The sequence below is a fragment of the Prionailurus bengalensis genome, chromosome A1 (assembly GCF_016509475.1).
Source record: "Prionailurus bengalensis isolate Pbe53 chromosome A1, Fcat_Pben_1.1_paternal_pri, whole genome shotgun sequence".
NCBI classification, from domain to species: domain Eukaryota; kingdom Metazoa; phylum Chordata; class Mammalia; order Carnivora; family Felidae; genus Prionailurus; species Prionailurus bengalensis.
The window spans coordinates 200,934,116-201,177,908 of NC_057343.1; the positions used below are offsets into that span (position 1 = coordinate 200,934,116).

General features: G+C 38.9%; 2 protein-coding genes across 3 annotated transcripts; one reads left to right on the forward strand and one right to left on the reverse strand.

Moving 5' to 3' along the window:
* The first annotated feature begins 89,693 nt into the window (after positions 1-89,693).
* MOCS2 (molybdenum cofactor synthesis 2) lies at positions 89,694-110,215 on the forward strand. Of its 2 annotated transcripts, none has more exons than XM_043598720.1 (6): positions 89,694-89,791; positions 92,098-92,251; positions 105,871-105,998; positions 106,524-106,674; positions 107,422-107,545; positions 110,100-110,215. In XM_043598720.1, exons 2-6 carry the CDS (start codon positions 92,145-92,147, stop codon positions 110,166-110,168), a joined length of 579 nt encoding a protein of 192 aa, XP_043454655.1. In that variant the 5' UTR covers positions 89,694-89,791; positions 92,098-92,144; the 3' UTR covers positions 110,169-110,215. The 2 variants fall into 2 exon arrangements, with proteins under 2 accessions (XP_043454655.1, XP_043454665.1); XM_043598730.1 differs by lacking the exon at positions 89,694-89,791 and adding an exon at positions 90,804-90,917.
* A 2,438-nt stretch (positions 110,216-112,653) lies between these two features.
* ITGA2 (integrin subunit alpha 2) lies at positions 112,654-226,924 on the reverse strand. Its single transcript, XM_043598708.1, has 30 exons — positions 226,324-226,924; positions 193,760-193,877; positions 179,464-179,573; positions 174,284-174,375; positions 170,881-170,995; positions 170,579-170,706; positions 167,839-167,987; positions 162,680-162,830; positions 162,228-162,393; positions 159,712-159,788; positions 157,815-157,953; positions 155,923-156,068; positions 154,173-154,316; positions 145,313-145,516; positions 144,517-144,653; positions 141,710-141,849; positions 137,780-137,931; positions 135,149-135,259; positions 134,524-134,606; positions 133,960-134,101; positions 132,741-132,833; positions 131,986-132,062; positions 131,816-131,899; positions 128,224-128,326; positions 126,498-126,608; positions 125,432-125,536; positions 123,392-123,505; positions 119,954-120,043; positions 117,058-117,174; positions 112,654-116,557 (listed from the first exon to the last, which is right to left on the reverse strand). Exons 1-30 carry the CDS (start codon positions 226,376-226,378, stop codon positions 116,477-116,479), a joined length of 3,534 nt encoding a protein of 1,177 aa, XP_043454643.1. The 5' UTR covers positions 226,379-226,924; the 3' UTR covers positions 112,654-116,476.
* Positions 226,925-243,793: the final 16,869 nt, after the last annotated feature.

The window sequence follows — 243,793 nt, forward strand, 5'->3', positions numbered from 1 at the left end:
AGAAAAGATCCTCAAGCGCTATATTTTTATATATTCGTATCCCTACAGTGCCAATCATGGTGCTCCATGTGTAGAAAACACTCAATAAATGTTTGTCATATTGACTTTGTTGAGTGGTTTGACTTGACCCATTTTGCTTTCCTTGTGTATATTGTTTGCCCACTTTAAGAGGAAACCTGATTTTTGAAAGGTTTATGTCTGGAAAACTTACCTCTATATATCAGAAACAAATGTTTTAAAAATAAAACTGAAAAATAAAAAAGATAAGGAAGGGTGGGAAGTGGTTCTCACCATGAGATACTGCCAGTCATAAACATATGGAGGCTCTTCTCTTTGCCAAAACATCTGTTTGCTGTTGTGTAGACATGGCCTCTTTGATGTGATCTACATTTAAAAAGTATGTTATTACATATTGATCTATGACTAAAGGTCACACGTGGAATCTTGTGAAATTTACTGATGGCTTTATCACTGGGAGGTCGAGAGTAAAATTCATTCAAGTAACTCTCAAGCTGAATTTTTTGAGATTGTGCATAGAGCTGGGGATAGAAACATATATTTGTTCTGTACACATAAGCAGAGGTATTTCATGTGTGGTGCAAGACTTTTGGAGCATCTAACTGTGAGCAGACTTCATCTATGTCCACTCTGTATGAGAAGTAGGGAAGAAACTATCTTTGATATTGTTGACAGCTTTTAACTCTTTGGTCTTTGAATTTTTTCCTTTTTTCTTCTATGACTTTCTCCTTTCTACTTCTCCTCTTACCTCTGTAATTACTTTCTTTCTCTTTCTTTCCCTAGCTCCTCTTCCTCCAACTTCCAATTTAATATAGTCCTCAAGAGAAGTTTATCAACTTGCATGGTTTTATATGTCATCTTTCTGCAACACATCCAATCTCTATTTACAAACAATAAGTGAAGAATTCCAGTTTCCCAGTGCTCAGTGTCTAGGAGATATCAGTATAAATTTAATAAGGCCTAAGTCTGGTTCTGGCCTTGGCATTATCTCCCAGCATGGACTTGGGGCAGATTAGTTACTGTCTTCAAGTTGTTGCCTTTTGTGTAAAATGGAAATTTACTGTGCTTGTTTTTACAGAACTATAGTGCAGGTAAAATGTGAAAATGGTGAGAAAATACTTTGTTTAATGTATAGAGCTATTGAAAACATCACTGTAAATATTACCAAGGAAAACAAATCTAAAACTGTAGGCCTGACCACTCTCCATAGCACCAATTCTGAATTTGCATCTATTTGCTGGACATTGATCTCCACATGGTTGTCTTCCAGGCACCTCAAATTCAACATTTTCAGAAGCAAATTTTCTGTCTTCTTCCCATGTTATTTCTCTTCCTCTTGTCCTCTGTCTCCTGAATTTCCACTATTAATTCAGGCATTACCATCCACCCATTTTTCTCAATTGGGAGCCTCAAGGCCATCTCTAACTCATCTCTCTACTGAACATACTTGCTTCTCCAATCAATTTGTACATCTTGTGGATTCTTCCTCTAAAATGCCTGCCACAATTTCCTTCAGACTGCTGCCATTCTTCTGCCCTGTTCAGATTCTGATCATTTTTCTTTCTCCTTTCAATCTGTCAGCAGTGTATTACCTCTAGACCAATTATAGCTTGTTATTGGAGAGGATCAGTGGATGTTTCTGGGTGCATACTTTTGCCAGTGCCTGTAGACACAACCTATGGGATATAAGATTGATCTGGTATTTCAGTTCATTCTGATGTCACTATGGGCCTCAGAGTCTGTAGTTGTGGTATATTTCAGCCAACTGAAATGTATTCCCTTAAACAATATACTAGAGGCATTCTTGAGGCCCTGGTCCAGGGGATTTGGTGCATAGTGAATCTTCTGCAGGAAGAAGTGGGCTGGTACCTTCCCTTAGTGCAACCAAAAGTTTACCTGCAAACAAGGACAATAATTATGGGATAGCAGCAATGCTACAAATCCCTACTGGTGTCACTTGTTTCCAAATTACTAATGTCCATGAATTACAATGGGATTTTTTGGTTGCTTAAGTTCAGGCAATGGTCTCTACATCCCATGTCTCAAGCTGTACATCTTTGTACCCTGAAATATATGTTTCATGTCAGAAAAATCTTGTGTTTACTTTGTGAGACAAGAAACAAATGAAGATAAAACAAAAACCAGCCTCAGAATGTTTTATTGTGTTTATTCTTCATCTGTATGTCTCCTAAAAACCCTTGTTTTTCTTATATAAAAATTTGTGAATCAATTAAAAACAACATCAAGTCTCACATACAAACAATAGAGTTGCTCTTTCTTCTCCACGTGTTTCAAATTAGTTCACTTGTTCATCAGTGAGAAATAAAGCAGTAGACTGAGATCCTGGCAGAGGCTAATCTAGAAATATCAACATATTGAAAGATTAACACAACATTAAAACTCACAGTCAATAAATTTCTTTTCCTGGGAATTCATTTGAGATCTTCCACAATGGTGTATCTTAGTATTTCTGTAATGCTGTTTCTTTTACTTTCTGTTTGAGTGAAAGACTATAAAGACACTAACATTTCCAGTTTTATATTATTGAGTATATCAAGTTAAGAATTCATTTCCAAGTTAAATTTATAATCTTGGGATTAGTTTTGTTTTCTACCAAATCACAAAATTATAAAAATCAGTTATCACTTTAAAACTTCTTAGACCATTTATTCATTTACTTTCAAAAAGGCTTCTCCTCTTTACTAACAAAAAAGAGGTGATAAAGTTTTAAAATAAAGAATACTTACATAGCTCTGTGTAGTCTTTGTTCTAAGCCCTTTACATATGTTAACTCATTTAATAGTCATACTAACTGTATGAAGTAGACACCATTATTTTTCACAATTACTTATGAGGAAACTGAGGCAGCATAAAGAAATGGAAAAATGATGACTCCTGATCTTCTATCCTGTCTTGTTCCAACATGAAACTCCAAAGACCCTCCGACTTACTCACTACATTTATTTATTCCTGTGTTTATTTAGAGTTACTGAGACATCATTCATTCATTCTACAAATATTTTTAAGCACAGGCTGTGAGCCAGGTCCTAGGTAAAACTGGAGAACAAAGATAATGGCACAGACCCTGCCATAGAAGAGCTCATAGTCCAGTGAGAAGAAAGACAAGCTAAAGGACAACTGCATGAATGAGATAAGAGTAAAAAGAGCATGTAACTGGGACCCTCATGCCAGGGGTAGGAGTCAGGAAAGAAGATGAAGTGACCTATAACTTTGAGGTCAAGGGTGGGAGGACAGCTGGTACAGGAAGCAGACCACAGACAGCATGGAAATGGGAAAAGGCATTTGAGTAGATCTGTGTGGCTGGAGTATAGGGGCATGAGAAAAGAGCTTGAGCTTTGGAATCCAACTGAACTTAAGTCTTCTACTACTTATTTGACAAGTAACTTAGGACACTTATTCTCACCCTCAGTTTCCCTATCTATAAAATAAGGGTAATAGCTACCTCAAAATGTCATGAGGATTAAATAAGATAACACATGTATATTTGTTTCTTATGGCTGTTGTAAATACTTACCACAAATTCGATGGCTTAGAACAACAGAAATTTATTCTTTCTTGGATCTGGAGGCCAGTAGTTTGAAATCAGTATCACTGGACTGAAATCCAGGTATCAGTATGGCTGCACTCCTTCCAGAGGCTCTGGAGGAGAATCCATTCCTTGTCTCTTCCAGCTCTTGGGGCTGCTGGCATTCTCTCGCTTTTGGCCACATCCCTTCAATCTCTACTTTTATGGCCACGTTTGTTCTCATCTTCTGTATCATTTCCTTCTGCCTCTTTCTTATGAAGACACTTATGATTGCATTTAGGACTCATCAGGATAATCTTCCTATCACAAGACCATTAATTTAATTTCATCTGCAAAGAACCCTCTTCCACATAAGGTAACATTTACAGGTTTCAGGTTTTGGGATCTGATATCTTTAAGGAGTCATTATTCAACCTACTATAATATGTAAAAGATATATTGACACATTAGAGCCCCTCAATGTATGCTAATTCCAACCGTCCCTATGTTATGCTTTAGCTGGGCCATTAATGGGTCCTAGTCTCTATGATAAGACTTTGTACCTGCTGGCCTTTCTATTTCTAAGCAAAGGTTAGACAACTTTGGTCTCCCAGACAAGCCTGTCACTATAAAAATAAAAGGAACCCAAAGATTAATAGCTTTGTGTTAATGCAGGAAATAATTCTTGTTTATTTTGCTAATGTAGTCCAAACCATTAAGATTATTGTGTTGAGGACCCAGTGGTACATTTCAGAGAGGGCTTTTCTTCCACGTTTCATTTTATCAGGCATGGAAATGGGCTTTGTACATGATTAGAGTAGATATATATTGATCTTTTTTTCTCCAAGCATTACTCATTCTTCTTTTTCCATCAGTGTATAGAGAGAATAATCACTGCAAAGGTCAAGTAGCACTTAGGAACAATTTAAGAGTCAAAGCACTAGGCCATGAGCTTTGGGATAATGCTCAAGTTTACACAGACTCATCAACTCTTACATTTATTTTGACAAAGAGACAAATATTTTCATAACTCACCAACCCTAAGTCAAGAGTGCAGACCACAAGGATTTAATAAAAAAAATATTTATTGCCCTGAAAAAAGTAAAAATTTGAATTCACTTACAAAATTACTATTAATGGAATAATGGAACAATTGGGTATCTAAAACAAATAATGACTAAAAGGATATATAATGTCAAGGATGTGACTTACTCCAGGTTCCAATAGTTGGCTTACTTGAAATTCTTTTACTTTGGCCACTGGGCCTAATTTTCCACATTAACAGTTTAAAAGTCATCTGTTTACTCAAAACTGTGTCCCCCAGTACATTTATTGCCAGTATATTTATGCCATATTGGTAGTCATCTTTATCACTCCCTTTTTTTCTTTTACTCAGATTATATCAATAAATATGTCTTAGGTATCTTCATGTGCTAGAGACATTAAGCTTGCCTCCAAGGAACTTTTAGTCTTAGCGTGAGTTTCCCCCCAAAAATCTGCGATAAGGGCTAGAGGACAAGTAGTTTATGTGAGCAGTTGATCCCAAGGAACAGGAGTGTTGTATTACGAAGTTAAGATAGGAACTAAGGGAATACAAGTCTAAGAGTTTTGATCAAGCTGGTTACTGCTCTGGGCAATTGAGACTCGATCTTTGTTGGGACTCCCTAGGAGTTCATGAAGAATGTGCCTTGGAATTTTTGGCTTGGGAGACAAGAAAAGGGAATATTTGTTCATTGGTTCCTGTCCCCCACTGGTCAAGGGTTCCTTGTGCTTCCAGGTTTGTTCATGCTTCAGAATGTCTGACTGGCTTCCTACAGCAGGGATCCCAAGTGATGGTGGCAGAAAGGCACTGGGGAAGAAAATGAGAGAGTTAGTGTGCTTAGCTGAGATGAATGAGGTGCTTCCACGTTACGCTGGCAATAGATGATGGCTGCACCAGTGTCTGGACTGAAAAGAAAGGCCATGAAATGTGAGGCTAGGCACTATGCCCAATATCCACATAGCTGAGAATGCAAAAGCATGTGACAGCTAGGAACCCAATATTACAGCTGATGCAGAAATTATTGTCAAAGGAGTAATAGAGATAGAAAGTATATTTAGGAGTTTATTGTACAGTTTTTTCAGGACTGCATATTCACAAAACTTTAAAAAAGGGTAGGTTTCAATCTAGGTCTTGAAGGAGGAGTAACATAGTGGACATCAGTTGTGTTTGCCGCTCAGCATCCACTTGCCCTTCCTCTGGTAATCAAATAAAGTTCCTTCTAAACAATGATTCCTGGGGTGCCTGGGTAGTTCAGTCAGTTAGGCATTGGACATTGGCTCAGGTCATGATCTTGTGGTTTGTGAGTTCAAGCCCTGCATCAAGGCTCTGTGCTGACAGCTCAGAGCCTGAAGCCTGCTTCAGATTCTGTCTCCTCCTCTCTCTCTGTTCTCCCCACTCTGTCTCTCTCTAAAATATAATAAACATTAAAAAATTTAAAAAAAATAACTCCTCCTTTACCCTTAGCCCATGTGCTTTGGCTTCCTCTAGCCCAGGGGTGGAGCATATGACAGGAGCCCATGTAAATCAGAGCATCGTGCTCCCTGGCCATTGGGACTGAATATGAGAGCAGTTACAATGAAGTGAGACTTGTCCTGAAATTTCTGGGGGAAAAAAAAGAGTTGTTCTTATTTGCTGGATTTAAAGTTAAAATGATGCAAGGTATAGACTTTTGATATCTTGTAGTTCTATCATGTGGAAGAAAAGTACAGTAAAACTACAGTATTTTTCTTTATATGCCTACACTGACCTTATAAATTTGTTGTTGGCTATTTATGAAAACTGTGAAGGTTGCAATGTCAACAAAGAGTCTAAACCAGACTATCTCTGAAGGACCTACAGTTCCAAGCAAGACAAAAAAAGTAAAGATGAATTTGCAGAAAGAAAAACAAATTAACCTGGATGCCAGGAAAATCTCTAGACAATGAGATGGTTACTTATTTATTTATTATATTTACTGGATTTGCCCATACTTATTAGCTTATGTCTAGCACAGTTGTGCATCAAACATCTAAAAGGTTGAATGAATGGCCATGTCTCACATTATAGCTCACAGTCTATGGTAAACATAAAAAGTGAGCTCAAGATGCAAATACAATTTCAAATAAAGCCAAACCAAAGCCCTAGGAAGGAAATTGGCTGTGGCTGTGCTGATTAAGATGCTGAGTGAAAGGCAGCCCCATCAAGCTCACTGTAATTTCAGATTCTGAATATGAACTGGAAATGCAGCTACTTTTGTATTCAGACATTATGTTTTCATCCGAGTTACCTAAACAGTTAGTAAGCCATGACCACATGTCTACACAATCCTGGCCCATGTCCTCTATAATAGACTTTACTCTTAATATGCTAGGAATTATTGAAATCACATGAGCAGCCATTTGTGCTGATCACATTTATAGTCTGTATCTTATGGGAAACCCATATGGGATGGTCATTATCCTTGCTGGAAGTCATATTAGAAGTAGGACTATTACATTTATATATCTACAGAGTAGAAGTTAAATTAGAAGATTGAAGCTATTACCTTGGATCCACAACCTTGGGACAATATGGTTTGAAGGTCTAAACTGTCCAAATCAATCCCTATCCATCTTTTCTTTACCCATGTTAGGTCTTTGTGCATACTTAGAGTGCAATATGTATATCTGAAATAAATTAATGATGTAAAATGTAAATCTTCTTTCAGTAGCAGAAATTGACATTGTGTCCAAAGACTGAGTAACACATTTAACATTTAATTTCTGTTATGTTTTATAATTAGATGATAAAGAAGCTATTTTAGAGATAATATCTTTGATCCCCAAACCTGATGTACAATCATCTAATGTATCTCCAGTTACACCAGTATGAACAAGAAATGATTTCTGCAACAGAGTAAAATTTTATTTTATTTCATTTTTTAAATTTTATTTTTTAAAAAGGAATGCCATGCCGGGTGCCTGGGTGGCTCAGTCGGTTTAGCGTCCGACTTCGGCTCAGGTCATGATCTCACAGTTCATGAGTTCGAGCCCCACATCGGGCTCTGTGCTGACAGCTCAGAGCCTGGAGCCTGCTTCAAATTCTATGTCTCCCTCCCTCTCTGCTCCACCCCTGCTCATGCTCTGTCTCTCTCTCCTTCAAAAATAAATAAAAACATTAAAAATTTTTTTTAAAAAAGGAACACCATGCAATATTTGGCATAAAAATTGTAGGCGGTCACAAGATCAAATAACATGCCTCCCTCTAACAGAACAAAGAATCATGCCCTGAACTAATGAGGAGGTGGCTTGATTAAACAAAAATATTTGGGTTTATTTTGGATTGGTTTAGGTTCTCAGGAATACCATGTTAACATAGGGAGTCATTTTGAAGATGATTTGGGTATGTGAAATTGCTCACTGAATACCTTAAACCTCTTCTGATGGGACATTTCACTACATCTGAGACAAGTTTGATTTTTTTTTTTAATTTTTTTTTTTTTAAGTTTGATTTTATTAAACTCCCGAGTCCTGTGTTTGGCCACATTGACCTGAGAGCATGATTAGAGTTAGAAAAGCAACTCTGTAAAAGCTGTCACCTTTCTACTGAACCATATCTGCGGCTCCCCATGTGTCTCTGGATCACATCTGCTTACTGAGAGGTCCAATCAATGTCCTCATCACTCACATGCAACATCAGTGAGGGTTGCGTGTGTGTTCTGCCAGTATATGTTGGCCCCAAACACAAGTTGTACTACTGTTAGCCTTGAAGTCAATACAAAAGTGACCTGGATTCTATCTACTCAACTCTGTACATCAAAATAACTCCTATCCAAGTTCCTATCCCTGCAGCTTTACCTTCATGTTGGTGGAAAAAACAAATACTGCATTAGAATTTTATTTTCAGATCTCAGGGCTATTTTAAGCTCGCTGAAATAATAAAGTTAGTATTTCTAGCAAAGTAAGCTCTTTTGGCAGAGAAGTTAAAATTTACTAGGTAAAATTAAAAGTCTTTCTTTCTCCAGAAGTGTATAAAGGTACATTTCTTCATAATTTATTTTCCCCACCAGCCCTTGAAACCCACAAATAGAGTTAATTATTTTTATTTTTATTTTATTTTATTATTTTTTTAAATATATGAAATTTATTGTCAAATTAGTTTCCATACAACACCCAGTGCTCATCCCAAAAGGTGCCCTCCTCAATACCCATCACCCACCCTCCCCTCCCTCCCACCCCCATCAACACTCAGTTTGTTCTCAGTTTTTAACAGTCTCTTATGCTTTGGCTCTCTCCCACTCTAACCTCTTTTTTTTTTCCTTCCCCTCCCCCATGGGTTTCTGTTAAGTTTCTCAGGATCCACATAAGAGTGAAACCATATGGTATCTGTCTTTCTCTGTATGGCTTATTTCACTTAGCATCACACTCTCCAGTTCCATCCACGTTGCTACAAAAGGCCATATTTCATTTTTTCTCATTGCCACGTAGTATTCCATTGTGTATATAAACCACAATTTCTTTATCCATTCATCAGTTGATGGGCATTTAGGCTCTTTCCACAATTTGGCTATTGTTGAGAGTGCTGCTATAAACATTGGGGCACAAGTGCCCCTATGCATCAGTACTCCTGTATCCCTTGGATAAATTCCTAGCAGTCCTATTGCTGGGTCATAGGGTAGGTCTATTTTTAATTTTCTGAGGAACCTGCACACTGCTTTCCAGAGCGGCTGCACCAATTTGCATTCCCACCAACAGTGCAAGAGGGTTCCCGTTTCTCCACATCCTCTCCAGCATCTATAGTCTCCTGATTTGTTCATTTTGGCCACTCTGACTGGCGTGAGGTGATACCTGAGTGTGGTTTTGATTTGTATTTCCCTGGTAAGGAGCGACGTTGAACATCTTTTCATGTGCCTGTTGGCCATCCGGATGTCTTCTTTAGAGAAGTGTCTATTCATGTTTTCTGCCCATTTCTTCACTGGGTTATTTGTTTTATGGGTGTGGAGTTTGGTGAGCTCTTTATAGATTTTGGATACTAGCCCTTTGTCCGATACGTCATTTGCAAATATCTTTTCCCATTCCGTTGGTTGCCTTTTAGTTTTGTTGATTGTTTCCTTTGCTGTGCAGAAGCTTTTTATCTTCATAAGGTCCCAGTAATTCACTTTTGCTTTTAATTCCCTTGCCTTTGGGGATGTGTCGAGTAAGAGATTGCTCCGGCTGAGGTCAGAGAGGTCTTTTCCTGCTTTCTCCTCTAAGGTTTTGATGGTTTCCTGTCTCACATTCAGGTCCTTTATCCATCTTGAGTTTATTTTTGTGAATGGTGTGAGAAAGTGGTCTAGTTTCAACCTTCTGCATGTTGCTGTCCAGTTCTCCCAGCACTATTTGTTAAAGAGACTGTCTTTTTTCCATTGGATGTTCTTTCCTGCTTTGTCAAAGATGAGTTGGCCATACGTTTGTGGGTCTAGTTCTGGGGTTTCTATTCTATTCCATTGGTCTATGTGTCTGTTTTTGTGCCAATACCATGCTGTCTTGATGATGACAGCTTTGTAGTAGAGGCTAAAGTCTGGGATTGTGATGCCTCCTGCTTTGGTCTTCTTCTTCAAAATTCCTTTGGCTATTCGGGGCCTTTTGTGGTTCCATATGAATTTTAGGATTGCTTGTTCTAGTTTTGAGAAGAATGCTGGTGCAATTTTGATTGGGATTGCATTGAATGTGTAGATAGCTTTGGGTAGTATTGACATTTTGACAATATTTATTCTTCCAATCCATGAGCAGGGAATGTCTTTCCATTTCTTTAAATCTTCTTCAATTTCCTTCATAAGCTTTCTATAGTTTTCAGCATACAGATCCTTTACATCTTTGGTTAGATTTATTCCTAGGTATTTTATGCTTCTTGGTGCAATTGTGAATGGGATCAGTTTCTTTATTTGTCTTTCTGTTGCTTCATTGTTAGTGTATAAGAATGCAACTGATTTCTGTACATTGATTTTGTATCATGCAACTTTGCTGAATTCCTGTATCAGTTCTAGCAGACTTTTGGTGGAGTCTATCGGATTTTCCATGTATAATATCATGTCATCTGCAAAAAGCGAAAGCTTGACTTCATCTTTGCCAATTTTGATGCCTTTGATTTCCTTTTGTTGTCTGATTGCTGATGCTAGAACTTCCAGCACTATGTTAAACAACAGCGGTGAGAGTGGGCATCCCTGTCGTGTTCCTGATCTTAGGGAAAAAGCTCCCAGTTTTTCCCCGTTGAGGATGATGTTAGCTGTGGGCTTTTCATAAATGGCTTTTATGATCTTTAAGTATGTTCCTTCTATCCCGACTTTCTCAAGGGTTTTTATTAAGAAAGGGTGCTGGATTTTGTCAAAGGCCTTTTCTGCATCGATTGACAGGATCATATGGTTCTTCTCTTTTTTTTTGTTAATGTGATGTATCACGTTGATTGATTTGCGAATGTTGAAATAGCCCTGCAGCCCAGGAATGAATCCCACTTGGTCATGGTGAATAATTCTTTTTATATGCCATTGAATTCGATTTGCTAGTATCTTATTGAGAATTTTTGCATCCATATTCATCAGGGATATTGGCCTGTAGTTCTCTTTTTTTACTGGGTCTCTGTCTGGTTTAGGAATCAAAGTGATACTGGCTTCATAGAATGAGTCTGGAAGTTTTCCTTCCCCTTCTATTTCTTGGAATAGCTTGAGAAGGATAGGTATTATCTCTGCTTTAAACGTCTGGTAGAACTCCCCTGGGAAGCCATCTGGTCCTGGACTCTTATTTGTTGCGAGATTTTGATAACTGATTCAGTTTCTTCACTGGTTATGGGTCTGTTCAAGCATTCTATTTCCTCCTGTTTGAGTTTTGGAAGGGTGTGGGTGTTTAGGAATTTGTCCATTTCTTCCAGGTTGTCCAGTTTGTTGGCATATCATTTTTCATAGTATCCCCTGATAATTGCTTGTATCTCTGAGGGATTGGTTGTAATAATTCCATTTTCATTCATGATTTTATCTATTTGGGTCATCTCCCTTTTCTGTTTGAGAAGCCTGGAGAGAGGTTTATCAATTTTGTTTGATTTTTCAAAAAACCAACTCTTGGTTTCATTGATCTGCTCTACAGTTTTTTTAGATTCTATATTGTTTATTTCTGCTCTGATCTTTATTATTTCTCTTCTTCTTCTGGGTTTCGGGTGTCTTTGCTGCTCTGCTTCTATTTCCTTTAGGTGTCCTGTTAGATTTTCTATTTGGGAGTTTTCTTGTTTCTGGATAGGCCTGGATTGCAATATATTTTCCTCTCAGGACTGCCTTTGCTGCATCCCAAAGTGTTTGGATTGTTGTATTTTCATTTTCGTTTGTTTCCATATATTTTTAAATTTCTTCTCAAATTACCTGGTTGACCCATTCATTCTTTAGTAGGGTGTTCTCTAACCTCCATGCTTTTGGAGGTTTTCCAGACTTTTTCCTGTGGTTGATTTCAAGCTTCTTAGCATTGTGGTCTGAAAGTACGCATGGTATGATCTCAATTCTTGTATACTTATGAAGGGCTGTTTTGTGACCCAGTATATGATCTATCTTGGAGAATGTTCCATATGCACTTGAGAAGAAAGTATATTCTGTTGCTTTGGGATGCAGAGTTCTAAATATATCTGTCAAGTCCATCTGATCCAATGTCTCATTCAGGGCCCTTGTTTCTTTATTGACCGTGTGTCTAGATGATCTATCCATTGCTGTGAGTGGGGTGTTAAAGTCCCCTGCAATTACCACATTTTTATAAATAAGTTTGCTTATGTTTATGAGTAATTGTTTTATATATTTGGGGGCTCCCATATTCAGCGCATAGACATTTATAATTGTTAGTTCTTCTTGATGGATAGACCCTGTAATTATCATATAATGCCCTTCTTCATCTCTTGTTACAGCCTTTCATTTAAAGGCTAATTTGTCTGATATAAGTGTGGCTACTCCAGCTTTCTTTTGACTTCCAGTAGCATGATGAATAGTTCTCCATTCCCTCACTTTCAATCTGAAGTGTCCTCAGGTCTAAAATGAGTCTCTTGTAGACAGCAAATAGGTGGGTCTTGTTTTTTTATCCATTCTGATACCCTATGTCTTTTGGTTGGCGCATTTAGTCCATTTACGTTCAGTGTTATTATAGAAAGATATGGGTTTAGAGTCATTGTGATGTCCGTAGGTTTCATGCTTGTAGCAATGTCTCTGGTACTTTGTCTCACAGGATCCCCTTTAGGATCTCTTGTAGGGCTGGTTTAGTGGTGATGAATTCCTTCAGTTTTTGTTTGTTTGGGAAGACCTTTAGCTCTCCTTCTATTCTAAATGACAGACTTGCTGGATAAAGGATTCTGGGCTGCATATTTTTTCTGTTCATCACATTGAAGATTTCCTGCCATTCTTTTCTGGCCTGCCAAGTTTCAGTAGAGAGATCGGTCACGAGTCTTATAGGTCTCCCTTTATATGTTAGAGCATGTTTATCCCTAGCTGCTTTCAGAAGTTTCTCTTTATCCTTGTATTTTGCCAGTTTCACTATGATATGTCGTGCAGAAGGTCCATCCAAGTTACGTCTGAAGGGAGTTCTCTGTGCCACTTGGATTTCCCTGCCTTTTTCCTTCCCCAGATCAGGGAAGTTCTCAGCTATGATTTCTTCAATTACACCTTCAGCACCTTTCCCTGTCTCTTCCTCCTCTGGAATACCAATTATGCGTAGATTATTTCTCTTTAGTGCATCACTTAGTTCTCAAATTTTCCCCTCATACTCCTGGATTTTTTAATCTCTCTTTTTCTCAGCTTCTTCTTTTTCCATAACTTTATCTTCTAGTTCACCTATTCTCTCCTCTGCGTCTTCAATCCGAGCTGTGGTCGTCTCCATTTTATTTTGCAGCTTGTTAATAGCATTTTTTAGCTCCTCCTGGCTGTTCCTTAGTCCCTTGAACTCTGTAGCAATAGATTCTTTGCTGTTCTTTATACTGTTTTCTAGCCCAGCGATTAATTTTATGACTATTATTCTAAATTCACTTTCTGTTATATTGTTTAAATCGGTTTTGATCAGTTCATTAGCTGTTGTTATTTCCTAGAGGTTTTTTTGAGGGGAATTCTTCCGTTTCGTCATTTTGGATAGTCCCTGGAGTGGTGCGGAACTGCAGGGCACTTCCCCTGTGCTGTCTTGAATAACTTGCGTTGGTGGGCAGGGCCACAGTCAGACCTGATATCTGCCCCCAGCCAATGCTGGGGCCACATTCAGACTGGTGTGTACTTTTTCTTCCCCTTCTCCTAGGGGCGGAATTCACTGTGGGGTGGCGTGGCTGTCTGGGCTACTTGCACATTGCCAAGTTTGTGGTGCTGGGGATGTGGCATATTAGCTGGGGTGGATCAGCAAGGTGTAGGGGGGCAGGAAGGGCAGGCTCAGCTCGCTTATCCTTCAGTGATCCGCTTCGGGAGGGGCCCTGTGGCACTGGGAGGGAGTCAGACCCGCCAGAGTGATGGATCCGCAGAAGCACAGCATTTGGTGTTTGCGGGGTGCAAGCCAGTTCCCTGGCAGGAACAGGTTCCTTTTGGGATTTTGGCTGGAGGATGGGCAAGGGAGATGGCGCTGGCGAGTGCCTTTGTTTCCCACCAAGCTGTGCTCTGTCGTCAGGGCTCAACAACTCTCCCTCCTGTTTTCCTCCAGCCCTCCCGCTCTCCAAGGAGAGCTGTTAACTTTTCAGATGTTAAGTCCCACTCGCTGTCCAAACGCACTCTGTCCGGCCCCTCCGCTTTTGCAAGCCAGACTTGTGGGCTCTGCTTGGCCGGCAGGCCACCCCTCCACCCTGGCTCCCTCCCACCAGTCCGTGTAGCACACACCACATCTCTGCCCTTCCTACCCTGTTCCGTGGACCTCTCATCTATGCTTGGCTCTGGAGAATCCGTTCTGCTAGTCTTCTGGCAATTTTCTGGGTTATTTAGGCAGGTGTGGGAGGAAGCTAAGTGATCCGCAGGACGCGGTGAACTCAGTGTCCTCCTATGCCACCATCTTCCCAGAAGCCTCCTGAGGTGGTATTTTTTGGTGGTTTTAATTGTATTTGGTTTTGATTTGTATTTCCCTGATGACGAATGATGTTGAGCAATTTTCATGTGTCTGTTAGCCATTTGGATGTCTTTAGAAAAGTGTCTATTCATGTCTTTTGCCCATTTCTTCACTGGATTATTTGTTTTTTGGGTGTTGAGTTTGATAAGTTCTGTATAGATTTTAGATACTAGCCTTTTATATGATATGTCATTTGCAAATATCTTCTCCCGTTCTGTCAGTTGCCTTTTAGTTTTGCTGATTCTTTTCTTCTCAGTGCAGAAGCTTTTTATCTTGATGAAGTCCCAATAACTCATTTTTGCTTTTGTTTCCCTGGCCTCTGGAGATGTGTCAAGTAAGATGTGCTGAGGACAAACAGGCTGTTATCTATTTTCTCCTCTAGGATTTTGATGGCTTCCTGTCTTACGTTTAGGTCTTTCATCCATTTTGAGTTTATTTTTGTGTATGGTGTTAGAAAGTGGTCCAGGTTCACTTCTGGTCCAGGTTTTCTTCTGCATGTTGCTGTCCAGTTTTCTGAGCACCATTTGTGGAAACTGTTTTTATTCCATTGGATATTCTTTCCATTTGTCAGGGGTTAGTTGGCCATATGTTTGTGGGTCCATTTCTGGGTTCTCTATTCTGCCCCATTGATCGAAGTGTCTGTTTTTGTGCCAGTACCATACTGTCTTCATGATTACAGCTTTGTAATACATCTTGAAGTCTGGGATTGTGATGCCTCCAGCTTTGGTTTTCTTTTTCGGGATTGGTTTGGCTATTCGGGGTCTTCTCTGGTTCCATAGAAATTTTAGGATTGTTTGTTCTAGCTCTGTGAAGAATGCTGGTGTTATTTTGATAGGGATTGCATTGAATATGTAAATTACTTTGTGTATTATCGACCTTTTTAACAGTATTTGTTCTTCCAATCCAGGAGCATGGAATCTTTTTCTGTTTTTTGGTGTCTTCTTCACTATCTTTCATAAGCTTTCTATAGTTCTCATGTATAGATTTTTCACCTCTTTGGTTAGATTTAGTCCTAGGTATTTTACGGGTTTTGGTGCAATTATAAATGGGATTGACTCCTTGATTTCTCTTTCTGTTGCTTTATTATTGGTGTATAGAAATGCAACTGATTTCTGTCCATTGATTTTATATCCTGAGACTTTGCTGAATTCATGGATCAGGTCTAGCAGTTTTTTGGTGGAATCTTTTGGGTTTTCCATACAGAGTACCATGTCATCTGCGAAGAGTGAAAGTTTGACTTCCTCCTTGCTGATTTGGATGCCTTTTATTCCTTTGTGTTGTCTGATTACTGAAGCTAGGACTTCAATACTATGTTGAATAACAGTGGTGAGAGTGGATATCCCTGTCGTTTTCCTGACCTGAGGGGGAAACTCTCAGTTTTTTCCCATTGAGGATGATATTAGCAGTGGGTCTTCCATATATGGCTTTTATGATCTTGAGGTATGATCCTTCTATCTCTACTTTCTTGAAGGTTTTTTTCAAGAAACGATGCTGTACTTTGTCAAATGCTTTCTCTGCATCTATTGAGAGGATTTTGTGGTTCTTGTCCTTTCTTTTATCGTTGTGATGTATCACATTGATTGTTTTGAGGATATTGAATCAGCCCTGCATCCCAAGTATAAATCCCACTTGGTCATGGTGAATAATTATTCTAATGTATTGTTGGTTCCGGTTAGCTAGTATCTTGTTGAGGATTTTTGCATCCAGGATCATCAGGGAAATTGGTCTGTCGTTCTCTTTTTTAGTGGGGTCTTTGCCTGGTTTTGGAATCAAGGTAATGCTGGCTTCATAGAATGATTTTGGAAGTTTTCCTTCCATTTCTATATTTTGGAGAAGCTTCAAAAGAATAGGTGTTAAATATTTGGTAAACTCCCCTGGAAAGCCATCCGGCCCTGAACTCTTGTTTTTTGGAGAATTTTTATTACTAATTTGATGTCTTTATCTTTATGGGTCTGTTAAAATTTTCTATTTCTTTTTCTTTTTTAATGTTTATTTATTTTTGAGAGAGAGAGCATGGGCAGGGGAGGAGCAGAGAGAGAGGAAGACACAGAATCCGAAGTAGGATCCAGGCTCCAAGCTGTTCAGCATGGAGCCTCATGCGAGGCTCGAACTCACAAACCATGAGATCATGACCTGAGCCAAAGTCAGAGACTTAACTGACTGAGACACCCAGGTGCCCCTTCTATTTCTTCTTCTTTCAGTTTTGGTAGTTTATATGTTTCTAGGAATTTATCCATTTCTTCCAGATTGCCCAATTTATTTATTTATTTATTTATTTATTTATTTATTTATTTATTTTAAATATATTTGATATCAAATTGGCTTCCATACAACAACCAGTGCTCATCCCAACAAGTGTCCTTCTCGATGCCCATTACCCACTTTCCTCTCTACTCCCCCCATCAACCCTCAGTTTATTCTCTGTATTTAAGAGTCTCTTATGGTTTGCCTCCCTCCCTCTCTGTTTGTAACTTTTTTTTCCCCTTCCCTTCCCCCATGGTCTTCTGTTAAGTTTCTCAAGATCCACCTATCAGCGGAAACATATGGTACCAGGTTGGCCAATTTGTTGGCATACATTTGCTCATAATACTCTTGTTATTGTTTGTATTTCTGCAGTTTTGGTTGTGATCTCTCCTCTTTCATTCTTGATCTTATTTATTTGGGTCCTTTCCTTTTTCTTTTTGGTCAAACTGGCTAAGGGTTTATCAATTTTGTTAATTCTTTCAAAGAACCACCTCCTGGTTTCATTGATTTGTTCTAGTGGTTTTTTGGTTTTGATAGCATTGATTTCTGCTCTAATCTTTATTATTTTCCATCTTCTGCTGATTTGGGTTTGGTTTTGTTTTCTGTTCTTTTTCCAGCTCTTTAAGGTATAAGGTTAGGTTGTGTATCTGAGACCTTTCTTCCTTCTTTAGGAAGGCCTGGATTGCTATATACTTCCCTCTTATGACCGCCTTTGCTGCATCCCAGAGGTTTTGGCCTGGGGCATTATCATTTCCATTGGCTTCTGTCATAGACTCTGAGTCTAAAGTTCTCTTTTGTCTAGCAAAAGGGCGGACGCAGGATTAAAAAGAGAGATGGCTAATGTCTGGGAAAAAGACAAGAGCCCCAAATAAGGGTCCTTGCCCCATAATTATTCAGATTTATTCAGTTTGTAAGAAGGCTTGCAAACATGTAGACATATACAAAGAGACAAACTAGGAGCATTGACTTGTGGATGTGTGGGGGGGAAAGGGGATTTTGAAGATATATAGTGTTTGGGGTTTGGGTCAATATAAAACAAAATCCAGGCTCCAGGCATATGAGTTGATGGTTGTTAACAGCAGACAGGAGGCGCCATGCTTGTTTATCTTTGCCAGCCTAGAGGATGAGACAGACAGGGTGAATAACATCAGGGTTAACAAGACACCTTTTCTTTGTTACTTATCTCTGCTCCAGGCTGCTTTGCTTGCAGTGCAGTGGTCCAAAGTTCAATTCACCAATTTACCTAACCTGGCCCTATTCTCCTATGAAAGCAGATTTCTGCTATAGTATTAAACTTGGGGTGCTTTCACCCTGAATATCTAATATTATGATTCCTATGTATTGGGCACCTTTGCACTGATTCTATTTCAGGCCTTTGCCTCTATCTCTCTATTTTGGGTGTTCATCACCCCTCACCCTAACCCTCCCTATTTAGGGGTGCCTTTGCACCTCCCTATTCTTGGCACCTTTGTGCCTCCCTATTCTTGGAGTGCCAATCTGGTTACCCAAACTTGGGTGTGAGCATTTTATGACTTTGTGTTTCTTTATGCCTTGTTAACCCATTGGTGTAGGCCCAGGGGATTCCTAAGCTTATCCCCCACAGGATTCCATGTACTTTTTAATTTCCTCTTTAACTCCTTGGTTAGACCATTCATTCTTTAGTAGGGTGCTCTTTCGTCCCCAAGTATTTGTTGTCTTTCCAAATTTTTTCTTGTGGTTGATTTTGAGTTTCATAGTTTTGTGGTCTGAAAATATGCATGGTATGATCTCAATCTTTTTGTACTTGTTGAGGGCTGATTAGTGTCCCAGTATGTGATCTATTCTGGAGAATGTTCCATGTGTACTCAAGAAAAATGTGTATTCTGCTGCTTTAGGATGAAATGTTCTGAATATATCTGTTAAATCCATCTGGTCCAGTGTGTCATTCAAAGCCATTGTTTCCTTGTTGATTTTCTGTTTAGATGATCTGTCCATTGTTGTAAGTGGGGTGTTGAAGTCCCCGACTATTATAGTATTATTGTCAATGGGTTTCTTTATGTTTGTGAGTAACTGATTTATATATTTAGGTGGTTCATGTTTGGGGCATTAATGTTTACAATTGTTAGATCTTCTTGGTGGATAGACCCATTAATTATGATATAATGCCCTTCATCTCTTGTTACAGTCTTTATTTTAAAATATAGATTATCTGATATAAGTATGACTACTCCAGCTTTCTTTTGGTGACCATTAGCATGATAGATGGTTCTCCATCCCCTTACTGTCAATCTGAAGGTGATTTTAGGTCTAAAATGAGTCTCTTGTAAACAGCATATAGATGGATCTTATTTACTTACCATTCTGTTAACCTATGTCTTTTGATCTGAGCATGTAGTCCATTGACATTTAGAGTGAGTACTGAAAGGTATGTATTTATTGCCATTATGTTGCCTGCAGAGTTGAAATTTCTGGTGGTGTTCTCTGGTCCTTTCTAGGTTTTGTTGCTTTTGGTGTTTTTTGTTTTGTTTCATCTTTTCATCCCTCAGAGAGTCTCCCTTAAAATTTCTTGCAGGGCTGGTTTAGTGGTCATGAACTCCTGTAGTTTTTCTTTGTCTGGGAAACTTTTCATTTCTCCTTCTAATTTGAATGACAGCCTTGCTGGATAAAGAATTCTTGGCTGCATATTTTTTGGATTCAGCACATTGAATATATCCTGTCAGTCCTTTCTGACCTGAAAGTTTCTGTGGATAGGTCTGCTGTGAACCTGATCTGTCTTCCCTTGTAGGTTAAGGACTTTTTTCCCTTGCTGCTTTCATGATTCTTCCCTTGTCTGTGTATTCTGTAAATTTGACTAGGATATTCCTTGTTGAAGGTCGGTTTTTGCTGAATCTAATAGGAGTTCTCTGTGCTTCCTGGATTTTGATGACTGTGTCTTTCCCCAGATTTGGAAAGTTTTCCACTATTATTTGCTCAGATAAACCTTTTACCCCTTTTTTTTCTCTCTTCACCTTCTGGGACCCCTATGAGTCTGATGTTATTCCTTTTTAATGAGTGACTGAGTTCTTTCATTTTTATATCGTGCTCTTTTGCCTTAGTTTCCCTCTTTTTTTTTCTACTTCATTATTCTCCTTAAGTTTGTCCTCTATATTGCTGATTTGTCACTTTGCTCCCTCCATCCTTGCCACTATGGCATCCATTTTAGATTGCATCTCAGTTATAGCATTTTTAATTTCATCCTGACCAGATTTTACTTCTTTTAGTTCTGCAGAAAGAGATTCTATGCTTTTTTCAACCCCAGCCAGTATTCTTATTATTATGATTCTAAATTCTGGTTCAGACATCTTGCTTATATCTGTGTTAATCCCTGGCTGTCATTTCTTCCTGTTCTTTCTTTTGGGGTTAATTCCTTCATTTCATCATTTTGAAGGGAGAAAAAGAATCAATAAAAATTTAAAAAATAAATAAAAATTTAAAAATTAAAGCAACACACAAAAAATAAAATAAAGGATGCTAGATCCTAGGTGTGTTGTGGTCTGGTTGTTGAAAGCAGCTTTATAGAATAGAGAAAAAAGGGGATTGAAAAGAAAAGAAAAAAAGGAAAACGTTTGAAAATTTAAAAAATAAATAAATACAAGAAAATAGAATAAAATGAAATGATAAAAGTAAAATTGAATTTAAAAAATTTACAAAAAATTTAAAAATAACAGAAAAAAATTAAAGAAAATATTTTTTTATAAAAACAGTAAATAAAAATAATTTTTTCTCTTTCTGTTTTCTCTTTCAAGAATAAGAAAAGAAAAAGAAAAAATTGAATGATGGACCAGTGAACATTATGAAATACAATTGAAATTACATCCATTTTCCCCTGAAAGTTAAACTATGAAGCACTTCATAGTCCATAAGCTAAGCAGGCGGAGAGACTTGTGGTGTTCCTTTAGCATGCATTTGGTGCAGTTGGATGGGGCTTGGTGTAACGGTTCTGTTCTCCAGTTGATGGCACTGGTTAGCTTACTGGGGTGGATTGTTGTGCACATGTACTGAATGTACATGCATGTGTTGGAGGGGTGAAAATGGAGTCATCCAGTCACCCGGTCTCTAGTATCAGAACTCTGCTCTCACTAACTGGCAGTGAAGCATCCCTCCTTTGTTTCTGGCTTCTGTCCAATCCCCACTTCCACTGTCTGTAACCAAGCCATCAGCCTTCCAGGTGGCACCTCCCTCACGAGTTTTATCTTAGATGGGTCTGTTTCTAAACCCCTCATTTCAGAGGGCCCTGTGGCTTTGACCTGCTCCAACCCTCTGGGGGAGGGTCTCCCCAAACAATGGTCAGGTGCTGGTCTGCCCCCAGGAACATTCACATGACTGGGCTGCTACAGATTCCCAGAGACCACAACTGGGTGCCAACCCGCCCCAGAAAAAGTTTGCATGATCATGTAGCAGCAGCGTTTCGGGGATTATGGTAATTCACAATACATATCTGTTTCCAGGCTTCACCGTTAAAGTCCTTGTTCCAACACCAGCAAACGTGGTTGTTTTCTGGGGCCCAAGGGACCTTTGCCTGTGGGGAGGCCACACAGCCTCTATCAAATGTCGTCTCAGCAGTGAAACCGCCTCTCCCTGTGTGGCCTGAGGACCCCTCAGACCTTGCTGTCTACTCCTGGGGATTTGCCCTTCCCACCAGAGCTCTGCCAGGTGTCGAGCTGTGGAGTTTCAGACTGTGTGCTCCCCTGTTTATAGTCTTAATGGTATTTAAGCCCTCTCCTTTCTCCTTTCTCCTTTCTCCTTTCTCCTTTCTCCTTTCTCCTTTCTCCTTTCTCCTTTCTTCCTTTCTTGTTAAATTCCTTATGGGTGTTTCCACTCTTTCTTTTTCTCTCCAGCTGCTTTCAGGGAGAGTGCTTTTCCTGTACTCTCCCCCCTGTCTCCATCCTTTGTAAGCAAAAACAGTTCCCTACCCTCTTCAGTTTCTTTCTCCACCATTTCACCTCCCTGTGCCACATATCTGCTGAGTTCTGTGGTTCAAGTTGTGCAGATTGTTTGTATTAATCCTCAGATCAATTTTCTAGGTGTGCAATGTGGTTTGGTGTTGACATAATTGAATTTCAGGTAGGAGAGAGGCAAAAAAACTTCCATGCTGCTCCACGACCTTGGCCCCTCGTCCTCTATTATTTTTTTAAAGTTTATTTTGAGAGAGAGAGAGAGAGAGAGAGAGAAAGTGCCTGAGTGGGGAGGAGGCAGAGAGAGAGGGAGAGAGAGAATCTCAAGCAGGCTCTGTACTGTCAGCACAAAGCCTGACACTCAAACCCAGAGACTGTGAGATCATGATCTGAGCCAAAATCAAGAGTCAGACACTTAACCGAACGAGCCGCCCAGGCACCCCTCTATTTTTTAGTATATTCCTAAAGAAAAGAACCTCCCCTTTAATAAAGGATTGATAAGAAACAAATCTTTTTACAAGTTACATGTCCGATGATTAGAAATATTTTCCACAAGCTAGCTTCTTGGTCCTCCTCCATTGTCCACATACTACCAACTGCCATTGGAAATGTGTGAAATTGACCTTCTTGTGAATAGAAGAGGATAAATATGTAAGATGAGAGGCTTAAATTTATTAGTTCAAAATAATAACTTTACTCTAAAAGGATACTTACATGACAAAGCCATATTATGATACTCTTTGGCCTGGACCTTTCTACTATAACGTCAGGTGGTAAGAATATTCCTGGAAGCCATTCCTGTACTAACATATGTAGGAATAATTTAACTACACACAAAATAATTATTAAATATATCAATATATACCTCTAAACTCAAACTAAGTATATCTTCAAGTTGGGTTCCCCTTAGCTAGATCTCAAGTATGCCCAGGACCACTCCAGTGCCATGCAACACAAGGATAAATATGAAAGATGGTGTTATGGACTCAATTGTATCTCTTAAAAAATCATATATTGAAGTCCTAACCCCCCAATATGACTATTCTTGAAGATAAGGTTTATGAAGAGATAACTAAGATTAAATAAGACCATAAGGGTAGGCCAATAGGGTAATCTAGTAGGACTGATGTCCTTATAAGAACAGGAAGAGACACTAGGGATACTTATGTATGTATAGAAGATATGCCATGTGAAGTCATAATGAGAAAGTGGCCATCAGCAAGCCAGGGAAAGAGGACTCAGGAGAAACCAAACCTGCCAACACCTTCATATTGGATTTCCGACTTCCAGAATTGCGAGAAAATAAATTACTGTTGTTTAAGCCACCCAGTCAGTGATATTTTGTTATAGCAGCCCTAGCAGACTAAGACAGGGGGGAAAGCTAAGTGGAAAGAGTCCATGATCTTAATTGATTTTAATTAAAATATCTTAATTCTAAGTTTTGCACAAATATATGACTGAAGTTCTGCTTCCACTCAAAATCTAGCAAGACACAAGAAAACATTGACCCCACCCAAACAATGAGAGAAATATGTACAACCTACAAACTCACAACTTTTCTTGAGCCTATCAGAGAGTGAGATTGCAAGGCAACTAGGTGGATTGAATTCCAAAGGTTGGTAAGCCCCTCCTGTGAAACATGGATATAGGAAGTATTTCACCTTTGACAAAGCATTGGAGGAAGAGACAGCCACCATAAAAAAAAGGGTAAGAAGAGGGGAGCCTGAGTGGCTCAGTCGGTTCAGCATCCAACTCTTGGTTTCAGCTAAGGTTAAGATATCCATGCTGAACATGGAGGCTGTTTGAGATTCTCTCTCTCTCTGTCTCTGTCTCTCTCTCTGCTCCTCCCCCACCCTCTCTCTCTTTCTCTCTCTCTCTCTCAAATAAAGAAATAATTTGTTTTAAAAAAGAGGGTAAGAAGAAAACAGCTGAAAACTCAACAAATTCTCAATAGCAAAGTCCAGGTTAACTTGATGGTTTAGAGAAGGGGTCAACAAACCCCAACCCATATGCCAAATCCATCTTTCTGCTTATTTTTTATACTTTTAAATCACTGGGAAAAACTCAGAACAATAATATTTTGTGATATATGAAAATTACATGAAATTTAAATTTGTGTTTATAAATAGCTTTTTGGAACACAGCCACCTCATTGTTTACTTATTGTCTATGTCTGTTCTTGTACTACAACAGGAGAGTTCGTTAGTTGCAATAGACTGTATATTTTGCAAAGCCTAAAATATTTACTATCTGGATTTCTATAGAAAATGTTTTTTGACCCCTGATTTAGAGACCTATGAGCCCAGGACAAAGAAAAGTTGCACTTACTTGCAGGCTCTTTTCCATGCCAGGTCTTTACCATGTTCATATGAGAAAGATTGGGGCAGGGCAGGAGAATAGAAAAGTCCCTTGGCGAAACACAGATATAAAACTTCTTCCTCTTCCCCAGAACTTTCTCTCATATGAGACAAAAGTGCAAGTGCCAGGGGAGTGCCAGGAAATCCTTCCTCCTTCCAGGTCAGGAAAAGATTCAGTACCTCTGAGGGAAGGGTAGAAGTAAAACTCACCCAACACTACAGGAGATATGGGACACTTTTCTACTACCTCAGTCTCTGATCTTTACTGAGGAAGAGGCAGAAGCAAAAGGCATCTATTGCTTTTGGAGAGTAAGGAAATACTTTCATGCCCTGGATTCTATACTTAAACAAAATAGAGATCTGCTCCCACTGGGTGAGGACTAATAAATTCCTCTTGCATAATAACTCTGAGCTATACATGAAGTGTTAGGCTGCAATAGGGGAAGAGATAGAAATGCCAGGTAAGTCTGTCTTCTGTGATACAGATGCACAGAGCCTACCCAGACTGAGGCAGAACTGGAACAATAGAAAATTATGCCTACCCACCATGAGCCTCATACTAATGATTAGCAGTAGCAATCTACTACTTGGGGAGAGACAAGAACATACAAAGAGGCACTCTATATGGTGTAGGTGTATAAGACTTGCTGTAAAACATTGGTTGATCAGGTACACTGGAAAAGAAAAACCCTCCAGCTCTACAGGTCATGCATTAGGTACAAAATAGCAGCTGACCACCCCTGGAGGAATTTGAAATTTGTGGTGCTTTGAAAGTAACCCAATTAACAGCAAACCCAAACTCAGTTCAAGTATCAAGTAAATTGACTTAACTCACTACATTAACAGTGTTTCAGAAGAGGTATGTTCTCTTCCAACCATAAGTGCTGTTTACCTCAGTCTCTACTGGTTTTTGTTGAAAGTACTACAGAAGGTACTTCAGAAAAATATTGAAAGTACTACAGAAAAATTCGAGACATATTTAAAAAGCAAGGGAAAAAAACTTGACCTATTGTCAAGAGAAAAAGTAGTCAACAGAAGCAGATGGAGAGATAACTCACATGTTAGAACTATCAAAAACTTTAAATAATTATAATCAACATGTTGAAGGCCTTATAGAGTAGATGAATAAAATGAATAAACACCTAAGAAATTGCAGCAAAGAGCTGGAAACTTAAAAGAAAAATAAATGGAAATCCTATGAATAATTCAAATAATAGAATTGAGTAAGTCCTTTGACAGGTTAATTAGCAGACTAGACACAGCAGGAAAAAAAATCAGGGTTGGTCAATAAAAATTATCTCAATTGAAACACAAAGAGAAAAAAAAAACAGTAAAAAAAGTAGAAAAGTGCATCAAAGAGATCTTGCCCACCATCAAATTGGCTAACTTGTGTAAATGGAGTTTCAAAAGGAGAAAAGAGAGAAAGAGTGAGGTGGAAGAAATATTAGAACAGTTAATGGCAAGAATTTTCCCAGATTAATGAAGACAACAAACCACAGATCCATGAAACAGAAAAACCCACAGGGGATACATGTAAAGAAAAACACAACTGGGCATATCTTAGTCATACTGCTGTAAACCAAAAATAAAGAGAATATCTTAAATGTAGCCAGAATGAAAGAATTCACTGCATACAGACAAACAAGATAAGAACAATAGTAAACGTCTTGTCAGTAACTATGCATATCAGAAGACAATGGAGCACAATCTTTTATGTATTGAAAGGTGGTGATGGGAGAACCTCTCATGGCAGAGAAGACACAAATTACAAATTATGAATGTGAAGCATGAAAGAGAAGTCATTGGTTTAGATAGTACAGACATGAAGAGGATAATAAGAGACTATTTTCTGTCTTCTCCATTACTACTTCATGTACATAGATTTGACACCTTAGATGAAAAGGACAAATTCACTAAAGGCATGAATTCCCAAGCCCTTTCAAGAAAAAAAAATAGATAATTTGAATAGCCCCATAACTATTAAATAAATTGAATTCATATTTAAAAAAAATTATTGTTGTATTTTGGTAAACATTTAAGGAAGAAATAATACCAACTTTATATAAAATCTTTTAGAACATAGAAGAGGGAACCCTTCCCATCACATTTTATGAGGTCAGCATTCCTCTGACATCAAAGCCACAGGTCAATATTCCCCATGCACAAATAAACAAAAATCTTCAAAATATTAGTAAACCAAATCCTACTATATATATTAGATGTGGTGAGGTTTATCCCAGGTATGCAAAGTTAGTTTTAATTAAATAATAAATCAATCGGGGCGCCTGGGTGGCGCAGTCGGTTGAGCCTCCGACTTCAGCCAGGTCACGATCTGGCGGTCCGTGAGTTCGAGCCCCGCGTCGGGCTCTGGGCTGATGGCTCAGAGCCTGGAGCCTGTTTCCGATTCTGTGTCTCCCTCTCTCTCTGCCCCTCCCCCATTCATGCTCTGTCTCTCTCTGTCCCAAAAATAAATAAACGTTAAAAAAAAATAAATAAATAAATAAATAATAAATCAATATAATTTACCATCTCCATATACTGATAAGAAAAAAACATATGTTAATCTCCATAGATACAGGAAAACATTCAACTAAGTTGAACAACCATCAGTAGTAGAGGCTGCAAACTAGAATGCAAGAAAACTTCCACAGCCTGATGAATGGCATCTACAAAACACCTGGAGATAACATCACATTAAATCATGAAAGAATGAATACTTTCTCTCCAAGATAGGAAACAAGGCAAGGATGTCCACAAAGGCATACAGGTAGGAAAGAAAGAGAAAAAAAGTCTTTATATAAAAATGACCTCATTATCTGTGTGGAAAAATCTGACGAATTTATGAAAAAATTAAAACTAATAAGTGACATTAGCATGGTCAGGACACAGTTTTGCAAAAGAGCAAAGTCAAAGTCACTATACTGCCTGATTTTAAGATTTAATGTAAAGCTACAGTAATAAAAACCAGTGTAATATTAGAGAAAGAATAGACATATAGGTCAATTGAACTTAATAGAGAATCCAGATGTACCAAGTCAGAATCTGCATTTTAATAAGATTCACAGGTAATTCACATGTACACTCAATTTTCCCCTTTTCCTTACTCCCTCCTCCAAGATCATATCAAGTTCTGGCAGTTCGTACCTCTGAAGCAAGTCTCAATCCATCCATGTCTCTATTCCATGGCCACCTTATTCCAAGACACCACTTTCTCTCCTATACTACTGTGGCCTCCTGATTTTTTTGATTCTTCTTTTTTCCCCTATAGGCAATTTATAAAACAGCCAGAGTGATCTTCATGGAGTTTGTGTTCTAGTGGAGAAGAGAAAATAAACATGTAAGTAAATAAATGAAAATAATCATTATTAACTGTAATAAATGCAAAGAAGGATATCAATATATGTGATAAACAGAGAGGAGGCTACTTGCCTCCTGTAGATGGAAACTATTTAAATAAGCTTGGGTTGTCATAACAAAATATCACAGACTGTGTGGCTTGAACAACAAAACTTTATTTTCTCCCAGTTCTGGAGGCTGGAAGTTCAAGATCAAAGTTACCTCAGGATTGGTTTCTGGTGAAACCTCTCTTCCTGCCTTCTGGAGAGTTATTTTTTTGCTGTGTTCTCATCTGGTTCCTCTGTGCCCATGCAGGGTGGGGTCAGGGAGCATACTCTTGTATCTCTTCTTCTTCTTATAAAGATACCAATTCAATCAGATTAGGGCCCTTATGACTACTTAACATTAATTACCTCTTTATAGGCCCTATAACCAACAGTAATATTGAGGTTAAGGCTTCCCTACATGAAATTGGGTAGGTGGAGATACAATTCAATCCATTACAGGGAGATTGGGAAGGCTGGTCTGTAGAGGTGGCATCTGAAGATCTGAGATTTGAGGTGGAACCAACCATGTAAATAATGAGGACAAGACCATCATGGGTAGAGGGAACCCATGGACATAGGACACCTTTACGTATTGGAGTTTTGGATTATCAGGAGGAAAAGTAAATCCAGCTGTTTCCATTCTGGTCAGAGAGAAGAGGTTACAATCAGACCTGTAATCTTCATATTTCTATTCAAAAGTCACTCTACCAGCATTTGAAATTGGCATTTGGACAAGGACAGAAAGAAAACAAAAAGAAGAAACCAATTACAGGCAGGTAGGAATTATACCTTTATTTGCAGTCCAGAGCTAACACCTCTCCCTGAGACTGGTTCCCTTAAAAGCCGTCTCAATGAAGGATGACTTCTTGGGACATTTCATTAAATATTTGATGGCTATATGCCACTGGTGGTGATTTAGAAGCATTACCAGTGGTGCCTGGGTGGTTCAGTACGTCAAGCTTGATTTTGGCTCAGGGCATGATCCCAGGGTTGTGGGATGGAGTTCTGCATCAGGCTTCTGGCTGAGCATGGAGCCTGCTTAAAATATTCTTTCTCTCTCTCTCTCTCTCTCTCTCTCTCTCTCTCCCTCTGCCTCGCTCCCCCACTTGCATTCTCTCTCTCTTTCTAAAATAAAATAAAATAAAATAAAATAAATAAAATAAAATAGAAAATAAATAAAAGCATTACCATGAAGGAAAATGCCTTAGACAATTCTAAAATTCTCATTGGCTGATGTACACGGAAATTCTTAATCTTAGATTAAGTCAACTGAAAAGTATTTGACATCACGTGTCAGCAAAAACTTCTTATTGGCGCCGCTTGCAGCTTTCCACTGTTTACCTAAGCAGCACCCAGCAGACTATGCTTGAGACGTGCTCCAAGGCAGGAATAGGGAATGTGAAACACTGAAATTTTTCAACATTTATTCAACCACACCCCATTTTCATTATCTCCATGCAGGGAGGTGAACAGAGAGAACTACCAAATACCACAATAAGCGTGATTTGTGCCTGATTCACTCTTTCCCCACTCAGTGTAACTGTCAACAGCATCACAGTGATATAAATAAACATTTTGCTGAATTCAGACCCAAGGGAGGGTTTCTTTCATGGCAGGTCTTTAAGGGATTGAAGTCTTAATTCACTCAGACACTCCATAGACTATCCTAGTATTACTTTTTAGCAACCATCTGACCAAAAATCACATTTGAAAAAATTATCTTAAATATTACCATAGTGCATAGATTCTGTAGTTTGTTAAAAAGAAATACACAAAAATAATACACACTATATGTTCTATTGCCAATGGATCAGTTGTATTCTTTCATAGATTCTATCTTGTATTCCTTTGCTATACAGTGTCATTGGTTGGTTTCTTAAAGGAACAGCCAAAGAAAATTAAAATTTAACTTTTTTTACATTGCACTCTGTGCTTACTCTACTTATATAAATGATAAGTAGAATAGAACTATGTTGCTTATGTAGTTTTCTGTGGCTTTATTTGTACTTGTGGTTTAATTTGTACTTAATTGGACAAAACTGAAAGAGGCCTAAAAAAAAAACCTCTGAAAATCATTTGATTATAACTATTACAATCAAACAGAATCTTACACTTAAGATCCTGTGATATGTAAAAATACCGTTACACATGAACCTGAACTTTTTATTTTTTTTTTTAAAAATTTTTTAACGTTTATTTACTTTTGAGACAGAGACAGAGCATGAACAGGGCAGGGGCAGAGAGAGAGGGAGACACAGAATCTGAAACAGGCTCCAGGCTCTGAGCTGTCAGCACAGAGCTGGACGTGGGGCTTGAACTCACAGACTGTGAGATCATGACCTGAACTGAAGTCGGACGCTTAACCGACCGAGCCACCCAGGCGCCCCTGAACCTGAACTTTTTAAAGTCTGTTTATGTATGTTAAAATGCATGTTTACTTCAACTCAGCTTCTTTTTAGTGAATATCATTTTTCTATTTCTGTTAAAATCACTAACAATCATTTAACTATTTAGTGAAGCAGATTATCTTAAAACTAATGCCGTGGATTGATCAGTTTTAGGTGACACTTATTTAGTTGAAAAATCCACTTGCTGTAAATGTTTTCAGCAAAACCTGTATATTCTTCTTGGTTTTCTCCAAAGACCAGTTTTGGGATCTTTTTCTGTTTTGGGTTTGTCCTAATAATTTTTTTCTTACAAATAATTCCAAGTTTACTTTATTACAGATGGTATTTGTCCATAGCCAAAAATACTTTCCAAAATGCACCCTAGCTCAATAAACTAGTTTAAAAAGCATCTTTAATGAAAACAAACAGTCAAAACAGATTAACAATAATCAAAACCCCTAAGAGCATTGTAACTGGCTATTTGCACCTCACTAGTCCTAGGTTTTTTTTTTAAATTAATCTAGGATACAAATGTGTAGGAAATAGAAAATCGATTGTGTGACTATATACGCAATTTAATGGGACATGGTGAGTTGAATGGCTGCCACCTGTATTGTGTTAAAAACAGGATTTTGCACATCTCTCTAAACTGCACCAGATAAAACTGACCATTGAGTTTACTACAGTTTAGATCACCAAATATGAAATAGTTTTGGCTAAAACCCTGGACAGTTGGTTGAATAAGCAGAAAAATTAATTTTTCTACACTCAGAATTTATCTTTAGATTTTTATATCACCATAAAGCTATGTTTTTAAAAAGATATCTTGAGTGTCTACTACTTATGAGTCACTGATGTAGATATCAGGGAACAAAATACATATGATATATTATATATTATATTAATGCACGTTACATATATCATATGATATGTATTTTACATGTAATGAACAAAATATTATATGGTTTCTCCAATCATTAATTAAAATATATAAACATCTGAAAGATAGTTTCATTCCTAATCTTCTTTTGTCAATTTTATGAGCAATGAATTGGCTTTGTGGAAAGATTGTTATCAGAATTTAAGAAAATGAAATAAAAATTCCATTTAAAAAATAACGTGTTAAACCAGCAGTGTTAAGTTGTTCTGAACATGTACTGCCACCCAATGGACATGTGCTCCAATGGCACTAGTATGTAGGTTTGGAGACCATATATCCTTTTGTGAAAGTAATATCATGTGCAAATCATTCATTGTGGTAGGTTTTTTTAGTTTAGAATGAACTAGATTGCCCTTGGGGAGGGAGGGATGGAGAACTTTAGCTAAAAATGTTTTCTTCTCTAAACCCAGAAAAAAAAAACCTATTCAAAATCTGATCTGAGGTGACTAGTGAAATAGTGAAATTGCCTATAAATATCTTCAATGATATCAAGTACCAGTGACTATCTCATAGAAACATTACCAACATGCGAATAGTAACCTTTTCGTGTTACGTAGAAGTTGTATCATGAATTGAGGCTGGGAAAAAAACAATGGAATAGACCATAGGTCTTCTGCTGTAGGTCTCTAAATTTTCAGCCTGATCCTTTTATTTTGTATTTTGTATTTTGTTTTTGTTTTTGTTTTGTGGAATCAGCCTGGTTTTATGTGCCAAAGATAGTTTGTAAAGAGTTCTGACTGCTCAAGAGAATGAATGGAATAGAATGTCCCTCAGGGTCCCTTCCACCTTCATGATTACATTTTCAATGTCATTGTTCAAGCCTTTGACAAAAAGTATTTAAAGAGGGAAAAATATAATTCACCTCAAAGGTTTTTAAAATGACTTGCATTAGATGCCTTTTAAAAGTTTTGTATAGGCATTTTCACATTTTTATTGACCCAGAACTTGAGATAACCAGCATATCGTCCCTTGGCAAATTTTTAAATAAAAAAGTGTGCTGATGCAGAGGCTTGCTTTGTTTAGGAAATCCATCATTCAGTAATTTCAAGTTCAATGATAATGTTGCTCTGAAGGCTCTTTATGTTCAAAATGCCACTTCCATTTTTCACGTAGGCCAAAGTAACAGAGAGGTTGGGATATTGGATGGGACCTTGGCACGTAGGAACCAGAACTTCTTTTTTTAACTTTAGCTATTAAAAAGATCTTAGCTTAATAGTATCATTTTGGGCTTGCTGCAACATTCTCCAAAGCAGCAATTGCATTACTGAATTTATTGTTTGATTACTTTAGCACCCTAGCATAAAGGGAGTAATTATATAATAATGCATATTATGTGACTATTTAAGTTATAATATGCAATGTGACAATAGAGATTACATTATTTTAATGAAAAATGTTATGTTAAATTTCTTGTATAGATTTCCTGAACAAGTGATTGAACCTGGGCTTTGTGTAGGCTTTATAGAATTTTTCTGTTTATTGAAGTGTCAGAAATGACAAACAGCACTGAGTCATTCAGTAAACATCTGTTGCATACTTATTATGTTCTCTGTGTAGATATCTTGTGGATATCTGTACATATGTATATAAAAATAAGTAACAAGACAGAACCTCTGCCCTGATAGGGAGGAACACTATTATGGTTTGGTAAGCAAGCGTTGATTTATAGCCTAAGACAGAAGTTAGTCCAAAATATTAATCCCATGTACTGGATGCAGAAGTGATGAGACATTACACTAATTGATCATCAAGTGAATTGTTACATTGTTGCTATAATTGAAAATGTCTCTGTTCCATTAAAAAATAACTATTACATTTTTACAAAAGTTATTCCAAGGATAACATCTTTTAGCCAGAACAAAGTTTCTGTGACCAAATCAGATGACTTTAAGAATGATAAGGTACTCTACTCAAAAAGTTATAAATGTTGTAAGTATGTACGATACATAGTAACACTCTAATGACAAATTAAACACATGGGAATACAATTACTTTGCTGGATCCTCATTAATAAATTTGTCTCAAAGGAAGTTGCTAAACCCTACAGGGGAATCTAGATACCTACTCAAGATAAAGGGCCACAGGGAAATCTAGATGCCTACTCAAGATAAAGGGCCACAGGGAAATCTAGATGCCTACTCAAGATACCCTTCTGTCTCACTTGCAATTCACTGGGATTGAGAATCACTGGAGAAGTACATGTAAATCTTGACTCTGCTTTTGAGTTGCTCAAGTCACAAAAGGATCTGTCCTACCCCCCTATTTATCTTAGTCAAATTCTCCCAAGTGCAGAAATCACTTCCATTTTAATTCTTACAAGCTCCTCAGAGTACTAGTTAAAAAATTCCCTTTTACATTAATAGCTCTCAAATGACCTTGGAGTTGAAAACTTTCTGAAATTGCCCAACTGACTCCCAGAGAGTAATTTATGAAAAGGAAGTTACTGGTTTTGATCTGTGTGGGGCCCACTGTGTAGGTCAGAAAGTGAGTGGACTAATAAATATCTTTAGACTGTTCATGTTTTGGATCTTTGTGGACTATTCATATTTACAGGATTAGAGTTAATTCAATTTGCCTAATTTTTTTCTATATCTCTAACTTTGACTCCATAATTAATAACATCAAGTACACATCCACTGTTTGTAGAACCCTCTGTCTTCCTTCTAGTTTTCTATTCCCTTTTAAGGGAGATATTTTTTTTTTGTTTTTTTGGGTTTTTTTTTGACAAAATTTGTGTCTGTTCTTCTCCCTTCAAATGGACTGAGAAAATGAAGTGTTTTATGGGGGAGAAATATTTAATGTGAAAAGATATCTGTTCTGTGACCTCATCTGGATTTTCTAATTTGGACAGTATATAATAAAATTGATTATTTTGGAGGATAAAAAAGACTGTTTGGATTCTATTAATAAATCAGTCCTTTATAAATGGGCAAAAGAACACAACTAGTTAATGAAGGAGTAGCGGTGTTTCAAAAACATGTCATATTTCATGTTTATTCTTAGTAACAAAAATGAAAACATTTTGAGTATCTTTCTCCAGAGCCACACTTATCTTCCACTCCCCACAGATGCACTCATAGAAATCACTTTTTCCTTTCTTTTGATTCTGGGACTTTATCTGTATCTTTAAGACCATGTAATGTTTCTTGTTTGTCTGTTCCTTCCCATGGTCATTACCCAATGACACCAGGTCCAGCCAACTTCCATCCACAAGGATCTGAGTTTGCCCATAGCTTATGTCTTCCAACTGTCCCTGATTTCTGTTCTCAGTTCTGTTCTCTGTGTCCTCAGCTGCAGCTTGTCCCTGGAACTTTTCCCAGTTTTAGGAAATAGCCAAGAGAAGCTGACCTACAAGATGAGAGGAATAGAAAAGAGATTTCCTCAGCTGTCTCCAATTCCCTGGACCTGTGGGGCTGTTGTGGTAGGCAATAGGTAGGCAATAGGAGTCAACTTCTAGCAATGTCCTTCCACTCTCATTATGGGCATTAGTCCCTTGAATCTTCACAACAACTCCATAAAATAGATAATTCTTTTATAGATAAGGAACATGAAATTTCAGGAGGTTAAACCTCATACTCACAGTGGTGCAGCTAGTAAGAGAGCCAGGATTTGAGCCCAGTTGCACCTGACTCCAGGAATCATGCTCTTAATAATCACTATAGGTCACTGCATTCTAGATGCTCAAATGTATAATCAGCACCTATAACATTCAGCTTTACCAAGTGAAATACAATACAAATGACCTAATCAATTATATTTTATTTAATATATTTGGAGTTTAGAGCCTCTTAAATTTAACATATGAATATATAGTAGCTCATATTTTTGTATAGTTTTTGTGTGCCAAGCAAGGTACTTTACATATAGTTTATCATTTAAGTCTCATAACCACCATGTAGAAAAGCAGGTACTATTATTCTTCCCACTGAAAAAAGTTGAAAACAGAGGCACAGTATACTTAAATAATTTTCCCCCTATCAGAGAGCTGGGAAGAACTGAGAGTTGAACTAGGTATTTCTTTTCCACTGTACATTACCACTTCTGATAGAATTTTATGACTTTTATTATAAATGCTTCCTATGAGTAGATATTGTACAAAATGTTGTTTATGTATTATGCATTGAGTTTTCACAGAAACCTGGAGAGGTGGTACTATTATCTACGTATTACAGCTGAACAAAACAAGGATAAGAGACTTTTGGTTATGTAATGGTAACTGGTAGAACTAGGATTTGAACCTAAATCTGATTGATTCAGAATTGATGCATATGAGAAATAATCTGAAAAATAAGAGGGCAGTCTAAAATGGTGGCATAGGCAGACCCTGAACTCACCTCACATGGACACACCAAATCTATACCTATATATAAAGCAATTCCTCCTAAAGAAGACCTGAGGGTTGATTAAACAGCTTTTGCACAATAAACAATAGAAAGACCATGTAGAGAAGGGTAGAAGAGATGGAGACGTGGTAACAATGGGAACCCCACCCTTGACATGGCACTTTGCAGTAGGGAGGGATATCACAGAGGGGCTCATGAAAATAATTACTCACCTTGTAGCACAATGGAAAAACAGTAGTTTGAAAAACAACTATAAGTGAAGGAAATCCATTTGCTAAACCTAGTGCATTAGCCAAATGGGTGGGGAAGTTCTAGAACTCTCTCTGTAGTCAAAGGTGCTGGTGAAGGCCACTTTTTATGTCTGCCTTCCAGACATAGTGCCAGCAGGAACAGCATCCATATGCTCTAAGTGGCCTGGTAGGCCACCCCAGCATGCGTTGTCCATTGACCCACACCAGTTCCATCCATTTTGCCAAGGTGGCCCCAGCACAGTGCACCCTCGGAACCACCGGCCCATGCCCACTCTAACTTCAGCCATCCTGCCAGGGTGGCCCCTGTGTGGAATGCCCATAGGTCTCCTGAGCTATACTTGCTTCAGCTCCTGCTATCCTGTCAAGGAAGCCTTGGCATGGCATGCTGCAGGAATCCCTGGCCTACACCATCTCCAGACAGCCTGCCAAAGCTACCACACACACACAGTCTACACAGGTGACACCCTACACAAGGCCACTCCTTTAAGATAGGAGAAGTAGCTGTTTCACCTAATTCGTGGAAACAAACATAGAAAGTCCATTAAAATGAGGAAACAGGGAAATGTTTTAGATGAAAGAACAAGATAAAAACCCCAGAAACCCCAGAAAAATACCCTGATGAAATGGAGATAAGTAATTTACTTGATAAAAAATTCAAAGTACTGGTCATAAAGATGATCACTGATCTCAGGAGAAGAGTGGAGGGACATAGTGAGAACTTCAATAAAAAGTCAGAAAATATAACAAAGAACCAATCAGAGCCAAAGAATATAATAACAGAAATGAAAAATATACTAAAGGGAGTCAATAGCAGATTAGATCATACAGAAGAATGGATCATACTGGAAGATAGAATATGGAAATTACCCAAACAGAATAACAAAAAGAAAAAAGAATTTTAAAAAAAAGATAGTTTAGGGGACCTCAAGGAAAACATCAAACATACTAATATTCACATAATAGAGGTCCCAAAAGGAGAAATCAGAGAGAAAGGAGCAGGAAACTTATTTGAAGAAAGGTGCCTGGGTGGCTCAGTTGATTAGGTATCTGGCTTTGCCTCACATCATAATCTCACAGTCTGAGTTGACCCCCACACCAGGCTCTCTGCTGTCAGCACAAAGCCCACTTTGGATCCTCTGTTCCCCTCTCTCTCTATGCCCTTATCCACCTTGCTCTCTCTCTCTCTCTCTCTCTCTCTCTCTCAAAAATAAACATTAAAAAAAACTTATTTGAAGAAATAAGTGCTGAAAGCTTTTCTAGTCTGGAGGGGAAACAGCTTCCAGGTCCAGGAATCACAGAGTCCCAAAGAAGATGAACCCAAGAGATCCATACCAAAATCTGTAATAATTAACATAGCAAAAGTTAAAGACAAGAAGAGAATCTTAAAATTAGCAAGACAAAAACAAATAGTCACATGCAAGGGAAACACATAAAATTATCACTGATTTTTCAACAGAAACTTTGCAAGTCAGAAGGGAGTGGCAAGGTATAAAATGCTGAAAAGGAAAAACTTACAACCAAAAATACTCTACCTGGCAAGATTATCATTCAGAATTGAAGGAGAGATAAAGAATTTCCCAGACAAGCATAAACTAAGCAAAAATTCCAAAGGAGTTCATCACCATCATAGCAGTCTTACAGGAAATGTTCAAGGGTCTTCTTTAAGCACAAAAGAAAAGGCCATAACTGGAAATAAGAAAATATATGAAAAAAAAACTTACTGGTAAAGGCAACTATATAGTAAAGGCAGTGGATTGACCATTTAAAAAGCTAGTATGAAGGTTAAAAATAGTAAAATCAACTATAACTACAATAAGTAGTTAAGGGATACACAAACAAAAAGATGTAAAATATGACATCAAAAACATAAAATGTGGAGTAGTAGAGTGAAAATGTCATACTTTTGTCAAACTTAAGTGGCTATCAGCTTAAAATAGATTGATCTAGACAGATGGATAGATAGATAGATGATAGATAGATAGATAGATAGATAGATACCTCATGGTAACCACAAACCAAAAACCTACAATAAATACACACACACAAAAATAAGGAGAATGGAACTCAAATGTAAAACTAAAGAAAACCATCAAATCACAAGGGAAGAGAGGAAGAGAAGAAGAAAAGAACGAAGAACTACAAAACTGCCAAAAAACAATTAACAAAATGACAATGTGTACATACCTATCAATAATTACTTTTAATGTAAATGGACTAAATGCTCCAATGAAAAGACAAAGGGTGGCTGAATGGGTTAAAAAAAATAAGACCCATCTACATGCTGCCTACAGGAGACTCACTTCAGATCTAAAGACATACAGACTGAGAGTGAAGGAACAGAAAATCCATGCAAATGGAAATAAAACAGAAGCTGGAGTGGCAATACTCCTATCAAACAAAATAGACTTTAAAACAAATACTATAACCAAAGACAATAAAGGGTATTACATAATGATGAAGGGGTCAATCCAAGAAAAGTATATAGCATTCATATATATTTATGCACCCAATATGAGCACCTAAATGTATAAAGCAAATATTAACAAACATAAAGGGAAAAATTGCCAGTAATTAAAAAATTTATTAAGTTTTTATTTTATTTTTGAGAGAGAGAGACAGAGTGCAAGCAGGGGAGGGGCAGAGAGAGAGGGAGACACAGAATCTGAAGCAGGCTCCAGGCTCTGAGCTGTCAGCATAGAGCCTGACGTGGGGCTCGAACTCACTGACTGTGAGATCATGACCTGAGCCAAAGTCAGATGCTCAACCAACTGAGCCACCCAGGTGCCCCTACCAGTAATTAAATAATAGGAGGGGACTTTAATACATCACTTACATCAGTAGATAGATCATCCAGTCAGAAGAATCAATAAGGAAGCATTCTCAAATGACTCATTAGGCCATATGGACTTAATAGGTACATACAGAACATTTTATCCAAAAATTGCAGAATACACATTCTTTTGAAGTGCACATGGAGCATTCTTCAGGATAGGTTATGTGTTATGCCATGAAACCAACCTCAAATTCAAGAAGTTTGAAAACATATTAAGCATCTTTTTGACTACAGCAGTATGAAAGTAGAAATCAATTACTAGAAGAAAACTAAAAAAAACAAAGAACACATGGAGACTAAACAACATGCTTACTGAACAACCAATGATTCAGGGATGAAATTGAAGATGAAATAAAAAAAATAACTTTGGACAAGTAAAAATGAAAACACAACAGTCCCAAATCTTTGGGACCCAGCAAAAGCAATTCTAAGGGGAAAGTTCATAGCAATACAAACATACCTCAAGAAGAAAAAACTCCAAGTGATTTAAACACAATCTAACTTTACATCTAAAAGAATTAGAGAAAGAAGAATAAACAAAGCCAAAGGTGAGTAGAAGGAAGACATTAGTAAAGACCAGAGTGGAAATACAGGGGGAAAAACAATAGAAATGATTAATGAAACTAAAAACTAGTTCTTTGAGAAGATAAACAAAATCAATAAATCTTTAGCCAGACTCATGGAGAAAAAAGAGAAAGCCCCCAAAATAAAATCAGAAATGAGAGAAGTTACAACTAACACCACAGAAATATAGAGGATCAGAAGAAACTACTAATAACAATTATGTGCCAACAAATTGGAAAACCTAGAAGAAATGGATAAATTCCTAGAAACATACAACCCGCCAAGACTGAATCATGAAGAAATAGAAAATCTGATAGACCAATTACAAGAATGAAATTGAATCAGTAATTTAAAAACTCCTCAAAATAAAAGTGTGAGACCAGACAGCTTCACAGGTGACTTCTACCCAAATTCAAAGAATTAATACCTATACTTCTCAGATATTCCAAAAATTGAAGAGGAAGGAATGCTTCCACACTCATTTTATGAGATCAGCATTACCCTGATACCAAAACCAGATAGGCACCGCAAAAAAGAAAAGTATAGGCCAATAGCCCTGATGAACATAGATGAAAAAATCCTTAACAAAATATCAGCAAACTAAATTCAACAATATGTTAAAAAGATCGTACACCATAATCAAGTGGGATTTATTCTAGGGATCAATTATGGTTCAATATCTGCCAATCAATCAATGTGATATATCACATAACAAAATGAAAGATAAAAGTTGTATGATAATCTCAATAGATACAGAGAGAGCATTTGAGAAAATTCAACATCTATTTATGATAAAAACTCTCAACAAAGTGCATATAGAAGGAACATACCTCAACATAATAAAGGCCATATGTGACAAACCTATAGGTAACATCATACTCAATGGTGGAAAGCTAAAAGCTTTTCCTCTAAGATCAGGAACAACACAAGGTTGCCCACTCTCTCCACTTTTATTCAACATAATTTTGGAAGTCCTTGCCATAGCAATTAGGCAAGAAAAAGAAATAAAAGGGATCTAAATGGGAAAGGAAGAAGTAAAATTGTCACTATTTGAAGACGACATGATACAGAAAACCCTGAAGACTCTACTAAAAAAACTGTTAAAACTAATACATGAATTCAGTACAGTCTCAGGATACAAAGTTAACACGCATAAATTAGTTGCATTTTACATAATAATAGCAAGCTATTAGAAAAAGAAATTAATAAATCAATCCCATTTATAATTGTTTCAAAAAGAGTAAAACATCTAAGAATAAATTTAACCAAGAAGGTGAAATACCTGTATTCTGAAAACTACTAAGATACTGATGAAAGAAATTGAAGACAACATAAATAAATGGAAACATATTTGCACTCATGGATTGGAATAATTAATACTGTCACAATGTCCATGCTCCCTAATGTAATCTCCATTAAAATACTAAAACCATTTTTCACAGAGGTAAAACAAAGAATCCTAAAATTTGTATGGAATTACAAAGACCCTGAATTGCCAAAGGAATTTTTTTAAGTTTATTTATTTATTTTGAGAGAGAAGAGTATTTATTTTGAGAGTGTGTGTAAGCAGGGGAAGCGGGGAGAAAGAGGGGGAGACAGAGAGAATCCCAAGCAGGCTCCACACTGTCAGTGCACAGCCCGATGCAGGGCTTGAACCCATGAACTGTGAGATTCTGCCCTGCGCCAAAACCAAGAGTCAGATAGTTAATTGACTGAGCCCCACAGGTTCCCCATCAAAGGAATCTTGGTAAAAAACAAAGCTGGAGTTATCACTCTCCCTGATTTCAAACTATACTACAAAGATGTAGTAATCAGAAAACAGTATAGTACTGGCATGAAAACAAACATGTACATCAATGAAATAGAATATAGCCCAGAAATAAACCCACACATATATGGTCAATTAGTCTATGACAAAGGAGGCAAGAATATATAATGGGGAAGAATTTTCTTCTATAAATGGTGATGGGAAAACTGGATGACTACATGCAAAAGAATTAAACTGGACTACTGTTTTACACCATATACAAAAATGAATTCAAAATGGATTAAAGACTTGAATGTAATACCTAAAACCATAAAACTTCCAGAAGAAAACATAGGCTGTAAACTCTTTAACATCAGTCTTAGCAATGTGTGCATATTTTGGTCCAATTTCCTCAGGCAAGGGCAACAAAAGCTAAAATAAACAAATGGAATTATATCAGACTAAAAAGTTTTTGCACAGCAAAGGAAACTATCAAGAAAATGAAAGGCAACTTAACGAATGGGAGAAGATATTTGCAAATCATACATCCAATAAGGGATTAATATCCAAAATATAAAAGGGACTTATACAACTTGACATAAAACCCTCAACAACTCAATTTGAAAAGATGGGCAGAGGTCTTGAATAGAAATTTTTCCAAAGAAGACATACGGACGCCTAACAGATGCATGAAAAGATGCTCAACTTCACTAATCATCACAGAAATGCAAATCAAAACCACAAAGAGATGTTACTTCACTCCTGTCAGATTGGCTTGAAAAGCCTTGAAAAGATGGTGCCTCCTTTGCAAAACATGAAGAAACATTAGAGACACATAGATAATTGTCTCCCAACACATATAACCAGTCTTGTAACAAACTAAATTTGTTGTTTACAAGGGGAAAAGAAAGACAAAAAAGAAGTATTGGTAAGGATGTGGAGAAAAGAGAATCCTTGTACTCTGTTGGTGCAATGTAAATTGGTGTAGCTGGTATGGAAAACAGTATGGAGGTTCCTCAAAAAAATAAAAATAAAACTACCATATGATCCAGCAATCCCACTTATGAGTATGTATCTGGAGAAAATAACACCAATTTGAGGAGATACTTGTACTCCTCTCTCTATTCATTATAGCATTATTTACAATAGCCAAGATATGGAAGCTGAGTGTGCACCAATACATGAATGAATAACAAATATATGGTATATAACACGATGGAATATTTCTCAGCCATAAAACAGCATGAAATATTGCCATTTGCAACAACATGGATAGAACTAGAGGGTTTTATACTAAGTGAAACAAGTCAGACAAAGACAAATACCTCATGATTTTATTTGTATGTAGAACCTAACAAACAAAATGAACAAACAACTAAGCAGAAAGAGCCTCATAGATAGAAAAACAAACAGAGAGGGGAGAGGTTGGGGGTGGGTGAATCAGGTGAAGGGGATTAAGAGGAACAAACTTCCAATTTTAAAATAAATAAGTTATGAGGATATAATGTACAGCACAGGGAAAATAGTTAATAGTATTGTGATAAATTTGTATGGTGACAGATAGTAGACTTATTGTGGAGATCATTTTATAATGTGTAAAAATATTGAATCACTGTGATACACACCTGAAATTAATAGATATTGCATGCCAATTATACTTCAATAAAACATAGTAATCAATCAATTCCCCCAAATAACTTTAAAAATTGCTGAAGAGGAGATTTCAGAAAAACCTCCTTCATTCCTCTGGCAAGTCCATTCATCTTGAGTTTCACTTGAGGTCTTGCTTTTGCTCATGAGAAGTACTATTTGGAAGATGTAGTGTTTGAATCATAAAAAAATATTTATTGGACTGATTTCTGCCTATTGGTCATAGTTATACAGTCATGACATTAGCATTTTATTTTTACCTTACATTTGAGGGATTATATTATTCATTTTAATGCTTTGAGTCTTAATTGCTCACAGGTTGACTGTCACAGGCAAACCATTAAAATGCATGTCACCTTCCACCCACTTTATCTTCCTGGAGTCCAAAAACCTTTCTAGTGTGAGTGGTGTCTAGTCACCTGAGGCTATTTAATAGACCTGTTAATGCAATTCTCCTGGCTTTTCTGGAAGTGCTACCAGCTCATTCCATGGTGCTATTAAAGTGGCCTTACATGGTTATTGACCTGATGTGCCCCTCTGTGGTCTTGTTACAACCCTCTCCACTACACACTCTGGCTTTATAATATTTGCAAATATGTAAAGTTTCAATCTCCACTCTTGGAAGTGGCAGATCGTATTTGGGAATGAAAAGTACTATGATTTTTTGTTACTTGCTCTTTTTTTTTTTCTCCCTTCAGGCCAAATTTTGGACACTTTTCCTGTTTTATATTATAACTCCCAATTGTATCTACATTCTTATTTCCAAGTTGAGTTTCATTTCACAATTTTTTTTGCCATATTTCTAGCTCCTCTTTTTCATGGTGCATGATATCGTCTATCGTTACAATTTTAAACAGCTGCCAACTTAACACATTTATCAAACTAGCAGGGGATAGGGTTTACACCCCGCCCTTTACCAGACCATGAATAAAGATATTAAAATAACCTGGTTCCACTCCAATACCATAGAGACCTTACTGGACACCTTCCCCTGTCCAGGGATGGCTATTTATCACTGCTTTTGGATGTGGTACTCTGGCTTATTTTCAGCTCATCTGACAGGGCTTCCATACGAATAAATCTACTTCAAGAGAGATTTTTGTGTTGCAGTATATTAGCTATGATATTAAAGATCAGTTCTATTAGGTTTACTGCATTCTTTCCTTCATAATGATCTTGGTAGTTCATTCAAGGGGGATTAAGTGTGCCTGGCATTATGCACACTGCATTTTGTTTAGAGTTCCATTACTCCAGATGTTCAGAATAAGGAGCTATGGGTAGTTCTGAGCAGAAAAGTAAAATATTCCCAGGCACCCCGTGATGTGTACATAAATGCCAGAAGTGGTTGGTAACTATAACTCTATACGTATATATTCATACATATGAATTTATATATGTATATTCATATATGTCCTCTGAGAGAGCATATGGTAGTGTGTGAAGCAGAACTATGAAAGAGGCAAAGCACTAAACAGGTTGTCAAGAAATGTCTCTTCTACTTTAGGCTCTGATGCTGTATAGCTATTTGACCCAATTTAAGACAATGATCTTGTAAAGTCTCAGTTTCTACATATGTGAAATGTCTAGGTGGGTCAAAATTATTTCTTTTTGTTTTTAATTTTTTTTAATGTTTATTTACTTTTGAGAGAGAGAGAGAGAGAGACAGAGTGTTAGCAGAGGAGGGGCAGAGAGAGAGGAAAACACAGAATCCGAAATCCGAAACAGGCTCCAGCTCTGAGCTGTCAGCACAGAGCCTGATATGGGGCTCCAACCCACAAGCGGTGAGATCATGACCTGAGCTGAAGTCGGACGCTTAACCGACTGAGCCACCCAGACGCCCCAGGTCAAAATTATTTCTAATTCACAATGTGGCATCTAAATATAGCATTACATACTCTTTTTATCTTCAATTTTAATATCAGGGCAAACAACATCCTTTGAGATAGCCTGAGCAAACTCATGTTTGCCCATTTGACTCTTGCCCATTTTACATTTGACTTTTTTTTTTAACTCTAGCACAAGATTAGGGGATTCAGGTTTTCTTGGCCCATAAGCAGAAAATAATTTGATTCTGGAACTAAACTATAGACTGGGAAGAAATGAGGGAAGTTGCCAATACCATTACTGGCAGAAAAGATGAGCTGTATTACATACCCTGGGATGGAAGATTCACTTTTAAGTTTGCTCCTAACGGTTCCTGAGAGTAAAATGGAAACTTCCTTGCCTTTGAAGAGCTTCTGATTTAGAGACTCACAGAATTTTACATCTGGGAACATATTTGAAGGTCAGCTATCTAGGCCTTCATTTTAGGAAACCTAACTTCTTATAACTCCCAGTGTAGGGCTGTTTCCTTACAATACAAGGGAGGAAAAATTAAAAGTTTATAGTAGAGGGGTAGCCCTACCTTCAAGTTTCACTTGGAGCAGTACTGGGGACCTCCCACCTGCAGCTGGGTAAGCAAAAGGTACAAGGAGGTGCCTCAGGCACCCTCTGAGAGGGAGTAGAGAAGAACGACAGGGCCAACCAACCCATCCCCACCCTAAAACCAGAGCAGAGGGCTTTGTCCTTGGATTTTCATGAAGTCTTAATTCACAATTTTAAGACAAATGGTCATGACTGCTCAACTTGGTGTTTCTCTGAGAGTTTATATGTAGTTCAGTGAAAACAAAGGTGAAGCAAACACTAAGGGGACATGCCTACCCTCCACCCCTAACCAAAACACAAGAGTTGCAAGGTTATTTATTCACAAAAGTACTAAGACCAAAGGAGAGTCTGTACTTTATTTAATCAAATGCATGTTATTTGCAAGCCAAGTTTCCCAGAGTAAATTATGTCCATTTCTATTACCAGTGAAATTTCTCTATTCTTTAATTAAATCATCTGTAACACATGAAGTTATGAGATGCTGAATGTTTCAAAAATTATACAAATACTTTGCCATTACTGGATCTTAAAAACAGTTTCATAAACTATTGAACATACTAAGAAAAAAGAAATAATCACCCATTTTTATAATAAATGTGTAACTGCATACAGAGGTTACTGGGAGAATGCTTACCAAAGTATGAAGTGTTTATCTCAGGGTTTGAAAATTTTGGGTAGTTTTTACTTTCCCTTTAAACTTTTCATGTATGGTTTAAACAGAGTAAGTAAAAATTATTTTTTACTCTAAAAACACAAATCTTGGGGCTCCTGGGTGGCTCAGTCGGTTGAGCGTCCAACTTCGGCTCAGGGCATGATCTCACGGTTTGTGAGTTCGAGCCCCGCATCGGGGGCTCTGCGCTGACAGCTTGGAGCCTGGAGCCTGCTTTGGATTCTGTCTCCCTCTCGCTCTCTGCCCCTCCCCCACTCACGCTCTGTCTCTCTCTGTCTCAAAAATAAATAAACATTAAAAAATTTTAAAAACACAAATCTTACCTCTTTGAAAAATATTAATATAGGGCTAGCTTCAGGTGTCTACAGAATTTTGAGCTTCTGGTTCATGATAGGTACTTACATTTCCCATACATTCAATCTCTTATTAAACCTTCTTTATCTGTTCCTCTTACAAATGAAACTCTTTTTTTAGTGTTACTAATGATTTTCCCTTTTTAAAGACCTGATGTGTTGGGGTGCCTGGGTGGCTCAGTTGGTTAAAAGCGTCAGAGTTCAGCTCAGGTCATGATCTCGAGGTTTGAGCCCCCTGCATCGGGTTCTGTGCTGGCAGCTCAGAGTCTGGAACCTGCTTTGGATTCTGTGTCTCCTTGTCTCTCTCTCTCTACCCCTCCCCCACTCACGCTCTGTCTCTGTCTCTCAAAAATGAAAAAAACATTAAAAAAATTTTTTAAAGACCTGATTTTTTGTGTGTATCTTAATTCCCTGAATTTTCTATAATCTAGGAACCAGCTGGCTACATATTCATTGAATATCTCTTCCCATAATTTTTAATGATACTGAAATTTTCTCTTCCTCTTTCTTCATCCTATGTGAACATTCCTCTATACTATCACTGAACTGTAGCTATATTTTTTCCCTCACTTCTTTGGTGAGCCCATCACCTTCCATGATTCTAACTATTTAGGATTCTACCAGATGGAAATTGATAGCCACTAGATGCCAGACATGGTGCTAGATGATGAAGATTCCATCACATATAAGACACAGTATCTTCAAGGAACTCACAAAAAGGGGAGAATATTAGATTATCCAGCTTGTTAATTTTAAAGATAGAGTCAGACAGGGAAATGCAAGGAAAGAGTACTTAACCCAGCCTAGAAAGTGAGGAAAGTCTTCCTTAAAGAAGTGGTTAGTCATTTTAGAAATAGAACACAGCTCAAGCAAAGGCACAAAAACATGAGACAGCACAATGTACATGTGGAGCTATAAGCCGCCTGGTATTGATGAGCCTGCAAGGCAGGGATGCCCACAGAGAGCAGACCGTGGAGGGCCTTGTGTGATGTGCTATGGACTGACTGGGTTTTCGTAAAATCCATATGTTAAAGCCCTAACTCCCAATGTGACTGTATTTGAAAATAAGGTCTTTATGGAAGTAATAATGGTTAGACAAAGTTGTAAGGGTAGGGCCCTAATACCATAGGATTTGTGCCCTTATAAGAAGAGATACCAGAGAGTTTGCTCTCTCTTTTTCTGCACCATGTGAGGACACAGTGAGAAGGCAGCCATTTGCAAGCCAGGAAGAATATACTCACTAGAAATAATTATGCAGGCACCTGATCTCGACTTCCACCTTCCAGAACTGTGAGAAATTAAATTCTTATTGCTTAAGTCCCCCACTGTCTGGTATTTTGTTATGGCAGCCTGAGATAAGACAACTAGGGACTTTGGACTTCATCCTGCAGACCAGGGATTCTTCACAGAGAAGTACGGCTGCCAGGGGCATTTTGGAAATTTGAGAGAGGGTGTTATTTTTGGTTGTCACAATGATTGCCAGGTGCTATTGGCATTTACTGGGTAGGAGACAGTTGTGGTAGATGTTTTATACTTCATGGAGCATTTTCATGCAATTAAGAAATGTCCCATGTACAAGAAACATTTATGTAGGTGAAAAACCTATTTATCATTATCTGGGTCCAAACCAATCTCCATTTTACATGAAATTACCGTGTTTTTATATAATGTAGTATGCACTGAACTTTTCAGGAAGGTCACTGACCTATAAATTGAGAAAAAATGTATTTTAAAAATGTCCAGGTGTGTCTGGGTGACTCAGTCAGTTAAGTGTCTGACTTGTGTTCAGGTTACAATCTCATGGTTCATGAGTTCAAGCCTCACGTCCGGCTCTGTGCTGACAGCTCAGAGCCTGAAGCCTGCTTTGGATTTTGTGTGTGAGTGTCTCTCTGCCCCTCCCCTGCTTGTGCTCTGTCTCTCTCTATCTCTCAAAAAATAAGTAATAAAAAAATAAATAAAATGTCTAAACATGATGCATGATTTCAGAAAACCATGTTGCCACAATAGAACCATTCTTGGTATTTGTCTTTCCGGTTTGTATACCTATAGCAGCCAGCATATGTAATTGCCACATATATGGTATCTCAACATATAGGTGTAAGCCTAAGTACTTTATTAGGTCTTTTAGTGGTTTTGTGCCTAGGCATTTACTATTGAAAGATATTTTATTATGTTACTTTTTAAAAATTCTCCTTCATAATACAGCTAGAAACAATTCTAGTTTTTTACTTAGTTTTGTTTTAAATGTGTATAAAAAGTATACATTTATGTAACTGTATTTGAGGATAATGAAAAGAACATGGAAACATATTTGTCATAAAAATGGGAGGATTAAGATCTACTGCTCTAGAAGATGGGATCCTTGTGAAGAATGTTAAGACAGATTTATATAAATCTATTCAGAGCCTTTACTTTTTTTCCTCTATCCCCAAGGGTTCAGAGGTGGAACAGACACAGAAGTCCCCTTTATTACCTCCCTCTCACTCCTGGTACTGTTCCCATAAGAAATTTTTTCAAGCTCAAACTTTGAAAGTTACTGGATTGAGCCTTGGACTTAACTATTAGTGACATAGACCAAACTTAAGTGGAAGCCACCACTTATTTTAAAATTACTTTAGCCAACCTCACCAAAACCCTGCTCCCTACTACTGCCAATTTCAGAGGGATCATGGTAACCCAGAGAACCTTCTGTCCCTTCTCTTGAGGATGCACTACTTCAGGGTGAACCAAATTCTGGAATCATAGTAGCCATCTTGGTTTTGTGCTCAGTGAGGGTAACAAAATGATCAATGTGTCTTTCAGTCACACTCTGTCACATACCAACAGCTCTGTGAGTTGATTATCAATTCCTCTGAAGGTCTTGTGGAGATCAACTCCCAGTTACACTATATAATTCAGCTTCTTTGCCCAAGGTCTGTGAAAGCTGCTCTGGGAAAGTCTTAGGGCTGTTGCATGCAATGAATGCATAATAAAAACTGAAAACATCACTTCTGCAGGCTGGTGGACTTTGCCTTGATGTCAGATATGAGACTGGCAGAAGTATTACATTTTATTCACCATCTCTCTCATCCCTACAAAGAAGAATATGTCTGATGCTGGTGGTTCTGGCCCACCATCCTCTCATTGCTCCCTAAATCCTATAGCTGGAACCAATTCTGCTGCATGTTATGCTTCAGATCACTGATGGGGGAGTTACAATTTAGTGGATTTACTGAAGGTGGGGGTTTGCTCCAGTTTGTGACAGTAATGGGTTCATTGGTTGGACTGAACCTTGATTAGTATGCCAGTCACTACATTGCTTGAGTAAGTGGTATATCCTCCAGACTACCTCAAGAGTCACTACCTCAAGGCTCTACCATTTGAGATGTGCAAGAATGTCTTCACTGCTTGGTGGATTAGTGACCTAGGAGACCACATTCATTGAGAAAGATGTAGGGAAAATTCTGAGATGCTAAGACCATTGATCATGAGCTCCCCACATTAAACTTCAGTCTTTACCTTCTGGCTACAAGTTCCTAACTTGCTCTTCTTGTAAATGAGCTATACCTTCTGCTTTTATTCAGAATGCTTCTGCTAGTGTTGTCTATGTTCTCCTACAAAGCCCCATGTAATCCCTTTGCCATAGGATGTGAGTAAACATGCCACTTATAAGGAAGCATATTCCCCAGTTCTGGTGTCTTTGCCCCTATTTTCATCATGAGTAAAATTTTATGATAGACCTAGGGTCCATCTTCAAGCAAAAAGGTAGATACCACATCATCTTTTAACTGACCTCTTTTAAGCTTTTGCAATTTCATTGACACAGATTTAAGACAGAGTTTCATGGGGCTCCCAACTACAATTGTAAGAGACATAGTATTTTGTGTGAAGAAAATGTTTGAGATGCTCTTTTCTGGAAATAGACTATGGCTTAAACGTGGTCATACTCTTTTAACTGGTATCAATTTCCCTGATTCCTAAGCCCTTGGATCAGATTGTCAGATGTCCTCCAGAGATTTTTCAACCTCATCTAATTTTGGAAAGGTGATAAATGGAAGGTCTTGCAGACATGCCTTGTCTAGTATGAGTATACTCTAACACTATGTGTAGTGGAGGCTGCAATGCCCCACCCAGATTCCCCTTCAGGAATGAAGGATTTATTACCCTAGCTGCTGGATGTGCTATCAAAAATAGTTTTGGCTGTCCGCCTTCTTCAGGATTTGCCTCAGCCGAAGAGAACAGACTTACTCAGTGCCATAACCCCTTCCTGGGGTGGACAATATTCAGTGTGAGGTCCCCAACTTGGGACCTCTAAGGGATGATCCCATCTTCAGAGTAATCCAGAGGATAAGCTGAGGCTTCTATTGAGGCTGTATCCCAGATTGGCTTTTCCATTTGACTGGTTTTGCTTCCTCCCTTCCTTTTTACAGGTCTTGATCCCAAGAGCACTACCCACTAACATCCTATATGCCAATCTTTGTCTCAGAGTCTGCTTCCCAGGGAGAACAAACTTCAGTAGTTGATGCCAGGAGAGAAAGCAGATGCTGAGATGTGATTTTGGGGCTGGGTCACCCACCATTGTCCTGAACTGGGAGAGTATGCATTAGACTTGATTCTGAGAGTACAGATCAAGAGAGAAGGAGCATAGGTTGAAAAATGGAGAGATTATTAATTTGGGACTACATTCCTAGGATACAGCATTTAATACTCGAGAGGTGGCGCACACTAGGGAGGTGCACACTAAGATGAACCATAAGTGAGTGGGTTGCTATGGCTGATAGGAAAGAAGAGATTGAAAGGCACAGAGAAATGGGCATTCCATATGGCAGAAAACCCACTAAGACTGGGTTGTACAGGAAGGCTTGGAGGATATACCACTTACTCAAGCAATAAAACATGTGCTGGTGAGCAGGGCATTAACATCACTCAGAAGCTTCACTGGTGGCAAGATGATGGTAAGATATGCTGTCACAGAACTAATCTCAAAACAGTAATGTGGATGACAATACTGAAATAATATAGACCAGGTGTCACCACTTTACCAACAGACTCCAAGTGCATGCAATGACTATAATGAGTGGAAAGGAAGGATAGGGTGGCTAAACCAGACAGAGTTTTGAATATGGTTAAAAGAACATGTGCCCCTAATTGCAAAAGAAATCAAGGATAGGTAATCAAGAAATTTGGCAATTTACCAGTTTTCAGATGTGAGGCAATTCTTAGAATCAGAATCCTCTGACAAAAATTTTGGTACCCAGGAGGAAGGATTTGCAATGGTGTAACAAACATACATAATCATAATTCCCTAGTCCTTCCTAAAGGGACCTGCAGCCATATAATCAGGTAAATGTACTCTGGGATAAGGGGAAAACACATACATTTTGAGGACTTTTGGATATAGGGTCCAACTTGACAATGATATATAGTAACCTGAAGAGTCTTCACAGGCCCTGGTTAGAGTGGGAGAATGTTAGGTGTAGGTAATAGAGACCTGGTCCTCATTTGGCTCCCGGCTGGGTCTCCTGGATCCATAGATTTTCCTGTGGCCATTGCCCCAGTCTCAAATGCATTACTGAAATAAACAAATTGGTACTTGTGACAACCCATATTGGTTCCTGGGCCTCTGAAGTAAAAGTGGTCATAGCAGGAAAGGTCAAGTCAACCTCTGAAACTATCTTACTTACACCAAGAGAGCAAATAAATAACAATATCATATCCTGGGGTTAAACCAAAACTATCTTTAAAGATCTAAAAGGTGCAGGGGTAGTGGTACCCATCATGTTTCTGATTAATTCAGGAATTTTCTTCCTACAAAAATCAGATAGAACAAGAGGATAACAGTAGAGTACTGTGAAATATAGGAGACAGTAGACCCTATCAGAGCTACTGTGTCAGATGTAATATCTTTTGCTGGATCATATTAACAGAAATCCAAGAATGTGGTAATTTGCCATTCATTTGCTGAACGAATCCTTTTTCATCCTTATCAGAAAAGAGGTTCAGAATTGGTTTGCCTTATTTGGAACAAGCCACATATACATCTTCAGTCTTGGCTCAGGGCTAATATACATCTTCAGTCTTGGCTCAGGGATATATCAACTCTCTGGGCCTTTGCCATAATATAGTCTAAAAAGACCCAGGTTTAGTAGACCTCGTGCAGAACATCACATCGATGACATCATATTAATCAGACCATATGAATACAAAATGGAAATACATTTGAAGGCCTTGGTAAGTTACATGTACTTCAGAGGGTGGGAGATAAAACTTACAGAAATTCAGGGTCCCACCATCATTTTAGGTATCTGGTTATCTAGGGCATGCTGGAATATCCCCTTCAAACTTGAAGCCACATATATTGCTTATTGTACCTCTCACACCAGTAACAATTCTACTCCTATTAACATTGCTCCAATGAATATATGTTGGTGACACAAATACTGTCAGATTTGAAAGGGGTCCAGCACAGGAAAAAACTTAGTCTCAGTTCCAAGTTGCAGTGCAAACAGATCTACTACACTAACCATTGATCTGTAAGACACTGTGTTATTAGAAGAAGAGCTGGTGGGGGAAAGACACAATATGGACTTTATGGCAAGCTTCAGTGGGGAAATCATAGTGTAGACCTCTTCAGTTCAGCCATGCCATCTGTAGTATAAAATTATATATTTTTCAAAAAATAGCTTCAGGTCTGCCATTGAGCCCTGGTCGAGACAGAGCACCTAACCACAGGATATCAGATGACCATGTTGCCAGAACTACTCTGAGTATTGTTAACCCTCCTAAACCCAAAAGTCAAGTGGGCCCAATATCAATAAAACTTTTTTCTTCTTTTAAAATTTTTTATTTAAATTCAAGTTAGTTAACATTACAGTACAATATTGGTTTCAGGAGTAGAATTCAGTGGTTCATCATTTACATCCAACACCTGGGCTCATCATAACACGTGCCCTCTTTAATACCCTTCACCCATCTAGCCTCCCTCCCCCCTCCATCAACCTTCAGTTTGTTCTCTATATTTAAGAGTCTCTTATGGTTTGTTTCCCTCCCTCTCTTCCCCACCCACCATATGTTCATCTGTTTTTGTTTCTTAAACTCCACATATGAGTGAAATCATATGGTATTTATCTTTCTCTAAGTGACTTATTTCACTTAGCATAATACAGTATAGCTCCACCAACATTGTTGTAAATGGCAAGATTTCATTCTTTTTGATTGCTGAGTAATATTCCATATTATATATATAAAATCACATCTTTATACATTCATCAGTCAATGGATATTTGGACTTTATAGTTTGGCTATTATTCAAAAGGTTTCTATAAACATCAGGGAGAATATACCCTTTCAAATATGTAATTTTGTATCCTTTGTACTAAATACCTAGTAGTGCAATTGCTGGACCACAGGGTAGTTCTATTTTTAACTTTTTGAGGAACCTTCATACTGTTCTCCAGAGTGGCTGCACAAGTTTTCATTCCCACAAACAGCACAAGAGGGTTCCCCTTTTTATGTTGTTTCTTGTAGTGTTAATTTTAGCCATTCTGATAGGTGTGAGGTGGTATCTTGTAGTTTTGATTTGCATTTCCCTGATGATGAATAATGTTGAGCATCTTTTCGTGTGTCTGTTATCCATCTTGATGTCTTTTTTGGAAAAGTATTTACTCATGTTTTCTGCTTATTTCTTAACTGGATTATTTGTTTTTTGGGTGTTGAGTTCGATAAGTTCTTTACAGATTTTGGATACTAACCATTTATCAGATATGCCAATTGCAAATATCTTCTCTCATTCCATAGGCTGCCTCTTAGTTTGGTGATTGTTTCCTTCACTGTGCAGAAGCTTTCAATCTTGATATCAATAAATCTTAGTTGGAGGTGGTACCTCCAAGAAAAAATGCAAGTAGGACCAGTAGAGGAAATGCAAGTGCTGTGAGCTGGTAGCCCAGACCTCCATGTCATCTACCACTGTTGCTCCTGTGCCTTTCTCAGTTTACATCTATGGGGGAAATCATTTATTACCATGGAATGAAGGAGGAAAAAAAGGTCTGAACTTGGTTTGCAGATACATCAGGTTAGGAATGTGAATGCAAGCCAAAAATGGATGGTAGCTGTGCTACATCCTCACTCAAGTGTGGCTTTGAATGTCAATGGTAAAGGAAAGTCTTCATAGTGAACAGAAATTCAGGCAGAAGAAATGGTTATTTACCTTATGTAGACAGAGAAGTAGCCTGAGGTTAGAAATTACATAGTATACAGACTTAACTGGCAGTGCCAAATGGTTTGGCTCCATCTTCAAGAACGTGGAAATGAGAAAGTTTCAAGCTATAGTAGACAAGTGAACTTATGCAAGTGGACATAAAGTGTGAATATCTTTGTATCTTAAGCCACCAGCCAAAGAAAACAGAAGAGGAACATAAATATCTGTTAATCAAAATGACTTAACAGTAGATATCAGCCAGACTGTGCCATTGGCTTTCCAATGCTGTCATAACGGACACATGAATGGAGCACATGAATGGACATGTGAATGTTGGCAAGAATGAAGGGTATGTCTGGGCCCAATAGCATGATCTTTTGAGGCTGAACTATTACAAAGACAAGTGGTGAATCCCTGATAGGTTGTTAGATATGTGTACCTGGAACCTAGGAAAGGAGGGTAGGATGATGGTATACATTTGGTATTTTATTAAGTATAGGGTTAGTATGTTATGGGCTATGATCAAGGAGAGACAATAAGGTAAAACTTAGGAAATAAGAATAGTTAAAGGTCAGACAAAGGAAGAAAAGTGTAAAGGGAGGCTGAAAGGGAAAAGAAATAAGTCAAAAGCCAAGGGAGGAGAGCTTCATATAGAAAAAATATGAACAGATCACTTAAGAAGTGGATTAGAAAATATACTTTGGTTTTTTAGCAACAAGGAGGACATTAAAATTTTTGGTTGAGCAATTCAAAGGAAAGTAGAGAACAAGGGACTTGAAATATAATTGGGAATTGAAGAAAGGAATACACTGAGTGTTAGTTGAGTTTTTAAAGCAATGTACTACTGTGGGAAAAGAACAGATAGGTGGTTCATAAAGAGGAAAGTATTAAAGCTTCAAAATAGCCATGACAGAAAAATAAGTCAGCCAACCAGTACACAAATATAGTCATGTGGTGTTAAAGCGAAGCTAAAGTTGAAGTCCACAAATCTGCATCAGCACCAAGCAATTTGATTTATGTGCTTTTTCACTGGTGCTTGGCTTATAAAGGTGGGGGTCCACAAAGCACATGTTTGGCTTATCTAGGAATTGCTATAATGGTAAAAGTTTTTACAGTGCATGTAGTGGGATAAGAAAAATGGGTCAGAATGTTCAGGGTGCTGGCAAGTGAGATAATAGTATGATGGTAAAACAAAAAAAGAAGGGAAACCGTGAGGAGGTAATGGAGGTGATGGTCTAGGAAGAAGAGGGAGGGTCCAGATGTCTAAGACCAAGAATTCTGGAAGCCAGGGAGTGGAAGAGATAGAGGGATGAGAGGTTATGGGCAGATGTGGTTGATACACTGGAGTTTATGCTTTCATAGGTCATTCAGTTGAAGCTGATGGTAATGTCTACCTTGATATAACAGTACACCATGAAGTAGAGCGTTTGAAAGATCACCAGCCTGGGTAGCCAATGGCTAAAGTGCAATGAATCTAAAAACTATTAGAAGTTAGGAAGTCAACACAAGTTGAATATGTCTTCAACATAGATGCTAATGACACCCAGAATAATGATATTAGTTAGCTTTGAACATCCCAGCAGCTAAGGCACACGGAAGATCCATTATGTTCTTATCTTTTTTTTTTAATTTTATTTTTTAAAATTTACATCCAAATTTGTTACCATATAGTGAAACAATTATTTCAGGAGTAGATTCCTTAATGCTCCTCACCCATTTATCCCATCCCCCCTCCCACAACCCCTCCAGTAACCATCTGTTTGTTCCCCATATTTATGAGTCTCTTCTATTTTGTCCCCCTCCCTGTTTTATATTATTTTTGTTTCCCTTCCCTTATGTTCATCTGTTTTATCTCCTAAAGTCCTCATATGAGTGAAGTCGTATGAAATTTTGTCTTTCTCTGACTGACTAATTTCACTTAGCATAATACCCTCCAGTTCCATCCACATAGTTGCAAATGGCAAGATTTCATTCTTTTTGATTGCGGAGTAATACTCCATTGTATATATATACCATATCTTCTTTATCCATTCATCCACTGATGGACATTTGGGCTCTTTCCATACTTTGGATATTGTTGATAGTGCTGCTATAAACATGAGGGTGTCCCTTCAAAACAGCACACCTGTATCCCATGGATAAATGCCTAGTAGTACAATTGCTGGGTGGTAGGGTAGTTCTATTTTTAGTTTTTGAGGAACCTCCATACTGTTTTCCAGAGTGGCTGCACCCGCTTGTATTCCCACCAACAGTGCAAAAGAGATCCTCTTTCTCCGCATCCTTGCCAACATCTGTTGTTGCCTGAGTTGTTAATGTTAGCCATTCTGACAGGTGTAAGGTGGTATCTCATTGTGGTTTTGATTTGTATTTCCCTGATGATGAGTGATGTTGAGCATTTTTTCATGTGTTGGTTGGCCATCTGGATGTCTTCCTTGGAGAACTGTCTATTCATGTTTTTTGCCCATTTCTTCACTGGATTAGTTGTGTTTTGGGTGTTGAGTTTCATAAGTTCTTTATAGATTTTGGATACTAACCCTTTATCTGATATGTCATTTGCAAATATCTTCTCCCATTCTGACGGTTGCCTTTTAGTTTTGCTGAGTGTTTCCTTCGCTGTGCAGAAGCTTTTATTTTGATGAGGTCCCAGTAGTTCATTTTTGCTTTTGTTTCCCTTGCCTCCGGAGACATGTTGAGTAAGAAGTTGCTGCAGGCAAGATCAAAGAGGTTTTTGCCTGCTTTCTCCTTGAGGATTTTGATGGCTTCCTGTCTTACATTGAGGTCTTTCATCCATTGTGAGTTTATTTTTGTGTATGATGTAAGAAAGTGGTCCAGGTTCATTCTTCTGCATGTCACTGTCCAGTTTTCCCAGCACCACTTGCTGAAGAGACTCTTTATTCCTTCGATATTCTTTCCTGCTTTGTCAAAGATTAGTTGGCCATACGTTTGCGGGTCCATTTCTGGGTTCTCTATTCTGTTCATTGATCTGAGTGTCTGTTCTTGTGCCAGTACCATACTGTCTTGATGATTACATTAAAAAAAATTACTCACCATGACCAAGCGGGATTTATACCTGGGATGCGGGGCTGGTTCAATATCCACAAAACAATGTGATTCATCACACCAATAAAAGAAAGAACAAGAACCATATGATCCTCTCAATAGATGCAGAGAGAGCATTTGACAAAATACAGCATCCTTTTTTGATAAAAACCCTCAAGAAAGTAGGGATAGAAGGAGCACACCTCAAGATGATAAAAGCTATCTATGAACGAGCCAACACTAATATCAACCTCAATGGGGAAAAACTGAGAGCTTTCCCCCTAAGGTCAGGAACAAGACAGGGATGTACACTCTCACTACTGTTATTCAACATAGTATTGGAAGTCTTAGCCTCCACAGTCAGACAACACAAAGAAATAAAAGGCATCCAAATCAGCCAGGAGGAGGTCAAACTTTCACTCTTTGCAGATGACATGATACTCCATGGAAAACCCAGAAGATTCCACCAAAAAACTGCTAGAATTGATACATGAATTCAGCAGAGTTGCAGGATATAAAATCAATGCACAGAAATCGGTTGCATTCCTATACACCAACAATGAAGTGACGGAAAGAGAAATCATGGAATCGATCCCATTTATAGTTGCACAAAAAACCATAAAATACCTAGGAATAAATCTAACCAAAGAAGTGAAAAATCTATACACTGAAAACTATAGAAAGCTTATGAAAGAAATTGAAGAAGACACAAAAAAATGGAAAAAGATTCCATGCTTCTGGATAGGAAGAACAAATATTGTTAAAATGTCTACCCAAAGCAATCTACATATTCAATGCAATCCCTATCAAAGTAACACCAGCATTCTTCACAGAGCTAGAACAAGTAATTCTAAAATTTGTATGGAACCGGAAAAGACCCCAAATAGCCAAAGCAATATTGAAAAGGAAAACCAAAGCAGGAGGAGTGACAATCCCAGACTTCAAGCTATACTACAAAGCTGTAATCATCAAGACAGTATGTTCTTATCTTTTTTAAATGTTTATTTGTTTATTTTTGAGAGAGAGAGGGAGAGATGTGAAAGGGAGAGAGAGAGAGAGAGAGAGAGAGAGAGAGAGAGAGAGAGAACAAGCAGGGGAGGAGCAGAGAGAGAGAGAGAGAGAGAGAGAGAGAGAGAGAGAGAGAAGGAGACACAGAATCCAAAGCAGGCTCCATGCTCTGACCTGTCAGCACAGAGCCCGACACAGGGCTCGAACTCACAAGCTGGAGACAAAGTCAGATGCTTAACCAATGGAGCCACACAGATACCCTGGTTTTTATCTTTTTAAAGAAAGTATCATATTGGTCTGACAAGATGCTAAGTTCTAGAAAGAATGCATTTGGTGAATAATTTTAAGTATGACTAAATGAAGCTGATAACACTGCTTTAGGAGTGGCACCTGAGTTCTATAACAGACCAGGAAAATACTACTACTATTCCTACCATGCCCAGCAACTAAGAATGCTCTTATCTTCTTTTCAAGTCAAAGTGTTAAATTGCTGCTCTCTTAAAGTCCCCAAAAGACAATAGTAGGGATGTGCATAGGGGTTGTCAATCATGTGGCTAAGATGTCATCATAAGCCTCTCTGCTGCTTGAACCAAATTCCACGGTCAGTGGGAATTCAAAACCTTCCCAAGAGTTTTTCTGATTCCACAGGTTTTTTGTTTCTCTAGCCTCCCCTAACTCTTAGATTTCTCATTCACCCATACGTTTTGACTCCAAAGTGTAATTCGGTCCTTTCTGTAGTTTTTGTTATTAAGGCAACCACAAGGAGATTTCTCAAATTAACTATTATTTTTTTAGTCAAAACTTATAATTTACAGCATGTAATGGGTGGCAAACCAAGAAATAGCACATAGAATTCCATCTCAAGAGAGCCAAGCCATAGCCTGAATAAAGTTTTGCTTTGTCAATTCTGATTACATGTTTCTAAACTCTAAGACTTCATCATGACCATGATGATATCCAACTTTGTCAATTTTTTTTATCACTTGGTAATGCAAACAGGAACTTCTTTGCCTGTGAGTAGGAATTTTGTACCTACTGGTTGAAGGCATAAATATATATTATTTTGTTACTAAAAGGGGAATTTATAGGCCAGACTATTTATAGGCCAGACTATTTTTCTATCTAGCCTGAATAAACAGGAGAGGGCACACTGAAGATGCTGTGTATTGGTATAATAAAAATTTGCTATAGGGGCAAGAGAACTTCACTACATAAAGTAATTATAGCTACTATCTTTAAAGGAATTGGCAGGGGGCGAATAGATGTCACAACTTGATTCTTCCAGTTTTATAACAGAAATGATCTTCTTAGGGACTACCCATCGCAGCAATACTTGATATTGTTTGCAGAGTGCACATGTGCTTAGAGAGTGGTGGTGTTCCCTCCTATGTATCAGGATAGATAAGCAACTAAAGTATGCTACAATGAAGAGAAAATCTACCTATTTGCCAAGTGCATATTGCTTTCAACTCTTGTCCTGATCAGATCCCCCCCCTCAACTAATCAGTAGTACTTTTATTAGCTTACGTAGGTGGATGCCATTTGGCAAATTATGAAACAGTTTGTTATGCTTTTTAAAAAGTCAATAATACAACATCTGATTCTTGTTAACAAAAAGTTTCTTCCCTTGAATACTTTCATTACTTTTGACCGTGGATTTATAACCAGTTGTTATTTCCATTGACTAACCCAACTTTTCTAGTCTCTGGTTCTGTGTAACTGGAGCCCAGTAGACTTAATCACATTTAAAGATGACTTAAGTAGCTGAACTTTGCCTTAGCTTGAAACTGTGAGTTTAACTGTGCCTTGATATGCATTAGCTGCCTAATCAATCACTCAGCTGGCTACACATTGTACTGTAGGAGAATTTGTCTGTATGTTCATGTGAAAAATAATGGAAATCGGTTTAGAAGAATACCCAATGGACTCTCAAATCATTAATTTTTGGATTAGGCCTTTACTTTGGCAACATGTGTACAAATAAACAAGCATGACTGAAATTAATTTATTGCATTCAAGAGACATCTGTAATTCGGCAGTTACTCGGCGAGAAAGAATTAAACAATTTCAGCTTTGACCATATCCCTTTTTATTCCAGCTAAACAAACCTCGCCTTCCTAAATTACTCAGATCCTCTCTTCCAGCTGATAGGAAAACAAAGGGCCTCATAAATGAGCCTTTCTTTGTATTTGTAAATTTTAATACAAATAAAAACACAAGGATGGCATTAAAGTGTCATGAAAGACCAGTTTAGAGATAAATTAAAGACTAATACTAATTGCCTCAAGTAGATCTTGGGCAGCTGTGCCAAAGTATTGCAGCACATGCTAAGTGAGAGAACAGGAACTGAGCTCATCCCCTTTCAGTTCTGAAATGTGAAGGCTGGTGTACAAATCACCTCTGAATATCTCGTGGATCCTGGAGAGGCATATTCAACAGGATCTTATTTCAGATTTTTTCCACTATTTTAATTTAGTTCCCTTAAAAAGGGGGGGGGGAGCTATTACCAAAGAAAAGTGAAAATGCAATATGTAAGATTATCATAGCGCCATCTTATCTCATTCAGGAACACTCTCACCAAAGCTGTCAGCTGGCTAAGGGGTGAGTTGGCCTCTTCTGATCCAGGATAAGTAACCAAAAGCTAAAGGGCAATCAGAAATATGTCAGGATAAATGACAATCCTACTCCAATGATTGACAACTTAATGTTCCAGTGTATTTGAGAGTTCTTCCAGATTAGCAAACTTTTTTTTTTTTAGTTTATTTATTTTTGAGAGAGAGAGAGAGTGCACACGAGTGGGAAAGGGGCAGAGAGAGGGAGGGAAAGAGAGAATCCCAAGCAGGCTTTGCCAGCACAGAGCCCAACACAGGACTCAAACTTATGAACTGTGAGATCATGACCTGAGCCAAAAACCAAGAGTTGGGCGTTTAACCAACTGAGCCACCCAGGTGCCCCAAGATTAGCAGACTTTAATCCCAGATGACTGACTGGGGAGATGTGTTACTGGAAGGCTTGCAGGAAGAAGGGAGAGGGAGAGAGAGAGAGACAAAGATAAATCCAGGTGGTAGGATAATGGAAGAGGAGGAGGAGGGAGACATTTAGTGATGATGGAAAGAAGCCATCAACCTGTGAAAAATCAACCTATAGAATGGGAGAAAATATTTACAAACCATGTATCTGATAAAGGATTAATATCCAAAATGTATAAGGAACTCATACAACTCAGTAGCAAACAAATACATAATCTGACTTTAAAATGAGCAAAATACCTGAATAGATACTTGTCCAAGGAAGACATACAAATAGCCAACAGATGTATGAAAATGTGCTTAACATCACTAAGCATCAGGGAAACGCAAATAAAAACCACAATGAGATTAGCATTTAACACCTTTTAGGATGACTTTTATCACTTATGTACTCTGGCTGGGGTGGACAAGAAGATGAAAAGATATTAAAAATGCATTTTTTCTTTGTACATAAGAATCCTTCTGTCACTTGGTATTGTTTTGAGAATTTTGTGGAAGTAAATTGAATGGAATAAGTTCTAGTTATTGAATACCCACTATGTATTTGCTCTTACAACAACATCATAAGGACACTTATCTGGATTTATCAGGAAACTAAACCTCCAAGAAGTTAATATGATAAGAGATTTGCTCAAGTTGTACATATAACAGAAGTAGAATTGGGGTTGACTGAACCTGGATCTGGCTTCAAAATCTCAAGACGTTATACTGCCCTCTCCAAAGTGCCAAACTTCCCTGACTGCAGATTAAAATCTCTGCATTAAGTATTTAATCATTCAAGGAGATTATGTTTCTTTAAGAATGAATATTTCATTATATGAAAATGTCATCTTCTTGATATGGGTTCTATTCCACAGAAAATTATTTTCTAGATTCAGTTAGGACTTGGATTATAACAAAGCAATGCAGAAGGCAGACGTAAGGTCAGAAAATCCATTTAGCATTGTTTGGACAATTTCATGGCACATAATTTGTGCTTTTATTTTAACTTAAAATGTTAAAAATATGAAATGATTATTGACCTATGAAGTTCAAACTAATTTGTAATCCATTTTGTCTAGAAAGGATTTCAGTTCACTTGAATAGTTAGCTAAGTATTTTTTACTTCTTCATCTCTCCTAACTAGATTGTTCTAATCTTTGGGGCCAGAGAATATCCTAGCCATCTTTATTTCTCCAGCAGTACCTATAGTTCCTGATACGGTTAAGTGACCAACATTTGTTGAATTATTCCTGCTGAGATGACTTAACAATGGAGTATACAAAGAAGGGCTTCTAAGAAAAGAACTGTGCTGATTGTCTCTCAAAAGAAATAGAATATTTTAGAATCAAGGCTAGGTGGAATGATTCAAGATGGACACTCTTTACAGATTAGTAGATGACCCTTTCGAGTCTTCAAATATCAGTAACTCCCATTGAATGAAAACATTTTTATATTTTAAATTTATCACTTTATGAATATGTTTCCAGGTCAGCAACAATTATTGTACACTTATATTATAATAGGTATTATTATTTCTGCTCTTTTATAAGGGAACAAAAGAGACAGGTGCACTGAGGAGTAGGCACACAGGCTGTATTTATTCCTGTATCCTGTATTTACATACATGATATATGTAAATGATATACAAAGACCATTGAAATGTTACCGTCCTATGAATGACTGCACAGTCTAGATTAGTTCATTACCTCTGTTTTTCCACTAGGAGAGTCAAGTTACTTGTATCACGGGGTAGATGAGTTTAGAATATAGCTTTTGCATTTCTGTTTTTCTTAACCAGAGGCCAACTTCAGGGTAAATTATATTAAGGTATTTTTGTAGTAGTATAAATACTCTTCCTTCAACCATTTAGGATAGGCCTAGAAAGATATTGTTTTTGCCACGTCATTTCCCTAATGGGGCAAAAGCTTTCAGGAGTATTACTGCTCTCACTGATATTCAAGCTATTCTGACTATTACAAGAATTTTTTAGCTTCCTAAAACTGCCCAGTAGGGTGAAGAAATAGTCAGAATCAATCTAACTTTAGATGAAATCATATACTAATCCAAACACAAGTTAACTTGGAAGAGATTAGTCTTCACAGTGAACTTCTAGACAGTCTGTGAAAGTAGTTGCTATTTTTCCTAAGGGTATTGGGTGGGGAGGCTACCTAGCTACAAATTATACGATGAGAGCTTGTGAGTCTGTAAATTATATCTAAAAGATTATTGGTGATATTCTTTTGTTACACAGAACAAATTTCCAGCAAGAAAATTACCAGGGTTGATATCTGATACCCAAGCAAGTTAAATGACAAAAAAAAGAGAGAGAGAGAGAGAGAGAGAGAGAGAGAGAGAGAATAGGAAACCTTTTATAAGTGCCAATAAAATACTCACTGTTTCCCCTACTTTAAATGTAATTTCTTTTACTTTTTTTCTTTTATGGGCTTCAATTTTCTGACTCTGGTGATATGTAATCAAAAATGTAATATGCTCCAAAGATGGAGATGGATTGCAAAAGCCAGCCAGGGAATTTATGTTAATATTTTAGGCTACCCAGAGGATTAGAAGATATGTCTTAGGTGTCTAGGGTTTATGAAATAAATTTGGATTATGTTGCTAGCAATGGGTAACTAACACTTTGCATATACTACTAATATACACTGATATTTTATTGAGATATAGAAAAATCTCTAAATATCCCCTCAGGTATCTGCTTGCTCCAGAACACTCACTATTGCTTCCTTCAATTAGCAATGAAATAGTTGATAATCACTGGCAGATGACACTAATCAACTCTGTAAATATGTTTTAAATTCATTTGAGTTTTAAATGGAAATCAGTATGTCCTGAGTTGTTACCTTCCATCCAAAGTGTAAGTACCCAACTTTGAAATTAATGTTTAAGCATATGCTTATGTATTAATATTTAGATTTTTAAAGAAAATTTACATATAGTTTAAATTACAAATGTCTCATGAATGAATGAATGATTTACTGTTTATATCTTATTTTAAGAAGTTTTGCTGTAGTCTTATAATCTGTTCCAATATTGTGTGCTACTGTTGAAAGAGAACAATGAATATTCAGAAATGTCATTGCCTTCCCCAGACAGCCTGACTTTTAGAGATTTTTGTTCTTGAAGGTTATACACAATTCTGGCAGTTTATCCCATGAGGAGGTTATGGCCTTTGCAGCCTCTCAAATACAAATAAAGACCACTTTCTAAACTGTGGTCACAGAGATTTGCAACCACTCAAGTCTGAAGGGCAGGTTGAATTGATGTGCCATTAATTAGCCGACTCTCCATACTCTGCATTTATCAGACAGCCCATACTGACCTTGACTCAAAGAGCAGAAGGGTGACTGGCATTTACAGTGTGATTTGGATGCCAATGGATCATTTTAGTGTGCAAAACATTGGAACTTGGTAAATAGAGAAAGATTAGTAGATAGGTAAAGAGATGTATAGATAGATGGACAGAGATCACCAGAGATGGTTTTTATGATATTGATTTAATAAACCACAATGAGAATTATTTTTTAAAATACCTCCTCCAGCCAATCTGTAGTTTCTGGGTTTTGGTAGAAATAATAGGTGCCTGGGACTTTTCTATGCCCTAATGAGTGTCAGATGTTAGGAAAATCACCTGAGTGAAGTTGACAGGTCTGCACCAGGAATTCTGCTTGTCTCTACAGAAACTTCCCAGGTTGTTTGATACCTGCAATACTGTTATCAAATTGTACTTGACTTCTAAGTGCTAGTTTGATCTGAGGCATAGCTTCTTCTGTTTGTAGTGATTTTATTGTGACTACAGGAAAATCACGATTGAAGATTATGTTGCATGCATCTGCTTTGTATAATGCTTTATTTCACTTGGAAAAAGTTCAAATGTTTGAGTGACCATAATTTTTGACTGTTATAGACAGACAAATGAGGCTCTGGAACTTCAAGAGATAATAAGGAAGTGTTTCATGTTTTAGGGATAACTGAAAAACATCCCTCTATTTACATAAGATGTGGTTATCTTAGAGGGCACACTTTGTTTGCTTTCTCCCTACTTTGAGCCAACATACACATCACTCTGATTTCCTGGAGTTTCTTCACTCCTCTTCCTGCCAAATTATATCCCAGTCTCCTTTCAAAACTATTTGTAAAACACACATCCTTCAGGGAGCTTTCTGGTCTAACCCCACCGAGTTCCAGTCACTCATAATATTCCTGTTGAGTTTTACTTTTATTTTTAAAGATTCGTCATTCATTTATTGATTCATTTACTGATTCATTATATGCACTATGCTAGGCATAGTTCTAGGCACTTGAGATATATTAGTGGACAAAAAAGATTTTGTTCTTCAAGAAACTTGTATTTCAGTTAAAGAGAATATGGTGGTTAATTTCATCTGTTACTTTGGCTACGCCATGGTACCCAGATATTTGGTCAAACCAAATGTTGCTGTGAAGGTATTTTTATAATGAGATTACTCAGACTTTGAGTAAAGCAAATTACCCTCCATAATTTGGGTGGGATCCATCCAGTATTTGTAGGCCTTAAGAGAAAATGAGTAAGGTCTCCTGAAGGATGAAGTATATTTCCAGACTGCCTTTGGATATCAGCTGCAACATCAAACTTCCCTGGGTCACTAGCCTGTTCACCTGACTTGCGGAATTCAAACTTGCCAGCCCCCACAATCAGGTGAGCCAATTCTTTATAAAATTAGTCTCTCTCTCTCTCTCTCTCTCTCTCTCTCTCTCTACACACACACACACACACACACACACACACACACACACACTATTGGTTTTGCTTCTCTGGAGAGCCTTGAATAATAAAGAGATACATACAACAAATAATAAACATAATAATTAACTTATATAGTATATTAGAAGATAACAAATGAGAGAAAAACATGAAAAAAGTATATCAGGGTAAGGAGGGCTGGGAATGTTGAGAATGAGAATCAGGCTGTTTTATTAATTATAGGAGTCCTCATTGTGCATATGAGATTTGAGAAAATATCTGGGATATTTAAGAATATACTGGGAGAGTTAGCCAAGGGTGTCTCTAGGGAAAGAGCATTTCAGGCAGAGCAACTAACTGGAGCAAATTCTTAAAGCAGGAGTGTGTCCGGTGTACTCAAGAAATAGCAGGGACGTCAATATGGCTAGAATGGAAAGCACAAAGGCTGAGTAGTAGGAGATGTAGGCAGGGTGGTAACAGAAAGCCAGATGAGTTAGAGCCTCACAGCCTGCTGTAAGTGAGCCATTGTAGAGTGTTGAGCAGAAAAACGTGGTATGATTCCGATTTATGTTTTTAACCAAGTTATTCTTGCCTTCCGTCCTAAGAATAGGCTTTAGAGACCAAGGGTAGCAGCAGGGGCATGGGTTAAGTAGCTATATCTGTCAGCTATTGCTCAGTAACAAACCACCCCATACTTTAGTGGGTGAAAACAAGAACCATTATTTAGCTTACAATTATGTGGGTTGGCAAATTAGGCTGGGCTGAAGTCAACTACAGGTCAGCTGGGTGGCTCTGCCTCAGGGAGCTGCCTAGCTATTGGCTTGGACAATAGGGATGACTGGGCCATGTGCTTATTCACATGATGGCAGCAAGGTTTCAAGGGAACAAGCAGAAGTGTGCAAGATCTCTTGAAGCCTAGGCTCAGAACTGACACGCTATCACTTGAGGGTATATTATATTAGTTGAAGCAAATCAGGAGGTTTACACAAATTGAAGAATTGGAGGAACAAATTCTGTATCTTTCTAGGAGAAGCTACAAAGCCACATTACAAAGGGGCATGCTATAGAAAGGGGAAAAATTGCTGCCATTTTTGCAAACAATCTACCTGGAGGTTATTTTGGATATCCAGGTGAAAGATGATGCTTGCTTAGGCTAGGGTGGTAGCAGTGGAAGTGGTGTGATGTGGCCACAGCCCATCTGTGTTTTCAATACTGAGGCAACAGGATTTCTTGATGGATGGTAGAGAGGAGGAAAAGAGAAGAGTCAAGGGTGAGTCAGAGATTTTCAGCCTAAATTACTGGAATGATGGAGTTGCCATAACAGAAACAGAGGAGATTGTATCTGGGACAGAGTTCTGAGAGAAGATCAGGGCTTTCATTCTGCCATGTTATTTAAAGTGTCTGTTAGACATCTAAGTAGAAATGTGAAACAGTTTGATCCTAAGACTAACACTTGAGAGAAAGGTTTAAGCTGGAGTTCTCAGCAAGTAGCTAATATTTAAAACCGTGGGACTGAACAATATCACTTCAGGAATGACTAAAGATAAAAGGAAAGGACCACGTATGGAGCCCCAGAACTAATACACTAATAAAAATACAGTACTTATACTAATACTGTAGTATGTTAGGAGTTCAAGAAGAAGAGGAAGAACTGATAATGGAGGCTGAGAAAGAGCAGACATTGACATGGGGAAAAACATCCCCAAAGAGTCCAGTGTCCTAGGAATCAGGAGAAGACAATGAATTGGAGAGTTGAAAATGATTGTGCCAGTTGCTCCAGACAGATCACCTGAGATTATTGCCAGACAGATCATTTGAGGACTGTTGCAAGAACAAGCTTTGGGACCTTTTCTGCTATATTTTCTATCAAGAAAATATTTCCATCTGGACTATCACAGGAGTGGCGGTGGTAGTAGTAATAGTAGTACTAGGAATGTCATGGTGGTGGTAGTAGTCATAGTGGTAGCAATGGGAGCAGTAGTGTAGTAGCAGCAGCAGCAGCAACAGCAGCATGCTCCGGGTATGTGGGGAAATAGGTTCTACTTTACATAAATGGGTTGGGGAAAAGCTTAGGGTGGAAAGCTGCCACCCTGGGGCAAAAGTTCACGAGGTTAGCTAGCAAGATATCGTAATGGGATCATGAGTAACTTTCTATGTCACCTGTGGGAAATTACTTTCTCTCTGATGCCATGATACGATTGTGCTTTGATCACAAACTCCACTCACTGCCCAGACCCTTTGCTTATTACACATACAAGTTAATGACTACTGTCTGATGGTTTTCTCCGCATTCACATGTGTAAGATCTTGTTTTCTTCATGTTCACCACGTGGGTAATACCTTGTGCACTGAATAAATATGGAGATGAAACCTGTTCAGGGCTCTTGTCTCCTTCCGGACATTAGCCTCTCTCATATTTAATTCTGTGTCCACTCTCTGGCTGGACAAGAGAGAACCCTGGACTCATAGTCTGTCACATATGTAATTGTTCCATGTGCTTCGTGTGGATTATCTCAAATCTTCACAATAATTCATTTCTTTATGGATGAGGAAACTGAGTCACAGAAAGTTAACTAATTTTTCCAGAGTCACACAGCCACAAGTCACACATAGACATGATTCCAGAGCCTTTTCCCTCACGACTCTGCTATAGTGACACTCAGGAATTAGGAGCAGTGACCTCCTTGGTGCTGTGGTTACAACAAATTACATTTTAGGCATCAGATTCAATCATCATGTGTTATAAAAGCTAGACTCCTGGTCCTATAACCATTCTTCTAGCATATCTTGTTTTATGTATTTACTTAATTATCTCCATATCAACCTAAAACCAATTTGAAGCAGCTTGTACAAACTATTCAATATAACTAAAGAATAAGCAATGGGTTGGGGCAGACACCTTGCTTCCATCAGTCATCCTAATACCTGGCATACTTGTAGGGAAATGATCACTTTTAATTGCCTCAAAATTTGCTTGCCAACCTGATTAAGAAGGTAATATGTAAATTTTGATGAACTCTTTCATAATTGTCCATGTTTTTCATAGAATGAATGGTAAATGTCCTATATCATTAAGTATAAACAGCATGTCAACTTTTTGTATTTTATATAATCAAAATATTATCCTTGAATTATAAACACATAGTTGTGATGATATGAAGAATGAATAAAGTTTTTTTCCAATTCAAATTTGTCCTTAGAATCACTTCTATTTCATATTTCTCTAAAACAGATGTTTCTTCCTATTCTTTCTAATAATATAAAATTCTTTGACACAGTACAAAAATATGCCTTTGGCCATATATTATTTTTGTCATAGTGACCATTTAATTTCACTGTAGGAAGTAATCAAGCAGAGGTGATGGTGGGGTATCCAGGTAGAGATGTCTGTAGGTGACTAGGTTTGCATCCATAACTTTGGTCCAGTGTAGCCCACCTATAGCACAGTGTGGTGAACAAAGTGTGATTTTAAACCCACTCAAAGCCAGGAGAAGAAAACTGACACAAACTCACATTCCTGTCATCAGACTCTGCCCCACTTGGAACTGAATACATGTTTAAAAGGAGACATGTTCTTAATCTTTCTTGTTGCTTCCAGTCTTTCAGATCTCAAATTCACTCATTTTACCACCACCAGATCAATCATATTGAAACCTCATTCTGTGTTGTTTCTTTTCTGAAAATCTTTAACAACTGTCTATTGCCTATAAGACCCATACAGTCCCCTGCTAGTTTGGGAAGGTGGCTAACTAAGGCATCAGCCATCTGCAACACTTTTCTTCTTTGCCATCCTTACTATAAAGTCTGAAAAGCAGAAATCTTTTTCTCTGCCTCTCTTTCAGCTGGAAGCTGTGGATTCGTTTTTAGACAATGAGATAAAAGACTAGTAGGGATCCCAAGAAAGACTTTGCTTTTCTGATTAAAAGAAAATATGTGGTGGTTACTACTCTTTCTTTCTATTTTGTGTCCTCAATGTAAATATAATGCCTGGAACTTCTGCATCCATCTTGTGACATTGAGGAGACAAATATAAAGACAAAATGTCCCTAAGGATGGCAGAACAGAGGTATAAAGATCCTGGTCCATGAGAACTCCGTTGAGCAGTTGACACAACCCTCAGATTGCCTGCTTCTAGATTTCTATATTAAGAAAATAATAAATGTCTATATGTTTTCATCAGGTTTTCTGTTTTCTGTCTGTAGATGACATTATTCCTAACTAATACAGCTTGGCATTCAGACACCTACGCTATCTGATTTAAAGCTATCCTTCCATACATATCTACCTTTCCTACTTGATCCCTGTGTTTCAAAAAAAAATCTTTACTAGTCTCTATTCCCAGAACACTTCCTAGCCTTTCCTGCTTCAGTGACTTAGCTGATGTTATTTCTTCCACTTGGAATTCCTTTTTTTGTATTCTTCCACTAACACCCCCCTCTATTCCTTGTCACTAGTCTTGCTATATAGTCTTGGATGTCCAGCTCACTTGTCAGCTTTTCCATGAAAACCTTCCTGATCTTTCTGGAGATGATAGCTCCTTTCTTTAAATTCCAGTGAAAGTTGACCCTGTCTAACAAAGATCATACCAAGCCCCAGAATATAATGACTTACATACATGTCATCTTCTAACTTGTAATTGTTCACTAAAATTTGACCGATTGTCATTATTTCCCCTGGAGGTGGGGGGGGGGGCGCTTTAAACTTAGGTGTTCAATTTTTTTTTCCTAAATGAGTAGATGAGTGAATAAAGGAAATGGGTTCTCAGTCTCTAAATTATAAAGTAATTTGTAGCAACAGAATTGAGAAGTGGTGATATAGAGAGGACTCCCTGGATAAAGCCAAAGAGCTGAGTATTCCTCCCCCTGTAGAGGCCATGAGAAGTTCCATCAATTATGGGACAGCCTAAGTGAGGTTTTGGTCAATTGCAAGAAATGAAGCAACTCTTTGGTCTCAAGTCCTATTTTGACTGTTGGGTGGTTGTGCTTTTCTGCATCATTTTTGTTACATTTAATGAGAATTTGGCACATAATTCTATATATTCTACAAGGAAAACTGGGCCCATAAAATATTCTAATTAAAAATTGTATTCTTTGTGGTTTTATTCACATGTTTTCTTTGTATTATAACCTAATATGCTTGCTTAGAAAAACACATTTCATTGTTTTTGAGTCATTTCTCCATCTTGAGTTTATTAAACTTGAATTAAAAGTATTCTAAAAACAAAGCTCTGTTTTCTACACTGGAACTTGAAAAACTTTTGAAACTAAATAAAGTTAAAATTCAAAACACTAAGCAAATATAAGTTAAAAATGCTAAGGCCTTGCCCATCTCAAATATAGACATTTATTATAGTAACATGGGAGTCATTTTGTCCCTTGGTCTTTTCCAGGTGAGGCTGATTAATGTGATGTTAAATGTCTAATATTAGGTAATGAATTAAGTTACTTGTCCTATGCCTAGCCCCTTCCCACCCACTTTTAGCAGCAAAGGGTGGCTGAGGATAAACAATTATGTGAGTGGAAATGAATATACTTACACATGTGTATAGACAACATATCCATGGCCTTGAAGAGAAAAGGAGAGAGAGAAAGAGAAAAGCTTTGGGAATAAAATCTTTCCAATATTTGCTTCTCTCTCCCCATCATGTTTCATAAATATGTATTACAGAAGAAACAAAAATGCTTAGCAAATAAGGAAAGCCCGTTAGCACTCCCTAAGGGCTGCTGTCACTACTAGATCTTGATGACAGCCAGCATTCTGAAGAAATATATCTAAATCATGGACTTTTTTAAGTTAAGAAATCCAGAAAAGTCATAGGTCCTGATTACAGATTCTGGCATGAGCTCAGTAATAGTTTTTAGACATAGTGTCCTTTCAGTTGTAAACTCACATATGGGTCCTTTACTGGCCAACTTCAGAGCCAATTTCTTCATGCAAGCCTGGAACTCTTATCTATTCCTTTCAGATCTTTCAACAGTTTTCAAGGAGTCAGCCTTCCTTCTTTCCAGAAAGCAACCACCCATTCTTTCAACTTCATGTCACTAACATTACTCATCACAGAGGAGGAATAGACAGGAGTAATCATATTTTTAAAAATATTTTGGAAACAGTCCAAAGGCTCCAAATTTCTTTCAGAATTTCTAAGTAGTTCCCTAGTCTGTGGCTGTCACTTTTCCCAGACTTTATTGTAAGTTTTTTAACTTTGTTTATTCATTCATTCACTTATTTATTCACCAAATATTTGTCAAGCACCTACTATGTGGTGGGCACTGTTCTGGACTCTGGGAATACATCAGGAGACACAATCCTAATGGAGTTTGCATTCTAATGGGAAGAGATGACTATAAGCAAATGAAAAAAAAAAAACGATATACCAGGTAATGATAGGTAATATGAAGAAAATAAGCAAAATTTTGGAAAAAGAGAAAGCTGAGTGGGAGGATCGCTACTTGCATTGTTTGGCCAATTAAGGATGCCCTAATAATGGGTATCAAGCAGGAAGTAAGGGGTGCACTATGCAGATACCTGGGAGAAGAGCCTTTTAGGCAGAGCAAACATGAAGTACTAAGGTCCTGAATACGTTGATGTGCTCAGGGAATGGCTGGAAGCCAGCATGGCTGGAGCAGAATGGGCAAGGTGTGTGGAACTGGAGGAAATGACATTAGATATGAGATGGTTGAGGCCATATCAAGACCTTTCATCCATTTTAAGGGTTCTGACATGTATTCCAAGTGAGATAGGAAGCCATGGAAGAATTTTTAGGAGAGGAGTGATATGATTAGATGTAAGTCTTTAAAGGATTAAAAGGATCACTTTGGCTGTATATTGAGAATGGACTGTAGGGATCAAGTTGAGAAGAAAGTAGACCAGTTAGGAGACTACTACAATAATTCAAATACTAGATGTGTTCTTGTCTTAGAAATGTATATATCCAGCCCTGTCTGCATTAGATGTTTAACCAACATGCTCACCTCACAGTCAGCTTCTGGGCTGTAGCATTTCCTCAGAAAAACCATTCATAACCTGCTCAGATATCACTTCTGTACAGGGACCAGCATCCTTTTAATCTACCTACATTCAATTCAGCTGTGTGATACTATCCTAGGCAAGGAACACATTCAGCATTTTGGCTCTCAAAGGTTCTTCCTCTGGGCTTTAAATGTTTTTGAAGGAGCCTTGCATTTGTATCTTTCTCCTCTTCCAAAGTGTCTTTGATACCTCCACTTTTTATTTTATTTTATTTTATTTTATTATTTTTAATCTAAATCCAAATTAGTTAGCATATAGTGCAACAATGATTTCAGGAGTAGATTCCTTAATGCCTCTTACCCATTTAGCCCATCCCCCCTCCCACAACCCCTCCAGTAACCCTCTGTTTGTTCTCCATATTTATGAGTCTCTTCTGTTTTGTCCCCCTCCCTGTTTTATATTATTTTTGTTTCCCTTCCCTTATGTTCATCTGTCTTATCTCTTAAAGTCCTCATATAAGTGAAGGCATGATATTTGTCTTTCTCTGACTGACTAATTTCACTTAGCATAATACCCTCCAGTTCCACCACGTAGTTGCAAATGGCAAGATTTCATTCTTTTTGATTGCGGAGTAATACTCCATTATATATATATATATATATATATATATATATATATATATATATATACACACACCACATCTTCTTTATCCATTCATCCACTGATGGACATTTGGGCTCTTTCCATACTTTGGATATTGTTGATAGTGCTGCTATAAACATTGGGGTGCATATTCCCTTTGAAACAGCACACCTGTATCCCTTGGGTGAATATCTAGTAGTGCAATTGCTGGGTCATAGGGTAGTTCTATTTTTAATTTTTGAGGAACCTCCATACTCTTTCCCAGAGTGGCTGCACCAGCTTGTATTCCCACCAACAATGCAAAAGAGATCCTCTTTCTCTGCATCCTTGCCAACATCTGTTGTTGCCTGAGTTGTTAATGTTAGCCATTCTGACAGTATCTCATTGTGGTTTTGATTTGTATTTCCCTGATGATGAGTGATGTTGAGCATTTTTTCATGTGTTGGTTGGCCATCTGGATGTCTTCCTTGGAGAACTATTCATGTCTTTTGCCCATTTCTTCACTGGATTAGTTGTGTTTTGGGTGTTGAGTTTGATAAGTTCTTTATAGATTTTGGATACTAACCCTTTATCTGATATGTCATTTGCAAATATCTCCTCCCATTCTGTCAGTTGCCTTTTAGTTTTGCTGATTGTTTCCTTCACTGTGCAGAAGCTTTTATTTTGATGAGGTCCCAGTAGTTCATTTTTGCTTTTGTTTCCCTTGCCTCCGGAGACATGTTGAGTAAGAAGTTGCTGCGGGCAAGATCAAAGAGGTTTTTGCCTGCTTTCTCCTTGAGGATTTTGATGGCTTCCTGTCTTACATTGAAGTCTTTCATACATTTTGAGTTTATTTTTGTGTATGGTGTAAGAAAGTGGTCCAGGTTCATTCTTCTGCATGTCACTGTCCAGTTTTCCCAGCACCACTTGCTGAAGAGACTCTTTATTCCATTGCATATTCTTTCCTGCTTTGTCAAAGATTAGTTGGCCATCGTTTTAATACCTCTTCCATCCTTTGGTCCATTTTTTTTTCTTTTTAGTACTCTTGGTCTTACCCAAAGCACATTCAGCATATATATGTTACTGTATGCAGGATCAGACTTTAGTTGGAGCTCATCTCTTTACTGTTCTCAGTGGTGCCTGAAATGAGTCTTTTTGTAGCTTATGTGTGAAGTGCAGCAAATGCTCATCATAGGAGCACCAGTGCCTCATTCTTTAGCATTAGCAGAATTTGTCCTGCTTCCTCTACACCTCAGACTTCCTACAAAGTTCCTATTTCCAGTCTGAGAGATGCCTCTGGTCCAGAGCTCATTTTAGGAGCAGTAATGATTGACAGGCCCTGAGCCTTCATTCCATGTTTTGGTTCTGACCACCTTCTCTCATTACCTATGCCAGAGGTTGCTGGCAAACCACCAGCCATATCAGCTCACAGATGTGTTTCATTTGGCCCATACAGTGCTGTTTAAAAATTTTGAATAATTGCCAACACTTAGAAATGATGAGACTTATATAAAAACCTGAATTTTTCATTTCTCTTGAAAAACTGGAAGGCTCGGCTAAAGTAGGTATGTACACTCACATAGCAACAGTAAACTGGGGTTGAGTCACAGCTGCATCATTTGATGAGGCAGTTCCCCACCCAGCCCAGCCCTTTTCACTGGTCACATTCCCTGCTTGCTGGTCCCTCTAGATATTTGAGTGCAAAGCCTCTTGTTCTCCCATATCCCACTAACCTTTCCAAAAATTATTCTAGAGGTCTCCAGTGCCCTTGAAGAATTTTTAAGGATGAGAGTAATCATTTAAAATTATACCTTGAAATAAAATTAACAACACCTTTCAACATAGAAAAGAATAAGAGATAGAACTTTCACATGGGAAAGTGGCCAGCTTCTTGTAGCTTCTCAAAATAAAAATCTAAATTGACACCTGGCTAGTTGTCCAGTTTAATGCAATCTGTATAACCACTGGACATATACCTTGACCTTCCCCTTGCCCTAGCCCTTCCCCACCCCATTCTAGCAAAGTCTCCTGAAATAGGATTTATAGAAAGACCAACAGCGCAATGCAACTATAAACAGATATACTGGTGCTGGATTTGCCATTGCTACTTCTGACCTAATGCCAAAGTTTTTATTGCCCCCTTGATCCATTTTCAGGTGTCTGGATGGTGAAGGCGGAATTCTCCAATATCCTATCCGAGTTACTGGGCAGGCTCAACTCAAAAGGTTTTATTTCTTCCAGTCACTGCCTTCAGCCATGCTTCATTCGTTTTCAATTTCTTGTCACTTAATACCATCTGGGATAGGTCCCATAAATTTCCAGTCACTTTGAGCCATTAAAACTCAGTTATTTTAAAGTATCAATCTCAAATTTGATTTAAATCCCTTCCCTTCTTTGTGATCTTTCTTGTGTGGTCCATATATGAGTCCTTCAGAGGAGATCCAGCCTGAAGTCCACCGCTTCCACCTCCCATTTGTTTATACCACCACTCTACAGGTTTTTATTATTGGAGGCCCCTTGCCAGGAGGTCACCACCGTGAGCACAGTAAGATGCCTAAAGCTGCTACTTTATGCAGTACCCACTTGACTCTCAGTCAAATCGCTCATCTTTGCCACCAAACAATAGTAGAAGAAATTGCTCTCTCTCTCCCTTTTGCTCTTTCTCTTTAGATGCTTTCTTCCCACTCAGATAAGCACAAGGACAATTCAGCCAGTTCACTGCCTAAGCCTAAGCAGACATGTCACCAGGGCATCCAACCATTTGGCCCCATGCTCTGAGCTGTTTTTTTGGAGCCTCCTGGTCTTTTGCCTTGGTGACAGGAGCACCCTTCTCTTCTCTTTGGTGCAGGAGGAGTGATCATCTCTCATCAAAACCCTATGGTTTCCCTGAGTGCAACGAATCCATTGACTCTCAGCCTTTCCTCTGCCCATCAGACTGGAGGAGGGAGGCAGTCATATGCGGGAGGGTCAGTTCTGCAGACTCTTTGTAAGTCCCGAGGGAGGTGTCTGGCTGCTCTCTTCAGAATGCAGGGACTTCATGATTTCATATGTGTTGTTCTTTGTTCTGAGACTTGCTGCCAAGTTAGGGAAAGCCTGCTTAATATCCTGCTACACAGTGTTGTATTTGAACTGGCTGAACCAGCTAGGGCACCTCCAGTTATGAATGACAGAGAAGCTGACTCCAAATGGCTCTGCCAGTAGGAAGTGTATTGTCTCACATAACTAAAAATGTCAAGTGGAAAGACCTGGCTTCAGGCCTTATTGATTCCTGACCTCAATGGTATCCTCAGCGTCCCTATCTCTACTCTGTTTTCTCTGGGTAATAAATGGTAGGTGGAAGAGTCTTAGGGATCTTATAGAGACCCACTGAAGGCTTACACCATTACACACCCCCAGAGGAGAGTCTGCCTGCCCAGTTGCTCAAATAAAAATCCTGAAATGTGGTTTGGGTCGTGTGCCCATCCTTGACCTAGTAACAGTGTTCAGAGATGGCTGATGATACTTTGAGAGCCAGTTAAAATTTGGAAATAACTTTCCTTCATCTCTCCCACTTCCTATGATATCCATTAAAGGAGACTATAGATTTCCCAGATCCACCCTTGTCCAAACATAATCTGAGAACACTAGATATACTCTAGGACCTGAGTGCAAGGTGTAAGCCTGGCAACATCATGGAGATATTGCTGGGTTTCAGAGAGATGTGAAGAATAGTGGTTAAAAGTTTAGGGGCTGGGAATATGACAGACCTGCATCCAAATCTCAGGCCTATTAGAGCAAGCAAATCTTGGGGAAGTACTTAATTTCTGTTCAACTCAGTTTTCTCAGCTATTAAGTGGAAGTATTGATAATACCCAAGTTATTGGGTTGCTAAGAGGATAAAATAAACGTGCATGGTACAATTATTATTGTATAACGAATGACATGATTAGGTGCTCAGTAAATATAATTTGTATTGCTAAGTACTTCCTCTTTTGTAGATAGAGGCCTCCACTATGGAAAAACATGCTAAATTACGAAAGTTCTCGGCAGTTACTAGAAAGGACCAATTTGAAACTGTTATCCCAGGGAGTATACAGATTTTTCTGCCAATTCTCATGTTATTCTTTGCACATAGCAGGTGGAGGGCTCAGCGTTAAAGATGAAGGTGGAACAGACCTAAGCACATAAATGTCTTAACTATTGAGTGTGTGTGTGTGTACTAGGAAGTTCATGCTAGGATTGAATTAGCAGAGAATTACTGGTCATTTCCAAAGAGCAACATAGGATATGTTGGAAGATCTGCCAATCCTAATTCATCTATGAATTTAGCAATACTCCCAAAACAGTGCTAAGGCCTTCTACTCTTAGTTTTTTTTCCCACAAAAAGGGGAAATTCAGGCATTTTTGTTGTCATTTAAAGCAAGCAATCTTGCCAAATTTCACTTTTGAAGCAAATTATAAAAATATTGATAGCATGAATTCATATTTCTAAAATGCATTTTAATATTTAAAAAAATTAATAGTGGACTTTAACATGAAAGATTTCTTTTTTCTATCTACTAGGAATTGCACCTTTCTGAAACTTAAAATGTTATTTTCTTGAGAGACGGTGACAGTGAAGGTGAGCTTCCCAAGTATACTGTGTGAATTATGTTGAAATATTTTGTGTAACTACATAAATATAAAATATAACAATGGCCCATTATTTCAAACTGGACTTCCATTTATTCTGAGAATAAGATAGCAATTGGTGCCCTCTTGTGGAAGTGATTATTTTAGGTGTTGGAAAGGAAAATCTATATACTATTGTGTTATACCTATCATAGATGTGTTTTTTCCCCAGGCACTTTTGATTACTTGAAATTAATATGTACTTTTGTTTATCTCTGACGTTCAGGAAATGCTTTTAACATGTAGCATAATTATGGTCTTCGCAGATTTACACTGTAAGACTATTTTTTCTTGAGTAGATCTTGATCTGTCATCTAATTCACCTGTTCTAAGAGCTTTAATCAGAGCTCCTTTATGTACATTTACACTTTACCTCAAAAAGATGAACCAAATAAGTGTATGAAAATACAAATGAATATGTTTTTCATAGTCTTTAACCCTGTTGTGTCTCCATCAGTCTTTTTCCCTCTAGCATCTGCCCTGCCAAAGTTTCTCTTGATGGTTTTCCTCCAACTATAGCTGGGGTAGCTGACCCAGCTACTGAACAAGTTCTGATCAAGTGGGAAAGCCTCTGCAAACTTCATGGCCATGGCCACCTCCATCTCCTTAGTGGGTGGTCATCCTTGGCGTAAGTCATCATACAAAGGAGAACAGTTAGACTGACCCAAGAATTAAAGTGATTCCTGAGCTATAGGATTCTCTGGTATTCAAGGAGTAGCTGGCCAACTGCTGAGTAGGCATATGGCAGAAAGCATTCAACCTTAATTATTTGAACTCAGTGATCTTCACGGTCCCTTTCAACTCTAAAGATTCTACAGCTCTTCTTTTTAACCTGATGGCCACCCCCACTGAATGAACTAACCACTTCAGTGGCTCTTCTTTAGTCTCGAGGTGGCTATATAGATTTGAACCTACTCCTCACAGCATTGGTCTGTACATTCCTGTGGAATTGCTCTATCAAGTAAACCCTCAGAACCTTTAAAGGACCAATTAAAGTGTATGTTAATCAGGGAACCAGACCATAATAGAGATATGAAACCCTTTCCCCATTAATTTTAAACAGTTATAATCAAGGAGTGTATAAATTACCTCTAGCAGGAAATCATAAGGCATAATTATAGGTGGGATGCTGATTCAGATAGGAAAACAGGCAATGTAGAAAGTACAGGTGCATATATTCAAAGGAAATGAAGCATCCTGGAGTAAAGGTCAATGTGTGGGCTTTTGTGCTTTGGGGCACAAAAAACCCAGGTACCAACTCTAGCTCTGTTACTTATTAGACAAATGATACTAGGTAAATGTCTGAGCTTCCTTCATCTATAAAATAACGAGTATACTGACATCGAAGGCTTGTGGTAAGAATTAAATGACATAAAAAATGCAAAGCACAGAGAGTGGTATTTAGCACATAGAAGACTCTTGCAAAATGCTATCTATTTTTATTTTTGAAAATTTTTCAATATTCTTTTATTTGTTTTGAGAGAGACAGAGAGAGAGAGAGAGAGAGAGAGAGAGAGAGAGAGAACAGCAGGAGAGGAACAGAGCAAGAGGGAGAGAGAGAGACAGATAGGGAGAATCCCAAGCAGGCTCCATGCTACCAGCGCAGAGCCTGACTCAGGGTTTGAACTCATGAACCACAAGATTGTGACCTGAGCTGAAGTCCAGAGTTGGACACTTAACTGACTGAGCCATCCAGGCACCCCTAGCTATTCTTATTAAGGGGCAGAAATAACATAAAAGGTGAAGTCATGGCCAGAAAGGGCCCTGGATGTTTAAGGCCTTAATAGGCATGGAGAAAAATCACTAACCATTTCCTGTATATAACTAAATTGTGTCATTGAAGATCTCTGATAGGCTTACCTTATAAATCAGCAGACTATGTCTCCATCTTCCCAAATACTTTATCTTTGATTATTGGATTCACACAGTGTAAGCATTTGGATTCACACAGTGTAAGCACTCTTAGCTCAGAACTATATATCTATATGAGCAGAACACTGTAATTTGTACCTTGCTGGGCTTTTCATTAGGACATTTCTGAAACCTGAGAGCTAAACCTTTTAGGAAACAACAGCTTTAGGTCCCCAGAGTGAAAGATCTATGTAGAAATTCGATAGATGAGTCCTGACTCTTCGTCAGTTCAAAATCCAAACCATAAGATTGGTCAGCTTTATAAATTGGGTGATTACAATGTATTCAATAGAGGATAATTTCAGAAGGCTTAGTAGCACTCAAAGGATGCATAACTTGAGACAAATTCTATTGGGAGGATGGTTTTGTAATTATTAGCTAAAATGGTGCCATCATGTGGCAAGAGCAAAAATAGCATGCACTCAGCCAATTCTGAAAGTAACAATTTTTGATTGACTTAATTAATTGATTTTGATAATTGGATTAATTGATCTTAATTTCAGTTTAAAATAATGATATTTTAAATATTATACTTTGATACAAGTGAAAACTTTATTATTGTTTTTTAGTTGGATGACTTTAAATACACAATTCAAATGTGCATAAAATATAAAAGCCTTTTAATTTAATTTCTGTGATCTGAACCTAATGTAGACAACAAATGATAACATTGACTTTGAAGCTAAACGAAGCATGAATAAGTCTGGCCTTGGATAATGTTAAATAAATATTAGACTGTTTTGCTTTGCTTAAAATTCTACTAAATAATTCAATTGATTCCCTGAGTAAAAATAAATATATAGCCTGCTAAGAGAATTGACCAGCATTAAAAATATAAAGGCAAGGTTTTGTGGTCAGCATGGCAGGCTGACTGCATAAAGTTGACAGCATTTGAAATGGATACATTCTCAATGAGTAAGAGAGAGAGACAGAGACGGAGAGAGAGACAGAGAGAGAATGAATGAGGTATCAGTGAATACCTGGAAGAAAAAGAGCAGGTGGAAGACTGGTAACGAATGGGGCAGAATAGAAGGAGTTGTAACAGGCTAGAATATCTAAGATGGATAAAGCTGAGGAAGTTTAGATTAGGCCTCAGAAACCTGGAGCGGAAGAAAAAACCCAATGGTGTATGGAAACGAGAACACAGAGCAAAAACAAGATTTTCAAATTAAAGTCTATACTTAGAAAAGTTGACCCCTTAGTTCTTAGTCACCACCCTCTCTGTACGCACAGAACTCCGGGCCGCCAGACACTTATGCCCCCAGAAACAAATTGGTACATATCCTTCCAGCTTCTATTACAAAATGCTATGGAAGAAGCCTCTTCTGGCTAAGATTAGTAATATGGGCAATATTTACCCTTCCAATTGAAACAGCTAAAAAAGGTAGACAATATATATGAAAGAACAATTTTCAGGATATGGAGAAAACCTTAAAAACAGAGGGGGCAAAAGGCACAGTAGGTATGGATAAACAAAGGTAAAGTAACAGAAGATACAATAAAAACTAGAATGCCATGGAGAAAGGGTTTCAAAATACCAAAACAAAACAAAACAAAAACCCAACCTCGAATTATGCAGTTGTTGGATATAGTGTTCTGTGTGTCAGTGAGATCAAATTGATTAATTGTTGTATCCAAATCTTCTCTATTCCTACTGATTTTTTTCTGCTTGTTTGTGTGTCAGTTGGTAGACATGTGTTGATAGACGTGTGTTAAAAATCCCCAACTATGATTGTGAATTTATCTACCTTTGCTTTAGTTCTGTCAATATTAGCTTTATGTATTTTAAAGCCATGTTATATGGCATATTACAATTTAGGATACCTTCCTCTTCAGTTGAACTTTTAATTATGATGTAATATCCTTCTTTATCTCTTACACTTCTTACTTTAAAATCTGTTTTTTCCTGGGGCACCTGGGTTTCAGCTCAGGTCCTGATCTTACGGTTGTGGGTTCAAACCCCGCATGGGGCTCTGCTCTGACAGTGCAGAGCCTGCTTGGGATTCTCTCTTTCTCTACCTCCCTCTCTGACCTTCCCCTGCTCTCTTTCTCGCTCTCTTTTTCAAAATAAGTAAATAAACTTAGCAAAAATCTATTTGGTTTTTTGTGAATATAGTCACACTAGCTTTCTTCTGATTAGTGTTTGCACACCATACCTTTTTTGTTCTTTTTTTTTTTTTTTTTTTTTTTTTTTTTTCTGATCTGCCTGCTCTCTTCTTGGAGTCTATTTCCCTGAACCAAGGTTTGGAAAGTATCTTCAAGGAGAAAGCTGGAATGAAGGTGAAGCTTACCACATGTGCTTTCCTTCCTTCAATGACCTTAGCTTTTGCAATTCAGTGCTTGCAGACAGTTGTTTACTATATCTTTCTAGAGTTTAGATTTTTGTGAGAAGGTAAGCCTGAATCCAGCTACTCCATCGTGACCAGAATTGGAATTGTCCCATCTACTATGTAGCATCCAACATTTTTCTTTTGCTGTCTTTCTTATTTTCTTTTTCCCTTGTGGGTTTATGCCCCCCCCCCCTGTTTTTCTTCCTTTTACCATAATTTTTCAAGGAAGAAGACTTGTTCGTACATATTCAACCTGCCAGGTTTAATAAGAAACTCTTACCTATGTTAGGCTGAAGTTTTACCTGAAATTGGATCCTTGCACACTTGCTTGCCATCCTTCCCATCCCCCATTTTCCCTTACTTCTTAACCAATAGTTTCCTAAGATCATTTCCTTAATAAAGACATGAATCCTCATTTCAGCTTGTGCTTCTGGGGAACCAGGCCTAAGGTATTTTATTATATGGTAATATTTACCTCATCAATTAAAATGTATTTATATTTTATGACCATAGAGTTTCCATGATTATTTAAGCTTGGTTATATATTAAAGTGGATTCAAAGTTTGCCACCAATCTTTTTTCACAATGGCTTTCATTTTATTTCTTCTTTGATTAGATTTTATTTGGAAGAAGGTTTTATAATATGGTAATATGTATAATATATTTCTCCAATTCTTTCATTTTTACCTGTTGTCTTTATCGTTGAATGACAATATGTCTGAATGTGAAAGATTTTAGGCTCAGTTCTTTCCTTTAGCAGCGGTCCATGTCTTCTGACACTAAATGTTACTGTGGAGAAATCAAAAGGTAGTTCAAGCTTCTTCCATTTCTAAGTAACTTAAAAAAAAAATTCTTTTTGAATACCTGAAGAAATTGTATCCTTAAAACTCAATAAAAACAAGAAACTATTTTATTGTCCATTATGATGTTTCAGAATTTTATTAAAATACACTGTGCCCTTAGAATCTGTAGCACAAATTGCTCCTTTATTTGGGAAAATTATCTTCTATTATGATTTAGAATTCATGTCATGTTCCTTTTGTTTAGATTTCTCATTCAGGAACACAGCTTGTCTTTATGTTCTGTGGTCTCTATACCTACCTTATATTTATTATGTTTGCTGTAATTGTTTAACCTCCTCTTTTTCTCTGTGTTCCTTATGATATGTAATAGTCTCCAGAGTTTTCTCTAGACCTACAGTTCAATAAATAGCTACTAGCCACATGTGGCTATTTAAATTTAAATTAACTGATAATATTTTAATGTAAAATTCAGTTCCTTGATTGCACTGACCACGTTTTATTTAAGTGTTCAGTAGTCACTGTGGCTACTGTATTGGATAGCACAATTATAAATCATTCCAATCATTGCAGAAAGTTCTACTGGACAGTGCTATTCTATACCCATATTTGAGTCTCTGCTGCTTGTTGTATTTATCCTCTTTCTTATATATTTATTGCTTTGTTCTGTACTGGTCACATGTTAGTCTTCATTATTTCCATATAACCTTTATTTATATATATATATTTTTTTTTTTTTTGAGAGTGAGCACATGCATGCAGGTGGGGGAGGGGCAGAGGGAAAGGGAGCTAGAGAATCTTAAGCAGGCTTCATGTGCAGCACAGAGTGCCACGTAGGGCTCAATTTCACAATTTTGAGATCGTGACCCTGATATCATGACCTGAGCCAAAATCAGGAGTCAGTCGCTTAACTGACTGAGCCACCCAGGTGCCCCTCTGTTTTGTATTTTTAACTTATCCTTGAAGTCTTACAGAAATGTGTGTCCTGGTAAATTCTCTCATAGTGTAAAGTACTCTGGGAGATTTTCCCTTTGCAAGGGGTTTGCTTTCTACTATATTTTTTCATCTGTCATTTGCATGCTACATTTTTTCATATTTTAATGTTTGCTGAAATATATTTTCCCTTGTTTTTTATACTTTGTTTTCTGTTTCTCATTTTACTGATGCTTAATGTGAAAAGATTTGTCTAAACGTATTTATGCTGATTACAATGAGGCTGAATTCTCCTTTACCCCACCTCTATCTTTTCCCCTCATTTTATGAGCAATAATGCAAGGGTCAGCAAATTAGGCCTGTGCTACAAATTGGCTCATCTCCTAATTTTGTAAATAATTTTATTAAAGCAGAGCCACACCCCTTCATCTATTAGTGTCACTGGCTGCTTTCCTGGTGCAATAGCAGAGTGGGGTAGCTGTGTGACAGAGATCACATGGCTTGGGTGGGTTGTCTAAATATTTACTATCTGACCCTTTACAGAAAGGGTTTGCTGACCCCTAAGGTACAGAGAAAGAAATATCAATAGCCTGAGGGTAAGGGGTGGAGTAAAGAGATTTTTCTCAGCTAGGCCTGTATGCAGCCCCTACTGATAAAAACCAGGCTCTGAGTTTTTAAGAGTCTCTTATGTTTTGGCTCCCTCCCTCTCTAACCATTTTTTTTTCTTCCCCTCCCCATGGTCTTCTGTTAAGTTTCTCAGGATCCACATAAGACTGAAAACATACGGTATCTGTCTTTCTCTGTATGACTTATTTCACTTAGCATAACATCCACGTTCCATCCGCGTTGCTACGAAAGGCCATATTTCATTGTTTCTCATTGCCACGTAGTATTCCATTGTGTATATAAACCACAATTTCTTTATCCATTCATCAGTTAAAAACTGAGAACAAACTGAGGGTTGATGGGGGGTGGGAGGGAGGGGAGGGTGGGTGACGGGTATTGAAGAGGGCACCGGTTGGGATGAGCACTGGGTGTTGTATGGAAACCAATTTGACAATAGATTTCATATTAAAATAATAATAATAATAATAACATTAAAAAAAGACAGACTCTGTTCTCTCTTGCAGTTTTATTAAAGGTCTTCATCTGGCTTAACTTCATAATTCCCAGGATATCCCTTTACATCCAGGGATGAAGTTGGGCTTCAGGTCCTCCTCAACTTCTAGTTGGATTTGGGCATCTGGAACTTGTGCCACTTTTAAGGAGAGGCATCTCCACTTGTGGTTTTACCTTGTATTCAGGCAGTGGTTTCTACTTTCAAATTGCTCACAGTTGTGTGATGGGTGAGGTTGGCTCTCTTCTTGAACACCTTTAAGACAAGGGTTCTGGGCTCAGCCTCTTCCTGCTCCTGCAACTGCCTCAGATCAGTATTTTTTTTTTTTTTTAATGTCTGAAGGGATGGGTTTCCTATTTTTGATTCACCGACTTATTAAAGCAGAGCCACACTGCTTTTGATTCACCGACTCCCCTTTGGTAAGATTTTTCAAATTATTGCTTTCCTCAGTTGTCCCTCTTAAAGAGTATTAAGAAAGTGAGTGTTAGGAGCTCTCTAGAGCCTACACCATGCTCCTTAAAAGAGCCTTGTATTTTTCATTGGCTAACAACCCCTGTGTGGTGTCTCTATTATTTTTTTTTTAACTATTTGTTGTGCATATCTTAGATTATGCAGAAATGAAATTTGGAGATCTGGTTTTGGTTTTCCTCTGCCACCTAAAACTGACAGATTGGATTGTATATTGGTTTTAGAATATGTTCAGTGAAAAGCTGACCATTTGCAAAAAGCTCTTTTGTATTTACGTTCCACATATAATGTGAAGGATTTGCAAGTGGAATACCTAACCACAAGGGGGCGTGATTTTTTGACTTTCATTTCTTTGAATAAACTAACACCATATATATATAGTGTATGGCTGGGTTTTATGTTTTCACTGAAAACAACCAGTGACTATAATTACACAGAAGAGTGTGATATATTGTGAATAATTTCATTCAATTGCAAAACTGCATCAACAATATTTTGTATACCTACAAGGTGCAAGGTACCCATTAGTTGGGCAACCTATTAAAACAAGTATCTCCAGATGACTTTATGTTGAACTAGGCTTTCAAAAAATAACTACCGCATTATTAATTAAAAAAAAAAGTTTATTTATTTTGAGAGCGAGCGAGCAGGGGAGGTGCAGAGAGAGGATGAGAGAATCCCAAGTAGGCTCTGTGCTAGCAGTGCAGAGTCCAATGAGGTGCTTGAAGCCATGAACACTGATATCATGACCTGAGCTCAAACCAAGAGAAACCAAGAGTTGGACGCTTAAGCCACTGAGCCACCCAGGTGCCCCTGCATGGTCCATTTTTATTTTTTTAATTTTTTAAAATGTTTATTTAGTTTTGAGAGAGAGAGAGACACAGCGTGAGCAAGGGCAGAGAGAGAGAGAGAGAGAGAGAGAGAGAGAGAGAGAAACCGAAGCTATTAGCACAGAGCCCACCACAGGGCTCAAACTCACGAACTGTGAGATCATGACCCGAGCGGAAGTCAGATGCTTAGCTGACTGAGCCACCAGCTGCCCCCGTTTGTTTTTAAATGAGAAGTTCAAATACCACCAAAAATATATTAAAGTTATTAGTCAAGTGTCTACAGATCTCAAACCACACAGTTGAAACTTCCTCAGATATTTTCACTTTTCACAAGTTCCATGCATATGGACTCAGACCTGAAAATCTATTCCTTCTATTTTTTTAACATAGTATATGAATATAGTCTTCAACTTGTTTAAAGTCACCGAAGGAAGTAGCATTTCATGAGGAGTTCCTGATAATGGGGTAAAATACATGACCAGATACCTAGGACTAGATACTATTTAACAGCTGAAAATTATGACAGAAAATATTTGGGAAAAATAAGTAATTTATTATCTCACATAATTAAAAAGTCCATGGATAAGGCTTCATTGGTTTCCTTTTTAAACTTATTTGTGCTCAGCCTCCTCAAAATGGCTCTGAGCAGATGCAGAATCATATCTTTAAGTGTGTGTACAGGGCACCTGGGTGGCTCAGCCGGTTAAGCATCCGACTTCAGCTCAGGTCATGATCTCACCGCCCATGAGTTCAAGCCCCTCACTGGGCCCTGTGCTGACAGCTCAGAGCCTGGAGCCTGCCTCGGATTCTGTGTCTCCCTCTCTCTCTGACCCTCCCCCATTCATGCTCTGTCTCTCTCTGTCTCAAAAATAAATAAACGTTAAAAAAAATCTTTTTTAAAAAAGTGTGTGTATGTGTCTTTGTGTGTAGCTTTCCACTGAAAGTAAAAATCCAAACTGGTCTTCGGGATCTCCAAGGATCTGTATGTCCAGGCTCCATTTATTCCCTTCAAAATCATCTCACCAGGCTCTCTCTTATTCATTCATTCATTCATTCATTCATTCATTCACATTTGATTCATTCATTCATTTAACATTCAGCCACATTGGCCTCTCTGATTATTCAAACATGCCGAGTCCTTTCCTACCCAAAGCCAGGTTGCCTCATTCCCCAGCACTGCACAAGGCTGGCTCCTCTCATCCTTCAGGTCTCAGCTCAGGTCAGGTGATGTTCATTCCCCTCTGACCCTAACAAACCTGCTCCTTGTAGAGTTTGCTCCTTGAGCAAACCTGCTCACAAACTGTCCTTACTTGTTTTTTTTACATTTAGTGTCTTCCTAACTAGGATGTAGGCTCCATGAGGCAAAGACCTTAATTTTATCGTTCACAGTTGTGTCCCTGGTGCTTAAATAACAATAAGCATTCAATAAATATTTATAGAATAAACAAATTACTTCTAAAAATCAAGCAACATAGAAACTTACAAAGAAGAAAGCAGAAATATTTTTTAATCCATCCATAATTCCACTACCTGGATACAGTAACTATTATCACTTGGTGAATGTTATTCCATCCCTTTTCCCTGAGCATTAAAGTTCCATAGATATAATCGTTAAATGCAATAGTACTATGTACTATTTTTCTTTATTAGGTTTTAATTTTTACTTGAATTTAACAACAAAATTACTGAGGTGAAACTGAAGGAATTACAAACCATCAGATCATTATTTATTCACAAGATACAACTCCCCCTAAAAGATCCTTCTAAAATTCAGAAACAAGATTATGAAAAAGATTCAGAGTCTTGAATCGATATTTTGTAACTACATTCCAATTTTGGGCAGTTTTATAGAACTTTTTTTTATTATGTCAATGTTATTTACATTTTATTCCATAACCATATCTCACAATTGACCTCTTTGTTTAATAACAATTTTAAAAAAATGTTTATTTTTGAGAGACAGAGCGCCAGCAGGGGAGGAGCAGAGAGAGAGGGAGACACAGAATCTGAAGCAGGCTCCAGGCTCTGAGCTGTCAGCACAGAGCCCGATGCACGCAGGGCTCCAATTCACGAACCCCGAGATCATGACTTGATCCGAAGTCAACTGATCGGTCAACTGAGTCACCCAGGCGCCCCTATTTAATAAAAATTTAAATGGATTAAAATCTCATCTTCAATTGCTTTGTTTTTACTGTTAACTTCTTTAATACTGAGTTTTTAGTTTCATTATTCTTTTGATTGACTGGATTTCTGCCTGACTATAAGGATGGCTCTTGAATATTGTATTTTTTTGAGTTTTTGCAGATTTAGGAGTATTAGGCTTTGGCCTTTTACAACACCCACGTGGCTCTATGCAACATTTTGGGTCATGCTTTTATTCTCAGCCTCTTTTAGATATTGCACCATCCTCTGGCATTAGATTTCACAGAGAAGTCTAAGGCCCTTGTCATTCCCTGTTTTCTGGTTTAGCAACTTTACAGGAATATATGTTGGTGTTAGTTCTTGTCAATTTGTCCTGCTGTGGACTACCACCTGGTATCTCCAGCTTCATTTTCAATACTTCCTTGCAGGGGGCATGCCCACCTTGCCAACTGTTTGTCCTTCTATGACCTCATGATGCTGCTCTATATCCCTCTGACTTGGCACAGGTTAATGAAATTCCCTCATCCCTACCCTTACTCTGCCATTCACTGCTACTTATTCTAGTTGATTTAGCTCAAGCATGCCTTCTCGTGAAGATTTCTAGACTACATTTCTCAGGTGACCAGCCACCTTCCCCTTTCCACCCCCATGAAATGTTACATGTACCCCTGGCATTACTTTTGGTACACTGAGTTACCATTAATGGTTAATGACTGTGTCACATCCAGCACTGTGAGTTCCAAGGGGAGGGGCGCCTAACTTATAGCCACAAAACTATGTAAGCGGTTTAAAACAGAGATCTTGTTGATTAAAAAAAAAAAAAAAATTGGAAAGGTTGAATGGATACATGGCAATTGGACACATTACTGAGCAGCTAGTAAACCGTAAAAGTGTAAATCTGATGCAGTTCGAATACTCTGATAAGCTGAATGCTATGCCTTTAAGGGACATTAATCGTATACCGGACGTCGGGGTAGATAACGGGTGTCAAAGTCAAACCTACAGGTGAGTGAGTGGGGAAGCCGAACTTCCATAATGCAGGTGACAAGTGTCCAGTATAGTCCGGTGTTTGCTCTCCCGCACCTCGGCCTCTCATCTAAGAAGTTTGAACGGCCAGCCCTTCCCCCATTTGGTGATACCTACAATTGAAGCTCGCCACCCCTCCCCACCAGCGAGTAACAATTGAATTTTTCTTTAAGCAGTCCGCGGCCCCAACGCAGGAAGACGAACAGCTGCGCAGGGATAGTTTTGCGCATGCCCTGTAGGGGCGGAAAGAGGCGTCAGGTTGCGCCTGCGCTCTCAGTCGACTTTACTCCGCCTCCGCGGCCGCGGTACCGGTTCAGGGAATCCTGGCGGGATGGTGTTGCGGTGCCAGGTAAGGGTGGGCGCCCTCCCAGATGCATGAGCCCCATTTTCTTCCCTTCACAGACCCGGCCCTGCTCAGCCGGATCCCTACCGAAACCACCTTGGTCGAATCTTACGTCCAGGGCCGCAACCACCACCACCAATGTGGCCCCGCAGGGCTTCGGAGGCTTTGCTTGGGCTACCTTAACGAAGGTCAAGTTCTCTCCGCGAACTCTTGGTCTCCGAGGTGCCGGCGTTAGAGGTTTCTAAAGGCACCTTCAGAACCTTTGCCTCCATGCTTCTCAGATTATACGTTTTGGCGAAGACAGTTTTCAAATTAAAAATGCACTTAACTGAGAATTCTTGTAAAAAGAAAAAAAGGGGCTTCATATAAGCATTTGCAAGCCTCTGATTATTTCATAGAGAAAAATTTGCACAGTGGAACAGGTGGGTCATTTTACTTGGCCAGATTTCTTAGATACCAGGCTGACGGCATAGGTTTGTCCTAGGAAATACCAATTTATCTTGTATTTCAAACCCACCTGCTTTTACAAATGTCCGGGTTTGTATGTTGCATAACTTAATCCTTTGCAGCTGGGTTCAGTGTAATGTGGACTTGAATCAAAGGTCCTATGACAACTGTGAAAGACGTGTCTCGCTTTTTTTTTGTTATTGTGTAATTTATCGCTTGACTCAGACATCTGTTCACCACTAAGGGTTTATAAAAGGTGCTATAATTTTATGTGGAATAAAGACTAACTTCATAGTTTTTAAGAAGATACCGTTAGGGTTTTAGTTGTGGCAAGCTTACATTCATAAAACTAAAAATCACCTGGAAATCAGTCTGAATTGTGCTTTAAACATAAAGAGTTTTCAAAATTTGAACTTGTAGTTATAATAACATTTTTACGGATGATTTAATTTTCTCTAACTGAAAATTGGCCTTTGACTCAAGTGATTGGAAAGCAATAAAGCCCACCGAGACAGAAAAAGTCTATTATGGTTATTGTTAAAGGCATTTTCTCTCCTTTTCAGGTTGAAGTGTTGTATTTTGCAAAAAGTGCTGAAATTGCAGGAATTCGCTCTGAGACTATTTCTGTGCCACAAGAAATAAAAGCATTGCAGCTGTGGAATGAGATAGAAGCACGACATCCTGGGTAGTTAAATATTTTAGAATGTTTATGATTAACAATTTTTAAATATTTAAAAATGAGTAAATGATTAGAGAAAAAAAGCTGATTTTTATTTCCATGCACAATTCAGAAAGGATCATTAGTTGTATTTTTCTGCAACTACAAAAATCTTAAATTCTGGTATCTAAAAATGCATAATTTCTTAAGGTTAAAGGTATTTTACTAAAAAATCCACAGTGAGCTGGGATACTGCCAAAGGGACATGATTATATTTGCCTATATGATTTACAAAATACTAAAAATGTGGATTCTGAATTTTTATAACATTAAATGAGATTGTTACAAATTAGGTTGAAAATGTGTGCTTTGAATTTTATGTCCTGCCCCTTCTTTAGAGAACTCAAAGTAGAAATTTCTAAGATTAAAAGAAAAATGAAAGATCACAGACCTTAGCTACTGTTGAATTTGAGTTTTTGCAATGTTTACTATTTTTCTGGTTCTTGAAAATGTGTAGTTTACTGCTGTGGTTCCTACCTCAAGTCCTTTTTGCAACAAAATGTAATTACAGCTTATTTAAAGGTGTTCTAGGAATATTTTGTCATTTAAGTCTGTATAGATTTTTAACTAGGAAGTCTTAGTGTAATATAAAAGATACACCAAAGTGTGGGTTTATAAGAGAAAATTACTTCTTGATTTCATGTCTTTTAACTTGCTCTGAAAGTGTCCTGATAATCATTGAAATGAGGTGGGGCTTCTGTTCTGCTTTACTTTTAACCTTTTACCTCTTGAGAGACACCTGGTTTTGTAGGAAAATTCTGAGATACATTTAGTATACTTGTATACTCAGAAGATCTCCTGGGGAGGGCACGTACTGATTAGAAAATTTCTTTTTCTCTCTCTTTTTTTTTTGACCTGGTCTCAATGTTGTCTAGTCTAGTATTTTGGGGGGAGGGGGGTTTGTTTAACTCCCCAAGGCACATAACCTCCATTAAAGAATTGTTAGCATTTTACTGTGTACTTTGTGGTGAATAAGTAGGTTCTTCAGTGAGTATGTACTTTCTCTGCAGAGTGTGAATTGGCTTAATTAGTAACTTTGCAGGTGATGCCTCATGAAGTAATATTTATGGCTATTTTTAGTTGCAGCTGAAGAGATTGGAGATCTAACACTGCATTGATACTTCTAATTACGCTTTTTCCCCTTCAGATTGGCTGATGTCAGAAATCAGGTGATATTTGCTGTCCGTCAAGAATATGTCGAGCTTGGAGATCAACTCCTCCAGCTTCAGTCAGGAGATGAAATTGCCATTATCCCCCCCATTAGTGGAGGGTAGTGCTCTTGAGCCACTTGGGTGTGTGAGGTATGTTTTTCTTAACCAGTCTTGCGGAGAAGGATCACAAAGACGATAGTATACTCTTGGTAAGTCTGCCTACACCAATAAAGAGTTGGTGCAGACAGACCTGTGCATACCTGCCTTTCATCTCTGCATCTGTTCTCTTGTAAGCACTTTAATATAAAGTCAGTTTGATATGTTCATTCTGTTGAATTCAGATGGTTTATGGAAACTATATTATGTGTCAGGCACAGCGCTGGATGCTGGAGTATTAATATTCCTATTTTGCAGGAAGGAAAACTGAAATTCAGAGAAGTTAAAAAACTTGTCTACACTCACATAGCTAAGAGGTGGCAGAGCCAACATTTGATTTCAGATTATTGGATTCTCTGTACTTTTTCACAAAGATGCTTATTAACCCAGGAAAATAGCCCTCTTGGGCACAGAGAAATGTGGAAAAATTGCATAGCCAGAAACTGAAAAGATCACTGTGCTTAGTAAGAAAGCTTACCATTTTCCAGGTAGAAAGAAACAGCTTTATTATGATAGCTGTGTTGCAGGTAGCTCTGGGACCCATTGCGTCTTGCCATCTTTACAAATAATCTAGAAATTAATGATTATCTTCAATTAAAGAGTTTTGGCGAGTTAGGAATGAAAGAAAGCTTTCTTAGTTTAATAGGGCTTTTCTCCAGAGTCAAGAGTAAATACCATACTCATTGGCAAAATCTTGGCCTCACTAAAGAACGAAGCGTACCCAGGATGCCAGTTTTTTTTTTTTCCACCTGTTTTTTTTCTCCACTTTGCTGGAGAGCAGTGCCCCAAAAAGTGAGGAATATATATTGCAAAGCAAATTGCCCACAATACTGATAAAGACTGGATCTTTCTTAGTCCTACTGTTTGGAAATAATGGAATTTCTTGATTTGTATCTCAGTTTTACTTGGAAACTGGTCACCATATCACTACCCTGATTTTAGAAAAATGCCATTTTTCAGAGTTTGGAATTTATTCAGAAACAGTATGCTGCCATTAAACTGTGTGTGTGTGTGTATATGTATGTGAGAAAGAGAGATGGGAGTTCTCTGGAAATAGGAAGATTACTTAACAGCATTGTGTATTGTTTGCAGGTGTCTGAAAGGATTTTTGACATGGTTTTATTTATTTATTTTTTAATATAATTTATTGTCAAATTGACTAACATATAGTGTGTAAAGTGTGCTCTTGGTTTGGGGGGTAGATTCCCATGGTTCATTGCTTACACACAACACCCAGTGCTCATCCCAACAAGTGCCTCCCCCTCAATGCCCATCACCCATTTTCCCCTGTCCCCCAACCCCCCATCAACCCTAAGTTCTCTGTATTTAAGAGTCTCTTAAACTTTGTATAAGAGGGAGTCCCTCTCTCTCTCTCTTTTTTCCCCTTCTCTTCCCCCAAGGTGTTCAGTTAAGTTTCTCAAGATCCATATATAAGTGAAAACCTATGACATCTGTCTCTGAGTGATGTATTTCACTGCGCATAATAGCCTCCAGTTACATCCACGTTGCTGTAAATGGCATGATTTCACTCTTTCTCATTGCTAAGTAGTATTCCATTGTATATATAAACCACATCTTCTTTATCCATTCATCAGTTGATGGACATTTGGGCTCTTTCCATAATTTGGCTATTGTTGAAAGTGCTGCTATAAACATTGGGGTACATGTGCCCCTATGAATGACACTCCTGTATCCTTTGGATAAATTCCTAGTAGTGCTATTGCTGGGTCATAAGGTAGTTCTGTTTTTAATTTTTTGAGGAACCTCCACACTATTTTCCAGAGCGGCTGCACCAGTTTGCATTCCTACTAAAAGTGCAAGAGGGTTCCCGTTTCTACACATTCTCACCAGTATCTGCTGTTTCCTGAGTTGTTAATGTTAGCCACTCTGACCGTTGTGAGGTGGTATCTCAGTGTGGTTTTGATTTCTTTTTCCCTGATGATGAGTGACATTGAGTGTCTTTTCATGTGTCTATTGGCCATCTGGATGTCTTTGAAAAAGTGTCTACTCATGACTTCTGCCCGTTTCTTCGCTAGATTATTTGTTTTTCGGGTGTTGAGTTTGGTAAGTTCTTTATAGATTTTGGATACTAACCCTTTATCCAGTATGTCATTTGCAAATATCTTTTCCATTCCGCTGGTTGCCTAGTTTTGTTGATTGTTTCCTTTGCAGTGCAGAAGCTTTTTGTCTTGTTGAGATCCCAATCTCAACATTTTTGCTTTTAATTCCCTTGCCTTTGGAGATGTGTTGAGCAAGAAATTGCTGTGGCTGAGGTCAGAGAGGTTGTTTCAAGCTTTCTCATCTAGGGCTTAGATGGTTTCTTGTCTCACATTTAGGTCTTTTCATCCGTTTTGAGTTTATTTTTGTGTATGGTGTCACAAAGTCGTCTAGTTTCATTCTTCTGCATATTGTCCAGTTAGTTCTCCCAGCACCATTTATTAAAGAGACTGTCTTTTTTCCATTGTCTACTCTTTCCTGCTTTGTCAAAGATTAGTTGGCCATACATTTGTGGGCCCAATTCTGGGGTTTCTATTCTATTCCATTTGTCTATGTGTTTGTTTTTGTGCCAATACCATACTGTCTTGGTGATTACAGCTTTGGGGTAGAGGCTAAATTCTGGGATTGTGATGCCTCCTGCTTTGGCTTTTCTTTTTCAATATTACTTTGGCTATTCAGGGTCTTTTGTGGTTCCATACAAATTTTGGGATTGTTTGTTCTAGCTTTGAGAAGAATACTGGTGCAATTTTGATTGGGATTGTATTGATTGTGTAGATTGCTTTGGGTAGTATTGACATTTTAACAATATTTATTCTTCCAGTTCATGAGCACAGAATGTTTTTCCATTTCTTTGTGTCGTCTTCAGTTTCCTTCATAAGTTTTCTATGGTTTTAACATGCAGATTTTTTATATCTTTGGTTAGGTTTATTCCTAGGTATTTTATGGTTCTTGGTACAATTGTAAATGGGATCAGTTTCTTGATTTCTCCTTCTGTTGCTTCATTATTGATGTGAAGAAATGCAACCGATTTCTCTACTTTGATTTTGTACCCTGTGACTTTGCTGAATTTGTGTATCAGTTCTAGCAGCCTTTTGGTGGTCTTTCAGTTTTCCATATAGAGTATCATGTCGTCTGCAAAAAGTGAAAGTTTGACTTTTTGTTTGCCAGTTTTGATGCCTTTTGTTTCATTTTGTTGTCTGATTGCTGAGGCTGGGACTTCCAGCAATATGCTAAACAACAGCGGTGAGGGTAGACATCCCTGTCATGTTCCTGATCTCAGGGGGAAAGCTCTCAGTTTTTCCCCATTGAGGATGGTATTGGCTGTGGGCTTTTCATATATGGCTTTATGATATTTAGGTGTGTTCCTTCTATCCCTACTTTCTTGAGGGTTTTTATGAAGAAAGATGCTATATTTTGTAAAATGCTTTTTCTGCATCTATTGACAGGATCATATGGTTCTTATCCTTTCTTATACTAATGTGATGTATCACATTGATTGATTAGCGAATATTGAACCAACCCTGCAGCCCAGGAATGAATCCCACTTGATCATAGTGAATAATTCTTTTTACATGCTGTTGAATTCAATTTGCTAGTATCTTGTTAAGTTTTTTTTGCATCCATGTTCATCAGGGATATTGGCCTGTAGTTCTCCTTTTTTGTGGGGTGTCTGTCTGGTTTGGGAATCAGGGTAATGCTGGCTTCATAGAATGAGTCTGGAAGTTTTCCTTTTGTTTCTATTTTTTGGAACAGCTTGAGAAGGATAGGTATTAACTCTGCTTAAAATAAACTCTGGTAGAATTCCTCTGGGAAGCCCTCTGGCTCAGGACTGTTATTCGTTGGGAGATTTTTGATAACTGATTCAATTTCTTCACTAGTTATGGGTCTGTTCAAATTTTCTATTTCTTTTTGAGTTTTGGTAGTGTGTGGGTGTCTAGGAATTTGGCCATTTCTTCCAGGCTGTTATAGTATTCTCTGATAATTGCTTGTATTTCTGAGGGATTGGTTGTGACAAATCCATTTTCATTCATGATTTTATCTGTTTGGGTCCTCTGTCTTTTTTTAGAAGTCTGGCTAGGGATTTATCAACTTTGTTTATTTTTTCAAAAACCAGCTCTTAGTTTCATTGATCTGTTCTACTCTTTCTTTGGATTCTATATTGTTTATTTCTGCTCTGATCTTTATTATTTTTCTTCTGCTGGCCTTGGGGTGTCTTTGTTGTTCTGCTTCTAGTTCCTTTAGGTATGCTGTTAGATTTTGTATTTGGGATTTTTCTTGTTTCTTGAGATGGCCTGGTTTGCAATGTATTTTCCTCTTAGGACTGCCTTTGCTGCATCCCAAAGGGTTTGGACTGTTGTGTTTTCATTTTCATTTGTCTCCATATATTTTTTAATTTCTTTTTTAATTTCCTGGTTGACCCATTCATTCTTCATTTTTTTAAATATGAAATTTATTGTCACATTAGTTTCCATACAAAACCCAGTGCTCATCCCAACAGGTGCCTTCCTCAATACCCATCACCCACCCTTCCGTCCCTCCCACGCCCCATCAACCCTCAGTTTGTTATCAGTTTTTAAGAGTCTCTTATGTTTTGGCTCCCTCCTTCTCTAACCACCCCCCTTTTTTTTCTTTTCTTCCCCTCCCCCATGGTCTTTTGTTTCTCAGGATCCACATAAGAGTGAAAACATATGGTATCTGTCTTTCTCTGTATGACTTATTTCACTTAGCATAACACTTTCCAGTTCCATCCATTTTGCTACAAAAGGCCATATTTCATTCTTTCTCATTGCCACGTAGTATTCCATTGTGTATATAAACCACAATTTCTTTATCCTTTCATCAGTTGATGTATATTTGGGCTCTTTCCATAATATGGCTATTGTTGACAGTGCTGCTATAAACATTGGGGTACAAGTGCCCCTATGCATTGCACTCCTGTATCCCTTGGGTAAATTCCTAGCAGTGCTATTGCTAGGACATAGGGTAGATCTATTTTTAATTTTTTGAGGAACCTCCACACTGTTTCCGAGAGCAGCTGCACCAGTTTGCATTCCCACCAACAGTGCAAGATGGTGCCCATTTCTCCACATCCTCGCCAGCATCTATAGTCTCCTGATTTGTTCATTTTAGCCACTCTGACTGGCATGAGGTGGTATCTGAGTGTTTTGTATTTTGTGGTATATGAGTGTTTGTATTATGACTTGTATTTCCCTGATGAGGAGCGACGTTGAGCATCTTTTCACGTGCCTGTTGGTCATCTGGATGTTGTCTTTAGAGAAGTGTCTATTCATGTTTTCTGCCCATTTCTTCACTGGATTATTCGTTTTTTGAGTATGGAGTTTGGTGAGCTCTTTATAGATTTTGGATACTAGCCCTTTGATATGTCATTTGCCAATATCTTTTTCCATTCTGTTGGTTGCCTTTTAGTTTTGTTGATTGTTTCCTTTGCTGTGCAGAAGCTTTTTATCTTCATGAGGTCCCAGTAGTTCATTTCTGCTTTTAATTCCCTTGCCTTTGGGGATGTGTCAAGTCAGAAATTGCTGTGGCTGAGGTCAGAGAGGTTTTTTCCTGCTTTCTCCTCTAGGGTTTTGATGGTTTCCTGTCTCACATTCACATCCTTTATCCATTTTGAGTTTATTTTTGTGTATGGTGTGAGAAGGTGGTCTAGTTTCAACCTTCTGCATGTTGCTGTCCAGTTCTCCCAGCACCATTTGTTAAAGAGACTGTCTTTTTTCTATTGGATATTCCTTCCTGCTTTGTCAAAGGTTAGTTGGCCATACTTTTGTGGGTCTAATTCTGGCATTTCTATTCTATTCCATTGGTCTATGTGTCTGTTTTTGTGCCAATACCATGCTGTCTTGATGATTACAGCTTTGTAGTAGAGGCTAAAGTCTGGGATTGTGATGCCTCCCACTTTGGTCTTCTTCTTCAAAATTACTTTGGCTACTTCAGCTTTCTTTTGATTTCCAGTAGCATGATATATAGTTCTCCATCCCCTCACTTTTAATCTGAAGGTGTCCTCAGGTCTAAAATGAGTCTCTTGTAGACAGCAGATAGATGGGTCTTGTTTTTTTATCCATTCTGATACCCTACGTCTTTGGTTGGAGCACTTAGTCCATTTACATTCAGTGTTATTACTGAAAGATATGAGTTTAGAGTCATTGTGATGTCTGTAGGTTTCATGCTTGTAGTGATGTCTCTGGTACTTGTGGTCCTTGCAACATGTCACTCACAGAATCCCCCTTAGGATCTCTTGTAGGACTCGTTTAGTGGTGATGAATTCCTTCAGCTTTTGTTTGGGAAGACCTTTATCTCTCCTTCTATTCTGAATGACAGACTTGCTGGATAAAGGATTCTCGGCTGCATTTTTTTTCTGTTCATCACATTGAAGATTTCCTTCCATTCCTTTCTGGCCTACCAAGTTTCAGTAGATAGGTCTTCCACTAGTCTTATGGGTCTCCCTTTATATGTTAGAGTGTGTTTATCCCTAGCTGCTTTCGGAAGTTTCTCTTTATCCTTGTATTTTGCCAGTTTCACTATGATATGTCGTGCAGAAGATCGATTCAAGTTACATCTGAAGGGAGTTCTCTGTGCCTCTTGGATTTCAATGTCTTTTTCCTTCCCCAGATCAGGGAAGTTCTCAGCTATGATGTGTTCAAGTACACCTTCAGCCCCTTTCTCTCTCTCTTCCTCTTCTGGAATTCCTATTATACGGACATTGTTCTGTTTGATTGCATCACTTAGTTCTCTAATTCTCCCCTCATACTCCTGGATTTTTTTTATCTCTCTTTTTCTCAGCTTGCTCTTTTTCCATAATTTTATCTTCTAGTTCACCTGTTCTCTCCTCTGCCTCTCCAGTCTGAGCTGTGGTCGCCTCCATTTTATTTTGCACCTCATTTATAGCATTTTTTAGCTCCTCCTATTTCTTAGTCCCTTGATCTCTGTAGCAATAGATTCTCTGCTGTCCTCTATACTTTTTTCAAGCCCAGCGATTAATTTTCTGACTATTATTCTAAATTCTTGTTCCGTTATATTGCTTAAGTCGTTTTTGATCAATTCGTTAGCTGTTGCTACTTCCTGGAGTTTCTTTTGAGGAGAATCCTTCCATTTCGTCATTTTGGATAGTCCCTGGGGTGGCGCAGAACTGCAGGGTACTTCCCCTGTGCTGTCTGGAGTAACTTGTGTTGGTGGGCAGGGCCACTGTCAGACCTGCTGTCTGTCCTCAGCTCACCGCTGGGGTCACAGTCAGACTGGTTTGTACCTTATCTTCCCTTCTCCCAGGGGCAGGACTCACTGTGGAGTAGTGTGCCCCCCGTCTGGGCTGCTTGCACACTGCCAGGCTTGTGGTGCTGCTTTGATGGGATTTGGTGTGTTAGCTGGGGTGGATCTGCAAGGTGCACAGGGGTGGGAGGGGCAGGCTTAGCTAGCTTTGCTGTAAGTGGTCACCTGCGGGAAGGGCCCTTTAGCACCTGGAGGGAGGCAGACCCATCGGAGGGATGGATCCACAGAAGCACAGCATTGGGTGTTTGCTCAGGGCAAGCAAGTTCAGTGATGGGAACTGGTTCCCTTTGGGATTTCGGCTGGGGGATGGGCAAGGGAGATGGCGCTGGCCAGCGCCTTTGTTCCCTGCCGAGTGAGCTGTCTTCCAGGGCTCAACACCTCTCACCCCCGTGTCCTCTTGCCCTCCCACTCTCTGAGCAGAGCTGTTGACTTATAACATTCCAGATGTTAAGTCCTGCTGGCTGTCAGAACTCATCGAGTCCGGCCCCTCCGCTTCTGCAAGCCAGACTTCAGGGGCTCTGCCTTGCCAGGTGGGCTGCCCCTCCACTGCCCCGGCTCCCTCCCGCCAGTCTGTGTAGCATGCACCGCTTCTCCGTCCTACCCTCTTCCGTGGGCCTCTTGTCTATACTTGGCTCCGGAAAGTCTGTTCTGCTAGTCTTCTGGTGGTTTTCTGGGTTATTTAGGCAGATATGGGCGGAATCTAAGTGATCAGCAAGACGAGGTGAGCCCAGTGTCCTCCTATGCCACCATGTTCACACCCATTCATTCTTTAGGTGGATGTTCTTTAACCTCCATGTATTTGGAGGTTTTCCAAACTTTTTCCTGTGGTTGATTTCAAGTTTCATAGTGTTGTGATCTGAAAATGTGCATGGTATGATCATTTCTTTTATATTTATTGAGGGCTGTTTTGTGATCCAGTATGTGATCTATCTTGGAGAATGTTCTGTGTGCACTCAAGAAGAATGAATATATCTGTCAAGTCCATCTGGTCCAGTGTATCATTCAGGGCCAGTGTTTGTTTATTGATTTTATGTCTGGATGATCTGTCCATTGTTGTAAGTGTAATATTAAAGTCCCCTGCAGTTACCACATTCTTACCACTAGGATTGCTTATGTTTGTGATTGTTTTATATGTGTGGGTGCCTCTGAATTGGGTGTATAGACATTTATAATTGTTAGCTCTTCTTGATGGATAGATCCTGTAATTATGATATAATGCTCTTCTTCATCTCTTGTTACAACCTTTAGTTTAAAATCTAGTTTGTCTGACACAAGTATGGCTGCTCCAGCTTTCTTTTGACTTCCAGTAGCATGATAGATGGTTCTCCATTCCCTCACTTTCAATCTGAAGGTGTCCTCTGGTCTAAAATGAGTCTCTTGTAGACAGCAGATAGATGGCTCTTGTTTTTTTTTTTATCCATTCTGATACCCTGTGTCTTTTGATTGGAGCATTTAGTCCATTTACATTCAGTGTTATTATTGATATGAATTTAGAGTCATTGTGTTATCTGTAGGTTTCATGCTTGTGGTGATGTCTCTGGTCCTTTGTGGTCTTTGCATCGTTCCACTCACAGAGACCCCTTAGGATCGCTTGCAAGACTGGTTTAGTGGTCATGAATTCCTTCGGTTTTTGTTTGTCTGGGAAAACCTTTATCTCTCTATTCTGAATGACCGGCTTGGTGGATAAAGGATTCTTGGCTGCATATTTTTCCTATTCACCACATTGAAAATTTCCTGCCACTCCTTTCTGGCCTGCCAAGTTTCAGTAGATAGGTCTGCTACTATCCTTACATGTCTACCCTTATAAGTTAAGGCCCGTTTATCCCTAGCTTTCAGAATTCTCTCTTTGTATTTTGCCTGTTTCACTATGATATGTTATACAGAAAATCAATTCAAATTATGTCTGAAGGGAGTTCTCTGTGCCTCATGGATTTCAGTGTCTGTTTCCTTCCCCAGATTGGGGGAGGTTCTCAGCTATGATTTGTTCAAGTATCCCTTCCACCCCTTTCTCAGTCTCTTCTTTTTCTGGAACTCCTATGATACGGATACGATTACGTTTCATTGATTCAGTTAGTTCTCTAATTCTCCCCTTGTGGTCCAGAATAGTTTTATCTCTTTTTCTCAGCTTCATCTTTTTCCATATTTTTATCTCCTGTTTTACTTATTCTTCTCTCTGCCTCTTCAGTCCTCACTGTTATTGCCTCTAGTTTATTTTGCAGTTTAAATTCATCATGAGTATTTTTTAGTTCCTTGATCTCTGCAGCAATAGATTCTCTGCTGTCTTCTATGTTTTTTTCAAGCTCAGCGATTAATCTTATGACTATCATTCTAAATTCTTGTTCAGTTATATTGTTTATGTGTTTTGATCGATTCTTCAGCTGTCATTTCTTCCCAGAATTTCTTTTGAGAATTATTCTGTTTCATCATTTTGGCTAGTTTTCTTTTCTTTCTCTCTTTTTTTTATTGATCAAAATCTATTGTAAATTTTTTTATTTTTATTTTTATTTTTAATTTTTTAAAATTTACATCTGAATTACTTACCATATAGTGAAACAATGATTTCAGGAGTAGATTCCTTAATGCCCCTTACCCATTTAGCCCATCTCCCCTCCCACAACCCCTCTAGCAACCTTCAGTTTCTTCTCCATATTTATGAGTCTCTTCTGTTTTGTCCACCTCCCTGTTTTTATATTATTTTTGTTTCCTTTCTGTTTTGTCTCTTAAAGTCCTCATATGAGTGAAGTCATATGATTTTTGTCTTTCTCTGACTAATTTCACTTAGCATAATACCCTCCAGTTCCATTCATGTAGTTGCAAATGGCAAGATTTCATTCTTCTTGATTGCCAAGTAATACTCCATTACACACACACACACACACACACGCACGCGCACGCCACCTTTTATTTATCCATTCATCCATCAGTGGACATTTGGGCTCTTTCCATACTTTGGCTATTGTTGATAGTGCTGCTGTAAACATAGGGGTGTCCCTTCGAAACAGCACACCTGTATCCCATGGATAAATGCCTAGTAGTGCAATTGCTGGGTCATAGGGTAGTTCTAGTTTTAGTTTTTTGAGGAACCTCCATACTGTTTTCCAGAGTGGCTGCACCAGCTTGTATTCCCACCAACAATGCAAAAGAGATCCTCTTTCTCTGCATCCTCACCAACATCTGTTGTTGCCTGAGTTGTTAATGTTAGCTATTCTGACAGGTGTAAGGTGGTATCTCATTGTGGTTTTGATTTGTATTTCCCTGATGATGAGTGATGTTGAGCATTTTTTCATGTGTTGGTTGGCCATCTGGATGTCTTCCTTGGAGAACTGTCTATTCATGTCTTTTGCCCATTTCTTCACTGCATTAGTTGTTTTTTGGGTGTTGAGTTTGATAAGTTCTTTATAGATTTTGGATACTAACCCTTTGTCTGATATGTCATTTGCAGATATCTTCTCCCATTCTGTCGGTTGCCTTTTAATTTTGCTGAGTGTTTCCTTCGCTGTGCAGAAGCTTTTTATTTTGATGAGGTCCCAGTAGTTCATTTTTGAATTTTGGCTAGTTTTCTGTCCCTTGTGTGTTTTAAAAGCTTGTTATGTGGCCTGCACCTGTGAGCACTACTATATTAAAGAGGGATCATACGTTGTCCAGGGCCTGGCCCTTCAGGAGCTGTTTTTTGGAGTGTTACTTGCTCTCTGTTGTTGTGACTCTGGATGCTTTTTCTCCCTACTCTTAGTGATCCTTTGGACCCTCCACCAGGTGTGCTTTGATTTGTTCATTGAAGTAGCCCTCGAAAAGAAAACAAAGAAACAAATACAAAAAGACAAAAAACATTAGCTATAGCAAAACAACGGGGTTGAGGCATTGTTGATGGAAGAGGTCTTATCCCATACAAAGAGAGAAATGACAGCGGCGGGGAAGAAGAAAAGAAAAGTGAGCAGGCAGAGAAACTCTACAGCTTATTCCAGAGAGAGAGGAAAATAAAGAGATATAGAACAGGTATAAAGAGAATAGATTAAATATGTCTGCTTAGATAAACCAACAACCAGAATAACCAGACTACAGGAGAGAAGAAGTAAGAAGGAGAAAAGGAAGAAAAATAAATAAATAAAACATATAATATATACATATATAATAAGAATTGTCCAAGAATTAAATCAGGCAGTGCAATACCACTGGGTACCTTGGAACTGGTGGCAGTACTGATCTGGAGGAGCAGCTCTCTGGTTTGTTAGTGTCAATCCCGCTTTGGTAGATACACAGTTACCAGGTATGGAGGGGCATGGTTTGGTGTAGGCAGCTCCCGCCTCCACTGTGGGGCCTGCAGACTGATCCCCGAGGACCCATCTTGGTGGTGATGGGGAGAAAAATGGCGACACCACAGTCTCCGCTCCATCGTCCGGCTGTCCCAAACCACTCTGTTCAGACCATGTTTGCAGTGCTGCAGGCGGGAACAAGGCAGTTTGTTCTGCTCCCCTGACCCCATGCCTCCCTGGCGCTCGGCTGGAACTTAAACCCCGATGTTTTACAGATTCTCTCTCCATACACCTGGGATCTGGGGAAGTGCCACTTGGTGCCACCGATATATGGCTTATGGCTGGTGGGCACAGGCAGTCTTTGTCCTTTGAAAGGTTATATACCTCCTTCCCACAGCACTCCAGGAAGGGGATTGCTTTCTCCCACTGCGGACTGTGCCTCTGAACTAGTTACTGAGCCTGGGGAAAGCCCCGCAGTTAGAGATTGGATCTTTCTCCCTCCCGGTCTGTGGTTTTTCTCTTGTTCAGATACAGTCCTAGGCTTCCCCAGCCTCTGTTTCTCTTCCCTTTGTCTCTCCGCAGAAGGGGATCCCTTCCCTCAATGCCTACACGGCCTGTTTATCTCTTCCAGTTTGCAGTCACGCATCTGTGGCCTGCCAGGTTGTCCCGGTGGGTCCCTGGAGACATCTTTGTCACTCTGCAACCCTGACTCTTGGAATTCGAAGTCCTTTGGCTTTAACGCTGCTGTGTTTGAGAGACAAGGGAACTTTGGGTCCCCCTACTACTACACCATGTTGGATCCCGTCCCTAACGTGGTTTTAGAATCCACATCCTTACAGAATCAAAGTGGTAGGAATTTGGTATGGTTTGATGTTCACAGACCATGTTCAGGTTACATGTAAGTTATTGTAAGAAGCTCAGCTGCCATGTACAGGAGGTTGAAACATCCTGGAACCCAGTGGAATGTGAATATTTGTGCTTTTCTTTCTTTCCAGTAGCTGGAAGTATAGGGAAAAAGACATTGGATTTAGTGGGATTCCTTGGTTGGAACCACATTGAAGGAGTGCTTAACTCCCCTGAGCCTTCTCTCTCTTGCCTTTCATTGTGAATGAAATCCCGCAGGATTTATGATTATATCCAGACTCTTCATCTGGCAAGACCCAGCCCACGTGCCCACCCTCAGCCCATCTGTTCTCTCCCTCACATCCTGAGCTCCAGCCTCCCTGCAGGTCCTGGAGGCTTTGTATTTGCCATTCCCTATCTCTGCCTGGGGGTCTGTTCTTCTGTTTATAGGCTGCTTTCTTTCAGGTCTCACCTCTCTATAGTATGTCTTCAGAAAGGCTTTCTTTGACCCTCTTAAATAGCCCCTTCCCCAGCACCCATGCTCTGTCTCAGAACCCTGTTTATTTGTATAAGCTACCCCTATTTATATTTTTTGTTTATTGCTTTGTTTCTCCCATTCCCATATAGGTGCCCTGAGCGCAGGAGGCAGGTTTTTTGTTCCCTGGTCCTTGTCTAGTGTGTGGGGTTAGTCACTTAGAATGTAATAGATGCTTGATAAATGAGAAATGCATGGCAGAGGACTTTGTAGGACATCTGGTGATAGGCACGCAGTTCATTTCCTTATTTCCTCAGTTACTTAACTGGGATTATGCCCGGTTATGAAATGAACTGAGTTCCTGTGGAGTCACCATTGCTTCTGTTCTCCCTCTCTCCCTTTTGGATAAAGAAAAAACCAGTTTTAGGTGTGGTGCCTGGTGATGTAGTGATCAGAGGTGATATGTGTCTGTGGCTGAAGTTGTCGATGTCTGACCTATACCACGATAGGAGATAAGAGTAGCAATTCCAGAATTTGGAATAAAGTGGCATATGGGGTAGATTACAGTTCCTTTTATATATCCTGCTTGATTCATTGGGGATATTTATAAATATGTTGAGTTTTGCTAAAATTTTACACTTATTTTTATCATTCAGTTCAAACCATGACTTCTATCACATCTAATGTACAAAAAATATAAATTGAAACACAGTGAGTTGGGTGTTTTGCCTGTAGTACCAATGTTAAGGTTTGTTAATATCTTCCAGGAAAGATATGAATGAAATTGAAGAGAAATCTAAAGATATAATAAAATTCACTGCTGAGAAACTCTCCATAGACGAAGTCTCACAGTTGGTGGTTTCTCCACTCTGTGGTGCAGTATCCCTGTTTGTAGGTAAGTTGTGATTTTCACAGTGTGGGTTGACTGCATAAGACAATAGAAATCAGCAAGTGTTTTCCATGTTCAGTGTTAATAGAGGATTTTAAGATACTAAGAGCAGTAACCCATGGTGGGTAGACACTTTTTAATTTTTATTCAGATTCAAACCAACCTGTGTTAAAGGCATTAAAAGAGTAGAATAAGAGTCATTATTTTCAGGGAGAATTCTGTATGTTCCAAATATTGAGGGGAAAAAATGGTGGTGATACTAACTTAATGATAGTCCTGGGAGCATAACGTTTCCCATCCTGGTTTGTCCTATGAGTATTTTTGATACGTTTGCCTCATTAGCGACATTGTATTTCCTCATCTTTATGATAATTATTTTATGGTTTTCTAACCAAATGTTTGTTTTTAGAAAACTTGAAAGCAATTTGTAGGCAAATTGGTGTGCTGCTGAAATAATCCTTTTTTCTATTAATGTATTATTTCTATTGTAAGGAAACCTTAATATTTTTCTTTTTCTTTCTTTTTTTTTAGGGACTACAAGAAATAACTTTGAAGGGAAAAAAGTCATTAGCTTAGAATATGAAGCATATCTACCAATGGCGGAAAATGAAATCAGAAAAATTTGTAGTGACATTAGGCAGAAATGGCCAGTCAAACACATAGCAGTGTTTCATAGACTTGGGTATGATTTCCTTTAGCAATTAAATAGTTAATTGCATTTGTTTTCCATCATTGTGCTAATTTTAATTCTGGAATCTTCTGTAGGAATCCTATATTAGCATGAGAGGAAGGTTTGTGTATTATTCTGGCAGAGAGGCAGACAGTGGATAGCACCTCAAGGGCTGTTTGTTTCATTGTAACATCTGGAGAGTGCCTGATGCTAAAACAAAGTCCAAATGTGCCAAACTCTAAAAGGCCTTGTGCAGACACAAGGCCTGTGCTAATGTGTGCTAAAGTCCTTGAGGCCTTTTAAGAATTGTTTTATAGTCTGGACTCTATTTGTATGATAAGTCTGTTAATAGATTTTTTTTTTTAATGTAGTGCCTTTGAAGGTCATTAAATTAGTTGCCTGTTTATACCACTAAGAAGAGTGGAGTTCTAGACTTTAAAAAGAGCCCAGCAATTGAGACTCCGTTTCTGTTATATTACATTAGTTGTTATTTTGTTATTAAAAAACTAAATTTCATCAATTCTATTCTTTAATATTTGTTTCTGTTTAATATGCTGACAAATTAGGCACAACCTCAGCATCCCCTCTGCTGAATGCAAACAGGATAAATTACTGTTTTTTAATTAACCTGAAGTTTAAAGTAGAACTGGATATTTAGTTGTAAGAATGCTTTACTGGAATTTTTTTTTCATGTGTTTAATATCCTTTAACATGTGGATTCAGAAGAGATGGCAGTTTTTCTTCTTCATTTTGTTAAAGCTTAGTTCCAGTGTCGGAAGCAAGCATTATCATTGCTGTGTCCTCGGCCCATAGGACTTCATCCCTTGAAGCTGTGAGCTATGCCATTGATACTTTAAAAGCCAAGGTGCCCATATGGAAAAAGGTAAGGAAGTATCTAATTTTGCCATTTGGACATGGTTTTTCTCACAAATTATTTAAAAGATAAGGAATGAGATTACATGTAGAACTTGTATTCTAGGGTCTTCCCTGACTTTATAGAATCACGTTTTCTTTATCTGAAATAGAATTTATGTAATATCTCCTTTCCAAAGTTTGTTAAACATGAAAAGTACATGCCCCAAAGAAATGCATGGCACAGATTAGGCCTCAATAGTTGGTAACAATTGGAATTCCTTGTCTGGACTTTTCCATTGGTTCATATATGAATTCATTCACTTTGGATTAGAATTGCCTTGAGTTAGTCCTGTGGAGAGTGATAATAATGAACAGCTGTTCAGCAATAGGTAAACAAGATTTCTCGAGGCAAAAGAGCAAGCAGCATTCTAGAATTTATTCCTTAGGAAAAAAGAGTGGGGTATTGCCTCTTTGGAGAAAATGCATAGTGAGTGGATTTTCAAACATAAATAGGAAATTCTAGCTCGTTTTCTGTCAACACATCAAACCAATCAGTAAGAGCGAATCTCTGGTTAAAGAGGACATTCTGAAGGGATGAAAAGACCCAACTCCTTAAGTTCTTCCATGGTGTAGTAACAGTAACAGTCGGGTTGTTCTGAACTCTCAAACTTGTAATTGCCTTTAAGAGTCTAGAATTGCCCACAGCATTTTGGCTGGGTGGCAAAGCCAAGGAGGGAATTAACGTCTCAGATCAGAGGGCAGAACGTGTCTTTCCTAGGAGCCTGCTGGCTCCGTTTGTGGTAGAGATGAACAAATTGGACTCTTACACAGGACCTATGAAACCCAGTGACCATGTTTTCTGAATAAAAATTGAAACTGGGGTGCCTGGGTGACTCAGTTGGTTAAGCGACCAGCTTCGGCTCAGGTCATGTTCTCACAGTTCGTGAGTTCGAGCCCTGCATCGGGCTCTGTACTGACAGCTCAGAGCCTGGAGCCTGCTTCCGATTCTGTGTCTCCCTCACTCTCTGCCCCTTCCCCACTCATGCTCTGTCTCTCTCTCAAAAATAAAGTTTAAAAAATTTTCGAAATGAATAAAAACTGACACCTGTTCTTATAAGGGGATACTTTGGGATTTGAAGATAGGATTTCTGACAGAAAACAGTCTCTGTGAAGCTCAGCTATGGTGGCTTTGCTTTGAACAAAGCTGCCACCATTTTGATAGACTACATGAGGCAGTCTCCTGAATAGAGTGAGTCAGGGAGAGCATTCTCCATTGAGTTGTGAATCTGGGTGGCAGAGGTAGCTTTTTTTTTTTTTAATTAATTTTAATTTAATTTTTTCAGATAGTACAAGCAGGGGAGAGGGGCAGAAGAAGAGAACCTTTTTTTATTTTTTAAATGTTATTTATCTTGAGAGAGAGAAAGAACACATGCATAGGGGAGGGACAGAGAAGGAGAGAGAGAGAGAGAGAATATCCTAAGCAGGCTCTGTGCTATCAGTGCAGAACCCAACAATCCATGAGAGCATGATCTGAGCTGAAATCAAGAATCAGATGCTTAACCTGCTGAGCCACCCAGGTGGCTTAAGAGAGAATCTTAAGCAGGATCCATGCTTAGTGCAGAACCCAACGTGGGACTTGATCCCATGACCCTGGGATCATGATCTGAGCCCAAATTAGAAGTCGAACACTCAACCACCTGAGTCATCAGGCACCCCAGTAGCTCTCCTTACCAAGGAGAAAGAATGGACAGCCTGCTCATAGAAAGTAGATGAGAGAGTAGGTCCCTGGAATAAGAGGGTGGGCAGGATTGGGGCATCCTCTCATCTTTATACTTCAAGGTCTAGCTGAGCTTTCTGTTTACTTTTCTGTCTGTAGAGGTTGAGAGGGTATATACAGTGTTCAGAGGAAGGTCGAATTTGGATTTCTGTCCCTCAGAAATAGGATTTGACTGGAGATTGAGAAGAAAGATTGATACATTCTTATTCCCCTCCCTTCCGAGTATCATCTCAATTCGTGTTGGGTTCTAGTCCCACCTGTGCTTTGAGATCATTAGTGAAATAGCCAGGTAGACAGGTAGGTGGGGCACACACTTACAAAGCAATTGTCAGTTGTCTCTAGGGTAGAGCCTAAACCTGCTTAAGAACTTCTGTGGGTGGTCATTTAATTTCACACCTAGTGGAAATATCCCATCAGCCTGTGGAAAAGCATATATAGAAATGCTGAAGTAGATGTGTTTGGAAAGAAAAAAGTGTTTAAAATTATTAAAGACCTTGCATCTTCCTTGTGTAACCTTGCTCAGGCTGTCTCCTGACATGGTCCCAAATGGAATTGTTTATTCCATTCTGTGGTTGTACCTTGCCTTGTTAAGTCTTCATGTCAGTGTTTCTCCCACTGGATTGGGGTCCTTAAGTGGAGGGAACAGGTTTATTCAGTTTTCTCCTTTCAGTGCCTCAAACAAATGTTTATTGGATTGTTGGAAGAGTAGCAGATTTAACTAGATTCATTTACCTGAATTTTTCTGATGCAGTTGAATTTATTAAGCCACTCTGTTTTGAATACCTGTTATGGTTCTGTTTTTCAGGAAATGTATGAAGAATCATCATCATCTTGGAAAAGAAACAAAGAGTGCTTTTGGACAACCAGTGATTAATTCACACATTTTTTTTTAGAGAACTAAAATTAAACTTGGTAAACTGTTTTAATCACATTTTGATTTTTCTTTTCTAGAAGTTAAGCTAGTTTACTGAAACACAGTCTCTTGTGTTACACCATTGGGACAAAAGGGAGAAAAAAAAAATGAGTGTTAGGATGAAGGCTTATGCAGGAGCCACAGATCGAGGAAAGACCTCAGGGAAAAAATGGTAGAGTAAATTTAAATGTGAGGAAAGATGCCTGTGGTAGACATACCATTCCATGAAGTAGGAAATTCAAATTACTTGTATTTTTTTTTCAATGAGAAGCAAAATGAAAGCATTTTATTTTCTTTGAAAGTAATACTAGATGGTGAGTGAAATATTTTGTGATTTTGTGGATATTTTTGTCCTTTGGATATGATGTTAGAGTTCTAGTATATTTCAGTTTATTGTGAGAAGTAGTGGTCAAGAAGCCATTAGTTTGAGTCTTGATCTCAAATCCTTGAATGAACCTGTTGGAGAATTCGAATCTAGCTGCTACTTCTGAATCCCACTGCCGCAACTCTTGTCCAAGCCACCGCTCCATTTTTCTTGGACCATTGTTGTGGCCCTGCTGACGGCACCCCTCCTGACACTCTTCCTTCTCCCATGTGGGTCATTTCATCCTCCTCAGAGCCTTTGGAGAGCTAATCCCATGCTGGAGCCCCACAGTCCTCACCGTGGTCTATGGTCTATATGCTTGGGCTCCTGCCTGCCCCTCACCTTGCTCCGGCCCCCCTGCTTTGCTCTGGCTGGTATGTAGCAGGCTTATCTGTCATACAGTCCTTCCTTGTCTCTTTGTCTGGAATGCTCTTCCCCCAGATATTCCCAAAGTCTGCTTCCTCACTATTTCAAGTCCCCAGTTAAATGTTCCCTCCTCAGAGAGCCTTCTCTATCTTATTTAAAACCGGAATCCCCTTCCTTTACCCTGCCTTGTATCTTCTTGTGGCCCTTAATGCTACCAGTTGTACTGTATCTATTAGTTTCTTCCCATCACCAGACTACAGACTTCTTGAGGTCAGGGACTTGTCTCTGTCAGGTGTGCCCGAACCACTACCATGCACCAAAAAGTGCTGTTGGTGTTGAGTATTGTGCTCCAATTAAACACACCTGACACGTGTAGCTGTAGCCCTTATGTGTGTGTAAAGGTATCTGGTTAAATGCATGAGTGGGTAGGTTTCCCCTCCACTTCCTCCCCCTGGGCCATTCTGTAACATCTTACTTAGTTACTTATTGGGCATGGAGTTTGTGAACATGGTATCTTAAGGCAGGAATGATTTATGATGTAGTTAGTTGCTGACCCAGCAGAGGGCAGTAGAGCCAGGGCTAAGGTAAGAGCAACTTGAGTGAGGTTTTTAGTCGGTTACTTTTCTATGCAAAAACTGCATGGAGCCAAAAAGTTCAGTTTAGTTAGCCTTTTTCTTTAAGTTAGGTCAGAGTGGTTCTTAAAGTAGTGTCTGACTTTGAGTACAATTATTTCCATTGTTTAATTGGTATCAGAGTTTAAAATATTAAGGGTTTAAGTTATACGATAGGATGAGGATGGAAGTTTTTAAAATGCTGTTTATAGTTTTTAAAAGGTGATGTAGAGTAAGTAAAAGGAATTACTTTTTAAAAAATGAGTATAAAACTATTTTCCAGTTTGGGAATACGGGTCTATTCTGTGCCAGAGCTAATGTTCTTTTTGTTCATGGTTGTATTTTAATGTACGATGTGTACGAGACACACTGTGATGGTTCTGCAGTCAGCGGCCCTTACGACTTGGTTCAGCGGGACTGAGATGGGCAGGGCTGAGGAAGGTGTCTGAGCAATCACCTGATGCAGGAATGGGAGACACGTGTGTATCCATGGAAATGGAAACATGTACCACCCAAGCTTTGCATTAATGTGCCAGTCTGTACATTGAGGGCCAGTCGGTAAGCTGGATACGTAGCTTTCACAACACCTAATACCTTTAGCATATTTAATCCTTAAAATATTTAAACCCTCCTGCTTACTACTAAAACTAGAGTAAAAAAAAAAAAAACCCTGAATGTTTTGGCAAGTTGCAATGGTTTGGCCAACTTTTTTTTCTCTCTCTTCCAAGTACACGTTTGGAGAGAGAAGTTGTGCTTTAGAGCAGTGCTTCTCAAACTTTCAGTATGGAATGTGTTTCGTTGGAGAATCTTGTTAAACTTCCCTTCGAATTCACTTCTGGATGCCGTAGAGATACACATTTGGTAATGGGCCCCAGATGATGCAGGGCTGCCTATCTGTGGACCACACATTTAGAAGTAAGGTTTTACATCTAGTCTGTAAACTATGAAGGCAATTGAAGGTTCTTACAAAACAGCCTGTGGTCACTGCTAGTAATGTAAGAAATTAGATACATCCTCACTCTTACATGGAGTCTTGAACGTGTTCTGAAGCAGGGTGAGTGCATACGATAAATACACTGAAATATACGAGCCATAAAATCAGAAGTCCAAAGTCAGTAACTTTAATTTCAAAACAACTTTAATTATAATTTAGTAATGTGGTATGAAGAGTGGTTTATAATTAAAAAACACTTTAGAGTCTCATTCTTAGTTAAGAGCTTTTCTCGTTAATGTTTATTACTTTTCCAATGATTTCTCAGGAATCAAATGAGTTGTGCAACTTGATGAACATGATACATTCATTTTTATATTTTTGGAGAGAAAAAGGCAAAAACCAGTTAATCAAAAACAAATATACTTAATCACATCTTAAAGATTTATACTTTACATGAAGGAAAATATCCAAGATCCTTTCTCTTTAGAAAATGTACAATTCTAACATAGTTGTGCAATATATACATTTTATCTGTCAAAATAAACCAGGTACAGATGAAAATGTAGCCATATGTAAATATAAAAAAACGGTTTCATCCTTTAAGGTTTGAAGAAGTAGTTAACACTTTTTATTTCAGACTTTACCCTCATGTTTATCTTCTACCTCTAGATGTTTAGTCTTTCAGATTGTTTAAAATGGGTATTTGTTAATACACATGAAGGGCATAGTCCTGAAAAGTCATGAATGCAGGTATTTTTCGTGTGCAAATTGAAAAAGTAAAGTTAGGCCACGGTGCTCAGTTTGAGGGATCCTATTTTCTGTTTAATGTCTTAATTGATATATATTTTTTTAAGTTTTTTGTTAGAGCGAGTCGGGGAAGGGTGGGGAGAGAGAATCCTAAGCAGGCTCCGCACCATCAGCGTGGGAGATTTTTAATAATTTACAGCTGTATATCAGGAGAGATAAATACATTATAAAATTATACCTTTTATGATAGTTTTTTTGTATAATCACTTACGTGATTAGGATAAATTGGGTTTAGTTCTTTTTCACAGTTAATAATTTCTACTATTTTATAAAGAGAACACTGCCAGCTAGAAAAAAAATCTCCAGTTCTTTTGCTACTAAAATGAATGATGCACAATTTCAAGTCTCAATGCAGCTTCTTTACAAACTATTTTACTATTTTATATGGCTTGTGTGGCAGCCATGCATGAAGCAACTCTTTTTAATCACATTCTACAGATCTTGTCTATATATACCATTTATGAAATGGAAACTTTAAGATGGTGTTTTTTAAGCCCCATATTATACTTACTTTCAAAGCAAAAGTAAGGCTGACTAGGAATACATAACTTGTTTTCAAGCAGTGGGGTTTTGTTCTTTGATTTCTTGGCTATATACTCGCCTTTGCTTAAAAGTGTTGGAGAAATACTGCTCACTAGAGCCCCTGCCTCAAATCTGTTGCCCATTTAGGCCACTTGCTCCTGGCGCAGTGCTTCTCCGTTGGGGTGACTTTTGCCTCCCAGGAAGTGTGATACAGTGTCTGGAGATACTTGTATATTGTCACAACTTGGGAGAGAGGATGCTCCTGGCACCTGGTAGCTGCCAGGGATGCTGCTCAACACCCTACTGTGCACAGGACAGCCCCCTGCAAGGAGTCACCCAGCCCCTTGTCAGCAGGGCCAAGGCAAAGAAACCCTGCCCCAGTGGAATAAATGGCACAGAGACCAGTGGCTAAGTTTTTAGGTTGTAGGAAGCCAGCTGCTTCATGGAGACAGTCCTGACGAGGTACACTACCTAAGCCCCGGCTTGGCCAAAGCACTCAAGCTCGCCGTGGGCACGTGACCTCAGTTTAGTGCTTCTGTAAGAAAGGCGAGGCAGAGTGAAATAAAAGGAATGACCTGCTAGAATTCTTTGTATAGCACCCCGAAGAACTAGTCTGTATATGTACACAGTAGTTACATGGTTTCTTAAATATTCTTTATCAACTTAGGTTTTTCCTCCACTCTTTAAAAAAAAAAAACTTTGGACTCAAAGTATTTGAATCCACACAGCTGTTATAAGAATTGGGCTTTAGCACATCTAGAGATAGCCAAAGCTATAAGCCCCTGCCATTTTATGGCTGATTTTTCCACCTGGTTTGTTTTGCTTTGTCAAATACAAAATAAGTTACCAGACAACACAGATAGCTCTAGATAGCTCGCAGGAGCCAGGCCAGAAGAGCAGTTGGGCCTGAGGCACACAGGCACGTACTTGTTTTCAAAGTCAGGTTTTTTGAGGATTGTCTGTAAGAAATCCAGATCTTCGACTTTCAAAACTAAAAGCATTGCTGCTGAACTCCAACCCAGTCTTCTCATTTTATAATGAGGACACTGTAGTTTAAAGAGGCCAAGTGATTTGTCCAAAGCTTTAGGTATGCAGTTTCTGACATTAAATAGTTCCCACTTGCCTTTGCCTCTGCCTTTCTCCCAGTCCCTCCTGGAGAGTGTGTGGGCTGAAACAAAAGGTGCAGGAGAAACGGGTGGCGTTCCAAGGCAGTCCATTTACGTTAGTGACTGGGATGCTTGTTAAAATATGGACCACTGGGTTTCATCCTCTTTTGACCAAATAAGTGTTCCAGGAGTTGGGACCTAAGGAGCTACCTAATGAGCATACTTGCCCAGGCGGGAGTCATTCTTCTGAAAGTTTAAGTCCTCCAGCAACACACAAGCACAGAGGGTGCACCTGCTAATTTGGGGGCTTCCAAGGTCTCCTCGTAATTTGCAAATTCCCGAGTTTTGTACTTTGTTTGCACTGCCTGAAATTCCAACAATTAGAAATTCACTGTGGCTTATTTTTCTTACTTGTTTAGCAATAAAGGAAAATAGCTCCCTGGAGTTAAAGGGATTATTCATGCAAGTAGGTAAGTGAGATGATTTTTCTTCCTCACACCTGGTGTAGAGCAGCTGCTCCAACGAATTGGAGATCTGGATGAAGGCCAAAGGGAGGTGGCTAACCCTGAATTACTAGAGAGGAAGGCACGCCTTAGTGGGCTTCTAGAAGATGGGGACACCAGGAGGTAGGTGCAAGAGTGGTTTAGTACGGAAGGAGGAAGGATGCCAAAGAAATTACTCCTCTTCCATAAATTCAAACTAGGTCCCTGCCGGGCAGTCAAGTCAGCCAGTTGTACATGGTGAAGGAGAAGGGGAACTTCCTATTTCTTTTGGCACAGGCTGGGCCTCTAGTAGATAGGGTTTTACCATCAATGTTGTGATACAGATTTTAAACAATTTTGCATTTGACTTCTAAACTACCCTCCCAGCCCCCACCCCCTTAAATGGAGGTTTCCTCTGTAGGAAGCATACTCTAGGCTCCTACCAGGTATCCAATATTGTTTTGATAAATAGATCATAGCAAAAAAGGGACTCTGAGAAGGCCGACAGCAGCAAATTATACCTTACTTCATTAACAAAAAGGTCACTTCAAATAACCTCTGTGACAGCTCTGGATGACCAGCATAAGTTGAAGACCTATGTTGTCTTTTTCCCCCCATCAACCTCAGTATCCAAGCTAATTATATAGCTAGGCCAAGTACTTCCACTCTTGTGGTTACTGTTTAAAAACAATCACTTTAAATGGTTGGGGTTCCCCCCCACCAAATCTGAGAAAGGTTCTATTTTTCTTTAAGACTTCTCATGTTTGGAAGCATTTCATGTTTCTGACACAATGCACATTATGTAAACTCTGGACCAGCCAGTGTAAAGGTCACTCCCTGCCCCCACCCCCCGCCCATATAAAATATGTCTTTTACCCTTTCTACTCCTAGCCGCCCCCCCCCCCAAAAAAAAACCCAATTTCTTCTTCCCAAACTGACCTGCAGTTTTCATAAAGTATCAGGCGAGTTTTACCGCTTACACATAAAGCACTGGGATTTAAAACAAATCCATTCACGCAAACAGCAAACCCTGGCCGTGCTGCCACAGCTCACGTTGCAGTGAGACCGCCGTGGGGCTCAGCTGTTGAGTTCTGTGGTCTCGTCAATCTCATCCGCAGTTTTGGACATTTTTTCATATTTTCTTTTGAAGAAGCCAAGCTGTAAGGTGATGTACAGTTTTTACCACGTGTGAATTATTTTGTTATGGGGCCTCAGACCCCCTTGGCTGCCCACTAAAGCCCCTGTGGGAATCTCTGGGGCTCTGGAGAGGACGATGTGCAGACTATGACTTGGGCTCAGCTTTTCAGTGAGGAAATAATACACAGGATTGAACTGAATGGCATACATTTTCCAGGGTCTGGTTTTTTTGTTTTTTGTTTTTGTTTTTTTTTGGTACCTGAACAAAACATTCAGGGGTCTGGATAAAAAGGCAGGTTGGAAAAAAAAGTATCGGGATCCAGACCTCATTTTATATATTGTATATAAAATCCTTACTGATGGTTTTCAGGAACGGATGTGAGAATTTGCAAATAAATTTGCCTCTCCTTTTCTCTTATGATGGAGGTAGGTACCACATAAAACTTAAGGTTACTGTTTGATAAGGAAATTCAAGACAGATGTATTCAGGAGCCCCATATTTTTAAGTATAATTTTCTTACCTTCCATAAAACTGCAACCAGAGCTAATAGCAAAACGATTCCAGCAATTACACTTCCTACTATAACTCCAGTTGGTACTTCAGCTTTCTCATGGGGTTTCATTATCGTAATGGGAATCTGTAAATGTATGTATATATGCAACAGTTAACTAATGGTAGCACCCCCAAAAAAGTGAGATGGTCTATTCAAAGTCTCTGATTTTATTAATGGTGGTCTAGAAAGGTGATGTCACTTGGTCAGGATCTCATTCCTCAGCTAAACATTGTGCAGTACAATTTCTAGAGAAAATGCTTCTGCAAAGTACAGGCAAAGAATACAAGTTTTCTAGTTTCCTCCCTTTAATTGTGTCCGTATTTAGTGGTTATGTCATCTCTGACAACTTTAGATGCTTTATTTATGAAATAGGAACTTTAGTTTCTGGCAGACAGTCTCATTGTTAAATGACAGCATTTGGAGTCCAAACTTGGAAGGGGGCAGGGGTGGCCAAGGACCAAACAAATCAACAACTCAGATGCCTTGTGATTAAGCAACAGCAGCTTTGTACCGGGCTTCTAAATATTGATTTCACTTAACTCTCACTCAGGAGTACTTGATGTGCATTGTTAAAAAGTGATAGTTAATAGCTCAGGGCTCAAGTTGACCTTTTCAGTGATAAATTGTCCTGGAGGCTATGTGTGATCCTTTATGTCCACTTCCTGGGAATCTTTGTGACTCTAATAGAATGGCAGCCCTAAGAGTTCTAATGGTAAAATACCGTATATTTTATATACAGTAAAACCTTGGTTTACAAGCATAATTCGTTCCAGAAACATTCTTGTAATCCAAAGTACTTGTGAATCAAAGCGAATTTCAGGAACCACCAGCTCAGTTGTGACAGTGGGATGTTCAGCATCACGGACTACTCCTATGGTAAGACATCGCTCGTTGATCAAGTTAAAATTTATTAGAAATGTTTGCTCGTCTTGCGGAACACTCGCAGAACAAGTTATTCACAATCCAAGGTTTTACTGTATATATATATATATTGTGTGTATGTGTGTGTATGTATATATATGTTTTTAGTTACAGAAAGAATCCCTACCATTTCCTCCACAAAGTGTATTAAGAATACTAAGAACTACATTGTGGGCAAAGCAAGGTAACAAAAATCTTACTGATTGGTTGAATACTACATGACCATGGCAGACAAGCTGCTGCTTATCACAGAATTTATGAGTTGGACTAAATTTGAGTCTGGCCTTTTGGTAATTCTGTTACTTCTCATTTGTATTTTCAAGGGATAAAATAAGGCTTTATAAATTTAGGAATAAAGTAACTGAATTCATATAGTTCACTGCTTAATGGCAGTCATATCTTTACTCTCCATTCCAGAATCTCCCAGTCTGGGGTCCATGGATCCAAAGGGATCCACGAGTATAAGTTTTTTTTCTCAGATTTTTAAATGGACCAGAATTCAAACAAATTTAAGAATCACTTAATCTACTCTATAGAGAGATAGGTCAGATTATTATCTGGATTCCAAATATTCAAAAAATCATCTAGAATATTTGGATTCAAAATCTAGTTTCATAGACAACTAATAGTTGGTCTTTGTTATTTACCAATATTGCTCAGAGAAAACCAAGAAAAAAAATCTAAAGGTTCATTAAAATTGTTAATTTCAAATTATAACTTATTTACTAGTACTTTCTGGGGGAAAAAAAAAAAGACCTCAGCAGATATTCAGATAGTCTGAACACTACATTTTTCTAAAATGAACTGTTAAAATATCTATAGTACTGCTAAGTTCATAATACTTTGAATTTGAAGTCCACATTTCCTTTGGCTCCATTTCTGATTTTCCATGCCCCAGCCTCTGAAGAGTAGGTGTGGGCCTTGACTGAGGGTCTTAAGCCAGAGGCCAAACAGCATCCTCTTTTGGAATAATTTCCCCTGGGACCAGAGTGAGATACCAGGGCCGTGTGTGAGCCTTACTCTCAAGTATGGAGAGAGGTCCAGAGTTCACAGGGCCATTGGCTTTTTAATGGCTACAACACTGGACTGAGGCCAGCTGCCAGGCTGGTCTTTGGGATAGAGTCTTAAACTGGCTTCTAGTTTGTAACAAAAGCATTAGGAGGAAAAATGGAAAGGGCTCTGCCAGCAGATTAGCAGAGCATGGAAATCCTGCTCTATCTAAATATGGCATATTCCAACCAGAGGCTCACTGCAAAGGAAAGTTGTCCTGTGCCAGCCCTTAGAACAGTGAGCCTTTGTTTTCTCTAAAAGTGCATTTCTTTGCAAGACCCTTTTTTTGTTTTATATCAAGGGGAACATTTATAATTTTCTAGACTATAAGAACTAATGAATGGACCCTATACACAGTGCCAGTATGTAGCTATAAGGAATACTAAAAAAAAAAAAAAAAAAAAAAAAAAAAAAATGCCCTCTAATAAATGCCTTATTTATTAAGCATACTTAAGCACTTTCTCTTTAAAAAATACTGTAAAATAAAATCTATGATTCAAATAAGAATGACCTGAATGTTATGGCCTATGACCTAGACTGTTTTGTGAAATCAAAAGAAGGAAGGAAGAGCTGGTGGTGCTGGTTTAGGCACGGAGGAAGGAGTCACAAATAAGATGAACCCCCTCTGTTGTGCCTTCTGCTGCAGTGTCACTGCTGGTCCAGCTTTGCCAACAAGGGGAGGTGGGGGTGGGGAATGCGGAGGACAAGTACCTCACTGGACTTGTTTGAGTAGCAGATACCTTTGCCAAAAAGCTCAACCTCACATCAGGTTTTTAGAGTTTCAGTTATATTCTATAACCATGTAGGTGAGAAGAACCACTACTCTCAAGTTTTCAGAAACGGAATGCCTATCAAAGACCAGTGCCTACTAGGAGTGATAAGGTATACTCACCGTGACTGTGTTTTCTTCGATCACATATATCTGAGGGTTATAGGTGTTTATTTCTGCAGATGCGGTCAGCTGTACTGTCTGGAAAGTTGACTGGAACATAGAAATAAAAAACATGTTTTATCTTAGCAGAAATGAACGCATGAAATTGGTGTGTTAGAGCAAATGGCAGCTCTGAAGACTCCAGAATCTTGGTGTTCTTGAGTTGGTGATCTGTGGAGGACCACACATGAGAAGGACCTGGGAGACTAAACACGTGGGGTGGGCGGGCCCTGCCACAATCGCAAATTAAACCTCAGTGGGAAGGGGGGTGTGGGCGTTGGGGATGAAGTCCAGGCATTGTAGGTTAAAAAGAGCTCCCCAGGTCTAACTTGAAAACAGTTAAAAAAAAAAAAAAAAACCCAAAAACAAAGGTTTAGAAATGAAGCTTTTAACTGGGAAAGATCACAGTTCAGATTTTTTAAAACTTTATGAAGTTTTTCAACATGAGGGAAAGTTGCAACCTTGATGTTTTTATAGATTTACCTAAGTCAAATAATGGAATGGAAAATCAAATTAAAAATAGAAGTACACTTAGACTTGACCATGCATGTCAGCAGCAGACACCCTGAACCTTTTGTCAAGCTACATAATGAGTAATTTCAGGTTTCCTAATCTAAGTGTTTCTATAAAAAAACTGTATTTGGTGCAGACATATACGAAGGACACAGATTTTATGCTGTTACTAGTAACCACCTAACTTGAAATAGCTTTTACATGTATTCCTGGATCTAGTTACAAGAAAATTCTTTTTCAATGGATACATTATTGATGTGTATTTTGTTTTTTTCTGTAATGCAATTCTCGGGACTGATGCTTGCTTGAAATAGCATACAATGCCCAGATTGGAGAACTGCCTTCATATGCTCTGGCTACTAGGATTCAGTTTTTCTGGTTACCAAGGCACATGTTTCAACATACTACATGAGGTAATTTGCTAAATTATATCTGGGAGCCAAAAAAAGAATGCATATCCAAAAAGTGAGCAATTTATTTCCTCCTCCCCCCCCCCCCCCCCGCCGCCGACTCCGACCCCCCAGTCTCTGATTAGTCTTAATTTTCTCAAGATGGAAGATTGCATCAGAAGTTACCCTGATCATTTGTATCTTAAACATTATTGGGGGAAACATTTAGAGTATTGACAATTGTTTCCTTAAAAAAAAAAAAAAAAGGCAGTTAGGTAGTTAGGTGATGCTGGTTTCACAGTCCCTGTAGACTAAAAAGAATTTTTTTTTTTTTTTAATTTTTTTTTCAACGTTTTTATTTATTTTTGGGACAGAGAGAGACAGAGCATGAACGGGGGAGGGGCAGAGAGAGAGGGAGACACAGAATCGGAAACAGGCTCCAGGCTCTGAGCCATCAGCCCAGAGCCCGACGCGGGGCTCGAACTCACGGACCGCGAGATCGTGACCTGGCTGAAGCCGGACGCTTAACCGACTGCGCCACCCAGGCGCCCCTAAAAAGAATTTCTTTACACTGACCTACCTGCCCTCCCAAACCTGGCCCTTTGCGCAACTGTGTACATGATATCCTGCAGGGTTAACAAGCAGTGGTAGTTACACCATGCATACCTGAGAGAATGAAGTAACACACCAGCTGGCATTCAACAAGGCTTTGCCTTAGAAATGGCAGCCAACAATGCCATTGGAAGCCTGAGCAATCACTTTGTGAGGAAATTACTTGCAATGTTCACTTGCACTGCATCAGAAAAAGAGTGAAAGGCAGTATGTTAATGGGCTCTACTACAGGAAATGAGGTTCATATTTCAGACTGGATCTCCTGGGTGGTCTGAGAACATCCATTTGGCTGTTGAAGTAGCCAGAAACAAGGTGAGAATAAACATTTGACCTTTCGTCAAAGAGGAAGATGTGTAGGGTGTGACAGACAATAACTCATGGGAGTTTTCCATCTTAACCATAACCACGTCGAAAAAGCATAAATACATTACTTCAGAAATTTGCTCCCAGAAATGAAATTGCTGCTCTTGAAAACTTTCGGGAAGTTGCTTTAAAAAGTCTTACCGTTAAAATAATACAGTTTTACACAAACTCAAAAAACCCAAATGCTTTTTACAGAGCCGGCACGAATACATTTTGATGCACAGCAGTTTTCCTTCCCTGCTGGCAAAGGTTGCCAGGAAAACATTCCTTCCTCAGATCCAAGGAGATAACCAATTGGTGAAATGTGGCACCAAACTGCATCATCTGGGATGGAGGTGTAGCTCACTGCATGCTTCTCATCTTAGAGGATTTGGAGGTATCTGCAAGCCTTGCAAGTAAATGTAACTAACAAAAGCCAGCAAGAAGAAAACCGAGCTCCTCCTCCACACGCCTACTTCCCTTTTCCCCTCCCTGCCTTTCACTGTTCCTCTTTCTGTTACGTCTTTATCCAAGAATATTTCTTATATTGTGGTTCCATGGACGAGTTCAAAGGGAACTTAGTCTTCTAATCTTAAGACTCCACAGCGGGGAATGGGATTCTTGCAGAGATCAAGAAGCGATTAGAAAACGGGGAATAGAGTTTGGGTGGGAAGCACCTCGAGGACTGATTATTTGTTTTAAAAAAAATCCAGAAGAGCCATGAAGACCCCCGGCACAGGGGTGTTTCAGACTAATTTTTTGCTGCCTCGATCAGAGCCAGTGTTGCTAAAATGAATAGCTATCTACTTACGCAGTCTGCTTTAAGAAGCCCTGTCTATCCCTGTATTTGTCATACCAGGCTGAGATTCTGGGCTACTGAAATCTCTGCCAAAAGCGGATATCACTACCACAGAGTCATAACCTGGGAAATGGCAGGAAACATTGACATTGTTTTGACACCTTCTTTAAACTTTGCATGAGACAAATGATTGAAAAAGCTGTGTGTACACTGGGATTTGACCAAAGAAAGGGTAAAACAGGAGAGCAGAGTAGTCCCATGGCTCTAACATAGGAAGATGGATCCTGATGTTGGATTCATCTGTGTGGTGGGTTGAGATCAATTAGCTGGGAGCTCAAGGAAGGAGACAGACATAGGCACTTTGATTTGGGCATGGTACAGGTGACTAGGGAGTCAGAAATACCAAGAGCATGAAGATGAAGACAAAGCAGGTGGCTCATTGTACCCCAAGACAGCACAGGGGATCCTGACGACATGTCAGAGACTGATGTCGTGGGTTGGCATGGAGTCCATGAAGCTGATGCTTTACAAGCACCCCAGATGATTCTGAGGCACAGCCAGGTTGGGCAAGCTTTGGAAAGGCATGGAAGCATGTTGGCTTCCAGGATATAATTGCTTGGAGTCATTTGGGCACTGCTGATATTAGCCAGAATACTACTTTTGTCAAAGGGTATGAATTTATTGACAGTGAACCCCTCTGCTCCCTTGCTATTGATAAACCCAACAAATAAAGCTTATACTTACTGCCGCAAAAGTCCCATTCCAAATTCTGGTAGACACATTAAGGAAGTACTCTCCTTTGACCTGAAGGTCTTTCAGCCAGCAGGTAACATTGCCACACGTAGCACTTCTACAGTTCTTTCAGGTTGAAGTCAATGGTAAAAGGAGAGAGTTAGTATGGACTTTAAAGAGTAAATGCTAAAATTTTAAAGATAGATAAAACCCAGTGCTGGGCAGGATCTAGGGAAACAGACAACCTCATGAACTGTTAGTAGTCATAACCCTTCTTCAGGAGATTGTGTCGCTTTGCTTCAAAAGGTAAAAGGTGCACACTCTGCCTGGCCATTTCCCATCTGCATGGAAGGCCTCGGGAGATAACAAATGTGTGGAGAAGAGTACATCGAGCCTGTTTATTGCGTCACTACTTCTGAGAGTAAACACACCCCCTAAGATGAAATAATTGTGTTTATCCACAACATACTAGGTAAGTAACTTATCGAATATACGTGCACAAAATGCAGTGCAATTTAGTCATTAAACATAATTGATAAAGGGATGCCTGGGTGGCTTGGTAGGTTGAGCCTCTGACTCTTGATTTCAGCTCAGGTCATGATCCCAGGGTTGTGGGACTGAGCGTGGAGCCTGCTTATGATGGAGTCTCTCTTCCACCTGTCCCCCTCCCTCTGTCCCCTGCTCATGCTCTAACAAAAACAAAAACATAGTTGACAGTGAAACAATCGGTGGTTGCCAAGGGTTAGGGAGGGATGACTACATGGGATGCAGAGGAGTTTTAAGGCATTGAAACTATCCTGTTAGGATACTACAATTGCGGAAACAGGTCATTATACATTTGTGAAAATCCATAGAATATCTGACATCAAGAGTAAATCCTAATGTAAACTATGGACTTTGCATGATTATGATGTCACTGTAGGTTCATCAAATGTACCGCTCTGATGTGGGAGGGGGTTTGGACAGTGGGGGCAGAAAGTAGTTGGGAAATTCTGTACTTTCCGCTCAGTTTTGCCATGAACCTCAAACTGCTCTAAAAAGTAAAGTCTATTAAAAATGTTGTGACCAAATAACCTATAAAAAAAGGTACCATGGTCGATTTATGTAACAGTGTACATGTATCTTGGTATGGATGAATACTTAGAGATATAGAGAAGGACGTTCATTAAATACTGAGTGGCCAGCTGTTAAGTTTCTAGAGGACTTTAGTTTCTTTGTAGTGTTTTTGTGCTGTTAGTTTTAGGTTGTTCACAGTGATCAGTTACCCCTTTTACAAAAATCAAAACATTTTCACAAAAATAAGGAAAGTGCTCAAAGATATATTTTGGCATACTCTGAGATTATTTCTCCTGGACATTTTTACATACTACTGTTTAGATATGTCATATTACACTGTAATTCTACTATAGTTACTTAAAAAAAAATTTCATTCTCCTATTTTCCTGTACCCACACCCCCCCCCCCACCCCGTCCCATTCATCACAAAACCAGTGCAATAAAAGAAAACCAGAATTTCCGTGTTGTTCTTAGAGGAGAACTATGGTTTGTTTAGGGTTACTGTTTGCTAAACATTTACTATTTAAGTACTAGACTAGCCTCTTTCTCAAAGAAAGAGGCATAGCTCTGGAGCAGGAGATAATGAAATATTGGAAAACAGAGAAGGCGGCTAGAGAGGCATTTTAAGCAGCTAAATGAGATATCAGTGATGATGTGGAAGGGAGATGTAAGGAGCTTCACCTTCAAAGCACACACATGCTGCCCTCACAGCTCTTTGCAATGCTTACAAAGCGCCTGGTACAAAACAGTAGTTTCACATGGAATCCTTTGGATTTCATGAAATATGGAACATGTATTTTTTACTACCGGCATAAGTAATAGTCCCAATAACCTGGATTTGAGAGTGTATTTTCTAAGTCTTGATTCATACAGTCCATCAAAGCCAAAATGAGAAAGTTCTACCATAAGAGATGGTAGGAGAAAAGAAGTGCATTGATTTCCAGGTAAAACAATAAATCACCCAAGGAAACTTTCACCCCGTTAACCTGTCCTCACCAATTCTTTAATGTGCCGGAAATTTTCATTCTTGAAAGATACAGAAGCAGCTGTGTGTCCTATTTTCAGTGGATTTATTTCAGCATTACAACTGATGTCACCAGCCTGCAAAGAAGGACATCAAATCAGTCTCAGGAAGCAAAGTGATCTGTGATGTTCCTTTTAACATGTTAGGAAATCCTGTGGTCACATGTCTGGGCGGGGGAGGGATCATTAGGTTGCTTTCACATCACTGACCTGGCCACACTTCTTGTAGTCGATTAACATAAACTTGGAAGTATTCAAATCCTCCTGGCGCCACTTGGTGGGGCAGCACGGGTGCTTACCTGGTACGTACTAAGACCATTTGCAGTACCAGTAGGTTGTGAGTGGTTTGATTCAGGGTTCTTTCCTGTGCCCCATTTTAAGATTTCGATTTCCGGTAGTTACCTCTGCGCACCACAGGAATAACACTACTGTAGAACCAGCTCTAAGTGCCAGACTAAGGCTGAGCCAGTGTCCGGGGATTTGGCTACACAGTGCTTCTGAACCCAGGCTGCATGTTAGAACCACTTGGAAGTGGGGGCTTTTATGGAATCTCTGGTGCTGGAGTCTTAGCCCTGGAGATTCTGATTTAATTGCCTGGGGGTAGGCCTGGGCCTGGGCATGAGGCCCAGCTGATAAAAATGAGGAACAGGGTTGATCACTACCAGGTGGAAGGCCAGGCCAGCGTCTTAAAGACTAGCTACTAACTGCAGCTGTGTAGACCAATTGTTCTCCCGTGGTGGGTTCGACCTCATACTTGTCAGTGAACTAACTACTCAATGGACAGGGCTCTGACAAAGTCAGATCTTCACCTGGCCAAAACAAGGCTTTAGGAATAATTTCTACCATCTGTAATTGTTTCCTTATAACAGTATCCTGCTTCTGATAGGACACTGACTGCTACTTTCCTGGCACTCAGGATGCAGAACCTTTATCTTCTCAAGTTTTCCATCCATAAGATCTGAGACATGATCGCCCCAACCTCATGGGGCATTTCCATGTTGAAAGTGCACAATTTTATAGGCAATTCAGTTGCCCTTACCTGATCTGTGTGCACCCCAGTCACATACATCAACGGGTTCTTTTCTTTGGTGTATTGAGGGATGTGGATGATCACGGATGCCATGCTGACTGGAACACTTCCTGTTGTTACCTATGTAATATGGAAGAAAACATTCTGGTTACTGCTAGATCATGCACATGTTGCAAAGAAAGTGATCAATAACCTCTGTGTTGATGGAGGGCAACTATTAAATGGTAAGACTGAGGCCATTTGAAAGTGAGCCTTGTTACTTTGCAGTCACACTCGGGTCTGTGTGTCTCACCTCTCAGTGGAGAATCTCAGCCTCTACAGTTTGAACTGTAAGTTGTGACTTAGGAGTTTGTTAAAAACACCTGCTGTCTGTTGAGCTGGGCTACCAGGGCTGACGTCCCATTTGGCCCCTGACTGGCAGTGTGGCTTGGGCAAGATACTTAACCTGTGTATCCTTCCGTTTTCCTCATTTGTAAAATAAAAATAGTCAGCAGCTTAGTGTGTGCAGACAGCAGTTGTTCGCATGAGTGGGGAGTCTGTTCTAATTGGCCAGAGATCACGTCCTACTGGTTGTTAAACATTTTAAACAACAACCATAGAAATAATAGTTCTACCAACGTTATAACTAGCCTGCAAAACAGGTTAACATATGTAAAGCACTTGGTACAAATGCTGATACTTTTTAACCTCTATGAATGTTATTTTATTGTTACTACTGATTGATTAAATATCCCATTAAAGAAGTAGTTGCCAAATACTAGCCACATGATACAAATTCCATTATCTGGATCACAAATCAGGACTTCTAAAGATTTTTTAATCACCAAATCTTAAGGTTGTAACCATGTAACTAACTAGCAGGAAATGTAAAAATAAAATGGTATTCATTTAAGGTCGTGGATGTATTCTTTTTACATTCCAAATTTTTTGTAATTTATTATAAAATAACAACTTTTTCAAATTTCCCTTTATGTAATTGATAACAATCTTTAGATTAATAATTGCTTACTAATAGCCAATGGAGACTGAATGAAATTTGGATACAAATGGTTAGCTTCTCAAGTAGAAGTGGTCTCCAAGGATAAATTGGCATATTTATTGTATTCCAGAGACTTTTGACCACAGTAATAACATTATATTAATACATTGTTGATTAATAGTAAACATTTACTTTCAAAATATATCCATTATCTTTTATCCAGAACACATAGCTATGTACAAAAGCCTCAGCTATTTATTAAGAGTCTTAGTGATTCTCAAAGTACAGCACCTGGACCAGCAACATCAGCTATACCTGGAAACCTGTTAGAAATGTACATCTTTAGGCTCACCGTAGACCTACTGAGTCAGGAAGTCAGGATGGAGCCCAGTGATGTGTCTTAACATTCCCCCAGGTGATTCTAATGCAGCTCAAGTTTGAGAACCACTGGTATATTTCAACATTTTACTTTCTTCTTCTCTTCCTGGCTTCCTTATTTTTTCTTTCCTATTCTCCTGATTATTTTTTTTTAATGTTTATTTTTGAGAGACAGAGACAGCATGAGCAGTGGAGGGGTAGAGAGAGAGGGAGACACAGAAACCGAAGCAGGCTCCAGGCTGTCTGCACAGAGCCTGATGTGGGGCTGGAACTCACTCATGAGATATGAGATCATGACCTGAGCTGAAGTCGGATGCTCAATCGACTGAGCCACACAGGTGCCCCATGATTTAGTATTCTTTTGACAGGCTTACCAACCTTAACAGAGAAGACGAACTTTGGACCAATATCTTCAAAACTGTGCACGACAGAAGGAACATTCCCATCCGAGGAGACTTCATAAAAATTTATGTTGGTGGATCTGTTGGATGATGTTTGTCAAGTCAAATATCTTAGTTTTGCTGTTGTTCTTGAAGTGTAATATTTCTTTTATTTAAATACCTTCTAGCTTATATTAAAAGTAAAAGTTTACATTAAGGTATGAAAGCTTGCTATTTGTAGGCTTATGTTTCTCAGGCTAAAACAAATTCCTTTAAAAACCTATCCCTTCATGATCTTTCTGCAAGGCTCCTTGTGTTACATGTTTATCAGTTGTAAATTTCCTAAAATAAGTACAAATGTATTCCTTTAAAACTGACAGACCCCAAGGTTGCTATTATACTGACTGGTGTATTCATGCAGTACACACTTAGGCCTTGTTGATTGGATGAATGGATTTATAAGCCAGAGGATTTTCCACTTGGGTGGCTGAAATGCAGTGATAGGATTTTAGTTCCTGCAGTATTTGTTATTGGGTGCTTGTAAAACAGGGTGTACATTTTCTTTTATCATTCCTTCTCCCTATCCTTCTCTATTTCCAAACCAATTCTAATGCTTTTGGTCTGAGTTGAGGTTGGTCATGGTTTTCCATGACTAGTGTAGAAATCACCTTTCTGATGGCTGACCCAGAGGTTTTATTAGACTAGGCCTAGAGGTATTAGATGATTTGACCTCTTTGCTTGGAATTGCCAACTAGGGTTTCCAAATGAAGTGAGGACCAGATCAGAGGAATACCCACAGGACCACTCAAACTGCCACATAACTGGATACCCTTCCCTCTCCTCCCCACTCATTTCTGGGGCTGAAGCTGGATTCCAACCAGGATAGCTTCATTAGGACTGTGGGGAGTGGGAAACAGGCGTAGGAATCTGAAAAGCAATAGTTCTTCCTACTATGCACAACATAACTGCATAACTGCATATTACCTAATTCTTGGATGTTGACTCTATTTCCTAAAAAAATTTGAATTGGATATTTTCTGAGATACTTTTTGGGTTTCTTTACTGAATTCTTGTCTTTATGTTTAAAAAATTTCCCCCCAAATTCTCAAAAGGAAAATATGTCATAGGTAGACTTAAATAGATGTGGCATCTGTCAAGGTTATGTAGATGAGAGGGAACAATGATTTTTCAGCCTTACATGGAAAATGGGAAAACTGACTAGAATTTGAAACAGAATGTCTGGCTGTATATGCATGATTTATTCTCTTTACCGTCCAGAAGACCTTTGTGTACCCCCCTAAGAACAGTTTCTAAATTAGTATGTTCTGTTTTTGCATTTTAAAGAGCTCTGACATTTTTCCATTTGTTACTTAAGTTTTCCTTAAGTTACTTAACTGTGGATGATCAATGTATTTATAAGCAGTTAGCTATACTCAGGGGGCTTCTGTTTTAGAAATAATTCTATCATGATTTCCACCCATAATACTTGCACAACATAACTGCATATTTATCAAAGTGGTTGCTAAGGGATACACTCAATGACTGGGTAGGATTTTTTCACAAAGTTTGCAAAGATGTTAATTTTGGTGTTTGGTTTTTTTTTTTTTTTTTTACAGCTCTACTTGTGATGGTTAAACAAAATAAATATGCAAAACAACCAAATAGCTCATTAATCTTGAGCTGGATACATAGATCATGATCCAGCCAGGAATAGAATAAGTTAGATCTGTAGGTCCATATATATAAACTTCTCTAAGATCATATAAGAAAAAGTGAGATTAGGAAGCATTTTATTATTCCATTTGGGTAAATATGTGTGCATCCGTGTTACATGAATATATCCTGGTAGATAAACAACCTTGCATCTGGAAGGTATTCAGAAAATAGCTGAGTCATGTATGGGATGACCAGAGCCAGAAGAGGCTGGAGGCATGACTTCACTTTATGGTATATCTTTTTGTAATGTTTGGATTTTCTATCCATGTACATTTAATGTCTTTCTTTAAAAACAAATCCAGAGGAATGATCTGGGTGGTAGGATTAGGAGCCATTTTAGTTTTTACACACCATAATTCCCCGTATTAATTTTTTTCACCTTTCAGGTATATTTTAAAGGACATCAGACGGTCCAATTTAAAATCCAATTTACCATCACAGAAATACAGAGCTAAGATATTACTGAAAGTGAAGTCCCACTTTCATCTTGTATTTATTTCATGTTGGGAAAATTGTCTGGAAAAATTGGCCATGGCGTGAGAGTGGAATCATGTAAAGGTTGTATTGAGCTAAAACATATAGGATAAGAATCAATGTAGGTAGGGAGAGAAGAAATCAGGTAATGTGGTAATCTCAATCTCTCTGGATGCACTGGTCTTCCATCCTTTTATCAACAGTGCAGGTCCTTTTGGAATCTGCAGTTACAGATTAATTTTTCAGGGATGGATGACTGGGCTGGATCTGTTTTTGCTTTTGCTGTTTGCAGTTCACTTGATATAGGAGCATTCTTTCATCTTTGCTCATGTGTCTCTCACTCTAGACATAACGACACATTTTCCTTTTTGTTTCTGCTCGGTGATCTAGTGCGTGATCTACGTGTTCCATGCTTCTGGGGGTTGGGGCGATGTGGCGAACTGGACAAGTCCGTCACTGAACACTGTTCACACCCTGGCTTCTTGGAAATACAGTGCAGTGCATTTTCCAGGCACCACTGAGCTGTGATAGGAAAGTGCCTTCATGCCTCACTAGGTAAAGAACTCTGGTTTCCAGCCTCGAAGGTGGGCATCACCTGCAGGTTGGGTACCTGCATGGCTCTGCTCTAGTGTGTCTGTGCCCGTGAACCTGCTTCACTTCTTGGTGGGGGTTAAGGTGATGCATCACCCTATTAGTACCTTTGGTATCCCACGTGTTAGCCACTTCTCAAGACACCTGTTGCCCTGAACAACTCATGATAGCTAGTACCAACTGGTATTTTGTCCCTGCTTCCAGGTACACTTGCTCTGGCCAGGCAAGATAAGGGAATAAAGCATTTCTTCATAGATGACCTCATTGGAAAATGCCTCGTTTCCTCTTGGTGGGAAGAAACCCATTATGTTAAGTCAGGAGTTTTCCACCCAGAAGCTAATTTTCTATGATTCAATTTAATGCTTATGGTGGACCTACTATGTGCAGATCATTGTGCTTGGAGTTCTGGTGTTTAGGGGTGGGGATACCGCTTGAGAGCTCATGTGGATAGTAGGAAGAGGCATGGAGAAGAAAGTGGTGCCACCTCCTCAGGGTCCGGAGAGTTCTGCTTTGACCCTTTGGGAAGGTTGGGCCCTCATCTGAAGGGCTGCAGAGGAAGTGCCCTGCGGCCTGTGGCAGAAAGTTTGCTCCTCTGTCTTTCTGGCATTGTTCTCGGTCAATAAACCTAAATAGCCGTGTAGGGTTTTCCTAAGGACTGACTTGTCCCTAAACTTCCTCTGTCCTACTTGACGAGGGAGAGACCTTTAATTCAAATTTTCCAGTTAAGAATAAACGTAGAGAGTCATGAGCCAGATGTGTTCCACACCGAGTGATATCAGTGGCCACAGGCTACTCACGGTTTCACCCACCTCGTTATGTGAATTTCGGCGTCATACAGCAGAGGGATTTTGAAATTGACCAAATTATCTGCCTTGTTTTCTTCAGAGCTTTCGCTATTGGAACGAACATTAGGAAATTACTTAAAGAGAACTATTATTGAAGTCATCTATCATCAATTCAAGACTTCATTAGGTTTTACCTTAAGGCTTGGAAACTGACAGATGCCTGATTCTGAAGGTTTTGAAGATTGAAGTCAAAGTTAATCATGAAAGTCACCTATAACCAAAATTAAAACTCATTAATCTATGGTGGTTTGTACTCAGAGACCAATTAAAAAAATGGTTCCCAGAAAAGCAAACTCACTCCAATTTGATCTGGGTTTTATATACCTTAAGCTTTCATCTTTGTAGAATATCTATTTGTCCACCTTGCTTCATTTAGCATGTCTCCCCTTTATAATCAGAGGGCTTACCTTTCAAGTGACATGTATAGATCATCACATCACAGGCATATCTCCTTCACTGAATTTGACAGCTCTGTGTTGATGTGAAACTTGCTTAGCAGGGGGTAACAAATGATATCTGTGACTCTGTACATCACTCTGACCAGTGTTGGTCAATAAATTAAAGAAAGAGAGAAAGAGAGGGAGAGAAAGGGAGAAATGGAGCGAGGGTGGGAGGGAGGGAGAGAAAGGGGTGGGGAGGGAAAGGGAGAAAGAAAGAACTCTCCATATTGTATGTGCTTTTGAAACGAATTACATGGGAGAAAATCCCACTTCTATTAATAATTTACAACATTCAGATATTTTAAAAGCATCCTCTAAATACGCAGCTAGTTCTTTTGTAAGGACTGTCAAATAACGTTACCTAACAAAGAAGGTGGAATGGTGGGGTGAATTAACACTAGTGCCGAGGAGGGACCACTGTGGATTTGAGGATGAAATGCAAGTTGTACCTGTTGCTCTGTCTTTAAAGCTGGGTAGCCTACATCACAGGTAACAGACTTCTGAGATGAAGCAATCTGGCATACGACTTCTGTCCCATCAACCTGAAAGACACCAAGGAAACAATGACCAATCAGTATTTTGCATGTGTGTGTGCACACGTGCTTGCATACATGCTGAAAGATGTATAAACCACATGGACATCTTAGCAGTAGAACTGGTTCACACTGAACTAACCTATTGTCCCCCAAGACTTGAAAATCTTATACTGTCCACATAGCTAATATACTATTTTTATTGCTAACAGGACACCCAATAAGCCAAAAGTGAGGTCAAATACTGGAATTTTCCCCCAGAAGTAAATCCTAGTTCTTCTATTTCCAAAGCACAGAATAAATTTAATATTTAGAAATGCTATCTTTATTACATACCTTTCTCTCAATATATTTGAAATTAGTAGTTTCAAGAAAAGAGAACAAAATCATATGTTGGTGTTTGTATTTTAAATAACTTAAAGAATCTTTTTTAGTTTTCCTTGTGTTTTTTTTTTTTCCTCTTTGAAATAAGAAGTTCTTATTTGGCACAGGAAATTGAAGCATTGAGGTCAGAATAGATTTAGAATGTTAAATCTGTTAAGTTTGTGTTGACTTTAACTTGGATGAAACCATTTTTAATCCTTTTGTCAAGTAGGGAATTTGGGAAATCTCAGCTTTTCCCTCCTCTCCCGTTCATTGCTTGGTGGCAGAGGAGGGGCCAGAGGGGCGTGCATGGCCAAGTGTGTTCCTGGTATAGTGATCAAGTCAACATGATTAACTGGCCTCGCTGGAATGCATCATCTTGGCAGTAGCATGGCCTGTGGTTACAAAGCCTGGACTCAGCTGTGGGACTCTCATTTCTCGGAGCAAGTGCAGCTCGAAGGATCTGTGCGGCACCACAGCGGCCTCCTCACACAGATGGCTTGAGAAGAGTTATGGTAGGTGTCTGGCCAAGTCTCAGGGCAAAGGAAAAACTGACCAAGTTGTGAAGCAGGACTGGTCTAGATACAGGGCCAGGCTATGTTTTCATGTGGTTTAACTAGTTGGGAGCCCCAAAGTTGGGACTGAGCACACTGAGGGGTAAGGTGCTTCTTCAGACAGCACACGGCCCACCGGGATCTGAGTGTGAAGAAGAGGGCCAATTAACAACAAGCGGGAGACACAAGAGCAGTGAGCACAGGGTGTCATCACATACCGGCATGGTCCAGGAAGCGAAAAACAAGTTTTCTGAAAAATCAACAACAATTCCAGTGTTGTAGGCACTTTCCCTTTTGTTTTTCAGCGTTACTAAAAATGTTAACCTTTTGTTTTGGTTGCTGACAATAAAGGGTTGATCTCTGTTACAAGTGAAAAGGAAGAAAATTATTAAGGTTAATAGGGCCAGTGTTCAAATCCTTCACTCATTTTAAAAATAAGAAGATAAAACTCTTTAGATTTGGAAGACTGAGAAAGTTGTTTAATAAACTATCTTCATAGTAAAATGATACAGACAACAAAGAAGTCAACGCTATTGGATTTTCTTCTTCATTGACTTTAATTGCATTGTAGGGAAAGGAGCCATCCAAATACAAATGTTTTTTTATTTCTTGTTGTTTTACTCCTATAAGGATGGTAAAAACTGAAGTTCAAATTTTAAAGATCTTTATTAGTTATGGATGTTTCTTTTGCAGTAAAAAAATCTCCATAAACACTCACTTGAATCAAGAGACCTATTGTGTCTTATTTCTACGTTTTACGCTGAGCTCTGAAGCGGACTTACTGAGCAGCTGACAGCTGTTGGACATCTAGAACTAGATCAGAGATGCAAACTCCATCATCCCCACATTCCTTGTAGAAAGGGATCTACAAAAAAGGAAAAACAATCCTACACATTTGCTCTGGACTTAAAAACCAAATTGTGGAAGAATATATGTAGTATTATTCCATTTATATAAAGCCCAAAACCATGCAAAAATAATATTTGGGGAATATAAACATGGTTAGTAACACCAGGAAGAAAAAGCATTGATAAATGCAAAATGCAAGGTGATGATTTGCCTCGGGTAGCAAGAAGAATGTGGATGTGATGGGGATAGGGAGGGATACAGAGAACATAGGTATTGGTAACATTTTTTTAAGTGGATGGTGAGCACAAGGTGTTTGGCTTTATTGAACACCTCTAGTGGGCCAGGCACTGCTCAAGGGGCTGGGAATAGAGCAGGGAAGACGACAAAAACTGCTGTCTTCGTGGAACTTGCATGCTGATGAATTTCACACGGAAGAGTGTTTCATTTAGAAGACTAACAATTGAAAAGTTCTGCCCTAGGTAGCTTTCAAACAGTACCGCAGGGACCGTGAAGCTTTCTTAACCAGTCTGAATTCCAAGAAGGGCAAAACGCACTTACACTGAAGACCTTGGCCTTCTCAGAGTAGGCTTCGAGGGCAGGGCTGGTGCCAGGGTTTTCCAGACTGACGTTGACACACAGATCCAAAGAGCTGACAACATCAGAGGGCTTCTAAACACACAGAGATACAATGAAGCAGTTTTTTAGGGCACGGCAGCTTCAAAACAAGAAAATGACAAACGTGTTCAAGATTAAGAACACAGTCTGCTCTCAATTATGTGGAGTTACCCTTGTTTTGAATTTTCAAGACTCTGGCTTCTTTACGGTCTTAATTCTGCTCTTAGCCTCTTCACTATTAAGAAACCTAGAGACTTGGGTTCAGTAAAAATCTGAAGCAGCATATCTTAGTAAAGCTTGTCAGTGATCTCGCTATTCATACACAAGTAGTTTATAAATATTTAGAGGATCTGCCCAATTTTAATGCTTAAAGCATCTGTTGGGGCACCTGGGTGGCTCAGTCGGTTAAGCATTCGATTTTGGCTCAGGTCATGATCTCACGGCTCTTGACTTCGGGCCCCGAGTCGGGTTCTGTGCTGACAGCTCAGATCCTGAAGTCTGCTTCAGATCCTGCGTCTCCCTCTCTCTCTCTCTCTATCCCTCCCCCGCTCATGCTCTCTATCAGTACATGGTTCTTGGGTTGTTGGCTAGGTCTTTCCAGTTCCTACTGCCAAGATTTAAGATAGTCTTTAGATATCCTGACCAAATCTTTGGGAGGGAATATTATGATTTAGATGGGAAGGTGCTCAGGGCCAGTGTCAGACAACGACACAAGAACTCCCTTCCTTAGTCAGAACCTAACTTGCTCTGCAAAGCCAGATAAAGGGGATTCCCACACGGGAAACCAAGTCCCCCAAGTTTTGGCCCTCATGTACGTGAGAAGCGACACTGCCTCTTGCATGCATTAGATGAAGCGACTATCACTTGGCAGTCATTAAAGCCGACTCTACCCAGCTACCAGCACAACTTCTCCACTCCGCCTGCACAGCAACTTCACTCTGCCCTCAGTTCTTGTCAGGAAAGAACAGTATCTCTACAAATGGTAAACCCTAAAAATCCAATTTGCCTTTTCCTGATTAGTGATATTTGTTATCACCTAGTCCATTCACAGGCAGGATTTACTCCTGCCGTGAGCCCTTTTGGCGGGCAAGACTAGCATGGCGTCCTGACTGTAAGGAGAGGTTTCCTCAGCTGGCTGCAGGGTTGGCGCACAGAGTGGGTGTGGTGTTGATATCCAATATACTGTGTTAACTGAAACAAGATCTCTGCCCTGATCCAAACCGCACACATCTTCTAAAAACTTCACAAGGACACATTTGTGTGAAGAGGATATATATATGAATGACAGCCTGGCTGATTTCATTCCCCCAGAATGGACTCCATGTTTTATTTGATCTACCACTTAGCGCAAAAATAGAGAATGAGAGCCAGCTTTTATCCCTTTAAAGAATCTGTATAGTCAGCATCTTAACAAAAAAGGTCCAGGCCTTCATAAATAAGACTTCTTTCATATGAACAAGAAATGAAAACAATCAATGGATTTTTTTTTTAACATTTATTTATTTTTGAGACAGAGAGAGACAGAGCATGAACGGGGGGAGGGCCAGAGAGAGAGGGAGACACAGAATCTGAAGCAGGCTCCAGGCTCTGAGCTGTCAGCACAGAGCCTGATGCGGGGCTCGAACTCACGGACCGTGAGATCGTGACCTGAGCGAAGTCGGACGCTCAACCGACTGAGCCACCCAGGCGCCCCCAATCAATGGATTTTAATTCCTGTGTTAACTTTGTTTTTCCAAATCATACTTAACATTTTTTGAGATGGGATCTCTATATCATCAATCTATATCAGAAATATCTGGGAGTACTCCTCAAATCGGCATATTCCTTGGACATTCAAATCCAAATTACTGGTGGTGAGGACCCTGAATATGCATTTTATAAACTTTTTTTTTTTTTGGCAATTCTTATACATTTTAAATGCTGAGAACCATATTCTAGGAAAATTCTTAAGAAGTTCTTTTAAAACTGATTTCCTGAGGAAATCACACTTTCAAAGACCATTACATAGTTTCTAGGGGGAAATATTCATATAATTTATAAAATAAATTTCCTGTGGGAAATTTTCCCGAGAATTTTTCCTACTTGTGAGATTTTCAAAATTCATGTGAACTGTAGTAACTGTGGCATAAGACTAGAATAATATTTACCTCATAATCTACCTTTCTTGTCCTATATTAATTTAAACTCAATAGTGGAAATCAAAATTGGCATTGTTCATTTCAGCAGCTTAAAATAAAATTTTTCCCTGATAGGAAAATGCTAAAATAAAATTTACTATCTACTAAAAGCTCTCCCTGGTAAACATTTAAGAAAGCACTGTCTTTGATTTCTTTAACAATCTTATTTTTTAGCCTTTTGGTTGTAATTCCAAATATTTCTATGCTATTAACATATTAATAGAATGTGACCATATATTAGCATAAAGATAACAGGATTTCCTGCTCATGAACTTAGACAAGAAAAGCATTAATTAGAAGGGCAACCATTTTCTAACTTGTAAGCTTCGTTTTTAGACTTGGACCATTCATTAGTCTCTAAGAGGAAAGGAGGTGACAGAGATGACGGAGACCTTACCTGTATGTGGATGATGTACTCAGAGCAACTCTGTGTTTGACTTACTATCATATTCTTCTGCAGGCATCTTTCATTATTTTCTTTAAATAGCCCCCTGGAGGTTACTCTGGATGCATATAGGTCTGCATCAATTGTGATGTTGTATATAATGGCTAGGATAAAAATCACAAAGAAATGTTAGTACAAACAAACTTTTACAGAAAAACCACCCTGCCTAATTGTATCTTACTAGGTGAAGTCAAGGACTTCAAGAAAATATAAAAACAGTCTTTACATTGATGGATTGTGAACTGCAGACAGGCATGACATTTGTACTTCACACTCTGGTGTGACGTAGGTGATGTGGATACAGAGAGAGTGATTCAAAGTGTGGCTTGAAGCAGTGGGGAGAATAGTAGACTTGCCCCCAGGAAATCTACTAAATGAATTTGGTCAAATTACTCATTTCTCAAGCCTTGGTTTCATCACCCCTAACATGGTGATATGTTAAAGAAAGAAATAGCTACCGAGTACCTACAATTGAACACATTCTTGTATGTTATTTTATACAAGTTTTACTATAATCCCAGAAAGTGGATATTATCATCTCATTTTTCAGGTAATAAACACAGTAAAAGAGGTAAAATAAACCAGCTCTATTCACAACAGCTAGGGCATGGTCAGAAATAAAACTGCAGTAATTAAAAAAATTTTTTTAATGTTTTTATTTATTTTTGAGACACACACACACACACACACACACGCACACACACACACAGACTGTGAGCAGGGGAGGGGCAGAGAAAGAAAAGGAGACAGAGAATCTGAAGCAGGCTCCAGGTTGTGGCGCCTGGGTGGCTTAGTCGGTTGAGAGTCCAGCTTCAGCTCAGGTCATGATCTCACGGTTCATGGGTTCGAGCCCCGTGTTGGGCTCTGTGCTGACAGCTCAGAACCCAGAGCCTGCTTCAGATTCTCTGTCTCCCTTTCTCTCTGCCCCTCCCTTGCTCATGCTCTCTCTTTGTCTCTCAAAAATGAATCAACATTAAAATTTTTTTTTAAAAAATGAAGCAGGCTCCAGGCTCTGAGCTGTCAGCACAGAGCCCACCATGGGACTCGAACTCAGAAACTCTGAGATCATGACCTGAGCTGAAGTTTGACACTTAATCGACTGAGCCACGCAGGCACCCCAAACTGGGGTAATTTTGAAATCAGAATTCATTCTTTCACTTTCCATGCAGTTGTGAAGATTAACTAATTTGAGTGTTAACTGAGATACTCTGAGGGAACACTCTTGATGCTTAGTTTAGGGAAGGCATGCAACTCTGCAGGAATAAGTTTGGAATCCGACGGACTTGGTTTGAATTCTAATTCCACCATTTATGAGTTCTAGGACTTTAGGCAATTTGTGTAACCTCTTTGAAACTCCATTTCCTCATCTATAAAACAGAGATAATACTACTAACCCAGGGAAATGAAAATGAAAAAAAATGCAATAAAAACTGATGTCAGTTGCCAATACACAAAGTATCAGAGCCTTCAACTAAAGCTATCCAAAATTGAGAAAGAAAACCTGATATTATTCAAAGCATCGGCTGCCTTATCTGGGCTTACTCTATCTTATGATTTTCAATATTTTAAAGATTGAATAGACTTCCCAAAAATATTAATTCCACAGGTTACATTTAAAATACCTATTAGAGATGTATAGTTTTTCTTGCTCCAAGAACTTAGTGAAATTCACAAAGGTAGATAAAATAGAAGTGAATCAAATGAACTAAAACTAAGTGGTGAAAATAATACAAAGAAAAAATAATGCCAGGGAGGGGAACATAGCTAGGACAAAGTTAGTATACATGATCATATGATTTCTTTTTTTTTTTTTTCAAGTAGTCTGGTAAAAAGGTATAGTCTGATGGGCATTAATTTTTTTTATGTTATTAACTTTTAAAATGGAGTGAGCATCTGATACAGTAAATAACAAAGACCATATGCTTTATAAGTTTAGTTTTCAAAGTTGTGAAGATGGGATTCAGGTCTTACATACTCTTATTGCCAAGCAATTAAGTGACAAATGATCACAACTGGCTTGTCTGTGTGGATCTGAAGACATCAAGGAAAAGGTACCCAATGGGAAGAAAGAGCAAGTTGAAGGGAAGGACATTCTTGAAGTCTGCTTTCGAGTGTCTGGTAACAGAGGAGTGAAGCCCCGTCAAAAAGTGGAAGATATAGGAGGCAAATCCATGCTTTCAGGCCAGGAGAGCTAACCAGCCAGTTATTTCTGCCAACTAATATATTTCCCAAATTCATGTTTTAAGCAGACTAGCCACTTAATGTCCCCTTCCCCCCCACACAGTTTTTATTGAGATGTAAGGGAGATGTACTGTTTGAGTTTTAGTTGTGCAGTGCAGCTATTTTGTATATGTAACTATTGGCAAGTGATTACAATAAGGTTCATTAACAGATCATCCCCTCACACAGTGCCAATCCTGTGTGGTGTGTGTGTGTGTGTGTGAGAGAGAGAGAGAGACAGAGAGAGAGACGTTTAAATCTGCTCTCTTAGCAATCTTCAAATGTACAACACAGTACAGTATTGTTAGCTATAGTCACCATGCAGTACATTACATCTAGCCACTTAGCGTTTGTATGGGAATGGTTTTTGACTCAACTATCATGGCTACTCAAATGGACCTGCTCCAGAGCAGGTCTGTGAGATGTGCTACTCAAAGTTGGGTCAGCATTTGAGTACCTGAAAGGAAAAATGCCAGATAGATACAACTAGTAGGAAACTATGGAAGACATGCCAGGATGGGAATCCAACTTCTGCTTTGTGTTTTTAACCTATGTATTTCTTGGTATGAATCATGACAAAGGCTGAAAATATTAGAGGCAGGTTAAGTTGGTTTGCTAACCACTTAATGAAACACTTGTAGGAACTGCAGGTGCCTGAAGTGTAGAGCCAGACTCCGAAGGAAGGAGGATTAGAACCCATGAAAAAGCAGCAAATGAAAGAAGGCAGTGTTTGATTGAGTGCTAAATCAATTGCTATGCTCTGTGGGTGCTGGAGCAGGAGAGACGAACGTGAGGGGCAGTGGTTAGAAAGGACTCGGCCAAGTTCTGGAAGAGGACTTGGCTGGTCCGAGAGAGATGACCATTTGTCCAATTTTCCTCATTCTCGCCTTCTGACAGGTCACATATCAGAGTTTTATTCACTTCACTGCATTAGAGCATTTAAAACACTGGGCACAAACTACATACTGGTTTATATATTCTCTGTCATTATTTCACGCATATTAATTTCTCAAGAATAGGAATATTTGGGGGGCGCCTGGGTGGCTCAGTAGGTTAAGCGGCCGACTTTGGCTCAGGTCATGATCTCGCGGTCCGTGAGTTCGAGCCCCGCGTCGGGCTCTGTGCTGACAGCTCAGAGCCCGGAGCCTGCTTCAGATTCTGTGTCTCCTCTCTCTCTGCCCCTCCCCTGCTCATGCTCTGCCTCTGTCTCAAAAATAAATAAAACATTAAAAAAATTAAAAAAAAAAAGAATAGGAATATTTGGTACCTGTACTGAACGCTTCGTATCTAGGCCATGTCACAGCTGACACACAGCATACTAATATGGGTGTATACCAGCGTCATGTGTGTGTGCCCAAGGTTTGGGGTGAGGAACCGATGGGTAAAAGAAACGAAGGATAGAGCTGAGCAAGCCTGGGACTAGATCATAGAGATAGTAACTTTCTGTGGCAGAATGTGATCTTCTCGAGATAGTGAAGGGAAGATCTAATCAAACCTTCCATGTCTAATTAACTATGCTCAGGCACCTCAAAGGAGTGGCAACTGAAATGTCTGCAAGACCCTTATTTCTTTTGGCCTAGAAATCCAAAGTATAGGTGACATTCAGGACTAAAACTCTACAAGCACACCTATCTCCACACAGATCATTTCAGGCCAACTCACCCACTTGACTGTTTTGCTTAGTAGGTCTAAACTTTGCACTGAAACAGAGTTTGAGTTTTATGTCAGCATTCTTGTTGACCAAAGTAATTTTTTCTGGCGTGAAGGAAGCATCCACAGATACATCAGCGATACTCTGTGACCTGAAAGACATAAACAGAAACAGATATTTTCCCGCCAAGTGCACACATGATAACCTTTACCTAGAGGACCCAGGGCCAGCATTATCTAATCATTCTCTGCATGATCTAAGCACTTTAGTGGTATTTCATATTTGAAAGCCCTAAAATAGCATCTAGGGATAATGTCTTTTGTGTTTTGTGACTGTATTGCCAGCCCAATCCACATTTAGTATTTGTTTAATGCATGCATGAGTGCAGGACGTGAGTCTGCAACCTCTTTGCAAATAAATTTCCAAAGTCACGGTCCCTGTTGTGTTTTGCCAGCTGGAAGCAGTGATGTTTCCTCTTCCCACAAATGGAGGGGACAGAGCGGGTGGCAAGGTGGGGGTGGCAGGGCTGAGGAGGGTCTCCCTGTCGCCTCTCTTAATAGTTGCCACCGATTCTTGGATGTGTGGCTTATGACCATGATGGTGGCAACTAGCGTGACACCAGAAAGTGGCGGAGGCATCTCTCGGGCAGGGTGCTACACATTTCTGACTCTGGCACAGCCCTTTAGATATCTGAAGGGCTTTGCCATACACATGGCCTCATTTGCTCCTGTAACAGTCCTGTGAAACAGAACAAATATTGTCTCCCTTTTATTGGTGAAAAAGTCTGAAACAAAAGAGAAAACATTTGGTAACTTCTCACTTTACTGAGTAACAGCAAGTAAGAAATTAGAACCCATGGTCTCCTAGTTCCTCTGCCAGTAAAATTGTCAACTTCATCATAATGACTCTTTGTGTACACGCTCCAGTATTTACAAAGCAGCAAGCAGTAATGAGTAACTTCATTGTTGTGAAAAATACAAGATGCAGAAAACATTTTTTTTTTTTAATTTCAGGAACCACCTGAAGGACTTGAGTCAATTGAAAAACTGACTTAATTAAAACTCATTAATCAGGTACCTATAAGGCCCCCTAGTAAGCAGTCATAAAATATCCAATAGCATATGCAATGTGTCCTCAGACCTACAAGATCTAAAATGTCTATGTGAATGTTTTCTGTAAGTCAATCTCTTTCTTTAAGTCAATCTTTTATCCCAGTGTAGATGGTGCCACTGATTTAAAAAACAAGTTTACAAAATCATTTCAAATTATTCTCAGGAAGTTACCCAGAAAATCCAGTCTCAGCACCTTGTGAGAATGTGACCAGAGAGGCGCCTGGGTGGCCCATTTAGTTAAGCGTCTAACTCTTAGTTTTGGCTCAGGTCATAATCTGATCGTTTGTGGGTTTGAGCCCCATATCAGGTTCCACACTGATAGCATGGGGCCTGCTTGGGATTCATTCTCTCTCTCTTTTTCAAAATAAATAAATTTTAAACAAAGTATTTAAAAAATTAAAAAAAAATGTGACCACAAAATGGCATGAACCTAGCTTGACTAATCATTTCAATAAATTGATTTGACTCCATGTATTTTGACTTGTTTGAAGAATCAAGTCCACCTTCAAAGAAAAAACTTTGGTCCTCACTGACTATATTAAAAGAGAGGGTCAGGGTATCTGGCTGGCTCACTGGTGGAGCGTACAACTCTTCATCTCAGGGATGTGGGTTCGAATCTCACTTTGGGTGTAGAGATTACTTAAATAATATAATCTTTAAAAAAAAAAAAAGGAGTGTCATAGGATAGTAATAATCCAGGCTACCAAGGATGAAGCACCAAGATGGCTCGAGGGTGATGTTCACTGAAACATGATTTCTTATAAAATTAAAAAAAAATAAGTCATGTGACTGTGTTATCATACCTTGTGTTTCTCTAGTAGCACACTACTGTTAACTGATTTTATTCAGTAAATATATTTTAAAATTTTTCAGTCTTAGATATCATCCAGGAGTTTTTTCCCCACATTAAGTTTTCATTAAGATGATGCACTCAAAATAATGCATTTTGTCTTTTAAAAGCACAAGTGAAATATTGTAAATAGTTCAATAAGACTCTGAAACAACACATAGATAGGTGATGTTTTTCTGTTCTTGAAGTATTTGGACTTTTAAAGCACATTTTTCAGCAGAGACCAACGAACGAATGAAATATATTTTTGAGGAGGACTCTTGATCAAATTCTTAATTTCCTTCTGATTCCAATCCCTGGCCAACCCCATATATTTATTTTTGTCCTTGAATCACATAGCCCTGGAATCCCTTATTGTTCCTCCCTGCTCTTCAACTCCTACCGAGGTCAATGGGAGGTCAGCTAAACCTAAATAATGGCTTCTTGTTTATGACTAATAATTTCAAAAGTTACTTCATAACCACATGAGAAATTACACTTTACTTGTGTGGTCTGAATGTTCGGTATTTTTTAGGGCATTCTCATGAGGTTTCCTTTCTGTGAGCTGAGGTAAGGCTATTTGAAAGATAATATTCAGTAATATCTTGGATACCATTTCAAAGCCTTTGTCTTTTCTATGTGCTTTTTCTTCTCACCATATAGAGAAGAGGCACTTGATGGCAACATTAAGCAAATTTTTTTTTCTCCCACGAGGAAAAACACATTTCTTCCTTTATATAGACTATGATCCATAAACGTCCTAGAGTCTTTTATAATGCATGTGGTATTTCCACAATTCCTGCACAGCTACCTGCTGCTCTACTTAGCAGGTCATTTTTCAGTTAGCTAGTTTGTGTCTGGCTCTCCATGGACTCACCAGAGCTGAACCACTTGTCCAAAGGCACCAATGGACACATCAGTGATGGAATCCCCATTTAAATCACTGTAGCCATCCAAAGATCTCCCAAAGTACTGGAGATGGCTCCTAAAGGCTCCATCAGATCCCAAGATTTTCTGAAAGAGCAAGTTTGACATGAACTTATAATGCACAACAACTGAAGTAGAAAAAAGGAGCTTTTATACAGCACTGTTAGATTCTCTACATAGCCACTTCTCAGGTTGTTTTATTCTCCACAAAATTCCATTGGTTTTTCAATCACAGCCTTTCTCATCGGTTGATCATTCTTGCAGCCATGTCAAAGAACCAGCATGAATCTTTTAATATAAAAATCACAAAGCAGAAGGAGATGAGTGGACGGAGTGGGATTTGAAGGTTGTGATTGCTCTCTTAGCCCACTTCCTTCAGGACTTTACTGGAAAGTTGCCTAATCAATGAGGTCCTCTTGGTCACCCTTTAGAATATCTGATAACTCCCATACCCAAACTTTAAAAATTTTTTTTTTAAATTCCCTATCATTGATGATGATCTGAACACTTTATCTCATTTATTTTCCCTCAGTCTTGACAAAAATGTAAGATCCACGAAGCGCAGAATTTTATCTGTCCTGTTCTTTACAGTATCTCCAGAACCTAGAACAGGTTCACTAAATAGTTGTTTGATGAATAAAGTTCTAAAATAAGTGTTATAAATTGGATTGTCTGCGTGGTTAGTCCCTAGCTCTCACAGGATGATACTCACATGTCAATACATCACCATGGAACTCACAGATTACCTGGGAATACTTCATGCGAATGGTGCCCTCGTGACCATTGTAGATGTACACAGCTCCAGAGTTCTGATTTTCCAAAGGTGAACCAACTATTACATCATTAAAACCATCCATGTTGATATCTGAAAGAGCTGCAATTGCTGAACCAAACCGAGCATTTTCAACACCCTTAGGGCCTTCAAGAAATTGGTGCCAATTCAAAACGCCCTTGAAAAGGGGAAAAGGGGATGATTAAAGCAAAACCTTAGAATTTTTATCATTACAATTCACAGCAAGTGATGCCCAAACCAATCTGTAAACTGTTAAAAATAGACAACTTTAAATCTAGATTTCAAAATCCTCTACTTATGATGAGAATCATACCTAAGAATTTTAGCAAGTAAATTCATAGGATATGTGCTCATAGACCAAAGTGAAAGGAGGGAATTCTCTTTATGGTGACTGTACAACCTACATAAAACTATCCATACCTTTGGCTCCTTTTCCCCTAAACATTAGACTCTTCACCTGTTTCCAAACCTTTTGATTTAAAATTTGCTGATGAAAATATACTAGTATCTTAAATAAAATTAAGGTGGAGACACAAAAAAACACAGTATCTTAATTTAGACCTTTACTTAAGAATTACTGAAGAGTGGCATAACTATAATGGGATAGGAAGTCAAAAATGAGACAGTTAGGTTCTGGTCCAAGGTGGCAACCCTGAACTCACTTCCTCCATGGAGCATACCAAATTACACCTATTAAAAGGATAATGCCTCCTGAAAAAGAACTGAGGGCTGACTGAACAGTTACTGAACAACCAAAGATAGACAAAATGGCAAGAGAACAACAAGAGAGATGGGAGCACAGTAACAAAGGGAAACTGTTGCAGTGGGAATGCATAGTACTGAGCGACCAGGAACAGATTCCTCTATTCTTGGCACAGAAAATAAGCCACAGTTTACAAGAGCAATTAGCATAGAAGATGTGGGGTGTGTGTGTGTGTGTGTGTGTGTGTGTGTGTATACACATACACACGTATATGTACATGTACCTGTATATGCATAATATGTATACATGTATATGTATATGTATAATGGGATATTACTCTGATCAAAAAGAATGAAATCTTGCCATTTGCAACACCGTGGATGGAACTAGAATGCATTATCCTAACCAAAATAAGTCAGGCAGAAAGACAAATACCCTATGATTTCACTCATTTGTAGAATTTAACAAACAAAACAGATTAACATAGGGGAAGGGAAGGAAAAACAAGGTAAGAATAGAGAGGGAGGCAAACCATAAGAGACTCTTAACTACAGAGAACAAGCTGAGGGTTGCTGGAGGGGAGGTGGGTGGGGGATGTCTAAATGGGTGATGGGTAGTAAGGAGGGCACTTGTTGGGATGAGCACTGGGTGTTATATGTAAGAGATGAATCACTAAATTCTACTCCTGAAACATTATATTATATGTTAACTAACTTGGATTTAAATAAAATTAAAAAGAAAAATAAAAGCAATCAGCATATAAAATAGACAACACTAGAACTCTGCCACATGGTGGAGGCAGTTTTCAAAGGGCCAAGGAGTGGTAGCAACACTCTCTTCCCTTCTGTCTTAGAAACACAGACTGGAGCAGGGTCCGAACACCCTAATTAGTGTGTTCAGATGCCATAACAGGCAGCTCTCAATACTATTAAAAATTTTTTTTTAATGTTTATTTATTTTTGACAGCGAGACTGAGAGTGCATGTGCCCGAGTTGGGGAGGGGTAGAGAAAGAGAAGAATCCTGGAGTAGGCTCCAGGCTCTGAGCTGTCAGCACAGAGCCCAACGTGGGGCTCATACTTGGGAATGCTGAAATCGTGACCTAGACCGAAGTCAGACACATAACCAACTGAGCCACCCAGGTGCCCCCTGGTCTCAACACTATAAATGGCAGGTCTGGTCATCACAGGGAGCTTGCCACCTCAGCAAGCCTAGGGTCTGCAAGCCCACACCAGCTTCTGTGGTACCAGGACACAGAAAATAAGCTGTGGAATTTTAGGGCTCCCTTTGTTTTTGTTTTAAATTTAATGAAAAAAACCCAAGTTTTTATTTTTAGTTTTTTAAAGTTTAAAAGAGTAACTAGTATATACCGTTCAGCTCCAGCCAGCCAGCAAAAGTCACCAAGCACACACAGTCTGCACAAGCGGACACCATACACAAGTACCATTCACCATCCTTCAAGTTCAGGAGCAATAGCCATTCTCCCTAATCCTCAGAAACAAAGTCAAGCAAAATGCAGAGACAGAGGAATACATTCCAAAAGAAAGAAGGAAAAACCGTAGAAAAAGAACTAAATGAAACAGATAAGCGACATGGTGGATAAAGAATTTAATGATTGTGAAGATACTGGGCTGGAAAAAAAACGTGGAAGATCTCAGTGCGACTTTCAATGAAGACATGGAAAATATTAAAAAGAGCCAGAGTTGAAGAATATAATAACTGAAATAAAAACACACTAGAGGGAATCAACTGTTTATTAGAAGATGCAGAATATACCAGCAACCTGGATGACAGGGTAATGGAGAGCATACAAGTTGAACAGCAAAAAGAAAAAGGAATTTTTAAAATCATGATACATTAAGAGAACTTGTGGACAACATCAAGCAAACATTCATATTATAGGGGGTTGGAGGGGGAGGGGGAAGGGGAGGGGGAGGGGGGAGGGGGAGAAGGAGAAGAGAGAAGTGTATAGAAAACTTATTTGAAGAAATAAAAACTGAAAACTTCCTTAACCTAGGGAAGGAAATAGACATCAAAGTCCACAACAAGTTCCAAACAAGATGAACCCAAGGAGGTCCACACCATGGCATATAATAATTGAAATGTCAAAAGGTTACAGATAAAGAGACAATGTTAAAAGCAGCAACAGAGAAACAAGAAGTTACTTAGAAGGGAAAAATCTATAAGACTCTCAGCTTATTTTTTCAGCAGAAACTTTGCAGGCCAGAAGGGAGTGGTATGATATATTCAAAGTGCTGAAAGGAAAAAACCTGCCACCAAGAATAATCTACTAGGCAGGATTATCATTCAGATTTGAAGGACATACAAAGAGTTTCCCAGACAAATGAAAGATAATGGGAGTTCATCACCAGTATACCAGCCTTACAAGAAATATTAGAGGTACTTCTTTAAGTGGAAAAGAAATGGCCATAATTAGGCCTAAGAAAATAGTGAATAAAAAGATGTACAATATGACAACATATACATAGAATGTGGAGAAGGGAGTAAAAAGGGAAGAGAAGGAGAAAAAGAAAAAGGTTTTCCCGTCCCCCTTTGGAATGTGTATGAACTTAAATGACCATCAAATTAATGCAGACTACTATCTACTTATGATGTTATGGTAACCACAAACCCAAAACTTATCATACATACAGAAAAAGAAAGCTAACACTATAGAAACTCACCAATCACAAAGAGAATGGGAAGAAAAAAGGAGAACAATAAAACAACCAGAAAAATTTAAAAATGACAAAAAGTACATACCTGTCAATAATCACTTTAAATGTAAATGACCTAAATACTCCAGCCAAAAGACATAGGGTGACAGAGTGAATAAACAAAACAAAAGCAAACAAACAAACAAGACTCATCTATATGCTGCCTATAAGAGATTCACCTCAGACCTAAAGACACATTCAGACTGAAAATGAAAGGATAGAAAAAATATTCACCATGCAAGTGGAAGTGAAAAAAAAAAGCCAGGTAGCAATACAATATCAGACAAAATAGGCTTCAAAAAAAAAAAGACCATAAGAGACAAGGCATTCCATAATAATTAAAGGATCAATCCAACAAGAGGATACAACAATTGTAAATATCTACACACCCAAAACTGGAGCACCCAAATATATAAAGCAAATATAAATGGACAAAAAGAGAGAAATGGATGGTAATACAATAATAGTAGGGGACTTTAATATCCCACTTACATCAATGGATAGATCATCCAGACAGAAAAAACAATAAGGACAGTGTCTTTGAATGTCACATTGGACTAAATGCACATAGCAGATATATACAGAACATTCCAACCCCAAACGACAGAATACACATTATTTTCAAGTGCACACAGAAGATTATGTAGAATAAATCACATGTTAGGCCATAAACAAGCCTCAATAAATTTAAGAAGATTGAAATCATACCATGCATCTTTTCTGATCACAATAGTAGGAAACTAAAATAAATCACAAGAAAAAAAAACTGGAAAAAAACACATGGACACTACACAACATGATACCAAAAAACCAATGGGTCAATAAATCAAAGAAAAAAAACCATGGAAATGACTGAAAATAAAAACACGATGGTCCAAATTCTTTGGGATGCAGCAAAAGCAGCTCCAAGAGGGAGGTATACAGTGATATAGACCTGTGTCAAGAAATCAGAAAAAGCTCAAACAAACAATATAACCTTACACTAAAGGAACTAGAGAAAGAAGAACAAACAAAAACAAAAGGTGAGTAGAAGAAATAAAAATCAGAGAAGAAATAAATGGCATAGGCAAAAAAAATAAATAAACTGAGTTGGTTCTTTAAAATGGTAACCAAAATTGACAAACCTTTAGCCAGATTCATCAAGAAAAAAAAGGACCCAAATAAGAAATGAGAGAAAGTAACAACTGACACCACAAAAATATAAAGGATTATAAAAAATTATAGACCTACAAACTAGGCAACCTAGAGGAAATTGGTAAATTCCTAGAAACATACAATATTTCAAAACTGAACCAGGGAGAAAAAGAAAATATGAACAGACCCATTATAAGTAACAAAACTGAACTGGTCAAAAAAATGCCAAAAAATAAAAAAATCCAGGACCAGACGGATGCACAGGGTAATTCTACCAGCCACTTAACAAAGAGTTAATACCTATTCTCCTCAAACTATTCCAAACAATGGAAAAGGAAGGAAAGCTTCCAAATAAATTCTACAAGGCCAGTATTACCCTGATACCAAAACCAGACAAACACCCCACAAAAATAAAACTATAGGCTAATATTCCTGATGAACATAGATGCAAAAGTCCTCAGAAAAATATTAGTGAATTAGCAACAATACATTAAAAAGACCATTCACCACAATCAGGTATGATTTATTACAGGAATGCAAGGATGGTTCAATATTTACAAATCAATCAATGTCATAAACCACACCAACAAAATGAAGAATAAAAATCATGGTCATCTCAATAGATGCAGAAAAAGCATGTGACAAGATTCAACATCAATTCAAGATAAAAACTCTCAAAGTGGAGTTAGAGGGAAGACACTTCAACATCATAAAGGCCATATATGAAAAACCCACAATAATATCATACTCAATGGTGAAAAACAGAGTTTTCCCATCTAAGGTCAGGAACAGGATAAGGATGTTCACTCTCATCATTTTTATTCAATATAATACTAGAAGTCCTAGCCACATCAATCAGACCAAAAAAGAAATAAGAGGCATCTATGGGGGTAAAGAAGAAATTAAAATGTCACTACATGCAGACAACATGATACTATATAGAGAAAATCCTAAAGACTACACCAAAAAACCACTGGGAGCAATAAATTCAGTAAAGTGGCAGGATGAAAAATTAGTACCCAGAAATCAGTAGCATTTCTATATACTAACAATGAAGCTGCAGAAAGACATTAAAATGTCATTTACAACTGCACCAGAAATAAAATATCTAGGAATTAAGAAAGACATATACTCCAATCAATATAAAGCACTGATGAAAGAAACTAAACACAACACGAACCAATGGAAACACATTCCATCATGCTCATATTAATATTGTTAAAACGTCCATACCACCCAAAGCAATCTACGCACTGAATGCAATCCCTATCAAAATACCAACAGCATTTCTCACAAACTAGAACAAATAATACTAAAATGTGTATAGAACTACAGAAGACCCTGAATAACCAAAGCAATCTTAAGAATGAAGCTGGAGACTTCACAATTCCAGGTTTCAAGATATACTACAAAACCATAGCAATAAAAACAGTATGGTACTGGCACAGAAATAGACACATAGATCAATGGAACAGGTTAGAGACTCCAGAAATAAACCCACAATTATATGGTCAATTAATCTATGAAAAAGTAGGCAAGAAGAGACTGTGGGGGAAAGACAGCAGTACTAGAAAAACTGGACAGCTACATGTTAAAGAATGAAACTGGACAATTTTCTTACACTGTACACAAAAATAAACTCAAAATGGATTAAATACCTAAATGTGAGACCTGAAACCATAAAAATCATGGAGGACGACACAGGCAGTAATTTCTCTGATGTCAGCAATAGCAACATTTTTCTAGATACGTCTCCTGAGGCAAGGAAAACAAATGCAAAAATAAACTATTGAGACTACACCAAAAATAAAAAGGCTTCTGCACAGCAAAGGAAATCATTGACAAAACAAAAAAACAACCTACCGAATGGGAGAAGATATCTACAAATGAAAGATCCAATAAAGGATTAATAGTCAAAATATATAAAGAACTTCTACAACACCAAAAAAACCCAAACAATCCAATTAAAAAATGGACAGAGAACCTGAATAAACATTTTCCTAAAGAAAACATAGATGGCTGACTCATGACAAGATGCTCAACCTCACTCATCATCAGGGAAATGCAAATAAAAACCACAATGAGATATCAACTGACATCAGTTAGAATGGCTAAAATAAAAATGACAAGAAATAACAAGTGTTTGCAAGGATGTGGAGAAAAAGGAGCGCCCTTGTGCACTGGTTGGTAGTATGGTAAATTGGTGTAGCCACTGTGGAAAACAGTGTGCAGTTTCCTCGAAAAATTAAAAATAGAAATACCATATGGTTCAGTAATTCCACTATTGGATATTTGCCCAAAGAAAGCAAAGACTTACTTGAAAAGATATATGCACTCTTATATTTATTGCAACATTATTTACAACAGCCAAGATATGGGAACAACTTAAGTATCCATCAATAGACAAATGAATAAAAAAAATGTGTCCACATATGTGTGAGTATTACACAACCATAAAAAAGGAGGAGATTGTGCCATTTGAGATAACATGAATGGAACTGGAGGGTATTATGCTAAGTGAAATAAGTCAGAGAAAGACAAATACCATATGATTCCACTCATAAGTGGAATCTAAAAAAAAAAGTAAACAAATAAATAAAAAGCAGAATCAGACCCATAAATACAAAGAACAAACTGGTGGTTGCCAGAGGGGCAGGGGGTAGGGTTGGGCAAAATAGGTGAAAGGGAGAGGGAGATACAGGCTTCTAGTTATGTAATGAATAAATCACAGGAATAAAAGCCACAGCATAAGGAATATAGTGAATGATATTATAATGTAAAAGGACAGATGGTAGTTACATTTGTGATGAACATAGAGGGATGGGACGTGTAAACTTGTCAGATCACTTTGTTATATACCTGAAACTAATGTAACATGGTGTGTCAACTATACTCAGAAAAAAAAAAAAGAAAAGAAAATGAGATTGTTAATGGCACATTATAAAAAAAATAAGTCTGCCTAAAATTTTTTTTCTTGTAAAAGATAGGTTTTTTTTTTCCAGATTTTGAAATCAAGAATGGAAATAATTCATGACTTCACAAGAGAGCAATGCTCCTCATCCATGAAACGGGGTCAGTGTTGATTCTTTCTTCTCTATAATAATCTTATGGAAATCACTTTGTTATGAAGATTGACAAAGTATTATGAGATCTTCTCATCTTCAACAATGATAATTCAGAATATTTGACAAGAAACATTTAAGAAACTAGGGTTTTGTTAAATTTTTAAACAATTATATTTGCCCCTCCCTTATTGAATATTCAATTACACATCTTTAAATGCTTTAGAACTGTTTTAATTGCTTCTGAGAGCTAATGTTTACATTAATTTAAATAAGTAAGGTAGGACAAACTACCACAAAAGCAAAGCATAATATTTATTATATTAACATCAGCTTCTCTTTTTTCCATCCTTTCTCTAATTTTCTAGGTCAACTTGTGCTTTTAATTTTGGTTTTCTTTTCAGTTCCGAGTTCATTATACTTCTGGGCATGGACTTAGAGAGCATAGTCCAGTTAGTGTATGCTAAGTTTTATGTGCGAGGACTAAAAATTCCAAGAGCTGGGTATACGCATACCTAACTGCTACACTAAGCAACAGAATTTGACAAACTAATGTAGAAAACATCCAGGATTATATGAAAGCTTGCAAAGTGCCTGGTACAATTTGACTTTTTCACTGTAAAATGTGAACAGGATAGTTCTGTTACTATGATCTCTTCACAGTAAAGAAGAATAACTGAATGAGATACTTAGGAAATACACAGACATTTGTGTGTGCATGTACATACATTTCAAAAATGATGTGCATTTATATAAGGACTTCATTTGTACAATATAGATTCAAAGACCCCTCATGGAAAATGGCAGTGCACTATACATGTAGCTCTTTCTCTACATGTTATGCTTTTTGATGTGATTTTTAAAATTTTAATGGTGACATCCTCCAAATGATGAAATATAAACTATACTACATATGAAAATGATAATTCAATGGGCGGGTCAAGAAGTTAAGGGTCCAACTCTTGATTTCGGCTCAGGTCATGACCTCATGGTTCTGGAGTTTGAGCCCTGCATCAAGCTGTGCAGAGCCTGCTTGGGATTCTCTCCCTCCCTCCCTTCCTCTCTCAAAACAAATAAGCTTGAAAAAGAGAAAATGATCATTCACTGATTCTTCTGCAAAAATGCAGATTAATTTTTTATTTACCAATATTAAAGCAAATTCAACTGAATCAGTTTAATACTTTTTTTTTTTTTTTTACCTTTGTGATAGTAAACAGGTAGACTCTTCCTTCCTCTTTCTTTAAGTCATTCATGTACATCGGTGCACCCACCAAGAGCACATCTGTAATGGTGTCTTTATTCACATCAACTGAACACAGCACGCTACCAAAATAGGAGCCAATCTGTAAGGATAAAGCATATTAACCTTAGGATTCTTATGACTCATATACTCTTAATGTTATACTGAACTTTCATTTACTCATTCAACAAACAGAAATAGAGCACTTACTACCTGGAAGGTACTAGAAACATTTAGATAACAGTCCCTTCTCTCAGGTTGTATCATGATGTAACACTTGGTTCTTAAACCTTAGTGTGCACACAAATCACCAAGAAAGACTCTGAATGGGTGCAATCTAGAAAACGGTATGTTAAATAAGTACCCCAGGTGTTTCTGGTGCTGGTGGGTCAAAGACCACATTTAAAAGAGAAACATTTAGGAGGTTTGTGATGTGTGTCATAGAGAAATGCAGGAGGGGGAAGAGGGAGTTGGGACAAATGACTTTGCCTGCCTGTGCAGTTAAGTAGGTTGTAATAGAGGCAATGGCCAAATGCTGTGTGATCAGAGTGCAGGTGTCAGGAAGGCTCAGAAAGATTAAGTGTTATATAAACGGCATCTTAAAAAACAAGGAATTTTCTAGGTGGAGAAGAGTGGGCAGGCATGTGTGATTTAAGTGTCTGTAGCATGATCTTGCACAAGAGACAAGTTCTCAGATACATCAGGATAGGGGAGCAGGTGGAGATACAATGAAATAAGAGAGGCTGGGAATCCAAATGCTCATTGCACGCCTATGTGAATACCTCTTAAGGATTTGGCAATGAACAAGAAAGGATTCATCCTATAACACGGTCATTGTTTTTCCTCACAATAAAAGCACGGTTCTTTAAAATATTAAAGAGAGCAAAGTATGTGGCCATAGCTGGTTTGTGGTCAAGGAAGTCAAAGACTCAGGTTCTCTTACTCCTGGAAAATCCATAGACAGTAGGATCACACTTAATTCCAGAAAAGGGAAAACTAAATAGCTGGTTTCTCTAACTCCAGGAAGGAAAATTTGTTGTCAGAGATCAGGGTTGCCTATTTCAAATATGTGCCAAGCCCATGGGTTAGAGCTTCTTGGTGAGGAAATAGGAATCTATTCAGCTGGCCTTTGTTCTAGTCAGACATGACTGGGAGTCATCACAGCTTCTGACTATCAAACTGTCATGTTGAGAAGAAAGTGGTGGAAAAGAGAGTTGCTTTAATTTTAGAAACATCAAAGCCACAGGACACCTTGACAGGCCCAGATATAGTAGCCCAGTCTTGACAACGCTATCCTGCTCCTGTCTTCTCACTTTTCCTCCAGATCATTGACTCCTCACAAGAGCTTGCCAACAAAGCTGTGGTTAGGACCCAATAATACACATGTAGTAGTAATTTAGGGAGTCAAAAGTATGCAGCTGGATATAACCAAACAGCACAGGCTTTGAGTCTACACATGACTGGGTTTTAATGACAGCACAACCCCATGAAAACTCTTTGACCTTAAGAAGGTAAATGCCCAGTTACCTGTTAGAAGGTGACAGATCTCAGTATTGTGAAGATTTAAGGAACCTTCAAGTGAATACAGGTCACAAAAGCAGCCACAGGGTAGGCACTCAATGCTAGTTTCCTTTTCTATCAACTCCCCACTCCTCGTCTGCTCTGGTTGACCCCACAATTAATTTCATCTGCTACAAAATGGACTTTACCTGGTCACCTCGGTGAGCCTGAATAACGGTGACATTGCCATTCTTGTCAACACTGTATAGCACTATCTGGCCAGTGTAATTTGCCCGAGGAGCACCAGCAACAAAGTGAACATCTTTTCCGGTAGAAATCGCAGCCACAGAGTAACCTAGAGGAGAAGGACTTGCAGAGGTAGGTGCTATTGAAGAGCTCAGGAGATGGTCTCCCAAAGTTAGTAGCAATGACCAGAGGTCCTTTTTTTGTTAGGAGGCAGGTGTTAGAAAGTGGAGGAGGGTCAGTAATGTACCCTCCAGACTGAGAGGTATTTTGATACTGAAAAACGAAGCAAGCCACTCCATATCGTTCACACAGAGTTTTACTGGGGGTAACTTACCCAGTGGGGGGAAGGTGGGGTGCAGACGGACAGATAATCCAAGCCATTACACAACTCTTCTACGCAGCTATTCCCCACCCCTACTCAGGCCTTCATCTCCAGTTTTTATGGAGGGAGGGGCACGGTGGTGAGGTCACAGGGTAGTTACCTAAAGCAGCACCATGTGTGCACCACAGGATGTCTGCTAGTTGTCTAGAGTGGTGCCACCTGTGCCCCAGGGCCCTCTGCTGCTTATCTAAAGTGGTGGCATCTGGGGGGCGCTTGAGGGGCTCAGTTGGTTAAGCATCTGACTTCACCTCAGGTCGTGATCTCACATTTCTTGGGTTCGAGCCCCGCGTCGGGCTCTGTGCTGATGGCTCGGAGCCTGGAGCCTGCTTCGGATTCTGTGTCTCCCTCTCGCTCTGCCCCTACCCCGCTTGCACTCCGTCTCTCTCTCTCTCTCTCAAAAATGAATAAACATTAACAAAATTGTTTTAAGTGGTAGCATCTGTGCACCAGAGGGGAGAACAAGACAGAGGACCAAAGGTGAAGTCAGTGTGATCCGTGCTCCCTCAGGGCGAGGCCCAGATCTAAGTGTGCTCCACACGGGTGCGACACCTGCCTGTAAAACAGGCCCTAGATTCTGGGTTGTCCCATCAGCCCCTCATGAACTTGGCACTCGACAAGTATTTTTTGAATGAACAATTACATGAATTTAAAAGGTAATGGAATGCAGTGGACAGAACATAGGCTATGGAGTCAGACAGTCCCAGGTTCAAATTCTGGATTTGCCGCTTGCTAAGTTGTTTGCCTTTGGGCAAGTTATTAACCTCATTGGCTCTCAACGGTAAAATGGGAATAATACTTTCTTCAAAGGGTTGTGGGAAGGATTTAAATGTTTATGTAGATAGAATAGCCAGCTCAGGAAGTGTCCCATAGTAGGTACTCAAAATCAGTGGCTGCTTATTATAGGAACCAAAAAGACTAAGAACTCTAAATTAATATAAGACTCCCATTTACTATATTGGCTTCTGGGAACTATTTCCATTTGGGAGAAGTGCAAGCACTGCCCAGGAATAACTACTGCTTGAATAGCCAGAAGACATCAGTAAGTGTAATACAGTATGTCATTAAATAGTTGTAGCCAAGGTCTGATTTGCAAAGAGGCAACATAAACATGTGTAATAAATATAATAATTAGATGACACTTCAAGGGCTTTGCTTAATGGATCTTGAAATTCAGAGAGGGGCTAGTTTTTTCAAAATTGTTTTTAACCTTTATTTATTATTAAGAAACAGAGAGAGACAGAGCATGAGCAGAGGAGGGGCAGAGAGAAAGGGAGATAGAAACGGAAGCAGGCTCTAGGTTCTGAGCTGTCGGCACAGAGCCCAATGTGGGGCTCGAACTCACAAACCACAAAGTCATGACCTGAGCGGAAGTTGGATGCTTAACCGACTAAGCCACCCAGGCACCCCCTAGCAAGGGGCTAGTTTAAAAAAAGGGAGCTTAAATTTTCTGAGTCAAATGCTGCTATGCCTTACCTAAATATGAACTGTGATTTTTATCTTGCAGAATTTGGTCAAAGGCTTGTTTAGGAAAGATCATATGTCCATGAGATGTCTGCTGGACCACGGTACCACTCCAGCCATAAGCTCCTACTGCACCCAGCATCAGAATATCCTAAAATAAATGAAAAATGAAGACCATGAAAATAAACCATGTTTAAGGCACGAGAATGCAGGGGAGGCAAAACATTGAAATAAAGGGTCTAGATTTAAGAAGAAGATGATAAAGTAAAACGTATATGAATGTATGTCCAAATTGATATATGCTCAAATTGTTTTAATATATTTTGTGCTGGAGAAAAGTCTTCCCTGAGGCTATGTTACCTTGATACATTCTATAGATAAATCTCTACTATGCTACAGGAGAAGCACATAGCCACCTTCCAATTTGCATTCAGAGGCCCCCATCTGCAAATGCCAAACAGTGTGAGCTGTTAGAAAGAAGTCAGAAATGAGCCTCCTGTCTCACATAGTCATAAAAGTTCACGGTCGGATGTGGGGCATGCTTGAGAAAATAGGAAGTGCAGCTGGCAGAGGAAGAGAGGTGGGGCGTTTCTGCTGTCCAGGCACATCATCCTGGCAGGCCCCCTTCTGACCTATTCTATTTTCAACATTCTTTCTCTTTTCTCTTGGTCACTTCTCAGATGTTCCTCCACTATCTATATCCTATCCCATCTATTTGAAAATAGCTCAGCGATGAAAGGTAACTAGGGCAGAACATTCAGTCTACTTGGTGGAGAACAGCCACGGTCAGCACAGCGGGGGTGGGGGGCGGCACACAAGAAATATAGGCTGCTCTGAGGGACTCAACATCTACCCAAACAGTCAAAAGCGGTACATCACCACAGAAGGCAGGGTTGTCAGGATGGGATTTATTACTTTTTTCAGTTTTTGATCTTAGATCGTAGAAAACACCAAAGTTACGGATTTTGGATTGAAAAATATAAGCCATTAAAAATACAGCAGGTTGGAAAATGATGTGCCCATTTTGAGGACAAGAGACCATGAAATGAAGAGAATGACTGTCATAAATGTGGGACTCTGAATCAGGGATGCAGGAAAGGACTGCAGGAAGTGTACAAAAATCTCAGGAAGGTGTGTGCAAAATTCTCTGTGTGAGGGTTCATTTACATTTTTTTTTCCGGAGGGAAAAACCCATAACTTTTATGAGTGAGTATCTCTAACGATTGGTGATCCAGAAAAAGTTAGCACCTTTTATTCTTGAGAAAAAAACCCCAAGCCGTTCCTGATCCTTGCTTCTGGCAATCAAATTCTCTGAGTTCATACTGTTCCCTAGGCTTTTCCAGTGTCACTACATCTGGGCCCCTTTACTATCCCACCAGGACCCTGAGCAGAGTTGGAACCAGAGCCCTAGGAAGTGGATGTTTATGACAAGGAAGAATGGATTTTCTGAGCTAAGAAGACGCTGCATCTCACATGTGGCCTAACTCCTCACTTTTTCACCTATCTTCTGTCTCTGCTCTTAGAAAAGAGATACTCTGGCAACTCAGAATTCACCAATGGCAGTGCTAACAAGAGTTTGTGTGTCTTTTTTAAATAAACTTTTCTGGTAGTTAATTGATTTAAAGGAAATTCCTGCAATGACAATCCCTTGAATTAATACAGTGCTTGTCCTTTGGAGCATTTTCTTTTTTTTCCCATAAAAACCTCTGTGAAACGTGGAAGAGAAGGCATTGTTATCCTTCACTTTTTAGTTGACAAAGCAGCAGCACAAAGAAACTAAACAACTATGACTGAGAAGCTGAACGTTTGCTCACTACATGGCTCCTTTTTCCACTCTCTCTATAAAGCCGCTGTGCCCAGAAGTGTTGAGCCAAATGACAGCACGGCTGGAAGTTATCTGATTACACACCTTTTGAGGAGAGTAATCTGCGCTGAATCCCACTTGTGACATTTCCATCTGGAAATTGTCCCCTCCTTGAATAGTACCTGCAAAATGTAATTTTGAGAATTATATTGCTGTCAATTTTTAAATCAGATTTTCAAACACACGTGCACACACAGACGCACGTGAACATATGCACACGTATGCACACACACACAATGTTCTCATGGTCACTCAAAAATATTCTGGGATGGAGAAATCACTAAGAAGTATTCTAACATATATGGGAACCCACAATACTTCCAAGATAGTGTTTGAAGTTGGTCTTAATCTTGATTACGCATTAATGCGTTTACTTGTATGCTTAGGATGTTCTTGATATCAAAAACACTCAATATAGGGGATGAGGTAAGATAAAAACTGAAGTCATGGCCTTTTTTCAAAAAAGTTATTATTCCTAGCTAAGAAATTAACTGAATTTTTAGCTTTTAAATATCGGTGCTAGAGGCGCCTGGGTGGCTTGGTCGGTTAAGCGTCCGACTTTGGCTCAGGTCATGATCTCACGGTCCGTGAGTTCGAGCCCCGCGTCAGGCTCTGTGCTGACAGCTCAGAGCCTGGATCCTATTTCATATTCTGTGTCTCCCTCTCTCTGACCCTCCCCTGTTCATGCTCTGTCTCTCTCTGTCTCAAAAATAAATAAACGTTAAAAAAATTAAAAAAAAAATATCGGTACTAATAAGTGTACACATATCTCAGATGCAGTTGGAAGAGCCAGGTAGCTGACATGTCATGAAGACTAACCAGACAGATATTTGGGTGAGGTTTCAGGATCCAGGATTCAAGACTGAGTAGGAATTTTACCAATTGGGCAGTTTGCCTACATATGTGCCTGCCCCTGACACCAGAGCTGCAGGACTCAGTATGGTCAAAATGGTTACATTTCATTAATCTTCACAAAAAGGAATAAGTTCCTAGACCAACACTTTGACATAGAGAGTAATATATATAATATATAACATGACACAGTCACTTGTTTAGAAGATGTAATAATTTACAAAGGATGAGAAGAGATTCATTTTCTTTAAGATTTTATTTTTAAGTAATTGCTACTCCCAATATGTGGCTCAAAATCACAACCCCGAGATCAGGAGTCACATGCTCCACTGACTGAGCCAGCCAGGTGCCCCAAGACAATTTTTAATAAAGTAGCACAGTGCTTCCCCAAAATCCATAATAGCAGGTAAGGCACAAAATCATTTCTAATTGGCATTTAGGTTGAATTGTGATTATTCATGTCAATGCCACCACAAACAAGTGTAAGTTGTACCATAGGAAGCCAAATAATTTTATATTATCTCAGAGCACATTGGATTTGGATTTTGATGCTGATTTAAACAGCTTAGAAGTATCATCAGATGTTTAAAGAAGCAATAATATTTTTTGGATAGAAGACTCCAGTGGACAATCAGGAAATAAAGATAAGATTCAAGAATTAATGCTTAATTTATGCAATGCCCTGGACCCAGCTTCTGAAAGATACCTGATATATAGCAGGTGCTCAATAAAATAGGCTCTTTACTGCTGAGAGTTATTTGAACTAATGACCAGGAACCAGAATTTGGATCATGTGGGATTTTTTACCAACTGGGAAATGTGTTCCAAACAGTGAGTTCTTAAACATTGAGTATTTCTACACCGACTAGACCTTCCAAGGCCGTATAAGTAAATTATCGTAGATCTGGTATATAACATATTTCCTTGAAATCTGAACTATTAAAAATCTTCACTATACTTTTCTAACTTAAAAAAAATTTTTTTTAACCTTTATTTGTTTTTGTGAGACAGAGAGAGACACAGTGCAAGGTGGGAGGGGCAGAGAGAGAGAGGGAGGCACAGAATCCGAAGCAAGCTCCAGGCTCTGAGCTGACAGCCCAGAGCCTGATGCAAGGCTCAAACTCATGAACCGTGAGATCATGACCCGAGCCAAAGTTGGACACTTAACAGACTGAGCCACCCAGGCACCCCTATACTTTTCTAACCTTAAATGTATACATGTTTGTTGTAAACAAATTCTAGAATTTCAGAAATTATATCATAGGATAGAAAGACAAAACTTTTTATGATTATAAAATATGCAGTGTAAAAAATTGTAAAACTATTTACAATTATAATAGATATTGCTAAATTGCCCTCCCCCCAAAGCTATACAATTTATAATCTTATCAATAGTATATGAGCTTCTCTGCTTCCCCATAATATCTCCAAGATCATATATTACTAATCGTTGTTATCTTTTAGGCACAAAGTAACATTGACTTAATTTATATTTTAAAACAATTACTGAAATTGGGAATATTTTCTTATGTTTACTAGCCATTTGTATCTTATCTTCTATAACCTACTTATTCATGTTGTCTACTTTTCTTACTGATTCATCGGAGTCCTTTCATATAAGGTATACAAGGTCACATTATTAGAGTAAATATACAGTAATAAAATCAAGAATTCTCAAAAAAAGTTTTTGAAAGATGGAGTTCTTTTACCTTCAATGCTAAAAATTTGTTCTCCTAGTGTCCCAGCCTTTTCTAGTAGAGCTGCTTCATCAGACACGTTGAAAAAATATCTTTCTGTTGGAATACTGGCAATTGCTTTAATTTCTTTTATTAAATTTTTGGTGTCAAGGGCATTTCTGTTTAAGTACCCAAGAACCTTGAAAATAGAGACAGAGAGAAAAAAGGTCATTAGAGCTGTACTCCACTATCCCATTATACTTTCTAGTATTATATTTCTGAACAGAATGGAGCCTCTGGAGAAGTAAATCCATAACCCTGTAGTCAATGGGACTGAAAATCAACAAGACGTGGAGACAGAGTAAAAATTTTCTTTTCCTGTAAAGCTGTGAGCAGCCAATGAGAGTGTGCGGTCTTGGGAAGTGATGTTACAAAGGAGCACTCACCCATTAACTGAAAGACAACTAAAAAGAAAATCTACTTACCGCTATGCCAAACCTCAGTATATTGTCATTGTTGCATTCATCAATCACGGCCTTCAGCATTGAACCGTCATGTGATTCACCATCAGTTACAACCACCATTACTTTGGTAGCACCTGGCCGTCCTCCAGCAGCTGCTGCATACGCAAAATCTCTGTGGCAGACAGAATTAAAAACTCACTATCAAAAGATGAAGCTAATATGTGGACCTCTGGTTAGAAATTTAACCTCTTCATGAAGTTAGTTCTGAAACTAACTTCTTTGAGCATGACCTATTGTGACTTGGAATTTATCTCTATGTCAGTTCTGGTGACATATTTACCTACATTCTATTTGCAGCCTAAAGGGAAATAGATATACATCTTGCATAGTTTTCATGGTGTGTGTGTGTGTGTGTGTGTGTGTGTGTGTGTGTGTGTGTGTGAGTGGAGTCTGGGGCAAAGACAGAGGGAGAGAGAGAATCCCAAGCAGGCTCCCCTAACAGCGTGGAGCCTGATGCAGGGCTCCATCTCATGAACCATGAGATCATGACCTGAGTAGAAATCAAGAGTCAGACGCTTCACTGACTGAGACACCCAGAAGCCCCTGGAAAGGTATAAAATAAAAATGTAGGGGCACCTGGGTCTCTCTTCAGTCAGTTAAGCACCTGACTTCAGCTCAGGTCATGATCTCACAGTTTGTGAGTTCAAGCCCCACACCGGGCTCTCTGCTGTCACTGCAGAGTCTGCTTCAGATCCTCTGTCTCCTCCTTTCTGCCCCTTCCCTGCTCACATGCCCACACACACACTCTCTCTCACAAATAAACATTTTTTAAAAATGTGACACCAAGCCACTGTTCCAAAGGAAACCACTTTTATCAATTTATGTTTCCTTATAGAAAACATTTTCTTTAGGGGCGCCTGGGTGGTGCAGTCAGTTAAGCGTCCGACTTCAGCCAGGTCACGATCTCGCGGTCCGGGAGTTCGAGCCCCGCGTCAGGCTCTGGGCTGATGGCTCAGAGCCTGGAGCCTGTTTCCGATTCTGTGTCTCCCTCTCTCTCTGCCCCTCCCCCGTTCATGCTCTGTCTCTCTCTGTCGCAAAAATAAATAAACGTTGAAAAAAAATTTTTTTTTAAAAAAGAAAACATTTTCTTTAGATGTATGTGCATAGTCTATTCCTCAAACATTCACACAAATGGGGGCATAGTCCACACACTTGTTTTTCATTTTCATGGAGCTCTTTCCATACCAGCACATACAAAGCTCTCCTTTTTTAATGGCTGCATAATATCTCATTATTTGGGGGTAACCATAGTTTAACCAGTTCCTCATTATTGTGCATTTAGGGCATTTTGAGTTTTACAAGTAATACTGTAATAAATGTCTTTGTGTATGTATCTCGGCACACTTTTCCAACTGTGTCATTAGGATAAAATCTTAGTAGTGAAACTACTGGGACAAAGGATTTACACATTTCAAATTTTGACAGATATTGCCAGATTGTCCTCTAAAAATTTCCACCAATTTATATTACGATAATGTAAAAAAATGCGTTTCTCCATCTCCTTTCCTTAACAATGAGGATTATTAAACTTTTAAATTGGGGGCATTTTGATAAGTGAGAAATAATATATCATTGTTTTAATATGTACTTTTTCATTATGAAGAGATAATGAGCATTTTATATTAGCCATTTATATTTTTTCTCTATGAACTCTTGATTTTTCTTTATCTTTGTCCATTTTTCTTTGTATTGTTCATTATTTTTCTAATTAATAAGATCTTTGTTAGTCAAGAAAATTATCTTTTGTCATATATATATAAATATTTTCTTCAGTTCATTAATCTTTTAAATTTTAGTGGTATATATACACTTCTGTATAGAAATTTAATATTTTGATACAATCAATTTCATTAACTTTTTATGTGTTTATTTTATATTTGACATGGTATTTAAAAAAATTTTTTTTAACGTTTATTTATTTTTGAGACAGAGAGAGACAGAGCATGAATGGGGGAGGGGCAGAGAGAGAGGGAGGCACAGAATCAGAAGCAGGCTCCAGGCTCTGAGCCATCAGCCCAGAGCCCCACACGGGGCTCGAACGCGCAGACCACGAGATCGTGACCTGAGCTGAAGTCGGACACTTAACCGACTGAGCCACCCAGGGGCCCCTTGACATGGTATTTTAAAAGGATTTCTTATCTCTATGACTTGTTTCTTTTTTTTTTATTTAAAAAAAATTTTTAATGTTTATTTATTTTTGAGAGACAGAGAGAGACAGCATGAGTGGGGAAGGGGGAAGAGATAGAGAGGGAGACCCAGAATATGAAGCAGGCTCCAGGCTCTGAGCTGTATGAATTGTTTCTTTTAATCACCCAGTTTCTCATAGTCCTTTAATAATTCCATTTTCCTAGATTTAAATTTTTGGTGCAGCTGAAATTTATTTTGATTTGACTGAGTCAGGGATTCAGCTTTATTTTGTTTTTAGATGGGTATCCGGTTGTCCAATAACATTTTCTCTGTCTACTGGATTCTCTTTTTGTATTTCTTTCTGAGGAATGCCACCCACTCCTTTGGACTACCTACCACCTATATGATGACACCTGAAAGTCTACATCTTTTTCCATTTATTTCTCTAATTTCAAATTTATGTATTCAATGCCTGCTAAGTATTTTCACCTGAATGTATAAAGGACACTTTAATTTCAGTATGTTTAACACTGAGAATATCATTTTAATCCCTAAAACTTTCCTGGATTCTATATAGAATGTAGAAGGATAGAAAAAGATTTTATATTTGTCACCCAAATTTGAATACAGTACTTACATGAAATATTTTTTGAGTGAATTATACTCTTTATGAACTCATGCATGATTATAAGATTTCTGAGGGTAGAAACTGTGCCTCATTTGTTCTGATTACCTTCAGGTCTTAGAATAATAGATGATAACCATAGGCACACAATGAAATAAGATAAATGGAAAATGGCAATATTTACTAAAACAGTGTCAGAATTCTATTTGATGTTGTAAAGAAACAGACCAAAAAAAAAAAAAAAAAAAAAGAAGAAAAGAAAAGAAAAAGAGAAAGAAAGGTAATTAAATTCTGGAAGATGTGAGTAAGCAGTTAAGTGATTCTCACTCAGGGTAGCTGTGTGGCTCAGTGAGTTAAGTATCCGACTTTGACTCAGGTCATGATCTCATGGTTCGTGAGTTTGAGCCCTGCGTCAGACTCTGTGCTGACAGCTCAGAGCCTGGAGCCTGCTTCAGATTCTGAGTCTCCCTCTCTCTCTGCCCCTGCCCTGCTTGCGCTCTTATGTCTCTCTCTCTCAAAAACAAACATTAAAAAAATAATAAAAAAGTAAAAAAAAAAAAAAGAAGTAATTCTCTTAACAGCAGCAAGATTTCTATTAGCTTGGGAAATAGTGTAAGAGAGAGATGATAGGGAGAAAACCGAAGTTCTAAAAGGACAATAAAAGCTAAAAAAAGTTACATCTTCAGACAGTGACCATTCTTCTTGAGAAGAAAGCTTACCAGGTCCCCAGGCTCCTTACAGGGAAAAATACCACATCCATACTTTCTGTTGAAAACACAAGCCCTCTGCAGTCTGTAGCTTCTTCTAGGCCATTTTCTATGTCAACCTACTCTTCCTCTGAGTCTAGTTTACTGGACTATAAAGGGCACTTCACCAAAAGGCAATGGACTGGCCAGCAGAGATAGCGTGGCCCTAAAGAACATCTCAATGGGGACAATAGAGATTAACCAAACCAATCATATCTTCTCATCTGCTTATGAGACATATAGGGAAAGTCAATGGTTGATAGAAACAGCAACTACAATATACATCCAGAAAAATGAGCGGATACAATAGGAAATGCAGAAATAGAAAGGACAGGATGTGGTGACTGACCAGATGTGTGCGATTAAGAAAGAACAGAAAGAATAAAGAAAACCAGCAAGTGTTTACTTCGAATGCCTGGGGGAAAGGTGGTAGCATGAGTCAAACAGCAAAGTCATGAGCATGGGTAGGGAAAAGAATAAGGCTGGTTTAGGATGTATTGAATTTGATAAGTGAGCCAACACTCCAAATTAAATATACCCAGCATCAACTGAATGCCTGTGTGGATTTTTGGGAGGGAATTCAGAATGACTACATAGCAATGCAGTGACCCACACAGGGCTAATGTGGATGCCATGAGAGTGGAGACAATGCCCAAGAGAAAAGAGCTATAAAAAAAAAAGAGGGCTCTGTTTAGTAAAGAAAAAATAGGAAAAGGAGCCAGTGAAGAGGCAAAATTGTTGACAAAAAGCTGGCAGGGATTCTAGAAGTTTGTGATGTCATGACAACTGGGGCTGGAATAGCAGTTTGTGTTCGTCGTCAGCAAATGGCAAGGGAAGCTAAAGATGATGAGGTTTGAGGCAGGACCACTGGGTTGTTGGTTGATAAAGAGAGCTACGTTCACCTGGTGGCAAGCCATATGTTTCAAGGAAGTGGGGGGGGGGGAATAGACAATTTTTCAAGGAGTTATGGTAGTTGAAGGAAGAAATGCACAAGATGACAAAGACAGGAGGTAGACTTAAAGGAAGGTGAAGTTATTGTTCTCATTTATTTTTTAACAATAGGAGAGTCTTTAGCATTTTTGTAAAGGTATATGATTAAAAGGAGTTCTGAGAAAACAGAGACACTGAGCTAAAAATTAAGAGAGGGTTATACAGTTGTAACATTCACACCACCCGGACTGTAATAAGTATAGTGAGCCCATTCCATTCAATTCATACTCCAAGTTCATAAACATTTAAGATTCTATGGCCCTTCTTAATGTGCATGAAGGGCTCCATTAGCTCAAGTTGTCTGTGGCCTTGATAAATACTAACAAATAATTGGAGATTGCTCCATTTCCTACTTAACCTAAGGTCTTTTAATGTTGTTTCCTTTACTTTATATAAAATCTTCTTTAAAAGTCATGGAATATTTTATAAAAATCCTAGAAATCTAAGACTTTAAAATTTCATTTCCTAGTGCCTTCTCAAAGTGTTCAAATGACAGAATGTTTGAACTTTTCTTAATTACTTCTAAGTGTGGACACTAAGTATGTTATTTTTCTTTGTCTCTTTTTCTTCTTTCTTACTTAAAAGCACTTCTATTTTATCAAAATATTTGGGCTATTTACATTATAACTTACTTTGCATATTGAATTGCTTTGAATGTATTTGTGAGATCTCCACCAAATTGGTATGTCCGGGATGTTGCTTCAATCATTGCAGCTTTGGTTTTGAAAGTGTTCAGGTTAAATACAACTCTTGGTATGTTGGCATACTGAATTAACCCCACCTTCAAGAAAGCATAAGTTTATTAAAGGCTTGTCATTAAGTTATAAATAATTTCTAATTAACCAATATAAATCAAAATCAAAAGTTCATTTGAAGTGGGACGATAGTATTTGATATGCATTTTCAATTTTGTTCTTAAGAATAGCTATTTTTCTTCCAATGGAATGAGTTCTTTGTTAGAAGCTGTTAGTTACAGCAGTAGTATTTGTTGATAAGCAAGATCATGTCCTATCATATATGATTTGGTTCTCAAGAGAAATATTTATAGATTTTTGACTACAATAGTTATAGATTATCTAGTAATGGATTTTTAAGCAGGGCCTTATAATATTTTAATATGGATAATATTAGAATACAGTTCATAACAGAAAGATTAAAATGATATAAACTTTCTGATTAACAATGTATATATACATGTAAACAATTATAAGCAGTCATAGATGGAAGATAACAGCTTATCAATTAAAAACAGGTGCAAAATAAACAAAGAATTATATTTGAATATGAAAGAAAAAAAGAGTGAGCTAATCAAAACAGTCAATTTGAATGCATTTATTGTTCTGGATTTCCTCTAATCACAGACTTTAGCATCTTTGGAAGAAAGCTGCTATATGTGCAAGCAGGCAGGAGGTTTTTGGCCTTCAGAGAAAATGCCATTAGAGAGAGTCTCATCTGAGAAATCTGACAGATGGAACAACTTCTGAACAAGGTTGGGGCACATACCCTAATTCTTTAGATCAAGAAGGCCAAATACTTCTCTATTAATGTCCTTATTCTCAGCACTGAAATCATCCTCTATGCATAGGAGTTGGGGGCTTCTAGAATAGGAAGTAGCAACAAGAGGTCAGTATTGTAAAAGGGTCCTTAAGACAGAGGTCAGTATGTAAGGAAGGTGGAAGGGGCAAGGCCTGGATTTCTGAGTTCAATCAGCTACTTTTGCTAGGAAGCAACGAAGTAGGCACTGGGAAGATGTGAAAAATATATTTGTGGAGGCTTCTCTTTAGGACAGTATGTAAGACTTGAGAGAGAGGACAGGATCAAAAATCACTCTATGAATTTCAAAGTCTAATATGAGAGGAAGATGGTATGACAGTCCCAAAACTCCTGTGTGAGAAAGGGGAATAATGAATAGAAGACTTAAGGAAATGTAGTATATTAGGACTTACAGAAAGGTCAAATTTAGATGGTAAGAAAAAGAGACTGTAAATCACCTCTCGAGATGAAGAAAATGCATGGGGGTAGGAAGACAAGAAGAGGAAGGCCATGAATTCCATTCAAGAGACTATTAAATATAGTAAGTCATATTATGGGGTAAGTCCATTTAGAGATGGATAAAACAAGCAGATACCTAGGAAAACTTCTCTTATAATGGGACCTTAACAGGATGCTATCCAGAAAGAAATGCTATACCTGGTCTTATTCATAGAATTTTCTGGTAAAAGCCCACAGTGAAACCTCCAAAGATTTGGTGAACATTAATGTCCTCTTAGTATTGAAAAGCAACATCAATGGAAAACATATAATAATATTTTGTAATACTATACAGGAAAGCAGAAAATCAAATTTCAATATAGCTAACTGTGAAGCATTTAGGGGAAGATGTTCCAACAATTGTTACTAGATGTTGGACACAAGGCATCAGATGACAGGAACAACCCAAGAATATACACTGGGAACTCTGTCAACTGGCTCTGTTGATATTGGTTCAACCAGAATGACCATGAAAGGGCAAATCCAATAGGAAAGAAAGAAAGAAGACCCAGAACTTTAACAATAAATGTTATTCAGTTTTATGGAAGCGTGAAGCTTCTGTTCCTGAGTTTTGGATGCCTATCTCAAGAAGATAGAAAAGCAAATTAAAGACTCCTTAAAACATGGAGAGCTATACAAAAGTATTAAAAAGTCTTATTCTGTGTAAAAAAGCAAGGGCTGAGTAAAATATGATAAAAGACTAAAAAATAACAAGATAGGATTATGCTGTTTATAGACTTAAAAATGTTCATTTTTGAGAGGGAGGGAGAGAGAGAGAGAGCATGTGGGAGTATGTATGGGGGAGGGGAAGAGAAAGAGAGGACAGAGGAGCTGAAGTAGGTTCTGTGCTGAGAGCCTGATGCAGGGCTCAAACTCATGAACTGTGAGATCATCAGTCTGATGCTTAATGGACTGAGCCACCCAGGCGCCTATTGACTGTCTATTGACTTCTCTACAAAAATCCCAGAAATTCAAGGACAACAAAAGAAATTAATTATTAGTCCAAGTGGCTGTCAAGAAAATAATACATATTGGATTTTAAAATGTATTGATAAATTTATAAGTTATAGGAGGGAAAAATAAGCAGCTGAAAAAGATGAAAATGCTACATCCTATATCTGATGCCTGTCAGAAATAGAAATCTAAGCTCAAAGACCAACACTGGGCAACGTCATAGACAGAAAAACTCAATGTAGTACAAATTTCAATTAACTGTCAAGGTTAACATTAAATGCATTTAATGTGGGGATTTGACAAATGCAAATATTAAGACCTCATATCTAACAATATTTTATTAGAAAGAAATCTGTGGGTTAGTGTATGTATTATTCATGTCCATACCTGTGTCTTTGTGGGGCCTATATCCAGGCCTTGGACAAATTTTTCCAAAAAATTCTTTACTGCATCCCAGGGATAAATACTGTTTGACTCATCACATACAACCACAACATCTATGAGGGAAGGGCAGGCTACACAGGAAAAGATGAAAGAAACAGATTTCCATTGTTAATTCACTCTTCACACTTATATGCAAATAGGACAAAGTAAAATGGACTTGAGAGGGGTTGGGTGGTACTTGATAAATCCCGCCTCTGCCCTTCATGTAAGGTATTGCTCGGACCCTCTGCACATTCATCACTTACTCTGAACTGCAGGTGCAAAGCTGGCCAAGAGCTGAAAATTGGGACTGATATCAGAACAAACACCAGTTGCATAATACTGGCTTCCGCATTGCTGTGCCCACAGGGGACCACACGTCTTCAAAGAAATGAGAACAATGACAAAACACATGGAAAATGTTAGTCTTCTACTTCTCCATTTGTAAAACTTAGAGATCATTTCTTTTTTCTTTCTTTCTTTTTTTCTTTTTTTTCCCCCCCAGAGATCATTTCTATGATTTCACAAGATAATAGAAATTGTCAACTCTTGAAACTATCGGGTCAAAAAAGCCTCTGAGAGAAAGTGCCTCAGAAAGAAAGGACAAACAGAAGGGAGGGAGAAGATAGCAGCTGGGCTGGGAGACAGGTGTCAGCGGTGTAGGGAGGAGACCCTCAGGTCACCGAACTAGAGAAAGGAGGTGCTTTCCTTCATCTTTTGTCTCTCAGTTATCTGGACTTCAGGGGCTTTATCTATAAACGAGGATAATCATATCTACTATCATGCAAGGTGTTGTGAAGATTAAATGGTTCTCTAGATGTAAAGCATTTAGAACAGTGTGGGGTAAATAACACATGGCACATAGTTGTTAGCCAGCATCACTACAGTTGTTATTCTTTTTTCCCCCCAAAATTTATTTATTTACTCACTCTGACGGAGAGGGAGCGCAGGGGGGTGGGGTGCAGAGAGAGAGAGAGAGAGAGAGAGAGAGAGAGAGAGGAAGAAGAGAATCCCAAGCAGTCTCTATGCTGTGCTGTTAGTGCAGAGTCCGATGGCGGGGTGGGGGTGGGGGAGGGGACTCAAACCCATGAACTGTGAGATCATGGCCTGAGCCGAAATCAAGAGTTGGACGCTTACCCGACTGAACCCCAGGTTTCCCTACTGTTATCTTGAACAAAGGTTATACTATTCACTTTTACTATTGTATTATATATATACTACCACTTATTCTATTCAGCGGAAACCATGAACCCACAAGCCCCAGGATCAGGCAGGAACCTAAGAGTGCTCTGGGCTGGTATAGATGCCATGGTAAATGAAGAGTCCAGGTGTCATACTCAAGGGCAGGCCACCATGGCTCCTGCCCATTGCCAGCCTTGCCAGATCTTCCAAATTTTCAAGGAGAGTCCAAGAAGACAAATTCTTTGGGAAAATCCACTAAATAAAGACAAATGAGGTACATGAACTGCCAGCTTTTAATGATGTTATAAAGTATTTGAGGACTTCTGATCCCCCTATTTCCACTGCCTAAAAGTCATCCAAGCTGGCACTTGTCTCCTTGCCCACATCATACATACTCCAATTCTTAATATCTCCATTAACCCAACCTCTGATCTTTCCTTTTCATCAGCCTTTCAATGCCAAGAACTCCTGATAAAATTGTGATTAAATCACACCAGAAAAACATTACATTAAATGCTGTTAGAACTGCTAGATGTAAAAGGAGAAAAATGGGAAAGAGAAGTCTAGTTAAGATCCTAAAGAGCATCTACAAAGTTTAACATTATGTAAAGCTCTGGTTCAATTATTAAAATTTAACAAAAAAGTATGAACCTGCAAAAAAAAAATTGGAAGAATAAAAGGGAATTTGTTTGACCCAGTTTAATTGTTGGTTGCTCAAGGGAAAAGCAGCTGTGGTCATAGTTCATGCTCAGTGAATAATCCATAGTTCTTCCTCCTATAACACTACTTCATGATGCCAATTAGTTAAGGGAAAAATCACAATTGATGCCTTTGATTAGTTTACCAAATAATGAATACCAATAATATTGATTAGTATAATCAATCCCCATCCCCAAGTTGGTTTTTTAAAATCACCTTGAAAAATAATAACTCAGGAAGTGTTCAAGAATTTTTTTTTTGTTTTAAAAGCAATGGAAAACAGCATTAAGAAGTTGAAATTAGAATATGCCAATTGTTAATGCCAGAACTACATTCCTGCTTTAAGCCCAGAACTTAAGCAGTTTCAAAAAAATGTGATGATTGTCAGCCTTTTCCACATAATTCTTAAGAGTATCTTAAGATTTTGACCTTTTAGGTATGTAAAGGAAGCTTTGGATTTTTTTTTCCCCTCTCTCTCCTTCCCTCTCTCTTCCCTCCTTCTCTGCTTGCTACATTGGTTGTTAAATTAATCTCTTAAATTCTCTTGCAATTTTATTTTACTTTATCTGAAGTTAAAAATTGAAAATTTAGAAGTACGTCCTGTAATCCCTATATCTCAATATGTTCCTTTTCTTAAATTTATTCAACCTCAAAAGCAAATAAGCAAACAAAAAGAGACGAAAACAATCCTATTTTTAAAACTTTGGAATATCATGAACGATGAAGATTCATTGCACTATTTATTTATGCTTTGAATTACACATATTATAAGTGATATCTGAGTTATTGAGTGGTACCAATGTTTGAATACTAATATCTATTAGTAAAAGGAGAATGACATTGTTCAAAATTAATTATATTCTTAGAATAGTTAAGTTATACATCTAGGCTTTTAAGTTAGCATGTCGATGGTATAGACATAACTAATGTAAAGTTAAATTAAGTTTTCTATGGTTATTTTAACAGGGCAATAAATATAACTAGGATCATCTATATGCTGGTGGAAATGTCTAGTAAGATTGGGTTTTTATTTGCCTCAAAAACTTTTTTTTGGCATGTGATGGTTTTCATTTTTTTATATAGTCAAATTAATCTTTTCAACAATTTCCTATATTATTTCTTCTGTTAGTTCCAAGCTTATAAATTTTCTAAAATTTTCATTTTCTTCCAGTTTTTTATATTAACTCTAATCCACTTGAAAGTATATTTGGATATACAAGTTATTAACCAATTAGTTGTCCCCAAACCACTTGTTAAAGAAGGTATTTCTATTTCACTGACTTGTAATATTTTCTCACAGCATTCTAGAAACTCAATGAGAATAAACACTAACATGAAATAAGATGAGGGACCAAGACATGACTTAAATGATATCAGATTTGCCAAAGGGTTATAGCAAATGGTTAAAGACAGAAATACTCTTCAGCCTGGAAATGCACTCTCTGAATTAGCAGTACCTATCTTAAAATTCCTATGGGAAGAATAAACAGGACCTGGAATTATGTTGTTATCAACAAATGCTAAGCACACTTTCCAAGGGCAAAGGATTGGTGTTCTTTTTGCTGCTTTCTTCTAAGACATTCTATGGCAATGGTTTTATTGGGTATCTTAATAAGCCTATATACCAATAGATAGGTATGTCACGTTGGATATCCACATGGTATGATTTATCCCAAAGCAAACTCTAATATTTAAACGTCAAGATTTGATTTGATAGGTAGGATGGCGAGAAGACACTAACTTCACACTTTCTTGAGACAGATGAGAATTTGAAAGGTAAATACTCACAAGAAATCCTCCGGTTCCTACGTTCCTTGTGAGTGTCAAGCCAAGGCTCATGTTGGTTTTCATTTCGGTAACATTGGGAATGCTTGTGGCAGCTTTCAGAGAAAAAGATTTTAAAAAGTGAATAAATCGTTGCCATTTATTTAAAGTTGTTAAAAAAAACACACTCATGTTTATATGTAGCATTGAGTTTAGTGTCATATATCCAGGTACTCACGTTATATATTCACATGTAGAGAAATGAAGGACCTTCAGTGATCTGGCAGCTCATACATTTAAATGTGTGAGGCTACAGAATGTAAGATATTGGGGGTGGTATCTGAAAGGGCATGACTTATAGGCATTTAAGTTTAAAATTTTTAAAAACAAAGTGCTAGCCAAACAAAACACATCTGAGGACACTATTTGGTCTCCGATTTGCCAACCCCCACTCTTTTCAAGGTCACAATGGCTCCATGTAATGCTTTATTCTGGATCAGAAAAAAATATCTCTAAAGTGTTATTTAAAAACAGCATATATATACAGAGAAATACAGATACCATATGTTTTCACTCTTATGTGGATCCTGAGAAACTTAACAGGAACCCATGGGAGAGGGGAAGGAAAAAAAGAGGTTAGAGTGGAAGAGAGCCAAAGCATACGAGACTCTTAAAAACTGAGAACAAACTGAGGGCTGATGGGGGGTGGGAGGGAAGGGAGGATGGGTGATGGGTATTGAAGAGGGCATCTTTGGGGATGAACACTGGGTGTTGTATGGAAACCAATTTGACCATAAATTTCATATATTAAAAAAAATAATAAAATAAAAAAATAAAAATGGCATATAGTGGAATCTGGCCCAAAGCAGTAGTGAGTGAATTTTAAAAGGAAATTCTGAAAGGATGCTCAAATCACTCATAATCAGGGAAATACAAATCAAAACCACAATGAGGTACCACTTCCCGCCTGTCAGAATGGCTAAAATTAACAACACAGGAAACAACAGATGTTGACGAGGATGCGGAGAAAGGCGAACCCATTTGTATGTTGGTTGTGGTGTAGTCACTCTGGAAAGGAGTATGGAGGTTCCTCAAAAAAATTAAAAATACTGGGCACCTGAGTGGCTCAGTCAGTTAAGTGTCTTACTTTGTCAGGTCATGATCTCACGGTTTGTGAGTTTAAGTCCCATATCCAGCTCTATGCTCTCAGCACAGAGCCTGCTTTGGAACCTCTGTCTCCCTCTCTTTCTGCCTCTCTCCCACTCATTCTCTCTCAAAAATAAGTAAACATTAAAATAATTAAAAATAGACCTACCCTATGACTACGATTGCCCTACTAGGTATTTATCTAAAGGATACTAAAATGCTGATTCGAAGGGGCACATGCACGCCGATGTTTACAGCAGCACTACCAACAGTAGCCAAATTATGGAAAGAGCCCAAATGTCCAGCAACGGATGAATGGGTAAAGAAGATGTAGTATACATATGTGTGTGTGTGTGTAAATATATATATACATACATGTATGTATATATATATTGGAATATTACTTGGTGATCAAAAAGAATGAAATTTTGCCATTTGCAACAGGTGGATAGAACTGGAATATATTATGATAAGTGAAATAAGTCAGTCAGAGAAAGGCAAATACCATATGATTTCATTCATATGTAGAATTTAAATAAGAAAATTAACATAGAGGAAGGGAAGGAAAAGTAAGTTAAAAACACAGAGGGAGGCAAACCATAAGAGACTCTTAAATACAGAGAACAAACTGGGGGTTGTTGGAGGAGTGTTGGGTGGGGGAATGGGCCAAATGGGTGATGGGCATTAAGGAAGGCATTTGTTGGGATGAGCACTGGATGTTGTATTTAAGTGATGAATTACTCAATTCTACTCCTGAAACTATTAATACACTATATAGTAACTAACTTGGATTTAGAAAAAAGATTTTAATGTTTATATAGTTTTGAGAGAGAGAGAGAGAGAGACAGAGTGTGAGCAGGGGAGGGGCACAGAGAGAGAAGGAAGCACAGAATCTAAAGCAGGCTCCAGGTTCTGAGCTGTCAGCCAAAGACCGATACGGGACTTGCACTCACGAACTGCAAGATCATGACCTGGGCTGAAGTCAGACACTCAACCGACTGAGTCACCCGGGTGCCCCCACTAACTTGGATTTAAATAAGATAAATAAGGTAAATAAGAAAATAGAAGAAAATGATGAGACTAGCCATGTAAAATAATAATCCCCAACTTCCTCTCTCCCACTCAACTAGGGCATCATCCACTGACTGTATCCATTCTTGAGCTGTGGAACATTGCAATTCTCCTCAACAGTATTATTTAAACATTAAATAATGTTTAAATTTGTTGGCTAATCTCTGACTAGCCAGCATTAACTTTAACTTACCCTCCTTGACCCAGGGCCATTATTTTATTAGCTTTACCTAAAGGTCATTCTTGGAAGTCCTCCTTGTTGTCTCTTTCCTTTGTGTCTTCAAGAAAGGAGCAATCTTTCTAAGACTGATTTTCCCATGGACCAGTGATGTTAATTCCAACCAGTTAATTCTACTCTTGATAAATAGTTACTCCTTTTCATCACCTCCTTCTACTCTCCCTACAAATAGGATCATTCATTTTTATCAGGAAAATCTTCATTTAACCCTGCTCCTCCATCCATTTTCCCAACTCTCCTTCACTACTCAAATTCTGTAAACAAAGGGCTACTTTTACTTGTAGAACTTGTTCATGCCTCACATGCTCTTAAATTCTTTGTGATCCATTTCTCCCCTCAACACTATTAGATTCATAGTCGCGGTAAGAAATTTGCAAAATGTGATCTGCTGGAGTGCAGAAAGAAGATAACAGAACTGCTATGTGTATGTTTTTATTCTTTGAAATTTATTTTTTGATTCATTAATTATTTTTCTAGTTTCAGGAGTAGAATTTAGTGTTTCATCACTTGCATATAACACCCAGTGCTTATTCTTTTTGTTTCAAGTTTTTATTTAAATTCTAGTTAGTTAACATGTAGGGTAATATTGGTTTTAGGAGTAAAACTTAGTGATTCATCACTTACATACAAAACACCCAGCGCTCATCCCAACAAGTGCCCTCCTTACTACCCATCACCCATTTAGACATCCCTCACCCACCTCCCTCCATCAACCCTTAGTTTGTCTCTACAGTTAAGAGTCTGTTTCCTGGTTTGTTTCCTCTGTTTCCCCCCACCTCTTCCCCTATGTTCATCTGTTTTGTTTTTTAAATTCCACATATGAGTAAAATCATATGGTATTTGTTATTCTCTGACTGACTTATTTATCTTAGCATAATACACTCTAGCTCCTTCCACATCATTGCAAATGGCAAGGTATCATTCTCTTTGATGGCTGAGTAATTGTACAATAGTAATTGTAATTGTATATATACTACATCTTCATATCCATTCATCAGTGATGAACATTTGGGCTCTTTCCATAACTTGGCTATTGTTGATAATGCTGCTATAAACATCAGGGTGCATAGACCCCTTTGAATCAGTATTTTTGTATCCTTTGGATAAATACCTAGTGGTACAATTTCTGGTCATAGGATAGTTCTATTTTTAACTTTCTGAGGAACTTCCATACAGTTTTCCAGAATGGTTGCACTAGCTTGCATTCCCACCAATGGTGTAAGAGGGTTCCCCTTTCTCTGCATCCTTGCCAACATCTGTTGTTTCCTATGTTATTAATTTTAGTCATTCTGACAGGTATGAGGTGGTATCTCATTGCAGTGCTTATTCTTTTAAATTTATTTTTATTTAAGAAGATAATAAGTCAGTGCATGCATATAATTTTTAAAAAATAAAAAGTATAGGAGGGCCTGTGTGGCTCAGTCAGTTAGGCATCCAACTCTTGGCTTCAGCTCAGGTCATGATCTCACAGTTCATGGGTTTGAACTTTGCATTGGGCTCCCTGCTGACAGTACAGAGATTGCCTGGGATTCTCTCTCCTCTCTCCCTGCCCCTCCTGAGCTCTCTCGCTGTCTCTCTAAATAAATAAACTTAAAAATATATATACACATATATATATATATATGAGATGAGTATTCAAATGTTAGAGGTGATATGGTACACTGGGGGTGATATAATAAAATGTTTGAACTATATAATAAAACCTTTGAGCATTCACTGCTAATGTGTACATTTTTATTATTTTTATAAATAGTATGTAAATGTATGTTTATAATATGTATTATATATGTCTTATACAGATGAATGTTCAAAATGTTGGAAGAGCACTGATCTAGTTCACCCATTATCTCCTTAAATAAGTTAATGATCTGTACTCAGTCTTCATACCCTTCAACTTTGGTAGCATTTGACACCACTGAAGTTCCTTCCACCTCATGTTAATTAAACTCCTATCTTATGCCAGAAATGATGCTAGAAATTAGGTATACAAAGATGTATAAGAAACATGCCCTTGATTCTAAGTCCCAATCACTATTTTTGAATCTCTACTTTCCCTTGATTCCCTAACATAGATTTCCTAATCTATTTTAGTTCTTCAGAACTCTAAAACTTGTCAGTGCTGGGTTTTTTTGGCATGATTGAATTGAGTAATTTTTTCGATGCACCAGGAAATATTGCATGGAAATATGACTTAGTTAGCTTTTTAGTCTTGCACCTTTAATAACTTTATGCATTAATAGAAAGCCTCTGAGATATGGGTAATTAAAACAGCAATTCCAAACACAAAGGATCCAAAATGATGACTTTTTTTTCTCTTAGAATGCAATTACTTAGTCAAGACCAGAAACAGAGTATTTCTCCTTACTTCTAAATGCAACCCTGGTACTGACAGGTGTATACTTAATAATTTGTTTTGAGGAGGGAGAGAGGTATGGATAAACTTAGATTTCTGTAAGGAATCAGCAAAACAATCTGAAACATTAATGGAAAGTGGTCCACAGTCTAGGGCTAGATGGTCCACGAGGCAGCACATTTCCCATGCATCTTGTTAAATCAGGTCTTCAATCTGTATTGAAAGACTGGATGCAATTGGACCTCTTATGACTAAAGATACAAAGGTAAAAAAAAAAAGCTGTGTCTATTTCTTTAAGACAGAATTATGATTGATTTTGTTATTGTTTTTTATTTAGGTTTATAACAATGAGATCTTGTTATTTGTAAAAAAATCATATTTCTAATTACCACTTACTTTGCAGATTCAGTTTTTCACATGTAGCAGTGGACAGATCAACAGGACATTTATACACGTCTCCCATTCGGTTCTCAGGAAAACCACTCCAAGGTGAACCAACCAGTAACCTAGAAAGAGGAATTTTTTTTCATTAAATATAAAATGTTAGCTATAGTTTCTTAAAGATTAAAACTGACCACTAAACAATGAAAAAACCCACATTTAATTTCAATTTTTAATAAGAAAATAGTAATTCATATTTGTTCAGCTATAACCAGTTCTTTTTCCTTTCCTCTTAGCTGGTCCAAATTCTTAAATGATTTTAATATTTTTTAAATGATTTTAAATTTTTATTTTTTTTATTTTAGAGAGAGAGAGTGTGAGTGGGGGAGAAGGGCAGAGATGGAGAGAGAGAGAGAGAGAGAGAGAGAGAGAGAAAGAGAGAATCTTAAGCAGGCTCCATGCTAAGACCTGAGCACAGGGCTCAACCCCACGACCCTGGGATCATGACCTGAGCTGAAACCAAGAGCTGGATGCTCAACTGACTGAGCCACCCAGACGCCCCTGCTGATCCTGATTCTTGATGAATATGGAAAATACATTAGAGAAATATAATGCAGGCCACAAATGTGATCTGCATATGTAATTTTAAATTTTCTACTAGCTACATTAATACAATGAAAAGCAAAGGTGAATTAACTTAAATAATATATTTTCTCTAACTTGATATACAATCATTATAAAAATCATTCATGAGATATTTGACATTCTTTTTTCCATACTAAGTCTTTGAAATTCAGTGTTCAGATGTTAATTTACATAGGGAGCAAATGAATTATCTAAGTGGTTTTACTGTTTATTGTCTATATAAGGGGATCCTTAGCAAAAACACAGAGCAAATATACTATGGAGCTCTCCTTCCATGTGACACATCAGTAGCCAGAATGCAGGAAGCAGAGTTTAGAGACTGGTGCTCACATCCTTCTTTGGTTAGTTTTGTTTCCTACAGAGCTCCTCCAACTAGAGACTATTTCCCTGTGGAACCATTCATCTAACATTTCTGGTCACAGAAGAATAGACAGAAAGCGTCCATGCAAACAGTCTGATCTTTAGAATCTGTAGTAGGTTAATTACTCAGCAGCAACCAGTTACTAAGAAAGCACATTTGATTCAATGTTTTTTCCTTGTCAAAGTTGGGAAACATGAGACGAAACTTAAATTCTTTCATGAGGCTTCTGCATAAATGTTTTAGCTTTATTGATTAAATAACATGTGCCTCACACTAAGTGCCACAATGAGTACAGAAAGATGAAGGTGTGCTTCTATCTACTAAATCCAGTAAAGCTGTTTAAAATACATGCCAAGGAAAACAATAACAGTCCAAATGAACAGAAATATATAAATAGGCTTCCCTCTGGAACAAACATTAAAATGGTCAGAGGATACAAAAATGAATACCAGAGGATGAAGGTGTCAGTCATTATTCTCAGCAGAGGGAAGAGTATGAATACAGAGGAAAGAGGAAAATACAGATTATTTTGAAAGACAGTTAATGATTCACATAGCTAGTGAGAGCCAAGTGTAACTGATTCTGAAGCCCAAGCTCTTAACCCTTAGGTTATTCTCCTTCCTCTTAGCTACAAGAAGGCCTGGCATAGGGCCCAGATTGGGAAAGCTATCTGAACAAATGGGTTGGGTTCCAGAATAATCAAGGAATAGAAACTGGAAATGATGGTCAAGCCATACCTACTGTGATGGGGGTGTGGCTGTGTGGCGTATAAGGAGGCTGTGGACAGGAAGGACACCAGCCAAGGTCATCTGGTAAGCACACATCCACACTGTAGGCCCAGGCTGTACTGTTCATAATATAGGTAAGGGCAGAGTATGTTCAAATAGTACTAAATGTGGTAATTCGGGTGACTTGTACTGTGCACATTTTCCATCCATCCTCACCAGCCCAAGAGAAACACACTGCAGAATAAAAGTTAAGTGTTTCTCATCTAACATTTAACCATCCTGTTCTTCAGAGCCTTTGGCAATAAAGCACCATCAGCTACCTTTTTCTCAATGAGAAAGCTCAAAAGGCTACTTGCTTTCTCCTATTGCCTAAGTGTTCCCCAGATACTCTCCCATTCACTTCCTCCTGCCTCATCAAAGAATTCAGGATTTGATAATCTCACACTCAGGAAGGGTTATGACATCTCCACTACTGTTGTGAGGGCCGTGGTCTCCTACATTAATCAGATGGGAAGAAGAGAGAGAAAGAAGTATCTGTACAATTGTGTGCCTCTTAACAAAAAGGATGTGAATGTACTTGAAATTCTCTCAAAGAATACATAGATCTCTGGCAGTATTATGCCATACTAAACTCTTAACACAAAACAATAGAAAACAGTGGAAAAACAGATCATTCCGGTGACCGGTAAAGAACAAGGGTGTCCTTATCATATATAACTCATTTTTTAAATATGGTGAACCACATTAGTAAGACGCCGACAGGTCATGCTAGTGACTGCAGAGAATGTTTCATAGAGCATTGCTAACTCCTTGTTGGCAACATTTCCAGTAGACTCTCCTCCTTGCTTTCACCCGGAGGCCTCAGTGAAATTCTGATTCCTGACAATTCATCCTCATAAGGAAAGGCTATGACATCACTAGTGGCTGCTCCAAAGGAATTGTGACATTCTTATATTAATCAGACAGGAAGATGAGGAGGCTGGTATATTTATTTATAAAATCTTATGTAATCAGCTGTAACAGGAAGAAACATGCCAGGAGAGAATGTTACAAATGTGAAGAATAGGATAGGTTAGTGAGTAAATCCTGCTGAAGTATGGCAAAGCTTCTTTGAAGTAATGGACTTAACTTAATCACAACCAGACAAAAGAGCTGCATGAACAGTCGTGTGTGCTGATTCTGAAAACAAAACAAAATCCCAAGACATAAACTCTTTTCTCCTGCAGTGAAACTGGGAATTCTTCCAAGATGACTTAAAATAACACTTACTGTTCAATTATCTTGTGGGGAAATAGTGATTATGTAGAGTTCCAAAACATAGCCAATTTGCCCACCTCCAGTGGAATTCAAAATACTTTGTTTAGTTAGTAAACAGTATTTATGGTGGTGTAGGTAGTTTTAAACCCACAATCCAGGGGCTGTTATAAATATCTTCCTTTGGTCCGTGAGTCTATAAACTCTCCAAGTGTTCCTTTAATACTAGCGATTTTTCTAGAGATTATTGACAGAGGTGTACTTAAAATAGTAGGGCAAAACAAGTTTTATTTGATGCTACCGATGTTTATTGCGTCCTGCGAGGCTGAAATTTTGCACCACACCAGGGGGTACCATTTCCATATAAATAGTGTGCCCTGGCCTTGTTACGTATGCATCCTGTGAGGTTGTACATGGTGGCCAGACCTACTATGTGCCAGACTCGATTCTAGGCACTAGGGATACATCAGTGAGTCAGTCAGTCAAAAATTACTGGTCTTGTGGAACTTACATTCTAGTGGGAAAAGATAGGCAACTTTAATAAGTAAATAAAACATATCATGATGGTGATCAGTGCTCTGTGGGAAAAATGAGCAGGAGAGTTAGGAGTACAGGAGGATTCTCACACAGAGTCATGACACTGAGGCTTTTCTTTCCAGGAAGCAACTTTATTCGAGCCGGCACTGCTCAGTTGGGTTTGTACCAGAAGAACTGCACCCCGAATGCCACGTGGTGTAGTTTTTTATACATTTTCTATTTCTTTGTCTCCATATATGGTAACACACAAACAGTCTGATTAAGTGGTCTCATGTTACAAAGTTGTGAGGGATGTTGTCACGTACACATATAGACAGGCTGCCTTGAGGTTTTTTCTTTTTTGTTTTCTCCTTGGGGAGGGGACCCTCCCACACGGGTGGGGGTGGAAGGCGTTGTAATCTTTATTAGAATGGTCAGGGAGGCCTCACTGAGAAAGTGTCATTTAAGCAAAGACTTGAAGGAGGTAAAGAAGCAAGCCATAAAATTCTGGAGGAAAAATAATCCAGGCTGTGGGAACAGCAAATGCAAAGGCCCTGTGGCTGGACTGCAGTGATAAGGAGGAATGTGGGGGAGATGTAGTCAGATGGGTCACAGGACCAGATCCCATAAGACTGGTATGAAATTGTAAGAACTTGGCTTTGCCTCTGAGTGACATGAGAAAGCCACTGGAGAGTTTTCAGCACAGTAGTGATATGATCTGACATATTTTAGAAGGGTTTTGAAGGCTGCTCTGTTGAGAATGATTGCCCTGGGGTAAAGGTGAAGCAAGTGAAGCATTTTGGAAGCAAATGCAAAATTCAGGCGAGAGGAGATGAGGGGCTCCCACAGGGCTCATGAGAAGTGATCTTATTTTAGATGTATTTTGAAGGTAGGGCCAGTAGGATTTCTTGAGGTTAGCTTTTAGACACACACACACACACACACACACACACACACACACACACTTTCACCCCCCCCCCCCCCCCACACACACACACACTCACCCCACACACAAATAATCAAGGATGATTCTGGGTTTCTCTGCTAAGAAACTAAAAGGAACCAATTAGTCATGCTTGGATAAGGGGGCTACTATCACTAGAGCAAGATTTTGAGATAAGGTGAGCTTAAGAGTTCAGTATGAGGTATTTTAAGTTTGAGATGTCTATCAGACATCCAAGGGGGATATTTACTTAGGATTAGAAGCCTATTGTATACAATATATTAATGTCAGAAATTTCAAAGTCTATGAATACACACCATATAAACATAAATATTATTCCTTGCGTGGTTTAGTTTTAAGCCACTGACAACACAAGGGGTCTGGTGAGTTCTATATAGCTAGTTGCTTCCTGCTTGTAATGCAAAAGGAGTTTTATGATGGAAAGGGGAAGACTTCAAATCTCTAGGAAGGAGGAAGACAGGTAAAGAGAGAGTTCATTTTTAGCTCCTGGCTGGGAAATGCTGTTGTTATAAATTTAATAGTTAAACCCTTTGGCATGTGTTAAAAGGAAATTTTAGTTTCTAAACTTTATTATGCTACTTCAGACTCCGTTGGCTGCCAGATTGCTTCCTTAAATAGTGGGATGGCTAAACCCTCAAGGTCTCTCAGTTCCCTAAGGTGAAGTCCACCAACCTCATTATTGCTAAAACATCTTAAGCCTATTCTGTTTCATAAGAAGCCTAGAAATTAGCTTTTGCACTGGAAACAAATGAGTCAATAAAAGCTGATTCTGTTACATTGACTCATCCAACATGAGGTTTTCCTAAAGTTAAAATCAAAAGCTGATATTTTCAATTTAAAGCCTTGTGATGACATAAATTCCACATTCTTGGAAGGAAAGGAATGGTCTTAAGACCACCATATTTTTATAAATCAAAGCCCATGAGATAGTACCTTTCAAACAAGGTTCTTTGGCAGATGGTTGTTTTATGAATGAGAAAATTTGGAAAAGCAACATTTATGAACTGCTTTACAGTTTATAAAGTACGTTTTATGTACATTGTCTCCTTTGATGCTTGTAAATTCCCAGAGAAGTCAAGTGTTACAACTATTCCTGTTTTCCTATGAAAAACCAAGTCTCAGTGTCTACTTGGAAACAAAGTCTAGAGCTGCACCTGTGTGCTTTCATTCCAAAACCCTGATTCCTTCTATCATAGTAAGTTCTGTTTAGAAGTCTCCCAGAGAAGAGATACTCATTGTCTGCCCATCCTATTGGCTATAAACAAATTAACAAACAGTTCCAACCTGTGCCACTTAGTATTCCCTAAATCCCTTGTCAGATGGGGCTAGACTGATGGAAAAGTTTCAGACAACTGGCCACCAGGAAGGTGTGCATGTGTAAGCCCCATTCACCTTTGTAAATGAACTTTGTTCCAGGAACAGACATTCAGGCATTAACATAGAGGATAGCTTTAAATTATAAGCCAAGCTAGTGAGGCGTGGAGAATTTTCCCAGATCACTGCAGGTCTCCAGATATTTGAGAGCAGCAGATCCAACCCCTGTGCAAGTCACAAAAGATGGGTGTGTATGTGTGTTTGTTTGTAGGTATATGCACAAATTTGTGTCCAGAGTGGGGGAAGGGAGAAGCAAGTCAGAGCAGGGATATTTAAAATGGCTTTTCTACTATAGATTTTTATTTATGATAAGTAACACCAACTATGGAAAAAGTCTAGCCATAAAGATTATTTTAAAATGGAAAAGAAATGAACAATTATGGTGTAACAAATATATGTGGATCAACACCAGGGTGGCCCATGGGGTTCTAAAAGGTACTTGGTTCCCTATTTATTCTGCCCCTAGAGAAGGTCCTTGTTGACAAGAGACATGCCATTTTGCACATCCATATTAGTCGTATTGAGTGATGGCTTAATTATATGGCAATACCATAATTATTTATAAAAATATTGACAATAAATTTTTAAACTTAAAAGTGTAAGACTATTACAGTCAGACTTCTTATGCCTTTCCAGAAACAAAAATTAGAGTAAGTCACAAGTTAGTGAAAATAACATGGAATGGAAGAACAAAAAGGAATATATACGTCATGGGTTTAAACTAAAAGCAAACCCTGTGAATAAACAAAGTAAGCATGTTAAATGGCCCTGCCAGGCTAACCTAATGGCAGGAGAATTTTATCTTTGGAAAAAGACATAAAGGATGATATTGGCTAATATTTAAAGGCCACAATGAAAGACAAAGACATGATTATTTTGGAAAAGGGATCAGAATAGCATTCTTGGCCAAGAAGAAGAAGAAATGGACTGAAGCTAATCCAATATGCATGGAAGTTAATTGATGACAGATGAGAAATGGTTGAGAAACAGGCAGTGGAGAGAGGTAGGGAAAAACTTGTTACTAAAAATCCTGATTTTCTTCCTATGTATTTTTACACAGTGCTAGGGAGAGTAACTCACATATGCATAGTGGTTTAGTTTTTGTTTTTGTTTTGTGTTTTACAGTGGACATAATTTATTTTTTTTTAAACAGTGGACATAGTTTATTTATGTTTTTTAAGGTTTTGTTTTATTTTTTAAAGTTTATTTATTTATTTTGAGAAAGAGAGACAGTGCGAGCGGGGAGGGGGGGTGGGAGGCAGAGAGAGAGGGAGACGGAGAATCCCAAGCAGGCTCTGCACTGTCAGCATGGAGCCAGATGTGGGGCTTGAACTCACAGAACCATGAGATCGTGATCTGTGCCGAAACCAAGAGTCAGACGCTTAGCCAACTGAGCCACTCAGGAGCCCCAAGGTTTTATTTTGATTCCAGTTAGTTAACATACAATGTAATATTAGTTTTAGGTGTACAATATAGTGATTCAACATTTCCATACAACACCTGGAGCTCATTGCAAAAAGTGCACTCCTTCATCACTCTATTTAACCACATCCTCCACCCACCTCCCCTCTGATAACCATCAGTTTGTTCTCTATAGTTAAGACTAGTTTTCTCTCTCTCTTTCCCCCTTTGTTTAGTTTCTTAAATTCCTCAATGGGTAAAATCTTACGGTATTTGCCTTTCTCTGAGTTATTTCACTTAGCACTGCACTCCATCCATGTTGTTATAAATGGCAAGGTTTCATTCTTTCTATGACTGAATACTATTCCATTGTGTTTACATACCACATCTTCTTTACACATTCATCAATAGATGGACACTTGGGCTGCTTCTATATCATGGCTATTGTAAATAATGCTGCAATAAACATAGGGTGCATACATCCCTTTGAATTTGTGTTTTTGTATTATTTGGGTAAATACTCAAAGTAGTGTGATTGCTGGATCATAGGGTAGTTGTATTTTTAACTTTTTGAGGAATCTCTATACTGTTTTCCACAATGGCTGCACCAGTTTTCATTCCCACCAACGGTGCAAGAGAGTTCCCCTTTCTCCACATCCTTGCCAACATCTGTTGTTTCTTGTGTTGTGTTTAGCTATTCTGACAGGTTTGAGGTAGTATCTCATTGTAGTTTTGATTTGTATTTCCCTGATGGTAAGTGACGATGAACATCTTCTCATGTGTATGTTGCCATCTGTACGTCTTTGGGGGAACTGTCTGTTCATGTCTTATGTACATTTTTTAGTTGACTTGTTTTTTGGGTGTTGAGTTTTATAAATTCTTTATATATTTTGCAAACAAACCCTTTATGGAATATGTCATTTGCAAATATCTTTCCCCATTCCATAGGTTACCTTTTAGGTTTTTTTTTTTATTGTTTCCTTCACTATGCAGAAGCTTTTTATTTTGATAAATCCCAATAGTTTATTTTTGATTTTATTTCTCTGGCCTCAGGAGACATATCTATAAAGATGTTACTATGGCTGATGTCAAGAAGTTACTGTGTGTGTTCTCTTCACACATTCTTATGGCTTTAGGTCTTGAATTTAGGTCTTTAATCCACTTTGAATTTATTTTTGTGTATGGGGTAAGAAAGTTTCTTTCTTTTGCATGCTGCTGTCCAGTTTTCCAAACACCATTTATTGAAGAGACTATCTTTTTCCTACTTTATTGAAGATTAATTGACCATATAGTTGTGGGTTTATTTCTGGGTTTTCGTTTCTGTTCCATTGATCTACGTGTCTATTTTTATGCCAGTACCATACTGTTTTGATTACTACAGCTTTGTAATATAACTTAAAGTCTGGAATTATGATGCCTCCAGCTTTGCTTTTCTTTTTTAAGATTGTTTTGGCTATTTGAGGTCTTTGTGGTTCCATACAAATTTTAGGATTTTTTGTTCTGTGAAAAATGCTATTGGTATTCTGATAGGTATTGCATTAAATGTGTAGATTGCTTTGGGAAGTATAGACATTTTAACAATATTCTTCCAATCCATGAGAATGGAATGCCATACCATTTCGTTGTCATTTTCAACTTATTTTATCATTGTTTTATAATTTTCAGAGTATAGGTCTTTTACCTCTTTGGTTGGTTTATTCCTACAGTGGTTTATTTTTTGAAGTACTTCACTTTTTTTTTAAAACTAACATACAGGTTTTATTTCACCAGTGAAGTGCTTTACTTTTATTCTCTCACGAGGTGCTCAAAACATTCTGGTTTGGTAGCGATGGCCCTCTCTTTGTGCTCCAGAGAGGGCATGTGACTTTTTCAAAGTCAGCCAGCTAGTGGTGGGGAAGCTGAGGGTAAAACCCTTGCGCTCTGGCTCCTGACTTATATGTAAAAGCCCTGTGCATGAGAGAATGAAAAGATAGGTGGTAACTGTCATCTCTATTGAGGCAACACATTTTGTAACAGAAATTTTAATTCAAAGTACTAAATGAAGTTCATCTTACTTTATAAAGTTTTTTTGACAATTATAATTAAATAATTTTTTATAAGTGCTGATTACCTCCTGCCACTCTCCTCCTTACATACTTACAAAAATATGTATGCTTGGAACATCTTATCTCTGCTTTGCATTACTACCATATGCACATTACTTCTTAGCTCTGTAGTCTCAGGCAAACTACCTAGCCTTTCTAAGCCCCAGTCCCCTCATTTGTAAATGGAGTAATAATTTTACAAATCTTTCAGAGCGACTGTATTATGTGTCTGGCAAAGAAAGAGTACTCAGTACTTTTCAATACTGTAAATACCAGTAAATACCAAGTACTGTTATTACCAACATACATACAGCATAATCTTTGATATCTGTTATAGAGTTGAATGTTTCTTATTACTTATCTGAAATCCTCTCCCATATGTCTTATAGACAAGCATTATCCATGTACTTATAACACACATAGAGCTTTATTAATATTTTTCTTAATTATAATGTTAGAACTATAAGTTCATACATAAATGGAGTTTTTTATTGGCCACGGCACATGTTCATTATATTTCTTTTCTTAAGGAACAAGCACGTACTAGTCCTTGCTGACACAAGAGAATACATCTCTCCCACTGGAAATACCCCTTCGTTCCCAGACAGTTCTCGTTACACAAATGGCTGTAGGGTTCTAAGATTTTTGAGTCATAAAATGAGCTCAGACTGTTCATGTGACAGGCCTTCAGATTAGACAAACAGAGACAGTGCATATCACCACAAGCTTCCAGGAAATGATTTTAAACATATCTAAATCCTTTGTATAATTGCTTCTGATAAAAATTGCATCATCCACATTTAAACATCCTGTGTGTATGATGAGGGCCTCAATGTGCCACTGAAGGGACAGCAGACCACAGCTTTACTTCCAGACACAGGGGTGCTCCCTTGCTCTGCTTGGGAGGTAATCTTGCTTGTCAAACAATCCAGCCTTTTTGAGACTGTTCAAAAAGCTCTAGAATTTTCAAAGCCACATGACCACTATTTCTAGAGAAAAAGCCACAGTGTAGTAAAAGTATAATAAATAAAACTAGAAAAGCATCAAGACCATTTTGTTAAGATCTTGTACATCCCAATGTAAAATATGCCTATAAATTCCTAGGAACATGAGCCATGTGGAAGCTGAGGTTGTATTTGAAAAACAAGGAGTGTGATTTAAGAAAATTCAGACTAGAGCGTTATGTGAGTTGTCAGAAGGAAGAAAAGGGCTGAGAGACAGAGATGGGGCTCAACAATACAGATTGTAAAGAAAGTCAAGGAAAGCGGAGGAGAAACTACCCAAACAGCAGCTTCAGAACAAGCAGGAAGAGAGTAAAGAAAATAAAGGGATGTATGTGTGTATGTGTGTGTGTTTTGTGTGTGTGTGTGTGTGTGTTATATAAGTCTAGGAGAAAAAGACTCCCAGTTATTAAAGGAATTCACAGTAATCCCACTTTCTGTGCCCAAAGTTAACTTGACTAGTATCAGGAGGCAAGTTAATATTTAAACAGTCCTTTCCACATCTGCTACTTCCATAATGTCTGTGCAGTTGTCATAAATTAGGAGTGGAGAAGGGCACTGTGCCAATCGTCAAAACAAATAGGCAATTCTGGATTCCAAGTTTCGTATTATTTTCCTTGAGCCTGAGTGCTGTGAGGGCGCTTGTCCTAACCATGGGCCACTCGGGCACTAGAGTGGGAAACACCACCCCATGGATCCTGTGACAGCCCTGCCCCCTGTGACAGGCTGATGAGAGAGAGGCCAGGAGCAAATCTTGCCCTCAAGTGTCTCAGGCTTCGGGAGGAGAAAACGAGCTCTTAATAGTAAGTTAACACTATCAGTGGCACTGAAAGAACACCAACATTATTAACCATATGGGGTTGGCCCTTATTACATCTCTGGCATTACTCATGGCTGCCCGCTCTGCATATCAGTCTTTCTCCATGGCTCTACTCCACACTCCTTAAAGGTAATTCTGATGTTCTCTACTTGGCACTTCACGCAGTGTCCAGCCTGTGGTGGATTAGCAGATCATGTCCACAACTTGGCCTCTTCTGCTTCTCTGCTTCAACAAGGCCGGAACAGTGGAAGGACAGACTGGCATGGCAGGCCAGCTTTTGTTCTCTTTCCTTCCAGCTTTGCACTGCAACGGGGTTTAGCTTCTCAGGTAATACAGGCACTCTCCCTTCTTTTCTTTTTGTGCACTGGGATACGCTCTTACCAGCTGGTTTCAGACAGGCTTGAGGGAAGTAAGGTCTTGATAAGCCTACCGTTACTTATTCCCAAAAAGCTCTACACTGGAGTTAAAAGCACCAGCTGAGCCAATAATAGAGTGGTGCCTTGTTTCCCAATAGCCATTGTCCTGTGTTTATATGTATCTCAGGAATGTCATGAGAAGGCCATGGGAGGATTTAGGAATGTTTAGTGTCTTTGGTCTGGACATAACCCTATCAGCACCAGAATCTCACCATAAGTTGCTAATACACTTGTCTTTTAACAATGTTTTGTATGCTCAGAGAGAATCGTGGAGGGAGAAAGGGGGTATGGCTGCTTCTCACTTTCCCAGGACTCTGCCTGCTAGATTCCTGTCAACATTTTTTCCCTGTTGGTCTTGTTCAGCTTCCAACCTGTAGTGGGCCAGTGGTTGAGTTACCTTCCAATCCTTCATAAGCTTATTGTCTCTAATAGCATCTACTGCTGATAGTGTCTCTTTCTCTCAGATTTGTCTTGTCCCAGAAAAACTTTCACTTAAAAAGAACAACCTCAAGCTTGATGGCGATTGTCCTCAGCAAGGTCATACTTATGAAGCAGAACATCAGAGTCCCCCCGAAGGTCTCGTTCAGTTCAGACCTAAGTCAAATTACTATGGTTCACTTTGTAGAGTACCTAAAGTGAATAATTTGGAAATGGGACTTTCATTCAGTCATTCAGCAAACAATTATTGATCCCCTACTTGGTGCCAAATAGCACTCTGGGTTCTGGACACGCCATTGAACAAAAACAATGTGCCTATACTCAGAGACAGGGCAGAAGAGAGACAATGGGAGTATAAACATGTAAAGGTGATTTCAGATAGCAATAACTACTATACAGAAAAGAAATCTGCATGGAAGGTGGGAGAGTGGCTGGGAGGTGAGCTGAAGTGCTCATGTATGTAGTCGTGCTCTGAAAGGTCTCTATAAAGAGGAGACATTTGAGCGGAGACTGAAAAATGAGAACCCACCAGCCAAGTGAAGATCTTGGGAAGACTGATCCTTCCAGGAAAAAAGCATGTTCAGAAGCTTTGAAGCAGTGATGAGCTTAGTGTGTTCAAGGGACAGACAAAGGACAGAATTCATAGGGCTTAAGGGTGAGGGGGTAAAATGTGAGACAGGACAGGCAGACTGAGACCAGGTCAAGGAAGATCCTTTAAGGAATTTTAATGTCATCTGATTGCAATAGGAAGCCACAGAGGGTTTTAATCTCGGCAGTGACATTATTTGAATCATGTACTTGACAGTTCACAAGGCTTCCCTGAGGGGTGAGAAGGGAAGCAGCAGGTGGGCTGAGAAGCAGTTGCCGCAGTAACCGCAAGGGCTCATGTTGGCTTTGAGAAAGGACTGCAGGGATGATGGGGGAAACCCATGGTCTGTTATCACATGTATTTTGGTTGTGGCATCAGTAGGACTGGTTAATGGATGAGATATGGGGTGGTGACAGAAAGAGAGGAGTCAGGATTTTTGGTCTCATCAGCTGGTGCAGACAATCAGATATTTGTTTATGTTTGATATGTTAAGCCTGGTATGTCTACTAGGCATTAATGTAGTGATGTTTGTTATGTGTGTCCGCAGCTCAGGGAAGAATCGGGGCTAGATATGTAAAATTGCGGGTCATCAGCAAATTCATCTGCCAGATTCCAAGGTCATACTATACCAACTATAACATCTGTCTAGCCTTTAACCACAGTATATGGTTATCAAAGCATAATAAGATAACTGTTAGAGATGCGCTCTCATATCCCAAATGATAATAATTGCTACTCTTTGGGTTTTCAACCAGACCGTTATTATCCTTTGGGATGACTGACAAACTACAACATACGTTGCTTTCCAAGTCTCCTCATATTAGTTAATGCTTTTGTCCTGACTATTCATCTCCTCCCCTTAAGACCCCCTTAAGACTCATGATTCACTTCCTCCAAGATGTCTTTTGAGACAGTACCCTCTCGAGTGATAATTTCATTTTCTTTCCCTATCACACAAATAGGCATGCTCCAAAACATGAATAATTTGGATTCTAAATGTTTCTTAGAATTCAATTTTTTGAGCATCGAACTTAAGCTCACACAGAAAAAAGATTATTAATTATAGCTCTTATTTGATAAGCCAAAATAGCCATTCAGTCGTTGAAAAGAACTCTAAAGGATCCAGATTGGAAGATCCAGGGTAAGTCTGAAACCTTCTGCGGCAACAGGAAGATAAGGTTCTAAAGGCAGGACTCTTGTGACCAGTGGACATCAAGACTGGCAAGGGCGGAGCTAAAGTTCTTCTACCTAAAGACAACTTTCAGAATCGTCTAATTTCCCCTGCATTGATTTTCATTATTTTAAAGGGAAACTTAAACCAGCAATGGGGGGGGGGGACATATATTTCCATATCCTTGAAAGTAGTTGATATAAATGTAACCATGGTTTAAATGTAACCATTACACAGCATTAAAAATTGGGAGCACTTTTAGGCAAAAATGAACAATGCAAATGCACTAGAGAAAGGGAACTGCTATTATGAATTTACTATGGAATAGTTAGGGAAAGTTTTCCATCTAGGTTTTTAAAAAGTACCATTACACCATCTCATTAATTATCAATCTGAAAGTTATCAACTCTCAAGGAAAGATCTTTCATTTAAGGATATTTGAAGATATCCATTAATAATATATTCATGTACCAATTTGAACAAGCAGTTGGAGCCAAACATTAAATTTATTTAGTATTTGTACTGAAACCATAGAGAGAATATTCTTACCAGTTGCCTTTTGGATTTATAAACTGCTGCACAGCATAGCCAAACTGCTCACTTGAAGGACCGGAAAATATCTTTGCTTCTAGGAGACCAACATTGTATGCCATACAATTTAAAATGCCTATTAAGAAAAATGAAAACATAGTCCATATTTACAATTTGTGAATATAGTTTTGTAATACAATTCTCAAAGACCACTTAAAAAAACCTGTTTTATGTAATAATTGTTTTCCTTATTAGTGTTTACCAAGAACACTATTAGTGTTTACCAGTACTTATTTGGGGTTCTGATACCATGCTAAAAAAATTTTAATGTTTTATTTATTTTTGAGAGACAGAGAAAGAGACAGAGCACGATCAGGGAGGGGCAGAGAGAGTGGGAGAGCCAGAATCCAAAGCAGGCTCCAGGCTGTCAGCACAGAGCCTGCCGTGGGGCTCGAACTCATGAACTGTGAGATCATGACCTGAGCTGAAGTTGGATGCTTAACTGACTGAGCCACCCAGGTGCCACCCATGCTAAATACTTTATATACATGATTAAGTACCCCATTCATCCTCATGGCAACCCTAGAATATGATTGTTAATATTATATTTGTTTTGCAGGAATTTCTAAGGTTCCTGAAGAGAAGTGTGTCTCACACGTGGAAAGAAATAAGGGTGAGGGCAGGATCTGAACACAGGGCTGTCTGATTCAACAGCTTGAATTCTTAAACCACATATTACCTCTAGGGACTTTTAAATAACTCTAAGCTGTTCAAAGGGCTGAAGGCTATCTACTTTTTCTCTTGAATCCCCAAGAAGCTTTTGACACGGACTTTGTATGAAATGTCTGTTGGAAAAGCACTGCTGATTACCTCAGAGAAGGAGGAAAAATCACGGCCCCTTGAAAATTGTATCATTTTCTTTCATAAGAGATCATTTTTGAGGATGAAAACGTAGAGAATGGTGTCCTATCTGTTTTATTCCAGTGAGAACTGTCAAAAGTAGTTTTGGCTTTCGATGCTTCTTTCTGAATGCCCAAGAAACGATAATCATTTTCAAAAACAACAAAGACCCTGATAGGATAAAGCCTTGCTAGACTTTTTTTTTTTTTTTTTTTTTGAAAAACATTGTTTGTGATGGAAAGGGAATGAGGGGAAAGAGTACGGTTGATAGCTGTCCGTCCTTCACTCTGAAGATAGAAGGATGTGTGGATATTAACACTGTCTGTGGGAAGGGGAGTATGCCTCATCCTGTTTGAGATCTGTTTATTTTTGCAGACACCGAAGGCAGAGTGGGATCTTTAAAACTGACATCCAAGTTCTACTAATATGTGTTTTCATGAAAGAATATCCCACTTTCTGGACAGCATTGAAAGTACGCAGTATTTCATCAATCTATTGTTACAGCCACTGGAAGGTTGGAGGAAAAGGGCTTGCTATTCCACCGTGCCTGCGCACTCCTGAGAGCAGAGTGCAGAGTGCGCCAAAGGAACTATGAGGTCAGTGATAAAGCTCTGGGAACTTAAAGTAATTAACGTGCTTCTCTACGTGCCAAAGCCATTCTACCATCTCTAGTTCATTCAAGAGAGCTCAGCCTATTATTTCTTAAAAAGACAGTCTGCCAGGAAGAGGACAAATAATAATTTTGAAATACTCTGCAGCAAAACCTACACAGCTCTACATTTGCAGATTTTCTCTTTAACATCTATTTCTCATATGCACCACTGCTCCTTTTTATTTTTCAGGAAATACAATGCAAAAGAAAATAACATAGGAAACTAAGGAGGGAGCTGGAATAGACAGAATACTGGGGTCTTCAATCAACAATCCTGGTGTTTATCTTCACCCTACTGTGCAGAATGCGATAAACACTATTTAAATATGTTACCAATGCTCTAACATACTAGTAGAAGCTTCAGGAAATGATATCAAATGTCTAATGCTGGAAAGACCACATATGACCATAATGACTCCTTTTAATTCATTAGACCTATTTGATTAGACTTCAGCAGATCAGGTAATGACATGAAATCACACTGGAATTCATTTTATCATTTAGCAGCTAAATTTCAATTTATGTATATACACACATATATACATATGTATACCTATATTTGGATATTAAATATACACATATGTACATACATACACACATATATAAAATATTGTTCAAAAACACAGATCATTCCATCTCTCTACTTAAAATACCCCAGTGTCTTTTATTAACTAATTAATTAATTCTCAAGTATAGTTAACACATGTTATATTAGTTTCAGGTGTACAGTATAATGATTCAACAATTATACACATCACTCATGGCTCATCATGATAAGTATACTTTTAATCTTTTGTATCTAGTTCACCCATCCCCTTGCCCACCTTGCCTACTTCCCATTTGGCAGCCACCAGTTTGTTTTCTGTGTTTAGGAGTCTGTTTTTCTGTTTGTCTCTTTTTCTCTTTGTTTGTTTTATTTCAATTCCACATATGAGCAAAATCATATGGTATTTGTCTTTCTCTGACTGATCTTTTTCACTTAGCATTATACCCTCTGGGTCCCTCCATGTTGTTTCAAATGGCAAGATTTCATTCTTTTTTATGGCTGAATAATATTCCACAGCAATATTTTACTTACACACACACACACACACACACACACACACACACACAAACACACACACACACACCTTCTTTATCCATTCATCTACTGATGGGCACTTGGATGGCTTCCATATCTTGGCTATTGCAAATAATGCTGCAGTAAACGTTGGGGTACATATGTCTTTTTAAATTAGTGTTTTTGTATTCTTTGGGTAAACACCAGTAGTGGAGTTACTGGATCATAAGGTAACCATATTTTTAAGTTTTTGAGGAACCTCCATACTGTTTTCCACAGTGGCTGCACCAAATTACATTCCCACCAACAGTGCATGAGGGTTCCTTCTTCTCTACATCTATGCCAAGACTTGTTTTTACTTGTTTTTTTTTTCAATTTATTTACGCCATTCTAACAGGTGTGAGGTGATATCTTATTGTGGTTTTGACTTGTGTTTCTCTGATGTTTAGCGATGTTGATAATCTTTTCAGGTGTCTCTTGACCATCTGGATGTCTTCTTTGGAGAAATGTTTGTTCATGTCTTCTGCCCATTTTTAATTGGACTTTTTTTTTGGTGTTGAGTTGTATAAGTTCTTAATATATTTTGGATATTAACCCTTTATTGGATATATCATTTGCAAATATCTTCTCCTATTCAGTGGGCTGTCTTTTTGTTTTGTTGATGGTTTCATTCAGTATGCAGAAGCTTTTTATTTTGATAAAGTCCCAATAGTTTAATTTGCTTTTGTTTCCCTTGCTAGAAGAGATCTATCTACAAATTTTTTGGTGTTGAGTTGTATAAGTTCTTCATATATTTTATATATTAACCCTTTATTGGATATATCTATAAAATTTATCTATAAAAATGTTTCTACAGCGATGTCAAAGAAATTATTGCTTATGTTTTCTTCTAGGAATTTTATGGCTTCAGGTCTCACATTTAGGTCTTTAATCCATTTTGAGTTTGTTTTTGCGTATGATGTAAGAAAATGATCTAGTTTCATTCTTTTGCATGTTGCTATCCAGTTTTCCCAACACTGGTTGAAGAGACTGTATTTTTCCTATCGTATATTCTTGTTTGTTTTGTTATAGAAATATCCCAATGTCTTATCAGTGCACTGACAATAAAATCCAGTTTTCATACCATGGTTTCAAAGGTCATTCATGATCTGACCTTGTGTAACTGGCTTCACTTTCACCACCCTCTTTGCTCACTATGTTCCAGCCACTCTGGCTTTCCTTCTGTCCTTTGAGCACAAGCAGCTCATTCTGCATTATGGCCTTTGCAGCTGCTTGACCCACTGTCTACAACATTTTCTTCCCAACTCAGCAATCTATGTTGGGAATTTTCTTCCCAGCTCAGCATCTAACCTATTTACTATGTAGGTCTTTGCTCAAACAGGTCTCTGCTCTCTTCATAGAGACTTCCCCTGACTCCTCTGTCTAGCAGCAACATCCTACTCCATCAATACACCACTATCACAGCACTAGTTATCTGAAATTATCTTACGTATCTGCACTGTTTTGTGTCTGTCTCTGCCTAGTAAGACCTAAACCCCTTGAGAGCTCAGATCTTATTTCTTTTATTCACTCTTTTTTTTCTCAGCACCTAGTATAATATTTGTTGAATGAAATGAATTTTTGATTAATATATGCTCTTCAATGATAATTTGGAATATAGAGAAAATTAGGAATAAAGCTCACTCATAGTCACATCATCTTAATGCAAGTGCAGTGAATTTGGATATATTTCCTTCCAACACTTTTTCTTCTATTATTCCAATTTGTATCATACTATTTTTTAAAATTTTTTTAACATTTATTTACTTTTGAGAGACAGAGAGAGACAGAGCATGAGCAGGGAGGGACAAAGAGAGAGGGAGACACAGAATCTGAAGCAGGCTCCAAGCTCCAAGCTGTCAGCACAGAGCCCAACGCAGGGCTCGAACTCACAAACCATGAGATCATGACCTGAGCCCAAGTCGGATGCTTAACCGACTGAGCCACCCAGGTGCCCCTGCATCATACTATTTCTTAACGCTTATGTCTTCTTACTTCTTTCAGAATCATTTTGACTCATTTGATGCCTCAAGAAACCTTGTGAAAAAGCAAAAATGTAGCTATTATTACCATTGTACAAATAAGGTTAGATGCCATTCTTCCTCAATGTCACATAATTGGTAGCTGAGCTGGAAGTCTTGGTCTGGCTCATTTTCTCAGCCTTACTGTCCAGAACTTCCTTCATTAATGGTCTGCTCAATTCCTCACAAAATACGTCATTTTCCATCACCATTCCTTATCCCATTGATCCCAAATCTCTTCTTTCCTGCTAATTCAATTCTCCCTTCAAGACCATGCCTCTTTTGATAAATCTGGACAATTCCAATTCATTATACTTATTTCTCTTCAAATATATATTTACAACTATCTATGTCATCATTTCACAACTTAGCCTATGATAATTAGTTTATAGTAAACTTAATGTAAGTATTCTGTCTAATCCAATATCTATTCCTTCTTTGAAGTCCCATTATGTATAGAAATATGTTTCTATGTCTATCCCATAGCTTAATTGAATAATATGGGAAATAACAACCATATTTGGTTCATTATATTCCCTTTCCCCACAACCATGCTTATATGTCTATACCCACTAATAAATGGATCATTCAAAACTATTTATCCAGCTCTTTTGCGTCAGGCATTTTCTAGGTCCTGAGGATATAACAATGAACAAAACAGACACTATCCCTGCTGTCATTGAGCTTTATTCTGGTAATATGAGTAAAAAACTAATACATCATAACAGGATGAGTATTAAATTTCAGATAACTATAAAGAACTCTGAACCAAAAGTTGATAAGAGGGTAAATCTAAGCCTGAAGGCTTCACAGAAGAGGTGGCAATTAATCTGGATCTTAAAGGATGAGTTGAAATTTACTACATAGAATGGAAGGCAAAGGTCATTCCAGGCACAAGGAATATCCTGCTCAGTGGTATAGAGATGTGAAGGACAAGAGTATGGAATAAAAAAAAATTGGCGCAGAAAGTCATAGACTGTTTCATTCATTTATACATTTCCAGTTCTACATTAGATGCAGTGAGTTTCAAGGTGACTTGAGCTTCGCCCTGCCAGGGGCATATTATTACCCAAAGTATAAATCTTCCCTCCTGGTCCTTATGTGAATGCCTGTGAATGCAATAATAGTGCAACAAACTCAAAGGATTTCTCCAGGGTAACCTTGCTGTGCATTAGTTAGCAGTAATGAAGTCCAAGCATTCCAGTGAATCTCACTAAAATTTGCTGCAAACATAAGTCCTGTATCCCCTGGACGTCTAACCAATCTTCACTATGTCCACAATCGTCTTTGTTGCCATTTTAATACCTATAGGCAAACCAGATAGATAAGCACAACTTGATTAATGCAGAATTCTTTTTTTTAATTTTTTTTTATATGAAATGTATTGACAAATTGGTTTCCATACAACACCCAGTGGTCATCCCAAAAGGTGCCCTCCTCAATACCCATCACCCACCCTCTCCTCCCTCCCACCCCCCATCAACCCTCAGTTTGTTCTCAGTTTTTAACAGTCTCTTATGCTTTGGCTCTCTCGCACTCTAACCTCTTTTTTTTTTTCTTCCCCTCCCCCATGGGTTCCTGTTAAGTTTCTCAGGATCCACATAAGAGTGAAACCATATGGTATCTGTCTTTCTCTGTATGGCTTATTTCACTTAGCATCACACTCTCCAGTTCCATCCATGTTGCTACAAAAGGCCATATTTCATTTTTTCTCATTGCTACGTAGAATTCCATTGTGTATATAAACCACAATTTCTTTATCCATTCATCAGTTGATGGACATTTAGGTTCTTTCCATAATTTGGCTATTGTTGAGAGTGCTGCTATGAACATTGGGGTACAAGTGGCCCTATGCATCAGTACTCCTGTATCCCTTGGATAAATTCCTAGCAGTGCTATTGCTGGGTCATAGGGTAGGTCTATTTTCAATTTTCTGAGGAACCTCCACACTGCTTTCCAGAGCGGCTGCACCAATTTGCATTCCCACCAACAGTGCAAGAGGGTTCCCGTTTCTCCACATCCTCTCCAGCATCTATAGTCTCCTGATTTGTTCATTTTGGCCACTCTGACTGGCGTGAGGTGATACCTGAGTGTGGTTTTGATTTGTATTTCCCTGATAAGGAGCGACGCTGAACATCTTTTCATGTGCCTGTTGGCCATCCGGATGTCTTCTTTAGAGAAGTGTCTATTCATGTTTTCTGCCCATTTCTTCACTGGGTTATTTGTTTTTCGGGTGTGGAGTTTGGTGAGCTCTTTATAGATTTTGGATACTAGCCCTTTGTCCGATAGGTCATTTGCAAATATCTTTTCCCATTCCGTTGGTTGCCTTTTAGTTTTGTTGGTTGTTTCCTTTGCTGTGCAGAAGCTTTTTATCTTCATAAGGTCCCAGTAATTCACTTTTGCTTTTAATTCCCTTGCCTTTGGGGATGTGTCGAGTAAGAGATTGCTACGGCTGAGGTCAGAGAGGTCTTTTCCTGCTTTCTCCTCTAAGGTTTTGATGGTTTCCTGTCTCACATTTAGGTCCTTTATCCATTTTGAGTTTATTTTTGTGAATGGTGTGAGAAAGTGGTCTAGTTTCAACCTTCTGCATGTTGCTGTCCAGTTCTCCCAGCACCATTTGTTAAAGAGGCTGTCTTTTTTCCATTGGATGTTCTTTCCTGCTTTGTCAAAGATGAGTTGGCCATACGTTTGTGGGTCTAGTTCTGGAGTTTCTATTCTATTCCATTGGTCTATGTGTCTGTTTTGGTGCCAATACCATGCTGTCTCGATGATGACAGCTTTGTAGTAGAGGCTAAAGTCTGGGATTGTGATGCCTCCTGCTTTGGTCTTCTTCTTCAAAATTCCTTTGGCTATTCGGGGCCTTTTGTGGTTCCATATGAATTTTAGGATTTCTTGTTCTAGTTTCGAGAAGAATGCTGGTGCAATTTTGATTGGGATTGCATTGAATGTGTAGATAGCTTTGGGTAGTATTGACATTTTGACAATATTTATTTTTCCAATCCATGAGCAGGGAATGTCTTTCCATTTCTTTAAATCTTCTTCAATTACCTTCATAAGCTTTCTATAGTTTTCAGCATACAGATCCTTTACATCTTTGGTTAGATTTATTCCTAGGTATTTTATGCTTCTTGGTGCAATTGTGAATGGGATCAGTTTCTTTATTTGTCTTTCTGTTGCTTCATTGTTAGTGTATAAGAATGCAACTGATTTCTGTACATTGATTTTGTATCCTGCAACTTTGCTGAATTCACGTATCAGTTCTAGCAGACTTTTGGTGGAGTCTATAGGATTTTCCATGTATAATATCATGTCATCTGCAAAAAGCGAAAGCTTGACTTCATCTTTGCCAATTTTGATGCCTTTGATTTCCTTTTGTTGTCTGATTGCTGATGCTAGAACTTCCAGCACTATGTTAAACAGCAGTGGTGAGAGTGGGCATCCCTGTCGTGTTCCTGATCTCAGGGAAAAAGCTCTCAGTTTTTCCCCATTGAGGATGATGTTAGCTGTGGGCTTTTCATCAATGGCTTTTATGATCTTTAAGTATGTTCCTTCTATCCCAACTTTCTCAAGGGTTTTTATTAAGAAAGGGTGCTGGATTTTTTCAAAGGCCTTTTCTGCATCGATTGACAGGATCATATGGTTCTTCTCTTTTTTTTTGTTAATGTGATGTATCACGTTGATTGATTTGCGAATGTTGAACCAGCCCTGCATCCCAGGAATGAATCCCACTTGATCATGGTGAATAATTCTTTTTATATGCCGTTGAATTCGATTTGCTAGTATCTTATTGAGAATTTTTGCATCCATATTCATCAGGGATATTGGCCTGTAGTTCTCTTTTTTTACTGGGTCTCTGTCTGGTTTAGGAATCAAAGTAATACTGGCTTCATAGAATGAGTCTGGAAGTTTTCCTTCCCTTTCTATTTCTTGGAATAGCTTGAGAAGGATAGGTATTATCTCTGCTTTAAAGGTCTGGTAGAACTCCCCTGGGAAGTCATCTGGTCCTGGACTCTTATTTGTTGGGAGATTTTTGATAACTGATTCAATTTCTTCGCTGGTTATGGGTCTGTTCAAGCTTTCTATTTCCTCCTGATTGAGTTTTGGAAGAGTGTGGGTGTTCAGGAATTTGTCCATTTCTTCCAGGTTGTCCAATTTGTTGTCATATAATTTTTCATAGTATTCCCTGATAATTGTTTGTATCTCTGAGGGATTGGTTGTAATAATTCCATTTTCATTCATGATTTTATCTATTTGGGTCATCTCCCTTTTCTTTTTGAGAAGCCTGGCTAGAGGTTTGTCAATTTTGTTTATTTTTTCAAAAAACCAACTCTTGGTTTCGTTGATCTGCTCTACAGTTTTTTTAGATTCTATATTGTTTATTTCTGCTCTGATCTTTATTATTTCTCTTCTTCTGCTGGGTTTAGGCTGCCTTTGCTGTTCTGCTTCTAGTTCCTTTAGGTGTGCTGTTAGATTTTGTATTTGGGATTTTTCTTGTTTCTTGAGATAGGCCTGGATTGCAATGTATTTTCCTCTCAGGACTGCCTTCGCTGCTTCCCAAAGCGTTTGGATTGTTGTATTTTCATTCTCGTTTGTTTCCATATATTTTTTAATTTCTTCTCTAATTGCCTGGTTGACCCACTCATTCGTTAGTAGGGTGTTCTTTAACCTCCATGCTTTTGGAGGTTTTCCAGACTTTTTTCTGTGGTTGATTTCAAGCTTCATAGCATTGTGGTCTGAAAGTAAGCATGGTATAATTTCAATTCTTGTAAACTTATGAAGGGCTGTTTTGTGACCCAGTATATGATCTATCTTGGAGAATGTTCCATATGCACTCGAGAAGAAAGTATATTCTGTTGCTTTGGGATGCAGAGTTCTAAATATATCTGTCAAGTCCATCTGATCCAATGTATCATTCAGGGCCCTTGTTTCTTTATTGACCGTGTGTCTAGATGATCTATCCATTTCTGTAAGTGGGGTGTTAAAGTCCCCTGCAATTACCACATTCTTATCAATAAGGTTGCTTATGTTTATGAGTAGTTGTTTTATATATTTGGGGGCTCCGGTATTCGGCGCATAGACATTTATAATTGTTAGCTCTTCCTGATGGATAGACCCTGTAACTATTATATAATGTCCTTCTTCATCTCTTGTTACAGCCTTTAATTTAAAGTCTAGTTTGTCTGATATAAGTATGGCTACTCCAGCTTTCTTTTGGCTTCCAGTCGCATGATAAATAGTTCTCCATCCCCTCACTCTCAATCTAAAGGTGTCCTCAGGTCTAAAATGAGTCTCTTGTAGACAGCAAATAGATGGGTCTTGTTTTTTTATCCATTCTGATACCCTATGTCTTTTGGTTGGCGCATTTAATCCATTTACATTCAGTGTTATTATAGAAAGATACGGGTTTAGAGTCATTGTGATGTCTGTATGTTTTATGCTTGTAGTGATGTCTCTGGGACTTTGTCTCACAGGGTCCCCCTTAGGATCTCTTGTAGGGCTGGTTTAGTGGTGACAAATTCCTTCAGTTTTTGTTTGTTTGGGAAGACCTTTATCTCTCCTTCTATTCTAAATGACAGACTTGCTGGATAAAGGATTCTTGGCTGCATATTTTTTCTGTCTAGCACCCTGAAAATCTCGTGCCAATTCTTTCTGGCCTGCCAAGTTTCAAAAGAGAGATCAGTCACGAGTCTTATAGGTCTCCCTTTATATGTGAGGGCACGTTTACCCCTTGCTGCTTTCAGAATTTTCTCTTTATCCTTGTATTTTGCCAGTTTCACTATGATATGTCGTGCAGAAGATCGATTCAGGTTACGTCTGAAGGGAGTTCTCTGTGCCTCTTGGATTTCAATGCCTTTTTCCTTCCCCAGTTCAGGGAAGTTCTCAGCTATGATTTCTTCAAGTACCCCTTCAGCACCTTTCCCTCTCTCTTCCTCCTCTGGGATACCAATTATGCGTATATTATTTCTTTTTAGTGTATCACTTAGTTCTCTAATTTTCCCCACATACTCCTGGATTTTTTTATCTCTCTTTTTCTCAGCTTCCTCTTTTTCCATAACTTTTTCTTCTAGTTCACCTATTCTCTCCTCTGCCTCTTCAATCCGAGCCGTGGTGGTTTCCATTTTGTTTTGCATTTCATTTAAAGCGTTTTTCAGCTCCTCGTGACTGTTCCTTAGTCCCTTGATCTCTGTAGCAAGAGATTCTCTGCTGTCCTGTATACTGTTTTCAAGCCCAGCGATTAATTTTATGACTATTATTCTAAATTCACTTTCTCTTATTTAAATCCTTTTTGATCAGCTCATTAGCTGTTGTTATTTCCTGGAGATTCTTCTGAGGGGAATTCTTCCGCTTGGTCATTTTGGATAGTCCCTGGCGTGGTGAGGACCTGCAGGGCACTTCCCCTGTGCTGTGGTGTATAACTGGAGTTGGTGGGCGGGGCCGCAGTCAGACCTGATGTCTGCCCCCAGCCCACTGCTGGGGCCACAGTCAGACTGGTGTGTGCCTTCTCTTCCCCTCTCCTAGGGGCGGGATTCACTGTGGGGTGGCGTGGCCATCTGGGCTACTTGCACACTGCCAGGCTTGTGATGCTGGGGATCTGGCGTATTAGCTGGGGTGGGTAGGCAAGGTGCACGGGGACAGGAGGGGCAGGCTTAGCTTGCTTCTCCTTAGGTGATCCACTTCAGGAGGGGCCCTGTGGCAGCGGGAGGGAGTCAGATCTGCTGCCGGAGGTTTGGCTCCGCAGAAGCACAGAGTTGGGTGTTTGCGCGGAGCGAGTAAGTTCCCTGGCAGGAACTGGTTCTCTTTGGGATTTTGGCTGGGGGATGGGCGGGGGAGATGGCGCTGGCGAGCGCCTTTGTTCCCCACCAAACTGAGCTCTGTCGTGAGGGGGCTCAGCAGCTCTCCCTCCCTTTGTCCTCCAGCCTTCCCTCTTTCCGAGCAGAGCTGTTAACTTATGACCTCCCAGACGCTAAGTCGCGCTTGTTGTGGGAACACAGTCCATCAGGCCCCTCCGCTTTTGCAAGCCAGACTCGGGGGCTCTGCTTGGCCGGGGAGCCGCCCCTCCGCCCAGCTCCCTCCCGCCAGTCCGTGGAGCGCGCACCGCCTCGCCGCCCTTCCTACCCTCTTCCATGGGCCTCTCGTCTGCGCTTGGCTCCGGCGTCTCCGTTCTGCTAATCCTCTGGCGGTTTTATGGGTTATTTAGGCAGGTGTAGGTGGAATCTAAGTGACCAGCAGGACGCGCGGTGAGCCCAGCATCCTCCTACGCCGCCATCTTGACTAGCTGACCAGAATTCTTTTTTCTTTAATTCATTTAAAAAATTTTTAGAGAACCTTCTGCCTGGATAATTCTCACTCATCTATGAAGTAACTTTGGGGGGGAACCTTAATAATTTAAGAATTAGTTTCACAAATACGAAATTCATCCTCTCACTTTATTTTGGAAACCAATTTTAAATTATAAGATAATTCAAAAGAGAAATATATGTTTAGGGATTAGATATAGTTAACCCAGTTTTGTTCTTAGATTGTAGTGAGGCTCAAATAGGAACACAATCTTTTGAAAATAAGAGCAGAAATAAATGCATAAAACAAAACAGGTCATTCTATACTCACTAACAAAAATTTGGCAGAGGAAGTTTATTGACTTCCAAAATACTATTGTAAGAGATTAATGACACATATTTATGGTAAAGGATGGCAGAAGGAGGGTCTAACTTGTGTGACCAATGCATAATTTAAGCATATCTCAATATGTTGAAGGGCTGGTGGAGCAGGCTTTTCATGGAAGGGGTTCATTTGCAGAAAGGTCCAGGGTAATATAAAGGAAGAAATTCACGTTAAGAGAATCAAGGCCAAAAGCAAGAGGCAGATTTGGGAAGAGTGGGGCATTTTTAACGAGGGTGATTAGATTGCATTCTGACCCATTCCTGCAGATGTATGCTGGCATTTTAGGGGGGCAATGTCTCTGTTAAATAGTAAACAAAGACACAAGAACACTGGGGCGCCTGGTGGCTCAGATCATGATCTCATAGTTTTGTGAGTTCAAGCCCCTTGTCAGGCTCTGCACTGGCAGGGAGGAGCCTGCTAGGGATTCTCTATCTCCTCTCATTCTGACCCTCCCCGACTTACACTATCTCCATCTCTCTCAAAATAAATAAGTTAATTAAACAGAAAACATAAAAACTCTTCCAGTTGTAAAATAAATTATAGAGATGTAATGTACAGCATGGAGAGTACAGTTAATAACACTGTATTGTATAGCTGAAAGTTGCTAAGAAAGTAGATCTTAAAAATTCTCATCATTAGAAAAACCTTTGTAGTTATATGTGGATGGATGTTAACTAGACTTATCGTGGTGATCATCTCACAGTATCTGCGTATAGAGAATCATTATGTTGTACACCTGAAAGTACTATAATGTAACATGTCAATTACATGTCAATAAAAAATAAAATCCAAATTAATCATCATATATATATATATATATATATATATATATATATATATATAATATCTAGCAGTCACCAAGACATGGGGCAACATGCTTAGGGGACAATGGTTCCCAGGAAAACTGTGCTTGATAGTCCAGGAGAAACGCTCTCATCTAAATCAGATGCAGGTGAGACTCCAGGTGTGATCTGTCCTGGGGCAAAATTTCCCTCCATCTGTAGGTCTATGAACCTTGAAAATGAGTTGTCTATTTCTAAAATACAGTGGTATATACACAGAAATAAACTCAGAATGGATGAAAGACCTAAATGTGAGACAGGAAACCATCAAAACCCTAGAGGAGAAAACAGGCAACAACCTCTTTGACCTCAGACGCAGCAACTTCTTGCTTGACATGTATCCAAAGACAAGGAAAATAAAAATAAACTATTGGGGCCTCATCAAGATAAAAAGCCTCTGCACTGCAAAGGAAACAATCAACAAAACTAAAAGGCATAAGACAGAATGGGAGAAGATATTTGCAAATGACATATTGGATAAAGGGTTAGTTTCCAAAATCTATAAAGAACTTACCAAACTCAACCCAAAAAACCAAATAATCCAGTGATGAAATGAGAAGAAGTCATGAATAGACACTTTTCCAAAGAAGAAACTCAGATGGCCAACAGACACATGAAAAGATGCTAAACATCACTCATCATCAGGGAAATACAAATCAAAACTGCATTGAGATATCACCTCACATTGGTCAGAGTGGCTAAAATGAACAACTCAGGAAACAACAGATGTTGGTGAGGATGTGAAGAAATGAGAACCCTCTTGCACTGTTGGTGGGAATGTAAACTGGTGCAGCCGCTCTGGAAAACAGTGTGGAGGTTCCTCAAAAAATTAAAAATAGAACTACCCTATGACCCAGCAATAGCACTACTAGGAATTTATCTAAAGGATACAGGAGTGCTGATTCATACAGGCACATGTACCCCAATGTTTACATCAGTGCTATCAACAATAGCCAAATTATGGAAAGAGCCCAAATATCCATCAACTGATGAATGGATAAAGATGTGGTTTATATATACAATGGAATACTACTTGGCAATGAGAAAAAATGAAGTCCTGCCATTTGCAACAATGTGGATGGAACTGGAGGGTATTATGCTAAGTGAAATAAGTCAGTCAGGGAAAGACAGATATCATATGTTTTCACTCTTATGTGGAACTTGAGAAACTTAACAGAAGATCATGGGGGAAGGGAAGGGGAAAAATAGTTTCAAACAGAGAGGAAGGCAAACCAAAAGAGACTCTTAAATACAGAGAACAAACTGAGGGTTGATGGGGGGGCATGGGGGAGAGGGGAAAATGGGTGATGGGCACTGAGGAGGGCACTTGTTGGGATGAGCACTGGGTGTTGTATGTAAGCGATGAATCACAAGAATCTACCCCTGAAACCAAGAGCACACTATATACACTGTATTTTAGCTAACTTGACAATAAATTATATTAAAAAAATAAAATACAGTGGTGTGATAGGTATGTGACAGACATTTCTATTTCACAAGGGAGACTTTAGAAGGGATGAAGGGTCACAGGTACCAAGAAAGTTTAACATAGCAGGTCAAATTCCATTAGGTTCCAATTCTTGAGAATAATCCTCTGTTGCTCAAGGCACTGTCCCCTGGCCTACAACAGTTCCACTGGTCTCTGCTTCTCTGTCCCCTTCAGTCCAAGGTGGCAGCATTTCTGCTGAAACAACATTCTTAAAAGCTGGTAGGTCTCCTGTGTACATCCTGGGGATCTAGGCCATTATACAAGAGAGCTCTCCACAGATCTTTCCTGGATAATTCCGTCTCTATCCCTGGCCTCTGCTGAGATGGTTGAGAGGATCTGTGAATCACATGCCTAATCTGTACTGCAAAATTTTCCAACCACACCCTTGGCCTTCTCTTCAGAGCAACACTTTCTTAACAATGAGTCTCCAATATTAGCTTTTATTTTTGTAATCTGGATAGGCTGAGAGTTTCTTATATCATTAAGTACTGTTCTGTTTTGTTGAGAAGTTTCTTTCTCAATTTATCTCTTTCCTCTTGCATTTTACTACTCATTAAGGAAAAAGCAGGCTGCACCTTCAACATTTTGCTGGGAAATCTCCTCCGCTAAACATTTACATTCATCGATTGAAATTTCCGCTTTCTACACAACTGGAGGACACAGGTAGCATAAATTTTCTGCCACTATGTAACAAGGATTACCTTCCCTTCAGTTTCTGATAGTGGGCTCCTCATTTCCTTCTGAGAACTTCACCAGAAGTGGTTTCAACATTCATGTTTCTACCAACAGTCTCTGAAAGGCAATCTTCAAAGATCCTCTATCCAAATAAGGTAATATTCATGGATTTTTGGGAACTAGGACGTAGTCATACCTTTTGGGACTACCATTCAAATTCATACAATGGGTATGCCAAGAATGTAAGATCCTGACTGCTGTTTACCTGGTCCATTTTTCAGGGTTATGTGTGTAGTGAGCAGCCTTGATAGATTTCCCTCCAGGACAAAGAAAAGGCTTGCTGACTTCTTGCTGTAAAACATACATTCCTCTCTTGTAATGAATGCAACCTAGTGTGTATGCAGGCATCCATTTGGACCCCTTCACATACTCTCCATGAGACTTCATGGGGAAGCAAAAGGGTTGCTGATATAAAATCTCATGAGCATGCTACTTGTTGTGTGGTGAGTAATAAAGTCCTTTGTCTCCAACTCAGGAATCTCGTGTCATCTGTCAGCATCAATGAAACAGTAATAGCTTAATGTATTAGCTTCTACATAGGGCAAAATCAAGTTCTAGACCTGACAGAGTGGAGAACAAAAACTCCACAGTCAGGAAGCTGGAGGTTGAATGACAATGAAAATGGATACCGCCTGGGAGTTCAGAAAAATCTTGGGAGAGCACTGTATTTTCCTATAAGAGTGGAATAGGGATTTGAATGAGGCTTATCTCAATTTTTAGAAGCAGAGAGATTCTAGCTGACATCTGGGTAATAATTCCCTGCCTCATGGTTTGTGTCTAGTTTTTTTTTTTAAGAAAACAGTGTATGCATGTATTATTTATTTGACAATTACTCTGTATTCATATTAAAGAAATACATGCATCACTTCTATGACCAGAGATAAATCCATTAATATATTATTAAGGCTAACAGGGTGTTATGGATGAATTGCAACCCCCCAAGTTCCTCTATTGAAATCCTAAGTCCTAATGTGATTACATTTAAAAATAGGGCCTCTAAGGAGATAATTAAGATGAAAAGAGGTCATAACGGTGGGACCCTACTCTGACAGGGCTGGTGTCCACATAAGAGGAAGAGTACCAGACAGTTCTCTCTCCATGTGCTCACAGAGGTAACGCCGTGTGAGGACAAAACAAGGAGGCAGCAGTCCACAAGTCAGAAAGGAGGTCTCACCACAGACCAACCCTGATGGCCCCTTGATCTTGGGTGACCAGAACTGTGAGAAAATATATTTCTGTTGTTAAAGCCACCCAGTCTGTGATAGTTTGTTAATGGCTGGCCCAGCAGTGTAAGAGAGGGAGAAAGATTATATCAGAAAATTTTAATATACTTTTCTGAGTTTGGAAGATAATTCTGTCAGTTCATGTATGTGCATTTCTAAATACAGGAGAGATATATACTAATTCCACTTATATCTTTTAAAGTTCATATTTTGTGTGAAAAAAAATCCAAGTTTTTCCCTGACAAAGTAACTGCATCGAGCCTTGGACTGGTGTGGCATGTAGATGGTTTTGAGGCCCTTTCACATTTTTTGATCTTGCAGGCAATAAACATCTTCAAAAGTCTACTGTAAATTCTTCTTAAATTCACTTATTATGACTTAGTGCTTCCTGACAACTCAATGGACTCTCTTTTTTTTTCGTAAAGAGGGAGGGTGAGTTGCCATCTGGCAGACTCACTATCTCCTAGTGGCCAAGAGGACTGGGAGTACCCACTCCTCTATTCACTTTCTATTTTCACATTTTATTCCTAAATTCCTTCCGTGTGAAAGGAGAAATCCTCATTCTCCCTCTCTCACAGAATAGCATTTTTGCACATTTAGCAAGTCAATGCCTGCTGAATAACTTGCTCAGTAACAAGATACGCCTCACATACCCTGAGGCAATGTATGGAAACAACAGGCATAACTGAAGTGAATATTTCCTCTATTAAATCTCTGTTCACAGGCCACTTCTCTATAAACTTTGGTTCTGGTCTTCCTCTCCAATTCATGCCTACATACACCCTTATTCTAACTCCCTTGACACTCGCCATTTGCATTTCTTACTGTGGTGGACTGCCTTGAAAAGTTACTCCACTGTTCTCCTGTGTGAATTCCTCCTGGAGAGCTGTGTCATCATTCCCTCCCCACCTGTCTGATCTCACCTCCTGCCCTATTCCTTCAGCTCACTCAGCTGGACTCTTCCTTAAACACACTCTGATTTCTAGCCTTTTGCATAGCTCCCTATGCATGGAATATTCTTTTCTCAGAAATTGTCACGTTCACTCTCACTGCCTTTGTGTTCGCATCAAACATCAAGCTATCAGAGCTGTCTTTCCTCACTACCTGTGGTGGTCAGGTGGCTCCCAGTGATACCCCTCTCCTGTTATTCATGTCTTTGTGTGATCCTCTTCCCTGCGACTTCAAACCTATAGAAGTGAAGATTCAAAACAGAATCGAATGCTCTAGGATATATCACTTCTGTGATTACATTACAGAAGATTGTAACCTCTGTCTTGCACACAGATGCACTCTCTCTTTATCTTTGATGAAGCAAAGAGATCCACAGGATAAGGAACTCAGGGCAGCCTCCAGTGAAATCCAGCCAGGAACTGAGGCCCTTAGTCCAGCAACCCAAGAGAAAATTAATTCTGCCAACAATCAGAAGTGGATGCCTCCTCGGGTAAGCATTCAGATCAGGCCCCACCCCTGGTCCACACCTGAGTGTAGCTTTATGAGATGCCTTGAAGCAGAGGACACCAGTGAAGCCAGGCCCAAATTCCTGACCCACAGAAACTGTAAGATAATAAGTGTACATTATTTAAAGTCATAGCCCGTGTGGTAATTTGTTATATAGTAATAGGTAACTAAAACAGAGCCCCCTGTAAAATAATACATGCCCGTTTTCCACCCCTGCCCAACCTTCTCCATCTCCCTTACTCTGCTGTATTTTTAATAATGCATAACTACCTCACATGTTGGAAATCTATCTTTTTTATAGAGATCAATGAAGACCAGTTGTGTTAATAAATATGAATTCTGGACTGGTTCAAAGCAAGAGGCTTGAATGCAGGCTACTGAGAAGTTATACAGATAGATGGATTACAAGGTAGATTAGTAAGTACGTATACATATAGGTACACACATGAAGAGACAAATACGCAGACACATTTTTTACTAGCATTTTAGAGAACACTTAACTTTGGTTTTTATCTAGCTAGAGGAGAACCCTAAAAAGAAGATGGACTATTTTGGGGGGTGATGGGATAGCAGAAGTCTGCCAGTGCTAGAAGTACAAGGATTTTTTTTTTTAACTGAAAAATCCACATACTGGGGAAGACCAACAGTATTATCATAGTGCCTAAGTGCACAGGGTTTGAATAGCTTGGTGACCTTGGGCACATTCCACATCCCAAATAAGCCACCACTTCTTCACCTGTGAAGAAGATATAATACAGAAATCTACCTCATCATGACCAGACGATGCATATAAAACTCTCCACCCAGTGCCTAGCAAGTGATGAGCCCTTAGGAAAGACAGCTATTTTTGCTTGCTTTGTTTTGTTTACTACTAGTGTCTATATGTTACTGAGGATAGTATACTTTTTGAAGAATTTAAAAAAGGCCTACCAATCTGTAATCCCACCTTTACCTCTACCATGAAAAAAATATCTTAAATGAATTGCCATTTAAGTTTCTGAGAACTGCTGTATAATGGGTGGGAGGATGTCACATTGCTGTATTTTGCTGAGGCATACTCAAAGTATACCACGAAAGCCAAGAAAATATTATCAGTCAGTGGATCCTCCAGGAAGCCACACAAGCAGGAAGTGGGTTTACTCAGATCCCGACTTTAAACTTTGAAAACAGACTTTCAACTTTAAAGTGGAGCTAATCATTATTTAGAATATGCATGACAAAATCAAAACTGGTCATCGGTCACATTAGATCATTTGAACACACACACACACACACACACACACACACACACACACACACAACCACGGGAACTCATTTTCAATAGCTTTGTCTTCAGGCTAAAAGGACAAAAAATCCAGAAATAATGTAGCCCTCTCCTGCCCCTATAAAAAGCCCAAAGCAAGTAAACATAGAAATGATAGGCCCTCTAGAAATGACCATATATTGTATACAGATTAAAGCTCTATTATAACTATAGTGCTTTAGAAAAAAAAAAAAAAAAAGGTAGTGCAAAATCCAAAAGGATAAAGTGACCCTCACAACTGCTTTTGGATTAAAGCAGCACAACACTTTCCTGCTTTCATTAAGAAAGAAAAATGTAATTTTTTCTTTAAAAGACTTTGTTTTCAGTGTAGGGGCATCAGGGTGGCTCAGTCAGTTAAGCTTTCGACTTTGGCTCAGGTCATGATCTCAAGGGTTGGGGGTTCGAGCCCTGCGTTGGGCTCTGTGCTTGCTGACAGCTTGGAGCCTGGAGCTGCTTCAGATTCTGTGTCTCCCTCTCTCTCTGCCCCTGGCCCACTCGTGCTCTGTCTCACTATCTCACTCACAAATAAATAAAACATTGAAAAAAATTGGAAGGCTTTGTTTTGAATGTTAAGTATTACAATTCAGTAAAGATCTAGGTGCTACCCTTTTCCTCCACAGGTGATGTTAGAAATGGAAAAGGAGAGCTGCCTTGAATCCTCCAAGTTCCCCAGGGTCGGACGCTGCTGCCATAGCACAGGCACTATGTCCCTTAAGCGGGTCTCTTCAATAAATGAATGATGATCAAAATAGTGAATACTAAATATATGGATTTTTTTTTAAAAAAATAGCCTTATAAATGCTTTTCCAGTTTGCAAAATACTTTTCTATTCATAATCTTATTTGATCCTCCCATTGATCCAGAAAGGTAAGGAATAGTTTGCCTATGATGCGCGAAGTCACTCGGAACAATGGCGTTTGGTTTTCTCTTCAGGGCTGGAGTTCTTTCCCTGATGCCATGAATGTAAATGTGCTTAATCCTGGCACGCTTTGTTGTATTGCACTTTATTGAGCTTCACGGATGTTGCGTGGTTTGTTTTGTTTTTGTTTTGTTTTTTGTTGTTGTTGTTGTTTTTACAAATTGAAGGAGTGTGCAACCATGTGTCAAACAAGTCTATTGGCTGCATTTTTCCAACAGCATTGGCTCAACTTCATGTCTCTGTGACATATTTTGGTAATTCTTGCAATATTTCAAACTTTTTCATTATCATTATTATATTTGTTATGGTTATCTGTGATCAGTCATTATGACTTGCTGAAAGCTCAGGTGATGATTAGCACTTTTTAGCAATAATTTTTAAGTTAAGGTAAGGACTTTTTTGGACATAATGCTATCATGTACTTAATAGACTACAGTATAGTATAAACATAGCTCCTGCATACACTGGGAAGCCAAAAATTTACTTAACTCACTTTTTTGCCATATTTGTTTTATTGTAGTGGTCTAGAACTGAAGCCCCATTATCTCTTATGTATACCTGTTCATGTTTGTTTAGTGTAGTGGCTCTCAACTGGGAGAATTTTGTCCCTTGGGGGAATTTTGTAATTTTTGGACATATTTTTGGTTGTCCCGCTTGGGGTGGTGGTGGCTATTAGTGTCTAGTGGGTGAAGGCCAGTGATGCCACTCAACATCCTATAGTGCACAGGACAGCCCCTCCACCCACCCCCAGCATATCCCCCTGTCCTGGAAGAATTATCTGGCCCCAATGTCAATAATGCCCATGTTGAACAGCTCTGATAAAAATGATGAACTATCTCATAAGCACTATTAAGTTGATTAAGTTGTGGTGGTTTTAAAATCTGTCTGGGAATTACTTGACACTCTTCTCATCAAGAAAATAAGTCTCCTCCCTCCAAATCTAGGTGAGACTTTGTGACTGCTTTGATGAACAGAGGCAATTGCATGATTTCTGAGTCTAGGTTAGAAAAGACCATGCAGTTTCTGCCAGTATATTGAGAGGGACACATGCCTTTGGATCCCTGAGTCATCCTATAAAAAGTCAGGCTATCAGAGAATGCCAGGATGGCAAGACCACTTGCCTACCCTCTAAGAGAAAGAGCTGCCTACCCTCTGAAAGTAACCACATGAAAAACCTCAAGCCAGAACTATCCAGCCAAGCTATTCCCAAAATCCTACTCAAGAAACTATGAGAGATAACAAATGATAGTTGTCATTTTAAGCCACTAAGTTTTAGGATGATAGATTACATGATAATAGCTAACCAGAACAATCTCCAAATTCGGTCACTCGAAGTCAAGTGCTCTGGCAAACAGAATGTCTTCTCTCTTAGGGAATGTGTTTCCCCTAAAGGGTTCTGTCCCATGGAAGAACAGAAGTCTTAACCAGAGGACTGCCACTCCTCAAGTGAAATGGATTTTAATCAGCCTGTGGGAAATAGATGACCAAGGGTGAGGGGTGGGGTTTGTCAAAGAGATTTTCAGAAGAAATTCTGAAGAGCCTTTAGAAATGATGGATAGCACACTGCAGGCTGGAGTCCTGGGCATTATTCATTTTAAAAACTGATTATTATAAAGCTGAGGCATTTATTAGATGATCTTTTGATGTTCTTCTAGGCCTAACTTCTAGAATATTCTAACCTACACATATTTTTCAAAAGATAGGTATATTTAAAGAGTAGCTTCAAAGGTGCGCCCTGACAAATATAAAGAATGAGAGTTAAAATAAAAAGGAAGCATCACTTTACATCCACCAAGCTGACAAAAAGTTTAAAAAAAACACTACAAAAAGTAAATTAAAATCCTAATGTTGGTGAAGTTTGTAAATTCACACATTATTGATGCCTACACTGTTCAATATGCAACAAAAGCTAAAAAATAGCCGTAACATTTGACCCAGTAATGCCTCCGCTGGAAATTGTCCAAAAGGAAAAAGGAAAGAAAAAGCTTCTTGTACAATGATATTTATAGCCACATTATTTACAGGAGGGGAAAAATCCCACAGGAAACAACCTAAATATCCAAAAATGAAACAATAGTCATGATATGGCAGGATGCATTATTGCAAAGTTGTAAATATGAAGCCCATATAGAAAAGTATATGTAAAAGATATCAAGTGACCAAAAAAGTAAATTGTTCATTTCATATAGATGGTAGGTATATCTATAAAAATTACTTTCACACTTATAAATATCAAAAGAAAGAATATAAATATATTTCTGTTAAGGTGAATATTTTAGTATAGGTCACTTTCCTGGAAGACTATTAAAACATTCTGCTTTAATTACCCAAATTTAGTATTTTAATGGACACATATACCTCAAAGTTATCTGAATTCTGGTTTTATGTTTATTTTTATATATTTTTTTACCAATCATTTTTTTGGGGCACTTACTATATGCCAGGTCCTGGGAATACAATGATGAACAGAACTGAAGCTGATTTTAAAGAATGTATTCAGTGGGAGAGAGAGTCAAGCTGAAGCTAAATTATGGTGCTGCTTTATGAGAACAGAATAGGCGAATGGGAAAGTGCTTGGGGGAAAAAGACGTCAGTGATGTCCTAATACTTTTATTCATCTTGTTACTTTTCAAATACAGCTAGCCTGGTTGGACATTTCAAGACAAAGAAGAGATATTTTAGGAGCAAACAAACTCAGTCAAAGACGTGAAGGGAAAAAAATCAATGAAAGAAATATTTTCGCAAACGCAGATAAACCTGCAGGTAGAGGCGTTTTTGCATACTCTAATTGGAAAGAACTAGGAAATTTTCATCTTGGCCTTCATTCAGAAAATGTGCCTTTAATTCACGCCACAGTGACTGCCCTACATGTCTCATGTAGTCATCACTCATTTGACAAAATTCAACTTGGCACAAGTGAAAAAGACATGGCCCCTGTCTTCTCAGGGTCTGCAGTCTATGTGGGTTAGAGCTGTGTAAGCAGGCTTTTGAGATAGAAAGTGACAACTGCTATGCATGTGAGGAGGATACCCAAATTGGACTGGGGTTAGGAAGGTTTCCTGGGGTGCATGAGCCTTGATGGAATTGACACATAAATGATGTGCAGAATAGGGGTTGGGGCATAAAGAGTATTTCAAAAAGAGAGAACACGGACAAAGGTAAGAAAGAGACCATGGGGCTGTACTGTTAAAAAGGTTAAGGTCATATCTCACTTAGACCATAACAAAAAAGTAGTAATAAAATGGTGTCCTATAATTTGGGGGCAAAAATTAAATACTTTGATAATAAAAGGGTTTCTTCCTCTTTAAAAATGTTTTTATTTATTTTTGAGAGAGAGAGCAGGGGAGGGGCAGCGAGAGAGGGAGACAGAGGATCCGAAGCAGGCTCAGTGCTAAGAGAGGACAGCTCCATGTCAGGCTCAAACTCACGAACCATAAAATCACGACCTGAGCCGAAGTCAGACACTTAACTGACTGAGCTACCCTGGTGCCCCTAAAAGGGTTTCTTAATTACTATGGACTATGGTCTGAATGTTTGTGTCCTCTCCCCCCGCCCCACCAACTTCCTATGTTGAAATCCTAACCCCCAAAGATTATGGTATTAGGGAGTGGGGTCTTTAGAGGTGCAAAGGCTTCACCCTCATGAATGGGATTGGTGCCTTATAAAAGAGGCTCCAGAGACACTCCAGCCCCTTCCACCAGCCAAGGAAGAGGCCTTTCACCAGAACATGACCACACTGAACTTCCAGCGTCTGAAACAGTGAGCAAAAAATTTCTGTTTATAAGCTGCCCAGTCTGTGGTATTTTGTTATAGCAGCCCAAATGGACTAAGACATTGACATAAATTATTTATTTAATCACCTTTCAATTTTTCATTAAGGCTTTTTTTAAATTCAGGCTATTTATTACATTTTTATACTAAAAAGAAAACAAATATCACATAAAAGTATCTCCATTTCCAAGGCTAAGTTATTCTTTTTTTCCCCTCAACAATGTTAACAACTACATAGAAAAACTAAGTCAATTGCTGTAAAATATCTATTTATACACTAGCATTTGGAATATGGTTTAGGCAAGGTTATAAAATCCAAAAGATTCAGTGTCCAAATTCTAACAAACATCCACGAAGCTATTTGGTGAAAGGACCTGAAGGTAACTGGTAAACAGTTTGGAATAGAGTTATCTGACTGAGCTGACCAGAAGCCAGATTGAGTTCAGTCTGCATTTCCACACGGTATCCATGGGAATGAGATCAGGCGTGCACAAAGACAAACAAAGGCCACCTTCAAATGAATGGGAGAGAATGACAACTGCCAATGTTCAAGGCACCCATGGGCGCAAGAGCTTTGCTCATGCTTTTCAAAACACAATGAAATAATCTCTTACACTGACAATACAGTGTCCATCACTCCTTTATTTCCATGGCTCTGTTTAAACATTAGCCTCATTTTTTATACAGAAAGCCTTTCAATGATCAGGAGTTATGTATGGCTTCTGTAGTAAAAACTGTCCCTAGTCACTTTAAACTACTAAAAGGAAGAACTACAGTTACCCTTTCAGAACACAGAATAATAATGCGGGAATCTTCACTCACAAGATCGCACAGTTGCCATGAGCTGTTTGGACAACAGAACAGACAACTCTTTCAAAGGAAGAACAATATATTTGAAAATTATGAACAGTCCCAATATTCTATGGACCTGGAAACATTAGAAAAATATGCAGTTCAAGTTTATACTGGTTGGTAAATGTAATTTATGTGTACAAGAATCAGCAGGCACAGACTGGAAAAAATATTTGAATACTAGCTCTTCGGATTAATCACAACTTCAACAAAATTAAGAATTGACATTAATTTCTTTTCTAATTTATATAATTAAGTGAAAATGTTTTAAAACACTGTGAAAACACCATTGAGTTACACAGAATAAAAGCCTTCAATATTTTACTAACAGAACCTGTCAAACCCAACTCTAATTCTCTGGGTTATATGGGACTATGATTTCGAAAAGATGACTTTGAGAATCTTTATTATACTGGATAGAAATAGAGAACTAAAAGCTTAACTGGAGAAACATACCTGTAGCTCTAAAACAAACCTCTTTGTGTTTTTAGGAAATCTAACTAAAGCACGGATATTAATTCTGTGACCAGAATTGGAATATTGTTATATATTATGTACCCTAAAATCCATGCGAAGTTTATTAATCACAGCTACATTAGTGCAGTAAGTACGTTCTAAAACAAAAATAAATACAAGGGCTCCTTCATCAATCCAAGTGGCCACACTGGAGGGCGAGGGGTGCCTATTCCCACAACTTGGCAGTCTCCCTCTGCACCCCTCACAGCCGTCAATTTCAGCTTGGTCTCATCAGCCCATATCCTCTCCATGTCATATGCCAGAACCTACTCTGCCTTCCCTATATGGTCATCTGTGGCTCCCAAGCTGTTGCCAGAGCTGTTGCTGTTGTGGCCATCCCATTCCATCCCCCCTTCTCTGAGACCCCTTTGCCATGAATATCAGTGCTCCTCCTCTCCCCCAGTCTCTCCTGTGTTAGGGACTCTTGCCACATACAGATGCCTCAATGCAATTCTCAAAAAGCACAAGTGGACCATGCAATGCCATAAGCAATAGAAGTAAAACAAAAAACAAAAAACACAACACAAACACAAAACACCTCATTATAATAATTGTTATGAAGTCTCTCCCCTCCTGGCCCTCAGCCACTCTCTCTTCTCTTTTACTATCTAACTTCCTGACACTGTCTGCATTTCCTCATGGTCTACTTACTCCTCAGCCTACCCCACTCTGGCTTCTGCTTTTTCATGCCATGGAGACTGTCCTCATCAAGGCTGTCCAACATGTTTGACTTCTGTGAATATGATCCTACTGACCAACTCTTCCCTCTCAAAATATTTGTGTGGTGCCCCACTTACTGTAGTATTCTTTCTACTTACTGCTCCCACTGCTCTTTTCTCTCTCTGGCATCTCCTCTTCCTCACCTGACCCTCTCAGGTAGTCCCTTGGGTTGTGGACAATTCTGTCTTCTGGTCTCTGCCTGACTCATCAATGCTGTGTCTTCAGTGACTCTCTAGATGCCCCTGACTCCTAAATCTCTAGCCCCTGTTGTCCTCTCTCCTGCTTCTAACACTGCTCTATCTATAACTATCTACCTACTAGACATGTGCTCCTGAATGTGTCTAACAACGTGTCACAGTGAACTGATTATCTTTCTTGTCTAAGTTGCCTTCTTTCCTTGCCTCCTTGTCTCAGTCAGTAGCACCTCACTGAGTTGTCCACACCCAAAACCTAGGCCTCCGTCTTATCTTCTCCTTCACTTGTTGCCATTGTATAAATCAACCACAAATCCTGTCCATTCTCCCTTGCTACCTTTCAAATGCATCCCCTGTGATCCTTCCCTACTGCTACTGAGTTTTAGCACCATCATCTCCCAATAAAACTAAGACCAGAACTATTTCTTTCCTAAGAAAGGTAGTGCCTTCAGTCTGGCCTCCTTTCAATCCACCATCCACCCTGCCACTGGAGTGATCTACTCAAGAAACCATCCGATTATATCACTCCCCTGCTTAAGGCCCTTCAAAACCTTCCCATTGTCCTCAAAAATCCATGCTCCTGACTTCCGTTTACAAGGTCATTTATGGTCGGGTGCCTGTTAACCTCTCAGCTTTCACCCTCTGTGAATACCTTGAACAGTATGTTTAATGGCTTTCTCCTTTCCTACTCCAGTATCTAAAACATCTGACCCAGGAACTTGGAGACTTGGGTCCTCTCCCTGGTTATGTTACTCTATTATTATCACTGACAGCCATTTTAAAAGGGGAGAACTGGACTCTGACTTCTGCAGTCCTTCACAGCGGATCCGAATAGTAAAGATTCTTTCCTGTCCTCGTGAAGACTTGTGGGGAGGTTTGCTACTTATATGCATCACAGTGACATTTCTCCATCCTCTGAACTCAACATTAAGTTCTGTACCACTCATTTAGCAATGAATTATATGTGACCAAATGGTAACTATTACGCTACAGAAACTTATGGTACATATGTATGTTATAAGCATAAACTACAAAACAACATAACAAAAACAACATAACCACATTTTAAATTACATAGACTTTTTTTTTTAGGCACAAACAGGTAAATGACTCTAAATTTCAGTAATTCAGAAACTCAAAGACAATATCAAGGACCTGCTTTCTGTCTCTCCACAGGGCTAGTGTATCGGCTTTATCCTCAAGCTAGCTGACATTATGGTTGTAGGACAGTTATAGCTGTTGCAAGCTTCACATGACCTGGCAATACATTTCTTAACCAACGTCTCTCTTAAGAATCAAAAATTCTTTCCCAAAAGTCCCCAAGCAGATTTCCTTCCACATGTCATAGTAATTACATGCCCATGTCTAAATCAGACATTAGAGAGAGGTATGAGATGACCAGGAATGGCTCAGGGCAACTACCCTTCAAGGTCCCCTTGACCTCCTAGTTGTGCAGAGGAGGAGGTAACCCAATAATTGGACTTCTGTCAGAAAGGAGGATGGAAGGGTCTGAAGTTGGTTAGGTATCTTCCGGGGACTGAGACAATGTCCTTCCCTCATGGTTGGACTTGTTTCCAAATAGCCTGTAAACTCTTTGGACCATGTTTCAAGTTTCTTATAGTTGGGCCTAGCAGGTTTCCTTGCATAAAAGTTGCTGCCTAAAAATATGTTCAAATACTACTTTTCTGGAATTCACTGTGGCCAGATCAACAAAGCACCTACAGGTCATCTGAAGGGGCATCACAGGAATCACCTTCATATACAGAATCTATTGTTGTCTCAGGATTTGAGGTATTAAGTTTTTTCTCTTTAGAGAGACATTCTTCTACGTGTTCTTCTAGGTAAATAATCAGTCACCATAACAAATGAAAGAAAAAAAAACACAAAAACCATCCTACCTCAGTAACTCCCCAAGCTGAGCAAGGCTAATAGTCCAGATTAAAACTTTTGACTCTAGTGGTAACATTCTTATGACATCAGGATGATATTTTTGGTCCCAAATATTCTTCCCATTCTTCCTGAACTTCTTTATTTGACATATTGACTTGGATTTGTGTCTTTATTTTTATGAATGTCTAAAATTCCATTATTAGAAGCTCATCTCTTTACATTAACAGGCTTCTGCCTTTTAATAGGCCCAAGGCTGTTAACACATTAAGACAGGAACAGACATCACCTACTTTAGAGGGAATTCATTCGAGCTGATGCATTCACTGATTCTTGGTGTTGAAATGTACCTATCTTGGTGTTCATCTCACAACAACGTGATATAGGCAATACTGGAATTTTAATTTCTCATGAAAGAGGAGGTACAGTGCTAACATTTAAGCAATTGCTTCCAAATATGTCTATATATCAGAAATGTATGAATAATTGTCTTTAAATTCTGATCCTGAGCCCCAAAGCATGGATTTAAATCAAACAGTGGCTTGTGAACCAGGAATTCTGAGAGCAAAGCTTAGTCGGGGTGGGGCAGGTATAGCTGGAGAGCTATGGGGTGGGAGGTTACTTTATCAGAGGGTGGTTTAAGGCTGTGAAGGTGCTGAGCATAAGGGGGAAGAGGTGGTTTAGGGTTGGTTCCAGAAATTAGAGGTTACCTCAGACTCCTCTTTTCGTTATAAAATAAAAACTTCCCTACTTTATAATTTTGCTTGGCTTTGTCTCTTCTAACATAGGACAGTGGTAAATTACAAAGGGATAAGGGGAGAAGGGAAAAAGCATGAAGGCAGTGAAGGCAAAGGGAATAGTCTGGAAAATAGCACTAAATATGGTCTGATCAAGTGCAGTCAGAACACAGAAGGATGTGTACAGGTGTATGTATGTGGCTTTGGGGTGTGTGTATCATGTATGGGCCTACGTGCAGTACATGTACCCATGTTTGAGTCTGTGCAGGAGGAGTGTAGCAGAGAAAAGCCTGAATCTGGACTTCACCCTTCGTGAGATGGGGAGCCACCAAAAGTTTGAAGCAAGGGTTTGACTGGATACAGATGAGTGTTTAGAAAGATAACACTAGTGACAATGAGAAGAATGGACCAGAAGGATGAGAGCAAAAAACAGAAAAAAACACTTTATAGTTGTCTAGACACAAAGAAAGCAAGGGTGGTGGCGGAAGTTATAGGAGGTGGGGAAGAAGGACAGAACTTGGAGATGGGCTGTCAGCCTGAAACACAGGAAAAGATCCCCGGGTTTAGCATTTGCATGATTATGTTGCCATTACACAATAGGAGACGATACAGCAGAGAATTCTGGAGGGCAGGTGTTGACTTCAGTTGAGGATGCATTGAGGACATGCTTACAGGACATCTAGGTGGAGATATTTGGTAGCAGATGGAAATCTCGATCTGGAACCAGGAGAAGAGTCTGGCTGGAGATCCTGACTTGAGTGGGGGAACGAGCCCAGAGAGAACAGGTGGAATGAAGACAGGGACCCAGGATGGAACTCTAAACTCCAAGGACTGGGCTAAACAGAGGAGCCTGTGAAAGAGAGTGAGGACGAACCACCTGGAAAATAGGAAAATAGGGAGACTAGAAGACAGAGGTAGAGGGTGTCTCAAGGGTGTCTCAGGAGGACAGAGCTGCCAAAATACATATTAAAGGAAGGATTTACTTATTCTGAGAGAAATTAGAGTATTTACAGCTTGAAGGGAATTAGAGAAAGGATTTGAAGGTACTCATTAAAGAGGCAGTGACTCCGGGGCAGGGCGCCAGACACAGGGAGAAAAGATGAGGATTATCCATGGCCTGGCAGCACACGAGGATGTAAGTGCCATCGTGCATTTTAAAATTACATTTTCTTTTCCTCTGTGGACCTATTATTTAGACTATGAATTATCTGGGCCCCTTACGGTCTTTCTTTTCCATCCTTTGCCTGCCGGTTACCATTTCAATGACTGCAGGCACTTAAACCAAGGGGTGATCAATGCGAGGTGATAAATATGAAACTGAACCCTGAGCACTGCTTTTTCTTAAATACCCATGAGAAGGTTTACAGAAAGTGTATTTGACTCTAAGTGTTAAAATGAGATTTGAGGGTTTTAAGTTTCTACACTGGTTGGCATGTATACTGGAGAGGAGGTAAGATGTATAAACACACACACATGTGCTTGTTACATTTTCATTTTTGATATGTATTTATATTACACAATTGTACGGGTATATAATTTATAAACAACTATATGTGTGTGTGTAGTAATGATGACTATTCAAAAATTTTACACAGAGTAATGCCATAAAAAATTTCAGCTATCACTGACCTAGACATTCAATTATTCATGTTAATCTTGGACATTCGTGGTATCAGCAAATCACGTTGCTTCCCTAGGAACCTGGATTAATATCACAAATGACAAAGCTTTATTATGAGTACCTTGAATTAAGAGAAAACTTAGTTCTTGAGTATGCAAGTAACTGAAACAGGAGGAAGGAATAAATGTAAAAAAAATATTTGTACAGACGTCATTTTAAATCACCTTTGCTTGCTTGCACTGATTTGTCCTTATTAACTAACTCCAGGTTAAGAATCTCTATACCTGACTTCATACCTTGCAGCAATACATTCCACTAAAGTATTTCTCACTGCTCTTTAAAAAACAAGCCTCAACACTTCAAAGATAAGAAAATGATGTTATGTTTCCATAGCTTCTATTAATAATGGGTAATTAAAGAAAGATGAAAAGCTTGGATTTAAATGTCTATTAGTTCTTGGGAAGGTTGTGGTGTTCCAGGGACTGATTTCAATGTGACTCCAACTTTATCCCAACCCCCCAGATTAAGGTTGATGGCCCCCCAAAACACTCTTAGGGGCCCAGCACAGAATAATATCTGTGAAGCACCAGACACAGAACTAGACGGAAAACCTAATAATGCATAGTCTGTGCTGGGGGTACGGATGGTGGTGCTATTTCTCTGTTATCTTTGACTGGAAGTAAATGCTACAGGGTTATCTAGATTAGGTTTCTTCCAGAGTAACAAATAGCATGCCTAAATGCCTCAATGGAGGATAAGAAATATTTGTGTATATTTTAGGAAGTACTTATATTCTTTGTAAAAACACTTGTTTTGATAGCTGTTCAAACTACAAAATTTAAATTAAAATTTTTTTTTTAATGCTTATTTTTATATTTGAGAGAGAGCTCTCTCACAAGTAGGGCAGGGGCAGAGAGGGAGACACGGAATCTGAAGCAGGCTCCTGGCTCTGAGCTGTCAGCACAGAGACCTACGTGGGGCTCAACCTCACCAACCCGCAAGATCATGACCTGGGCCGAAGTCGGCCACTTAACCGACTGAGCCACTCAGATCCCCCTCAAACTACAAAATTTAAATGCGACTCCCCCCTCCTCCTCCCAGTAAACTAAAGTTCCGATCGTAAGCACACACCAGGCTCTGGAAAAGATCTGGAGGAGGTACACGTGAAGGATGATGGTCACACAACTTTGTGCAAAAGGAGTCAGGTGATGGGTGGGTCCCACTCTCACAGCCCTGCAGCTGGAGCTATGGCCTCGGTTAATTCTCTTGTTGGCAGCAGCTGAGATCAAGAAAGTAAAAAGAACTTTTCCTGGCCTAAGTTTACATTAAGTTGAACAGAAACGTTACAACAATTGGAGGAAGGCAGAAGGGAAGGAAGAATTCCCATCTGCCAAGCATTTAAGAGGCGCTTGGTTTCTCCACGTCCGCTAAGGAAAGAAACGTCAGTACTGCGGCCTGAAGAAATGGGAGCATACTTCACACCCTGGGGCTGAAAAACAAGCATTTGGGGCTCCCAGACTCCTGCAAAGCCAGCAGGCATCGCGCTGGGGTGGTGCATGCTGCTTTCCAGAACCGGATTCCCGGGATCCTAAGAACGCTCGGGTGCGGATGCTGGGCGGCACGGGCAGTCTAAACCACGCTGCGGGACTCTCAGGGACCTTCAGGACACCCCTTAGTCTCCACTGCCCCTGTGCCTGTGTGTGCGTGCGCGTGGCTCTAAAACCAAAGCGCGCAGTGAGCTGACTTTGAAGGGTGCTTCACAGACAGGGTGAGTCAGGCTTTATGGGGACACCAGGCGGGGGAGAGAGGGAATGGGGAGTCTTTCTCTACACAGCTCCGGATGGCTGGGAGCCGGGGTCCACGTGGAATCCAGCAGAGAGGCGAGCTGCCTGCGCTCCTCATCCCGCAAACTCCTCCCTCCTGCGCCCAGGCCCCGCGCAGGTCCCTCCAGCAGCTGATGGAGAGCGAACTCCCCGCTTACCTTGACTGAGCACTAACACCAGCAACGGCGCGCCCCCTGTCCGTCCTGGCCGCATCCTGAGCCTGCCCGGGGACGGTAGCTGCTCTCGGTTTGCAGAGGGACTCCAGAACCCGGACTCTTCAGAAGCCGTCCCGAGAGCTTTTCTCCCCCGCCGGGGTGAGGACGGAGAAAAGTTGCCTGGCAGCTCCTGGGGCGCCAAGGCCCGCCCCGCCCCGCCCCTCGGCCAGGCTAACACCGGATCTGCCCCGGCCCCGCCCCGCCGAGCCCAGGCCCTGCAGCCCCGCCGGGCACCTGCGTTGCACCACACCCTCGGAAACCGCACCTTAACTGCCCTGAGAGGTCCAGGTCCTGGGACCGCCGAAGCTGCGGGGCTGGGATCCGGGCGCCTGGCCCCTTTCCTGCCGTGCACTGGACTGGCTGGGCACACCCGACGGGCGGGAGCCGGCCTGAAACTACGCCGCCCCCTGATGGCCTGCAGCCCGCCCCGCAGGAGACCCCCCGGTCTCCCACCCGGAGAACCTTGCTGCTTCTGCAGCCCTTCGTGACTCCAGGCTCCTGGAGCCTGGGGAGCTCCAGAGGTGCAGAGGTGGGGAGCAAGGGCAGCCGCGAGCCCGAAGCCACGCTTTTAGGGGTGGCGCGGTGCGTGGCATTCTGTGCTTTTCTCAAGTGGGTGGAGAAAAGGACAAAAATAAGTGCAGAATGACCAGGTTAGAAACTAACTCGACAGGAAAGAAGATCTGCACACAAGTGATGATTATCCGAGGTATATTTAAGCAAGACCTGTCGCAAGAGCACCGTGTGTGTGTGTGTGTGTGTGTGTGTGTGTGTGTGTAGTTGTCATTCATTCCTCTCCCCCAAGATAATAAGCAGCTGATGTGATTACTGAGTTTAAGCGATTTACTAAAAGACACAGAGACGAGTGAGAACCCATATATGAAATTGGGACTCTTCCTCTTTGTCTGTATTACACTGTGACCACTTCCTTCCATTACTTTAGTCTCAGATCTGGAAAAAGGACATTCTATAACCCTATCTGAGATTTTTACTTGCCAACCTAAGAAATAGGATAGTCACTTTTCTTTAAATCTGGTTTTTCCTTCGAAAGTTCACTCACAAATCCCCAGCACATTACTGAAACCAGAATTCTTCCAGGGACTTCTTCTGTGAAATAGTCAAGTGTTTTAATAAATTACAATTAAAGAATTACTAGTCTAATCATTATTATTATCGCCATTCCAAATCTCTGTGAAGCAAGTAGTATGAGCACTGTGTGATGCTTGGGATATTGCCACTCAGAAGTAAAGTGAGGGACGCCTGGGTGTCTCAGTCCCTTGAAGTGTCCACCTCTTGGTTTTGGCTCAGGTCCTGGTCTCACGAGTGGTGGTTCCAGCCCCACATCCGGCTGTGTGCTGACTGCTTGGTGGAGTCTGCTTGGGTTACTCTTTTTCTCTCCCCACCTCTCTCTTTCTGCTCCTCCCCCCCCCCCCCCCCCGCCATATAAGTAAATAAACATTAAAAAAGAAGTAAAGTGGTTCAGAGTGGAAGGACTTAATTAACTGGTAAAAATCAAATGCTCCCCTTTATAGCTGAGGCTGGAATCTTGAATTTTTAAAGTAGTAAATCGGTATTCGGCAGCTGCTCCTGTTTATCATCATGACTATAAACCCAATACCTTTGAATTCAAAATGTATAGCCCCTGGTTGTTTCCTGTTTTCTTATCTGTCACTTACTAATTCTACTGACTAATCCTGACAAACACTCGAAGGCATTTTTTTTTCCTGACCTGTCTGTATAGTCCTCACCTGCTTACTAAGACTCCAGATATCACCTGAGAGCTCTTAGGTGGCTGCTCACTAACCCTGACCCCCAACCTTGACTCTCCTCACAGACTTCTTGCAGGAAGTCAGCCAGGTTTCAGGGAGATGAATATCTGTCTGTTTCCTTCTGACTCACTGAAATGTGAGTAAGTGTTTGGAACAGACCCTTGTTTGGGAGGCAGTATAGTTCCCTTCATGTGAGACAGGAATCTGTGCTTTGTCTCTGGGTGCTCAAGAGGAAAATGCTCCCTTCTTTGCTTTTGTGCTCAGAGCTGGACAAGTTAACATTATGCTGGCATGAGGTACAGATAAATCAGGAGCTATATTTTTCCAGAGCAGGCAAAAATTTCAAAGTTCAAGAAACAAAGAGTCATCTGCCCCACATTAATTTTAAAACTATAAAGCGTTCTTGAGAAAAAGCAGTTTGAGAACTCATGCCTTAATCTTCTTAGGAACGATTCTGACTAGGTGTTGGACACCACATTCTGAGGAAATAAAATTAACGCAGGGCTTTTTGAACTTTTAGTCTCAGGGAGACCTTTACACTTAAAACTACTGAGAAACTCTCAGATGAATGGATAAAAGATGATGGAGATATATAAATGTTAATATATTTCACATTTCATAAAGTCCTTTATTGGGCTGGCAGAGCTGGGAGCTGCCCTTGGAGTGGGGTCCCAGTCCCAGTCTGGAGTCTCCAGGTCTCTGGTGCCCCTGCCCCTGTTCCTGACTGGGGCAGGTGGTCTCCTCTGACAGGCTACTTAGTTTGCTCAGGTACTCCCAGCTCTCCTTGGAGGGAGCCACCATTATGATGCCTGAATTCCAGGACCTGTGGATGTGAAAGTTAAGCTTTGGGGGTGCTGGGAATTGGGGTATCTTCAGATTGGTCTGCTCACACACACAGTGGCTAACTAGTCTATGGCTGGGGGAACTACCTCCTCAGACTTCCGAGGGACAGTCTGGCTCTTGTCACTAGGCCCCAGCAGCTCCTGGTCATACACCAGGTAGACAGTGCCCCCAGCCACACTGCCCTCGATGAGAAACATCATCAGCAACCACACTTGGGGCACCATGGTTGCTCAGCTCTGCACACAAGGACAAGATGATGGGATATTACTCAGCCATAAAAAAGAAGGAAATCCTGCCATTTGCAATGACATGGATGAATCTGGAGGACATTATGCTAAGTGAAATAAGCCAGACAGAAAAAGACAAATATTGTAGGATCTCATGTGGAGATCTCATGTGGAGATTTCCATGTGGAATCTAAAAAAGTCAACTCATAGTACAGACACTAGAATGATGGTTACCAGGGCTGGAGGTGAGGAAAATGGGGGATGTTGGTCAAAGGGTACAAACTTTCAGTTATAAGATGAATAGTCCTGGGGGTTTAGTGTAAAACCAAGTGACTATAATTAATAATATTGTATACTTGACACTTGCTAAGAGAATAAGTCTTAAGTGTTCTCACAAGAAAACAAACAAAAATGGTAACTGTGAGTGATGGATATGTTAATTATCTTGATTGTGATAATCACATCACTATGTATATCAAAACCTACTGATGTACATCTTTGATATATACAAGTTATAATTGTCAATTATACCTTAATAAAGCTGGAAAAATTATTGAGGATCCCAAAGAACTTTTGTTTATGTGGATTATTTCTCCCCATATTTACCATGTAAGAAATTGAAACATACATTTTCCAATATTTATGTATTAATTCATTATGTATTAATTCAACAATAAGGCTCTTATGTGTTGACATAAATAGCATATGTTACAAAAAATAACTATATTTCCTCAAATAAAGAAAATCATGAGAAGAAGAGCATTGTTTTACATTTTTGCCAATCTTTTCACTGTCTGGCTTAAAAAATAAACACTTGGAAAAAAAAACACTTGGATTCTCATATCTGCTTCTGCACCCAATCTGTTGCGATATGTACTTTCAGTCAAATTATATGAATTAATTTGGTATCACACACATATAATTGAAAAAACAGGACATAATTGTGGATATTCCTTTGATACTGCCCTCAAAATCAACAAGTAGTAGTTTCCTAAACGCTAGTTCTAATGTGGAATCTGAAACCACATCAATAAACTTTTTATACCCTAGTGTTGATTTGCAACCTCAAAGTTCCTGGGGTTAAAATTTGAAACTGGCCCCCATACATGGAGGGCAAGGAGAGAGAAAAGAAAAAGGCAGACTATTTCAGATTGGGCAGTGACAATTTTAATAAGCAAGGGAACTTATATACTTGGCTTGTCTGGAGTGGCTACAAAATGAGTAAATCTCCATACTTGCTGCCAGAATCTTAAGTTTACGTAGAGGCCTGAACAAGCAGGGTTCAGTCATTTATACAGTTGAGATGGTCTCAATAACACCTTACTTTCTCAAAGCTGTGTCCCTGAAGTGGCTTCTAGTGTGGAAACAGTAGCAGAACATATGTTTCAGGGACAGGGGAAAGGATAAGAAGTCTCCAGTTACCTGGGTCCATCTTGCAGGTTAATCAGCAGTCACATCCTCTTAATAACCTCCTTCAACACGTAGTGCATTAAAATTCATTGGTCTATTGAGCACTTTGAATAGATCTTTTACTCATGCAAGGTTTTGTCCCATCATGCATTGGTCATTTGGAAAATGTTGGTTCACTGAGTTATGCAGATTTTCCAATAATTGACACATTTCATTACACAATATCAAAATAATCGTATTTTCACCAACCTCATTAGGAAAGTCTCTATATATTGGGAAGCTGTCAAGCTCATGCCAGCAGACACACATTTTTCAAAATTCCAACTTCCATTTGAAAGCTTGAATTTTATCATTAGCCATGCATACTATCAGTTGTTCTGTATGAAATGAAAGGCCCACTTCATTCATTTTTGAGAAATGTCTACCAAATACCCAAGTCTGAATAGTTATAGTTTGTCTATCAGTGTTCTTTCAAGTAAAACTGGTGTTCCATGAAAAACACGGCTAGGGGGCACCTGGGTGGTTCAGTCAGTTAAGCACCCAACTCTTGATTTCGTTTCCGGTCATGATCTCATGGTTTGTGAGATCAAGGCCTCTGTTGGGCTCTGTGCAGACAGCACGGACCCTGCTTGGGATTCTCTCTCTCCCTCTCATTCTGCCCCTCCTTCTCTCTCCCTCTCTCTCAAAGTAAATAAGTAAACATTAAAAAAAGAATATGCCTAGTTCCATTTATAGGTCCTTGAGACAACTACCTGATTACAGGGTGCAGCATAAGCATGTGTATGCCTACATCTACTCATGCAAAATATTTAAAAGACATGTACTTAAGGGTTGAGATTTAATAAAGGTAGTTAATTTTTACTGCTTTGTCAAGGACATTCTTTTTTTTTAATGTTTATTTTTGAGAGAGAGAGAGAGAGGGAGGGAGGGAGGGAGGGAGAGAGAGAGAGAGAGAGAGAAAGCATGAGCGGGGAGGGGCAGAGAGAGAGGGAGACACAGAATCCGAAGCAGGCTCCAGGCTCTGAGCTGTCAGCACAAACCAAACCATGAGATCATTACCTGAGCTGAAGTCAGAAGCTTAATCAACTGAGCCACCCAGGCATCCCCTGTCAAGGACATTCTTAAGTGAAACTAGCTTTCTCCTTCCTCTCTCCCTTCCTTCTTCCCCTCCTTCCTTCCTTCCTCCTTCATTTCTTCTCACCTTCCCTCCTCCCCTCCCTTCCTCTGTCCTCTTCTCCTACCCTTTCTTCTTCCTTTCTCCTCCCAGTGCCCCCTCCCTCTCTTTCCTTTTCTGTGAGTATCCAGTGGGGAAAAATGAGATATTTACTCTTATTGATGATCACTGTTCTCGCACTGAAGGCAAAAGTGAACACAGTGAAAAATGCAAATAATGTCTCAGTATTAGTATGAAAATAGTTTTGACCTACTGACTACCTCAAGAAGTCTGGAGACACCTAGGGGCCACATTCTGGGAATTGCTAAGAGATAGAGCGAGGCTTCTCCACTCTTTTCTTTCCAACCCTTGGCTGGGGGTTTTCGGAGAGGAGGCTCAGATGAATTTTCACCAGTGTTCTCTCTGAATTCTTTTTATCTTCAAATCCAGCTCTTTGCTTATTTCATTCCCCATGTACAATCACCTAAACCAGAAACCTCTGCTTTCCATCCTCAGGGCTACCACCATACCATGTCAATTTTGTCTTTATACTTAACATGGTTATCTATCCATCCCTACTTTCTGTTCCATTGCTACACTCATTAGTTCAAGTCCATTTGATCTCTCCCCACAATGGCAGTCTCTTATGCAATCTCTCTATGCTTCCTCTTCTCCTGTCTCCACTCCACTCTATGCTATTATCATGATTCTCGTTCTAAAACACAGGATTTGTTGAAAATCTTTGGAAGTCTACAGGATGAAGTTCAAGCACCTTAGTGTTTAAGCTCTCAGTTGAACCTCAACCTGCCTCTGCTGTCTCTCTTACCAAAACTCTTTTGTATCTATTTTGGTATGATTTGACTTTAGTTATGTGGATACTCCACTTTCTCACTTAAATCCTAGATCTCTGAAGTCTTATATGTTTGTATCATGTCTAGTCCTGTACATGACAAATAGTTCCTAAAAATAATTGCCAAATTGAAATGAATTTCTGAAGAGTTCCACCTTCTTCCACCTAGACCTGAAAAGGGTAGGAAATGTGAAATTCTATGTAACTCCTGGAAAATTTGAAATGAGGTAACCAGTGACTCCTCAAATGTTACCCAGTAAATCTATGATAAGACTGAGTAAACTTGAGAATCCATTGAATTTGACTCACCTACATGTTTCCAGGCACTTGTTGAGTTGTATGATGTCCCAAAATAAGAGAGGCATTTCTAACTTAAATACAAAACAAATAAACAAAACTAAAATAATTCTATGTTCGTCAGGCCCTGGACCCATCAATTCATCTAGGCATTTTATTCATACTTTTATTCTAGCATTACTAAAATTGACTGTCCTTATTTACTTTCATGTGTGTAGCAGACATGCAAAGTTAATCTGCCAGCTCTTCCCACAGGTTGTTCTCAGAGTTTGCCATGATCTCCCTCTAGAAGTCATCCTGCCTCCTAGTGATATGGAGAGACACCTGACCCAAACTGGATTGATTAGATTTTCTGCTAGACAGTGATATTCAGCATACAGAGATTTTAGAGAGTCTTTGCTGACCACAGGGACTAGGAATTCATGTTCACTTGGGGCAGCCATTTTTTAAATGAGCATAGAAAAAGCCAATTAGCGGGTATTCATAGAAAACAGAAAGGAGAGACCAAGACACTGAGGCATGCATGAATTACAGAGAGGGAGAGAGAGAAAGAGAGAGGGAAGTTACTTTAGTTCTTTTTCTCATTCTATTTTCTGTTTCCAGTCATTTGGGAGCTCTGGCTGCCCTTTCCGTGAAATTCCCTGGTATCTTCCTAATATTTTCTCTTTATTTTTCCTATTGGACATCCTTGAGGACAGTGACCATGTCTCATTAACCTTACTCATAGTCCCCAAAACAGGACCTGACACAGAGTTGGTGTTCAGTAAATGTTTCTTCCACTAACGAATAAACACATTTGTTCAACTAACATCTGACTCACGTATTAAGATGAACCAGAGAAAAGAAGAAGTTAGGAAGTTTATCCCTAAGAACATGGAAAAGTCCAGTGAAGGGAAAACATTGTTCCCCTGTACTTCAGGGATTTTTTTGTGGTTTGTTTGTTTGTTTGTTTGTTTTATTAAAAAATGTGTCATATGATGGCTTAAACTAGCTATATGGCTATTCTTTGCTGTTTCTGGAAAACTTGGATGTTTCAGTTAGACATCAGTTATTTTTCAAGCCGGAAAAATCAATCTTACTTTAACTAGCCTAAGGTAAATTATTGAAAGGATATGAGGAAATTTCAAAGACAGAGAGAGAGAGAGAGAGAGAGAGAAAGAGAGAGTCCCAAGCAGGCTCCATGCTGTGGGTGCAGAGCTTGATGTGGGGCTTGAACTCACAGACTGTGAGATAATGATTTGAGCTGAAACAAAGAGTTGGACACTTAACTGACTGAGCCACCCAGGTGCCCCTGAAGTAATCTTGATTGTACCATTTAGATTGGAGTCTATGCTTTTAGATGGAACTACATTTCAAATGTTTAATATCAAAAAGTTAAACAGAGCCAATTTTGCCATTAGAATTTACTTGACTGGTAGGCCATTGGGCTTTGTTTATACATCAAAAGAATGAAATCAGTGAAGATGGGAGAGCCTCAAAGATTTGGAACTTGTTTTGCCAGGAAACTCAGTCTTAATCGTTAAATCTTTTCTGCTTCTACATTCTCTATTATGCTATATGAGAAAGCAAAACTTCTATTCTTGGCTCACAAACTTTGGTCTAGCTTGTGGTCTTCTAGTATTTCTTTAAGTTTCCTGCATAATTCTCCTCTGGACTTCTTACCTCTCTTTCCCTCTTACATTTTTATAATTTCTAACACGATCCTTTTCTTGGATTAAGATGAAAATCTTGCAAAAATGTCACTTTTTTCATTTATTCATTTACTTAACATACATTTACTTAGTACCTACCATGTGCAAAGTAATAGTCCAAGCACTGTGACAGGAACCAATGTTACCTGGATGTCCTCAATAAGCTTGAAATCTCATTACCAAATATTATCTCCAGAGTCTTGCTATAGATGAAATCCTATGAGGTGTATGAGCAGAGAATATGGAAACTTGGTGTGATTTATGCCATTTAGTGGAATGAAAGAATATTTAGGCACATTTTCTTTAGATTCGACATGAACTTTTATAAAAGTCGTTATATGGAAAGTGGCTTCTTCCATCAAAAGTCTCTAGATCTACAGGGAAATGAAGATGTCTCAAGACTTAAATTTGAGGAGGGGGGGCTAACATTTTTAAAGCCTATAAAACCATACATTTTCACATGTTACAGTATGATAATGTAGTTAGTTTTCTTGTTAGAGTTGCAGCCCATGACATGTATGTAGAGGTAGTGACTTTCACACATTTATAAACTGAAACTCATCAGCCTTGCCAGTTTCTGAGTGCAGATGAGATCCCATTCATGCAAATGTCTAAATGTCTTCCTCTCACTGTTCCCCCTTATATATGTAGGGCCCTTAACCCATGAACTATTCCTTGTGTCCATGGGTCATGACATATACACGTGCACTGGGAGATCAGTGTTAATTGCTGTTGGTCCCTGCTGCTTGAGGTCCGTGCCCTCCCTCACCACTAAATGGGCATAGATCCTTTTCCATTTTAACAACTTGTGATGACTTAATGGTTTCAGATTTCCTTGGAACTCTGCTTTAAAATGAGGAGGCTGCTACCTCCTCTTAGACTGATATTCTCTTAGAGGGAATCCCCAGAAGGCTTGCCTATGGCCCAGTGCATTACATGATCCAGTCAGATTCACCTGCAGCCATTTTTCCCTCCCCAGTGCTCACAGGATACATAACTGTGTCCAGGGTAATTTAATCACAAAATGTTAAAACAAGTTACCACATTAAATCCAGAAATACTATTTCCTTTTGACCTTTGGCTCTGTTTTTGAGTCTGGCTCAGAATTTTTTCCACCATATTTCCTTGCAAGTTGGCTTCTGTTCTTTTCCATTCTCCACTTTCTCCTTCTCTAGCTACCTAATTCCACATGACATATATGACTAAATCTCAGCTCCAGCCCTAGCACAAACTTCTTCCATACATCTATGTAAACATTTTTAAGTATAAGATTTTAGAAGGGATTATAATTGTGTTTTCTTTAACAGCTACACTGAGATATAACTAACATACAGTAAACTGTACATCTTTAAGTTGTTCAATTTGATAAGTCTTAGCATTACATATTTATATTTTTAATGCACTTTTAAATAATATTAGAAGATTTTTGAAAATATGTTGTGTATGGGTATGTGTGTGTGTATTCACACATGCATGAATATTTGTATGTCCTCCAACTAGAGGGCCCAGAGGAGGCACTCATAGAAGGCAAGTTAACTTAAGATCCCAGACAGAGACTGGAGGGCTAGTCTGGCAGACCCATACATCTATTTGACCTATGAGACATCCATGGAAGGAATTACCCCTAGGAGACAGTAAGATGTAAAACATTAACCCAAGAAACAAGAGGTTTTCAAGGGGCAAGGTTAATTTGAGTAAAGCAAGGTGTCAGTTCTAAATCATGGAGGGCAGTGTGGATAGTAAAAGGATTATAAAACAAAATGGTAAACATGGTTCTATCATCCCACTGATAGAGTAAAAGATAGTGCTATATTTTGGGCTAAGTTATGACATAAATGGAGTGGTAAATATTCTCCTCATTTAAATTGAAACATTACTGGATCATGAACCAGAAGAGGGACTGACTACAAGTCACTGAAAAGGTTCCAAGTACACCACCCCAAAATACGCTACTTTGATATAAGGATCATTTTGAGCTAAAGGCCATAGAGAATAAGCAGACACAAGAAAGTCTCTCTAGTTTTCCTTTCTACCAGGAAAGGCAGGACAATTCTTAATCACCAGAGACAACTCTAGACTCTTATCAGCCTGGAGAGGGCACCAGAGAAATCTATATAACCGACCTTATTCATTAGCCCTTAACTTTTATGAGTTTCTCCATATATTTACCTTTCCATTATTTGCCCCCTGCTACAAGCCCAAACCACTTTTCGTCTATCTTGTCATTTGTCTACAAAATTGTTGTTCTTTGTTAAGGTGCTACATAATCCCCAAATTCTAACCAGCCCTTTGAGTTACCATAATGAGTTTCCCATGTGTACATGGATATACGTGTTAATAAACTTGTTTTTCTTGGTAATCTGTTCTTTGCCCCTCTAACTCATGGGGCCCTCGTCATAACACCTAGGAGAGTAGAGGGAAAAAGTTTTTTTCCTCCCCCAAACCACCAAACATGTTCAGGTGATCAACAAGAGAAGACAACAATGATAGGGGCGCCATGTCATGCAGTCTGGGTTGAAAGTTGGGACCACCATGGTAGTTACAGCAATCAAAGAAATGACATGAGGACAGTGTTGCTGCTAATTGATATCTGTGAGATACACATTCTGGTAATCCACAGAAGATCAGGAAGAAAGATTTGGCCCAGAGTTCCTATACATCTCCAAGTAGCACTTGAGTCAGAGAAATCTTACTGTAATACTATAAGCTAACTACTGCATGCTTCAGGCTGAGAATCCAAGATATACACACATCTTCTTGGTATGTTATACATTATTGTGTATAAGTTGCCTTTTATTTTTATTGATAGTATATTTCCATCCCTACCTCCGAAATTAAGGTTACCTTATATGTTCCTCTTATTGGTTCTCCATATTTGTAGCAAAGCAGCAGAACTTCCTGTATTTATCATCTTTGGGTTGTAGGCTGCAGAGATGAATTAGTGGATGAAGAAGAAGATAAGCGACAAACACTAGAGCTGATAAGAAAAGCTTAGGTCAACCAGTTCTGGAGTCACTTGTCTATACATTAATATATAACTTAATTGGAACCAAAATAAAACCCAGCTATTGCCATTTTACATGGTTACAATAAGGATGCATGTTCTATAAACTGTGGCAAAAAGAAAATGTGCAAATTTTTTACTAAAAAATAATCATATTTGTTATTGCCAGCCACAGTGAGAATTACAATGAACCATTTAAGATAGTTTAAATAAGTTACTTGGAACTTAAAGGAAAAGCCCTAAATTGTTGCCCTAAATTATGACAAATTACAAATCTATATATATCAAAAAGACTACTCAGGATAGGGAGCTGAGAAGAAGGTAGTAAGATAACAATTTACTATCTAGCAAGTGCCAAGAATGCTACGAGTATTATTATTTCACACTTGTTTTATTTTGACTTCTCATCACAATTTATGGGCTGGTATTACGTTCTCAACTGGGTGCGTGAAGAAGCTCACTTTTAGAAAGCCAAGGTCAGGACACTTGTCCAAGCAAGTGCAGCTAGCAATGGCAGAATGGGCATGTGGGCCAAGTCTCCTTGACTCCAAGGTTCATTCTTTTTCCACCACATTATGTGGCCAAATTATACTTTGAGATACAGACTTTCAGATCACACTCTTCAAAGCTGTTTTTTGTATGGAAAAGAATCACATACGTTTATTAGGTTGTTTATATAGTCTATAAAATTTGAGTGTTGTTCATTCAGTACTAGGCATGATTCTCTTTCAAGGCCATATTGTCTCACAGGAAATACAAAATGAAAACAGCCAACTATAACATAATCACAATCCCTTCCTGCCCACCACACATGTAAGTTTCAAAGACAAGGAAAACTAACTAGTAAATATATCATTATCACAAAATATATCCATACAATGGAATTCTCTTCAGCAATAAAAAGGAATGCACTGATATATAAGCAACATATAACTGGCAAACATGCTGAATGAGAAAAAGCAGATACTTTATGAATCCTTTGATACGACCTTCTGGAAAAAGCAAAACTAAAGGGACAGGAATCAGATCCGTTGATGAGGCTGGGGATGAGGAGAGGAAAAGTGACTATAAGGGGCATGAGGAAATATTTAGGGTGATAGAAATATTTTATATCTTTTTAAAAACTTTTAATGTTTATTTTTTTTACGAGGGATACAGAGAGAGGGAGACACAGCATCCCAAGCAGGCTCCAGGCTCTGAGCTGTCAGCACGGAGCCTGATGCAGGGCTTGAACTCATGAGCCATGAGATCATGACCTGAACTGAAGTTGGACACTTAACCAACTGAGCCACCCAGGCACCCCAGAAATATTTTATATCTTGATTGTGGTGGTGGTTACCTGACTTTGTTCATTGTTCACAACCTGTAGCACTATTTACTTGAAATGAATGGATAAACTGCTGCATGTAAATTATATCTCAATCATCACGACTTAAAGACCTTTAAAATCCAAATTAGAGAGAGACTATAAGTTTTTAGAAAGGGAGACAGATGGGGTGAAGTCTGGGCTACAGAAATGCCACCTGAGGAAGGAGCCTTGGGGGAAGTGAACTTAGGATGTGAATTAAGGAAACGAAATGCCAATGTTTATGCCACAATGTCTAGGAAAGGAAAGAAGAGAGACTAATCCTTCATATTTAATTACATCTTTAAAAGGCATTTTCAGTGTAAGCACATTTGCCTGCCTTGACTAAAAATTGATTGAAGAGAATGGATGTTTCCTTTTATAGTCAGTGGAAATAATGCTTAACCGTAATGCAAATGCCTCATTGGAGAGCTAGGTAGTCCTAGGATGTCTGAGCAGTCTCTCTTCCTCTATTATTTCTGTCAGTTCAAGGCTGCCTCCCTGATAATGCCATCAAATGCAATTCAAGCAACATTTTGGGGAAAATCTTGCATTCATTTTCGTTTTTGTTTCAGCTAACTTCTGAACTCTGCAGTGAGAAAAGTTACTCTCTTCATGCTAAATAGGTCCTGTCACATTCAAGCACAGGTTTACTGGGTACCTGTTGTGGCTCACTAGCGCACAGAAAATAGGCGGAGCAACACAGAAGTATAATGCATCCTGCCCTCAAGAAGCTGATGGGCCGCTTGCAGGGTCAGAGGTACTCACCCAATAAAAGGCCCCTGCTTCGACTTTGCTTGTGCAGGTCTGGAGGACCGATGGGAGAATTCACTGGGCGTTATTTTGCATTCAGGTTTGAGGAGCTTTATAAATGAAGTTAGCCTAATGGAGGAGGTAGATAAAACAAGACCTGGCATCTCAAAGGAGGGCAACTTTGATTATGGAAAAGTGTCTCTCCTGGCTCCTGTTGGTGGGTTAAAATAAAAAGCGTGGTTTTTTTTGTTTGTTTTGCTTTGTTTTTATTTTGGGGGGCTTTTTTTTAGGAGTGAGAGAACAAGGGTATCTGAGAGAAGGTATTCTCATCCCCATTTCAGAAGAGAAGACAGCAGAGCACCTTTGTATTGAGGATGCCATCGGCAAAAGATGCCACCATCAAGAACTAGAGGAAGAAAATGGCAGACACCACTGGACAATCAGGAAGTTGTGCTCATGAGCATGAGACAGCCCCTTTGGGATTCCAGAAAGAATTGGAGGGGGACTATTTTTAAGGGCCTGGACTAGGTAGACTGCAGGTCAAAGAACAAAGGGTTCAACTCATTGAAGGATATTTGTAACTGTTAATGTGAGCCCAGTTTTATCCTCAGAAGGGCCTGGAATAGGTATAGATGGGTAAATGTGTATGTATAAAATTAAAATGTCATTTAGTGTCATATGAACTGGGACAGACTATAAATTACTGTAGGAATTTAGAGAAAGGAGAAATCATAGTGTGGCATACAGTAGGACTTCCTTGGAAAAGAGAGACTGGAGCTTGAGAATAAACATATTTAATTCACAACTCTGCTGAAAACACTTGCCAAAGAATTGTCAGAAAACAATTAGCCTCAGACTAAAAAGTATCTTTTGATATCTCTTCGAGAGAAGGGTGACTGCTTCTCAGTTTTCAGGTGTAAAATTACTTGCATACAGTAGATACTTAATACATGTCTGTTAATTTAACATTTTGATAAATGAATAAATATTAAATATTTTACATATTTTAAAAACTTTAAATATTTTAAAACAATGTACAATTTTAGAATTCTAAATGTCAGATAAGTCTTACAAAGACAATGTACAGATTCATGATATATTGTGAGGAACATCTGTTAAATCATCTTTAAAAATATTTTAAAGTTTTCCCTTGCACTTTCATAGAATTTTGGAGTTGGAAAGTCTCTCAGAGATCTTTCCTGGTCTGACATTCCATTCATATAAGAATAAGCTTGATAGTATTCACGTTGATTATATTTGAAATACCATTTGAGTGGACATTACAAATTTAATTACTTAATACCCAATCCCACCCCACTCATCTCTTGCTTCTGTTATAGAGGCTGGAAGTTAAATATTCTATTTCCCTTGCCATTAGGAATGGTCATGTAACACTATTAGGATGGACAAGGTATAAGCGGAAGTCTGCTGGGAATCTTTTGTAATTCTAATTTAAAAAAATTTTTTTTAAACAAAGACAGAATGGCCTTCTACCTAACTTCTTCCAGCTTAGGACACAGATATCATTCTGTAGGGGGCAACAGACTGGCTTGTGACCAAGGCCAGCAAAAAGGCCAAGAGAATCAGAATTTCCAAGAACTGACCATTATATCTAAGAAGTAAAATAAGTGGTAGTGATTTTTTTTTACCTATGGCAGTGCCATACATCAGCTAATATGTTCTTTGTAAAACGCATTCTTTCATTTTATAAACTTTCATAATTCTATCAAGAACCCACTTGTATTGTCAATATGAGAAAAGATTGTTAGATGCAAAATGCATTGTAGCTGTGTTGTATTTTATGTTTGCATTGCCATATGTTGTCTTGATTTTTAAAAAAAATTTTTTTACTGTTTGTTTTATTTTTCACACACAGAGAGAGAGAGAGAGAGAGAGAGAGACAGAGCACGAGTGGGGGAGGGGCAGAGAGGGAGGGAAACACAGAATCCGAAGCAGGCTCCAGGCTCCGAGCTCCAAGCTCCAAGCTCTCCGCACGGAGCCCGACGCGGGGCTGGAACTCACAGACTGCGAGATCATGACCTGAGCCAAAGTCGGACGCCCAACCGACTGAGCCACCCAGGCGCCCCAATTTTTAAAATAGTTTATCATATAGTAATGATCTTAATATCATAATATCCAATTTTATAGATTGGACTTTTTAAATTTTTGGATAAGTTAAAACATTCGTCTAAGGGTCCTGACAGTTGGTAGAAGGAAAATACATTGAGAGACATTAACTAGAGAGGCAATTTTAGATATTGAAATAATACGGAGACAGAAAAATTAAATTAAGTATTGCACTGCACAAGAGTAGTAAGTTTATGGGAATCATTACTTTAAGATATAATTAATAGGTTAAAGGAGATTTAGATAAATGCACCCATGCTGTTGTTAATACAGAATTAATATCAGAATTTGAGATATAAGGGCATGCTTTCAAGCAATTAACGCCTCTCAGAACCCAGAGCAGGGTTTCCAGATGGAATAGTGAAAACCTCACTCTTGGAAGAGTCTGAGATAGGCTGGATCATACTGTCAAGGATGTAAAGAAATATCCAGTACTGGATGATTTTTAAATTTTTTCCAAATATATGAGTCTATTATTACTAGTGATCATACTATATCTTCATGGTTTTCCTCCCAGAGAGATATAATAGCTGTGTAAGTAAAACTTTACTCAGTTTATCAATTCTTGCATTCAGTCAATAATAAAGAAGTACCTACTATGTGTTAGGTACTACAAAGATAGATGTGTGCTCTCCTGCACCTCTGTGTTTTCATTTCTCTTACCATGACCTCCTCTGAAGTCTTTGCTGTTGGGGGGAATGACTTTGAAGCCAGATAGAGCTTGGTTCCTATGTCAGCATTACCACTTGCTAGCTTTATAACCTTGAAGTAGCCCCTGAACTCCTTTGAGTCTCAGTTATAGCACCTGTAAAACAAAAACAATAATAGTATCACCACAGTGTTATTGATAAGATTAAACAACATGTTAGGAAATTGCCTGGCACGTGGAATGTAGACAATAAATCTTCCTTTTTTTTTCCCTCTTGTAGAAAATTGGGAGACTTAACCCAGCCGCATCAGTTCCATTCAAAAGTACCTGCTTCACATGTGCCAATTCTTATAGCTCTTGTAGAATACAAATGACTCTTCATTTAAACATACAATCTTCATTTATGAAGATATGGCCCATCCTAGAAGGTGAACAACTGCTGTGATGTGAAATAACACACTAATTGGAATCTTTGCAGAATTACCCACATTATAATGATGAGGTATGCCGAATGGGCAGGAATGAAAGACGGGTTTGAAAAGTGTATGAAAAGGAATAGCAGATGGTCCTTGGGTGCTAATAGAATAGAAAAGTCTGAAAGTAAAGGAAGGAAGAAAATAGAAAATGAGAAACTAGGCATGTGAAACTAAAGAGCCCTGGGCATTTCATCAAGGACGGTTAGAGTCTCTGGCATGGCTAACTTCCAGCTCCACTAATTACAGTCTGATGACCAATTCTGGATACTATTCTTTATTTACCAGGTTGAGGCATTTCCACTCTTGCCTTTGGAATGCCATTCGGGATTGTGGTATCTAAGTGAATTCATGCCACACATGCTCGGTTGAAAGATACTACAAAAACAAAAAAATAGCTGAGCAAAGTGGAAGTTAAAGACCAAACCTGCCGATGTTTCAATGATGCTTTTATTAATTCAAGCCAGTTCTTGCCAGTCAACTTACTAAATGGAGCACTGGCACATGACCAAACTGCATTCATCTGTGAAGTGGCTGGCAGCCTGGGTGCCTACAGACAATGGTGCTTGCCCTATTATTCCTGCCATAAGGGAGCAATTGGGCCATTGTAACTGGAATTTGTGCAGGTCAGGGACCCTATACATTGATTTAAGACTCAACTCTCAGAGTGGGATGACTCCATGATTCTGCTCTAATCCACACAGAAGTTTCATTTCAGCCACCAATGAGTCCTTAAAAACCTGCAAGACATCAAAGTCAACTCAAGTATAAATTTGGATTTCTGTATACTTAGAAGAATTCCAGGGGTCTCCTTCTTTCTTACAA

Coding starts and splice junctions, on each gene's coding strand:
- MOCS2 (XM_043598720.1), top strand. CDS start 92,145: ATGTCGAGCTTGGAGATCAACTCCTCCAGCTTCAGTCAGGAGATGAAA. Junction 105,999..106,523: donor TGCAGTATCCCTGTTTGTAG/GTAAGTTGTGAT, acceptor CTTTTTTTTTAG/GGACTACAAGAAATAACTTT. Junction 107,546..110,099: donor AGGTGCCCATATGGAAAAAG/GTAAGGAAGTAT, acceptor TCTGTTTTTCAG/GAAATGTATGAAGAATCATC.
- ITGA2 (XM_043598708.1), bottom strand. CDS start 226,378: ATGCGGCCAGGACGGACAGGGGGCGCGCCGTTGCTGGTGTTAGTGCTC. Junction 157,954..159,711: donor CAGATTACTCTCCTCAAAAG/GTGTGTAATCAG, acceptor CATTTATTTTAG/GATATTCTGATGCTGGGTGC. Junction 128,327..131,815: donor GCCGAAATTCACATAACGAG/GTGGGTGAAACC, acceptor ATCATCCAACAG/ATCCACCAACATAAATTTTT.